The sequence below is a fragment of the Aethalodelphis obliquidens genome, unplaced genomic scaffold (assembly GCF_003676395.1).
Source record: "Aethalodelphis obliquidens isolate GAN/ISIS:26980383/991018 unplaced genomic scaffold, ASM367639v1 scaffold3, whole genome shotgun sequence".
Classification (NCBI taxonomy): Eukaryota; Metazoa; Chordata; class Mammalia; order Artiodactyla; family Delphinidae; genus Aethalodelphis; species Aethalodelphis obliquidens.
Genome location: NW_020837947.1, coordinates 81878027 through 82159154, shown reverse-complemented (window position 1 = coordinate 82159154; position 281128 = coordinate 81878027). Strand labels below are relative to the sequence as shown.

At 39.5% G+C, this 281128-nt stretch overlaps 2 protein-coding genes across 5 annotated transcripts in view; one reads left to right on the top strand and one right to left on the bottom strand.

Moving 5' to 3' along the window:
- Window positions 1-39430: 39430 nt before the first annotated feature.
- On the bottom strand, window positions 39431-156393 carry LMBRD1 (LMBR1 domain containing 1). Of its 4 annotated transcripts, none has more exons than XM_027093246.1 (16): window positions 156166-156388; window positions 148651-148827; window positions 140781-140841; window positions 117202-117299; window positions 115085-115152; window positions 105123-105211; window positions 102601-102674; window positions 93246-93371; window positions 88454-88606; window positions 72605-72669; window positions 72146-72248; window positions 71261-71365; window positions 69463-69612; window positions 68023-68101; window positions 40137-40228; window positions 39431-39998 (listed from the first exon to the last, which is right to left on the bottom strand). In XM_027093246.1, exons 1-16 carry the CDS (start codon window positions 156235-156237, stop codon window positions 39891-39893), a joined length of 1620 nt encoding a protein of 539 aa, XP_026949047.1. In that variant the 5' UTR covers window positions 156238-156388; the 3' UTR covers window positions 39431-39890. The 4 variants fall into 4 exon arrangements, 3 of the variants coding, with proteins under 3 accessions (XP_026949047.1, XP_026949061.1, XP_026949070.1); XR_003430032.1 differs by lacking the exons at window positions 39431-39998; window positions 40137-40228 and adding exons at window positions 43729-44227; window positions 44455-44602 and having other exon boundaries at window positions 156166-156393; XM_027093260.1 differs by lacking the exon at window positions 40137-40228 and having other exon boundaries at window positions 156166-156391.
- Window positions 156394-246293: 89900 nt separating this feature from the next.
- Window positions 246294-281128, top strand: part of COL19A1 (collagen type XIX alpha 1 chain) — a 349797-nt gene continuing 314962 nt past the window's right edge. Inside the window, exons 1-3 of the mRNA XM_027093224.1 lie at window positions 246294-246384; window positions 259403-259477; window positions 260323-260422. Coding sequence (XP_026949025.1) covers window positions 246294-246384; window positions 259403-259477; window positions 260323-260422 — 266 coding nt within the window. The remainder of the gene's footprint in view (window positions 246385-259402; window positions 259478-260322; window positions 260423-281128) is intronic.

The following is a 281128-nucleotide window of genomic DNA, read 5'->3' as shown; positions in this document are numbered from 1 at the left end:
AGAAAGAAAGAAAGAAAGAAAGAAAGAGAAAGAAAGAAAGAGATAAAATAAAATAAAGGTATTAAAATTAAAATATATTATTAAAAAAATTTTTTAAGTAATAAAAAGAAAGAAAGAAGAGAGGCAACCAAAGCAAAAAACAAATCCACCAATGATAACAAGCACTAAAAACTATACTTCAAAAAAAAAAAAATGGACAGACCAAACTCTAGGACAAATCGTAAAAGCAAAGCTATACAGACAAAAATCACACAGAGAAGCATACACATACACACTCACAAAAAGAGAAAAAGGGAGAAAAATATATATACCATTGCTCCCAAAGTCCACCTCCTCAATTTGGGATGATTCGTTGTCTATTCAGGTATTCCACAGGTGCAGGTACATCAAGTTGATTGTGGAGATTTAATTCTCTGCTCCTGAGGCTGCTGGAAGAGATTTCCCTTTCTCTTCTTTGTTGGCACAGCTCCTGGGTTTCCGCTTTGGATTTGGCCCCACTTCTGCATGTAGGTCGCCTGAGGGCATCTGTTCTTCACCCAGACAGGACGGGGTTAAAGGAGCAGCTGATTCGGGGGCTCTGGCTCACTCAGGCTGGTTGAGGGAAGGGTATGGAGTGCAGGGTGAGCCTGCGGTGGCAGAGGCCGGCATGACGATGCAACAGCCTGAGGCGCGCTGTGCGTCGTCCCGGGGAGGTTGTCCCTGGATCACAGGACCCTGGCAGTGGAGGGCTGCACAGGCCCCCGGGAGGGGAGGTTTGGACAGTGACCTGTGCTTGCACACAGGCTTCTTGGTGGCAGCAGCAGCAGCCTTAGCGTCTCATGCCCGTCTCTGGGGTCCGCGCTTTTAGCCGCGGCTCATGCCCATCTCTGGAGCTCCTTTAAGTGGCGCTCTTAATCCCCTCTCCTCACGCACCAGGAAACAAAGAGGGAAGAAAAAGTCTCTTGCCTCTTCGGCAGGTCCAGACTTTTCCCCGGACTCTCTCCCAGCTTGCCGTGGTGCACTAACCCCCTACAGGCTGTGTTCACGCCACCAACCCCAGTCCTCTCCCTGCGCTCCGACTGAAGCCCAAGCCTCAGCTCCCAGCCCCGCCCACCCCGGTGGGTGAGCAGACAAGCCTCTCGGGCTGGTGAGTGCCAGTCGGCACTGATCCTCTGTGTGGGAATCTCTCCACTTTGCCCTCTGCACCCCTGTGGCTGCGCTCTCCTCCATGGCTCTGAAGCTTCCCCCTCCGCCACCCGCAGCCTCGGCCCATGAAGGGGCTCCTAGTGTGTAGAAACCTTTCCTCCTTCACGGCTCCCTCCCACTGATGCAGGTCCTGTCTGTATTCTTTTGTCTCTGTTTATGCTTTTTTCTTTTGCCCTACCCAGGTACGTGGGGAGTTTCTTGCCTTTTGGAAGGTCTGAGGTCTTCTTCCAGCGTTCAGTCAGTGTTCTGTAGGAGTTATTCCACATGTAGATGTATTTCTGATGTATTTGTGGGGAGGAAGGTGATCTCCACTTCTTACTCTTCCGTCATCTTGAAGCTCCTCCCATATTTGTGTTTTTCACAGTAATTTCTTGTAGTTAATTTCTACTCTCATGGCATAATTTTCATTAAAGATTCTTAGTATGATTTCAGTTTTCTTAAATTTTCTAAGGCTCGCTTTGTGGCCCAGCATGTGATCAGTCCTGGAGAATGTACAATGTGCACTTTAAAATAATGTGTATTCTGCTGCTTTTGCATGGAATGCTCTGTAAATATCAGTTAAGTCCACTTGGTCTAATGTGTCACTTAAGACCTGTGTTTTCTTATTGATTTTCTGTCTGGATTGTCTGTCCTTTGATGTAAGCATGGTGTTAAAGTCCCCCACTATTACTGTGTTACTGTTGATTTCTCCTTTTATATAGGTTAATATTTGCCTTATATATCGAGACACTCCTATGCTAGGTGCATATATATTTACAATTTTTATATCTTCTTCTTGGATTGATCCCTTGATCATTATGTAGTGTCCTTCTTTGTCCCTTGTAACAGTCTTTATTTTAAAGTCTATTTCTTCTGATATACGTATTGTTACTCCAGCTTTTCTGATTTCCATTTGCATGGAATACATTTTTCCATCCCCTCACTTTCAGTCTGTATGTTTCTCTAGATCTGAAGTGAGTTTCTTGTAGGCAACGTGTATACAGGTCTTGTTTTTTTATCCATTCAGTCACTCTGTGTCTTTTGGCTGGTACATTTAATCCATTTACATTTAAGGTAATTATAGGTGTGTGCTCTTATTGCCATTTTGTTATTTGTTTTTTGTCCTTTTCCCCCCTTGTTCTTTTGTTCTCTTCTCTGTGATTTGATGAATATCTGTAGTGTTATGTTTGAATTCTTTTTCTTTTTTGTGTGTTTATCTCTTTTAGATTTTTTCGTTTGTGGTTATCATGAGGTTTTTGTATAACATTCTATATATACACATGGCTGCTTTAAGGTGCTGATCTCTTAATTTCATGTGCATTTTAAATACCCTGCATCTGTACCCTCCTCCCCTCATGATTACTGTTTATGATATCATATTTTGCATCTAATTATTTTGTATATCCCTTAACTGCTTATTGTGGATACAGATGATTTTACTACTTTTGTATTTTAGCCTCCCTCTTATCTTTGTGTGTGGATGATTTCCTACCTTTCTGTATGTTTGCCTTTGCTGGTGATTTTTCATTTCATAATTTTCTTGTTTCTAGTTGTGGTCTTCTCTATTTCACCTAAATGTGGCCTTTTCTTTTTTGCCTAGAACAGTTCCTTTATCCTGTGTTGTAAATCTGGCTTGGTGGTGCTCAATTCTTTAAGCTTTTACTTGTCTGTAAAGCTTTTGATTTCTCTATCAAATCTGAAAGAAAGCCTTGCTGGGTAGAGTATTCTTGTTTGCAGGTTTTCCCTTTGCTTCACTTTAAATATATCATGCCACTCCCTTCTGGCCTACAGAGTTTCTGCTGAAAAAGAAGCTGATAGCCTTATGGGATTCCCTTGTATATTATTTGTTGCTTTTCCCTGCTGCTTCTAGTGTTCTCTCTTTATCTTTAATTTGTCATTTTGATTATAATGTGTCTTGTTGTGTTCCTCTTTAGGTTAATCCTGTTTGGGACCCTGTGCTTCTTGAACTTGGGTGACTGTTTCCTTTCCCAGATTTGAGAAATTTTCAGCTATTATCTGTTTAAGTATTTTCTCAGGCCTTTTCTCTCTCTCTTCTCCTTCTGGGACCCTTATAATGCAATTATCCATGTGTTTGATGTTGTCCCAGAGGTTTCTTAAATTGTCTTCATTTCTTTTTACTCTTTTTACTTTTTTTGTGTTAAGTGGCAGTATGAACTACTCTGTCTTCCAGCTCACTGATCCTTTTTTCTGTATTGTTTAGACTACTTTGATTCCTTATAGTGTATTTTTTGTTTCAGCTATTATATTCTTCATTTCTGTTTGTTTGTTCTTTATGTTTTCTAACTCTTTGCTAAAAACTTCTAACTTCTCACTCTGTGCATCCATTCTCCTCCCAAGTTCTTTTATCATCTTTACAAACATTACTCTGAAGTCTTTCTTGGGTAGATTGCCTCTCTCCACATCACTTAGTTCTTCTTCTGGGGTTTTATCTTGTTCCTTTGTGGAAACATATTGCTCTGTTGCCTCATTTTGTCAAAGTTGCTATTTATATTTTTTTTCAATTTATTTTTATTTGTTTATTTTGGCTGCATTGGATCTTCATTGGTGCATGTGGGCTTTCCCTAGTTGTGGCGAGTGGGGGCTCCTCTTCATTGCTGTGCATGGGCTGCTCACTGCGGTGGTTTCTCTTGTTGCGGAGCGTGGGCTCTAGGCATGCGGGCTTCAGTAGTTGTGGTGTGCGGCCTCAGTAGATGTGGCTCGTGGGCTCTAGAGAGCAGGCTCAGTAGTTGTGGTGCACAGACTTAGTTGCTCCATGACATGTGGGATCTTCCTGGACCAGGTCTCGAACTTGTGTCCCCTGCATTGACAGGTGGATTCTTAACCACTGTGCCACTGGGGAAGACCTGTATTTTTATATATGTGGTAGGTTAGTTACACTTCTCAAGCTTGGAGAAGTGGCTCTCTGTAGGAGGCATCCTATACATCCCAGAAGTGTACCCCCCCACCCCATCGTCACCCAAGCTATATGCTCTAGGGGTTCCCCCTAAGAGGGCTGTGTGGGTCCTTCTATTTTGGTGGGATGACTATGTAGAGGGTTTGGTAGGCTTGGTTGGCCCCTAATCTGGTTGGTTGCCAGGCCCTAACTTGTGCAGATGCTGCTGGCTGCTTTTTAATGGGGCCTGATCACAAGGCAGCTGGTTGCAGAATCCTATGAGGTCCTGGGTCTAGTACTGGCTCACTAGTGGGTGGAGTCAGGGTCTCAAAGACTCCAGAGTTCTTGCCTGCCCACTGGCAGGCGAAGCTAGATCCTCACAGGAAGAGCTCATTCCTGGAGTCTAGCTTCAGGGACCAGGGATCCCAGAGCTCATTTCAGATCATTGGTGGGAGGAGTCGATTCCTGACACAATTAGGTATGAGGTCTGCAGTGTCCCAAACCTTACATTTGCCTGCTAGTGCTAGGGCCTGGACCTAGCTAGTCCCAGGGTAAGGTCTGGTTGGCTGTTGGTGGACTCTGTCCACAGGATGTGGGATCATAGTTTTCTGGCTTTTGGTTTCTGCCCCTGGTGGATGAAGCTGGGTCTTGTTCCTCTGGGGGCAGGGCCATGTGTAGGGATGTGTCTAGAGTTGGCTGTGGACTCATGAAGTCTTTAGGCAGCTTATCTGCTGATGGGTTGAAATGTGTCCCATCCAGTTAGTTGTTGGCCTGAGGCATCCCAGCCGTGGAGTTTCAGACTTTTGGGTGAGGCCAGGTCTTGGCATTAATGAGCCAAGATGGCAGCCACCAGCAGCAGTGTTCATGTGTTTGAATGTTCCCAAATCTTGCTGTCACCAGTGTCTGTGTCCCAAGGGTGAGCCACAGCTGCCCCCACTTCTCCAGGAGACTCTCCAAGATGAGCAAGTAGGTCTGGTCCAGGCTCCTATCAAATTACTGCTTTTGCCCTGGGTCTTGGTGTGCATGAGATTTTTGTATGTGCCCTTTAAGAGTGAAGTCTATTTCCCCCAGTCCTGTGGGGCTCCTGCAATTAAGCTCTGCTGGCCTTCAAAACCAGATGTTCTGGGGTCTTGTCTTCCCAGTGCCAGACCCCTAGGCTGGGGAGCCTCACATGGGGCTCAGAATTCTCACTCCTATCAGAGAACCTTTGCAATATAATTATTCTCCAGTTAGTGGGTTGCCCACTGGGGGATTTGGGATTTGATTATATTGTGAGTCTGCTCCTCCTACCTGTCTCATTTTGGCTCCTTTTTTTACGTCTTTAGTCGTAGAAGACCTTTTCTGGTAGGTTCCAGTTTTTTTCATTGATGGTTTTCTGCAAATAGTTGTGATTTTGGTGTGTTCATGAGAGGAGGTGAGCTCAGCGTCTTTCTACTCCACCATCTTAGCTGCTCTCTCAAAATTACATGAAACACTGTCCCTTGAGAGGTCTTCTACAGATGTTTCCTCAGAATGATAATCCCACGGCTACATAATGAAAAATAAGTGGTGCTACAGACTTAGAAAACAAACTTACGGTTACCGGGGGGAAGGGTGCGGAGAAGGGACAGATTGGGAGTTTGGGATTGACATGTACCCACTACTGTATTTAAAATGGATGACCAACAAGGATCTGCTGTAGAGCACAGAGAACTCTGCCCAGTATTCTGTAACAACCTAAATGGGAAAAGAATTTGAAAAAGAATAGATACATGTATATGTATACCTGAATCACTTTGCTCTTCACCTGAAACAAATACAACATTGTTAATCGACTATACTCCAGTATAAAATAAAAAGTTAAAAAAAAGAAAAAGAAGTGAAGCTGTTGTCAACTGCAGTCAAGAAAGGTTGAAAATTTTACACCACTCTACTGAAAGATCACAGTACACGTGGGAATACAAAGGGTCCTGAAATTCCTCCCATTGATCCAGCTAACACTGTGTGAGGCCCATGCTGAGCTCTTAAATAGTCTTACATGATTCTCAGAACAAGCCAGTGCCACAGGTGATGATTACCTCCAGTTAGAGATCAGGAAATTGAGGCTTAGAGAAGTCAAGCAAGTTGCCCAGGTCCCAAGGTCATTATATTGATGTGAAATCATCTTTCCCTCTGAACCCCAATTAACTGAAAAGCAAGCACACTTTGGAAAATGTTGTCCAGAACAGATTGGTTTTCTACGCCCAAAGCCACTCACTTCTCTTTCTCTGTGCTGACTCCTAACTCCAAATAGGTGGCAGTGCTTCTGTTTTTGCTTCTTTGTTTTGGTGGCAGCATGATGCGGGCATGCACTAACGACCAACTCAAATCTTAAACCCCTAACCCCTCAAAAGGTGATATAAATGTCAGCTTGCTTTTCCCGCTCTCTAGTAACACCTCTAGGCTCAGACTCTTTCTGACTAATTTTATAGGGGCTTACCACTTTGGATGCACCCATGTTTAGCAATTAGAATAAAAGATACATTAAACTGGCCTACACTTGCATTTTTTTTAGCAAACTACACACATTAAAAAGAATTATTGCCCCTGCTGGAAATGACCAGACCCTGTGTTCAAAGAGGAAAATTAATGAATTCTTTCCTTATAGGCAAAGTATAGTAAGGCCAAGCAAGACTACCCAAATTTACACTTTCATCTGCAGCTGAGTAATTAGATAACAATAAACTCTGTCCTAAGTCACCACTCTAAAGCCCAGCTGAAGCTACCAGCCGGCAAATGAGTCTATTCTAGAGGAAAGGGTGGATGTCTGTGCATGTACTAATACACAATAGAAAATAAAACCCCAATGGAAAATGAAAAATGCTAATGACTCAGAAAAGCAGATAAGAGCCTTATGATGAAAAGAGACATAAGGAAGAATGTAGTTTTCTCTAAATTGTTGTCAAAATCAGACAGCAGCTGCTCGGCAAATGGTAAAACTTGGGTATAGAGAAAACGATGTGATACTAAGCTTTTAATCTCTATCCTCTTTTTTGTTCAGAATATATCAAAATAAGACTTTGTCTTAGATTATAGAAGAGTAGCTTTTCGAAGCTTTTGGAAAAGTATTAAAACTTGACTGTCACACAGCTCATTAAATGGGAAACTCTTACCTCTAGACAACAGAATAACTTTTCAAATTGGAACCTGTTATTTTTATTAAGGAACCATGGTCTTACATTTTCAATCTAAAGTAAAAAAAATGTGTCCTATATAATAAAAATGAATTTTGTATTTTTCTGGAAGTAGTTTTTTCACTGTAATTATACAGAATTAAAAGTACTTACTGTTTGCGTAATTGTGAATTTTACCAAAAAAATTGAGTCAAACTGTAGGCTGACATCTTGAAATATGTATTATACACAAATTGCAAGTGGAGTAACAGGTACTTTTGTATTTATTGAGCTATGGTCTTTTGTATTGGGGGCAGGAAATGTATTTGTGTGTCAAAAAAAAAAAAGTGCCACGCACACTGTCAGCTCTGTAGATATAATAAATACTGAGCATGTTTACACCAAAGTTTCATTTGTATTTCACATTTTTTGGTTTCCTAAAACTTCTCAATTTACCCACTTTATATTTGATACCTTGACTAAATCAACATTTGGTCCTAGTTTGGAAGTTCAGGTGTTTTAAATATTGATAGAATTAATTCCATTTGTAGGTCATTAATTTATTTTGGTTCTTCCTTTCATTCTCTGACTTCAAGTCTTGTTTAATCCTCTTTCCTCACCCAGGTGAACACGCATGTTTCTTGGCCTTGGTGGTTTTAGTACTTGTTGACCATTCTACCTATTGCCATCAATTTATGCCGGGTGGTTTCTTGGGTTTATCCAGTGAAAGTACAATACTCTAGTCCCTCAATAGATTCCTGAAAAACCCAAACTTAGAGGATAGGGAAGTTTAAGACGTTGGAGTTCAAGAGACTGATGTTGGAAGTGAATTCAGGAAAACCCTCTAAACACTTATGTCAACTAAAAAGGCAAAACAGGGCTTCCCTGGTGGCGCAGTGGTTGGGAGTCCGCCTGCCGATGCAGGGGATGCGGGTTCGTGCCCCGGTCCGGGAAGATCCCACATGTCGCGGAGTGGCTGGGCCCGTGAACCATGGCCGCTGAGCCTGCGCGTCCGGAGCCTGTGCTCCGCAATGGGAGAGGCCACAACAGTGAGAGGCCCGCGTACCGCAAAAAAAAAAAAAAAAAAAAAAAAAAAAAATTCTCTCCTCAAGACACTGGACTTGCTTGGATTTGTCCCATGACAGATGTCCATTCTGTTGGGCCTCAAGCAAAATTTGCAGGGCGTTAGAAAGTTAACGACAAGAAATGAGCTTCGATTCTGAAAAGATGGAGCCCAATCCATTAATGATAATTACAGGTGGTCTTGCAGCCAGCAAGGACATTAATAAGAAAAAAGAAACCTCAAACCAGGACCTCAGAATCAAAGACTTAGGATATGTTCAGCTTAAAGTCCTATAACTGTAGTCACTGCCCCAGCCAACCAATATTTTATATCATTTTAGGCTAGTTCTGAGAGCTTAGAGTCTATATCATATCAGGACACTGAAATAAAGAGGAAGCTTATCATAAAACCCAACACTTACTGAATGTCAGGCATTCTTCTGAGCATTTTACACATTAGCTTATTTAAGTTATTTAATCCTCATGACAAATCTCTCTGATCCCATTTTACCTGTAAGGCCATTGCTACATCCAATTACACAAATAGCATGTGAAGGAACCAGCATTCAGCCCCAGTTGTCCAGCTCCAGTGCCCAGGCTTTTAATCAGGATACTTCGCTTCTCTAGCTTTTGCCAGATACCGGTCATCTGAGACTTCCTGGCTTTCACTGGTAGTTTGAGTAAGTGGTGCTGTGCTAGATCTCTCTTATTTCCTCCAGATCCACCTCACCTTGCTTTACGCCTCCTCAGACTCCCCTGCTGCCCTGGTCCAGCCTGGGCTCACCAGGAGAGGTACCAGCAGGTGACCCAAGGGCAGTAGAAGGAGGTAAGGAACCGTCCCACAGCCAACCTCCTTGCCAGGTCACTGCCCACTGGCTGCATCTTCCTCTGTGTCTTCATGTCTAAGGGTGGTAATGCTTCACGTGTTTATCAGTCCCCAAGCCTGATAAACCTCCACTCCTTGTTTCTTCCCTTCTCTTCTGCCCCCACTTTGTAAAGAGTCCCTTTAGTAAACCCTTCTCATCAGGTTCCTGCAGAAACCTGGACAGTTACAGGTGCCTTTCAATCAGCATGCCAGCTGCTGATTTCCCTTTCTACTTATCATTTATGGGGCATGATATGGAGGCATCGCACCGAAGAGTCAAACTTGTGTTCACCAAAGGGTCGCTGGACTGTCAGAGTCATTTGGGTCCCCGGAGGCATAATGCCTTGCCCTGTATAAGGTGTTTCCATTTGTTCACTTATTCATTTATTCATTCAAAAATATTCACTGAGCACTTACTACGTGCTAGGCATTGTGACAGGTGCTGGAGATGCAGCCGTAAACAGGATAGACTGGGGCCCTACTCTCATGAAGCTTACAGTTTAGCGGGAAGAAACAAAAAATAATCAAGCCCACCTAATAACTGTGATAACTGCTCTGAAGACAATAAATCAGTATAGTGGTAGAGAGAACACCTGCTGGGTGAAGGGATGCTACTTTCAATAGGCTGGTTAGAGAGCCTCTTTGAATCCTACCTGATGGGAGGGACCTAGATGTGAGAAGAACTGGAGAGGGAGCATTTCAAGCAAAAGGGTTTGCAAGTACAAAGACCAGGGAGGAATGACGCTTTCAAGGAAAGGAAAGAAAGCGATGGTAAGGAATGAAGTGGGAGAAGTGGAGCAGAGCAAACTCACCCAGGGTTTTCTAATTCTATAGTAACTATCGAGTCTATAAGAAAAGCCTGAGGTTCTCCCGCCACCAGGTTTTTGTTTTGTTTTGTTTCTTTCTGGCTGCGTTGGGTCTTTGTTGCTGCGCGCAGGCTTTCTCTAGTTGTGGTGTGCAGGCTTCTCATTGCGGTGGCTTCTCTTGTTGAAGAGCACAGGGTCTAGGCGCGCGGGCTTCAGTAGTTGTGACATGTGGGCTCAGAAGTTGTGGCACGCAGGCTCCGTAACTGTGGCACGCGGGCTCAGTAATTGTCGCTCACAGCCTCTAGAGCGCAGGCTCAGTAGTTGTGGTGCCCGGGCTTAGTTGCTCTGTGGCATGTGAGATCTTCCCAGATCAGGGATTGAGCCCATGTCCCCTGCATTGGCAGGTGGATTCTTAACTGCTGTGCCACCAGTGAAGTCCTGCCATCAATTTTACACAGGAGGTTAGTGGAAGAAACCCCCCTCGGACGAACCCAGCTAAGAGGAGTGATCCAAGGGCAGGAAGAATCAGTGTTTTTTCAAAGGCAGCAAAGATATTGTTTCTAGCTTCTTATAGACCAGACTGATGATGCAGATTTGGAGGACAAGAGCAATGGTTTCCCCCAAGAGTATCACTCTATGGTCCTGAGAGTTTAATATAGGGCTTTGGGCATTTGGGAGGCAGAGAAAACCCTACAACTCATATGTTTCTCATCTTTTTAAAAAAATTTTGGATCTAAGAAAAGTTGGAATCCAAATTTGAAAGAAGATGCATCCTGGGAGAGATGTTTTCTGTGTCTAGTGCTATATCCAAATCTGCGCCTTTCTGATGAGATGTCTCAGCGGTGAATTCACTTCTCCTGTCCCCAGACTCAGTACCAAGACGCAGAGATGCGGAAACGCAGTGACTTCCAACTGACCAGGAAGAGGGGAGATTTCAGGCTATAACTCTGGTCAAGAGAAATAAAGATGTTGCAAAAACTGGAAATGGTTGACCCAATCTTAATGAGCTCAGAAACTGGAAACAGTGATTTGAAAGCAAAAGCAAGTGGTCAAGGGCTAAAAGGGCCTGTGAGATTTCTGTTACAGGCACTGATTTTTTTTTTTTTTTTTTTTTTTCGGCGGGCCGCCGGCCTCTCCCTGTCGTGGCCTCTCCCGTTGCGGAGCACAGGCTCCGGACGCGCAGGCTCAGCGGCCATGGCTCACGGGCCCAGCCGCTCCGCGGCATGTGGGATCTTCCCGGACCGGGGCACGAACCCGCGTCCCCTGCATCGGCAGGCGGACTCTCAACCACTGCGCCACCAGGGAAGCCCACAGGCACTGATTTTTATTCATTTACTGACATCTTTAGGGGGTGGAGAGGGCTTGTTCTAGTGGTCACATGTATGGTACCTCTGGGCAATGGACAAGCCACAGATGATTGGGGTAACTTTTTAGATGTTTGGGATATTTTGAGAGTTATTTCTCAAGGGTCTTCTCCAAACCACATAGGTATGTATCTTAGCTGTCTCCAGTATGATGACCTACCAGTGCTGTTAAATCTCAACGCGGTCCTAATAGGACCTCCAGTTTCCTTTCTTTTGCCAAGACTTTCTTCGAGAAATCTTTTTTCCTCTCTGCCCTTTGCTTCACTTCCATTTCCTATTCACAAATTTTCATTCCTCTTTTTCAATTCATCCCCAAAGTGTGATGAACAACGGCCAATACTGTTAAAGAAAGGGCATAATTTAAGGAAGATGCACATACTGGAATTTTGTATAGGAAAACCCACTCCTGTGAGGAAGGTAATTTTTAGCTCCTTATAAATTATACGGTCAAACTTCCTCTAACAGACCTTCTTCCGCGTTTAAGGATTCCTCAGTTTTGTGTAGTCTTGCCGTCCCATCTAAGTTGCCCTCTTCAGTGTACTTAAGTGCCAGAGGTTTCTTAATAACTTGTTGACACTTGATGTCTGTGATATTGTGCACATCAGTTTCAATGGGGCCATTTGCTTGGGCCTAATGCAGTGACTCGCAAGGCAAACTCCCCTGGGGTTGAGGCAGGAGAGCCTCTCTAGACATTGTTATTAATGAATAGGCTATCAATCACTTCCTTCCCATTCAGAGGTTTGTCACTTTTCATTACTCAGCTCTTCAGACCTTTCTCGCTGTTTTTCCCTTGCTCTTCATCACATCACATGCCTGTCATGCCTGCCCAACTAGGTGATCTGCTTTTTGTTCTTAGCAGGTAGTGGAGCTTAGTAGATTTGATGAACCTGTATTTCACTGCTTATATAATCTTTCTGGAAGGAAGGAGAGAGGAATCTAAATACTAAAATTAGATCTTGGTTAAAAACTTATTTAAATGAATTTTTGGAATGTTGTTTATAAGTACAAACATAACTGAAGATGGCTTGATAACCTTTGAATTACTTTGTTGAAAATTGCTCACTCTGAAGGTTTGATCCCTTTATTCATCGTTGAAGTATACCTAAGAGATTATAAATGCAAACAGCAAAGATGTCATTTTGAACTATTCGGAACTATTTTTATCAGAATGGTTTGACAGCAGACACTGGGGCTTAAGCTATGTTATAAACCAACCATGATTGGGAACAGTAGATAAATATTTTCTTTTCTTTATATATTCAGCCAAAGTGAATTTTCACATGTGGAGTTTATTTACATAGCAAGAACGAAGACCAGGTCATTAATCTCATTTCACATAAGTCACTGGACAGGAACATGCAACCCTGATTAATTTAGTTTCTTTTTAGCTCCAAGCTAAACACTTCAAAACAGCATAGTTTTAATGAAAAAATGGAATATTCCTCAAGTGTTATCAGACAAGCAGGAAATCTAATAAAATAAACCCATATCTGCTTTGAAGAGATGTCAGGTAAGTGGATATTTTGCAGGTTCTGAGCAGTTTCTATTCATGGTAACTTGAGAACATCTACTGAGAGAATCTGGTTTCCAAAATAAGTTAATCCCCGTATTTTGAAGAGGAGTTTTAGAATGTAGAATTAAAGTAATAACAATAAAAATAGAAAGAACTTGTTGGAAATCACAGGATGTTAATTGTGATGTGGGAAACTGGCCGTACCTTACGAGAAGTTGGGCAATTTGAGGGATAGGCAACAGAAAGAATACAGTATTGTTTCTTCATGGAGGAGATATCCCTTTCAAACACATTGGACTGTTAATATAAGCTCACAGATTTGCCATGTTATGCTGGTGTGTATTTCTCAAAGGCAAATAAGCAAGCAAACAAGCAAAAACTATAGATAGCTACACCTCAATTCATATGTATATGTATATATATATAAAACAAATAAACTGACAGATATTTCTCCAGCAAAGATGGGTTTATTTGGAATCAGCAAGAATTGCAATTCAGGGTCTGCACCCATGGTGAGCCACTTGCAAGTCCCCTCATGGCAAGGGAAAAAGAAGACCTTTATAGAGGGAAAGGAAGGTGGGAGGGCTGGAATAAACAAAGAGTCTACGGCTTTTCACTGGCTGAGTCCTTGCCAGGAAAGAAGAGGAGTCTTTCTCCTTCCTTTTGGGCTCTGCCATCTTCACAGGGTGTGAGAGCGCCCCCTGCTGGTCTCCAGACTCTATTTCATGAGGTTTCTGTTTGTTTGTTTATGAAATAGTTCACACATAGATCATTTTCAGCAGAAACACAAAGCCCCACAGGTTAAATTCAAGATAGGGTGAGTAAACAGAAGAAAACTAATCTGGGATCACTGAAAAATTTTGTAGCACTAAAATGGAACAAAACTATGAGAGCTCCGAGATAAACATAACCCCAAATTAGATTTGCTGCAAGAAGATTTTAAAAAAGAGATAAAATCTATTCTCAAAGAGATAAAAAAGGACAGGACATCTATTAAAGAAGGACAGTCCAGAATAAAATACAAAACAAAATGAAATCTGCAATAGACCAAATAAAATCACTGTTGGAAGCAGACAAGAGCTCGTTATTATGGGAAGCTGCTATGTGATGGAGTGGAGAGAGTGTGAGATTTGGAGTCTGAGGATCTGGGATTAAAACTGCTTCGGTTATTTATACACTATGTGATCATGAGAAAATCACTCATCCTCTCTGAGCAAAAGTTTCTTCATATGTAAAATGAGGTTAATGGTACATCCTAGGCTAGTCAGAAACATTCCATTTACAACCCTGGGGAATATAATGTAAACGGTGCCCCTGGAGTTACATATCACAGCATGCTAAATGTCTGCAATAAAATAATGTCACTGCATCTATTCCTAGCACATGGTAGGTAGTTCATACTTGTTAATTTTACCTAAAATCATAGCAAAGCAGACCTCATGACAAAATGCTGAATCAGCAAGGTAGACAATGAAAGTGACAACTATATCCTGGTCACCAAAGGTATAAATGTTAATATTAAAACATCTGCAAAAAGATGAAAATCAGGGATAATAGATCTAACCTACAAATGACAGCATTTTCCAAAGAAGAACACAGGATGAATGCATGTGGACACTGGTATTTAAAACATGTAAATTAAGAAGAGGTTCCAAACATAAGTAAAATAGTAATTAAGCTTAGAAATAGGCATCACCGTGCCTCAGGTTTTAAAAAATAATTGGCTACATGTAAAAATAATTTTGCAGGGACTTCCCTGGCAGTCCAGCAGTTAAGAATCCGTGCTTCCACTGCAGGGGGCACAGGTTCGATCCCTGGTTGGGGAACTAAGATCCCACATGCCACACAGTGCAGCCAAAAGAAAAAGAAAAAAAACTGTAAAAAAAATAATAGTAATTTTGCAAACATGCAGTTTGAAAAGTGTTATACTAAAGGGATAGAAAATAAAAATTCAGAGAAATATTTTTCCCCTCTGGATGAACCCAGGCCAGGACAAAAGAGTTACATCTGAAGAAATCTCGCTTATAAAGAGTCAAAAAGAATGAATCAAGGTGTTGCTTGTGTGGAAAGTCACCAAAATGACATTCCCAGATATGCAAATATATTAACCTTTTTAGAGGAGTCAGGTGAAGACATACTCCAGAACACTAGATACGAAGATAAATTTTTGAATAGAGATGACACCATTGAAAAACTTAAAATTAGTGCTGATATATGTTAAATTTAATGGAAAAACGGGGCATATGAAGAATATTCCAAAGGATTAAAAAATATCCAGGACCCTGGGATTCCAGGAAGATAACGACCTTCTTTTCCAGCATCAATTTCAATCATTCTGCCCCATTTGAGCCAAATCGCTGTTGGTGCTGACAGGAAACCAAATCCAAGTAAGGCCGTGGGCTCCGTGAAAGACATAAGGTGAGGTTAAGCCCCTGGGACTGGGTCAGCACCGGGAGACCAGCACCGGGAAGCCCAGGCTGAGGATCACAGCCAGGCTGTTAGGAATCTCAGGTGGAAAGGAGTGGGCCTGTGGAGACTTCCTGTCCCTGAGGATACCAAGAAGAAGCTGGAATAATGGTCGGGCGCTCCTTGGCCTGGAGCCTGGGAGGGAAGAAAGAGACCAGAAAGCAGGGAGGCTTCCTCCAGGTGTCTTGGTTAAGAGACTGGCAGCCTGTCTGCTTCTGCACAGTTGGACCAGGTGGAGACAGATGTATGCCCCCCCACCGGAGGAATTCCCAGAGAGCTGGCAAAGAAAAATAACATCACACAGGGCCCAGCAACTAGAAGGAGAAATATATCAGTCAGGACAGAATGCTCAACAGCAAAGGAGGCACATGACAAAATGAATAAAACAATAATAGGCACACGTAAGGATACTTGAGAGTGCAAGGAATAGTTTCTGGAGTTACCGAAAAACCACATGTTTTTCAACTAAATATTTTCGTAGGAGAACTGAAAGAGAGGCTAATAGTTGTGATACTTGAATTACAGGCATGGACAATCAATGCAAGAAATATCTCAAGCCACAGTTTAAAATATAAGAAGATGGTGTATTGATTTCCTATTGCTGCTCTAACAAATTACCACTTACCCAGTGGCTTAAAACAACGGATTCATTACCTTGTGGTTCCAGACATCACAAGCCTACACTAGGTCTTTGGCACTGCTTTTCTTCAGGAGGCTCTGGGGGGTGGGTTTCCTTCCTTTTCCAGATTCTAGAGTCACGTGCACTCCTTGGCTTGTGGTCCCTTGCTCTCTCTTCAAAGTCAGTGGCCGAGCACCCTCTCTCCGCTCTGACATCCTGCTTCCATGTAAAAAGGAAAAGCCCTATAAAAGGACTCTTGTGGTTACCTTGGCCCACCAGGAACATCCAGGACAATCTCCTGATGTTGAGATCCTTCATTATATCTGCGAGGTAACATATCCACAGGTTCCAGGGATTAAGAGGTGGACATCTTTGAGGAGAGGCATTGTCCAGATTACCCCAAGTAGAATGAAGGAAAAAATAAGAGTTGGATGATAGAACCAGGATACGTAACATGAAAATCACAGTCATTTCCAGTAAGAGAAAAAACAACACATGGCGCATAAACATTTGCTTAAACATGTACTGGGAAAAGAATTACCTAAAGTGAAGAAATCTTGAACCTGGAGCTTTAAATGACTTCATGAGTTCAGGCAGGATTAGTGGGAAAAGAGACATCTAGGCATTCTCTGGTATAATTTTCAAGCTCTTAGGACAAAGGGGAAAAAATCAAACCTTTAAATAAAATAGCAAGTTATTTAGATAAAAGAAGACTCATGTTAATATTGGACTTCTCATATATATAACACTGGTAGTAGAAGAACGCAGTGGAATAAATCTAGACTCTGAGAGTCCACACCTTTCCTGTCACCAATGTTGCTGATGAAAATCTAATGATAAACTGAGACTTATTTTTCCCAGATAAACTATGGGAGACTAATGGGAGAAAAGTATTGCAATCCAAGAATCCTATACCCAGCCAAAAATTATTCACCAGCAAGCCAGAAAGATACTTATATATATGCAAAAATTTAGAGAGCATATCACATACCCCAACTGAGAGAAATACTCTAGAAAGGGCTTTATTCAAACTAAAAAATGCAGAAAAACAGAGCCCTCAAAATGGGTGTCCGTGAGGGAGAAAGAAATAACGGAGAACATGGATAAGTCTGAATGGCTTTATCTCTTAGACCTTCTGAAAAAATGTTTTTATTTTTATTTATTTATTTATTAAAATTTGAACAGCACTTTTTTAAAAATTTATTATTTTTGGCTGTGTTGGGTCTTTGTGGCTGCACGTGGGCTTTCTCTAGTTGCGGCGAGCAGAGGCTACTCTTCATTGCGGTGTGCGGGCTTCTCATTGCAGTGGCTTCCCTTGTTGTGGAGCACGGGCTCTAGGCACATGGGCTTCAGTAATTGTAGCACAGGGGCTCAGTAGTTGTGGCTTGCAGGCTCTAGGGCACAGACTCAGTAGTTGTGGTGCACGGGCTTAGTTACTCCGTGGCATGTAGGATCTTCCCAGACCAGGGCTCGAACCCGTGTCCCTTGTGTTGGCAGGCAGGTTTTTAACCACTGTGCCACCAGGGAAGCCTAAAAATTCTTTTAAATATGTCATGTTAAAACAAAGTCATTTCTGAAAAGGAAATTCAATGGAAATTTTAATTATGATGTAGAACTAAAATACTAAATTAGTTCAGCAAAACCTAAGAATTCATACAGTGGAAAGGACACAGGAAAGTAAAAATTTTCTAGATGTCTCATGTAGTTGGCAGTGAGGTAGACAGACAAGAGAGGAGGAAAGTTAAGATGTTGTAAAGGCCTCATATAATAAGAGTTGGGAGCAGGGAGAGATAGAACAAATGGGTGGGAAAATAGAACATCTTTTTAAAAAATTTTTATTCAAGTATATTTGATTTACAATGTTGCAGGTGTACAGCAAAGTGATTCAGATATATATATATTTGATATATATATACACATATATATTATATATATACACACATATATATATGCTTTTTCAGATTCTTTTCCATTATAGGTTATTACAAGATATTGAAGATAGTTCTCTGTGCTATACTGTAGGTCCTTGCTGTTTATTTTATATATAGTAGTTTGTATCTGCTAACCCAAACTTCTAATTTACACCCCCATCCTTTCCCCTTTGGTAACTTATTTTCTATGTCTGTGAGTTATTTTCTATGTCTGTGAGTCTCTTTCTGTTTTGTAAATAAGTTCATTTGTGTCGTATTTTAGATTCCACATATAAGCAATGTCATATGGTATTTGTTTTTCTCTTCCTTACTTCACTTAGTCTGATAATCTCTAGGTCCATCCATGTTGTTACAAATTGCATTATTTCATTCTTTTTATTTTCTTCTTTTATCTTTAAAAAAAAACAAGTTCCTTTTAGTTTCATTGATCTTTTCTTTGTCTCTGTTTCATTTATTTCTGCTCTGATCTTTATGATTTCTTTCCTTCTATTAACTTTGGGTTTCATTTATTCTTCTTTCTCTAGTTGCTTTAGGTGTAAGGCTAGGTTGTTTGAGATTTTTCTTGTTTCCTGAGGTAAAATTGTATGGCTATAAAATTCCTTCTTAGAACTGCTTATGCTGCATCCCATAGGTTTTGGATTGTCCTGTTTCCATTTTCATTTATTGCTAGGTATTTTTTCATTTCCTCTTTGATTATTTCAGAGATCCATTGGTTGCTTAGTAGCATACTGTTTAGCCTCCACATGTTTGTGTTTTTTGCAGTTTTTTCTTATACTTGATTTTTAGTCTCATAGTGTTACGGTCAGAAAAGATGCTTGATATGATTTCAGTTTTCTTGAATTTACTGAGGCTCATTTTGTAGCCCAGCATATGATCTATCCTGGAGAATGTTCCATGTGCACTTGAAAAGAATGTGTATTCTGCTGTTTTCAGATGGAATGCTCTCTCTATATATTAATTAAGTCCATTTGGTCTAATGTGTCACTTAAGACCTGTGTTTCCTTATTTATTTTCTGAATGGATGATCTGTCCATTGACGTAAGTGGGGTGTTAAAGTCCCCCACTATAATTGTGTTACTGTTGATTTCTCCTTTTATGGATGTTAGCATTTGCCTTATGTATTGAGGTGCTCCTATGTTGGGTGCATATATATTTACAATTGTTGTATCTTCTTGGATTGATCCCATGATCAATATGTAGCTTCCTTCTTTGTCTTTTGTAACAGTCTTTATTTTAAAGTCTATTTTTTCTGATATGAGTATTGCTACTCTGGTTTTCTTTTGATTTCCATTTGCATGGAATATCTTTTTCCATCCTCTCACATCAGTCTGTATGTGTCTCTAGATCTGAAGTGGGTCTCTTGTAGGCAGCATGTATACAGGTCTTGTTTTTTAATCCATTTAACTGGTCTGTGTCTTTTGCTTGGAGAATTTAGTCCATTTACGTTTAAGGTAATTATCCACATGTCTGTTCTTATTGCCATTTTGTTAATTGTTTTGGATTCGTTTTTGTAGGTCTTTTTTTTCCTTTTCTTCTTTTGTTCTCTTCTCTGTGACTATCTGTAGTGTTATGTTTGGATTCCTTTTTCTTTTTGTGTATATACCTAATATAGATTTTTGGTTTCAGTTGACTATGAGTTTTTTGTATAGCAGTCTATACATATACATAATTATTTTAAGAGGCTGATCTATTAATTCTTAATTTTATTTATTTATTTATTTCTTTATGGCTGTGCCACGTGGCATGTGGGATCTTATTTTCCTGACCAGGGATTGAACCTGGGCCCTCAGCAATGAAAGCACAGGGTCCTAAGCACTGGACTGCCAGGGAATTACCCTGATCTCTTAATTTTAAATGCATTTTAGATATCCTGCATTTGTACTCTCTTCCCCTCATGATATCATATTTTACATCTTATTGTTTTGTGTATCCCTTAATTGCTTATTGTAGATACAGATGATTTTACTACTTTCATCTTTTATCCTCTCTACTAGTTTTGTGTATGGATGATTTCCTACCTTTATTGTGTGTTTGCCTTTACTGGTGAGCTTTTCCATTTCATAATTTTTAAATTTCTAGTTGTGGCCTTTTCTTTTTTGTCCAGAGATATTCCTTTAGCACTTGGTGTAAAGCTGGTTGGTGGTGCTGAATTCTTTTAGCTTTTGTTTGTCTCTAAAGCTTTTGATTTCTCCATTAAATCTGAACAAGAGTCTTGCTGGGTAGAGTATTCTTGGTTGTAGTTTTTTCTCTTTCAGCACTTTAAATATATCATGCCACTCCCTTCTGGCCTACAGAGTTTCTGCTGAAAAAATAGTTGATAACCTTATGGTAGTTCCAGAAAATAGCCAGCCTTATGGGAGTTCCTTTGTACATTATTTTTTGCTCTTCACTAGCTGCTTTTAGTATTCTCTTGTATTTAAATTTTGTCATTTTGATTACAATGTATCCTGGTGTGTTCTTCTTTGAGCTAATCCTGTATGGGACTCTGCCTTTCCTGGACTTGTGTGATGGTTTTCTTTCCCAGGCTTTGGGAGTTTTCAGCTATTAACCCTGCAAATATTTTCTCAGGCCCTTTCTCTTTCTTTTCTCCTTTTGGGACCCCTATAATGCAAATATTAGTGCCATAGATGTTGTCCCAGAGGTCTCTTAAACTGTCCTCATTTCTTTTTATTTATTTATTTTTTCTGTTTAGCAGGAGTGATTTCCACTACTCTGTCTTCCAGCTCACTGATCTGTTCTTCTGCCTCAATTTGTCTACTATTGATTCCTTCTAGTGTATTTTTCTCTTTGGTTATTACATTCTTCATTTCTATTTGTTTGTTCTTTATATTTTCTAACTCTTTATTTAAAACATCTAACTTCTTGCTCTGTGCATCCATCCTCCACCTTTGAACATCTTTACAAAAATTGCCCCGAACTCTTTCGCAGTTAGATGGCTGGAGTATCTCCACATCACTTAGTTTGTTTCTCAGGTTTTATCTGGTTCCTTTTTCTGTAACATATTCCTCTGCTGCCTCATTTAGTCTAAGTTTTGAAGGGTTGGGTTTTTTTTGGTTTTGGGGGGTTTTTTTTTTGGTACTTGTATGTATGTGGTAGGTTAGTTGTGTTCCTGACTTTTGGAGAAGTGACTGTCTGTAGGAGGCATCCTGTTGTCCTGGCAGTGAACTCCCCTCTCATCACCCGAGGCTCTAGGGCTCTAGGGGCTCCCCCTAAGAGGGCTACATGTGTCCTTCTATTGTGGCGGGCTACGTGGGCAGTCTTGTCAGCTTGGTTTGTCCCTAGCCCAGTTGGTTGCCAGGCCCTGCCTTGTGCAGATGCTGCTGTTTAGTGGGGCCTGGTCACAAGGTAGCTGGTTGTGGAACCCTAGGGGATCCCTATGGCTACTGCTGGTTCACTAGAGGGCAGAGTCATGGTCCTGAAGACTCTGGGGCTGTTGCCCACCACTGGCATGTGCAGCTAGATCCTGGGGTTAATGCCAGACTGCAGTCAGGCAGAGCTGGTTCCTAAATGTATACATATAACCAAATCGCTTTGCTGTACACCTGAAACTAACACAACATTGTAAATCATCTATACTTCAATTTAAAAAAATTTTTTTTTACAAAGAGATCAGAGACAGAAAAAAAGTGGGTAAAGAAAAATGATAAACATATGGATAAATCTAAATACATATTAATATAAAACAGTAAATACATATTAATATAAAACAGTAAATAGTAAATAATAATAATAAAAAACAATAAAAAATTTCTACTTTGTAGAATTTTTTAAAAAGGATATAGCTAGATTGCCTGTCACCATTTGAATGTAACCTACAAACAGATGGGGCAACTAGAGCTGAAGCATTCTAAGGTACTTGATGTTTATGACAGAGGTTGACAGACTACGTCCTTTGGCTGAAAACTCATTTGCCTCCTATTTTCTTTTATTTTGGAAAATAGAAATGTGTTCTCTCCATTTTGGAGGCTAGAAATCCAAAATCAAGGAGTTAGCAGGGCCCCATTTCCTCTGAAATTTCTAGGGAAGTATTCTTTCTTGTCTTTTCTTAGATTCTGACGATTGCCAGCAATTCTCGGTGTTCCTTGGTTTGTAGCTGCATCAGTCCAATTTCTGCCTCTGTCTTCATGTGGTCATCTTCCCTCTGTGGGCCTGCTTGTGTCTTCTTGGCCTGCTTACAGGGACAACAGTCATTAGACGCTTGTGTTAGTTTCAGGTGTACAGCAAAGTGATTTGGTTATATGTATACATTCAGGAACCAGCTCTGCCTGACTGCAGTCTGGCACCAGCCCCAGGATGAAGTCCAGTATGACTTCATCTTAACTTGATTACATCTGCAAAGACTATTTCCAAATAAAGCCATATTCACAGATACCAGGAGTTAGGACTTCATCATACCTTTTTGTGGGACAAAGTTCAACTCACAACAGTCTATGGCTTAATATTCCACCCTCTGAGCCCTTGGCATTAGAGGAGCCCCATCCCCCCACTCTGGACCCTTGGTGACAACTCAGCATCAATTTTTACAAAGTTTTCTTGGAACACTGCTACATCTATTTCTTTATGTATTGTCTATGGCTGTTTTATGCTACAATGACAGAGTTGTATTTGCAGAAAATCCCGAAGGTTAAAATATTTACTGTCTGATTCCTTATAAAAAAAAAAGTTTACCAATCCCTGGTTGAAGGGAAGCATAAGGATATTGACTATATTTAGACTTTAAATTCCCAGAATATGAACTAAAATCATTGAAACAGAGATTATAATTCCCAATGCAATAGAGCTTAAGTCAAAAGAAAGAAAGAAAGGAGAGAAAGAGTGAAGGGAGGGATGAAGAAGAAAGAAATAACAACAAAAAATCAGGTTAAATAAAAATCTCTATAAAATATGCAGGAAAAATCCATATTATAAATAATTGGGTATATTTAAATGAACTGAAATTTTAATTAAAAGAGACATATTGTCAGACAATATTAAGAAATAAGCTAAAAATCTAGCCACATGCAGATTATAAAGGATAGAGAAAGTTTGAAGTAAATGAATAAAAAAGACATAGTAGAAAATTATTTTCTAGACATACTAGAAAATTACCAATAACAAAGTTTATAAATCCAAATTAATTAATATTAGATAAATTTCAAAAAATGTTTGTTTTAACAATGCTAACATGTGTTATTTTCATACAAATTAAGCTTTATATATCATAAGCCCATCAACTAAAGAGATTCTAGAAAAAATATTCTAGAATTAATAAGAATTTAATTTTAAAAGCTGAATACTAGATAAACATTAAAAAGATCAATAAATTTTTAAGATTTCTAGACACAAGTGTCTAGAAATAGAAACAGGAAATTTTTAAATATATCAAGCTATAAATCTACTATAATATTGCAATATGGAATGAGTAGCGGTAATCTAAAATTGATTGGGTTCTAGAAATATATCTTAGTGTATATGATAATTAACATGATAATTTTAGATTATAACTTAGTGGGAAAACAATGAATTAGTTAATAAGCTGCTGCTATGCTGAGTATTCATTTGGAATAAAATTAAAATTTAATCTTTCTCTTATACAAGAACCCAAAACTAAATTTCAAATATATTAAAGATTTCAATGTACAGAAAATTAATTATCAACATAACATATAAGATATGTACAAACTAGTGTTTAGGGAATATATTTTAAAATCAAGGTCTAGAAGTTTTTATGAAATTGTGTATAAGTCAAGATAATGAAATTGTGAATAAGTTTTATGAAATTGTGTATAATTTAGGAAAGCAAGAAATGCACTAATTGTTTCAGCAGAGGGAATTTAGTATAAAAATTTGGTACACGTTGTTGGAGAGCTTAGTGGCAAGAAGAAGACGCTGAGATTACCCAGAGATAGTAACTGCAGAAGCAGCACGAACACACACACACACACACACACACACACACACACACACCCCGCTACTCCAAGGCTGGGAGAACAGAGAGAAAAGGTTGGGGTTATAAAGCCTAGGAGCTCAGGGGGCCTACGAGCCTGGGTCACAGACCCTACATGAAGCTAGCTGCAAGGAGAAAAGTAATTTACAAAGTCTCAGCTCTGGCATTTGGAATGACTTTGGAGCTTAAAAACAAAATGTTTAATAACTGGCACAGATAGATTTCATTGACTACATAAACCTTAAATGCTTTGGATGGCAAAGAGATCATAAAGATAGTCAATAGGCAAACAATACAATTGGAATAAGGACAGAGCCGTCATATTCGTGGCTATCTATCCAACTGCAAAAAATAGAGCCCCTGAACAGAATGGGATTTTTTACAAGGGTTTCTTTTTCTCCACACCCTCTCCAGCATTTATTATTTCGAGACTTTTTGACGATGGCCACTCTGACTGGAAAGAGGTGACACCTCATTGTAGTTTTGATTCACATTGCTCTAATAAGGAATTGTTATCTTGATGCTTAACACAGTTGATGTATGAGAGGTGGTTTGAGGCCTTGTCTTCCTTTTATGAAACCAAAACTTGGGTCCACTGACCCACGTGCAGTAAAGCCAATCTGCTGACCTGGGTGTGGTGAAGGAAAGTGCAGCGTTTCTTGTACGGCACCAGACAAGGAGTCCAGGGAAGCTAATGCTCAAAAAGTCTGAACTCCCCGATGGGTTTCAGGGAAGCCTTTTTAAAGGCCAGGTGAGGGAGCGAGTCCCAGGGTGTGTGATCAGTTTGTGCAGTCCTCTGGTTGGTTGATGGTGGTAACAGGGCAGTGTCACAGGGCTTAACGTTACCAGTCCTCAGGCTCCAGTAGGTCTGGGGGCTACGTGCTCATGGTCATCGAGTAGTTCATTTCTTCTGTTTAGTGGGGGTCTGTAAAACAGCTCAGGAGTGTGTATCAGACAGTATTATCTCGGTACTTCAGGGAGGAGCTACAGCAGAGGATCTGGGGGAGGGTTTGTCCTGGGAGGCCTGAAGGACCCTGTTCCATACATTTCTCCAGGACTCGGGCAGGTCAGAGTCCCTGTGGTTCTCAGAGCGGGCACGGGATGCAGTGCGGGGCCGAATTTGCTCGCTTGCTATCTCTGGTCTTACGAGGGCTCGTTGGATCATAATAGCCTCGACTGAGGGGGAGCTAAGGGCAGGAAATGCATGGTGGGTTTAACTGCCCCCTTTCCTCCCCTGCTGGTAGAGAGTCCCTCTCTCCCAGAACTGGCAGTGTGATTGGTCAGCTGATTCACCACTGACCCACAAGGACAGACACTGCTGACAAGGATGGAGAGTCCAAAACAACCTGAATGTCGAGGGGACGTAACACGAGCAAGTAAGCAAAACAAAATCAGAATACACTTAAGGGGGCGCGTAACCCGAAAAAAGAAGACCAAATGGATCCTGGGGAGCAGAACGTTCCCTTTGAGGAAAAAGAGTGAAGACACAAAAGAATTCAAAATAAATCTTAAAGACATGACATTAGAGCACAAAAATAGACTTTCTGGAAAAAATACGTGTACATAATTTAATTAAATGATTTTAATATATTTGCCATATGATCATTTAATTAAAATCATATAATTATTATGTAACATGTATGTATAATAAGTAGTTAAATTTCAAAGGACAAACTAAAAGATGGTCACAGCTGAGAACAGGGTTACCAATCAGGAAAATACAAAATGGTCCAGAACACAGAGAGTTGGAAGGGACAGAGGGACAAAGGGGAAGACGGCTCAGGCGCCATGTGGGTAAACCACCCCCACCGGAGTTCCCTTCTCCATCACTTCTCCTGTGATGCTGCTTTTCTGGTCTGGGAGCCAAACATTAAGGGGCATGAAGCTGGAGGAGCCAGAGTCCCCAAAAGCTGCCACAAAGCTGCTCTTCTGCGCTGTCACCCTAACTCAGTTCTTCATAACAGAAACTTCACAAAAAATCCATATGTAAAAAGTAAACGTTTAAAGATTTTTAAATCGAGTAAAATCATAACTAATTTCACCATACCAACCAAACTTTACACTTTTTCCAAGAGGGAGAACACAGTACAGGAAATTTGACATGAAAGACTATTATCCAAGCGGGCAAGATTCTATTACTTTTTAAGTCAAACACACAACCTGACGCCGATATGTCCTCCAGGCGTATCTCCCTGAACAGCTTAAAACAAACTTTCAAAGACTCGTGTCTATGGTGAATTTCTGAAAACTAAGGTATATTTTCCCATCTCCACTTTTAACTGGAGATGCTTTCCTTTCAAAACTGTTGTTTCCAAGTCTTAATAAGAATGAAAATATAAGATTGAACACTTAAGTAAAAAGTATGTTTTTGAAAAGTGGATTTGAGTAATACTTTGGGCATTATTTATAATAAAGCACAAACGACACTGAACCCAAATCACAAAGACTTGGGGCTTGATGAACAAGAGAGAGAGAAACACAGAAGTCCCAGCACTGTTTGTAAGTTCTACAGGTAAAGGACAGAGCCTCTTACTCCTCTCTGGTATGAAACAATCCATTTGCTGTCTGTAAATATTTATTTTCAAAATCCTAACATCATAAATCAAAGCCCAGCGTTAATATTTCCTAACCCTTTACTTTTGACAGGGTGTTTACCTAAAGCTTTTGTACTTAAAAGGATCCTCACACCTTCAATTTATTTGTAAAAATCCTGTCTTCTTCCATGCTTCATTATCAGTGAAGTGGAAGAGCTACAGTTGATATTCTGCCCAGAAAAAAAAAAAAAAGATCAGAAGTACCAATTACCAGCTTGTTGGGTACAGCTGGGAGTATAAACAGAGGTCTACACATGTGTTTCCCAAGGTGGGTTCTAGAATGCCTGTTGATTGCTAGAAAATGCCATCCAGTGACTCACAAGCAGATAAAGAAATTTATTGGAGCAAAGGTCATAAATTATGTATGGAGAATTGCCCAAGGATTTTGGAAACAATATTTACAGCCACCAACCCAAGGTGGACGGGAGTCTTGGTGATGAGGGCTGTTGGTATTATTAGCCTCACACACTCTGTCAGAGTCATACAATCTGCTTTTCTGAAAGCTCCTAAGCCCATTTATGAAATGAGACTTTCTCGAAGGTGTGAGAGGATTCTGTCTTGCAGGCTGTATTTGTCTTTGTAATCTCAGCATCTCCTGGAGTCTGGCACGTGGTAAACGTTCACAACATGTTTCTGATTGAAAGCACGCTGTGTTTGTTAAGTCGCCATGACTCGTAATAATTGCTGCTCTCAGGCAAATAATGTCAAAGGAATGCTGCTATCAATGTAAGAGAGATTTATCTTGAAATGTTAACGTAGTCACAGCTAGATTACTTCTTCAGTATCTCTTAATTGCAGGTTGAGTGAGAGACTGCCCAAGTAAAAGGCCCCTACACTCTCAGAAATTATATAACACTTAAGACAATTGCAAAAGTTCCTTTTCACAGAAAACATCTACTGTGCCTTAATGCCTAGACATTCCCAACAGTGATGATTTTATCCAGGGAGGTGAGGGAACATGGTTGGATGAAATCAAGTAGCAAGCCATTATCCCAACTCCGAAGACAGACAGATGGTTGGAAGACTTAGTTCTGTTGGTAGGAACACCAGTGTACAAAGTAGCAGCAACTACCTTTCACTAAATGTCTACTACAAGCCAGGTGTCACCCTAGGCACTTAGTTGAGCTCTTTGGGTTGTTGTGTAAATGGCCACACACACCTGGGGAGTCCTGGAGGGGGAGGTACTGAGGCTACAGCCAGGGCATGACCCCTTGACGCCACTCTTTCTTTTATGGGGTCTTCTGAAAGTTTCTATAGAGTTTATTTTTCTTTTCTCTAATGATTCTAAAAGTGATTAATCTTATAAATATATGATATTTATATCTCTATTTCAAAAGGTCAGGACAAAACTGTAACTTTGAAGTTGCTGTGATTTTTATGGTGTGAGATCAAAGCTTGGCTTTTGTTTGGTTTTTGATTACTTCATTTAAAAAATGTATGGTAGGGAGACACGTTCACATCTAGATTTAAAACGTGCTGAATTGTTGAGATGCGTTTTTCAATATTGTTTTAATATATGTTGGAGGAAAGTCTGGCTCTTTTGCATGTGAACAACTTGGATCAGGGAAGAATGAGCAACAGCTACAAAGAAATTCAGGAGAAGGAGAGGATTGACCGGGACTTAGAAAAAAGTGAGAAATTGCTTTTACTGAGTAGAAAAGTGGAGTCATGCTGGGAAATGTGGAGTCTCCATGGTTAAAATTTCTTCTTTATCTGTCAAACCAAAGGGAAGAGAAAGATAGTTTTGAAAGAGAGAAACGCACAATTCTCTGAGGAAATTACTTCAACAACTAAATAGGGAGAGGCTGAGGTAACAGACAGCTACCACGTCCAGAAGGGCTCCTGGGGGTCATTTGTCTTTGACAGTGTGAAACTGTATTTTACACCGAAAATTGGCACCTGAAGTAGCGTAGATGAAAAATTAGAGGTTCCATTTTTAAAGCTTTAGGAGAAAGATGTAGGCTGAGAAGAGTTAAAGGTAAAACAGAAAATTAATGCATTAAATTCTGACATTTATATGCCTTTCAATTTTGTCACACTTATTTGCCCTGATCATAATATACTACATAATTTTAATTCCAACTATTTAAAAAAAAATCATCGAATGGAAAAGTTCCTTGGATAGGAGTGTCAGGAGGGGGAAATTTCCCCCTCTACCTCTCTTAAATGCTTATGGCTGGACTAAGAATAAAATTGACACAGATTACCAGGAGAAAAAACAATTTAATTTTGTGTGCACAGGAGATCATAAAATGACGCTCAGAGACTGACCAAAAGCAGGCAGCTTTTATACTTTTTAGACAAAGAAACAATAAACTTGGGAGGAATTGACAGGATAAAGAAACTTAGGCTTTGGGTGCTTAATTAGCGAAGAATCTAAACAAGAGTGTGGGCTTGGGGTACTAAATGGAAGCAGCAAGCTTTCTTTATACAGGCTTCTCAGCCCAAATTCCCTGTCCCTGGTGACGCGTGTCCCTCTACTTCCAGACGCAGGAAGCATACTTTTCACATGAGAGATTTATTTCCTGTTTTCAGGGAGACAAACAGGAGAGTCAGTGTCCTTTTTTGCACTGGCCATTTCTTAAGTAAATTTCATTCAAAAGAATCAATATACCATTGAGGCACATTTTAGGGCAGCCTGCCCTGGGCCCCAACAGGGGCTATGCTTTATACATCTTTGTAGGTCTCCACTTTGGCTCAGTCAGCCCACAGGAATAGTTGTGAAATGAATGGGAAGAGAAACCCGTGTTTTCAGTTTACTCCTTTGGGAAGCTTATCCATTTGAACTCTAGGGACAGAATCCACTGCCGAGGGCCCAACTCAGAAGTCTTCTTGGAGCACGTATTTGCAAATGCGTGACGCTACTGGATTGGAAGTGTGGCCCCCTGGAGAATAAACACCCCACCCAAAGCACTCAAATCCATTCTGGTTTGAAACCATGTGCCTTCCTAAGGCTTGTACGTATGTAGACTGGTCCTTGGTGATAAGTGCCTGAGTGCCTGCTATGTTCTGAGTGCTTTGATAACAGGGTAGGCAATGCGAGCCCATTTTACAGAAGTAAAATTAACTTGCCTAAATTCACCCAGCTACTAAGCACCTCAGGTCAGATTTTGATCTAGGTCTTTCTTCTCTTTGTGCTTTTATCACACTGCTGATGGAAGCAAGCTTGGTGGAGGTGTATGAGGAAACAGAAGCTTAGGTAATAAATTGCAAATTCTAGCCTCTAAAGTGACAAATGTTTCACTTAATTTTACTTTGTTTTTGAACTCCACAATGATGGTACCTGTACAATTTTTATTCACTCTGAAAGAGAAAAAAGCTTTACAAATGTTGTTTTTTCAATTCACAATGTTCCCAGGAGGAACTGAAGAGAAATTCTCCACTCTGTACATTTAAGTAAACAGAAACACAAAAACCTAGAAGACAAAGAGTGTACTGTAGTCTTTTCCTAGCCACTCAGCAAGGGAGCCTGTAAGGAAGGAGAAACACAATGGCTGTGCTTCATAATTAGTGCTCTGACTATAACTCACTGCTCCTTTGCTTGAAGTAATTGGGATGTTTCACTCTTGCATTTCATTATTTGGAGTCTTGAAATACAATTTGAGAAAGTGAGGTCTCTCAGCAGAAAAAACAAAGACATTAATAGCCATGATTTACATTACAAAAGTTTACATCTCAAGGATATTTCCTCTTTAGGGTTTCTTACACTCTGAGCTCTCATAATATGATTAAATGTTTGTTTTTGAATCTACTAGGTACTTAAACTAGAGGTGGGATTACAGGAATATTTCTTAAATATAAAGTTTTTGGAGCCCTGATTATTAAAGAGCATTATTAAATAAAGGAAAGCACCTTAGAAATAAAAACAAAAATAGCTAATAAATATTGAGAATTTATCACCTAACAGACACTAAACTAAGAATTTTATACTGATTTTGTGTCTCCAGTAATCCCATGAAGGGGATAATATTATTATTCCAATTTTACAAATGAAGAAACTGTGACACAGAGAGGAATAATCACTAGTAGAGTTGGTCCTCCATATCCAAGGGTCTCACATCCACAGATTCAACTAACCAGGGGTTAAAAATGTTCAGAAAGAAAATATTCCAGAAAGTTCCAAAAAAGCAAAACTTGAACTTCCAGTGCACTAGCAACTGTTTACATAACATTTACATTGTATTACGTATTATAAGTAATCCAGAGAAGATTTAAAGGAAATGGAAGGATGTGGGTAGGTTATATTCAAACATTCCACCATTTTACACATGGGACTTGAACATCCATAAATTTTGGTATCCACTGGGGGTGTCCTGGATCCAATCCCCTGCAGATACCAAGCGACAACTGTATTCACAATTTTCAACTCTGGAGTCACATTTATAATTCTCTTTGACCAAAACAGAGAAATAGGACACAAACATTGGAAGTGGAAGGTAATGTAGACATAATATTGTCCATAATTTCTCCCACTGGGCTCCATATGAGAAGATACAGGACAAACAAATCCTTGATCAAATAAATTCAGAGATCACTGCATATTGTATTTATTATTTCTCTAGGTCAGTTAAAACCTCTGAATTCTTTTACAAGTTCATATCACCTTTAAACTGAAAAAGTTATATTTAATCATGAAAAAACTATGAAACAACATGCTAAAAGCATTTGAAGAAAATTCTTTTTCACATAGTTTACCAGTCCCCCTTCTGTAGTTTTATAAATTTTATGTCATTAGCCAACATTTCGTTTAGTAAAACCACCTTTAGCAAAATGTTTTTTTTTTTATTGAAGTATACAGTTGACTTACAATGTTGTGTTAGTTTCAGGTGTACAGCAAAGTAATTCAGTTAAACATATGCATATTTTTTTTCGGATTCTTTTCCATTATAGGTTATTACAAGATACTGAATATGGCTCCCTGTGCTATATAGTAGGACCTTGTTGTTTACCTATATTATATATAGTAGTGTGTATCTGTTAATCGCAAACTCCTAATTTATCTCCTCCCCCTCTCACTATCCTGTTTGGTAACCATAAGTTTGCTTTCTATGTCTATGATAATATTTCTGTTTTATAAATTTGTTCATTGATATCATTTTTTTTAGATTCCACATATGTTATATCATATATTTGTCTTTGCCCGATTTACTTCACTTAATATGATAATCTCTAAGTCCATCCATGTTCCTGTAAATTGCATTATTTTATTCTTTTTTAGGGCTGAATAATATTCCATTGTATATATGTACCACATCTTAATCCATTCATCTGTCTATGGACACTTGGGTTGCTTCCATGTGTTGGCTATTGTAAATAATGCTGCTATGAACACTGGGGTGCCTGTATCTTTCAAATTAGAGTTTTCTCCAGAATATGCCCAGGAGTGGGAGTGCTGGATCATAGGGTAACTCTACTTTTAGGTTTTTGTTAAGTAACTTCCATACCGTTCTCCATAGTGGCTGCACCAATTTACATTCCCACCAACAGTGTGGTAGAGTTCCTTTTTCTCCACATCCTCTGCAGCATTTATTATTTCTATATTTTTTAATGATGGCCATTCTGACTGCTGTGAGGTGGTACCTCATGGTAGTTTTGATTTGCATTTCTCTAATAGTAAGCGATATTGAGCATCTTTTCATGTGCCTGTTGGCCATCAGTGTGTATTCTTTGGAGAAATGTATATTTAGCCCTGCTGTCCATTTTTTGATTGGGTTGTTTGTTTTTTTGACATTAAGCTGTATGAGCTATTTATATATATTCGAAATTAATCCCTTGTTTGTAGCATGATTTGCAAATATTTTCTCCCATTCTGTGGGTTGTCTTTTTGTTTTGTTTATGGTTTCCTTTGCTGTGCAAAAGCTTTTAGGTTTAATTAGGTCCCATTTCTTTATTTTTGCTTTTATTTTCATTACTCTAGGAGACGGATCCAGAAAAAAAAATTGTTGCAATTTATGTCAAAGAGTGTTCTGCCTCTAGCAGTTTTACAGTATCCAGTCTTACAAACGTAAGTCTTTAATCCACGTTGTGTTTATTTTTCTGTATGGTGTTAGAGAATGTTGTAATTTCATGTTTTTACATGAAGCTGTCCAGTTTTCCCAGCACCATTACTGAAGAGACTGTCTTTTCTCCATTGTATATTCTTGCCTCCTTTGTCATAGATTAATTGACCATAAGTGTGTGGGTTTATTTCTGGGCTTCCTATCCTGTTCCATTATCTATGTGTCTGTTTGTGCCAGTACCATACAGTTTTGATGACTGTAGCTTTATACTGTAGTCTGAAGTCAGCAAGCATGATTCCTCCAGCTCTGTTCTTCTTTCTCAAGATTGTTTTGGTGATTTGGGGTCTTTTGTGTTTCCAGACAAATGAAAAAATTTTTTGCTCTAGTTCTGTGAAAAATGCCATTGGTAATTTGATGGGGATTGCACTGAATCTGTAGACTGCCTTGGGTATTATAGTCATCTTAATAATATTGATTCTTCTAATCCAAGAACATGGTATATCAAACCATCTGTTTGGGTCATCTTCAAATTCTTTCATAAGTGACTTATAGTTTTTGGAGTACAGGTCTTTTGCCTCATTAGGTAGGTTTATTACTAGTTATTTTATTCTTTTTCATGAAATGGTAAATGGGATTTTTTCCTTAATTTCTCTTTCTGATAACAGAAATTGGCAGTTTATACAAATGCCACAGACTTCTGTATATTAATTTTGTATCCAGTAACTTTAACAAGTTCATTGATGAGCTCTAGTATTTATCTGGTCGTGTCTTTAGGATTTCCTATGTATTGCATCACATCATCTGCAAACAGTGACAGTTTTACTTCTTCTTTTCCAATTTGGATTCCTTTTGTTTCTTTTTCTTGTCTGATTGCTGTGGCTAGGACTTCCAAAACTATGTTGAATAAAAGTGGTGAGTGTGGGCATCTTGTCTTTTTCCAGATTTTAGCAAGAAGGCTTTCAGCTTTTCACCACTGAGTATTATGTTGGCAGTGGGTTTGTCATAAATAGCTTTTATTATGTTGAGATATGTTCCCTCTATGCCTACTTTGGTAAGAGTTTCTATCATGAATGGATGTTGAATTTTATCGAATACTTTTTCTGAATCTATTGAGATGATCATGTGGTTTTTGTCTTTTCTTTTGTTGATGTGGTGTATCACACTGATTGAATTGCATATGTTGAACCATCCTGTGACCCTGGGATAAATCTAACTTGCTCATGGTATATGATCTCTTTTATGTGTTGTTGGATTCAGTTTACTAATATTTTGTTGAGAATTTTTGCATCTACATTCATCAAAGATATTGGCCTGTAATTTTCTTTTTTGGTAGTGTTTTTGTCTGGTTTTGGTATCAGGGTGGTGGTGGCGTCATAGAATGTCTTTGGGAGTGTTCCTTCCTCCTCAATCTTTTGGAAGAGTTTGAGAAGGATTGGTATAAGTTCTTCTTTGTATTTTTGGTAGGATTGGTCTGTGAAGCCATCTGGTCCTGGACTTTTGTTTGTAGGCATTTGATTTTTTGTTTGTTTGCTTTGGGGTTTTTTTTTTTTTTTTTTTAACAGATTCTATTTCACTTCTAGTTATCGATCTGTTCAAACTACTATTTTTTTTTCTTTATTCAGTTTTGGTGGAGCATATGTTTCTAGAAACTTGTCCATTTCTTCTAGGTTGTCTAATTTGTTGGTATATAATTGTTCATAGTATTTTCTTTTGGTTTTTTTGTGGTATCAGTTGTTATTTCTCTTCTTTCATTCTTATTTTGTTTATTTGGGTCTTGTCTCTTTTCTCTTGGTGAGCCTGGCCAGAAGTTGTCGATTTTGTTTACCCTTTCAAAGAACCAGATCCGGATTTTACTGATTTTTTTCTATTTTAAAAAAATCTCTATTTATTTATTTCTTCTCTGATTGTTATTATTTCCTTCCTTCTGATTTTACGTTTTGTTTGTTCGTCTTTTTCTAATTCTTTTAGGTGGTAGGTTAGTTTGTTTATTTGAGGTTTTTCTTGTTTCTTGAAAAAGGCCTGTATGGCTATGAACTTCCCTCTAAGAACTGCTTTTGCTGCATCCCATAGATTTTTGTATGGTTGTTTTCATTGCCATTAGTCTCAAGGTATTTTTAAATTTCCTCTTTGATTTCATCGTTTACCCATTGGTTTTTTAGTAGCATATTGTTTAGACTCTTTGTAATTGTTTTTTTCTCATTTCTATGTCATTGATTTCTAGTTTCATGCAATTGTGGTCAGAAAAGATGCTTGAAATAATTTCTATCCTCTTAAATTTGTTGAGGCTTGTTTTGTGCTCTGTTATGTGGTCAATCTTAGAGAATGTTCCATGTACACTTGAAGAGAATGTGTATTCTGTTTTGGGGGGATGTAATGTGCTGAAAATATCAATTAAGTCTAGCTGTTCTATTAAATAATTTAGGATCTCTGTTGCTTTATTGATTTTCTGTCTAGAAGATCTGTCAATTGATGTGAGTGGGGTGTTAAAGTCTCCTACTATTATTGTATTCCGTCAATTTCTTTATGTCTGTTAGTGTTTGTTTTATGTATTTGGGTGCATATATATTAATGAGTGTAATATCCTCTTCTTCTATTGATCCTGTTATCATTATATACTGTCCTTCTTTATCTTTATGGCCTTTGTTTTAAAGTCTCTTTTGTCTTATATGAGTATTGCGATCCCCGTTTTCTTGTCATTTCCATTTCCATGAAAGATCTTTTTCTATTCTGATACTTTCAACCTATGTGTGTGCTTTGCCCTAAAATGGGTCTCATGTAGGTAGCATATTGTAGGCTCTAGTTTTTTTTATCTGTCACTCTATGACTTTTGATTGGAACATTTAGTCCACTGACATTTAAAGTAATTATTGTACTTATTCTATATGTATTTATTGCCATTTTAAATCTTGTTTACCAGTTGATTTTGTATTTCTTCTTCCTTTCTTTTTCTTTTTGTTATTCCTATTGTGGTTTGATGATTTTCTTTTGTATTATGCTTGTTTTCTTCTTTTTGATTTTTATGATTCTATTGTAGGCCTTTGATTTCTGATTACTGTTTTTCAAGTATGTCAAGCCCTTCTTATATCTACTTGCTTTAGACTGGTAGTCATATAGGCTCAAACACATTCTAAAAAAAAAAATCTACAGGTTCTTACTCTCCTCTCCCACAATTTATGATTTAGACGTCCTCTTTTACATCTTCATGTTTATCCTTCTTCATTGCGGTTATCATCACTTTAGCAAAAATGTTTTGATTTTTTACTTTTTAATCTGTGTACTGGCTTACTTAAGTGATTTACTTTCCAATTGTGATTTTTCTCTTTGCTATAGATTCTTGCTCCTTTTTATTTAGAAAAGACCTTTCAAGATTTATTTTAGGATAGGTTTAGTATTGCTGTATTCTTTTAGCTTTTGCTCGTCTGAGAAATTCTTTGTCTCTTTTTCTATTCTAAATGATAATCTTGCTGGGTAGGGTATCCTAGGTTGCAGATTTTTCCCTATATCATGCCACTCCCTTCTGGCCTGCAAAGTTTCTGTAGAGAAATCAGCTGGTAGCCTTATAGGGGTTCCCTCGCAGTTAACTCTGTTTTTCTCTTTCTGCCTTTAGAATCCTCTCTTCATCTTTAAACTTTTGCCATTTTGATCACAGTATGTCTTGGTGTTTGGGACCCTCTGTACGCCTTGTACTTGGACATATTTCCTTCTTTAGGTTTGGGAAGTTTTCAGCCATGTCTTCAAATACATTTTTGAACCCCTTTTCTCTTTCTTCTCCTGGGATCCCTATTATGCATAGATTGGTTCACTTTATATTATTCCATAGGTCTCTTATATTGCTTTCATTTTCTTTCCCATTTGTCTTTGTTTTTTTGTTTGTTTGTTTGTTTTGCGATACGTGGGCCTCTTACTGTTGTGGCCTCTCCCATTGCGGAGCACAGGCTCTGGATGCACAGGCTCAGCAGCCATGGCTCATGGGCCCAGCCGCTCCGTGGCACATGGGATCTTCCCGGACCAGGGCACGAACCCGTGTCCCCTGCATCGGCAGGCGGACTCTCAACCACTGTGCCACCAGGGAAGCCCTCTTTCTGTTATTTTGATTGGGTGATTTCCATTATTCTATCTTCCAGATCACTTATTCGTTCTTCTGCATTATTCAATCTGCTATTCATTGCCTTTAGCTCAGCTTTTGTGTCGGAAATGAGTTTTCTAATTTTTCTAGGCTCCTCTTTATGGTTTCTAGTTCCTTTTTACAGTAATTTGCATTTCTATTGATAATTTTTTTTTTTTTTTGGCCGCACCACGTAGCTTGTGGGATCTTAGATCCCTGCATTGAACGTGGGCCCTCAGCAGTGAAAGCATGCAGAGTCCTAACCACTGGACCACCAGGGAATTCCCTCAATAAACTTTAATTCCTTCTGTATTTTCGTTATCTTTTTTAAACTTGGTGTCTGAAGAGGTCTGTTTCATTGTTCTTTCAGGGGAATTCTCCTGATCTTTTAATTGAGAGTGGTTCCTCTGCTTCTTCATTTTACTTATATTTCTGATTCTATGAGTTTAGGAGAAACTGTGTTCTTGGAGGGTTGTTTTTATGAGGGAACATCCCTTTGTAGCCTGTATGGCCCCTCCCTTCATGCACCACTTAATGAAAGCGCTTCACTTCTATGGCAGGCCCAAGCTTCTTCCGTGTACACCCCTGGTTGCAGCCATACCACACGCCAGCCCCTTCAAGCTGTCTCTGCACAGCCAACACCAGCCCTCTCCCTGGGTCTGTCCTCTAAAGTCCGAGTTTAGCACTCGGACCCACACGCAACAGTGAACAAGTCTCAGGCTGGCATGTGCAGGGCAACGGCATGGACCATCCATGCAGCTCTCTTTCTGTTCTGCCTGCTGTCAACTTGCTGTTGCGCTCTCCTCCAAGCCTCTGAAGCTCCCTTTCTGTCATGGCTGATCTCTCTGCCAGTGAAGGGGCTTCCCAGGATGTGGGAACTTCTGCTCTTTCACAGCTCCCACCTAGGGGCGCAGGTCCCATCCCAATTTCTTTTCTTTTTCGTCCTACCCAGTTATGTGGAGATCTTTCTTGCAATTTTGGGTGCCTGATATTCTACCACCGTTCAGTAGGTATTCTGTGAGAACTGTCCACATGTATGAGTATTTTTGATGTATTTGTGGGAGGAGGTGAACTCCATGTCCTTCTATTCCGGCATCTTGATTCTTTTCCCATAAAGCTTTGAATTAGCAAATTCGCCTGCCAACTGAGTACTTTCCAAGTGCAGGGAGCTGCTCTGACACCAGGGTCAAAGTTGAATGACCAGATATGTGTTCAAGGACTTGCAGCCCAGAGGAAGCAGCCCTGAAGGTAACAGTCACAACACACTGTACAGGGAGCCCTGTGAGCAGGGAAAAGACAGCACCTAACTGTGCCTAGGAGACTAGGGTGGGTAACTGACCAGATAACGTCACGGCTGAGATCTGAAGAGTAAGGATTCTCTTAGGAGACAAGAGGAGGGGAAGTGTGTCATAGGCAGAAGGGACAGTTCAGCAGAGTGGGGATGTGAGAAATCAGAGCCATTTGGATAATGGTGACACATCTGTGGGGATGGCAGTGAAAACTGGATAGGTAGGTAGGACACACACCAGAACGGTCTTAGATGTCACATGAAAGCTATGAATTTCATTCTGAAATAACGGAAAGCTTTTCACAGCAAAGAAATGTCATCATCTGATTTGTGCTTTCACTGTCGAGGAAAGATTGAAAGGAGTTGGGACTCAGCAGAAAGCCCAGTGAGGAAATTAAGAAGCAGTGTGCGTTAGAAGGCTTGGGCTGCTATAACAAAATACCACAGACTGGGGGGCATAAACAACTGAAACCTATTTTCTCACAGTTCTGGTGGCTGGAAGTCCACGATCAAGGTGCCGGCAGGGTCGGGTTTTCCAGAGGCCTCTCCCCTTGGCCTGCAGGTCCTCACGTGGCCTTTTCTCTATGCACACACATCCCCGGTGTCTCCTCCTCTTCTTATAAGGGCACCCGTCATACTGGATCAGGGCGCCACCTAATTACCTCTTTAAAGACCCAATCTCCAGATACAGTCAGAGTCTCAGTTACTAGGGGTTAGGACTTCAATAGGGAAGTTTTTCTGTGGCGGCAGAGGGGAACACAACTCAGTCTGTAACACAGTAAGAATGGAGAAGAGGGAAAATGGAAGGACAGTTAAGCAGAGATCAACATGGCCTGATTAGTGATGGGCCAGGTACACACAGGAGATAAGGAGGTCTGCTTGAGTTTTGGTTTTGGCAACCAGGTATGTGCCAGTGCCATCTGTCAAAAAAATGAATAAAGAAGGAGGTTTGGTATGACCAGAAAAACGAGGAGTTCAATTATCAACATGCTGTAATTGAAGTAGTAATTTCTAGTTAACAGGTAAGTAAAAGTTTGGAAACTGAGGGTGTATGAGATTGTCCAAAAAGAAAATGTGAAATAAGAACAGAAGGGAATGGAATCTTGGTGAATAACATCAAAGGTGCCAAACACGAAGGGTGTGGAGGTCTATCCAGAGACAAAGAATGAGAGCAAAGTGACACAAAAATTAAGAGAGAGATGAACTGAATGGGAGATGGTTGTTAATTCCTAAGTCTTTTTCAGAAACTTAATGGTATTCTACTTCAAGGATCAAAATATGTGCTTTTCATGAGTTCTAATTTGCCTGTGTTAGTAAACTAGGATCTCAGTATCCAGAATGCCTTCAAAATACCCTATTGATAGTACATAGCTTTCCCTATATCTTTTGCAAATTCTAAATCTTTAGAATGAGAAAATATCTTTAAAGCTAAAATATGATGTCATATATCTTAAACTGATCAGTACACTGATTTTTTTCAGGATTACTTATTCTTGACAATATTCCCATTTATGTTGGAATACAACTTTTGAGGTTATTTGTAACAATGTATATGCCTTAAATACTGTAGAGGTGATAAGATATCTAATGGACTAATGTCTGAACAATATAATACACCTTGGCACACCAAGCAGCCTGAAATCTGTTCATGAAATCTACTTCAATGGTGCTAGTGATTTAATGTAGAAAATAGAAAACAAGCTGCATAGTGGAATAACATTTATTTATCAGCTATACTGTGAATATTATTTTTCAACAATCAGATAGAGACACTTGAAAATTCCACAGTACTCTAGAGACCCAAAGGCACAGATACAAGTGATTTATTATGTTTTAAAAAAGTGACCAAAGGGAATATTAATTCTGGAAGATTTTTAATCAATTTAACACTATCATACACTAGAGGAAAAAAAAATTTCCACAAACATTCCCTCACAAGGCTGGTACTTTTATATTTACATAGTATTATTATAGCAATTTAAAATGTTAATCTATGATACAATAATGTTACTTCAGAAAACATAAAAAATATAGTTTGTTTTTTAATAGCCATGCTCCCATTTTTGATGAAAGCTAGTCAGTTCACATCCTAAGGTTAGCTTGACACTTTACAAATGCACAAGAGATGCAGAGTCAGCTTAGTAAACCTGTGCAACAGAAGCCGTCAGACAGAGGGTTCCTCATCACTCAGGTCTGAGTCAGCCTCATCTACCCCCTCAATGACCGACTTCTTCCCTTTACAGCAGGAGACAATCAACCCAATCACGAACACCTGCAAATGTAAACGAGCTGTATGTTATTTCTCAAACCTGAAGTCATCCAGAAAGCACCAAATTTAAAACCCAATAGCATTGCTGTGACCAAAACAGGCCACTAATGGTCACAGCATCCCTGGGACACCTGTACTTACCCCAAGAAAGGCCCAGTTACCAAAGTAGTAGGCGGCACTAAAGAACCAGAACTTGTGAAGGAACAGGTAGGTCCGGGTGACAGTACACTGATCTATAAAAGCAAATAAAGGACTAGGGTGAGGTAGTTTCTCTCTTGAAATAGACTATTAATACTTGACCTAAAAGGTCATTAACCAAGACTAATTATCAGTGTTAGAGACAAGATTGAAATCTAGGCCTATCTCCAAAGCCCACTCTTGCAATCACCTTAATATAGTTTAAATTATCAACTAATATGACATATTTTTAAAAGTGAATGCCACCAATGTAACCCCAGCTCTTAGGTGTAAAAAATTATATTGGCTAGTTCAGTGTAATTGAAATAGAAAAAGCATTTTAACCTGGAATGCCAGAAACATCCTAAAACAAAACAGACAAAGTTTTCCTGATGAAGAATGAAGAAAGTAATCAGATGTGGTTAGCATTCTTTTCTAAGAATCCAACTGAGAGATTTTTTTGAGATTTTTTTTCTTTTTAAGAATGCTATTGAAAAAATGGCCGCTGCTTATAAAGAAATACAGAAAAATCATTATTTACTGATTTGCTTACTGTCTGAATTTTAGACAGCATTATAGCTTGAATTTAAAAAGAAATCACTTACTTTTCTCCTTCAAAAAAACAAAAAAAGTAACTTTTAAAGAGAAATCGGCAGACTAGTCACTTGTGTGAGACTCCATACTATTTTATCCAAATACATTGTTTCCATTAGTTTACGAAGTCCTTTATACATATATCTAGTAAAGGAAGTCTAAGGAAATACTTGTTTATGAAAACCACTTGTCCCATGGATTTCTGAAAAGTAGCATTAGGTTCTATTTTATCCCAACCCTCCCCTCCCTTCCCCTACAGTTCAAGCATGTCCCTCCGGATGGCTCAATGCCCAGCTGGACAGACAGCCTCTGCTTCTGGCAGGAAAACATGGCATTTAACAGAGAAGCACCTTCCTCTCACAAGCAGGACAGCAATTTAATGTGGATCCTCTGATCCCCAAGGGCCCCCTTTGTATTCCTCGTTCTCTTTCTCAACACAAAAGTCTAAGAGGAATATTCCAAGCTTCCTAAGAAAAACCAAAAAGGTATCAAGCAGCAGGGGAGGGACAAATGTTTCTCTCCTGTCCTACAGTCCCTGCCCCCCAGATCACGGCCTCACACCAGGCGCCAGAGCTCAGGCAGCAGAGACGCCTCCCTGCAGGAAAGCCACTGGTCAGCCACTCTGCCCCAGAGCAAATTCTCCCCTCGATCACAGAAGGTGCTTCACAGTAATACAACACACTCAATTTGCCACTTTTTCCACTGGATTGGCCTGAATATTCCACAGTACCCATCAGAAGACCTGGCATTCATATTCAGTGTGACTGCTGAAAAACTAAGCTTTCTAAAAAGGGGATATTTTACTTTAAAATCATATTGCTAAATAATACATTTTCTAATTTCGTTTGACTAAAATCTGAGAAGATTCCAAGGATGTCAAAACAAGATGCTCTGAATATGCCTCAAAAATTAAAGTATAACTTTAACATCCAGCACGACAAAGCAAGTCCAGGCCCTGGTCCTGACAGACTTGACGTCAGGTATCATTTGGTCACTTCTCTGCCATGTGAACGGGCAAGTCTGAACCACGAGACTCTGCTTGTCATCACACTTCCTGATAGGCTTATCCTGAAGACCAAGCGAGGGTTGCAGAGTGGCCGTTAATGTCCATTTTCTTCTTCAAGATATACTAAGACCACGATAAAGAATAAAATTTTCAAGACCTGCTCAAATGGTGCCAATGAAAACTCATCCTAAGATTTCAGAAGATGATGTGCACACCAGCAGTGAGGAAAATACTCGCTTAGGTATTAGCATCACGACTACTCTGTACGTGTTCATTATTCTTCTGTCTCTACAGTCAAAACAGATACAAATGAATCTGGCGAAATTTAAATGTGTATAATTCAGTAAAAGGATACCTGCTGCACAGCCATATACCTTTAAATAAAAATAACCAATTTGAAATGAAGAACGGAACGGGCTGTAAAAAATGCCTGTTCACAGTTATTTTAAAAACATCAACAGTATCTTTCATGGCTTAAGCATTACATGAGCTCTACTGTACAAGTACAAACCTGTTTTTTTTAAATAAATTTATTTATTCATTTATTCATTTATTTTTGGCTGAGTTGGGTCTTTGTTGCTGCGCCAAGGGCTTTCTCTAGTTGCAGCAAGAGGGGGTTACTCTTTGTTGCGATGTGCGGGCTTCTCATTGCAGTGGCTTCTCTTGATGCGGACCACGGCCTCTAGGCGCGTGGGCTTCAGTAGTTGTGGCGTGTGTGGGCTCAGTAGTTGTGGCTCGCGGGCTCTAGAGCACAGGCTCAGTAGTTGTGGCGCACGGGCTTAGCTGCTCCACGGCATGTAGGATCTTCCCAGACCAGGGCTTGAACCCGCGTCCCCTGCATTGGCAGGTGGATTCTTAACCACTGCGCCACCAGGGAAGCCCACAAACCTGTTTTTAAAAAGTTATTCAACCTTCTCAACATTGCTAATGCTCTAAACTTAAAAAATAAAAAGTTCTATTACCCGTTTCCATACCTAAAGGTATTTGGGGGGTCAGAACTTGAGCGAAGCAGAAATTTCAAGGCCAGAACAGGGATTACAGGACAAAGGCTGAGCTGGCAAAAGCAGGTAGAATCAAATCACTTTTCCCAGGGGGGCTAATAATCCACTCAGTGACATTTCAAATTGGCTATACCTGCTGATTATTTTCCCCACCACAAAAAACCATATCTTAAATATTTTTCCTATCACATTATTTTACATGTTTACCACTTTCAAAGGCTGGAGATTTGACGCAAGCCTTCTAAAATAAGAAAAAAATGTACATCGTTAGTGTTCTGCTTTGTTGTTGAAAAACTATGTAACGGCTTTTATAGTTATCTTTATATGTATATGTGTCATTATATTTATATGTGTATAAAGGGGCATATGTCCACAGAGGAATTTTAGTTAATAATCCCCATGCATATATTTTATGTTTGAGTGTTAACTCCACACTGAATACACCATCTGCCACCTCCCAGCTGCCCACCTGAATCATACATATCTAGGAGATCTAGAGAGGTGTTTCTACTACTATCTAAAAAACTACAGTAAGTATTTCGAACTTGGTTCGGCCTTCAAAGTAAATGTGAATCCCTCAATTTAGGGAGTACATTCTAAATCCGGCATTGTTCAGGAGATTGCTGGCTGTTATTCCTCACAGGGACACATAAACTTCCAATTACACCAAAGAGTGCATGTTTACAATGAAAAGCTAAAAACAGGGGTTCAGACAAAATTTTTTCTTCAGACAAAGTGGCCATACAGTAAAGATCAGGATTAAAAGAGCCAAGAAAGCACCTGGAGCGTATGAATAGAATCAAAATCCCACTTCTACCATCCTCCCCCCATCTGTTCTCACGCATCATCAAACTAGATGCGTAACTAACAGAAAGTGCAATTAAACTTGTTTCTCATGTAACAGCCGCCTTTATAAATATACCTGATAGATTTTATACTACTTACTTCTTGTTTCTTTTTAGACCACTGGTTATGTCATTGTTAATGTATGCTGACTGCCACTAACATAACTTTGCTCATTAACTATAATAAATAGCACCTTCTACTTTAAATATATTTTGAAAAACAATACTTAGCGCTGATTTAAGCCACCACTATATCATCACCATGTTACACCTTCACTTGAAATCAGCTTAGAATTAATTAACTCTATATTTGTACTTTACTTATAAAACAAATCCTTATGTTACATGTGCATACAGAGAGAGGGCATTTGGGAAAATTCATGTACCACAGAGAATTTTAAAGCAATTTCTTTGTTTGACTAGTGACAAAAAAACTCTGAGAAGATTGGACTATTTGGAACACCACTTCCTTTCTCATGGTTGCCCGTGATCGTGCTAACTTTGGTTTCTGATTAGGGTCTTGCTACTATTGAATACAATAGACATACAAATCTTAACTGGAAACAGGCTGCGGATCTCAGGCTTTATTGTGATATGATTAGGAATTATTTGTTTGTTTTTGTTTTTTTGCGGTATGCGGGCCTCTCTCTGTTGTGGCCTCTCCCGTTGTGGAGCACAGGCCCCGGATGCGCAGGCTCAGCGGCCATGGCTCACGGGCTCAGCCGCTCCGCGGCATGTGGGATCCTCCCGGACCAGGGCACGAACCTGTGTCCTCTGCATCGGCAGGCGGACTCTCAACCTCTGCGCCACCAGGGAAGCCCCTGATTAGGAATTATTTACCAAATGGTTTTAACAAAGGGGATAACATGAGTGCACTGCAGGCTGGCAGAGGGAACTGAGCTTAGGAAGAGGTTCATCAAACCAGGAAACAATCCAAGTGAAAACACGAGCTGTCGGGATGAAAGGAAGGCTGGATCTGAGCTTCTGGGGAGTAAAATGCCAGTGAATTACTGTCAAATGGATTTACAGCATGTAAAATATATATGCACAAAAAGATATGAGCAACCAGCAACATATATCCAAATAAGGGAGGGCAGAAAAAAATTAAATATGTAATAAAAACCAAAATTGTATCCTCATCTGAAACTTAACAAATGGCATACAGTTTAATAATGTTTTGTTAAATCTCACTGCAGGAGCTGAGTAAAAGGGAAAGAAAGAATTGGTGAACATCAAAAATCACAGAAATTCTAAAGGAAATTGATTTATTATATTTTATGGATATATAAATTGCACTGGGCTAATAAAGATAGCACTTGCCACATGTTTTGTACTAAAGAGTAACTTTTTATAGTGACTATTTTAAGAACCAGTATCATCTGTGTTGAGCTCTGATTACATTTAAGTAAGTTTAATGTATTTCAAAGATGCTAAAATATGTATTGCTCCTTTAAGAGAGAATGCACCTAATTTCATTTGTCTTGACCATATAAAAATAATTGGCTATACCCAACTTATAAAAGAGAGTTACAAAGGTAAGCATGAGCATAACATGTAGACACAATCTTAAACTGTATTAGTAAACTCTAAATTAATTACATTTACTATTACTCTTTTTTTTTTAGTTTTTTTTGTTTGTTTTTGTTTTCGGTACGCGGGCCTCTCACTGTTGTGGCCTCTCCCGTTGCGGAGCACAGGCTCCGGACGCGCAGGCTCAGCGGCCATGGCTCACGGAGCGGCATATGGGATCTTCCCAGACCGGGGCACGAACCCGTGTCCCCTGAATCGGCAGGCGGACTCTCAACCACTGTGCCACCAGGGAAGCCCTACTATGACTCTTAATTGTCCAAGATAGTAAAATATAAAACAACTGCTTTCTATTACTTTATCTTTTTCATAAAATGATAGTAATTTAAGGGGTATAGCAGAAAATATTAGAGATAGAAAATTGAGATTTGGTTCTTGAGTCTGGCACTTATATTTACTGTGAGATTCTAGAATCATTTAACTTCTAAGTATCAGTTTCTTTCTAAGTGTCACTGAGATAATATCTACTTCTGATGGATAGTGATAAGATAAACTGAACTTCTGAGAATTAAATTAGAGAGAATTCTACATGTGCTTAAAAAAAAAAAAAGGTTGATGTTTTAGGAGACAGCATCCTTAAGCAAGGATCTATAAAAAGTGGCTGAGAAGTTTTACAAAATCACCTGGGCTGTCTTCAGAGTGGTCTCCGAAGAACTGAGAAACCTTACACCTAGTTCACTTCAGTGTACTGTCCTAGATGAACTGTCATCAACACAATCAAAATGTCACCTAGAAAAAGAACTTCGACAGTAAGAGACTTTCTGGATCTCAAGCAAAACCCAAGAAAAATATGCTCTGATCAATACTTAATTTTCTGGTCTGCAGGGCAACCTCACTTGACAACAGACACAATACATAAGGCTTTCTCAGCTGGATGATACCAGCCAATGTCAGTGAGGCCCTCTTCTGACTCCAGGCCCACCTAGAAACTACGTGACTATAAATCTGGTTTTCCAGATTCCTTCCTCCATGGAGAATTCACTAGCCCCGAGCCTCTAGTTTCCTTAATGGTTATACTTCCTACGGTAAATTAATAAACTTCCATCTGGCTAAAAGTTTAGTTTCCTCTCCACATATCTGGAGTCAAATACACATGCTGGAGATCAAGCAGGATTCTTAAATAATAATTCTATCTCATCACTCTAACTTCAATATTGCTCTGCCCATTTGACGGGTAGAATTAAGTGGAATGAGGCTATCAACACAGTTATTATTTGTCAAGTGAAAGATTATAAGTTCACAGTACTTAACCATGAAGGACTACTTTAACTTGTTGAACACAAAGCCTTCTGGTTCAAGAGAATAGACTGGGCACAGTCATTTGTTTCCTGTCCTGTTTCCCAGGACCTCATTAAATTTATGGAGCAGGAATAAAGCCAGGAGCAAACTTTTTTTTTTTCCTAATTTATTTATTTTTGTTGCGTTGCGTCTTCGTTTCTGTGCGAGGGCTTTCTCTAGTTGCGGCAAGCGGGGGCCACTCTTCGTCGTGGTGCGCAGGCCTCTTACCATCGCGGCCTCTCTTGTTGCGGAGCACACGCTCCAGACATGCAGGCTCAGTAGTTGTGGCGCACGGGCTTAGTTGCTCCGCGGCATGTGGGATCCTCCCAGACCAGGGCTCGAACCCGTGTCCCCTGCATTGGCAGGCAGATTCTCAACCACTGCGCCACCAGGGGAGCCCCAGGAGCAAACTTTTAACAGCAAAGAGAATGGGAGGAAGGCCACCCAGTGATGGGAGACCTCAGCAATATTCTGGACGATGGAATGCCACATTTAAAAGGTCTCCAGTAAAACAGCTGGTTTTCTTCTCATTTACTTTAAAATATAACTTAAGGATCAAGAAACCCCAGTCATAAAGTCCCCAGTGATGAGGGTTCCCAGGTTCCTGATACTTAAATACAAACTAGCATAAATATGAATGAATCATCAGATATATACAGAAAACGATCAGCATGAGGGGAAAGAACAAGATAAACAGAAATGCTCCACGATGAACTGAAATGTAATTTACTTAAAGGAAACAAGGAAACGATTAAGAAAAATGTTTAGTATCTTCACATATTGACGAGGATATTACATCCATAAAACAAAGATGCTTGAAAAAGAAAAATGAGACACATAAAGTAACTCAAGGAAAGTACAAATCTGTTACATGAAATAAAGAATTCAGGGTATAGTTTGAAGATAAAGCTGAATACATATCCAAGAATCTAGAGCAAAATGGTAGGCTGAAAATACCAGATATGAGAGGAGACAGATGATGAACTGAAGATATCCAGCAACTAGTGAACAAGAGCTCCCCAAGGGGAACATGGGGAAAACAGAAACTATCAAGTTAACTTCAAAAGAAGAAATAGACTGGCGCTGGATTTCTCACCAGTCAAAAATGAAACACAGATGGTGTAATGCCTTTAAAGTTCTAAAAGAAATGAAGCCTTCCGTAGAATTCTAAGCACAAACCCATCAATTCTATCAATTGGGAGGATATAATACTTTTCAGATATACATTTTACGCAGAGCATTTCTTTTCTTTAACTCTAGGTAAACTAAGAGCTTTGGGAAGGAAATCAAGAAAGAAGATATGGTTTCTAATGCATCAGAAGTCCAATGAACAGAAATTATAACATTAGAGCTGAACAGCACAATTAGAAAGCAATTAATCCAAAGAAAAGGGGTCAGTATGTACTTAGAAGGAAGTAAATATGATGGGTTTCCTCCAACAGATAAAGTGAGCAGGAAGCGACAAGACACTAGGTAGATATCAATCTTATGTTACTTTAAGAACATTTTTTAACAAGAGAAAGAAAAAAAGGAACAAATTTTAAAGGTGGTTCAATTCTACAAATGCTGGTTGAACAAGGCAGAAAAATATACTCATATATATCTATATGTTTTCTTATCCTCAAGGAGCTTACATGTTCCTATAAAAGGGTAGGACAGAGATAAGATACATAGATGAAGATAGATTAAGACAGAGTAAGGTCATGTCATCAGAAGTATAAATGCTATGGGGATTCATATGAAAAAAAGAGAAACGGCACACATGTTTGGAGATTCAAAAAAGAAAGTCAGGTTTGAAAGAAGCCTTGTAAAATGGCCAGGATTCTGACTGACAAAGATGGGAGGAGATGGGTAGAAATTGGCTGTGACATTCCAAGAACAAACAGTAGAAAAGCAAAGACGGAAAAGATGGCCACGTTCAGGAAGTGTATGAAAAAAGGCTGGAAACACGCAGGACGGGTTAGAGAGTGGAATCCTTCAGTCCTCGGCTGAAGTTATCAGATGGTACAGGGCAGCACTTAAGGTTCCTGGTGGAGGAATGACATTGTCAGAGGACTTGAGAACAGCGGTTTCCAGAGTGTGGTTTGCAGACCAAAACTGTCAGAAAATTCTAGGGCCCCTCCTCAGATCCACTGAATCAAAAATTTTGTGATGTATTTCGCAAGCGTTCCAAGTGATTCTGCTGCACACGAAACTTCGATAACCACTGCTTCAGAACAATTAGGCTAACAGCACTGTGTAGTGTGGATCAGAGTGGACCACTAGTTAAATAAAAGGCTCAGCAATTCATCTGACATGTCATTTAGGTGAGACGTGAGGGTCACTATGGCAACAGACTCTGCATCCCTTAGCAACTGATTAGCTGAAGAGAAAGTGAGAGAAGATAACTGTGCCATCATTGAAAAATGATGGTAGTAAAAGAAATAGTGAAGTCAGGACATACGGTCCAAGACCTTATCTAATAGTTTGTACTTCCCCAATAATTATTCATTTTAAACATTTTTATAAAAGCACGTTACCAAAATAAGAAGGCTCTGTATATTATTTTCATATGGTTGATAAGTCTCACTTAGGACTACCCACAGATTAAGCTAAAATGCTAACATCTTAATTTCGCTTTCTCCCTTGACCCTGCACACCACACCACAAATACACACGTGCTTTCAGCCATAAGGGAAACCTAATGAAAAAATGTGCGGTAAACAACGGTAGACTGAGAAGTTATTAGGTTTCTTATTAGTTCTCAGTTTATGATGGAATACCAAGAACAAAGTCAAACAGGTTCAAAGGGAAAAAAAGGACAGCCTTGAAAGTTGCAAATAGATTTTAAAAGACAATTATTCTAGATATTATCAAATATAGAATATAAAATATTAAGCACTGTTTTCTAATTAAAACTCTTTAAAAACACACACATAACCCCTTTCTCATATGCTATACTCGACTCCTCAGCAAATCCCACTGGCTCTACCTTCAAAATCTATCCAGAATCTGACCACTTTCTGCCACTTCCACCACCACCATAAGCTCTGCCTTGGATTCCTGCAAAAGTTCTCTCAACTTGCCTTTGCCCTTGGTTTATTATGGTCTATCTCAGGGGCTGGTAAACTTTACCCCAAAAGGATACATTTAGACCGTTCCTTGTTTTTGTAAGTTTTGCTGGAACACGGCCACGGCATCTGTAACGTACCATGTACTGCAGCTTCTGTGCTGCAGAGGCAGAGCTGAGCAGTGTGGACCCTACTGTAGGTCTCACGGAACCTAAAATACTGACTATCCAGTCCTTTAGAAAAAAAGGTTGCCAGGCCCTGGTCTACATATCATATCAAGTCATCTGCTCGCAACCTTCTAGACTTTGCATCTGAGCGTAAAACCTGAAGTCCTTAACCTTGATGACATGCCCTTCCTCTTCCACTTCCAGTCCCCCTCCCCCACCCCACTCTGCACCTGCTGTCACCTTGGTCTGCAGGGCTTCTCCCTTGGCACTTTATTCTTCTCCATAATGCTTACCGCCTGACATACTTATTTGTCTCCTTCTACTAAGTAAGCTCCATGGGGACAGGAATATTTGAGCTTTGTTCACTGTTGTGTCACTAGTACCTGGAAGAGTGCCTGGCACATACCAGATATCAATATAAACATTTATTACATGAAAAAGCAAGGAAGAATAGATAAGAAAAACTAAATGATCATATGGAATCCTGGAAATTAAGACGTTTATAAATTTATTTTAGAATTTCAAGACACACAGGCTTTGATTCTCAGTATTAGAAAAAATGATTATGTCAATATCTTCCAAAGGTGTTCAAATTGCAAAGGCTGTTATTATTGTTGTATTCCTCAAATAAACAGGATAACTTTCTAAATAAGGCTATCAAAATTATCACAATTCTAGGTGACCTGACTTCTCCTCATCTTTAGACTAAATCTAACTGTCCTTAACTTTCCCATCCCCACCTCCAAATTTACAGACTATAAGACAAAAAGACCATATAGTGTTTTTTTTAAAGGCCCCATGTGCTTGAGTCTGAGCGAAAGGATTACATATATTCTCCTGAAGTGGATCTTCTTGCTACAAAATTCCAGAAAGCTAAAATTAATTAGCTTCACTTAACATGGGGTAGGAAGTATTAAATTTGAAGTCCATATTCAAACCTGTCTTTTAAATCCACACAGAAAAAGTCTGGTACCATTTTCATTTCAAATTACATTTATGGACCACCCACTTGGGCACACAGCACCACAGGAGACATTAACAAATACTGTCATCACAAAGCATCAGTGTTCCTTTTTAACCTCAGGCCATACAGCTGAGTTTCTAATGAAATCCCTTGACCAGCTTCATTTTCAGCCTCTTAAAATTGGCTTTCCTTAAAATGAGCTTTTTATTTATAACTGTATACCAAACATCAAATGTAAACTAGTGGAGTAGCCTTTAATAAAACTAGTTTTAAACAGTAGTCTCTCCTGCAAAATACATTTTTCAATTAAAAAATTTTTTTTTATTTTTTAATTTTGCTTACAGGCGAAAGTATTGGTAGGTAAAAAAAAAAAATCACCTGAATCCATTGTTAGTGATTATGTAAGTACTTGAGTACTACTGCTTAGTTACCTTGACTTATAAAATCTCCTGGAAACTCAGAAGTTCAAGTAGAAAGAAATATTTCATATTCTGGGAAAAAGATGTTACCAAGAATTCGAGAATTACATTTTCTCAGGGAATTCCTTGGCAGTCTAGTGGTTAGGACTCCGCGCTTTCGCTGCTGAGAGTGTGGGTTCACTCCCTGGTTGGGGAACTAAGATCCCACAAAGCCATGCGGCATGGCCAAAAGAAAAAAAAAGGAAATACATTTTTTCAAAGTCTCAGTAACTACCCTCCCCCCACTGCTACCTTTCAACAAACTGGAAGGAAAAAAGTCTTCTCTATAATCAATAGCTACTGAGCAGACGCATGCCACTATCTGGTCTCTCACTGTTTTCATCCTTTAAAAGGCTTAACGGTGTTTTTTCTTTAGTTACAGAATAAAAGCTATTTATCAACAACAAAAAACAGTGAATATTTATTTCTTTATTCCACATCTTGTTTCCTGGAGATACAGCCCGACTTTTTTAATATATATATTATATATATATAATATATATTATATACATATGTGTGTGTATATATATATATACACACACACACATTTTTTTTTTTTCTTTTTGCTGTACGCGGGCCTCTCACTGTTGTGGCCTCTCCCGTTGCGGAGCACAGGCTCCGGATGCACAGGCTCAGCGGCCATGGCTCACGGGACCAGCCGCTCCACGGCATGTGGGATCTTCCCGGACCGGGGCACGAACCCGTGTCCCCTGCATCGGCAGGCAGACTCTCAACCACTGCACCACCAGGGAAGCCCCACACATTTTTTTCTTATTGAAGTAGAGTTGATCTACAAAGTTGTGTTAATTACTGCTGTACAGCAAAGTGATTCAGTTATGCATATATAAACATTCTTTTCTTACATTCTTTTCCATTATGGTTTATCACAGGATATTGAATGTAGTTCCCTGTGCTGTACAGTAGGACCTTGTTGTTTAGCCATCCTGTGTCTAATAGTTTACATCTGCTCACCCCAAACTCCCACCCCATCCCTCCCCCACCCCCTCCCCTTGGCAACCACAGGTCTGATCTCTAGTCTGTGAGTCTGTTTCTGTTTCATAGATAAGTTCACTTGTGTCGTATTTTAGATTCCACATGTAAGTGATATCATATGGTATTTGTCTTGCTATTTCTGACTTATCTTCACATAGCGTGATAATCTCTAGGTCCATCCATGCTGGTGCAAATGGCATTATTTCATTCTCCTTTATGGCTGAGTAGTATTCCATTGTATATATGTACCACATCTTTATCTATTCATCTGTTGATGGACATTTAGATTGTTCCCATGTCTTGGCTATTGTACAGTGCTGCTATGAACATAGGGGTGCATGTATCTTTCTAAATTATAGTTTTATCTGAATATATGCCCAGGAGTGGGATTGCTGGATCATATGGTAATTCTATTTTTAGTTTTCTGAGGAACCTCCATACTGTTCTCCATAGTGGCTGCACCAGTTTACATTTCCACCAACAGTGTAGGAGGGTTCCCTTTCCTCCACATGCCCTCCAACATTTGTTATTCGTAGACATTTTAATGATGGTCATTCTGACCTGTGTGAGGTGGAACTTCCTTGTAGTTTTGATTTGCATTTCTCTAGTAATTAGCAACATTGAGCATCTTTTTATGGTCTGTATGTCTTCTTTGGAGAAATGTCTGTTAAGGTCTTCTGCCCATTTTTCAATTGGCTTGTTTTTTGTTGTTGAATTGTATGAGCTGTTTGTATATGTTGGAAAATAATCTCTTGTTGGTCGCATCATTTGCAAATATTTTCTCCCATTCTGTAGGCTGTCTTTTCGTTTTGTCTACGGTTTCCTTTGCTGAGCAAAAGCTTGTAAGTTTGATTAGGCCCCATTTGTTTATTTTTACTTCTACTGCCTTAGGAGACTGACCTAAGAAAACACTGGTACAATTTATGCCAGAGGATGTTTTGCCTATGATCTCTTTTAGGAGTTATATGGTGTCATGTCTTATGTTCAAGTGTTTAAGCCATTTTGAGTTTTTGTGTGATGTGAGGGAATGTTCTAACTTCACTGATTTACATGCAGCTGTCCAGCTTTCCCAACACCACTTGCTGAACAGACTGTCTTTTCTCCACTGTATGTTCCTGATGAAGATTAACTGATTGTAGGTGTGGTGGGTTTATTTCTGGGCTCTCTATTCTGCTCCATTGATCCATATTCTGTTTTTGTGCCAATACCACACCATTTTGATTATTGTAGCTTTGTAGTACTGTCTGAAGTCTGGGAGGGTTACACCTCCTGCTTTGTTCTTTCTCTTCAGGATTGCTTTGGCAATTCTGGGTCTTTTATGGTTCCATATAAATTTTAGGATTATTTGTTTTAGTTATGTGAAAAATGTCATGGGTAATTTGATAGGGATTGCATTAAATCTGTAGATTTCTTTGGGTAGTATGCCCATTTTAACATTATTAATTCTGCCAATCGAAGAGCATGGGATATTTTTCCATTTCTTTGAATCATCTTCAGTTTCCTTTATTCATGTTTTACGGTTTTCAGCACATAAGTCTTTCACCTCCTTGGTCAGGTCTTCCTAAGTATTTTATTTTTTTGGATGTGATTTTTAAGGTATTGTTTTTTTACATTCCCTTTCTGATATTTCATTGTTAGTGTAAAGAAATGCAACCTATTTCTGTATGTTAATATTGTATCCTGCTACCTTGCTAAATTCATTTGTCAGTTCTAGTTGTTTTTGTGTGGAGTCTCTAGGGTTTTCTAAATATAGTATCGCGTCATCTGCATATAATGACAACTTTACCTCTTACCTACCAATGTGGATAACTTTTATTTCTTTTTCTTGTCTGATTGCTGTGGCTAGGATTTCCAATACTATGTTGAATAGAAGAGGTGAGAGTGGGCATACCAGTCTTGTGCCAGATTTTAGTGGGAAGGCTTCCAGCTTTTCACTGTTGAGCATTATTTCGGCTGTGAGTTTGTCATAAATAGTTTTTATTAGGTTGAGATATGTTCCCTCTATACCCACTTTGGTAAGAGTTTTTATCATGAATGGGCGTTGAATTTCTTTTCCTGCATCTACTGAGATGTTCATGTAGTTTCATCTTTTGTTTATGTGGTGTATCACATTGATTGATGTAAGTATGCTGAACTATCCTTGTGAACTTGCAGCCTGACTTCTACACTGTTTATGCACAAAAGCATAAAGCATGAGATAATATATACATTCTTCCATCTATCATCAAAAATATGGTGAATATTTTTCTGTCAAAACATATAAAGCTGTATCATTACATTGTATGTAACGTTATTTCAAGTATCCTCATTGATGGGTAAATACCCAAGTTGTTTCTTTTTGTTTGCTATTTCTTATCTAACCTCGGTGGGAAGTGGAAACTGGTTAGTATTGGAGGAGCAAGAAAATGCAAACATGATTTCAAGATTTCCCTCTGAGTAAACAGCTTAGGGCACACAAAAGGCAGAGGACAACTCCTGCTACCCTATGAGATGAGGGTGACAGGTGGAAACTAAGTGGAAGAGGGAAGGAAAGGAGTTCAACCTTGGAATTGAGGTTTGAGGGGTTGGCAGGACATGTATTTTGGTATAGATAAACCAGATAGTGGTTAGAAGATAGGAATGGAAATCTAAGATTCTGAATTTATTGATTAAATTATTAATACCCCTTAAATTATCCAGAATAACTAGGTTTATTTATTGTCAACTGTCAAGTCTCCAAAACATGACTTAGAAAACCTCATTGATCTAGTAAAGCTACATTTATTGGACTAACTGCAGTGAGGGAGATCAAGGAGGGCAAAGGCAAAGGGTATTTATAAGGTTTAAGGGGCTGGGTTGGACCACTTTTATCAAGGTCTTAGACACTGTGGGGAACAGGCTAGAATTGGGCTACGTTTATGACATAGGTTTTGGGTTGGTGGACGCAGTGAAATGAGAAATCCCGAAGCAAGTCTTCTTGGGCAATTCATCTTGGTAAGTAAGCTATTGGAGTTGTTTCACAGTAGGAGTTGTCAACCGTTTGTGTTTGTTCTCGGTGGTACTTAAGGCAGGGGCAGGGAAATGCGTCAGTGCCCAGAACTGTTGATCATTAGCAACACAATGTTGGTGTCAGTTCCCCACATCTTATGGGATTAAGAAGCTTTTAAAACTTACAGAGCAGCATCTGGGAATGGTTTAGACTTTAGTCTACTATGAGTTGTTAACAAGAGAGTGCCCTGGAATGGATAAGATGCTAGAGTTGGAGTACGTATGGAAAATATCCAGAAAGAAGGCACTAGGTTTCTGACACTATCCTAAGAAGTGACTTTGAATAGAAAATCCTCCTGTTTCACTCACAGCTTTCTGAGCAAATGCTTAACATAAGAAAGTGTAAAAATTGCTCTATCTTTAAAAATAGGTGAGAAATTTATAGAAATATCTTAAATTGTTTAAGTAAGTTGGATTACATAACCAAACATAGAATACCATCTTTGCATTTAAATTGGTGGGTTATTTAAATATATGAAAAAATTCTTCAACAAGTTTTCAAGTATTATGTGTCCTCAGAGGTTTAATTTCTGAAGAGTTTTCATTATGTTCTTTGTGGATTTAAACTGTCCTTTTGCAGAGCCTCTAAAGCCTCATTCTTCAACATGTCATTTATCCCAGTGTATTTTTCACAGTGCATTTACCCTCTTTGTGGATTTAAACTGTCCTTTTGCAGAGCCTCAAAAGGAATACATTCTGTAAACCTAGCCAAAGAATGACTCATTTTCCACAGCTTAATATTCCTATAATTAAACCAAGGTATATTTGATGCTAGAAATTTATACCAGAAATGACAGGAAAATGTGAGAGACAAATTATTCTGTAGCAGATTCAAAACTGAACGTAAACACAAAAGATCAACTCACTTGCACAAGAAGGTATACTTTTTAATCTAAATTGCTTAGGGAATTACCAGATAGCATACACTGTATTCACTAATTCTTATGTTCAAAATATGTTCTGTCATTTTGTGGGGCAAAATTTATCATGTTGAACCACTGGGCAGATCAATTTAAATTTTTTGGAATTTAAGAAAAATAATACATAGAAGTGTAAATTTTTAAAAGGATATAAATAATGTATAATTATATAAATAATGTAATTATAATACCCCCAAAATGGTAATTAGAAGTGGTTATCTTTAGTAATTCCATATCGTGGCCTGCACTTGGTACTGTCAGTTATTAAAATAGTAGCCATCTGGTGGTGTACAGTAGTTCTCATGTGTTTTTTTTCCCTCCCTTTTATCATTTTCTCAAAATATATACACTTATGTTTTCTGAACCACATATCATGTGATTTAACCTCTTAACAACAGAGCACCTTTTAATAGCTGGATGTTCTCTTACATAACCAGAGAACAGCTATTCAATTTAGGAATTTTAATAATGATTCTATTTTTTAAAATGTGCTCTACAGTCCGTTCTTTAACATGTCATTTATCCCAGTGTAGTTTTCACAGTGCATTTACCCTCTAGCGCAAGATCCAATCCAGGACCACGTATTACATTGTGTTCTGCTGTTCCTTGACTACCCTGAATCCGTGAGTTCCTGAGCCTCTGGTCTTTGACGACAATGACAGTTCTGAAGCACACAGCCAGTTCCTTTATACCGTGTTTGTCAGTCGTCAGTCTGGGTTTGTCTCCTGTTTCCTCGGGATCTGATTCTTGTTCCCCGTTCTTCCCAGGGTGTCACATCCTGAGGCACAGGCCGCGCTGCCCCTGGATGATGTTAATTTTGTTCACCCGGTACGGCGTGTGCCCATTTTCCTCTGAGATGTGCTATGACACCTACTACCTTTCCTCTTACAGCTAACAAAGGGTAAGTGGAGACGCCTCGTTGTGGTTTTAATCTGCAGTTTTCTAAACTGAGTTTAATTTCAATTACTGTATCTTCATTTTTAAACATTGTATTTGGTTCACTTACAAATCTGCTAGGGTTTCATTCTTTCTTTCTTTAATACCTTGTTGTTCCCTGCCGATATCTGGTCTTATTCCTTTCATCACAGTGGGCTGTTCCAATCCGCGCTGCTAATTCCAGTATCAGGGCTTTGCAAGCCGCGCTCCGCTGCCTGCTGTCTCTCCTAGCTCTCTTACATGCTGCTTTGATTCCGTGTGTGCTTGTGTATTTGACTCCGGTGTCTTCACGTGCACTCCTCTGTGGGAATTCCGTGAAGCCAAGAATCATGGTTCTTTCCTCCAGGGAGGATTACATTTACTTGCACCATGTGCCTACCACACTGCCAGAAATTTCAATGAAACAAATTCACTCTGGTGATGTGCATTTGGCCTGCAAATCTGCAAAGAGCTAGTCTGCGGCTACAATTTCTTAGGAATGTGATTCCTTCCTTCCTGTTCTTGACACTAAGGCCAACTTTGCTTTCGGTTTTCTGCAAGTAATATGTTTAACTTTACTTGTGGTTCGCCCTCACACGATGGTGCCATCCTTGGGAGACGGAGGGGCTTAGCTTTGTAAGAGGCTGCATTTCCTATGAGATGCCAACCACTCACGTGGGCTCTAGACCTGCGTTGTCCAATATAACAGCCACTGGTAACGCGGCCGAGACTGAAACTAGGGAACTGAATTTCTAATTGTATTTAATTTTAATTAACTTAAACTAAAAACTGAAGCAGTGTAAAATATTTTTTCATTAAACAACTTTAGTGCTTTGGTAGAACTATACTTCACTTTAACCAATAAACGTTCTCATTTAGATAATGAAAATTTAGTGTTTGAATTAAGATGTTCCTTAAGTATAAAATACACACCAGGTTTTGAGAACTTAGTATGAAAAAGGATATAATGTGTGACACAGAGAAGGCTCTTGGACACCTCCCTTGTTTACCTGGGACGAAGCCAGACAGCAGCCCTCTATACTCTGTCTCTCCTTCACGAAAGATCTGCTAAGCTGTTTGTCCCCACTGATCAATCAGAACAAGAGGCTTGTTGAGTTGACCTGAGTAACCTTTATTTAGATTTCCCTCCTTCTCCAGGCCCCCAAAGGGGCTCCTTCTGCCCTACCCTCAGCCTGAGCCAGCAGACAGCCCTTCCTAAGCAAGCCCTCCTGGCTGACCTCAGGAAAAACATCCCATGATCATCCCACTCTTACAGGTGGTTCCTTCTAGCCTTGCTTACTCCTCCCTAGAAAAGAAAAGCCCTCTCCTGCCTGGCGTCTGAAACACCTGCAAATAGCTCACGGTCAGCTCCTCTTTTTGTGGCATCCCCTCTTCCTACTGTAATAATCTGTTTAAATATGTCTCTCCTTTTGACTGCTTGAAATGGTGGATCACTCTTCCCTTGGCTTATGTCACCTAATCTTCCTTCTTAGTTCTCCGTTGCTGGTTGCTCTTCTTGCAACGGGACGGCCACAGAGCTCCACCCTCGCACCTCTTCTCTGTTTGAGTTCACCCTCTAGGTGATCTCACATCCAACCTCACAGCTTTCCTTCCCACCTGCCCCAGCCAACCCGGCATAAACTTCTCCAGATCTCCAGACCCAACTCAACTGCCAACTCAAGATCTGTACTTGGATGTTCAACAAAGGACTCGACCCAAAATAATCAAACCAGAACCCCATGTTCTCCCTCAATGCATGAATGAGGGAAACAGATCTGTGGAATTAAGAATATACTCACTTTGCAAAAAGAGTCAAGAGGCATTAGCCAAACAGCAAGCTCCTGAATGCACTTCTGTATGGTATCATACTAAAAATTAGATTCATATACAACTTTCAGCAATATCCTCATGCTTTCAGTCCACGTGCCACTTATATGTGGGATTTTTAAGGCTATTTAGAAAGCATGGTAAAAAATCCCAAACCAAAAACAAATGCAGAAAGGAATTTTCTTCATAGTTAAACCTTTTCACTTAATTCTCTAATACTTCAGCCCATACTACCCTAACTGAAACTGCACTCTCAAAGGTTTAAGACTGGCTAGTTGGTAAATATCTCTCTGAAGCATCCACATGAATGATCTCTGCACACAGCGGTACCTTGGATCCTGTAATGCTTTAGTATTCTGTTCATCTCTCATTGTCCAGACTCATGTTTCCTTCTCACATAACCTAGGTTTAAGCTCTTTGACCTCTGATTTTCTTTTATATCGTCTGTGGCTTTGATTTCCTCGGACTTCAAATGACTGTCTCCATTATACTAAAAAAGCAGTAACACCCTTTTGTTTTTAAAATTAAAGGGCAGATGATGCAAACAGAACACAAAAATGTGAAATGTAGAAAAAAAAGAGACTTGGAATCCAGACACTTGCATTATAGTCCCAAGTCTCATACTATCAACTTTTAACTTATCTCTTAGGGCCTTAGTATCTGTATCTGCAAAAAAGGGGTATTAAACCAGTTAGATGGATGGCCTCACTGAAGTCCCCTTTTTTTGCTTTAACATTCTAGTTTATATTTTAAAAATTGTCTACAACTTAAGTGTCTCTTTGTAGCCTGTATTTCTATTTCTATACTTGTTATACAGAAAATGAGGGGGAAAAGATTTTCTATATCTAACTGACATAATATCTTAGATAAAAGTTTGCAGAAGGATAGGTACTTGAGGTTCTGAGAAAACAAGTCAACCTGCTTTTATCACTGACAAAAGCAAAACAGCTTGGTAAACACGTTTTATTTATAGAGAATGTATTTTGAGCCACTCCTTGATAATGGGCTTGTTTACTCCAGAACTTAGTGTTCAACTACTTTCTAAAGTAAGATATCAATGCACATTTTACTTTATTAATTTTCCTCTAACATTATCTTTAGTTATTCAAAATAATTCTTACTTTTCCCTCTGTACTTAATATATATAATTTTAACCCTGCTTTAGCTCTTTAAGTTCAAGTCAGTTTTTTTAATTCACGTAGTTTAAAGTTTAACACATCAGTTTCTATTTTAGCATCATCAGCTAACTTGAGTCATCTTAACCATTTGTCCTAGTAACATTATATCCTAAAGCTAAAATCTAAAGCCATAGATCGTTCGATGATTTTTTAAGGCTGGCTATATATATTAACAAATATACTTAACCAGAATAATCCACAAAAATCCAGTTTGATTTATGCAGATCATCGCATTTCCAGTTGCTTTAATGTCCAAATAAGACAACACAAGTTTACTCCAAGGAAAGATAAAGTAATTAAATAGGATGACAGAAATAAGACTTTGGGTTCATAGATTTTTAAAAATGATCATTTGGAAATATATTTTCTTGCTTCATCCCTCACTGTACTCCCCAAATATTCAATGCTCCTGCCACAATTTACTTTTTCTGTAAGATGCCAAGTAGATTTGTTTTTATGCCTTGTTAATGCAGGCTCCTTCTCTGCTTGGAATAGCCTCCGGTGTTGTTTGTTTGTTTGTTCATTTGGATTTAACTCATGCTTTGGGGCCCAGTTCAAAAGTTACACTGCAGAGAAAACCATTAGCCCCTTTTGCCTTCCCATAGCATTTTGTCTGTAACTTCATTATAGCTTGCCATTTACTTCTCTATTACAATTATTCATTTTCATATCCAAATCCATTAGGCTGTTTGCTTTCCAAAGGCAGGGACTGTGGTATATGTGTCTCCTCTGATGCTTTCTCTCCTTCCCAGAATCTACCCCAGTACTCTATTCTGTTTGTCCACAAAGGGAAACTGATCATCCATCTTCCTCTTTGGGCTCAAATATTTCTGTATATTTATGTTACTCTTCATAATTCTGTGCCTGTTTTAACTATTTTATTCACACTAACATATACGTTGTCTGTGTATTAATGCTTATTAGATTAAGCAGCAATTAAAGAATGTGAAACTAAGAATGTAAATAAAGTCCTTTTGTCATATTAGCATATAAAATTTAAAACTTGATTTCTAATTTGCTCAGCTGACTCATTTTGAACTTATAAACAATGCATTACCTGTAAGGGTAAATTAAGTAATACTGTTGTTTTAAGGTAACTTTGTGAACATAGTATGATAGGCATTCTTTATAAATCTGTTAAATCACCCTATTCTTTAAGGGATCATTTTAAACACAACAAAACCTTAACTATTTTTAGATGACCCTCAAACATTACAACATTTAATAAATGTCAGACCACCTCATGTATGAATGCAATATTACTTAAGAAAAACAAGTCTGTGAAATGCACTTAATAATGGTAAGAGGTCAATATATGTATTTTTAGAAATCACTGCTTTAACATCTTTCTAGGGAGATTACCTTTCCTCAAAAATAATTTTAAGTATAACACTCTAAATTATAATTTTTGTTTCATAATCTAAAAATCATTCTCCAAAATTCTGTTACTTGCAAAAGGTACATAACGAAGGTGACATCAAGTACCTTATGGAGTATTTATATTACAGTATCATCTACTCTAGTCAAAGTGCCCACTAAAATGTTACAAGTAATAGTGTTGCGTTTCTCCTCTTCATGCTGACATTTCCTAGTGTGCAGTAACTGGACTCTGTCACCACACTTAACACCCCATCCCCACCCGTATGCGTCAAATCTCACGTTCTAACCTGCTCCTTCATCTTTCTCCATCATTTCAAAAAATTTTTAACATTTAAAACTCAACAATTTTCATCTCCTTATATATGAATTAGAAGGATTAATATTTTCTTTATGAGCAGCCGTCCCCAAAGCCATCTTAATTTTGAATCTGGCGGAGGAGAGTTCTCTTAGAGCCCCTCACCATTTTTATTTAAAGTATTCTCTTAAAAAAATCTACCCTGCCACCCCAAATTCAATGGTCATATTTCTACCATCCTCTTCCAAGTATGCACAGGCAAATTTGACATTCAGAGATTAGCTGGAGAACCAAAAAAATACTGGGAAAAATAAAGCCATAAACCTAAAGGGTATGTTTTTGTACTGCAAAGCAACATTTCAAAGAATAAGTCAACTAAAATGTTTTACAAAAATATTCGGCAGTTCAAAGGAGGTCATTTTAACCAGTGGTCCCCAACCTTTTTGGCACCAAGGACCGGTTTTGTAGAAGACAATTTTTCCATGGACTAGTGGGGGAGAGGGGATGGTTTGGGGATGATTCAAGCGCATTACATTTGTTGTGCACTTTGTTTCTATTATTATTACACTGTAGTATATAATGAAATAATTATACAACACACCATAATGCAGAATCAGTGGGAGCCCTGAGCTTGTTTTCCTGCAACTAGATGGTCCCATCTGGGGTTGATGGGGGACAGTGACCCCCGACGTGTGTAGCTAGGTCCAGTCTACTCTGTGATCTCGTTTTGGTTGCTGTCACTGCAGAAAACCCTGCTTCACAAAGATGGGATGTTGGAAATGGAGGCAGGCTTCTCAGTGCTTTCGTGGCAATCTCAGGATATTGCGCCCTGGCTTTAATCCAGAGCGTATGGAGATTTGAAGTTGTCTCAAACATACTTTTGAGGGCACCGTCATTTGCGATCTCAAGCAGTTGATCCTCTTCCAATACAAAGTCAGTTCACCTGGCTTATTCACAAATGGGTCGTGGATCCATTCCTTCCCAGTTTGGGGGTCTTTGTGGTTGGGAAGTAATGCTCAAACTCTTCTGAAAGCTGAGATAGGTGATCATGCACCAGCTGGGAGAAAGAAGGCCCTGGCTCAGTCTTTCAAAATCTCTGCTAATGTTTGAAACATGTCAAAAATCCCAATGTTCGCTCGTCGCCCCATAATTCCAGTTTGGCTTTGAATGCAGCCACTTTACCTGCAGACTTGAACACAGATGTTGTTCTCCCCTGAAGTGACATATTGAGTTCGTTGAGCAGGTTGAATATGTCACACAAGTAAGCAAGTTTTGCGACCCATTCTGTGTCACTGAAATGTGCTGCCACTGGTGACTGTTTTTCTAAAAGAAATCTCTGGAGAGGCTCTCGTAACTTATGAACTCTGGCCAGTGATCTCCCTTTGGAAAGCCATCTCACTTCTGTGTATAAGAGAAGACGTGTGTGCTCTGGGTCCGTCTCCTCACAGAGCTGCACAAACAGATGTGAGTTAAGGGCATGTACTTTAATGTGGTTGATAATTTTAATCACATCCTGCAAAACGTTAAGTTCAGGTGACATTTTTCGGCTAGCCAGCACTTCTCTATGGATGACACAGTGTGTGGACTCACATTCAGAAGCGACCTCTTTGACCCGAGGAGCGAAACCAGAAAGCCATCCAGTCATGGCAGCCGCTGTCTGTGCATATACCGATACAAAATGACCAATTCAGTTTTCCTGATATGTAATCATTCAAAGACTTGAAGAGCTCTGCAGCTGTGGTGTTGGTTGGTAACAAAAGTGCACATAACATATTCTCATGCACACCCTACTGAAAAATATATCACACAAAAACAAGCATTGTTGCCTTGTTGTCAACAGCAGTAGACTCGTCAACCTGGACTGCGTACCACAGTGACTCATTAATCCTGACAATTGCGCCTCAATAACCTCTGCTATTTCATCAATTCGTCTAGTTATGGTGCTAGCCGAAAGAGGAACACGTGCCACCTTTTGAACTGCAGCTTCTCCTGAAAGTTCATGACAAATGTCCTTAGCAGCTGGCAAGATCGACTCTTCACCCAATATACAGGGCTTCTTAGCTTCAGCAATGCGGTTAGCCACTAAGAAGGATGCTCTCAGTGCAGACACGTTTGATGAAGTGGTGGCCTTCAATAATTGCTTTAATTCATGTTCATGATTTTTCCTTTTGAAAAACTCCAAAGCCTTGTCTTTTAATGCAGGGTGCTTGGTCTCCGTGTGGCAAAGCAGTTTTGAAGGTTTCATGGCTTTGTTGGATAGCCAGTCACCACATATTATACAAAGCAGGCTTGGAGAATATGAATCACCTGCTGCAATGAACTGGTAACTTACGTAGGACTCTTGGTATTTTCTTTCAAATGCAACTTTCTTTTTGTTGGCAGTCTTAAGAGTCTTCTGTCTCATCATTGGGTCTTTCTTTCTCCCTTTTCAAAGAAGCTCCCCAGTGACAAAGAAGCTGCCCAGCGACGTTTGTTTTTTACTCATTTTGCCTAGGGTTATCTTGTGGGCTTACCAAAAACTGTGAATGAGACAAGGACACAGTGCAGGAAAGAGGCATGGATGGAAGTGGTAAATAAAATAATGGGCAGGCCAGGCACAGACTAAAATAAGTGTTGGATTCCAACTTAAAGCCTGCCACCAGATGCAGCTTAATTGTCACTTACCACTCACTGGTAAGGTTTTGATATGAGTCTGCAAGCAATTGATTTATTAGGGTCTCTGTGCAGTCAAACCTCTCTGCTCATGATAATCTGTATTTGCAGCTGCTCCCCAGTGCTAGCATCACTGCCTCAGCTCCACCTCAGATCATCAGGCATTAGATTCTCACAAGGAGCATGCGACCTAGATCGCTCGAATGTGCAGTTCACAGTAGGGTTTGTGCTCCTATGAGAATCTAATGCCATCGCTGGTCTGATAGGAGGTGGAGCTCAGGCGGTAATGCAAGCCATGGGGAGCGGCTGCAAATACAGACGAAGCTTCGCTCTGCTTGCCTGCCGCTCACCTCCTGCTGTGTGCCTGGTTACTAACAGGCCACGAACCGATACCAGTCCGTGGCCTGGGGGCTAGGGACCCCTGATTTAAGCCACTATAAATTAGATTAGACTGATAAACAAAAATACTGAATGTGATTCATAAAAGAGTTATGGCCAAGGGTATGATTTAACTAAACTTACTGATCTATAACATAAAAATTCACTCAGTTCAGCAATATAAGGGCATTTTAAACACCTTTACCAGTGCAACTTAATTTTGAAATTTTGATGTTTTTCTGCTAAGGTTTCAATACTACTATAAGAATTTAAGAAACAGAACCTATTTTAGATCTTCAAGATCAGTGCCTTCTTAAAAAAAAATTACAAATCAACTCAAGAGTAATTTTTCATTCTACTTTCACTGAGCTAAAAATGACAACCCAAAGCATTTCAACTATCAACTCTAGTGTGACATGTGTATGTACATTTCAAAGTAAAAAACCTGGGACTAAACTCATTACAAAAGTAGAGCTGGAAAATCAAGTCACATTTATTTATAATAGAAACCCATAATAGAATCTAAAGAAAAAATGGTTCTGATGAACCTGGGGGCAGGACAGGAATAAAGATGCAGACATAGAGAATGGACTTGAGGACATGGGGAGGGGGAAGGGTAAGCTGGGACAAAGCGAGAGAGTGGCATGGACATATATACACTACCAAATGTAGACTAGATAGCTAGCGGGAAGCAGCCGCATAGCACAGGGAGATCAGCTCGCTGCTTTGTGACCCCCTAGAGGGGTGGGATAGGGAGGGTGGGAGGGAGACACCAGAGGGAGGAGATAGATATGGGGATGTATGTATATGTACAGCTGATTCACTTTGTTGTAGAGCGGAAACTAACAAACAATTGTAAAGCAATCATACTCCAATAAAGATGTTAAAAAAAAAAAAAGAAACCTTTTCCTATTATTTCTTCTTCATGTCTGTTTCCCCGTCTCATCTCTTGATTTATTCTTTTCTCCCAGCTTTAGTCGCTTCCCTTCCTTCCCTTACACCCTGGACTCTGCGGTAGGTCTCATTCTCTCACTCTTAGCTTGTCCTTGGCTTACCATTCTACTTCAGTCCTTCAACCCACCTTCCCCGACAGCCTAGGCAATGATGGAGAATGGTGCCAGCTACACAGATTTGTTCAGCAAAAATACAGATAGATAATTCCCTCTCTGGTCCTTGACATATTTATATATCACTAACTTATCTTCAGTCAGATCCTTCTTCTGTTCACCGATCCAAACTTTTACCACTTTCTTCGGTTCTGTGCCCAATGGCCCACACAATTCTCAGCAGATGACTGAACTTAAACTTCACAGCAAAATGAGACAATCATACAGAACTTCCTGTTCACCCTAAGAAATTACTATCTGAGTCCATGTTGTTGCTTCCTTCCTTGCTCTAGAGAAAGAGGCATCCCTCCTTCTAGCTAAAGCATTCAGTCTTTGATGTTCTAAATACCATCTCCTCCAGAACTGGATGGTACTGGCCCATCATTTAACCTTTGTGACATTTTTCTTCAACTTTTCCTGCTCCATTAATTCCATTCCATCTTCCCTGAAGTCTCTCCTCATTTAAAAAGAAAAAAACAAAGATTCTCCCCGACCCTGCACGCCTGCTCTAGTTTCCATCCAATCCCTCTCAATCTCCACAAACAATTTCTGTGAAGAACATAAACTCAGTCACGGCTTCATATCGCTTTTTATTCACTGCACTTAGCTTTCGCCTCCACCGCCTCTGTGCAGTCCCCTTCCCCACACCTGCTTCACCCGCCTGCCCCTGGGTAGCCGTGCTCCTCCGAGCCCTGGTCTCCACGCTCCTCTCTCTCCACCTTCTGAGTTCATTATGCAAATATCCAAGTGCCCACGAAATCTCCGCCTCAAGGTCTGTGAGACATCTCAAGTCAACGAAGCATTTCTTACATTTCTTCTCCAATCTTAGTATCCATTTTTAACTCAGCTTGCTGATACCAAAATTTACCCCATTACTCAGTAACTGGAGGGCCATTCTAGAATATTCTGTTGCCTTGCCACTGCTTCAGACCCAAGCAAGCAGAAATCCTCTTGCTTCTCTCTTCATCTCACACCCTCCAGACCACTGTTTACTCCAGGCTCTCACCATCTCTCCTGCATGACTGCACACAGCCCCTGCCGGCAGCCTCTCCCAGCCGATTTCTACGCTCAGCTCTCAACTTCTCCAACCCGTTCTCTCTGTTATAATAAAGTTACTGAAAACAAACCAGACCACAGTTTCAACTTCCTTGCTTAGAACTCTTCCAAGGCCTTCCGGGGCTTGAGTCCTAACTCTGCAATCCCATTTTCTCCCTCCCTCTAACCCACACCCCTCCAGAATTAAAACAACAAAACAATAACAGTGCTTTACACTCGCTGGAACACAAAACTTTACAGTTTAAGCGAATTACGTCTGAGCATTTTGTTCCTCTGCCTAGAACAGCCTCCCCTTGATGCACATACCAGGTAAATTCTTCATTCACCTTGAGAGGCAGCTCTGCTCTCCCTTTTCTGAAGCCCACCACCGCACAGTGACCTCCACGTAGAGCTCTGTACTTCTTCCACTGGGCTACCCTGGACTCTGTACCTATTCCTGTTACTCTACCACATTCCAGAGTTGACCCTGGTCAAAAACTCCAAATTTATCTTTTCCATAACGGTACCCCTGAATGATTTATCAAGAAATATACTATATTTGACATATTATTTTACCCTGAAATAAAAGCATACTATAATATTCAAAGGGAAAAAAAGCCTCATCTTAGCACACAGAAAACAGAAAAAAAAAGATTGTCTCAAAATTCACAGAGGTTAAGAGCAGAGGATCTCAGAGCTTTTGTCAGAATACACACAAAGTACTTAGCACAGTGTCTGAAACACAATTACATGTTCTTAATAGTTAATCGCTGTCATCATTAACATTATTATTATTAACTAAATAACTAGAGTTGGATGGTTCAAAAGTTGTTCTAGGTCATAGGTACTTTAGGTCTCAGTCCTAAAAATTGCAGATACCACCAAAACTCTCCTGAAATTTTTAAGAACAATGAAAAAAGACATTTAGAATGTTTCTCATTATACTAGTACACGTGATAAATAATAACTATGTTTTGTTCTTCAAAAGTAAACACTTTGTAATGATACTTTCCCTAATGGAAATCAGTAAATTACCAAGATATTCTACTGAAGACACCAAGGTCTTCTTGCTAGAATTTCCTTTGTCACCACATATTAAAACAAATGCATCAAATGATTAAGACACCAAAATGCAAGACACATCTTTTCTTACAGAGCTATAAATTCTAAGATGGGTGATAAAAGCTACTTTACCTTCAGGGGCATCTGCATCACATCTCTTTGGCACAGAAAGGGTTGAATTGCCTTTATGGGCATCATAAGTTATATTGCTCTGAAAGATGAAAATATAGTTAAAATATAAATAGTATATTAATATATTTCGATTAAAAAGTAATCACTTTATGAACTTTATACTGTTTTCTATTAAACTACATCTAGCTAATAGTCTAAAAGGTAAATTACATAAAATTGCAACTAGAAGAAAAAGATTTAGGGTAAATTTAACATTAGGGCTTTCCTATAACAATCATTAGGCCCTGTGTTGAACAACAGAGCTTCTGCCCAGAGAAACGGCCTACTTATTTTTCCACTGTGGAACAAGAAAAGAATATCATTCATCCATGCAAAAGCATGACGTTATTTCATTCATTCATAGAAGAATGTTTTATATAAGCATGACCTAGTGAACCAGGTGCAGGAGATAAGGCAAGAAGAGAATAAAAGGTATAAGAAATGAAAAAAGTGACTAAGGTGACCTTCTAGCATTGTTTCCCAAACTTGTGTCATTCGTTACCTCCATTATGATCGTGCCTTATCTTTGATCCAATGGCATTGTTACTTAATATTTTTCAATGAACTAACTTTTCAATCCTTAGCAATATTATGGATGGTATTAAAGGTCTGATGTGCTTACTAGACCTTGTTTGTTTGTTCCTAATTATATATTAGAGTAAAGAAAGAATGGAGGAAGAAGTACAGGATAAAGGAGTGACCCGGGGAGACTGGATTAATAATGAAAAACTCCATTAAAGTAAGGCTTGAACTGGGCCCTGAAACATGGATTTGATTTGATTTGTTAGAAGGCAGAGCAAGAGATATTTTAGGAAAAGGAAACTAAACAAAGGCTGAATTAGATATGGTCAAAATATGTTAAGCTGTCAAAATATTCCAACTAGCTCTCCAGGTACAACTAGGAATCACAGCTGGCTTTTGAAAGATCAACACCAGGGAATCACTGTAACAGGTAAGAGGATCCTTGTCATGTTAGGAGAAAGCATAGTTACGTACAAATAAAATAAAGTCTCTCCTGTGGGATTCATGGTACCAATGAGCAGACATAACTTGCCACACACCAAAACTTTTTGGGGAGCCATATTAATAAACTTACTTAAAATATTATTTTAGAGTAAATATTATGAGTTTTAGCAAAGTGCTGAGACACAGCTCAGTAGCTTGGCACCATGGGATCCATTTAAGGAACTACTGTAACGAAATTCAGTGTTATTTTTAAAAAGAACTTGTTTGAAACAAATATAAACATGCTGAAAAAGGGAATGAAAAACTAGTTTTAGCAATATTAAGTTTAACCTGATGAGCTAATATTGTGTGTTAGCTTTCACAAATGAGAATTTGATTTTAGATTTCACTATGTTTAAAATATCAAAATACTGACTGTTTAAAGTTTGCACTTACCTCTATCAGGTAGTTTTGGCTTCCGTACATAACATACTGGGGGGCGAGGCTGTAAATCATGTAGCTAGTGTGAAGCACAATAAGCAGAAGTATCATGCAGAGAAATAAGAGCGCCTGGGGCCTGGTTCTCCCCCTTCTGATTTTATACAACTGGAACGAAAGAACACAGGGATGATATTCCAGCAACAAGTTTCATGTGAAGGGACTGAGTCCCACTCCTTTGTTAGGGGGTAACGAACACAGTTCAATCCACTGTTTCTTTTTCCCAAAATAAATGCTAAGAATTCTTAATCTTTCCAGATAATTATAAGAATAACAAAGAATAACAACACTTTCCCTGAAAAGCTTTTAGGTTTAGATTCATGTTTATTTTAAAAACTCAAGATCTAGAGAATATATTTGTACTCACACGGTCTGTTTCAGAAAAATCTTCTAAACTTATTATGTAATAGCATCTGTTAGAAGTTCCTAGAGCTAAGAGGAACTGAGAACTACTTCTATCTAAAGATTAGAGGAGTTTCAACTGTGAGTATTAGTAATATATTTGAGTTTTATATAATATTACTTCCCAAGGATAGACATGCCACATGTTTTAAATACTCATTTCTATGAAATATGATATCCTCATATTATACTCTACTATAAAACTATAATATAGTTTATGGTAATTTATGTTCATCTGACTACAGCTATTTTCACATGTATCCTTATAGGAGGGAAACTAAAACATGTGGTAACAGATAGAAGGAGCCTGGTGACGGGCTTCATTTCAACGGCAGAGCACACTTTTATTCTAGCAACTAAAATAGCACCTCCCTGTTTTATTACTAGATTGTAGTACAGTATAGAGTAATAGGACTCCAATACTGGACGGGATATGATCACCTAAAAATGTACGTTTCCCAGCTTCCCTACTCCTAGTAGTGGCTGATAGTGATAAAACATTAAATATCAAAAGGAAAGCAGTCTGTTGGGGACTTCTGGGAAAGTCTTGCTTTTTGATATAGGTATCACCACTTCTCCTAGCTACCTTTTCCTTACGGAACACGGACAGAATAAATGGGGTTGAAGCAGCCATATCACAATCATGAGGGAGAAGCCAAGAGGAATCCAGAGATATTAGACTTGATTTTTGAGCTAATGAAGCAATGCTAGATTTTAAAAATGTTCCACAGCAAGAAGTCTTCCATTAGTTCAAGCCACTATTTAACTGAATTTTACCCACAGCTGGAAGTATGAAGATGATGTATCTCGTTTTAAAATTAATTTATATCAAGATGACTCTAAGAGGAAAATGACCCTTTCTCCAAACATACAGTAATCTTTCACTCCCAGTAGTAAGGGCCATCTTTTGAGCTACCATGAGTCCAGTTGTGCTTCAGTGTGTTCCCATGCAGCCGAACACTAAGGAAAATAATAGAACTTCTAGCCCAGGACTTCTCCACCTCGGTACTACTGATGTTTTCGGCTGGATAAGTCTTTGCTGTGGGAGGCTGCCCTGTGCAATGCAAGATGTTTAACTGAATCCCTGTACTCTAACCAACAGATGCCAGTAGCGCCTCCTAGTTATAACAACTGAAAACATCTCCAGACTTTGCCAAATGTATCCGGGAGGGTAAAATCGGCCCTGTAGACGAAGAGCACTTTTATGTTAACATGAAGTGAAAAAGCTAGTATTTCCATTTTTGGTATCAAGATATTTACAACTTCTATATTATAAATCTAAGACAATTTGCAATAATGGAGATTATGCACAAAATGATGAAAAAATCAAAATGATATTGTAACATATACTCACTCTAATCCAAAAGAACCATATGCCAATATTTCGAATCCCTGCCATTGAAGTAAAAATAAAGTACATAACAATAGTTGTTATAAGAATATAATCAAGAGGAAACACCTGAAAAAAGATAAAATTAAACTTAATACACAAACAATAAGGGTTTTAGAAGTCATGTAAAATTAACTGAAAATTCATTGTTCATATTTGGCAATGTTTAAAATATCAACCCTGATCAGGTTACTATGATAATGCAAAAAAAAAAAAAAAGAAAACCTCCAAGAAACAATTACCAAACTACCAAACTATTACCAAATTGCTCAGTATCATTATCCTAAGAAAAATCCTATAACAAATTAAACTAAGAATTACATTTAGGGCTTCCCTGGTGGCGCAGTGGTTGAGAGTCCGCCTGCCGATGCAGGGGACATGGGTTCGTGCCCCGGTCCAGGAAGATCCCACGTGCCGTGGAGCGGCTGGGCCCGTGAGCCATGGCCGCTGAGCCTGCGCGTCCGGAGCCTGTGCTCCGCGACGGGAGAGGCCACAACAGTGAGAGGCCCGCGTATCGCAAAACAAAAAAAAAAAAAAAAAAATTACATTTATATATGGAATAAAAGACTTCGTTAAAAAGTAAAAACGGGAAGTGCTTGGAAAAGTTCACCCCTCAGTCTTATCACGTATCCCCAAATCAAGTTATGTATAACATGAGAGTTCAGTAATACATCAATATAATAATTTTTAAAGCAACATATCAACATAGAAGTTATATGTAAATAAAAAGCCAAATCAGCAGAGGGCACAAACATATACTTCCAAGTACTAGTAGGTTTGTCAACATAATAATCTGACAGAGTGTGACAATGTTTGCTAGAGTATAAAATGGATGATTTTTTTACTTACTGTTTGTAGTAAAGGCAAAAGCATATTCAGTGGATTACTCAGGTTAGCTCCAAAAATTATGAAACCAGAATCTATTCCAGCTGAATGAAGAGCTTTATCCAAACTATAACAAAAAAACGTGTAAAGAGTGAATTTATATATTGCACCACACTTTCAGTTACTTTAGAAAGAATATCATCATAACTTAAGCATGCAGACTCAATGGAGTCAAAGAAAACCACAGATAACAAATTAAACCTCACTTAAATATCTTACAGATATTGTTCAATTGATACAGAATAAAGAAATACTGTCTATTATTGGGGCTTTTTAGTCATTCTTTGAGTTAATGCTATAGAACACTTCAAGTAAAATAGCTACTTAAGATGAATAGGCTACACTAATGGAATTCAGCGTGGAAAATGTATAAGATCATAGGATGTGTGTTAGTGCTTTAGAAAATGTGTCTACTGTACTTACTTGGACAGGAAGAGAGAAATTATAAACAGCAATGCAACTAAGATGAAAAATATTCCCCAAATGATCTAAAAGCAAAAATAAAAATACATCGTTAAAATATACTTCTGAAGTTGATATTAAAAGCACAGAACCATTATGCTCAATGGGTTACTAGCGTATGACAATGATCTAAAAAAAATGACCTAAGATAAATTTTAATTTAATATGTAATCATATAGTATATAATCCTAGGCACACATCATCTAAATTTTCATTATGAGACTATTTGAGAACAAAAACACGAAAGAGACAATGCATTTGAAAGTTTTCATTGGTAAGTAAACAAATGAGACTCTTTGCTAGGTCCAATAAAAGGTTTATATTCAGTTATACTCAAATATAAAAAGTTAACTGAAAACTACATTAAGACTAATATACATACACAAAAACCAAAACCAAGAAACTCATCAGGTTATGTTAACCTGTTGTTAAAACAGAGAACTTGGAACATTTTCTCACAGAAGTAATGAGATACTATATAGCTGACCCTTGGACAACGCAGGGGTTAGAGGCACTGACCCTCTGCCCAGCCAAAAATCTGCATAGAACTTACAGTCGGCCCATTGCGATATCCAGATTCAACCTACTGCGGATGGCATGGTGCTGTAATATGTGCTACTGAAAATTATCCATGTGTAAGTGGACCTGAGCAGTTCACACCATGCTGTTCACGGGTCAGCTGTGTATATCTTATAAATAGATTATACCACAGCCTAGAAAAGTCTATATAACTGATAATATTCTTGAAATAGAGTACTAACAGCACTGAAGAAACTGTCATATAAAACTCTCTCTGTGGAAGGATGTGGTAATAAACATCGTACACTTCCTTGTACTCAAGTATGAACTTTATAGTATGAAAGGATATGTATTAAATATGAAAGGATAGCATACGAACTTTATAGTAGGACCACAGAAAACAAGGAAAACAATGATTGGAACTGGGTCTCTAAGGAATAAAATTTCAGAATAAAAAAAGGGATGAAATCTAATGTTTGGCGAGACCCAAAAGGAAGATTCCTATTAGTACAGTTAAGTGTTTCAGTTTGTCCTTTGCCTGGAATTGATAGGAATAGATGGGAAACATCATGAATGTTAAGGAGATTTTTCATCTTATTTCACATGATCGTTGAGTATATTTTAGAATTCTGACAGGATAAAAAAAGTAGAATAACAACCCATTATCCTACCCAGCATATAAAGATGAATCTGGAAATAAACTTTAGGACTGTGTTCTAGGGAACTCTTCAGTTCTGAAAGAGTGCCTTTAGAGCTCACTGGAAGAAGCAGCTTGGCAAGAGAGGACCAAAAAGACTACAGGCTTCCTGGTGGCGCAGTGGTTAAGAATCCACCGGCCAATGCAGGGGACACGGGCTCGAGCCCTGGTCCAGGAAGATCCCACATGCCGCGGAGCAACTAAGCCCGTGCACCACAACTACTGAACCTGTTTTCTAGAGACTGCAAGCCGCAACAAAGAGTAGCCCCTGCTTGCTGCAACTAGAGAAAGCCTGGGTGCAGCAACAAAGACCCAATGCAGCCAAAAACAAACAAATAAATAAATAAACTTATTTTAAAAAAAACACAAAAAACGACTATAGGCATCATTTGAAATAAAAACCCCTGCATGTATCCATTTTACATATGGGGTTTCACATGAGCATTCATTTATTTAAAAAAAGTTTCATTGCTAAGTAAGTTTGAAGTGACTCCTTCATAGTAACAGAAGTTTATTAGTAGCAGGTAAAGGAGCGTACACAATCTTTTTCTACTAGGTTTGAGCATGGTACTTGATGCCTAAGTGAACTGGAGACAATATCCTTACACTGAGGAAACATATTACTTCCCAGTAGCCTGTTGATAAGAAATAGCTTGTAGCATGAGGTAGTACAGCTGCCAACTACCAATGAGCAGTAGAGGAACATGACCCAGAGACAGCAGGAGAAATTAACATTCCCCTCCCCTGATCCCCATTTTGGGGGAGGAAAAGAAAAGAAAATCCTTAACCACTTTCCCACCCTGTTGAGATGCATGACCCAGAGTTAGACTATTTAATCACAGCTACTTACAAAACAAAGAAAAAATATTAAAAAGATAAATGGTTTATAAAGACCAAGGAAACTGTATATATTTATATATAAGAACTTAAGTTAGTACTTCCAGAATCATGTCAGTGGTGACCACCCTGGGCTGACCTAAATGCTACATATTCCACACTAGCTATAGTGTCAGTTTTAAAATAAAAATTAAGCCAAAGAGATGACATCAGTAAAGGTAACAGAATAAGAACCTCTGAAAATCCTTTCCCCCCTAAAAGCAATGAGAAAACTGGCATAAATGGTCAGAATCAACTTTTTCAACACTCTGGAAATTAACCAGAGGCATGCAACAATCTAGGAGCATTTATTCAGGAAAAACGGCTGAATGTCAGTAAGAGCACAGAGCACTGTGGCATTCCGACTTGCTCTAGTACCAATCCCTCCTCTCTCGAGCATGGTAGATGGCCTGTAAAAGTCATAAGCCTGGTAGCCACCTGCGAAAGCAGAAAGGGGCTGAAGTTCTTTCAGAGTCTCCTTCCCAGAGAACTGCCATTACTCGACCCGCCTGGTAATGGCATGGAAGAGCCCATTTGCAAGACTGTCTGTGTTCGGCCTGAACTGGAGTTCACACAGTGCAAAAATACCTTTTCCGCAGGAGTGTCTGTCAAAAAATTACAGGCAACCAATGAACTTCATGGCCACAAGAGCTAGTCAATACCAGGCAAGAAATAAACTAACTAAAAAGATTAAAACGGTAACCTAGGGAATGAGATGTCCACAGGTGCTCTGAAAAGTTTCCACATATTCCTGGGAATGAAGAAGGCCCTGTGCATGCTCAGGAAAGACAGGAGAGGCCTAAATGTCCACTTGTGGTTGACCCTGAAGCTCTGTCTGCACGAGCAGGAAGTGCAGGAGAAGGCAGCACTGCAGTGCCAGCCTGGGTGCTGAACTCATGTCTCCACTCACACACAGCCCCTCAGCAAAGACTGGGAGACTTGCTGGTTCCAGGTGTTTAAGAAAATCGTCGTCCAGTTATTAACTAAAGTAACCAAGCAGAAACTTGGGTGACTACACACAACAAAGAATACAGACTCCACAGAATAATTCACAGAAGTCACTAAACAAACAACAACAAAGAGTAATAACAGCAAATCCAGGGGAGACTCTGATCTCCAGAGTTACCACATTATATTATTTAAAACTTCCCAGGTTTTAACAACAACCAAAAAAAAAATTAAAGAGACATGCAAAGCAGCAAGAAAGTATGACTAATAGAAGAAAAAAATCAATAGGCACTGTCCTTGAGGAAGTCCTTGAGGATGCTGAACTTACTCGACAAAAACTTTAAAGCCACTATTTTAAATATGTTCAAGGAACTAACGAAAAGCATGTCTTAAGAACTAAAACAAATTATGAGAACAATTTCTCACCAAATACAGAATATCAACAAAGAAATGGAAATTTTAAAAAAGGAAGTGAATTGAAATTCTCAAGATGAAAAATATAAAAACTGAAACAAAAAGCTCACTAGAAAACAAAGTGAAAAGTTCAGCAGATTTGATCAGTCAGGAGAAAAGGATCATTAAACCTGAAGATAAATCGATTGAGATGATCAAGGCTGAGGAACAGAATACAGCTCCTTGAGGTCACAGGACTGAGGTCTTCATCTCTTTGCTGGCTATCAGCTGGGAGCCTCTCAGTTCCTTGAGGGCATTCATTTCCTGCATTCCTTTTCACATCCCCTCCATCCTCAAGTCAGTAATGGCAGCTCAAGTCTTACATTCTGAATGTCTCTTCCTTACACTTTACTTTAGCACATCTCTCTGACTCTAGCCATGGAAGTTCTCTGCTTTTAAGGACTTCTGCTACTAGATTGGGCCCATCAAGATAATCCAGGGTCAGCTCCATATTTTAAAGTCTATAACATTAATTGCATCTGCAAAGTCGCTTTTGACATTTCGTGTATATTATACTCACAGGTTTCAGGGATTAGGGCGTGGACATCACTGGGGGAAGACAGGCATTCTGTCTGTCACAAAAAGTGATAGTGATTCTTTGTTGGATTTAATGTTTTCTGGCACGAATCCTACTTTGTCTAATAGCACGATCATTATCTGCTTTTTTATTGTTTCCATTTGCTCAGTATATCTTTCAATACACATTGTTAGCCTTTGTGAATCACTGTTTTAGGATACAGTTATATCCTGCTTTCTGAGGAAAATTAAAATTTTTTCTTTTAATAGTGAGTTAGATCCATTCACATTTATTGATATGACTAACACGTTTCGTCTCAAAAATATCTTGTTGTTTGATAACCGTGTGTATATTTCCCGTGTTTCTTTCTCCAGTTAATGTGAATTCCTTGCTCTTTGATTTTTAGTTCTTTTGTTAAGAGCGTTTATACTTTTGTTCTAGTGTACTTAAATTTTCAAGTGCCCTTAGCCCCCATTTCCTTATTCATTCCTTCACTAAACAATTTATTAGTTTTTACGGGTCCAACCTATTGCCTACGCAGTAATCTATGAGAAATTCTACTTTTCTTTCTCTCCCTTCTTAATTACATTATTTCTATTCATCAGCACGTTTGTGCCTTATTCTCTGCCCTGGCCCACACCTTCTCTCCACAGACCTACAATATTACATGTTCACCATTTTTCCCTTCGCTGATGTTACGTTCTCACCTCTTAATTGGTCAAAGCTTGGCAACGAGTGGATTTCTCAAAAGAGCTCAGGGTACAGATTCCGTAACTGTTTTTCTAAAGGCTATTTTGGCTAAATATAAATTCCTTGGTTCTGCCAACTACAAACTGGCACTTGCCACCTGCCTCTACAAGGACTAGGTCACAAACCGCTGCAGCCACTGACCTTCAACTGCCTGAAAGGAGCTCAGGGTGGAGATCAGGAGTGAGGCCCTCTGTGCCCTGGGAAAAACGGGCAGAACAGGTCTTCAGATGGTTAGATATTTTCAGGAGACAATGTGATGAGCCCGATTCCTGCATCTCCTCGTATCTAGAAAAGCACTAACATCATCACTGGTGACGTCTGCTCCTCAGGACCAACAGCCAGCCTCTGCCTCAGTGTGTGCTTGACTGCACGTGCCTCCTTCACTGACATCGTATAGAATACCGCCCTTCCCCCCAGCTCCTGCGAGCGGTTCCTCAGAGCTACCCGAGAGACTGTCTCCAGGGCTATAGTCCGCATTTTGCCCCAAATAAAACTTAACTCACAACTCTCACGTTGTGTGTGTGTGTTTTTTTTTTCAGTCGACAGTTCATACATTTTCATTGAGTTTTTTTGTTTGTTTGCTTTTAATGTTCCTCCATTCCTGCCTTGCTTTGTATGTTTTTTAAAAAGTCTAACAATGTTGCCCTTGTGAGTTGATTTTTTTTTTCTTAGAAATCCTGAGGATTTTTCTTTAATTTTACTAGGAAAATTGAACATAAACTTTCCCAGGTACAAAGTGTCTATTTCATGTCTATTCATGAAATAGAATATGTGGTGCTCCAAGGACAATGGTGCCTCAAGGACAAAGGACGACCCTGCTTGAAAAAGTGTCAATGTTACACCCCCTACTGGACTCTTACTCGCCCTCCCCCCCATGTTGCCATGGTTATGAAATTCTGAGCCTGCCTGGGTGACACCCACCTGGGCAACGGGACCTGTCCCAAATAAGGAAAGGCATCTGCCCTGCCCCACTCCCACCCTATAGAAGGAAGGTATATGTGCCTCGACCAATCAGTAAATGAAATTTTTACCTCGGACCATTCCTTTGTTTTCTGGCTATAAAAACTGATCAACAGCACAAGTTTGGGCTCAACTCTCCCAGACTACTAGGAATTTGGCCTGCTGTTCTGGCACGACCCTTCCCTCTAATAAATCCTGCCTTTACATTCTGCCTTGTGTCTGGAAATTCTTTTCCAACCAGCTTTCGGACCACGACAGAATATTCATGACACGCGGATTCAGGTCTATTTATTTTTCGGTGTTTTGCAGGAGATTATGCATTTCAATATTCTGCTAATTTGTTTTGTTTTGCTACTGCATGGAAACCACTACACACAGGTAGTTTTTCTTTCTCTGTCATTTCAACACTCCTTTTCTGATCCTTTTTACTTCATCTTGTTTTCCTTCTCTTGGTTATCTTTCTGGCTTTCTTCAAAGCCTCCCCTTACTAAATTTTATTTGATTCTATTCTCCTTTGGACACCTTGGAATTTTGTTTTCATTTCTGAAATTAAGTGTATTTTCCTCCTATTTTCCCCTCTGAGTTCAACTCTCTTCATTTCTACCTGCTTTTTGACCACTTCTGTTTTTGGTTTTTTTAAATAGTGGTAAAATACAAATAACATAAAATTACCATCGTAACCATTTTTAAGTGTACAGTTTAGTTGTGTTAAATACATTCACGCTGTTGTGCAACCAATCTCCAGAATTATTTTCATCTTGCAAAACTGAAACTCTGTACCCATTAAACAACAACTCCCCCGTACCTCCTGCCCCCAACCCCTGGAGACAACCACTCTACTTCCTGTCTCTATGAATCTGATTGCTCTAGGTACCTCATATACAGTATTTGTCTTTTTGTGACTGGCTTATCTCACCTAATTTTGGGGGGTTTAAGATCAATCTTAGGCCCACCTCCAAATCTTCTCTTCTCTCTACCATGCAATTTTTCCCAGATTGTCTTTGCTTAACACAAAGTTTTGCAGTAAGAGCTGGAGAGAAAACTTGCTGGACTTGGGGATTTTTGTTGTTGTTTTTACTTATAAGTACAGTTGATTCTCGTTTGCAGATTTGGCATTTGCAAGCCCACTGCTCACTAAAATTTATTTATGACCTTAAATCAATACATGTGGCTCTTGGCAGTCTTTTGCAGATACATGCAGAGTAAAAATTCTAAGTCACCGGATGCTCAAGTTCCTAGCTGAGGCTGAACCAGGCCACACTCTGCTTTCTTGTTTCAGCTCTCACACTGTAAACAAGCACCCTGTAAGTGGTCTACTTAGTGCTACATTCTTTGCATTTTTTGTGCTCTTTGTTGGTAACTTTGTTGTTTAAAATGGCCCCCAAGCATAGTGCTGAAGTGCCGTTTGGTTCCTAAGACTAAGAAGGCTATGCTTACTGAGAAAACACATGTGTTAGTTTTGTTCAGGCATGAGTTATACTGCTGTTGGTCCTAAGTTCAATGTTAATGAACCCACATTATGTCAGTTGTTCTTAAACACAAACACATAACAAACAAGGTTATGTATTGATCAGTCACTGATATCCAAGACCCAGTCCAAGCTTTTCTACGCGCTTGAGGCTTACTGCTATGCCAGTGTAAAGATGGGATAGGTCATTACCCTTACGTGAACTTCAATATCCATACCATAATGTTACTGGTAAAGAGGAGCAGAATGCTCCACCCTAAAATATGCCTCTTTGGCATAAAGATTATTTTAAGCTATTTTTAAGAAACAGTAGAAACAGAAGCTCTGAAAACTGACACTGACAGTTACCCTTTTTAAGAGATATTTACATTTATAAGGGAAATCTCCATTTGTAAAGGTGGAAGAGGGTGATGCCCAAATCTTCAGAAATTCCTATCAATGCAGAAGGCAACTACTTAAAGCCCGTCCTGTAAACAAGTATCTAGAAGAATAAAACACCTAGGGAGAAATTTAAACAAGGAGGCAAATGACTGATATACTCTACTTACATACAGTACTGGGGGGGAAGTTTGCCACCAGAAAATGTGTCCCTCTGGCATGAGAATTAATCTCGGTTGATTATTTTTAGGAAACAGAAGACTCAGAGTCTTTCTTATTACCACCACGCCCACCCCACCCCGCAGCTGCCTAAAGAACTTAGATAAAGGGCCTGTTCCCAGAATAGAGTTGTCACCAGACATGTCTGCAAGGAATAAGGGCCAGGCGTGGCAGGAAACTTGGCAGGGCCCGGAGCTCTGAGTCCACTCTGTTCCTTTGTCTCTCCTGGTCTAGCAAACACTTGTCTACCAAACATTGGCTTTTCCATCTCCATATGAGTTGCCTTCCTCCCCTTTGAAGTCTCAAACCACTACCCCCAACATCCTCCTTTGTCTTTCGCTGAAGGTGGTATTTAAGGAGCCGGTTTCGGCTGTTTTGGTGAGTTATTCAGTTCTCCTGGGTCTCTCCCATGTGTACATGTTATCAAACTTTTGTTTGAATTTCTCCTGTTCATCTGTCTCATGTCAATTTAATTCTTAGACCAGACAGAAGAACCCAGAAGGGAAGAAGAAAATTTCTTCCTCCCCTACAGCTGAAAACTATAAGACACTGCTGACAGAAATTAAAGGAGACATAAATAAATGGAAAGACATCCCATATTTACGGTTTGAAAGACTTAATACGTTAAAAATGACAATACTACTGAAAATGATCTACAGATTCAATGCAATCCCTATGAAAATCACAATGATGTTCTTTGCAGAAACAAGAAAATCCATCATGAAATTCATGTGGAATTTCAAGGAACCCCGAATAGCCAAAACAATCTTGAAAAAGAAGAACAAAGTTACAGGACTCACACTCCCTTATTTCAAAATTTACTACAAAGCCACAGCGATCAAAACAGTATGGTGGGCTTCCCTGGTGGTGCAGTGGTTAAGAATCCACCTGTCAATGCAGGGGACACGGGTTTGAGCCCTGGTCCGGGAAGATCCCACATGCCACAGAGCAACTAAGTCTGTGTGCCACAACTACTGAAGCTCACGCACCTAGAGCCCATGCTCCACAACAAGAGAAGCCACCGCAATGAGAAGCCCTCGCACCGCAACGAAGAGTAGCCCCCGCTCGCTGCAACTAGAGAAAGCCCATGCGCAGCAACAAAGATCCAACGCAGCCAAAAATTAATAAATAAATAAATAAATATATATATGTGTGTGTATATATATATATATATATATATATATATATATATATATAAAACAGTATGGTACTGGCCTAAAGACAGACATAAAGAATGAAAACAGACCCTTGTCCTTCACTATATATAAAAATTAACTCCAAATAGATCAAAGATCTAAATGTAAGGGGTAAAACTATTAAACTCTTAGGGAAAAAACCTTCATGGCATTGTATTTGGCAATTATTTTTTGTATATGACACAAAAAATATAGGTAACAATAGCAAAAATGAACTGGACATCATCAAAATTAAAAAAACTTTATCAAAGGACATTATCAACAGAATGAAAAGACAAGCCAAGAATAGGAGAATATTTACAAATCATGTATCTGATAAGGAGTAACATTCAGAATGATACTGAGCAAGGCCCTGTGGGTCTCCAGGGAACAAAGCCTTTCTGTGCCCCCCATTTCTCTGATTACAGGAAATAGGCTTCATTCAGCCTCCATGACCTTCCCCGACTTCCAATGGGCAGATTCAAGCAGTTGGTAATTAGGGAAGGGAGGGGATGGGAGACAAGGGAGAAACAAACAGTCAAGAGAAACAATAGTGCAGCCTCGGGGCAAGGTCCTGGTGTCCCAATCAATGCTCGCGCGCGCGCGCGCGCACGTATCTTTGGGCTGTTCTGTAGATACTGAAATCCCCTCCAAGTGGGAGAAGTTAATGATTAATGATAGTATGCTGCCCACAAGCATGCAGACCCCAGACCAGTTGGAACCTGAAGGCTGATGATGCTGACTCGGGCTTACCTCACCACCAACCCATCAGAAGAATGCAAGCCCATCACTGCCTTGATCCTTATCACCTACCCGAAAGCAGGAGCCCTGACTATAAGACCTCTCCCTATTCCCCAGGGAGGGGGCACTAGCGCTAGGCTGCTGTGTTCCTTCTTTGCCTGTCAAAGAGATAAAGCTACTCTTTCTCTTTCCTCCAAAACTCTGTCTCTGAATTTCTAGTCAGCACCAGAGCACAGAGGGCCAATATTTTGGCAACAAGAATATTAAGAACAAACAAACAAAAAAACCCAAATAAACATTTCTCCAAAGTAAAGATACAAAGCCAACAATCAAGTGAAAAGATGCTCAATGTCACTAATCGTTAAGGAAATGAAAACCACAATGAGATATCACTTCACAACAATAAGGTTGGCTATTATCAAAACAAAGGAAAATAAGTGTTGACAATGGTATGGATAAACGGGAACCCTGTGCCTTACTGGTGGGCATGTAAAATGGTGCAGCCACTGTGGAAAACAATTTGTAGGTTCTTCAAAAAGTTATACCAGGACTGACACAAGATCTCTCAATTCCATTTCTAGGTATATACTCAAAAGAACTGAAAGCAGGGACTCAAACAGATACTTGTATACCAATTACCTTGGAAGCATTATTCACAATAGCCAAAAGCTGGAAATAACCCAAATGTCCACCAACAGATGGATGGATAAACAAAAAGATGAATGGAAAAACAAAATTGATATTATTCATCCTTAAAAAGGAATGAAATTTTGATACATCAAAAATATGGATGGGGCTTCCCTGGTGGTGCAGTGGTTGAGAGTCCGCCTGCCGATGCAGGGGACGCGGGTTCATGCCCCGGTCCGGGAAGATCCCACATGCCGCGGAGCAGCTGGGCCCATGAGCCATGGCCGCTGAGCCTGCGCGTCCGGAGCCTGTGCTCCGCAACGGGAGAGGCCACAACAGTGAGAGGCCCGAGTACCGCAAAAAAAAAAAAAACAAAAAAAACCAAAATAACAGATGATCTTTGAAGACATTATGTGAAGTCAAATAAGCCAGACAGAAAAGGACATATAATTCACTTATATGAGGTAACTAGAATAGGAAAATTCAGAGAGACAGAAAAGAGAATAGAGGTCATTCGGGGATATAAGCTGGGCAGGGGTGAAACAGGAGGGAACGGGGCAGGGCACAACCTTTAAAAGAATGACAGAGCTGTTGGATATGACATAACCTGGTTAGAACCAACTAGGTTCAAGATGGCGGAAGATTCAAATTCCAGTGACACTGAGCCTCATTATACGCTCAACATAATACATTAGCTAAATGACATATCCACAGGTGCCATGATGGTTCTGAGGCTGACCAAAAAAATGTCAACAAGTGGGCGGGGCCCAATTCCTGGAAATCTCCGCCCCTTCTCCAAGATAGTTGGAATAATACCCCCACTCCTTTCCTTATGAAATTACCCAGCCCATAAAAACTAACCATGCCATATTTCAGGGCCTCTCACCTTCTGAGATGGCCCACACTCTGTCTGTGGAGTGTGTTTCTCCCAGGACGATGCTTGCCTTAAGATGGACTGCATTCTGTCTATGGACCGTGTATCTCTCTAAATAAATGCACTTCTTACCTATCACTTTGTCGCTCACTGAATTCTTTCTGTGACGAGACATCAAGAACCTGAGCTTCATTAAGTCCTGAGACCAGGTATGTGATCTCAACTAAAAGACAGTGAGTTCAAGTCCCAGTCTGAGTCAGGTGGTTTCACGGGTATGGGGGGTGGAGGTGCAGAATGGAGAGTTATTTTTGAATGTTCTGTTTGGGACGATGAAAGGTTCTGGAAATGGAGAGTGGTGACAGTTGCACAAGACTGTGAATGTAAGTAATGCCACACCAACAAATAGTTTAAATGGTAAATTGTATGTTATGTATGTTTTACAATAAAAAAAAAGTCTGAAAAAATAAGTGATAAAATTATGGACATGAATTTATAATATCTCTTTATAAATATAAGAGGTATAAATATACAATAATAGGTGTATATATAGTAAAATCTCAAGTTTTATTTAAAACCTAATGGATCTGTAGGTTACCCAGGCCAATCTAGCTGTACACACTCGAAGAATGCCCATCTGTCAGGGGCAAGTTTAATCAAGTGTCTAATGAAGAGACTGTATGCTTAGAAATGTGCTCGGTATTATATATAAATGCTCTTTTAAGGACCCATTAACTTATTCTAATTAGATGCTTATTTTTGTAAGTGCCTTCAACTCAAAACTAATTTTCTTCCTTGAGTTCCATGGCAGTATTCAAGAAGTTGAAAAATCTATATATAGAACTGTAACAATAGCAGCTGCAATTTTCTGAGCTGCTTACATCAAAAGGCACAGCATACATTATTTCATTTAATTCCCATAACAAAAATAAGTACATAACTCCATTACATGAATGAGAAAGATGAGGTGTAGCAAGGTGAAGTAACAAGAATTTATACGGCTGGTGAGGAGCAGAGCAAGGACTCAACACTACATGTATGTGACAGAAAAGCCATGCTCTGAACCCCTGTGCCTCTGACATGAGACACACATATGCTAGGCAATCATGGAAGTGTGAAATCACAAGATCAGTTGCATCTTGGGGGGGGTGGGGGGAGCTACTCTTATGAAAAATAATTATAACATTTTCTTATAAAAAATGGCAAATTGTGGTGTAATTTAATACACTTTATAATAAAGCAAACCTGGATTACATACAGCACCGAACACTACCACCAAATTTTTTTTTTTTTTTTTAACATCTTTATTGGAGTATAATTGCTTTACAATGGTATGTTAGTTTCAGCTTCACAACAAAATGAATCAGTTATATATATACATATATTCCCATATCTCTTCCCGCTTGCGTCTCCCTCCCTCCCACCCTCCCTATCCCACCCCTCCAGGCGGTCACAAAGCACCGAGCTGATCTCCCTGTGCTATGCGGCTGCTTCCCACTAGCTATCTACCTTACGTTTGGTAGTGTATATATTTTGAGACAGACATAACTTTAAAGAAATTCTGCACCAGGAGCTTCTCAGAGGTGTCAAACGACCTCCAGCATGGCTGAGCAGTGCAGAGCGGGGAGCGGCCCTGTCTGCCTGCTCCCACTGGGACCACCGGGATGCTAATGTATGAGAAGCACGAACAGCACAGCTTCCCATTTTCTGAGTTACATCTGTATAATAAATCATTTTCATACTTCATGTGAGAAAAACTCATGTTAAAGCCTCAATTACATAACAGTAAGTTTGCATCCTCAGATTTTTCCATCAGGCATGACTACTACTAACTAATCCTAAGTGTTTCCTATTATTCCTAACTTAAAACCAGATAATAGGTAAGAATTCCAATCAGTATTCGAGAATACTGATTTATTTATATAACAAAAGGAATAAATGGTAAACTGACGGTACTGGAAGTTTTAGCCCGTGCAGTAAGGAGAAAAAAAATCGGAAATCTTATATTTGAAAGGAAGAAGTACAACTGTCTTCTAGCACTGACATAATCATGTATATAAAAATTCCTTGGGAATCTATAATAAAGCTACTAGAACTAATAATTTAGCCAGGCTGCATGATACAAGGCCAATGTACAGAAACGAATTTCTACATACTAGCAACAAGTAATTGAGAACTGAAATTAAACAAAATAATGTGTAATATTATAAATGAAGATATAGATAAATTTATCAAAATACCTGCAAGACCTCTATACTGAGAACTACAAAACACTGCTGAGAGAAAATTACGATAACATAAATAAACGGAAAGATATCACGTTCATGGATTAGAAGAGTCAATATTAAGGTAACAATTCTCCCCAAATTCACCTACTGATTCAAAGTAATCCCAATAGAAATTCCACTGGGTGTTTTGCGGAGTTACGAGTCAATTCTAAATTTATATGGAAATGCAAAGGATCTAGCAGAGCCGAAACAATATTGAAAAAGGAAAACAAAACTGAAGAACTGACATGCTTGATTTCATGACTGATTATAAAGCTCTAGTAATCAAGTTTTAGCATAAGAACATGTAGATCAACGGAACAGAAGAAAGTCCACAAACAGAGCCACACATATATACAATCGATTTGACAAAAGTACCAAGGAAATTCAATGAGCAAAGGATAGTCTTGTCAAAAGAAAAAAAAAAGGTGCTGAAACAACTAGCTATCCATATGGAAAATAAAATAAACTTTGACCCCTAAGTCACATCATTCCACAAAATTAACTTAAAATGGACCACAAACCTAAAATATAAGAACTAAAACTATCATCTAGAAGAAACTCAGGAGAAAATGCTCTCTATAAAAACTTAAGAAACATCTCTTTGAATGACAGTGTTGAGACAACATAAAAGCAAGGCATAAACTAGGGGTCAACATTAAGAATACACAAATTTGACCAAGTACTTGATTCAGAATATACAAAGAAGTCTCATTACTCGCTCATAAAACAAAAACCTAACTTTCAAAGTGGCCAAAGATTTAAACAGGCCTTTGAGAAAAGATAAACAAATGGCCAATAAGAATACAAAAAGATGCTTAATATCATTAGTCACCAGGGAAATGCAAATCAAAACCATGAGGTAAGATCATACACCCATTAGAACAACTATCACATCACAGTTATAATATGAGTTGACAAGGATGTGAAGCAACTGGAAATCTCATGCTGCTGTGGGAATGCAGAATGGTGCAACCACTTTGAAAAATACTTCACTTATTATAAAGTGAAATGTATATTAAACATTAGACCCAGCAATTCTACTCCTAGGCATTTACTCAAGAAAAATGAATGAATGTGTAGATGTCTACACAAAGATTTGTACACAATGTTCACATCAGCATTAATCATAATAGCCTCAAACTGGAAACAACTCGAATCCCCACTAACAGGTGAGTGGATAAACAAATTGTGATACAGACACACTGGAATACTACTCAGCAAGAAAACAAAAGGAACCACTGAAAAGAAATGCAGTAACATGCATGGTATCTCAAAAGCACTGTGCTGAGCAAAGAAGCCAGACAAAAGCCTATATATGCCATGACTCCCCAGAACACAGAGAAGTAAACCTCAATGACAGAAGGCCATCAGTGGGTGGCTGGAGTCTGAGCTCAGTGGCACAGGGGAAGACATAAAGTAGCTTTCTGTAGTGATGTAGATCTTCTATACCTACATGCCTACATTTGGCGAAATCAATCTGCACACTTAATAAAGCTGATTTGAAAGTCCCTCTAAACACAGGTACAGTGAAATGGCACAAAGCACTTTTGAAACAAGGCAGCTAATGTTAGTGACCAAGTTATAAATATTTATAAAGAAGCTATATAAACAATTTAGAATTAAGTTAAGGGGTGAGCAGGGTTTCTTCATACCTTTGGTGCTATGAAGACAATCACCTTGGCAAAAGGGACCGAGGTGAGACTTAAGGTTTAAAAGTGATACACAGTAGATCTAACTGATTATGGTATGTTTTTGAAGAAGTCTTTCAAAAGAGAAGCTTTTTAGGGTAAGCAGTCAGTGCATTTCCTCATTTCCTTTTGAATTATAAGAGGAAGACCACAATCTGAAGAATTCAAGGCTAGCTAATGATGGTTTAAAAAAAAAGGGAAATTAATGGTTTTCCATCTTAAATAATACTTTTACATACTTTCAGAAACATGCCACCTCACAATGAAGCAAATTCTATTGAAATTTTCAATCTGAATATTGAAATCTGCCTATCTGAGAAAGGTCTAATATGGGTCCCAGATCTCCTACAGAAAAGTACAACCTTGTAAAACCAGGAGAATACCACATTACTTACCTACATTTTAATTTAAGTCCCCCCAAACCTCTGTTATAATACTTACATGACACATGAGTAAATGAAGCTCAGAGAGGTTACGTACCTTGCCCAAACTACCAATATCAGAGCTGTGATTTAAAACCAGATTATTTCAACTGCGAAACCCATACTCTTAAGTTCCACGCTGCAATGCCTCACAAGGAGAACTCAGCCTCTCTGAGAGGTACTACAGAAACTTGGAAGAGTGACAGCATAATTTTGTAAAACCCCACTTACCTTCAGGGGACGCAGGGCACCACAGAATTTAGTCCACCAGCTATTTTCTATGAATTCTAAGTGCCTCTCTCTTTTCCTAAGTGTTCGTAACCTTTCTTCAAGTTGTTTTAAGGCGCGTTTATCCCTTGCTGGCAAAGGTCGACCATCTTTGCTCTGCAAATAACAGAACAAAATAAAACAGTTTTTTTTTTACCATTAAGGTCTTTATAAAGTACCCACCAGATTTAGCAGATCAGGCAACACAAATTTTTTTGGCTCGATTTGACTCCTTTGGCAAATTTACAAATTGGAAAAAAAAAAAAAAGAACCCAACAACTTCTATGTGACAATACACATCTCTGAACCCAGATCAGTGTCAGAATGCGATGTGAATGTGTGTACGTTTAATGCTGAACGTCCTCTTGATCCCCGTTTTCCAAATACCGTATATGGTAAAGTCATGTGGAGACAGATAAATACTTTTATAAACATCCTTTTTATGAGGCACTTTATGTTCTTTGCTCAGTTATCCTCCTTCATCTCCAAATTCCTCATCCTATCCCTTGTCTTAACATATCCGGTCCTGCGTTCTCTCTTTTGGTCGAGAGACTGTGTTACAGTGTATCTGAGCTGAGGCTTCTCAGCCCCTGACTCAAACACCAGCAGAGTGATGCAGTACTCGTATGTGGTGTGCACAGGTTTTTATAACAATCGCTAAGAGCCAGCGCTTTCTTATTCTCTATTTACATTTGCAAATGAGTTATGTTTTCTTCGGCTGGCCTACCTGACAGATAATTCTCATCTATTTTCATATGATATTTACCATAACCATGAGCAGTACCTTTCTGTGGCGTCCAAGTGACACTTTCCCACTCGAACTCACCCCTGCCCATAAGTGTCTTCAACTCGGTACAATAATAAACCACAATAACAAGACAGCTGCTAAATACTAAAAAGGTGAAATATAAATTTGTTTGCTTTTATTGAAGGACCAAGAAAATATTTACACGGGACAACATTTTTCTTTCTTTCTTTTTTTTTTTTAAGTTTTTGGCCAGGCCATGCGGCTTGTGGGATCTTAGTTTCCCAACCAGGGATTGAACCCCCAGGCCCTCAGCAGTGACAGAGTTGAGTCCTAACTACTGGACTGCCAGGGAATTCCCGGGACGTTTTTAAACTGTAAAAGCGTTAATAATTAGAGTGTTAAAATCCCTATCAAGGTTTAAATAGGATGCTGGGGGACACGCCGGCCAGTGCTCTGCAGCACAGCCCAGAGCAGCATCAATGTGGAATAAGGGACACACGCATTGTTCATTATTTCTATGTATTTCTTGTCCGGGCAGACAGTCCAGATACCCTTTCATAAGGGCATGTCAGGGTCACAGCGACCTCTCCACAAGACGGCACTGCAATGCTCTGTTCCTGATCGTGTTGCTTCCCAAACGTCACATGCATAACAATCAACAGGAGGGTCTGTTCAACGCAGGTTTCTAGACCCTACCGCGAGAGAACACGACTTAGTTAGGTCCCGGGTGGGGCCCGGAATTGCATTTCTGCCAAATTCCCAGGAGATGCTGATGCGACTGGCCCAGAACCATACTCCGCATACGTGGGGCCATTATTATTATTTAACGATCGCCACTGCTTTAGGGACACTGGTTACTATCAAACTGTATCCCTTACAGAAGGGTATTTTCTGAAGACCAGAGGAATAAGACATCTCCCTCCAGAAGGCAGATCCAGGCCACGATACTTCAAGCGTGTGGTACTTTATATCTTAACTACACAATTTTTCTCAAAACTGCCATTCTAATATCAAAAGGATACCAACAAGGTAGATTTATTTCACTGCTGGCGTTCCCTATTTCAGGAAAATAATTTTTTAGTAAGCTGATTTAAGGGTCCACTGAAAACACACTCAAATTATCTGCCCATTTGCGGAAGCATCAGTGGGATGAATGGAGGCCCGCTCTGCTGTACCAACTGTCTAAACCAAAGTAAGAAGAACTGTGGTCAGACAGACACTGCCCCTCCCACGGTCCCCAACGACCACCTCCTCTTCTGTGGTTATCACTGTCACAGAGATCATGCATATCTATGTGTCTACATGTGTCCCTCTGTGTAAACATACTTATGTTTTTTGTTTTACATAATAGGTAACATTTCCTGTGCCTTATTCTCCTTAAATCTTCCAAATAAAACTCTGAGGTTGATAACAGCATTTTTTTTTTTTTTTTTTTTTTTTTTTGCGGTACGCGGGCCTCTCACTGCTGTGGCCTCTCCCGTTGAGGAGCACAGGCTCCATACGCACAGGCTCAGCGGCCATGGCTCGGACCCAGCCGCTCTGCGGCATGTGGGATCCTCCCGGTCCGGGGCACGAACCCGCGTCCCCTGCATTGGCAGGCGGACTCCCAACCACTGCGCCACCAGGGAAGCCCGATAACAGCATTTTATTCATTTATTAGATGAGGAAAATAAGGCCCACAGATATTACCTACATAATCAGGAGAGCCAGAATTTAAACTGAGAAAGTGTAACTTAATTTCATAAGATACATTCTCTAAGCTATATATAAATCTACCTCATTCCTTTTCATCATTGCACAGCACATTATACCATGATATTTTAATTTAACAAATACCTTATTTTTGAACATTTAGATTATTTTCTTTTTTGAGGGGGCAGGGACATGAATATCCTTATTCACCTGGGTACAAGCGCATACATACAATCCAGTGAGATAGGCTCCTAGACATCTGTTGATTAAAATTTAATTATTAAAAGGTACATTGTTTGTGCATTTGTGTGTACAGGCGCATGTGACAACATTCAGTTTTCTTTTAAAAGCTGTATATTTTATATTCCCTCAAACAGTATTCCTATCCCCAAATTCTTATCAACCCCTGACGAAGGTAAAAAATTTAAAGACTTCTAAAGGATAAAAAAATACTGACTTGCTCAAATTACCAGCCATCCTGGTTTTAGCAATAAAAGTCCCCTCATGTTCTGGAAAACTCCTCAGGTCCCACACAAACTGGGATCTTACTCAACCTACTCATTACTAATGAGCTGAAGCATCACTTCGTATTTTCACTGAAGAGTTTAATTTCTCCTTCAGTAAACTGTCTATTTAGGTCTTTTGTTCATCATTTCTATGTATTTCTTGTCTTTTTTTCTTCTTGACTTAAAGATGCTCAGCATATATCAGCTATATTGCAGATTATTTCCTCTCAAATTATTGTTGGTTCTTTAAATTCCTTTTTGGTGCCACTTTTTTTGGTACATAAATTTAAAAACATAAAAATTTAAAGCTCACCAGTTGCTCAATTTGCACTCGAGTTCTGAGTCTTATTTAGAAAGGTCTTCTACATACCAAAATAAAATTTGATTTTCACTTTCTCCTAATGTTTTGTAAATGTTATACTGGATTTAAATTCTGAATTTGTTTAGTATATGGTAGGAGGTTTATAAAGATTTCATTTTTTATCTTTTATAGACTGTATTGAATTTCCACCTAAACGTATGAAAACTGTCGTCTCTACAATATTGAATCTTCCCAAGTAGGAACGGATGAAGTTCTCCATTTATTTCAGTCTTCTATTATGTATTTCAATAAAGTTTGTAATTTCCACCAGGAAGATTCTGACATTTCTTATTATTCTATAGTTCACAGTTATTGGAAATGAGGTCATTTTCTATTACATCCTCCACCTGGTGAATGATCCTGTACATCTGTATCTGGACACCTTGATGAACTCTTGTTAGGTCTATTAATTTGCCAGTTGGTTCTTTTAGATTTTCTTGGTAGAGGCTATCTGCAAATAACAGAAGTTACTTCCCCTCTTCTCTCCTCTCCCTTCCACAGTTACCACTACGTTCTTTTCTATCTGACTAGGAATAGGATACGAACATCCCTGTCGTATACGTGCCTTTAGTGAGAATGTTTCTTTCATTAGGTACGATGATCACGGTAGGCTTCCTTTGCTAAACAACTTCTTTTCTTCCAATTTGGTAAGAATTTTCTCTAAACATCGTTAACTACAAATTGACTCTTACCAAATACTCTTTGGCATCTATTAAGATGTTTATGTTTCTCATCTATTCTCAATATATTAAACTACTTTATTTTCTAACATATCATCCTCGCCATCCTGGGATAAACCTAATCTTATAATTATGAAATATTCTCTTATTACAGCATAGTTTTTGAATTGCTAACATTTTTATTTATATTAAATTATTTGCCTGTACTTTCATAAGAGAGCCCAGTAAACAGTTTTCTTTTGGGTGTGCTATTACCATCTGGTTTCTGTCTCAGGATTATGATAGTTTAATAGAATAATTCAGAAAACTTTCCATTTTTTCCTATGTTCTATAAATAAGATTTATCTGTTACTTGAAGGTGACAGAGGAAGAAAAACTTGATTGTGTTTTTAGAAGTACATTTAATTGGCAAGTGGTTACACGTAATCTTATCTTATTCAACCAGTACATAAAACTTTAACGTAAGTGATACAGTGAAATCTGATATTACACATGGAATCAGCATACCTGGGAACTAGCAAGGTCTTCATCATACACAAGTAGAACTTTTGTGTTTCAGTTGTTAGAACACTGATAGAAATTCTCACACTGTCAGTGTCCTACATTTCACAGAAGACAATTTTTTAAAAATAGGGTTCTTTAAGGATACGTTGAACAAAAACTCAAACAATGTCAAAATATGGGCTTAGCAATGTCTAAGTCACAACACAGAGCAGCTCGAAGACAAAGTACTTTTACGCTCCCCGGTTACAATAAAACATCAAGTCACCTTCGATTTAATCGTTTGGATGTGCTGCTCCACTTCCTCAATGTCTTCAGTGTTTTCTAGACGTTCGTAAGCAGCGCTTCTAGTGCCTTTGATCAGATTTAGAGGCAAGGCCGACATGCCATAGGCCTGAAAGAACAAAGGAAAACACGTTCTGGTAATACTGTTTTATTTCATTTATTTTTTGGCTGTGCCATGAGGCTTGCGGGGTCTTAGTTCCCCAACCAGGGATCAAACCTGGTCCCCTGGCAGTGAGAGCGCCAAGTCCTATCCACTGAACCACCACGGAATTCCCTAGTCATACTATTTTAAACATATTATACAGAATTTTCAGGTAAAAAATGTCCTTTTAAGTAACAACAAAATGAGTAAGCAGTTGTGAAGGGGACAGTCACTGAAGAACAGAGGATATGGGAGTGAATCATGATTATATTGCCTCATAATTCTGTTTATTTCATATTTAGTTACATAGAGTTACGTCTGTAATACTATTCCTAGAATAGGTAATATCTATTTTTCAAAGGACAAGTTATAAAATTAATGGAAATATAATACTTTATCAAAGTAATAACTCACAATTTCAGGCTAATCAGGGGTTAAGATAGTATGAATCAGTAGAAACAATTTATAAAATTATTTTCTATGGAAAAACCCAATTTTATCCAAGTGTATATAGTAAACCCTTAGTAAAATGTAAGTATTTTAACATACATGTTATTTGATTAGCATACCAATGATCTGTATGTAGTTTATTTGTAAGTTCTAAGTATTTACAGTCTTTTCACTAAGTATTTTAAATATAATTCTTACAAGAAATTCTAAAATATTAATGGGCATTAAAAATAAACATATTATTTTCTATTACCCAATTCCATATTAGCCAGTCCCAAATGTGAAATTTTATTGTAACTATTAAAAACACTCAATGGCAACTGCCATGTGACCATTATTCAAAATCGTTACTGACCTTAAATCCTTAGAAGCAAAACTGACAACTACCACCTCGTGGTTGCAGCAACGGGCTCTAAAGTAGACACACCATGTATTTAGATCCTTCCATTTTCTTCCTGAGAACACAGCCAAACCACTTCAGCCAGCCTCCCTGAAGTTAGGTGGGGCCATGAGATTGAGCTCAAGCAATGAATGTGGGCAGAAGTGATAAACGCTACCTCTTAGGCTTAACCCTGAACTCTAAAGTATCCTGAGCAATCCTGCATATTTTCTCTCATGCTCTCTGCTACCTGGCTGTCAACTCCCAGGATGATCTCAAATATGTTTAGTGTCGATTTTAATCACTTCAATATTCTCACTGAGTCTCCTTTAGACATTGATTAAACCACAATTCACATAGGGAAGCATAAATTCTGACACATCAGGGTTGTTTTTAAATTAAGGGAGAATAGGAACAAAGAACATGATTAAAAGGAAATCCCAGAAATCAACCAGTTCTATCAGGTAGTATCAACTCTATATAGCATGTTGTATTTAGATAATTAACTAGCTGAAATTATTACCTAATATGCAAATCCTTGCATTTTCTAAAGGAGAGATACTTAAAATCTTGCATTTTAAATATTGTTAAAACATAAGTTAATGTTCTCATGATTTCCCCATCATCCGAAAACAAAAACAACAAGGAGAGGTTGGGGAAAGGTTCTATTTGTATTAGAAGAAAATATAATTTGGACAGAGTAGAATAATTTTCTTCTAACTAACTAAATTCTTATCTAACTTATACTCCTAATGACGTTGGTAAAATATAAAAAGGAAAAACATAATCAGGTTTATTTTTTTTAACAGTAAATTTTATATCCTCAAACTACCGAAAATGTAAAGAAAAAAGCGTATGGAAGCCAAGGTGTCCCAGAGGCGGTTACCCTTCCCTTGTAGGAGTGTCCTAACCCTATTACCACTCTGACCTATCTGTTGTTCTAGTAGTTCCACACCTTTTAAACGGTAATGAAAAAAAGTAACATAGCACTTTAAGACTCTGATGAGCATACAGTATTACATGATGATTATTCACCGACTCTCCACACGCACATATCATTTTACCACAAGTCCACGTTGCTTTTTACAACCAACTGCCAGGGCAACATGATTTTGCTAAACCCAGTTTATGCCCAAGTATATTTTCCTGTCCTTCCAACCACCTCCGAACTAGGCTTATTTTATCCCAAATCTTGCTATTCTGCTTGATGGATCTGGGTCTCTAAATATACTAACCTCAGAACTCAATACTATTGGGTTGGCCAAAAAGTTCGTTTGGGTTTTTCCATACGATGTTATGGGAAAACCTGAACAAACTTTTTGGACAGTCCAATTATTTCCCAAGGAATCTGTACTCCAGTCAGCACGAAAAACGTGGCCACTACTTAAGAGTTTACTGTCAAAGACAAGGTCATCTAAATTCTCCTCACTGGTCTGCTGGTCTCACTTCCTACAAATCCATCCTTTACACTGTTTCCAAAGTGATCTTGCTCTAACCCTCATGTCAGATTATGTCATTCCTCTGATTAGCATCCACTGAGATTCCCCAGGACCACGTGCTCTGGCGGCAGTCCCCAGGATTCTGCATCGGGGCCATCAAGACCACACAGGAGACAAGAAGCAGGGAGCGTCGGTCTGCTGCTGCTGCTTCAGCCAGAGCCACACTACTCTGTTCACCTCTTTCTGTATGTATCAGAATTTCATGAACGACTGTTTGAAAATGTCACTTTACAATTTTTTTTTTTCCAATGAGAGGTACAATTACTAGTCCTGTGAATAGACGCCACTATCTAATCCTGGCCTACGAAGCCCTTCGTGACCTGATCCCTACCACCCAACCTCATGCCTCTAAATGGTTCACTGCTCCTCAGTCACTGCAGTTTCCGCATCCACACCTGTGTACATGCGGTGCCTCATCTGCAACACCCACGTCTCACCCTACCTCATTAGCCCAGCCCAGTGCCCTTCAGGTCTCAGCTTAATTACACCGCATCTGAGAAACCTTCCTTGATTTGTAAATGTACCTTGCTTATAACTCAATTATAGTACAGAACACTGGACATTATTTGTCTGCATGTCTGTTTTATCACTAGATCTGCCAAACTTAGCTAATCAGAATCATGTGGAAAGTTCGTTAACAATATAGATTTCTCAGCCAGACTAGTAATAACTGCAGTAGACTGTTTTGTATGTAAGGACTAGGTCTCAATTCTTCTTTTACCTACCTTTATTCCAAGAACAAACGTGTTCAATTAATAAAATAACTTCTCTAAGAAAATAATATTCAAACAAAAAAAATTTTTTCAGTGCCCTTTATTCACATGAACTTATTTCCTTACATGGAATTTACACATTTATTCGAAGAGTTAAACTGCATTCCTATAGCTTAAATAAACAGTTTAAAGCAAAAATTTTAGAAAATAAAAACATGTCCTTGGTAACACCTTGTGGTAACATGGGACCAGAATACAACATCCTTTTGTGAATTATTAATTGTCTGAAGAGAACAAGAAAGTAATCATTGTTTTGGTTACCTAGCTTTTAGCTTATTTTTGGATTACATGCTTAAATTTCAATGATTATCAGGAATTTTAAGTATAGTATTTAGAGTAAGATAAACTTGACATAACACAGTACACAAACTATTTAATCACTACAACTTTAAGATCTTTAAACAAGAATCTTTTGAATTTAACCTCAGATTTCTTTGAAAAAAATGTATGAAGGCTATCATTTTTCAGAAACACAAAACTTTTATTGCTTACTACTGCCCTCTAGTGAATTACCAGAAAATCAACAAGGCTAAAGAGATCATATCATTTAAAATGCTTCCAGGTCAGCCATAATCGCTTCCAATTTTATTTGTTTCAACTTCCAAGAATAAATCACCACCTGTATTTTAAAAGCCAAATGTTTTGAAAGAATATATACAAACTACAAACATTTCTAATACCTTCTTGCCCCTATAAGAACAGCACTTTTCCCTGCACCTCTCTCTTCTGTGAAGGATGAGTTTCCAACCTATTAGCCTTGAATTAGAAAGGTCAGCGCCAAGCACTGCCTGTAAACTGAATATATGTCCTGCATATACTTATAACACCTATTATTCAAGGACACGGATACTGTCATGACTAAGGAAACAACTCACTTAATGTGTATTCAATGAAGATTTCCCTTTTAAATATTCATTGATTCTAAAATATACATGTATTTTTTCACATTTATCATCAGTGAAATTTGGATGCATCTTACAAACACTGGCTAGGCAGAAGTCATGACGTAGTTGTCATTACCTGCACATTCACAGATTTGGTCATAGCTGGTTACATTATAGTTACTTCTCCAGTGGAGTTACCTGCATTCTTGGTACAACTCTTGAGTTTAACTGCCACTTACCACGTCTTATAAGATAGTGCTACGATTTGACATCGAAGCAAAAAGTTAATGTGTAAGGAAAGACAGAACAAAGGACCAAGCAGTGAAGCAAAAATTAACTGGAACAATGAGCATGATTCTATATTTTTTTGCAAAGCAATAATCAAAGGCTTTATAAGCTTAAGAAAGGAAGATGACCAAAGTAGAAGACATTTTGTACTTTGCTACTTAGGTAGCAAAAGAAGAAACAACAACAAAAACAGCTTAAACAGGTGTGTTAGTAGCTTCAAAGAACATCCCAGAGACAAGAATGGAGCACCCAAGAAAAGTTGTTAGCATCAATTCTCTTGATAGCCTAAAACCACCCTGTGGAGTGAAACATGGACAAGAACAGCCAATTCAAAAAAGTGATTCAGAAGACTCACATTCCAAATGCGAAGTTTTAGAAATACCTTTACAACTTATTTCAGTTATATTTTCCTTATCTTGTATGCGGAAGATTGATACGACTTTTTTTTTTTTTACGTAGGTAAGGCTGAAACACTTCTCTCATTAATATAAAACAAAAACTATAAATGACTAGAGAGCATGGGCAGGGCTTTTTCCTTACAGCGGTACATAAGGTGCATCTTACAAATCAGGTCACAGACTCAACGAAGCATACTCACATAGAAGGCTGAGAAATTTAATTTTTAAAGTGGAGTTCTGTCTTCAAAGAGTATTGAGAACCACTGCTCTATTTATTTCTATTTTCAAATCCTTAATTTAGCACTCTAGTTTTCCTTAATACATTAGTCTACATTTATAGTAAATATATTTATTAGCATAAATATATATATATAATTCATAAACTCCTGGAAGACACGTTCAGTTTTTTTTACTGGTAAGTGTACATAATAAAAAGTTCAGTAGCCGCTGTCTTTATAGGCACTTCAGCGGTCCACATGATACATTTTGTATGAAAATAGCACTATTCAACACTTCCCCACTTGGTGGCACCAAAAAATTAAAATATCTGCATAAATATTTGTGTCTAGAGGTTTTTTTGTTTGTTTGTTTGTTTTTAATTTAAAAAGTAGCAGATTCCCTTTCAATTAAGCTGAAAACAACAGGCAAGATAACATGTCATTTGACATTCTTCTCCTAAAATTGAGTGCCCAATTATTTGGCTATTCCTTGAGATGTGGTACAGTGGATATAATCTTGGTAAAATTTAAATTATCAACTAGTTTCTAAACTAAACAACAACGCATACCTAAGAAATTCACATTCAACTGACACATACATTACAAAAACTTCTGTAGTCTCAATACTGATAGCTACAGATTCAATAACAGACATAATCTTACCTTTAGTAATTAATTCCTTGTACTCAGGGTCAAAGTTCTCTAAACATTAACTTCCCACTTTCGGTACATATTAAAACTAAACCTCTTCTATTCCCCATGCGTACCTATTATACCCTCATTCAAGTTCTGCTCCAATTCTTGAGTTTTCCCTAACTACTTAGGAGGAAACTTTGCTTTCACTGATAATTAGTACCATTAGCCACCTACCAATAATAAAACCACTTATCAATAAACAGTTGATTTTCAACTAGTATTTTTGTTGTTTTGTTTGTTTGTCTTTTGCGGTATGCGGGCCTCTCACTGCTGGGGCCTCTCACTGCTGTGGCCTCTCCCGTTGCGGAGCACAGGCTCCGGACGCGCAGGCTCAGCGGCCATGGCTCACGGGCCCAGCCGCTCCGCAGCATGTGGGATCTTCCCGGACCGGGGCATGAACCCGCGTCCCCCGCATCGGCAGGCGGACTCTCAACCGCTGTGCCACCAGGGAAGCCCTCAATTAGTTTTTAATAAAGTCTGAATAAGTATTATTGGCCCATTTCTCAGATGGGGAAGCTAGGACTCAGAAATTACATTTTACATGAAGACTCACACTCACGGCTAGTCTTCAGCTATGCATACCACGCTCCCCCTTAACCAGGGTCTTCTCTACCCCACATAGGTAGTAAAACTGGCGAGACTGTGGTTTGGTAGCAAACCATTCTTCCACCCAGTTCTGAGCACATTCTGCAGTGCTATTTACATGATGTTTATCTGTCTATCCACACACCCAAGAGTAACTCTTTGACTTACTCACCTTTTCATAATCCACATTCTCACTGACCATGACGCAACTGCTGTTAACACCTGGCTTACTTTCACTGTGAGAGGAAAGCGGTGGAATCTGTAGCTTGAACCACATGAACCTGAATATTCAACAGTTTGAGCTCCTAGTGATTACTGATTGAGTGGCCAACAGATTCCAAGACCTGATGAATTGTTTAATTAAGTCCTCACAACCTTATTAAATATTACTCCCACTTTAGATGGGAAAGTAGTTCAAGAGACCCACTGACTTAAAAGGGACCCACATTTAAGCCTCTCCCCCAAGGATCCTAACGGTACTGCTTATGCTACTTAAAGAAAACACACACGGTAACTCCTAGGTAGGTAACCCCTAGGTAGGTAACCCCTAGGTAGGTAACCCCTAGGCAGTCTCACCTGGTGCCTATAACACTGGAACCTGCCCCTTGGGCTCAGGCCTTTGGTGACCCCTCCTACCTACTCAGCATCGTGTCTTTCTGGTGGTTCCCGCCATCAGGTCCTCTGATTGTTTTATCAATGGCCTTCAGCCCAGCCCTCTGTATTCCAGAAAAAGTAAAGCTCTTCTAAGGCTATCTTAACTAAGTCAGTATGATTATTATATTTGGTTTCATTGCATAAATGATAATTTTCACTGTTTCCATTTGAATATAAACTATATTAGCTTGAAATATTTATCTTTACAATATCGTTCCTACAGGGAAGCTCTCTTTCAAAGAGTTTTAATAATTTCACACATTTTCCCCACTCCCACTCATCAGCCCCAGAGCTTACTGAATTCAGACCCACCGGAGTAATACTGTTAAAATGTTAGTCAGATCCTATTACTTTCCATTTAGAACCTTCCAGTAGCTTCTAATCTCAGTCGGAATGAAATCCAAAACCCTAACCACGGTCCACGAGGCACTATACAACATGCCCTCATCCACGCTCACCACCCTCCCCAGTTACCTGAGCTCCCACACGCCAGCTTTGCCTCCTGCTAACTGAGCACAGCACAGGGTGCTCACCCCAGGACTTCTGCACTCCCCTCCCCTCGTGGCTGGCTGTCCTTCCACCTCACTCAGGTCTCTGCTCAAAGGTCAGAGGAACTACTCCCGACCTGTCACTACTGCCTGTGCCCTACACTGCGCTGTGTGAGCATGCTCACAGCGCCCACCACTCGGCCGTCCGAAGACAATGCTCCACGGGCCTCTCATTTCTGCGCATCTTGCAAGCCAGGCACTAACTGCCCTTTTCTCTTCTGTGCTGTCTTTCCAAGAATGCTTGTGCAGCAAACAGCCTGGGAAGACCAAGACAGCGTTCCTCTGGAGCGAGAGCAGGCACGCTTCCTGTCCGTCAATGAAGACTCGGCCTCCCTGCACTCAACGGTCCTCAGCTTGGTGACAGTCTCGATGGGCGCTCTTCATGTCGCCCCATGGGAGTCGGGACTCAGGAGACGGGCGCAAGACAACGCGCTCCCGTGGCTGCTGCCGTTGCTGTGCAACAGAAGGTTCTTATCTGACCAGAAGTCTTGCACCTCTGACCAACATCCAGGGCACTGCAGCAGACTACAAGCTACAAGCAGGGTCAAATCGCAGACCCTTCATGGTTCCTGAGGATGACCTTACATGTTGGTTTCCTCTTTTTCTGTTCCTTTCTCCTGACTCATCTTTCACTGACTGTTATATCCTCATCTCCCTATACTTCTCGAAGCACTTTTACAAAAAGTATCGTTTGACCTTCAAAAATCCCTAAGAGGCATTTTTTTATTCCCATCTAATGGGGAAAACACTGACCCACGCAGGGTAGAAGACAAACCCAAGATCAGCATACATATCAGTCACAGAATAGCAATTAGAGTCCAGGTCTAACTCCTCGTGTGTTATTAACCTGTGAATGTTTCCTAAAAGACCGTTCACAGGTAGTATATATATTCTCTGAGATGGGAAGATAGTTACCCACCAATACACTCCTTGTGTAGTAATACATGAAAAAAGCAAAAATGGCAATGAATAATAAAACTGAATACTCAAGCACCTGAAAGATACTAAAATGCATGAGTTTAGACTTCTTTTATTATACATTATGACACTTGAATGATTATGCAACAAAACCAGATTCTGCTATCACACTAACAGCCCATTTCTTTTATGTTTAAAGGCAGACACTGGAACAATACCCAAAATGTTTTCTTTATAACCAGCACTTTTCATCTTTGTATCAATCAAGAATGCTCTAAACATAAACTCCATTAATCTGAAAAAGGTTCCATATAATTTAAAGCTTCCTGCACAACTCTCTTTTGGGAGGCAAGTAAGAAGCATTTTTACTTGCTTTTCCTCTATAATTTGAGCAAAAAACTCAAAAAGCACTCTGCACGCAAGTTTGTCAGGCTATTGTAAGTCATATCGTACCATTCCCAGAGAGACCGGAAAAAAAAAAATCAAAGTCTCTGAGAGTATAAGATTAGGTTCTTTATACTAGAGAAATATCAAGTGATGTAAAATATCTGATTTTAAAAGCCCTATATCCCCATATAGGATAAATCTACTGAATCCATAACAGGTACTGATCTATGGTTCAGAGTTCTAATATGCTTATAAATCACTAAATCTATTATTGCATAGTATATAACCACTTCAAGGTTCACAAGTTATAAAGTTTGTTTCTGAATGTTAAATTTCACAAATACAGATAAAATGATTATGACCAAGTAGTTAAAAATCTACCCTCCTCTCAAGAAAAATGAAGAAAGTACTAGATATTAAACAGGAAAACAGAGCTAAATTGAACATACCAATAAGGTAACAAAACTGCATCATAAAGTGGTTCTTTAATTTTAACTCAATTATTACCATTATACTTACTGTGTAGATTATAGCTGCCAACATTCCAATCAGGGTCAGAGAACTAATGGAAAATGACAAGGCAGCTAAACCATCTGCAAAAGAGGAAAAACACTGTTAAAAATGTACAGCTATTCAAATGTTTATATTCAACAAATCAACAGAAATGTAAAAATTGGGTTTCTTACACATTCCAAAGGAATAAACCCAATATGCATTACCCCATTCTTGTGTGCTAACTCCAAGTGGAAAGGAGCTTTTAAATAGCTCTTCATAAATGGATTTGTTAAAGATCTTTCAGACTAAGACTTTCTTTCTTTCACCTCTTAAAATTAAAGAGGGAAACTACTGCCTAATTATTGAGCCTCAAAAGAAATCAGCAAAATACTAGATGCTCAAAAGTTGGCCAAAAAAATGCCCTGGCCTTTCTCAAAGGCAGACCTCGAGAAATAACATGATAGGAATGCCACTGACCTTGGCCCTATCTTCCCTCTCCACTCAAACTCCTAGTTCCTCTGTTCTTAAATTTCAAGTAAGTTTTTAAAACTTAGCCTAGAACTAAAATCGTAAAGAGTTTACTTCCCTCTTTAACTTGAAAGGAGCTAGCATGCTCCCTTAGTGAGGGGGGGAGAGGCAAACAAACAGAAAATAAATTCAAACATAATACCAAAACAGGAATACTATGCTAACAAGTTAGATTTAGGAAACTTTTTAAAGGAAGGCCAATGAGTGAGTAGTGAGAGTGACACTTCCAAATAAACATACCAGATAATACAATGACATATGCAAATTGGAATATTCTTAAATTGGAGTAATACTAATTGTTCTAGTTTTAATACAGGTTCTATTGGACCTGTATTGATCTAGTTTAAATGCAGGTACTGTGGAACCAAACATAATTTTTTAATTAATTTAATATATCAATACTAAATAATAATAGAATGACCCATCCTATTAAAACTCACGTCTCAGTTTTAAAATATAACACTTAGAGAGAGCATATTATTAACAAGTTCAGAAACTTGAGACAAATTTTTTTGTCAGAGACAAATTTTTAAGCCTTAATTTTTTTAACTGTAATACATTTTATTAAATCAAAGACCATTGGTGCTGTTACTTTCTTGATCTTACTAGAAGTATCAACAGAAAGTATTCATACAACTAGGAGAGGTCTGGCATTTGGCTGATAGCCATTTTAAGGTACCTCCTCTTATAAAATACATCACAGAATCAGAGATATGAAAATGTATACAAATATGCATCTTAGAACTGATAAAGTGGAGTGTTCTGCTAAGATATCTGGCCAATCTAAACGTTGATATTACTAAAAGTGATAAGCAAAATGTACTATAAAATATGGTGTTTAAGATGTGAGGTTTTTTAAAGGTTAAGACTAAGGAGATTACAGCAAGTACAGTAATGCTACCTATTATAATCATTGATTCAAGTTATGCTAACACTCAAAGACTAGCAAAACTTATAGGATAATGTTTAGGGCAGAAGAGTAGCTACTAAAGAGACCTGAAGGAGTTAACTGCAGGAAAAGAAGCAATTTATTTCTCAGCAACAGGCTCAGGTACATAAATCCTGACATGCAGTATCAGTATATGCCAGACCCGCTATCCGTATTCTTGCTGGTATCAGCAAGATATTAATGGACCACAATTTACAAGATGAAATCTTAAGTGGAAAGCAAGAAAATTAAGAAGTTGTACAGCAAAGACTCCAAGACCTAATTTAACCATCATTTAATATTGTATCTGGGTAAAGAGAAAGTGCTGATCAAAGAACATAGAGTACCTAATAAAAAGAATAAATACAAAAGCAATACGAATTTTCAGCATAATGTTTATAAAATAAGTTCTCTAGCTTTCTTTGAAAATAGTTCAAAGGCACATGAAATTCTCAGTAATAAAATACACACTCTTATTTGGTATCAGTTTCTAACACCAACTATATTTTTCAATGACTAAGCAACTTTCTTAAGCTAACTTCCTAAACCTGCTTTTTTGTTCCTCTCTAAAAACCAAGGTCATGTTGATTAAGAGAAGGAAAACTTAGATCTTTTGGTGAGGTAAATTTATAATAAACTATTATTTCATCCACATAAAACCTCTGTAATTTATATTCCACAAAAAGATTACTTAATCATGATCAAAGAGCAATATAGGGTTCTCTCAGTTAAAAATTAAAAATAAACACCAGTATATCTAACACATTTCTTTAACATATTATTCTATATTATCCTAAGTGAATTAAAGACCACATAGAAATTATAAGACCTTTACCGCTAAAATACTTTGAAGATTACATTGTATTTTCAACATGGTAATTTTATGAAGAAGTCAAGAGACTTCTGGCTAGATGGGTAGAAGTCTCAGCAACACAAAGTTCCTAATTTGTCTAACATCCTTTTAACCACAGGTTAAAAGAATCATGAAGTTAAATTTTTAACAGTGTAAAAATAGACTACTTATGAAAAGAGTTTCAAGAGTCATGAAATATGAATTATTATGGATTTTATTTTTTAAAAGAATACTTACGACTACTTCCAAGTTCTTCAAACAGGAACTTCACCTTTTCCCACTCTGTAGAATTTTTGTTATCGGGAAGATTCAATGGAACAAAAGCACTATGAAGGAGAAAATAACTCTTTAATGGTCTTAAGGACAAAAGGTCAAATAAAATGACCTGAAACTCAATTTTTAGTAAGTTTTTAAACCAAGATCAACTTTCCCCCCAAAAGAATTAGCAAATCAAATCTGCACCAAGTACAGAGAGGTGTTGAGAAGTTGCTTATCTATGTGTTTACCATATCACAAATTTGTTTTAATGGCTTGATTACTGTATTCAGCATAGTTTCCTTTGTAATCCTGCTTATTTTATCTTTTGCATTTAAAACTATTCTGAGAAGGAGCCACAGGCTCAAGATGGTCAAAAAGGTCCACAGCACAAAACAGGTTAAGAATTCCTTTGTTAAATCAGGAGCACAGAATGTAAATATTAAGTAATGATTTCAGTATATTTATATGCATAAAAAAGAACAGAAGGGAAATACACCAGAATTAGCAGTAAATATCTCATTGTAGAATCAGGGGTGCTTTTTACTTTCTTCTTAGTATTTTTCGGTATCCTTCAAGATTCTACCTAATATACATAATGAAAGTAAGTAATTTCTATTTATTTTTCAATCGACAGCTGAGAGAAAGAGACAGACAGGTGCTTTATTATCTAGCTCAGAAGCAAGAAGACAAGAGACTAAAGTAGAGGGCTCAGTATCCCTTAGATTGTGTATATGGAGAATCAAACAGGAATGTAAGAAGGAACTCTAATACGACCTCCTTTCCAACCTAATTTTAATTGTAAGCAAAGCAGTAACATCTATCCTTTTTTGTGATGAAGAAATACTGCATGAGTTCACCAATATATTTAAGTACCTGCCCTGATAATGTAAGCAAGTAAAACAAAGTATTCTAATTTTTAAAAATTTCAAAAACCTTTACTCCTTGGTACTACCGATACTTTTTGTTCTTATAAAAAGATGGATCAGCAGACACGTCATGAGGTTATTTAAATTTCTAACTAGCTGCACTGACATCAGTTTACTACACTCTTCCCAATCTTGGAGATTTACTCCTCACTACTTTTAGAAAGAAAAGTGATTACTCACAGGGATAGAGCGACAAATGTAAAGGGCTCATTATTTGCCGCCCTGGTTACAAAATCAAAAACAATTAAACAAAAGCAGAGGGAGGAATCAAAAAACAAACTCTTGCATATTATACTTCTACAATGATATTAACTTACATATCAGCATTTAAACAAAAATATAAATCAAGCAAGAAAAAACTACCTATGTAATATCCCTCTATTTTATTTGAACAGTTTTTTCCAGAGACATATATATATATATTTTTTTGTTTTTTTGAAAAGTATATTTTGAACTTGTTAGTTGGAATAACCACTTCTGTGAATATGGGGAAAAACTTCTATGTTGTATAAAATATCACCTAAAGTCTATTGAAATAGAAATACATGTCACAAATACCTAAAAATAGCATTCCTACTTAGAACATTCAGTATCTATGTCAGTTTTAGGTAATCACACGTTCTGTCCAGTGGTAGAAGAAAAGCAATTAGCTCTCTCCGTCTTGACACTTCCATGTTCTAGTGGCTGAGCAGGGCTCCTGAGCAGTTCAAATATTTAATGAAGAATAACACCAGAGGAAACTTGACATGACCAAAAAATTAAAAATAAGAATAATAATAATAAAATGTTAAATGGCCCAAACGATGGTCAGAACGACTTCAGGAAAATACTTATTCTGAAGCAATCCAGCAGAGCACTAACATCTCAGCACTACTATTTTAGGTACAACTAGAGGGAGGAGCAAAAGCACAAACCCAGAGCAGGCTCCTCAGCCACCTGGCCACCAGTGCTGTGTATCCAAGAAGCAGACATAAAGTACTTTCTCATAAGCTAAGAGTAACATCCAGCAGCAGAATTCAAATGAGTCACAACTAAACATGTCTGTATGTCGTGGGCAATAATACTCAAAACATTTAACAACCAATATGGCAAAGGCACTAACCAATCAACCAACACTGGCCTTGGTCCTGAAGACCCTGCTAAACCGGGCTTTACCCTTTGACTGGGCTGAGGGTGAGGTAAGAGACTCAGGAAGGTGGAGCATTTCAACCTTTTAACAACCAGAAGGGCCCAAGCAGTGTTCACGGCCAAATACCAGCCCCGCAGACAAAGACCTGCCGGGAGCACCTCCTAACAGATGCAGAGGCCGCTTCAGCCAGACGGACCACAGCCAGAGTCATTTTGAAGGGGAGGCAGCAGTTCTAAGATTCTCAGGCCTTTACCAAATGGTGACGGTCCTCAAGTAACCGAGAGTGTAATGCGATTTGTGTGGTAGAAAGGTACAGATACTTTCTTCATCTCAGTCCCTCTCAAAAAACTGGATACAGAGAACCTCAGCTTTCAAAGACACACAATGCTAGACCAAGATAAGAACCAGAATCTCGTGAGATTATAAATTTCCCTTAGGCTTTTAACAATAGTAAAACTGCTTAGAAAAAATATTTTACATCCCATCTGACTGAGTGAATTAGCTTAATACAGATTATCTCTTCAGGAAGAGACAAAGGAAAGGCTAATGAATTTCAGTGGATACGGAACTGAAATGATGAATTCAGCAGAACTGAAAATAAGATTTTCACCTCCTACACTCAAACGCCAAGTCCTATTTATCTTCCAAATAGCCTGTTTCTTCCCCTCTGCTCTCCGTGACTACTCTGGTTCAGGCCCTCACCTCTCACCTGAACTATGACAGTGGTCACTTAGTGGCCTTCCCAGCTACCATTTATATTTCACTCCCTGACCAACTCCCAAATGCCCCTTTTGACACATCCTTCAGTGTTAGAACCAATTCACACGTATTTGCTCTCCCGCGTTCACACACCAACACATACGCATCTGCCCTGCCTTTCAGTTGCTCAGCAGGATAAAACGCAACGTCTTAAACACTGTAAGTAAGACCCAGAGTCCACCTATGTGGCTAAGGTCACAGTCTGTCACTTGCCACCGAAAACACCTGAAATGTCACATCTTACATTTTTTTTTTGTACTGAGGGAGGGAGGATTTAAATTTACATTGTACTTTTCATATCATTCTTTATTCCATGCTAACTTCAGTCTCTCAGTTACCATATGTTACAGACTCAACTGTGTCCCCTTCCCCCAAAACTGCTATGTTGAAGCGCTAACCCCCAATGGGAACGGTACTTGGATACAGGGCCTTTCGTAAGGTAATTAAGGTTAAATAAGGCCCTAAGGGTGAGGCTCTGATCCGACAGGATTGGTGTCCTTGTAAAAAGAGGAAGAGACATCAGGGCTCTCTCTCCCTGCTGCCAGCAGAGAGGAAAGGCCGTGTGAGGACATGGTGAGAAGGTGGCCATCCACAAGCCAAGGAGAGAGCTCCCACCAGAAACCAAACTCACTGACACCTTGATTGTAGACTTCTAGCCTCCAGAACTCTAAGAAAACCAGGGTCCACTGTTTAAGCTAGCCAGCCTGTGGTATTTTGTTAAGGTAGCACAAGTAGACTAATACCGATTTTGGTACCATGAAGCGGGTTGCTACTTTGTAACAAATACCTAAAAAATGTGCATGTGACTTTAAAGGTACTCAGTGACAGGGAGAGGCCTAAAGAGTGCTGAGGTTGCGTGCCAGAAAAAGCCTAAGCTGCCTTGAAAGGGCTATTGATAAAAAGGTGAATGTTAAAGGCAATTCTGCTGAGGACTCAGAAGGAAAAGAGGAGTGCTACAGAGAACACGTCTAGCATCTTGGAGAAGACATACATCACCACGAATGCAATGCTGGTAGAAATATGGACACTAAAGGTCATTCTGGGGAGCTCTCAGCTGGAAATGAGGAACATGTTCATGGAAACTGAAACAAAGGAGATCCGTATTAGAAAGCGACTGAGAGCTTGGTTGAATCGTTTTGTAGTGTTTTGTGGAAGGCAGAACCTGTAAGAGATAAAATGGGATATTTAGCTGAGGAGAATTCTAAGCAAAGTGCTGGAAGAAGCTGATTGGTTTCTCCTTACCATTTATAGTGAAGAGAGAGAGCACAGAGGTAGGTTAAGCAAAAAGGAAGCAGCCTATCCATATTGCAAAAAATGAGAAAGGATGTTCTAAGAGTGCGGCTGAACAACCATTTGACAAGGAGATTAGTACAGGTGGAAACCACGGATTTAATCAGCTATCTCAGCAGAAGACAGGAAGAGAGACAGGGTGACACTAGCAGAGACCTGGCCAACTTAAACTAAGGGAACAGAGATGAGACAAAATAAAGGAAGGCTATGAGACTCTGGGGATTCTACAGGACAGGGTGATAGTTATTTAGCTAAGAACATGCTTTATCCTTCAAGAAAACCCAAGAATGACCCCAAAGGCAATTCAGTTATCACCAGGGCTGCCACTTCTACTGCCCCAAGGGGGCAAGGCTGTTTCCTCCTCAACTTCAGAGGACAGGGTACCCCCCGCCCTCCACTCAGCTTTAGCTGCCAGGGAGCTGCTGCAGAGTCAAGAGGGCAGGACCCACACCCAGAATCAAGGGGGCAGGCGGGGCCGCTGCCTAGGGCCATGGCAGTGACCTGCCCCTCAGGGGCCTGCAGGGCAGAGCATCCATCCAAGATGCTTAGTCTTGAGCCTTAGGGTCTGAGGGAATCTGCCTTGCTAGGTTTTGAACCTGCTTGGCTCCCATCACATTTTCTTTCCGATTTCTCCCTTTTAGAATGGAAATGCCTATCCTATGCCTGTCCCACCTTGTATCTTGGAAGCACATAACTTGTCCAGTTGCACAGGTTCACTGCTGGGGAAGAATTCTGACTCAGGAGGAATCAGTCTCACCCATACCTGATCTAGATGATGTTTAGATGAGACTTAGGACTCCGACTGGATGCTGGGTTAAGACTTTGGGGGCTTGTTGGGATGAAGTAAATGCATTTTTTCTGTGAGAAGAACATGAATTCTGGGGGGCCAGAGAACAGAGTGTAGACTGAACTTGCCCTCACAAAATTAATGCTGAAGCCCGAACCCCCAACGGGATGGTATTTGGATACAGGGCCTTCAGGGAGGTAATTAAAGTTAAATGAGGTCATAACGGTGGAACCCTAGCCCAACGGGATTGGTGACCCTACAAGAAGAAGAGGAGACCCTGGAGATACTCTCTCCACCGTGAAGCACAGAGGAAAGACCAGGTGAGGACACAGTGAGAATGACACCGTCCCTGAGCCAGGAGGGGAGTCCTCACCAGAAAGCAAACTTGCCCACACCCTAATCAGGACTTCAAGCCTCTACAACTGTGAGAAGATAAACACCTGCTGTTCACAGCGGTGTGAGCAGACTAATACAGGTGACCCTTGAACAATACGGGGGTTAGTGGCACCAACCCTCCCTTGAATAATACGGGGGTTAGTGGCAACAACCCTCCATGCAGTCATAACTCTGAGCATGGACTTATACTCGGCCCCCCAGACGTGGTCCCACCACGTCCACAGTTCCTCAGCACCCACACACTCCACCAATCATGCCGTACTGTAGTGTTCACTGCTGAAAAACACCCACGTATAAGTGGACCTGCACAGTTCAAACCCATGTTGTTCAGGGGTGAAGCATGCATTACACCTGCTGTTCATCTTTATTCTAGTGTGCTGACCAACTTCCACTCCATCAAATTTTGATTCCAAGATTACTTCCTCTTATGTCTTACCTGATTCTGCAAGGCAGAACCTGCTACTCCACCATCAACACCTGGCGTCTATCTCTTATTAGAGCCCTTAAATATTGTAACTCACGTTATCTATTTGCATCTCTCCCCATGTGAACCTTGAGGACAAACATCACGACCCTCCAACCTTATTCCCAAGACTACCCAACCCACAGGAGTTCCAAGTGTTAGCTGCATGAATTAGTTAAACCTAGACCACGTTTTTGCCATAAAATTATCTGTTTTATCAGAAAAAAATACATCACTTAACAAAAACTAGAAGTGTGTCACCTTCAAGAAAGTTTCAGGAAATGCAGTCAATCAGTTAACCTAACTGCATCTCATTCAAATACTCACACACGGTAACCAAACACTACTTGTCTTTTAGTCGCAAACTTCTGGCTTGTGAAATAGAGGAGTCCACACACTCTCCCCTACGTCAGTGTCCTGGGCAGATGCCTTCACCTCAAATACAGAGAAGAAAATAAAGGCGATCAGAGAAGAACTCCTTCATTTGCCCGCCAAACCTCTGCACCTGCCTGGAACTCTTTCCATTCTTATCCCTCTCAGAACCACAGAGGAAACGTCCTTCCCCCCTGACCGGAGCCTCCCACTGCCTGAGCGCTTTGGACGCCCTTCCTGCTCTCGTTAACCCCTGACAGCCAACGCCATCAACTCCACCAAAACAGGGTCCCAGTACTAAGAAAGGCAGGAGGCGACACAGGGAGCACCGCACAGCAGTCATTTAGCTTACTGCCACAGGACAAAGCTCATTTTCTTCATTGGATGTTGCTACTGGAAAAGAGCAGAGACTAAAACTTGAGTTTCCTAATGCCTGACCCGGCGGCTGACTCCGAATCTCCTCCTGAACATGCCTAAGACTCAGCCACGAACCAAGCTGAGCTTCTCATGTTCCCTCTCCCAACCGGCTCCTCCTGCAGATCTGCCTGTGATGATAACGTCACCCTTCCTGTGTAGTCAAGAATTCGGCCTTGCCCCAAAACGAGGTCTGACTTTTGCCCATGATTCTGGGATGTCATCCGTGTCATACGTGATGGGAGTGTCTGTGTTTAGGACAGGGGATGGCCACACTCAACCTTAGGCGGTGGCCAGAAAGACCAACTTGTGGTTTAGGGTGGGGCTTTGGGTCAGTGGCATCAGTGGGGGCTGATATAACCAGGCGGGCGATCAGACACACCTGCGTGAGAGGGTCTCAATAAAAACGCCAAGCACCAAGGCTCATGTGAGCCTCCCTGGCTGTCAATACAAGTATTCCTCCAGCTTTCTGAAAGTCCACTTTATACCACTTCACTTTTACTAAAGACCTACATTAGCACCTATTTTCACTAACCAAAAGAAATCCGAAGGATCGTCACTTTTATGAAAAAGGCCAAAAGCAAAGACAACGTCAGTGCTGGTTCTGGAGTGAGCTGCTCCAGACGCGGTGTGCAGTGCGCCCAGAGCAGAGAGCGCGGCCCCGCCAAGCTCCTTCCCGGGGACCACACTCAGCATCTCAGCATCGACCACCACAGCTCTGACCTTTGTCTGTGGGCATCTGTGCTTTACCCGATTTATCTGTGTGTCCGTGAGCCAGATGTGTCCTAAGGTAATTGCTTCTTCCCTTTACGCCTTCTCAGCTCAGAAAAGGTTTCAAAGGAACCGTCTACTTTTGGATGGCAGGGGAAACCTGTACTCCACGCACGTCGTCATACATGGAAGCCAGAAGGGGAATGTGTCCCGAGGACAACACACGCTTCACATCTGGAATCTTCCCAGACTCTGTCCTATGCATGTCTTAAAAGGTTGATTTTAGTCTGTATTCTTTACCTGTAATAGATGGTAACCATGAATATAACTGCTTTTGCTGAGTTCTGTGCGTCCTTCCAGAGAATTATCAAAGCTGAGGGTGGTTTCAAAAGTGAGAGAAGTGCCTCTGGTCTCTGCAGCTGGGCTAACTCCAGGTGCATCCTCCATCCCCTTCTCTCTCGTACCCCGGCCCCGTACCTGACCTACCAGAAGATCCTGCGGTTCTCTCTCCAGAAGACAGGCAGGATCCAATCACTGCTGCTGCCATCCTGTCTTGCCTGGGTTACTGAGCAGACCTCATGTCTCCTGCCTTACCCCCCGCAAAGTCAACCCTCAAAACACCACCCGGAGATCTCTGCAAAATGTCGATCATGTCACTCCACGACCAGAGCCCCAGAACAGCTTCCCACTCCTCGAGAATCAAGGCCAGAGTCCCGGCAACGGCCCCTGATGCCCCGCTCAGCTCGGCAGCTCCGGCCCCTCTACCCGCACCTTCAGCTACTCCCGCCTCCGCCCCTCCACTCCACCCGCCCTGCTTTCCTCACTTTGTCTCGAACGTGCCAGACGCTCTCCTGCCTCGGGGCTTTCTAGCTGCTTTTGCTCTGACTGCAACGCTCTTTCCTCCACATGTGTTCACGGCTCCTGCACCTCCTTCAAGCGTCTTCTCGCCCCACCTTCTCAGCAGCGCCTTCCCCGAAAATGTCACGCCCCCAACACAGGCTATTTCCTTCGTCCGCTCCCCTAACCCCTACTGAGCGCACGGCCCGTGAGAAGAAGGAACTGTCTTTTCTATTAATCGCTGTTTCCCCAGAGCCTTGTACAGTATCTGGGACACAGTAAGTATTTGGAAAATAAGTGAGTATTTTATTGTTCAAAATATCTGGTCAAACCGTCACTTCTCGTTATTAGTGGATTCGCAAGGAGCTGTTTGCTTCACTTTTAATATACTGCTTCTAAATAAATAAATATCATGTAGACAATCAGTTAAAGCTTATTAAAATCATACAAAATGTAAACTCTCTAGGACTGAAGATGATTTTTCATGCAAAGAACCAACAAGTTTCAGAAGAAACTTCAGGTACCTTTTTGTCTGGGAAAGATATTCTGGCTGTTGTAAAGATCTGTGGTTTTACTGGCGGTTCTCAGTCATGTTCTAAGTCAGGAGCTGGCCAACTATTGACTACCCATGTTTGTAAAGTTTTACTGGCACTCAGTCACGTCCTTTGGTTTATGTATTGCCTGTGATTAGAGCTACAGGAAGAGAGTTGAGCAGTGCCACATGGACCCCTAACCTGAAATATTTACTATCTACCCTTTAAGAAAAGTTTGCTGATCTCTATTTAGATTTACAGATAAGGGAACTGAACACTGACAAAGCAAATTCACCTAACTATATCTGGCTTAATTTAAAAAGCCAAAAAAGACTTTAAAAAATATATTTAAGAGCTAAAATAAATAGCAAAACCACTAAAATGTGTCCTTTCAGCAAGTACGCTTTTTCATGACATATCAAGGCAAGAAAGGAACCTAAAAATATACTTTGACTATAGAACATGTGCATTCTAAGAACTCCTGGAACTACAAAAAGTTACTGACCAATTTTATTCCCACCACAAATTGTATTTGACAATTTTTTTTTACTTATTGAAAATTCTGAGACCAAATTACAAGCAGAAACTTTAAAAAACTTATTAGCACCTCATATATTTCCTAACATAAAAAACAAAATTATCAAGATCTATTTTAACAAAGATAAATGTCTTCCATTAACAGGGACAAATGTTTTCCAAAAAGAAAACTTTAAGTGTATAAAAAATATGCAAAATTTTATTGCCATTACTTTATAAAAACTTAAGGAAGAAGAATTAAGAACGAACTCATTGACAAAGTTTAATTCAAAGATTTAAAGACTGATGCATCAAATCTGAAAAGATATCCAGACAAGGATTTTTCATCAAAGTGTTGTTTATAAAAATGGAAAAACTGCTAACATCATAAGAATCAAAGTAGTCATCACTAGAAGATCAAATAAATTGTTGTATCCTAAGAAGGAAATGCAATACAGACAACATTGATGGATATACACTGACTATACTGAAGAGATGTCAACCAGTGGATTACCAAGAATCCCATAAAACATAATCACATTTGTGTAAAATTACAACACGGAAGGTTATGTGGGAGAAGGGGCTTTCCGCACATATTTGAGCACATAAAAAATGTCTAGACAGAACACTGTAGAAAAAAGGGTTAATTATGGTTACTGTTTGTTGGTGATATAAAAGGTAGTTTGTTCTTTTTTTTTAAATTCTCTTAATCTTCTGTCCTAGACTTTTATGAATGAGTCCTTATTATTATTATTATTGTTAAAATAATGCTATTTCCATTTTCAGGAAAACAAAAATCAAGACTTACCCAACTAAAAGAAGTAGTGCACAAATCACAGCAAATCCAAAAGTATACTTGAATGCCGTTTTAATTTGCTAGATGTCAAGGGAGAAAAAATATTCCATTTAGTAAGACTTTTAAAATATAAAATATTCTCGGCTATAGTGTAACAGCACTTTCATATCCTGTGCACATTTATATTCAACTGTGTAAAGCTCCCCTTGTTGAAAAATAAATCTTAAAATTTAAAGAAAAACAATGTATATACCACATCTTAAGTATCTATCAAACTACACTAGATTTTTTAAATCTTTTCAATGGTTAGACCTTGTGAAAAGCAGAACACCTAAAGCATAATTAACTCTCCAGTGGGAGAATTAATAGTAATTAATTTACTTTAGTAAAATTACCACAATATTTAATAAAATATTTCTCAAAACAGGGAGCATTCAGAATCCACAATGCCCCTACCCCAATTCACCAAAATGGGTTAAGTAATAATTAATAATTACAATACATATTTAATTTACATATGTTTGTATGTATATATCATATATAAAACAAACATATACTTATGTATACTTATTATATAAGATCCCACATGCCACAAGGCATGGCCAAAAAATAATAAATAAATAAATAAACAAATAAATGTCACGAGAGGGATGATGGTATCATTAAAAAAAAAAAAGGAAATTAACTTTATGCTTAAATGATGAATTCTTATTCACAAATACCTAAAGTAAAGGTAAGGAGGGTCAACCAAAAGGGATGGGGAAGATGTGCTTTAGAAGAAGTGAAGAGAAGAGAAAGCATTTATCTCATTCAGTTTTCAACAGTAAACTGGTGACCAGCCACTTTACCTTACATACCTTGGGATTTCAAATGTAGAGTTACATAGTATCTGCAAACAATAATTCGACTTTCTTTATAAATATTTCAGCATAGTATTTTTTTTCTCTAACAAATTGCACTGATTACCACTCTGGGAATCATTTAAAATACTGTTGAAGTACTTTGCTCATGATCTTAATGCAAATGCTTTAAGGTTTTAATAAACAGGGCTATGCATAATGCTGGCTTTTGAGTGAATATATTTGTGTATTTAAATACAAAAAAAAAAAACAAGGTATAAAACAAACTCCTATAACTCAATAAAAAGACAAAAGAAATTTATTCCTTTTCTGCTGCTTTTTTCCCCTGAAATCAGAAATAAAGTGTTCGATTTTTGCAAATACGCTTCAACATACAATTTCTTCGAGGACCTATTAAATTACTATTTACTAACAGATGTGCCGATTCTAAACCACCACTGCAATCTAGAGATAGGCCCAACTCAGTTATACTGCATTAATGTACTTTTAAGATGCTCCTGAATTCTATCTGCTAATGTTTTAGTGAAGATTTTTCTACCCAGACTTAAGTGACCTTGATCTGCAGTTTTGGGCGTGCACGTGTGCTCTACTAATCAGGTTCCTGTATCGGTGTTACCATGGACTGGTAAGACCAGTCTGCAAATGTTCCTCCTTTATGCCCTAGAACTGGGGTCAGCACACTACATCCTGTGGGTCACACGTAGCCCCCTCCTACTTCACATCACACTCGCTGAGTCCTGTCTCTGGCTACTTTCACACTATGACCACAGAGCTGAGTGGCTGAGATAGAGTCTGTACGGCCTACAAAGCCTAAGATATTTACAACCTGACCTTTTACAGAAACAAGCCTGCTGACCCCTGCTCTAGAACTGCTCTAAAACGACAGTCACAAGTCCCATGTGGTTCCTGAGCGCCTGGAATATGGCTGGCTGGAACTGGCATGTGCTGTAAGTGTCAAATGCACTCTAAATTTCAAAGACAGTGTGACAAAATGTAATGTCTCATTACTAACAAGTTTTTGACTATTTGCAATAATAATGCTTGCAACATAGTACATTAAATACAATGTGTCATGAGAAATAATTTCAACTGCTCTTTCTACTTATTTTCATGTGGCTACCAGAAAATTTAAAATTTCACACGTGGATTACATTATATTTCTATTAGACAACACTGCTCTAGAATAAATTCAAAGTCACATCACTCTCTTAAAAAGAAGGAAATAATCTTTCCCCCCTAAACTGAGATCTCTAAATTAAAGCTACTCACAGTGCATTTACCAGTATCATCATCATCCTTTTCTTCATAGTAGAAGTAGACAAAAGGGATCCAGAAGAACACACAGAATAATATAACAGAATATAAGGCTGTGGAAAGAAAGAAGCTGAGTTAAAATAAAACACATGAACTTAATAACTGTTTCATACATATATGTACACACACACACACACACACACACACACACTCCCCATCTGATCCCTAGAACCGTAACTCTATATGTATATGTAATATCCAAAATCAGCCTTTTCTGACCCCCATTCCAAGAAATCAACACCACTATTAACATAACAAATCATAATTCAAGTTAACTATGGGGCAATTTTTAGCAATAATCATGATGGTAATTGTGCCGATAAATTGTGGCAGCTAACATCTCAGGTCTCACTATGTACTCACCAGTGCTAAGAACTTTCTGTGAACCATCTCATTTAAATAAACTTTAACTTTTGTCTTCCTTCCACCTTAATACTGAGTACAGCTGACACGTTTGCCAGTCACTCAAGTTAAAGAAACAACTATAATTGATGCTAAATTTTTGACACAAATAATTTCCCTAATCTAAGTTTAAAATATGCAGTGTTATGAAACTGATCTTATAAGAAATCAAGATAGAGAAAAAGTAAGAACAGTAAAACCAGATTCAAAGTTAACTAATATGAATTTCTATTTATCTGCTTTAAAATAACGTTAGATTTGAGATACTTTCAACCAGTAGTCAATCAAAATACTTCTTTTAATTCAATACAGAACTTAAAATTTGAACAGCAAACGATACAGTATTTAAAATAAAAACAACATAAACAACTTTTTGAGACTTAACAAACCTACCTAAGAAACCTGGCCTTAAAACCTTCTGTGTATTTACATTCATTTGCATATACATAAGTTCAAGGAAAATAGTGACAACATAATTATATAAAGCAACCACAGGATGATAATCATTATACTCCTTTATTTTAAAAAAAGTATTTGTTAGTAATGTATAATAAACCCCAAATTACTTACTCTCTTGGAAGGAACGACTGTATGAGTTACATTGTTTTTAAACATGATCTAAATACTTGCTAGCACCATCTATCTGGAGGCCACTTACGAAACAGCCCCCACTAGCTGCAACACAGTTAAGAAAAAACCCTCAGAACAGGGCCCTAAATAACTGACAGGAAAATCAGAGTTAATTTATACTGACCAATCACAAAATGACTGTCAGCATACTGAATTGTGGCACTACAGATATTCAGTGAAATTTATGCAATCTTTTAATATTATAAAAAACTAATAATCACAGAAAATCTTTAAGGGTAATGAATATTGGTGTTTCTACTACAAACCAGAGAGTAGTCAGTATTAACATTTCTATTACAAATCTAAGAGCTGGTGGAAATAAACAAGTACTGAAAGAAGTAACCAAAGTAAGTATTCTAAAAGCTTCCAAAAATTAAACATAAAGGGAAAGTACTATAAATCACCCTAAACACTGTACCAATACTATGATTGAAATAATCAAATAATCTGTACAGAAGAGGAAAAACCCTAAATTAGGACAACAGAGTATAGTGGGCTGACAACCACATGCCAAAACCTTTGATAAACTGACAGATGCAGTAAGGTTTGGCTTCAGCCTCAGTACATCTTTTGTGTCTACTACTTGGTGGCCTAGGCCTTCACACAGCCAAAGAGCCTAGTGACTATTTCATAAGCATTCCTGGTACTCCTGAACTTGTGTGATCAATGACCTTGTAAATGCCTAAGTTACCATGATACTCATTTAGCAGAACAAGGTATAAAATTAACTCCTATAAATAAAATACAAATAACCCACTTTTAAAAGTAGACAAAAGACAGATACTTCATCACAGAAGATATACAAAATGGCCAATAAGCACTTTTAACAGGTGCTCATCAACATTAGTCATCAGGAAGATGCAAATTAAACCTGTAATGAGATACTACAGACCCACTAGGATGGCTAAAATTAAACTGACAATACCAAGTGTTGCCAAGAATGCAGAACAACAGACATTCCCTTACTTTGCTAGAGGGAGTGTAAAACAGCATAACACTGTAGAAAACTGTTCAGTAGTTTCTTACCAAGTTAAACATATACCTACCATATGACTGAACAATTCTATTCCCCCAGCAATGAAGTGCAGCGACATATGCAAAGTCCTTCTGACCAGAGAAGCCTGCCTGAGTTGCAGAGTCCAGGGCTCTTATTGGGGACTTAGAATATAGGCACATTTGCCTGAGTGACCAGCTATGATGACCATATACAGACCCCAAGAAGGAAAGCAAGTATTCACCATAAATCATGCACACAAACAAGCTAAACAAGTTGGACTGTGTGGTTCCATGCCGTATTCAGCTGTACAGAACCATTTAGCAATTAGTAACATTAGGGAACATCCAAGGGCCAGGTACTGGTCAAGTGTCAGCCACACAAGCAAGTCCTCCTAAAGATATGTGAGAATTAAACAATATTGGGTCTGATTCACAACAAGAAAGTTGACAGCAACATTACTAACAGTGATCAAAAACTGGAATCGATCCAAATGTCCACCAACAGGTGAACGGATACACTGAGTGGTACAGTCACACAAATGACTACTGTACAGCAATAAGAAAGAATAAACTATGAACGCATGTGATGAGGATGAACCTCAGACCTTAAACTGAATAACAGCAGCACAGACACAAGAATACATCTTCTACGGTTGAACTTAAGGAAGTTCGAGAACTAGCAAAACCAAAAAAGTGGTTGGGGCAGCTCCTGACTATAAAGAGACACGAGGATGTAGAGCAACCAAAAATCTCATATGTCGCTGGCAGGAAAATCCAGAAAAGCCAATTCCTAGGAACCAACACCTGGAGGAAGGAAGTGGGGAAGACACAATTCTGAAGAGACGCTTAACATCCCCTCAGCCTGGCACTGCTCTAAGTCTCTGTTTCCCTGACACCACATTCTAAGCTACCTTCTGCTTATCTGACTGTTCTTTCTCAGTGTCCTTCAGAAAGATTTCTTCCTTTAGCCTGTAAATGTTAAATTGTAAAGAAGGAATTAAATTAACATTTTTATGTGTTTCAGATCAGTTCTAATGCCAAGTTGGACTTATATCAATATATCTGTAAATGGGAAAAAAAAATGCTGCTACCACTATCATCAAACAGAGAAATTGCTTCGTTTAAAGCTCTACTTCAGCCTCACGGGCTTCCTCCCTGCAGAGCCTGCGAGCGACAGCCCTCCCCTCGCACCTGACTGGGCCTCTAGGGTAAGGAGGTGCTACACAAAAGGAATTCTGAGGCACAGAGAGCTACACTGCCTGGTCCAAGATCACAGAACTACCGTGTGGCTGACAGGGTCTCGGTGCTCCGGCTGGGTGTCAGGTCTGAGCCTCCGAGGTGGGACAGGCGAGTCCAGGATATTGGACCACTGGAGACCTCCCAGCCCCAAGTGATATCAATCGGCGAGAGCTCTCCCAGAGATCTCCATCTCAACGCTAAGACCCAGCTCCACTCAACGACCAGCAAGCTCCAGTACTGCACAGCCCCTGCCAAACAGCTAGCAAGACAGGAACACACCCCACCCATTAGCAGAAAGGCTGCCTAAAATCATATTAAGTTCACAGACACCCCAAAACACACCACCAGACACGGTCCTGCCCACCAGAAAGACAAGATCCAGCCTCATCCATCAGAACACAGGCACCAGTCCCCTCCACCAGGAAGCCTACACAACCCACTGAACCAACCTAAACCACTGGGGACAGACAACAAAAACAGCAACTACGAACCTGCAGCCTGCGAAAAAGAGACCCCAAACACAGTAACTTAAGCAAAATGAGAACACAGAGAAGCGCACAGCAGATGAAGGAGCAAGGTAAAAACCCACCAGACCAAACAATGAAGAGGAAATTGGTAGCCTACCTGAAAAAGAATTCAGAGTAATGATAATAAAGATGATCCAGGGCTTCCCTGGTGGCCCAGTGGTTGAGAGTTTACCTGCCGATGCAGGGGACGCGGGTTCGTGCCCCAGTCCGGGAGGATCCCACATGCCGCGGTGCGGCTGGGCCCGTGAGCCATGGCCGCTGAGCCTGCGCGTCCAGAGCCTGTACTCCGCAATGGGAGAGGCCACAACAGTGAGAGGCCCGCGTACCACAAAAAAAAGGATAATCCAAAATCTTGGAAAGAGAATGGAGAAAATACAAGAAACGTTGAACAAGGACCTAGAAAACCTAAAGAGCAAACAATGATGAACAGCACAATAAATGAAATTTAAAATTCTCTACAAGGAAATCAATAGCAAAATAACTGAGGCAAAACAACGGATAAGTGACCTGGAAGAAAAAATGGTGGAAATAACTACCGCAGAGGAGAATAAAGAAAAAAGAATGAAAAGAATTAAGTAGAGTCTCAGAGACCTCTGGGACAACATTAAACGCACCAACAATTGAATTACAGGCGTCCCAGAAGAAGAAGAGGAAAAATAAGGGACTGAGAAAATATTTGAAGAGATTATACTGGAAGACTTCCCTAATATGGGAAAGGAAACAGTCAATCAAGTCCAGGAAGCGCACAGAGTCCCACACAGGATAAATCCAAGGAAAAACACGCCAAGACACATATTAATCAAACTATCAAGCATAAAATACAAAGAAAAAATATTAAAAGCAGCAAGGGAAAAAACCCAAATAACATAACCCATAAGTTTAACAGCTGATCTTTCAGCAGAAACTCTGCAGGCCAGAAGGGACTAGCAGAACATATTTAAAGTGATGAAAGGGAAAAACCTACAACCAAGATTACTCGACCCAGCAATGATCTCATTCAGATTTGACAGAGAAATTAAAACCTTTACAGACAAGCAAAAGCTAAGAGAATTCAGCACCACCAAACCAGCTTTACAACAAATGCTACAGGAACTTCTCTAGACAAAAAACACAAGAGAAGGGAAAGACCTACAAAAACAAACCCAAAACAATTAAGAAAATGGTAATGGGAACATACATATCGATAATTACCTTAAATTTAAGTGGATAAAATGATCCAACCAAAAGACACAGACTGGCTAAATGGATACAAAAACAAGACCCATATATATGCTGTCTAAAAGAGACCCACTTCAGACCTAGGGACACACAGAGACTGAAAGTGAAGTGATAGAAAAAGATATTCCATGGAAATGGAAATCAAAAGAAAGCTGGAGTAGCAATTCTCATATCAGACAAAATAGACTTTAAAACAAAGACTATTACAAGAGAGAAAAAAGGACACTACATAATGATCAAGGGATCAATCCAAGAAGAAGATATAACAATTGTAAATACTTGAACCCAACAGAGGAGCACCTCAATACATAAGGCGAATGCTAACAGCCATAAAAGGGGAAATCCACAGTAACACATTCATCGTAGGGGACTTAAACACCCCACTTTCACCAATGGACAGATCAACAAAAATGAAAATAAATAAGGAAACACAAGCTTTAAATGACACATTAAACAAGATGGACCTAGTTGATATTTATAGGACATTACATCCAAAAACAACAAAACACACTTTCTGCTCAAGTGCTCATGGAACATTTCTCCAGGATAGATCATATCTTGGGTCACAAATCAAGCCTTGGAAAATTTAACAAAATTCAAATCATATCAAGTATCTTTTCTGACCACAACGTTTTGAGACTAGATATCAATTATAGGAAATCTGTAAAAAATACAAACACATGGAGGCTAAACAATACTCTACTACATAACCAAGAGATCACTGAAGAAATCAAAGAGGAAATTAAAAAATACCTACAAACAAATGACAATGAAAACACAAAAACCAAAAACCTATGGGATGCAGCAAAAGCAGTTCTAAGAGGGAAGTTTATAGCAATACAATCCTACCTCAAGAAACAAGAAACATCTCAAATAAACAACCTAACCTTAGACCTAAAGCAACTAGAGAAAGAACAAAAAAAACCCAAAGTTAGCAGAAGGAAAGAAATCATAAAGATCAGATCAGAAATAAATGAAAAAGAAATAAGGAAACAATAGCAAAGATCAATAAAACTAAAAGCTGGTTCTCTGAGAAGATAAACAAAATTGATAAACCATTAGCCAGACTCATCAAGAAAAAAAGGAAGACTCAAATCAACAGAATTAGAAAGGCAAAAGGAAAAGTAACAACTGACACTGCAGAAATACAAAAGATCATGAGAGATTATTACAAGCAACTATATGCCAATACAATGGACAACCTGGAAGAAATGGACAAATTCCCAGAAAAGCACAACCTTCCGAGACTGAACCAGGAAGAAACAGAAAATATAAACAGACCAATCACAAGCACTGAAATTGAAACTGTGATTAAAAATCTTCCAGCAAACAAAAGCCCAGGACCAGATGGCTTCACAGGCTAATTCTATCAAACATTTAGAGGAGAGCTAACACTTATCCTTCTCAAACTCTTCCAAAATATAGCAGAGGGAGGAACACTCCCAAACTCATTCTACGAGGCCACCATCACACTGATACCAAAACCAGACAAGGATGTCACAAAAAAAAGAAAACTCCAGTCCAATACCACTGATGAACACAGATGCCAAAAATCCTCAACAAAATACTAGCAAACAGAATCCAACAGCACATTAAAGGATCATACACCATGATCAAGTGGGGTTTATCCCAGGAATGCAAGGATTCTTCAATATACTCAAATCAATGTGAAACACCATATTAACAAAATGAAGGATAAAAACCATATGGTAATCTCAATAGATGCAGAAAAAGCTTTCGACAAAATTCAACACCCACTGATGATAAAAACCCTCCAGAAAGTAGGCACAAAGGGAACTTACCTCAACATAATGAAGGCCACATATGACAAACCCACAGCCAACATCGTTCTCAATGGTGAAACACTGAAACCATTTCCACTAAGATCAGGAACAAGACAAGGCTGCCCACTCTCACCATTATTACCGAACACAGTTTTGGAAGTTTTAGCCAAAGCAATCAGAGAAGAAAAAGAAATAAAAGGAATCCACGTGGGAAAAGAAGAAGTAAAGCTGTCACTGTTTGCAGATGACATGATACTATACATAGAGAATCCTAAAGATGCTACCAGAAAACTACTAGGACTAATCAATGAATTAGGTAAAGTAGCAGGATACAAAATTAATGCACAGAAATCTCTGGCATTCCTACACACTAATGATGAAAAATCTGAAAGAGAAATTAAGGAAACACTCCCAGTTACCACTGCAACAAAAAGAATAAAATACCTAGGAATAAACCTACCTAAGGAGACAAAAGACCTGTATGCAAAAAACTATAAGACACTGATGAAAGAAATTAACCATGATACCAACATGATGGAGAGATATACCATGCTCTTGAATTGGAAGAATCAACATTGTGAAAATGACTATACTACCCAAAACAATCTACAGATTCCATGCAATCCCTATCAAACTACCAATGGCATTTTTCACAGAACTAGAGCAAAAAATTTCACAATTTGTATGGAAACATAAAAGACCCTGAAGAGCCAAAGCAATCTTGAGAAAGAAAAGCGGAGCTGGAGGAATCAGGCTCCCTGACTTCAGACTATACTACAAAGCTACAATAAGCAAGAGAGTATGGTACTGGCACAAAAACAGAAATATAGATCAGTGGAACAGGACAGAAAGCCTGGAGATACACCCATGCACATATGGTCACTTTACCTTTGATAAAGGAGGCAAGAATATACAATGGAGAAAAGACAGCCTCTTCAATAAGTGGTGCTGGGAAAACCAGACAGCTACATGTAAAAGAATGAAATTAGAACACTCCCTAACACCATACACAAAAATAAACACAAAATGGATTAAAGACCTAAATGTAAGACCAGACACTATAAAACTCTTCGAGGAAAACATAGGCAAAACACTCTATGACATAAATCACAGCAAGATCCTTTTTAACGCAGCTCCTAGAGAAATGGAAACTAAAACAAAAATAAACAAATGGGACCTAATGAGACTTCAAAGCTTTTGCAAAGCAAAGGAAACCATAAACAAGACCAAAAAACAACCCTCAAAATGGGAGAGAATATTTGCAAACGAAGCAACAGACAAAGGATTAATCTCCAAAATATACAAAGAGCTCACAGAGCTCAATATCAAAACCACAAACAACCCAATTAAACAATGGGCGGAAGACCTAAATAGACATTTCACCAAAGACATACAGATGGCCAAGACGCACATGAAAAGCTGCTCAACAGGGCTTCCCTGGTGGCACAGTGGTTGAAGGTCCACCTGCCGATGCAGGGGACGCGGGTTCGTGCCCCGGTCCGGGAAGATCCCACATGCCGCGGAGCGGCTGGGCCCGTGAGCCATGGCCGCTGAGCCTGTGCGTCCGGAGCCTGTGCTCCGCGACGGGAGAGGCCACAACAGTGAGAGACCCACGTACCGCAAAAAAAAAAAAAAAAAAAAAGCTGCTCAACATCACTAACTATTAGAGAAATGCAAATCAAAACTATGAGGTATCACCTCACACCGGTCAGAATGGCCATCATCAAAAAAACCACAAACAATAAATACTGGAGAGGGTGTGGAGAAAAGGGAACCCTCTTGCACTGTTGGTGGGAATGTAAATTGATACAGCCACTATGGAGAACAGTATGGAGGTTCCTTAAAAAACTGAAAATAGAACTACCATATGACCCAGCAATCCCATTACTGGGCATATACCCTGAGAAAACCATAATTCACAAAGAGACATGTACCACAATGTTCACTGCAGCACTATTTACAATAGCCGGGACATGGAAGCAACCTAAATGTCCATCGACAGATGAATGGATAAAGAAGATGTTGCACATATATACAATGGAATATTACTCAGCCATAAAAAGAAATGAAATTGAGTTATTTGTAGTGAGGTGGATGGACCTAGAGTCTGTCATACAGAATGAAGTAGGTCAGAAAGAGAAAAACGAATACCATATGCTAACACATACATATGGAATCTAAAAAAAGGAAAATGGCTCTGAAGAACCTAGGGGCAGGACAGGAATAAAGACGCAGAAGTAGAGAATGGACTTGAGGACACGGGGAGGGGGGAAGGGTAAGCTGGGACAAAGTGAGAGAGTGGCATGGACTTACATACACTACCAAATGTAAAATAGGTAGCTAGTGGGAAGCAGCCACATAGCACAGGGAGATCAGCTTGGTGCTTTGTGACCACCTAGAGGGGTGGGATAGGGATGGTGGGAGGGAGACGCAAGAGGGAGGGGATATGGAGATATATGTATACTGGTAGCTGATTCACTTTGTTATACAGCAGAAACTAACACAACAACGTAAAGCAATTATACTCCAATAAAGATGTTAAAAAAAAGAAAAACACTGTTCCATGCAAAATAAATAAATACAAATAATAAAATTCTACTTCAAACTGATAGCTATTTTCAAAGTAAAATTATTGTTAACTCCAACAGGGATGACACTCTTATATCCTGATGTCTTTATATTTACTTGTAAATGTTTTTGTTAAAAGACTGCTACCAGCACGTTAAAGATAAACAGACTACTTCGTTTAATAGTCCCACTAACATCAAGAAAACAGACTAAGAAAAAAATTTTAAACCTCATGTCCAAAAGAAAGGAAAAAAAAAGAAACACACACAAAAAAAACAAAGAAAAATAAATAAGTTTAAAAAACCTCATGCCCAGAGAAATTGGCAAAAATTAAACTCATAAAACAAGTTCTTTTTTTAAAACGAAACTAACAAAAAAACAAGTGCACAGAAAGCCAACAACTCTCAAAAGGCCACAGACAAAAACTGTAGCAAAGAATACATGATAATTCTTATGATTTTTGAAATATATGCAAAGCAAACAATCTACCTTTTCAAAACTGCATAATTATAACTCACATAAGAATTAACTTGGATAAATTAGACTTCTGAATTTTTAGACATTCTTTATCTCTCCCAACTACCAGTGAAAACACTAAAACAAAGAATAACTTAGTCAAAATTGTAATAGTATAGTTAATCATTACAAAGCATTTTGTTCTAGAGGGTCAAAGCATAAAGATATTCTGGGAACTCTAAAAGCCTTCTAGAATTATCCCATTGTCCCAGCTGAAACAATCTGGGGTCAAGGCCGCTAGCTGCGTACACAATACTCATTTTCCTTTCAGCTCCCATTGCCTTTTTTGTCTTTCTCCCTTCCTTTGACGTTCTGCCTAAAATGGACACATCACAGCTTAACTCCAGCTACTCTCTTGGACTTTGTGGTGACCTTAAAGTAGAAATCAGGTACTAAGGATGGAGAGCAGAGAGGAAAGGAGCTAGCTTAGGTGCCTCCTGATGATGCCTTACCAGCCTTGGATAGCCTCTCTCCAGACTTATTGTATGTAAGACCGAAAAACCACTATACTATTTAAGCCATGCATTTCCAATCTGTTCACAGCAGCCAGGTGTAATTCCTGAGAGAGAATTTTGTAGGAGAAATGGGGGACCCCAAACATTCACTCCTGAGCCATCCTGAGTGCCTGGTGGTGCTGTGAGGGGTGGAATAGATCTCCATTTGTTTTTGCCACTGAACATGGCAGCATCATGAGGTGCCACAGAGTCCCCTGGGTTCAAGATATACTTCTCCCTCCCTCCTTCCCCTAATAATCAACACCAGTCCCTCCAGCTGATACAGTAACTATTACGGCCTGTTCACTCAGTGGAATAAGGAGACCAAAATGGTCAGGTAGAAATCACGCCTCCTAATTCAATGAAATCATTGTTTCATCCCTGCTGGATGTACTCCCATATGGCTGGTAAGAATTCTAAATCAGAGGAGCTCAGCTGCAAGGTGAAAAGCAAAAATTTTGTGAATGGTTCATTAGGAATATTAGTACAAAGTGCCATGCTCACTTCTACCCCTTAGTCACCAGTCACATGTAAACAGATTATGGGAGAAAAGAACCATGTGGTAAGTGCTCAGTGGTTCACAGCATTCTCTAACACACAGAGCACTTCTCAATTCATTTTGGGAAGCTAGCAGAGTCTTGATACTCAAACCTGATGAGAATAAGATAAAGGAAAATTACAGACCAGTTTCACCTCTGAATCAATTTTTAAAAGAATCCTAAACAAGACAGCAGCAATCAAATCCAGCAGAAGATTTAAAAACAAACCCAAAAAGCCACCGTTATGACCAATCTGGGTTTATCCTAGGAATGCAAAGTTGGTTTAAGAGCAATTTATCCATGTAACACATCACTTGGAGGAACTAAAACCAAAAAACTTCATATGATTATCTCCCCTGACAAATGTATTCAATTCAACAAACATCTACTGAGTACTTTCCAGGCATCATTCTAGGGGGTCACAGACATGGGTAAATCAAAACTCAGAGTTCCCTACTCTCACATCGCTTAATTCTACTGGGAAAAAGAGAGAATATTTAGAATCACTGTATGAACTACTCAGAGTATGTTAAAAAATTTCTTGTATCAGTAAGAAAAATACGACCCAACTGCAAAAAGGCACTTGAAGCAGAAAACTGAAAAAGCCAATAAATCTTAAAAGACATGCCACTTCATTTCCAAATAAGTGAAATGCAAATTAGTGAATGATCGTTTCACACTCGCCAGACTGGCAAAAACTAAAAATACATGGTGATGTCAAAGTTCAGGGTATAGCAACTAGAAGGCTATATCCTCCTAACAAGACTTTAAACTGGTACATTTAGAAAAATGATCTGTCATTATTTAGAATGTTGAAGATGAACATAACTTACAACCCATCGACTCCATTATATGTATATATTTTGCACACATGCAATAAGAAATGTGTACAAACATGTTCATTGCACAATTTTTAATAGCAAAAAATCCAAATGTCCAGACTGACCAACATGCAGTATACAGTCATACACAATGAAAATAAACTACCCTTTATGCAATAACATGTTTGAATTCCCCGAACATGTGGTTGAATGAAAACAAGCAAGTAATTTCATATAAAGTTCAAAAAATGTAAAACTAAGGACACAGGATGGTAACACTATAAGGCAGGCAAGGAATTAACACAGACAATTTAAGTAGTGGTAATTTCTAAGGGGGTTGGGGAGAAGATGGTGTCAGGGAAAGGCACACAGGGAACTTCAAAATGCTGACTTCAAACCTCAAACTTTGCATGCTTAATAAATACTTTGCAAGTATAAAAGTACTTTGTGTTGAGTAAATATCAAGATTGTCAATATTTACAAGACAGCTGTGGTGGGCAGCCTCTAAAATGCTCCTGATGAGGCCAGCACTTCCAATATTCATGCCCTGCCTTTCAGTGTGGGCTGGACCCGTAAATCACTGCTGATAAGATAGTATGACAAAAGGAGGGCAACAAGTTACTGAAAGACTGGTTTCCAGCTTGCTCGCAGGCCTGTTGTGAACTGCTCTATGGAAGGTGCACGTGGCCAGGAAGTGACACTGCTGAGGACACACAGACAAGACCTGAGGTCGCCCATGCCCACAAGGGGGAGCTCGGGAGCCAGGTCCCCCCTAGCGGAGCCTTGAGACACTGCTTCTGGACTCCTGACCCACAGAAATGGTGACACAATGTTTGCTGTTTTCAACTGCTAAATTTGGGGGTAATTTGTTACGTGACAATAGATAACTAGTACCACTGCTGACAGTAGAGCAAAGTGATTAAAACATTCTGGTGCATGATCTGACAGTATAGAACTTGGAGAATAAAATCGTTTACAGGTTTTAATTTAGAATATGTCATCTGAAGAACAGTCGTTTTACCTTAAGGACTATTTTTGTTGGTTGCTTCCTCTCTCTATGGTATTTATTTCAAGGTTTACGCTGCAATGCCATTTTTATAACAAGAAATTGTTAAACTACATGGTCAGAGGAAAGGCTGAGCAATTTATAGTGTAACTCACAGTTGCGTGGCAATTAATGATAACTAGACTGTTATCATTAACTGTTGACTCCAAAGTTATACATAGAAATATTAGCTGAAATAACAGTACATAAAAAAGACATAATGCAAATTAGCATTACTACCTGACTATTCTTGAAAGCCATGCTGTGTGATATACAAAGAATCACATTCCAATTTATAAACCTTAGTACTTCATAGCTTTTCAGCCTCATTTTTGTCCACCTGTAAATTAAGGTAAGATTCCAACTCTAGAAAATAAAAAGAAATCATAATAATGCAAGTCCCCTCAAGTTTTAAGTCATAATACTAGCAGCTATCCTGTGCTGACAGCCTGTCGTATATCCAGCTCTGTACTACTCTTGACTTACGTTTGCCCATTAAATATTTTTCCCAACAACTTTGTAATACAATTTACATATCACAAGATGCACGAATTGTAGGTCTACAATTCAATGATTTTTAGTAAATGTATACTGTTGGGTAACTATCACCACGATTCATTCTGAGAACATTTCCATTACCTCAGACAAGCTGCTCTGTGCCAGTTTGCAAATAATCCCACTCCAACCCCCAGTTTGAGGCAACCCCTGATCTGCTTTCTGTCTCTAGAGATTTGCCTTTTCTGGACATTTCATACAGATGTAATTACACAAGATGCAGTCTTTCGTCTCCGGCTTCTTTCACTAAGCACAGGGGTTGGGAGATTTTTTTCTGTAAACGGTCAGATCATATTTTCAGCTTTGCAGCCTATACATCCCTGTCACAACCACTCAACTCTGATGTTAGAGCATGAAAGTAGCCACAGACAACAGGTAAACAAATTGGCATCTAGATTTAGGGGCCCGTGGGCCAAGCCACAAGTTGCTGATCTCTGACTCAGATTGCTGAACACGCATCCCATTGTATGGACAGAACACATTTCACTTAAATATTCATCAGCTGTCAAACACGTGGATTCTTTCCAGTTCTGTGCTATTACGAAAAAAGCTGCTGTGGAATTTGCATACATCTTCATGTGGACATTATGTTCAGCTGGATCATACAGTAAGTTTAACTTTTTAGCAAAGCTGAAGACTGCTTTCCAACGTAATGCACCATCTTACATTCCCAGCAGCAGCGTTTGAACGCTCCAGTTTCTCCGATCTGTCAATACTTGGATAGTGTCTGGTTTTCATTACAGCCATTATGGACTGAATGTTTGTTCACCCCAAAATGTACAGGTTAGAGCCCTAACCTCCAGTGTGATGGTATTTGGAGGTGGGACCTCTGGTAGGTAATTAGGTTTAGATGAAGTCATGAGTGGGACCCCCATGACATGATTCGGGTCCTCAGGATAAAGGGAAGAGAAGCCAGATCTCTCTCTCTCCCCGTCCCTCTGCCACGTGAGGACACAGCAAGAGGGCAGCCCTCTGCAAGCGAAGAGAGGAACTGAATCTGCTGGCACCTTGATCTTACACTTCCCAGTCTCTACAACCATGAGACATACGTGTCTGTTGTTGAAGTCACCCAGCCTGCGGTATTCTGTAATAGCAGCCTAAGCTGACACATTCTGGTGGCTGTGTAGCAGCATCTCACTGGGGATTTAATCTACATTTCCCTAATGATTAACAATGTTGTACATCTTTTTATGTGCTTACAAGCAATTTAGAGATCGTTGATTTTTTAAAATAAATTTATTTATTTATTTTTGGCTGCATTGGGTCTTTGTTGCTGCGCGTGGGCTTTCTCTAGTTGCAGTGCGCGTGCTTCTCATTGTGTGGCTTCTCCTGCTGCAGAGCACAGGCTCTAGGCTCGCAGGCTTCAGTAGTTGTGGCACATGGGCTCAGTAGTTGTGGCTGGCGGGCTCTAGAGTGCAGGCTCAGTAGTTGCAGCACACGGGCTTAGTTGCTCCGTGGCATGTGGGATCTTCCCAGACCAGGGCTCGAACCCATGTCCCCTGCACTGGCAGGCGGATTCTTAACCACCGTGCCACCAGGGAAGTCCCTAGAGATTGTTATTGATGAAGGTATGCTCAAATATTTTGCTCATTTTTTAACTGTATACTTAGTGACTGGTAATAACTGTTTATACATTCTGAATACAAGCCCTTTATGAGATACATGATTTGCAAGTATCTTCTCCTTGTCTGTGGCTTACCTTCATTTTTTAAATTATGTCTTTTGAAGGACAAAGTTTTTAATTTTGATAAAGTAGAATTTATCAAGGTTTCTCTTATGAATAAAGCTTTTGTGTCATAGCTAAGAACTCTCTAACCCATCATGAACGTATGTCCTTGAATTTCTTCTAGAAATTTTAAACTTTTATAGTTTAGGTCTCTGACTTTTGAGTTAATTTTTGTATATGTCAGGTAAGGCTCAATGTTGTTGTTGCTATTGTGGCATGTGGTTATCCGATTTACCCGACAATTTTTGAAACTGAAAAGAATTAAACTGAATTGCCACAGCTGTTTAAAATCAATTGATCATGAATGTAAGGGTTTTTCTCTGGTCTCTGAATTCTATGGCTCTATGTACCTATCCCTCTTCAATATCACACTGTCTTGTTCATTGTGTTTTACGGTAAGCTCTGAAATCTAATAGTATAATTCTCTAACGTTATTCTTTTTCAAAATTGTTTTTGGCTGCTCTAGATCCTCTGCATTTCCACATAAATTTCAGGAACCATTTGTCAATTTCTAAAAAAAAAAAAAAAAGAAAGAAAGAAAAACATTGTCAATTTGAGGGAAAATTGCTATAACTGCCATCCTTACAATATTATGTTTTCAAATCCATTAATAGCAAATGTCTATTTAGATCTTTAATTTCTATCAACAATTTTTTGTAGTTTTCAGTGTGTAAGTCTTACACTTCTTTTGTTAAATGTGTTCTCAGGTGTTTGTTTTTTTTTTTTCCTTCTCATGCTTTGTGAATGGAATCGTTTTCTTCATTTCATCTGAATTGTAGATTTCTAGTTTTCATATTAATCTTGCATACTGTAGCCCTGTTAAACTTGTTTATTGGTTCTATTTGACCTTATATAATTCCTTGAGATTTTGTACCTATCGGGTCTCATGTCAGCTGAGAAAATAAGAGTCTTAATTCTTCCTCTCCAGTTTGGATGCCTTTACTTATCTATTTATATACGGACTTATTGCACTAGCTAGAATCCCCATGAGCGGCACTGGTGAGAGCACACATTCTTGCCCTGTCCCTAATCTTAGAGGAAAAGCATTCAGTCTTTCACCTGTCAGGAGTAGATTATCCATAGATGCCCTTTACCAGGTTGAGGAAGCTCCCTTCTGTAACCAGACAGCGGAGAGTTTCTATCAGCAATGGATACTGGATTTTGTAAAATTCATGCTTTTTTTCGTATCTGTTGAGATTCTTTATCTATTGTGGGTTTTGTCCTTTATTCCATTAATATGGTATGTTACATGACTTGATTTTGGGATATTAAACCAACTCTGCTCGCTTTCTTGGGATGAATCCCACTTTGTCATGGTGTATAATATGTGATTTCTATTTCACTGATTTCCCTCTAACCTTTATTTCCTTTCTTGTGCTCGCTTAAAGTTCAGTTGGCTTTTCTTTTTCTAGTTCATAAGGCAGCAGTTTAGGCAACTGAGACGACTTTTTTTTGTTGTTTTATTTGGTTGCATCAGGTCTTAGTTGCGGCAGGCAGGATCCTTAGTTGCAGCATGCAAACTCTTAGCTGCTCCACAGCATGTAGGATCTAGTTCCCTGACCAGGGATCGAACCCAGGCCCCCTGCATTGGGAGCGTGAAGTCTTATCCACTGCGCCACCAGGGAAGTCCCAACTGAGACTTCTTTTCTCAAGAGAAATTTAAAGCTGCAAGTCATCCCCTGAGCACTTCTTTAGCCACACTTCATAAATTTTGATATGTTGTATTTTTATCTTCATTCAGTTCAGAACATAACCAGGCTGAAGAGAGGAGAGCTGGTTAGAAAGGAGGCAACAGACCCAGTCTAAAACATTACACACGACCACTGTCCTTACCAGTTTGCAAGTATAGAGAGTCTTGTATTTGGTTGATTTCCAAAGCCCTGAAGTTATTCTTCTGTCGGTCCTGTATTGCTTTTTGGGGAGAGGCTCTGCCAACCTTCTTACCTGGCCATGTGTGAAGTCACACCCCAGATCATGTAACCTTAACAACATGGAAGCACCCATTATCCCTTCGCGTTTACACAGCATTATGGACTAACTGTGTCTCCCCAAAATTCATACACTGAAGTCTAATCTCCAATGAGCCGGGGTTTCAAGGTGGGAGGTAATCAGGTCATGAGAGTGGAGCCCTCATGAACAGGATTAGTGCTTGTAAGAAGGGACAGAGAGCTTGTTCTCTCTTTCTCTCTGCCGTGCCAGGACACAACAAGAAGACAGCCATCTGCAAACCAGGAAGCAGGTCCTCACCAGACACCAGATCGCCAGCACCTTGATCTTGGACTTCTCAGCCTCCAGAACTCAGAGAAATAAATGTCTGCTGCTTAAACCACCTAGTCTACCATGCTTTTGTTACAGCAGCCCCAACGGACTAAGACAGCGGTGAGAAGTGGTCAGATTCCGGATGAATTTTGTTTTTGTTTTTGTTTTGCCGTGCTGCATGGCTTGTAGGATCTCAGTTCCCCAACCGGGGATTGAACCCGGGGCCACAGCAGTGAAAGTCCAAAATCCTAACCACTAGACCACCAGGGAACTCCCAGATTATGGATAAACTCTGAAAGTCAAACACAAGAGAATGTACTGCCATACGTGATACACTGTGAAAAAGGAGTCAAGGATGACTCCAAGGTTTCTGGCCTGAGCAACTCTATTCTTGCAGTTGCTGTTCACTGAATAGAGTATAACAGATTGAGGATCAGCTGTTCTAGAAATGTTAAGTTAGAGATGTTAACTTCTTGGTAGAAACTGACAGATGGACCACTGGACACAGGGATATGAAGTTCGAGAGAAGTCTGCCGGGCATTAACACCTACTCAACACTAACACTTCTCACACTCCTGCTACGACAAAGAGGCACTACTCCAGCATCATCTCACAGGTGGAGAAGTCAGAGAGAAGTTAAGCTGACCTCCAGGTCCCATGGCACTCTTCACAAATTAGATACTAAGTTCAAAACGACTGTACAATCTTTCAGCAGTTAACCAATAGGGAGTGAGGAGAAACTTCCTAAAAACTCTCTCAGGTGCTCTGAAATGCCTGCATAGAAACAGGAGTTTGACACCTTCTTGGTCCAGCTTATTCTTCCTCGGTTCCATAATGTAACTCATCTAAATATGCACACGCTTCGGCAAAGTCTCCTATTTTCACTATAGAATTGCTTAACAGCAAAAAGTAAGAACGTACTAAATAATTATCTGGGATTATTTGAAAAGGAGTATCCATACAGTGGAAAACAATGCAGTGTATATATTTTTATATATACGTATATGTGTCTATCTGTATGTATACGTAGACACATACACACACCACACACATATATACAAGAGCCTCACAGCAGCAGTATTTGAAATAGCCAAAAGCTGAACAACCCAACTGATCATCAGTACGAGGATGGATAAACTATGGTACGCTGTTACAATGGAATATTATACAGTAATGAGAATCAACAAAGTACTGTTACCCACAACAATACAGATAAGTCTCAAATGTAATGCTGAGCACTGAAGAGGCCAAAGAGAAAACAATACATAGTATATGACTCAATTTATATGTAGACAAAAAAATGACAGCCCGAAAAATCAGCATCAAGAGGAGAAAGGGTCTCTGAAGAAAGTGACAGGACAACTACAAGACAAGCCAGCACGACAGCCTTGAACAATCCCTGCTCTTGGTTTGGGCTCTCCCCATCTCTACAACCCCTGCACTCACTACAAAATCAAAACAAGGGTTAGGAAAAATGATTAAATAAAAGGAAAATTCACTTAAAAGAAAATGAAAGGAAAGTAGATGGTGAAAGAATTAAAATTAAAAATTTCAAGAATAGTCAGAGAAAACAGAATAAACATTTACAATAGGCAACAATAAATAAAAGAATTTAAAGATAAAAATAAATTCGAAACCAAAAATAGAGCTCAGATAAAAGGCTAAACATATACAGAAGAGAAAAGATTTCATAAGAGGTCCAAATATGAGATTAAAACACAACTGAGAGCCAAAACGTCAGACAAGAGACACTTTTTCAAAGAAAATATCAAAGAAATTTGAAGACACAGATGAAGAAATAAACAAAAACTTTCAGAACGAGAGAAAAAAACAAGTCCTTAATGTTTCTGGGGTGGGCACAACATCCTCAGATGAGGAAGTCTCCTCCTGTGTGCAGGGTCCCCATGAGTACAGTGCAAAGGGACAGAAACAAACTCTACCCTCTCAGCCTTCCACGAGCTCCAGGAAACTGTACCTTTGCAGGCAGCTTCAGTTAATGAAGACTGGTAATAACCGATCAACAGCTGGGGGTATCCAGTGGGTAGAAGCAGCAGGCCTCACTTCCACAAACTTTCCAGAAAAAAACACCCAAAGTTCCATTAACGTAACAGGAGTTTCTTAAAAATGTCATTTTGAGACCTTAGGATCAGCAAGGTCCTTGCAGGGTATCCGCAATGTGAAATTATTTTCATGACAACGTTAAGATGCTGTTTCCCTTTCCACTAGTAGTTACTATACTCTTCACCCTCCAAGCGCTCACCAGCGGGGGGCACTTTTATTCAGCAAAGTCCCTCTAAGCAGAAATAATTCTGAGACATCCACCCTTGGGTGCACATCTTTTCAGTGTTCTGTGTTTGGGGAAGTACACATACAGTGTACTTGTGAGAAGCACCTGTGCTATTTCAGTTGTGAGCTACACTAGGCACTTTTTTCCAAAGAATAGCATTTTTACTTGAAAGAACAATGGACAGAAAAACTATAGCTATCCAGACTGGAGTATTAGGCAGATTCTCTCAAAAATGAATAAAGTGAGTCTGTCACTTTGAAGAAAATAAGTAACAGTATTTGTTACTAATGATAAAAATTGAGGTGTCGAGAGAAAACCAGAATTTTTGGAAAACTTGAATCCAGCACCTTAAGTCTTACATCCTTCCAATACATAAACACTTCTCTGATAAGAATAGTGGTGATATTAACTGAATGCCAAAGTAAATCAGAATCTCTGCGGATGTAATCTACATTCCATACTATTTAAAAGGTCTCCCGATGATGTCTGAAGCGTCCCCAGGGGTTCAGGGCTGGTTAAGCATTCCCAGAGGTAACAAACATCCCCAGAACAATTTATTAAAAGGCAGCTCACTTAACAGTAAGCAGCTCCAGCTTAGGAGATAATATCCACTCTGGGCTCCATCACTCACTAACAAGGTGATCTTTAACATCTCTGGGTAAAAATTTCTTCACCTGTAAAATGTAGAAAACACCTCCACAAAATGACGTTCATGAAGATCAAAGAAAGTGTTGAATATGAAAGCCCTGCACAGTGCCTGGGAAGGTCAGACAACGAAAATGTGTTGATATGTTAGGGGAGACTAGATGAACTACAGAATCTCACAGAAGGGAATGGATAAAAATAGTGCTTCGGATTCTCTGGAGTCTGCTTAGTCCTCAGCATGCAGAATCAGAGATGTAATATGTAATTAGATAATATCCAGCATTGCTGGGAAAGGGCTGGGCTTGTGGACAATAGCCATCTCAGAAGCTATGGTTCCTAGCTGTAGGGCATCATCTGAGCCAAAGTCAAAGGCCTACCAGCCATAGCTAAAATGGATATAACTAACTTTATGACAACAACCATTAATATTATTGAATTAAATCTTCTTGCTTCAATTCCATAGTCATCAAGAAATCTTCTATTCATAATTTGGCTTCTCATGCAGATTTCTTCCCTAGATCAGTGACTCAACTATCCTATCCCAAGGCAGTTATTATTTCTCACTACAACCCAAGTTATACCAGAGGATCAAACCCTAAATCCCTAAGTCATCTTGTTTATAATGATTAATTTTCTCTCATGCATTTAAAATGATACTAGAAACACACTATCCTTGGGAGGATTAAGAAAAATAATCACAGATCACTTCCTGTAGGCTTAATTCTATGAAACCAACTGGAAAGACGCTGAATTAACATTCCAGTGTAGAAGTCTCTGTAACCTTGGTTACAATGGATCAATCCACTAGCCTCTAGGTTCACTGGTAAGATACGGTTCATAAACCTGGACTGCACTAAGATAAAAGCTGGCTTCTCTTGTCACATGTTCCACAGCATAAATACACTGTAGTGTTACACAGGAGACAGGCCCAATCCCACAAAACTGTTTTTGAAGAAGTGATTTATATCCTGCCAATAAGTTTGTATTCTGCTTAATATACCACCATTTCAAAAGTTTTCTCTTAACAGGTCAAATCTAGATTTTACGATATACATTTAATTTATTCATTAGAAATAATAAATTCTATATTAAAATACCATAAAATTTCTGAAATCTATACCAAAGAAATGGAATTTCATAGATCCTGTAGATTTTAGATCAGGAGACAAAAGTTAGAGCCAAAGCAGCTAAGTTAAAATCCAGTGGCGCAGTGGTTGAGAATCTGCCTGCCAATGCAGGGGACACGGGTTCGAGCCCTGGTCTTGGAAGATCCCACATGCCGCGGAGCAACTAAGCCTGTTAGCCACAACTACTGAGCCTGCGCATCTGGAGCCCATGCTCCGCAACAAGAGAAGTCGCGATAGTGAGAGGCCCGCGCACCGTGATTTAGAGTGGCCCCTGCTTGCCCCAACTGGAGAAGGCCCTCGCACAGAAACGAGGACCCAACACAGCAAAAATAAATTAATTAATTAATTAAAAAAAAAATCCAATGAAACCCCTGAAAAACTTACCCCATCAACAGAAACTTCTATAGATTTTTTTTTTCAATTTTATTCAACCTCTTGATTCATTGCTGGAAAAAAAAAAAAAAAGACAGCCCTTTCCCAACTCAGCACTTACACATTTTTATAAAAGCACGAGTCATATTTATTCAAAGAGATAATTTCGAAAACATTTAGGTGGTTATTATAAATAGCTTCTCTAATCCAACACTAGGGAAGGAAGAGAGAGGAAAGGAGGGAAGGAGGGGCCAATCCACCCCCCCCCCCAGATTAATCGGTTCTGTACGGTACAAAACACACCAATCCACCATGACCCCCAGGTTAAACTGGCTGATGCTGCAAACTCCCAGACAGTACACTCTACTACTGCCAATACATAGAAGAAATTTCTAGAAAACTGAGATTTTCAAAATCAAGAGTGCAAGTGGAAAAGTGGTAACAAAAGTTATCAAACAATGGTATCAGAGGAAGAGCGCAGAGATTTAAGGGAACTTGACTGAACCTCCACAAAGAAGGGCTGAAAGTGAACCTAAGTAAAACAAAGTATGTAACAGAAGTTTCAGGACGACCAGATGAGTTCTATACTACTTATTCATGGTGTTGAAACAGTCATCTCAAATGTGATATCAGAATTAAAAGGAAACCATAAACAAGACAAAAAGGCAACCCTCAGAATGGGAGAAAATATTTGCAAACGAAGCAACTGACAAGGGATTAACCTCCCAAATATATAAACAGCTCATGCAGCTCAATATCAAAAAACAAAACAACCCAATCCAAAAATGGGTGGAAGACCTAAATAGACATTTCTCCAAAGAAGACATACAAATGGCCAAGAGGCACATGAAAAGATCTCAACTTCACTAATTATTAGAGAAATGCAAATCAAAACTACAACAACATACCACTGCACACCAGTCAGAATGGCCATCATCAAAAACTCTACAAACAATAAATGCTGGAGAGGTTGTGGAGAAAAGGGAACCCTCCTACACTGTGGAAACATAAACTGGTACAGCCACTATGGAGAACAGTATGGAGGTTCCTTAAAAAACTAAAAATAGAACTATATTATGACCCAGCAATCCCACTACTGGGCATATACCCTGAGAAAACCATAATTCCGAAAGATACATGCACCCCAATGTTCACTGCAGCACTATTTACAAAAGCCATGGAAGCAACCTAAACGCCCATCGACAGATGAATGGATAAAGAATATGTGGTACATATATATAATGGAATATTACTCAGCCATAAAAAGGAACGAAACTGGGTCATTTGTAGAGACGTGGATGGACCTAGAGACTGTCATACAGAGTGAAGTAAGTCAGAAAGAGAAAAACAAATATCGTATATTAACGCACATATGTGGAATCTAGAAAAATGGTACAGATGAACCTATTTGCAAAGCAGAAATAGAGACACAGAAGTAGAGAACAAACGTATGGACTCCAAGGCAGGAAAGGGGGTTTGGGATGAATTGGGAGAATGGGATTGACACATATACAATAAAATGTATAAAACAGAAAACTAATGAGAACCTACTGTATAGCACAGGGAACTCTACTCAGTACTCTGTGGTGACCTAAATGGAAAGGAAATCCAAAAAAGAGGGGACATATGTATACCTATAGCTGATTCACTTTGCTGTACAGCAGAAACTAACACAACATTGTAAAGCAACTATACTCCAATTAAAAAAAAAAAAGTCTGTATGTAGCTTTATTCTACATTTTGGCGAGCAGCCCAGACAGGCAATGAAATGGAAATATACTTACTGTAGTAACCATACAATACGGTGTCCTCGATCCGTCTGCTGACATTAGCGTTGGCCCAGTCCTAGGATCAAAAGGAAACAATAGAAATATTAATGAAACAGCCATTTGCTTAACAATTATACTTAAATTTTAATATGAATGAACATCACTTATAAATGTACCATCGACTCTGACAGGTATGGTCTGTGCCCTCAAGAAGTGACAGACAGACAAGTAAACAGGCAATTTCAGCAGGTGAATGCTGAGCTAACGTGACGACATGGTTCTGGGGAAGCACATGAAGGAGAGGCAGCTACGGGCCAGGGCAACTAAACTGGGGCCAGAATAACACAGTGGGAAGGAGGGAAGAGAATAAAGGAATATACATGGAGACTTTGAAAAACCTGCAGGAAGCAAAATATAGATTCACTAGAGCTTTTGGAAAGGGAAGAGAAAGCAGGTGGAGTGAGGGAGGGAAAGGCATTAGGTTTGAGGGACTGTGAATCACGCCAAGTATTCTGGCCTCTGTCCTAAAGGCAATGGAAAATAGTGATGTGGTTTTGTGCAGAGTGACAGGTATGATTTGTATTTTAGAAACAAGGTATTTTAAAATACCTAAAAGAACAGTCAATATAAACTTTTTAGCATTCAACCCACATTTTCTTTAAATTAGTCATTTAAATTTAGTACTTTAAGTTAGAAAATTAATTCTAATTAATCTTTTCAAATAAAAAAATCTATACATTAATGAAATAGAACTGGGGTATAATAGCAAGCCTTTTTGACTATCCTAATTGTATGCATATAAAAAATTAAGCCTGGAGCGTCAATGTGACTGGTCACTGCGATTAAGTACCAAGGCTCAAATTAGTATCCAGGTCAATTTTGTTCTATCAGTACTTTAAGAGCTCAAGTCAGTATCAACATCCCACTTACAAGGTCTCTTAAGGAAGAGTAGACACATTTAACTCTCCTAAAATAATTCAGGTTTTTCTTTTTTTTCCTTTTTCACCTACAAACACCTCTAGCAATGAATATCTATGAACTTCTAATTGACAAATGCCTAAAAGAACGAAAATGTGGAAACCCCAAATTTAGCACTACAAATGCAAACCTTGTCACACAGCACACAATGAAAATAGTATTTTTCCAAAAGCAATTAAGACTATGAAAAACTTCAGAGGACTTCCCTGGTGGTGCAGTGGTTAAGAGTCCGCCTGCCAATGCAGGGGACAAGGGTTTGATCTCTGGTCCAGGAAGATCCCTCATGCCGCGGAGCACCATAATTACTGAGCCTGCACTCTAGAGCCCGTGAGCCACAACTACTGAGCCCACACGCCACAACTACTGAAGTGCACGCACCTAGAGCCCGCGCTCCGCAACGAGAAGCCACCGCAATGAGAAGCCCACACACCGCAACGAAGAGTGGCCCCTGCTCGCCACAACTACAGAAAGCCCGTGTGGCAACAAAGACCCAACACAGCCAAAAATAAATAAATAAAAAACAAATTTTTTTTTTTTTTTTTTTCCGGTACATGGGCCTCTCACTGTTGTGGCCTCTCCCGTTGTGGAGCACAGGCTCCGGACGCGCAGGCTCAGCAGCCATGGCTCACGGGCCCAGCCGCTCCGTGGCATGTGGGATCTTCCCGGACCGGGGCACGAACCCATGTCCCCTGCATCAGCAGGCGGACTCTCAACCACTGCGCCACCAGGGAAGCCCCAAATAAATTTTTTAAAAAAAGAAAAACTTAATGGTCTAAATTTTAAAATTATGTTAACTATATAAAGAAACAAATAATTACAGAATATAAAAAAGATCCAAATAAATGAAAAGTCACACCTTCCCACATGAAAAGACTGTAAATACCAAACCCCTCCAAATTAATCTATAAACACTATATATTGTCTATCAAAATCCCAATAGTGGGTACAGTGTTTTGCCATGCTGATTCTAAAAGTCACCTGAAAAACATACAGGTGTATATGGATATCCATAAAGTACTTCTGAGTGCGGGTAAACAGAACAAGTTGCAACCACCAGTTTTAACGACATACACAATCTTTGTCTAAAAAACGTAATGAAAGAAACACTGTACATATACTACAGAAAAATGGAAAGAACGTTAAGCAGTGCTTACCACACAGGACTGGAAAAGCACTGGGGAGAATTCTAGCCAATGACTGGAAATTTCTTCATCAACGACGCAAGTATCCAAATGAATATACACACAACCAAAGCTTCTACTCCCAAAAGCTCTGTTTCTTTAGTCATTGTTTATACATCAAAACAGACATTTTAAAAGATTTTTCAAACTTGAAGAGTTTTTGAAACAGAGGATAATTACATCTATCCTCACGCAAGCTCCCTACCAATTTCCAAGACAACCCCACGAGGTATTAACGTACCCATTGAGAATCACATAAAAGTTAAACTTCAAAATTGGGAAGACCCCAACCTCAGAAAAAGATTAAATGTAGAAAGTCTGAAGGTAATTAAAGCCAAAGGTTCATTGAAATTTAGTATCTTTTACCCTCCAACGTTCTTTAGTTTAACCAAATCTTGTGGCAGTTAGAGAGCATTACTGTTACTATTTTAAAGCAAAAATATGTGTAAAATATACAACATCACTGAAGTACTATTTGTGTATTTGGCTTTTATATACAGTCTTGCCTCCAAGGTATCTGATGTACTGTCAAAAGAGCTTAGTTTATGAAACTTCCTTCTTCTACATTTTGAGAAATGCCGTGCCCTTGATACATTTCACAAGCTACTGCCTCCCAAAGTAGAGACCGAAAGGAACTCCAGCAGCCCCCCAGGAATGTGAGACAAACAAGAACGAATACTAAGTAAAGAATACGAAAGAAGAACATTTTAGAAGAAAGGAAAAGGATATAGAGTCCACAGAACAAAGAGGTAAGCGGTTCGTGTATGTAAAACTCCCTCTCCCATTCTTCAAGATGACTTTCTGAAATGCTCCGTCCAGCCCCAAACCACACTTGACTCTCCTTAATTTTACCAGATAACCTCACCTTAGACCAATGGTTCTCATGCAGGAGTGACTCCACCCCCCATGGACACCTGGCAATGTCCTGGAGATGCTGGAGGGTGGCGGCAGGCTCTGTAGGCTACCGGCATCGAGTGGCAGAGGCCAGGACCTGCTAAACACCTGCAATGCACAGGATAGCCCTCACAAGGGTCACCCAGCACAGAAACCGATGGTTGACAAACACTGACTTAAAGGTCTCTCAAAAAATCTGAGGACAAAAGAGAGCTACTCAATTCACTCCCCAATCTAGAACCAACCACCATCTGTACTCGAATGCTAGCCCTTCCTTCCGCTGAGCACCCGCGCTATTTACAGCCAACCCTTTCCCTTTGTCCCCACCCCTCTGCCTTCGCAGGGACACTGCACCTGCAGCGATACCCTTTCTCTCCTCCCAGACATCTCTCCCACTCTACTGAACCCTGAAGTACACACACTCTAGTAGTTTCCATGGAAGGACAGACCACCACCACAGATAAACACACCCCACCCCACCTCCTACTCCCCTGGAGGACAGAGCTTCCTGAAAAGCTGTCAGCATCCCCTGTCACTGCTCCCTCACCTTCCGCCTGCACTCAGCCACTCCCACCAACTGCCCCGCGGCTCCATGGGGAGTGCAGTCACTCCCCTCCCTCTCTCCCTCCACCTCTCAGCATCACTCTTCCTGAAACACATTCTTCTCCTGAGAAGCCCCTCTTTCGTTTTCCTTCCCACCTCCCAGGCTGCAGCCCCTCCCCTCGGGCCAGCTCCAGGTAACTAGCGCGGCTCTCGAATCCACGGCCCATGCCAAGCCTTGTCTGACCACTCAGTCTCCCCAGCTGCTGGACAGTGCATAGCTCTGAATACCGTGCACCTGCTGATGACTTCCAGATACTTCTCTCCAACCCTAAGGTTTCCCTGGAGCTTCAACCCCCTGCTCGACGCCGCACTTGAATACGTATGATAGGCACCTTGGAGGTAACTTGTCCAAACTACGGCTCTTTTTTCTACATCCCTCACGTGCCCGTGTGCACACACAGGTCTAATTACTCCCCCAGGCTGCCCTATTTCTCTAAGGTGTACTAGGCTTTAGTGCTTCGTCAATCTCTAGTTTTCATTTTCCTTCCAACCCCATATCTAATCCATCAGCCAATCCAAACAGTTCCAGCTCCAAAATCCATACCGCTTTTAATCGCTTTTCTCCACTAGTACCCCTCTAACCCACATCACCTTTATTTTTTACCTTCACTAACTTCCCATTGCCCTTGGAAGAAAATCTAAACCCATTAACATGGCCTAAGTCACAATCTGTCCCCACCTTCTTCTTCATCTCAGCTCGTAGCAAAGCACGGCCCCCAATGCCACACCTCAGCCAACCGGCCAAAAGCATGTCTGCCTGAGGGCCTCCGTACCTGCTGCTGCTTCTCCCTGAGGCGGCCTTCACTCACCTCCAGGACCCGGCAGCCTGGCCCTCCTCAGCCCGTTGTCCCGCCTCAACACCCACAACCCAGCTGAGCCTCACATCGCTCTGTTCTGCATCCTCACAGGAGTGAGCACTAGGAAGCTAGCTTGTTTGGTTTGTTGACTGTTGGTCTGCTCTCACAGAATGTGAGCTCCCTGAGAGCAGCGGCCTCGTTGGTTGTAATCGTTAATCTCTAGCATCCACGCCTCTGTCAGGTACACATTTCATACTTAGTCAATATTAAGTGCATGAATATACCTAAGGTGTAGCAAAGAGTACAGAGTTCTAAGATAAAATTACCAGCATCTGAGAGTAGGAATGAGGCAGCAGTAGAGTTCAACCCAGACATCTCCTAATTATGGGCCATACAGAGACTAACCATTGATGGAGGGAAGGAGGAGGTGAACATTTTAGCTACCAAAACAAATGTTGTGATGCCGTATCTTAACTACTGATTTTATTTTAATTTTACACACTGTATAAAATAAAGAATATTTGTTCACATTAGTGGCCATTTCTGATTTTTTTGATTGGTATACTTTGTGTATATCACTAGCTAAAGTTATTGGTCAACTAGACACTATAATAGAACACTTCTGGCTATACTTTAAGGTTTTTTTTTTCCTTTTTAATCTATAAAGTTAATTATTTCACAAAAACTAGAAACAAAGAAATTATCTGGCTGAAATTATTCATAGTGCCATGTGTTTCAAAAAAGGTGAATGGGGGCTTCCCTCGTGGCGCAGTGGTTGAGAATCCGCCTGCCGATGCAGGGGACACGGGTTCATGCCCCAGTCCGGGAAGATCCCACATGCCGTGGAGCGGCTGGGCCCATGAGCCATGGCCGCTGGGCCTGCGCGTCCAGAGCCTGTGCTCCGCAACAGGAGAGGCCACAGCAGTGAGAGGCTGGCGTACCGCAAAAAAAAAAAAAAAAAAGGTGAATGGAAAACAGTTCAGACGTTATTACAATATACCCTTGGCCAAAAGAAGGCAGAAACAGCTAGGAAGGCAAATAAGACAAAACAGGGAAAGTATGTAGACTGCCTGCCTGGCACCCTCAGTTCCTACGCCAAATGTTAGCAGTCCTCGACATCTCGAGTTTCCAAACAATTATACCTTATAAGCAGGTCCCTAATTGGTTTAGAGGCTTCAATATTTGAGGTGGAAATGGAGAAAGTTAGACGATACTTATATTCATTTAGGAATAAGAAATGCACACTGTTATACTTAGGGTACAACATAATTCATCATGGAAAACAACGTCAACTTGCAGATTCATCCTGACTAATAAGGACAGAAGAGATTAAAGACACTGTGGGCACTTCTACCTGAAGACAGCTAAATTTACAGCTGCCGCATGAAGTCTGAAAACTAATTCTTAAATACCTACTCTTGTCTTTCACTAAGCACCCCAAGGGAATTCATTAATAACATTTTGGAGAAAATACTCGCTACGGTTTACTGGGGAAGTGTCCTTTGAAAGTCTTTTCAGTTCTCCTTTGAGTGTTAGCACATGCCAGCTTCAAATGACAACTCTTATGAATTTCACTAGTCCCCCATCCAGCCCTCCCAGAAAAAGACAGAAAGGGAAACAAAGAATGTTTAAAATATCAAGAAAGGCATCAAAGTATTGGGAAAACAACTGGTACATTAAGCTGAGTTAGCTAAAAACAAACAGAACTAAACAGAGACAACTAAGTAAATGAACAGCAGGAAAAAAACATACAATTGCTGAATAAATAATCCCTCAATAATGAAAGAAAACATTTTTTTTTTAATTGGGGGAAAAAACACTAACATGGAATTTTTCCCTTCTAATTATTGGTACACATTCAGATTTAACAACCATAAAATAAGCACATTAACTACAGTTATATATTTTCTTCTCTTTTGGGGCATATTATTAATAAAATAAATGCCCCAAGTTTTTATGGGTAATACTTTTGCTTCTTTAGGTGGGTGAATTCCTAAGTCTTGTTTAAACAAGTATAAATGCAATCTCACGGGTTAAAAAAAACAAAAGTAAAACAAAAAACTAGTACCCAGAAAGTGACTACTAAATTAAGCATGGTCCCAGAACAACTACATACTCTAAGGGCAAGTTCATAATTTCATGAAAATACTTACTTTAGAAATTTCAAGATGAAAACATAATCCCACAAAATCTAAACAAATCAAATATTCTAAATTTAAAACTAAAAAAATCTCCTAGTCAAACAACAATTATACAAGGGATAACACTACTTCCACTGTATCAGATGGATAGATATAGATAGAGGTACAGATCCAGATCCCAGTGAGCAAAGAGCCTTGGAGCCAGACTGCAGAACTTCAAATCCCAGCAACAGCACTTACAAACCCCAAGACCTGAGATGGGTCACGTCACCTCTCTGAACCCTGGCTTCCTGCCCATAACAACGGATAACACTATCTACCTCCTAGGGCTGTTGGGACATTAATGGCGTGAAGACATGTAAACCATTTAGGAAAGGGTCTGACACATAGTAAATACTCAACAAATGTTAGTTACTATCTCTGTACAGTGTTTGGCACATACTAAGTGGTCAACTGATACTCGCTAAATGAATGACTGACCTACAGAAAATAACTGTAGTTTTCACAGCAATCAGAATCTATCCAAACCTAACTACCAAAAATTACCAAATCATTTCAGCCCAGTTGGCCCAATTCAGGAACTTATTTTGGAACCATGCATTATTGAGATAACTGAAATAATATTTCATTCAAATATTTAAGTACCTACTGCTTGTCAGACACTGGGCATACAGAAACAGACAAGATACAGTTCCTGCCTCATAGAAGGTTACACTAATAAGAAATGTAAAAGTAACCTGCATAATTGAAAAGGAACTCAGAAATTTTCCAGTCCAACACCATGCATTTTAAAAATGAGGAACTTGAAGTCCAGAAAAGTTCAGTTTGGCCAAAGACACAAGTTAGACAGTGCGAATCAAGATTAGAACTCAGGTCTGATAACCCGCAGCCCACATCACAGTGACTCAGAGTACTCAATGTGACATAGAGATGAAGACCCTAATCTGCCACTAACAAAACCCCTTCTAACTTATCTACATACTGCACTGATGCAGATCAAGTCAAACAGACTTCAAGGGAGCTGCAAGAGGCACAAAAATAACCCTATTATGATTACTTAGCACATTTTCCAATTAACAAAGGTATTCTTCACACTTGGATGGGTGTAAGTCAGCGAGCAGTCTGTTCCATGTAGTTGTCACATGCTCGGCCTCTAAGTGCATTTCCATTCCCGCTTATTCCCAGAGACGACAATAAAACACAACATACACTGCACTGCTAAACATTTCAGTAAATACTTAATTGCCAAGAATATGAAAGGGAAAAATTCCCATAGTATGATGATAATTACCTTAAATGTACCATTTTGGTTTTTCATGTAGGAAACCAAAAATATATCCACTGGTAGAAGTGCTGATGTGATGAGAGCAATCGCCAGAGAAAAGATCGCTGTTATGGTGGAGACAACTTCACTTTCCCGCTGACTTTGATATTTACGAACATAAACCCAGCAGAATGCCAAAATAGCCTGAAATAGAACAGAAAGAAATGTTTTGTTACTGCCCTATGTATTCTCTAAAACTGATTTTAGTCTGTGTTTGTAAGTTCCCAATGGGAAACATTATGTCAAGTAGCGATTCTTCCGGATGTGCAAGCAACATCCACTACCCCTTATAAATTTATTCAAGATTTATAACTTTCAAAGCCGAGTTCATGAAAGCAGTACAACTTCACTTGGGTGCCAAGACACCAAAAAAAACAAGCAAAAGTTATCAATAACAGTGCTCAGTTACATATTTCCTCACTGAACACAGTATAACCATTCATGGTTTCACACAACATTACAGTTCTAACTAGCTCTGAATACTTTTCCCTATAGATCTCCCCAACCTAAAGAAGACATAACTAGTAGTTATTCTATCGTATTCTTACTGCTGAAGCATCACAGAATACCACTTGAATTAAAATTAACTTCTGTCCCATTATGACAGCTCAAGAGTACCATTCAACTAAAGATTAACTGCCAATAATCACCATGCAACTGACACATTATATTATAATTCACATTTCAAAGGGCATTAAACGAAGAAAAGTGAACACTGAAGATGGATGCACATGCACTGCAAGGAACTTTTCAGGGAAAAGTACACTCAGAGGTACTGAGGTTGACGTCTCAACAAGGTACTCTTAACAGTCATCTCCATCTTCCTAGAAACTAACAGAGGGTATAGGACTGTACTCTCGCAATCCTCTAGCTTCAGATTCCAGCATCAGAATCCCCTGGAGGGCTGCTAAAGCACAGAGTTCCAGATCCAACAGGTCTGGAGAAGGTCCAGAAAACCTCCATTTGTCACAAGTTCCCAGGTGAGGCTGATGCTGGTCCAAGGACTACACTTCGAGAACCTCCGCCCTAATCCTAGGGGAAGCAGACAGATCCTGAATCAGTGATTCTCAACCTTGGCTGTGTTCGAATCCCCTGGGTAAAAACTTAAATTCCTACCTGTACACCCACCCGCAAACCACTTCAATCAGAGAGTGAGGCTCCTCCAGGCAGCACTTCAAATGCCTGAGGATTCCAATCTGAGGCGAACCAGGGTTTTAACCAAGCTCTATCAAAGCCCTGGGACACAAGCTTAGTTTTGGCATTTCATGCTTTTCAACAGATTTAACTTTCACTGTAAGCAGACAGGGCAGGGATTCCCTAGAGAAAGAGAACCAGGCAGGGCCTTCTTGACTTAAGAGAAGCCCCTTTTGGCCCAAGCCATCTAAGCCTGGCTACAGCGCACTTGCTTGACTGGGTCTCAGTAACTAAAGATCTTAAAGGAACAAAAGACTTATCAGGTGAGAGAAGTAACAACAGTAAAGATAATAAATCAGTTGTAAACTCCCAATTCTGTTTCAACAGGTGGTAAAGATTAGCCTGAAGCACTTTCTTGAGCTGTTTTGCAGAATTTCACCCCGCCTGGGGTGCTCAACCACTAGATCAACTGGAACCTAAGGGGTGATGATGTTGACCTTTTCTGACCCTAGTGACTTGAATCAATTAAAGCTTGGACTCTGTGGACCTTTGCCCCAATCCTATTCCTCTGCTCAAGCCCCTTAATAATATGCATACACCCTTAGCTTAAAACTCCCCCAATCTTGCTGTTGAGGAGACACTGCTTTGGGAAGGATCCCCAGTGTTCTCCCTACTCCTGCTCTTCGGCTTGGTTGTGTGTTTTGGTTCAACACCCATCAACAGGCAAACCCAGTTTTTCATGTAACGTTACTTCCCTTCTAGTTCAGGAGCCAGAATTGAACTAAGCACCGCCTAACTAACCTAAGCACCACCTAACTAGTTTCAGTTTCCAAATTCTCCAACCACAGTCAAGATATAAGAACAGTTCCATCACTGCAGAAAAATCCCCTTTGCCCCTCCAGAGTTAACCCGTCTCTCTACTCCCCAGCCCTCGACAACCCCTATCTGTTATCTGTCCCCATACCTTCTGCTTTTTCTAGAATGTCATCATGTCCTTATATAGCATGTCTTTTGAGTCTGGCTTCTTTCACTTAGCATAATGAATCTGAAATCCATCCAAGTTGTTGCATGTAATTCCTTTACATTATTAACATTTCAGTTGGTATCAGAATAGCAGGAAAAAATAAGGTGAAAAGGAAAATGTGCTCCTGGGAACCTGGTTGTTGGAGAGAAAGAAACAAAGGAGGGGAGGGAGGGAGGGAGGGAAGGAGGAAGGAAGGAAGGGAGGGAGGGAGGAAGAAGGAAGGAAGGAAGGAAGGGAGAGAAAGAAAGACAGAGAGAGAGGGAGGGAGGGAGGGAGGGAGGGAGGGAGGAAGGGAGGGAGGGAGGAAGGGAGAGAGGGAGGGGGAGAGAAAGAAAGAAAGAAAAGGAAGGAAGGAAGGGAGGGAGAGAGAAAGAAAGAAAGCTTCGAAGGGAGAAAGAAAGAAAGGAGAGAGAGGGAGGGAGGGAGGAAGAAAGGGGGAAGAGAGAGAGAAAGAAAGAAAAAGAAAGGAAGGAAGGAAGGGAAGGAGGGGGAGAAAGAAGACCTTCATTCAAATTCCAGCTTAACAACTTACTAATTTCTTTTTGTTCTGGAAAATATTCTTTCATAAAATGTTACTTATATTAATATTTAATGGGTTTGTTTCTAAATTAATTGACAGATATTTAAAATATTCCCCAATTATTTTGGAAGCCACTGGAAGATGAACCTTTTCTTTCTATCCTGACACAAAGTGCTCAATAAATTTTTTGTTTGTCTTCAAGGAGATCTGCACTTTTACAAAGTTCAGAGTGACAGGTATTACTGCAAAGGAAGGAGTTTGCCAATAACAGGGAAAGGGCAACGCAGGCAAAATAGTTAAGCCAGAGGTTCCCAAACTTTTTGGTCTCAAGGTCCCTTTACAGTCTTAAAACAGAACCCCAAACAGTTGTTTACAGGTTAAATCTGTAACAGGGAAGAGCTAAATCGGACTCCAAGTTGGATCTGTTTCTTTGACTTTAACCTTTGCTTTTCGTTGCTTTTGTTATTATAACCATACCTAATGGCCTGCGCCTGCCTGTGAATGGCTGCAAGGAAAAAGAAACTAACACATCCCCTCTCCCAGGCTGGTCATTCCAGGAAGTATTTTGCAAGACTGATGGCCCTTTTACTTTACTTCCTCAAGGCCTCTCCCTCTCTGATTCTGCAAAAGAAACTGGCATCCAGACCCCATAAGATGGTTTTTCAGAGACACTAGTCCACCATCTTCTCGGTCTGCGAGTAAAGTCGTATTCCTTGCCCCGACACCTCGTCTCGGGTTCATTGGCCTGTCATGCTGCGAGCAGAGCGAGCTTGGACTCGGTAACAAATCTATCAATAGTTACTACGTTATAAAATAAACCAGATGTCCTCAACTGTAAGATAGAAATAAGAATACTTCTTTCATAGCAGGTTATAAAAACTGAATGAAGGGTTTAGCACAGCGCCACAAACAGCAGCAATTATTATTAAATGTCATATGAAATAACATCTTAGAGGATTTCATAAAAGAAACCAATGCATAATTCTGCTAACAACTATAAGGAAATGTTTAGAGCAGTCCCCAACGCCTCCCAAGAGATTGTGATTTCACCTGTCTGGGCATTAGGGCTTTTAACAGTCCCCAGGTGGCTTTAATGAGCAGTCAAGGTGGAGAAGCACCTGGGCAGAGGCAGACATGAGAACAGATAAACTTTTGTTAAATGAACGCACACACCTACTGCCTGGGATCTTGTCGAACTGCAGATTCTGATTCGGTGGGGCTGGGGTCTTATATTTTGTATTTCTCACAAGTTCCCAGATGATGCCCTCACTTTGAGTAACAAGAGTAAACTTGCTTTACAGAAATGGAGACTCAATCTTGTACAGTAACGGGAAGTGCAACTGGAGAGACGGTGTAAACCAAATTACTGAGCATCCTGCAGGGGGAGGCTTAGGTAGAGGAGCTCAGATTGACAGAGTAAACACGGACAGTTAGACTATAGGCTTTGGAGGGGCCAAGTCTCACCTTGCCTTATGCGGCAGAAGAAAATGAAGTCCATCCTGTTTGCCCAAGGTTACAAAAGTAGTCAGTCTCAGTGTTCTGATTCTTTAGAAGATGACTGGCAGCAGTTCTCAAAGTGTTAAATCCCCAGACCCCTGGCAGTCCCACAACCCTTTCTGGGGATTTGCAAATTGAAACTAACCCCATAATAATACTAAGACGTCATCCGCCTCTGTCACTATGTTGATACATGATGGTGCAAAAGCCTCGGTGGGGAAAACTGCTGGCGATTTAAGCATGAATCCAGACAATGGCACCAAACGTGCCAGTAGTAATCTTACTCTTTACCACCACACCACACTCACATAAGGGGGAAAAAGAAATCTTTTTAAAGACTATTTAACTTAAAACTATAATTGACAAAGCAGTAAATGTTACCTTTATTAAACTTCAACACTTGACTCTTTTAATACTCTGTGGGCAAATGCATACTGGAAGTATGTACTCAACCTGCGATGGCTGGCTGCCCCCAGGAAAAGCACCTCAGTATTTAAGAGTCAAAAGCCAAACTAGGCACTATTTCCAAGAAACATCATTTTCACTTGAAAGCACAAGTGACTAACTATGGTTATTCAGACTTGGATATTTGGCAGATTTTGTCTAAATGAACAAAGGAAGCCGATCAGTTCAAGAAAAACAACTGACAGTATTTGTTACAGGTGATAAAATTCAAGCTTTCAAATGAAAACCAGAATTTTGGAAAACCGGTATCCCTGACTGTGAGCTTGACAATTCATTTCTGAGACATTTCTTCTGACAAGATCAGTAGTGATACTGATGAATGTGATATTTTGATTTATATAATGAAAGGTAACCATATTTGGAAGATCTGCATAACTCAGTGAACCAGTATTTTCTAAATGATCAAATGCATCACATTATAAAACCACACACGGGGAAAGATCCATTCAAAGTACAATGTGGACTTTAATACAACTGAACAAAAGTTCATTGATAGGGTTTCAGAAACCATATTTCATATTAAGAAGCTTCTACTTACTGAGTTTTGGTGTAGTATTATAGAACAAGGTCCACAATGACCTAAAAGATACTCTGCTTCCAACTGCATATCACTAAAACTTCATATACTTCAACCAAAATAATCTCTGAAAAGGCTGAATGCAGAAGCAGACATGAGAATTAGCTCTCTTCTAATAATCCAGGAACTAAAGAGACTTGCAGAAAATTAAACAATGGCCCTCATTACTAATTTCTTTCTACTCCAAAATCTAATTTCAGACCTTTAATTCCCTTTTCATTTTATCTTGTTCCCATTGTAATATCACCAACTTAAATGGCTTCCCTTCATTATCTACCCAAAGTTTGCCTCAATTCCACTTTCTCCCAATATTGTTCTCTATTCTCTGAAGTCCTATTTAATTCATAAAACCATACTTTGGTTTTCAGTACTTAAAATAACCTGTTACAAGAATTTTTGTTTTCCCACCTATCTTCAGGCCCTCCTAAAGGCCACATTTTGCTTTGTTTGCATCCTCCTACAATTTACAGCATAACTGCTGTACCTTACATGTTTTTCACTGATAACTGCCAAGAGACTCCCCCCTGAACTTTGATACAGGTTACCTGCTCCTTTGTTTTCCTCTATCAGGGAGGAGGAAATGTACCTTTCGTTCTTCAGTTCTTCTGACTGGTCTAACAACTAAATTGACATGAGATAGATCAACAGGAGAAAATCAAACAAACGCTTGAGAACATGTATACAGGGGAGAGACCCAAGAAAACTCGCCAAAATGGCCAAAGCCCTCACCTTAAATACCACTTTCAGCTATAGACAGAGGATCCTGGCGGGGGGTGGTTTGGGACTTCAACAGGGAGGAAGGCAATTCATAGGCAGACAGAAAGCAAAAGGTTGGCAAATACACTTTTGCTGGGCCAGGCAGACACAACAGGACAGAGGGACTCGGATTTCTAGGCCCAGCGGAGAACCACCACCATCACGCCTAGCCCACATCCTCTGCAGATATCTCAGGTGACGACTCTATTTTGGGAACAAGCCCCTTACCTAAAATTCTCCCAGCAGCTAAGACAGAGGTAAAAAAGAAAGATTTCCCGAGTCTTCTGTTTCTTACATATAATCAGCCTGAACTAACCATCAAGCCAGAGAGCCATTCCGGGCCGCCAAATTTTGCTCCCCTACAAAGTCAAGTGAATACGAGGGTATGGAAAAGCCAGTGAACTTTCCAAGTACAGGCTTTGGAAACCACAGCCAACCTTCACGGTTTCCACTTTTCTCCAAGCAGAATAAAGTGTGCTCTGGGGTAAAGGCATTATTACTTTCCGGGCGAGGGGTAAAAGCAACAAGAGAAGCCTTTTCAAGTTTTCGCACTTTGGAGGAGAGAGTAGTTTCCGCTGCAACACCTACTGGAAAAACAGACACACTGGAAAAACACAGAGGTTGCAGACACGGTAGTGGAATCAAGAAAGTGAAGTAAAATAAGACAAGTCTTGATTTCAACAAGTGAAGTAAACAGTTTTTTGGTTCGATTTTGTTGTTTTCCTAATGCAAAGTGGCAAAATACTTTGGGGCAGATAGTTGTCCTGTTGTCCTGTTGGGCTGGAGACCACGAGGGAAGAGTGAGACTGGGGAAGGGTACGAAGAGAAATAAACTGAATTCCCAAATAAAAGGCTTTTAATATAGGTTAGGGAAGTACAACCTAGGCCATTTGGCCCATTAAGGCCCACGTTTTGCTCACTGGAGAAACAGGAACCTGGGGGCTGGGAAGGAGACACCTGAAGTCAGACAGGTGGGTACACAGACCCTGACACTGGCAGTGACCAGGGGCCCAGCTCCGCCCTGCACAGGTTTTCGCCCATCAGAAACCAGGAAGGAACGCGAAACCCAGCGTCAGAACGAACACCGCACGTCACCAAGGCAGGGTCTCACAATGGGGAGAGAAGGCTGAAGACCCCCCATCCTAAGGGAAGGGACAAGGTGGACCACTCAGAGGAGCAGAGACACCCCCCTTCCGGGGCGACGACGCGGCGCCCACGGGACTCGAGCAGGCGGGCGCTCCCGGGTCCCAGGGCCCCTCCTCTCCCCGGGCCCCCATACCCAGGTGCGCCAGCGCGGAGTCCGGGTCAGGACGCAGCCACCAGCCGGGGGGACCACCCCGCGCGGGCAACGAGGGGCCGGCGCGCCCCTCACCGCGGCCCAGCCCGGGGCCCCCGCAGCCCCCGCAGGAGCGGGCGGGGCGGGGCAAGGAGGGTCCCGGCCCCGGAGACCAACGGCGGGGCTGCCCCTCCCCCGTCCAGGCCCTGGGGAACTCCAAGCGTCTCCCCTACCAGGAGCAGGAGGCCGAAGATGCACCAGCCGATCACCAGCTCGGCTGACGCCGCACCCGCCGCCGCCGCCATCTTCGCTTCCGGCCGGGACAGCCCCGGCGAAGAGTGGAAACGCAGGGGAGTAGGGAGCGAGCGCAGGACTCGGCCCCGCGGACCCTAAAGGTTAAAGGGGCGGAGGGGCGGAGCGCCTGGTTGCCTAGGAGACCGGACCCGCGAGCGGCCCCTGGCGACAAGCGGCCGGGGGCGGGGCGCGCCCGGGACGCCGTGACATCACGCGCTGCCGGCTGCGGGGCGGGGCGGGGTTTCTGAGGAGGCGTGGTCTCCCGGCCACGTCACCTCTGTGGAATACTTAATTAGGTCCTGGCTGCTGAACCGGAAAAGCTAGGAGCCCACGCGCGGCGCAGGTGTTGTTCTGCAGAGCCCGGTCGCCTTGGGGGCTTCCCCTGCCGCTGTAAAGGAAGAAGCTCCCTAGTGTCCAAGGCAGAAGTCCTCCCCAGGTTGCAGGCATGGCGGACTATGAAGGGAACGTTTCCCAGCTGCCCAAATGACCTTCTGATTTGCTGGCACCGGGGCCCAGCCTGAGTAGCTGCTGGGCTGGACGCTGCCTTATCATGTGATGTTATGGCCTTTATATTTAGATCTCTACATTCCTGTAAATTTCCATGATGACTTTATACCCTAAACGTACTTGACTCTGTGAACATATCAGAATGAAATCACAGCTACTCGTGATGTTCATAAATAAGTGAGCAAGGTACCGCCATAGGCCCATAGTGAAGCCCACGGAATGGTTCCGGGGTGGCTTGCCTGGGTCCATGGAGCGTGGGTACATCGTTAACCACTGAATTGAGCAAACGTATTTGTAGTCACAACACAACTTTATGGATGAAGCCCACATCTCTTGACAATGCATTATGTGGTTATGTTACCCCCGACCTGTTTCAGGCTGGAATCCTGCTGAAGGGAAGGGCAAAATGAGGAGGGAAGAAGAAAATCGAGAAGAGTTTTACTATGAATTGTACCATCCAAGGTGGTTTCCTGCTCTCTGAACTTGTGAGTGTTTGAATGTGACTTTTCCTCCTGTGGGCCATTCACTTCTGGGGAGGCCTCTCTCCTATAGTTTCCTCAAAGTGAATAGAGACATCTCTACTCCAGCTAGCCACTTAAAATTCCCTCACCTGCTGCAGGGCATACTGTGGTCACTTAAACTTCTGCCTCTTCCTGCTAAGGTCTCCTAATCCTCTCCTGAAGGCCCGCTGGCTTGGAGGAGAAATTTAAGACAACGGCAGGCCAGTTTTGCCCCTTCTCACACACTGCCCAAATCCCCTGCACGCCACATGATCCGTATGGCTTGCACCAATAACCTTTGAGAGCGTAGGCCGTTCCCAATGTAGCTGCCTTGTCCTAGTTCTAATATTAAATCTATCAGCCCTTCTTGGATATCCCAGAGGGAGTCAGCTGAACTCCAGAGTCGGCTGAAGTTCTCCCATGCCTAAGTTGTGTACCAGCCCTCTCTCAGATGCAACGACCATATGTCAGATTTCCCAAGTAGCTCCCTCGAGGCCTCCCTTACTAGGCTAGGGATTAAATGGCAACATGTCACCTCAGCCTTCCACACACATATCACTTCTTGGAGTTCGAAGTGGGAATTCATAGACCAGCACCAATTCTCAGAGGAGAAATCTCTTCAATTTCTCTTCTCCCCCTCCAGTCCATTTATTACTATTTTATTTGGCTGAAGGGCCAAGAATTTAAACTCCTCTTACATCCCTTTTTAACTCTGTATGTGAAGGAGAATTTATGGTTAGGAGGGGAGTTCAAGAATTAAAGATCATAATCTCCCTACCACTTTAAATTTTATGTGAAGCTGGTGATTTTTTTTCAAGACTAGAATGAACCATTTTTTTGTTTGTTTTTTTGTTTGTTTTTTTTTGTGGTACACGGGCCTCTCACTGCTGTGGCCTCTCCCATTGCAGAGCTCAGGCTCCGGACGCTCAGGCTTAGCGGCCATGGCTCACAGGCGCAGCCGCTCCGCGGCATGTGGGATCTTCCCGGACCGGGTCACGAACCCGTGTCCCCTGCATGGGCAGGTGGACTCTCAACCACTGCGCCACCAGGAAAGCCCTAGAATGAACCATTTTTAATAGCTGATGTACTGGGTTGGCCAAAAGTTTCATTCAGTTTTTTTCCAGAAGATGGCTCTAGTAGCGCATAGTTATCTTTAACTTCATTCGAAACAATTGTGTTAGGTTGTATGTGACAGCTGTCACATCAGCGTGCATTTTAAAAAAAGACATCAAAATTGGTGGATTTTTGTGTAGCCATTTTAATATTGAATATGGAAGAAAAAAGCACCATTTCCGGCATATTATGCTTTATTATTTCAAGAAAGGTAAAAACGCAACTGAAACACAAAAAACGATTTGTGCAGTGTATGGAGAAGGTGCTGTGACTGATCGAACGTGTCAAAAGTGGTTTGAGAGATTTCGTGCTGGAGATTTCTCACTGGACGATGCTCCATGATCGGGTAGACCAGTTGAAGTTGATAGCGATCAAATCGAGACATTAATTGAGAACAATTAATGTCTCTCGCGGGAGACAGCCGACATACTCAAAATATACAAATCAATTGTTGAAAATCATTTGCACCAGCGTGGTTATGTTCATCGCTTTGACGTTTGGGTTCCATATAAGTTAAGCGAAAAAAACCTTCTTGACCATATTTCCGCATGCGATTCTCTATTGAAACGTAATGAAAAGTTTCCATTTTTAAAACAAATGGTGACGGGCAATGAAAAGTGGACACTGCACGACAATGTGGAATGGAAGAGAGCGTGGGGCAAGGGAAATGAACCACTACCAACCACATCAAAGGCCGGCCTTCATCCAAAGAAGGTGATGTTGTGTATATGGTGGGACTGGAAGGGAGTCCCCTATTATGAGCTCCTTCCGGAAAACCAAACGAATCATTCCAACAAGTACTGCTCCCGACTAGACCAACTGAAAGCAGAACTTGACGAAAAGCGTCCAGAATTAGTCAACAGAAAACGTATAATGTTCCATCAGGAAAGCACAAGACCACGTGTTTCTTTGATGACCAGGCAAAAACTGTTACAGCTTGGCTGGAAAGTTTTGATTCATCCACCATATTCACCAGACATTGCAACTTCAGATTTCCATTTATCTCAGTCTTTACAAAATTCTCTTAATGGAAAAAATTTCAATTCCCTAGAAGACTGTAAAAGGCACCTGGAACAGTTCTTTGCTCAAAAAGATAAAAAGTTTTTGGAAGATGGAATTATGAAGTTGCATGGAAAATGGCAGAAGGTAGTGGAAAAAAGGGGTGACTATATTGTTCAATAAAGTTCTTGGTGAAAATGAAAAATGTGTCTTTTATTTTTGCTTAAAAACCGAAGGCACTTTTTGGCCAACCCAGTACCTTCCATTGAATTAAGCTTATTTAATAAATTGGGTTCACTCTTTTGCTGACTCTGAACACCTAAGTATTGGGGTAGCATTGGGCAGTAGCTTGACTTTCAAGTTGGAAAAGCCTTGTAAACCTGTGTTGCTGATGAGAGAGTGACTAGTTACAAGGATAGTAGTAGTTTGAATCAGGAAGATTGGGAGAAAGGGAAAAGAGAAAGTGACACACCTGAACAGGTAGAAAAGGGCACGTCAGCCCATCTTTCCATTCTTCCACCCAGTCAGGATGTACTATTCAGACCAGTGAGGACTGAACACACTCTCCTGAGTGATGTTCTTAAACCTAGGAAGCTTTACACTACAGACCAGAGTTCTTTAAAAATAATAACCATCTTGGGCTTCCCTGGTGGCACAGTGGTTGAGAGTCTGCCTGCCGATGCAGGGGATGCGGGTTCGTGCCCTGGGCCGAGAAGATCCCACATGCCGCGGAGCGGCTGGGCCCGTGAGCCATGGCTGCTGAGCCTGCATGTCTGGAGCCTGTGCTCCGCAACGGCAGAGGCCACGACAGTGAGAGGCCCGTGTACCGCAAAAAAAAAATAATAATAATAACCATCTTTATTGGTTGTTGATAATTACAAAAGGAATACATGCTCATTAATAAAATTTCCAAACATGAATAATTTAGAAAGTAAAAAGCTCCTAATAAATGAACACAATCTTCCTCACCCCCAGATACTTGCCTTTAAGAGTTTCAAGGCTTTTTGTGTGCACGTTGTAATATACTCCATGAGGATGTAAAAACCCAATAGACAGTCCTTTCCTGCTCCCCTGATGCTATAGATTGAATATTTGAATATGTGCTCACCCGCCCCACATCCATATATTAAATTCTAAGACTCAAGGTGATGCTATTTGGAGGTAGGGCCTGTAGGAGGTGCTTATGTCAGGAGGGCGAAGCCCTCAGGAATGGTCAGTGCCCAACTCCAGAGAGCTCTTCAGCCCCTTCTGCTATGTGAAGTTAAATGAGAACATAGCCCCAGCCAAACACTGAATCTGTCACCACTTTGATCTTGGACTTTCCAGCCTCCAGAACTGTAAGAAAAAATTTCTGCTGTCTCTAAGCCACCCAGTGTATGGTATTTTTGTCAAGGCAGCCCAAATGGACTAAGACGCTTGGAATTACTGTAGAAGCCCTTGCCGTACCCCACACCCAACAAATCGTGGGAAGGTACCAGGATTTCTGTGGATGCTGTTCCATTTTAAGGTCAAAGAAATGGCCATGTGTAGCTCGTCACTCCCAAGGGGTTTAATAAGAGGAGATGTTGCAGGAAAATATAGGCCTATCCAAACCTAGAGCCCCTTGACTATATGAAGAGGGCTAGAGGCCTTTGGAGGAAGGCAATGTGTGCAAGGGAGCAATTCTCCTTCCCCTCGTTCTTCTGTCTCTCAGACTTTGAATAGTCTTTCCCTAAAGCCAGTGGGAGGAGATTACACAAGAGAATCACCCATCAGGTTGCAGGGTGTGACCTGAATTTTGGGAGAGGCCCGGCATCACTGCAGGTGCGGAGGGTGACTGGCTCACAGGGGTGCCAGGTGCTGAGCTGGGATAAAGAGATTGCTGAGGAGCGTCTTGGTGCAGAAAGGGTGTGGGCGAGCTTCTTCCCATCCACCCCTCCCCGGCGCCCCCAGGCTAGCTCATTCAACTCACCCTGAAGGCTTTGGTGGACGCCCCTGAGAACTACCCTCTCCCATGGGCTTATTTGTGTGGAAGGCTAAGGAGAGCCGCAACAACCTCCCCTGGTGGAGGTCTTCCAGAGAATTCTCTTGGCAAGACAGGAACCCGTGGACAGCAGGAAGCTGGTGGAGTGGCCCAAGTGAGAAAACAGACCAGGCCGTGACAACCTATAGAAAGGTTATCTTGACACCAAAACCAGACAAAGACAGAAGGAAAGAAGAAAACTACAGTGAACATAGATGCCAAAACTCTCAACAGAAGAGCTCACGAGGGCTTCCCCGGTGGCGCAGTGGTTGGGGGTCCGCCTGCCGATGCAGGGGACACGGGTTCGTGCCCCTGTCCGGGAGGATCCCACATGCCGCAGAGCGGCTGGGCCCGTGAGCCATGGCCGCTGAGCCTGCGCGTCCGGAGCCTGTGCTCCGCAACGGGAGAGGCCACAGCAGTGAGAGACACGCGTACCGCAAAAAAAAAAAAAAAAAAAAAAAGAGCTCATGAAGCACAAACCATCACTCCTCTCAGCCCAATCCCAACGGCACTCAAGAGGCTCCCCTCCTCGAGCTGGGGGATGGGGGGCAGGTGTGGGAAACAGGAGGCACGAGAATGGTTTCTCATTCATTCCCTTTACAAGGTCCTTACAAGGTCCATAACCAAAGATAGGATTATGATCGAGTGACAAGTACTGTGATCAACAAGGTCCTACTGTATAGTACAGGGAACTATAGTCAATATCCTGTAATAAACCATAACAGAAAAGAATCTGAAAAAGGATATATATATGGATATATGTATTACTGAATCAGTTTACTGTACACCAGAAACTAACACAACATTGTAAATTAACTATACCTCAATTAAAAAAAAATTTAATGGTAAAAACAAACAAAATGAAAAAACATGTACTGTGAGGTAGAATTTATAGAAATAATCTTACATAGGAATTGGTAGAAAGACAAAAAGAAAATTGAAAGTTTTCATTCAAAGGAAAGAAGAACAGGCTGGAAGAAAAATTTATGCCAATGGGACAGAAAGAAAAAAAAGTAGGATATAGAGGCTTAACTTGGCCTAGAACTGGAGAGTAGAAGGGTGAATGAGTCAGAAACACCTGAGGGTCAGGGGCTGTGGAGGGGTCAGCAATGTAAAAGAGTCCCATCGCAATGACTGCAGGCCTTAGGCCCAGCAGAGTCAACCTACCTGCGTAATGGTAACTGTACAGGTTGCTATGGCCTGCACCCTGAACTTACATTTAGACCATAGGGAAATCTAGTTATGTATCCAGGTTAACTGTGTGTATTACACCACTGGATTTTAACATGTTGTGTTTCAAAAATAGCTGCTTTTTACACATCACTGAAAAAAATTTTATTACCTTGTTGGAAATTTAAAATATCAGACTGTCCTTCCAAATAAGGCGCTTGAAAACCCTCAAAATTTGTCTTCTTGTCCTATTTTCTGTCCCTCTCTTGCTAACCGATAATCCTCCTTCTGACTGACAAATAACTTCTCTTGCTATTTTAATACCTACAGTCAGGTTACAGTTAAGCCTTTCTGGCCTCAGATCCCAGTGACTTTGCACATGTCTGTCCTCCTCCATTGCGTGCTGATTTAGAACTTATCTCTCTGTTGGGCTCCGTGTTGTGCCTACACGTAATCTTCCATCCAAAGGATTTAACAATGATCCAGGGGGAACGTTTCCATGGACCTGAGGAAGTTTGATCAAGCCTTTTCCTCCCAATGCTAGTAATCCCCTTTCACTGTCATTCAGCTGAATTGGTCATCACAACCCTGAGAAGTTCTTTTCTTTGTGGAAGTGCTTACAATATGTTTATAAGGTAATTGGCACCTATGGTTGAGAGCCCATTTGGTTCTGCTAGAACATTTGCTCATTTGTATGTAAACCAGTGGGCGGGGGGGGGGGGGCAGAGGTTTTTGCACAAGAGCCAATCCATGAAAAATTAGAAGTCTATGCTCTCTGTTTCTTCATTTAAAATCAAAAGAGCTTTTTTTTGAGTCCCAAAGTATATGTTATACTCAAAAAACGTGGTTCACCTATTGCACTGTGTAGAAAACTGACAAAAACGAAAATGACACTGAAATGTTAATATCTGAGTGTTTTTGATTTGTGGACACAGAGGCAATTTTCCAGTTTCTCATTCTAAAACTAGACTGCACACAGTATCATAATGTGAATTGTGAAATTCGCATTTCCACATTTCTGCAATTATAAACTCTTAATGGATACCATTTGTGTACTTCTAATGGAACAAACATTCTCACATGAACTGGTGACCCAAGTTAGTTTTCGTCTTAAGACTTTTCTTCTGGTGATGCAAGAAATGATTTATTCATAGTCTAGACATGTTAAAATATCATGTAATATCAATACCTTCAAGTGTTTTTCATTGTGTCAATTCCCAAGCCTGGTGTTTATGTACTTTAAGGTATAAAAAATAAATTTAGTCATACAACTTAAACATAAAGTAATGTCAAAGTCAGTTTATGAGTGGAAATTACAATAAAAACTGATTTTAAATTTATGGTGTTTAAAAGTGACCCATAGCACGGTGAATAATTTTAACAAAGGAAGCATGTATTTTTTCATTTGTAGCATAGGCTGCTCCTTTCTCTAGTAATAGGGCTCCTCTCGCGACTCCAGCATCTATTCTTTTCCATCGTGGGATTCCATTTGCCTCATTTCTGGGCTTCTCAGATTATATTTGAAATCAAAGTGCTGTGTGCTTTTCGCCAAGAAGAGATTGAATTTTACTAAGTAACCTTAACATTGGATTTAACAGTACATTTTAGACATTGTTAAACAGAAACCAATCTAAAAAAATTAATATTCTGTAGTTCAATCCTGTGAATAAAGCCATTATTTTCTAAATGAAAACCACCTCCTGCTTCATGACAGCATGGTCTCTTCACTGACGCCTAACTATTTTCATTGAACTATGAATGACGTACAATATTATGTTAGTTCAGGTGTACTACATAATGATTTGGCATTTGCATACATTATGAAATGATCACCACCATAAGTCTAGTATCCATCTGTCCCCATACAAAGTAATTACAATATAATTGACCAAATTCCTTATGCTGTGTATTACATCCCCGTGGCTTATTTATTTTAATCCCCTTAACCTATTTCACTCAATGCCCACACCCCTCCCCTCTGGCAACTACCCATTTGTTCTCTGTATTTATGAATCTGTTTTCATTTTGTTTTGTTTGTTTGATTTTTAGATTCCACATATAAGTGAGATATTTGTCTTTCTCTGGCGGACTTATTTCACTTAGAATATTACCTTCTAGATTCATCCATGTTGTCGCTAGTGACAAGATTTCATCCTTTTTATAGTTCCATTGTCTATATACACCACATCTTCTTTATCCATTCATCTGATGATGGACACAGGATGTTTACATATCTTGGCTATTGTAAACAATGCTGCTATGAACATTGGGGTGCATATATCCTCTCAAACTAGTGTTTTTCTTTTCTTCAGGTAAATACCCAGAAGTGGAATTGCTGGATCATATGGCAGTTTTATTTTTCATTTTTTGAGGAACAGCCATACTGTTCTCCATAGTGGCTGCACCAAGTTACAATCTTCCCAACAGTGCATGTGTGTTCCATTTTCTCCACATAATTGCCAACACCTATTTTTCTTACTTTTTTTGACAATAGTCATTCTGACAGGTGTGAGGTAGTATATCATTGGGGTTTTGATTTGCATTTCCCTGATGATTAGGGATGTTGAACACCTTTTCACGGGTCTGTTGACCATCTGTACGTCTTCTTTAGAAAAATGTCTATTCCGGTCCTCTGACCTTTTATTTAAGTGGGTTGTTTGCTTTTTTGATGTTGAGTTGTATGTTTTGGGTATTAACCCCTTATTGGATATATCATTTGCAAATATCTTCTCCCATTCATTAGGTTGCCTTTTCATTTTGTTGATAGTTTCGTTCACTGTGCAAAAGCTTTTTAGTTTGATGTAGTCCCATTTGTTTATTTTTACTTTTGTTGTCCTTGCCTGGGGAGACATGACCAAAAAATATTGCTAAGACCCATGTCAAAGAGTGTACTGCCTGTTTTCTTTTAGGAGTTTTATGGTTTCAAGTCTTGCATTTAAGTTTTTAATCCATTTTGAGTTTATTTTTGTATATGGTGTGAGAAAGTAGTCCACTTTGATTCTTTTGGATATAACTCCAGTTTTCCCAGCACTATTTATTGAAGAGCCTATCTTTTTCCACATTGTACATTCTTGCCTCCTTTGTCATAGATTAATTGACCATGATAGGGTGGGTTTACCTCTGGGTTCTCTATTTTGTTCCATTGATCTGTGTGTCTGTTTTTGTGCCAATACCATACTGTTTTGTTTACTGTAGATTTGTAGTATAGTTTGAAATCAGGGGAGATGATACCTTCAGCTTCCTTCTTCTCTCTCAAGAGTGTTTTGACTATTCAGGGTTTTTGAGTTTCCATACAAATTTTAGAATAATTTGTTCTAGTTCTGTGAAAAACGTCATAGGTATTTTAATAGGAATTGCATTGAATGTAGATTGCCTTGGTTAGTATGAGCAATTTAACAATAATAATTCTTCCAATCCATGAACACAGTATATCTTTCCATTTATTTGGGTCATCTTCAATTTCTTTTTTGTTTTTTAATTTAATTTAATTTATTTTTTATACAGCAGGTTCTTATTAGTCATCAATTTTATACACATCAGTGTATACATGTCAATCCCAATCTCCCAATTCATCACACCACCACCACCACCACCCCCTGCAGCTTTCCCCCCTGGGTGTCCATATGTTTGTTCTCTACATCTGTGTCTCAATTTCTGCCCTGCAAACCAGCTCATCTGTACCATTTTTCTAGGTTCCACATATCTGCGTTAATATACGATATTTGTTTTTCTCTTTTTGACTTACCTCACTCTGTACGACAGTCTCTAGATCCATCCACGTCTCAATAAATGACGCAGTTTCATTCCTTTATATGGCTGAGTAATATTGCATTGTATATATGTACCACATCTTCTTTATCCATTTGTCTGTCGATGGGCATTTAGGTTGCTTGCATGACCTGGCTATTGTAAATAGTACTGCAGTGAACATTGGGGTGCATATGTCTTTTTGAATTATGGTTTTCTCTGGGTATATGCCCAGTAGTGGGATTGCTGGATCATATAGTAATTCTATTTTTAGTTTTTTAAGGAACCTCCATACTGTTCTCCATAATGGCTGTATCAATTTACATTCCCACCAACAATGCAAGAGGGTTCCCTTTTCTCCACACCCTCTCCAGCATTTATTGTTGGTAGATTTTTTGATCATGCCCATTCTAACTGGTGTGAGGTGCTACCTCATTGTAGTTTTGATTTGCATTTCTCTAATAATTAGTGATGTTGAGCAGCTTTTCATATGCTTCTTGGCCATCTGTATGTCTTCTTTGGAGAAATGTCTATTTAGGTCTTCTGCCCATTTTTGGATTAGGTTGTTTGTTTTTTTAATATTAATAAAATATATTAATATTTTTGGGGACTTCCCTGGTGGCGCAGTGGTTGAGAGTCCGCCTGCCGATGCAGGGGACATGGGTTGTGCCCCAGTCTGGGAAGATCCCACATGCCGCGGAGTGGCTGGGCCCGTGAGCCATGGCCGCTGAGCCTGTGCGTCCGGAGTCTGTGCTCCACAACAGGAGAGTCCACAACAGTGAGAGGCCCACGTACCGAAAAAAAAAAAATTAATATTTAAAAAATTTTTTAATATTGAGCTGCATGAGCTGTTTATATGTTTTGGAGATTAATCCTTTGTTTGTTGATTTGTTTGCAAATATTTTCTCCCATTCTGAGGGTTGCCTTTTCATCTTGTTTATGGTTTCCTTTGCTGTGCAAAAGCTTTGAAGCTTTTTTTATTTTATTAGGTCCCATCTGTTTATTTTTGTTTTTATTTCCATTACTCTAGGAGGTGGATCAAAAAAGATCTTGCTGTGATTTGTGTCAAAGAGCATTCTTCCTATGTTTTCCTCTAAGAGTTTTATGGTGTCCAGTCTTACATTTAGGTCTCTAATCCATTTTGAGTTTATTTTTGTGTATGGTGTTAAGGAGTATTCTAATTTCATTCTTTTACATGTAGTTGTCCAGTTTTCCCAGCTCCACGTATTGAAGAGACTGTCTTTTCTCCATTGAATATCCTTGCTTCCTTTGTCATAGATTAGTTGACCATAGGTGTGTGGGTTTATCTCTGGGCTTTCTATCCTGTTCCATTGATCTATATTTCTGGTTTTGTGCCAGTACAATATTGTCCTGATTACTGTAGCTTTGTAGTATAGTCTGAAGTCAGGGAGTCTGATTCCTCCAGCTCTGTTTTTTTCCCTGAAGACTGCTTTGGCTATTTGGGGTCTTTTGTGTCTCCATACAAATTTTAAGATTTTTTGTTCTAGTTCCATAAAAAATGCCATTGGTAATTTGATAAGGATTGCATTGAATCTGTAGATTGCTTTGGGTAGTATAGGTATTTTCACAATATTGATTCTTCCAATCCAAAAACATGGTATATCTCTCCATCTGTTGGTATCATCTTTAATTTCTTTCATCAATGTCTTATAGTTTTCAGAGTATAAGTCTTTTGCCCCCTTGGTTGGATTTATTCCTAGGTATTTTTAGTCTTTTTGATGAAATTGTAAATGGGATTGTTTTCTTAATTTCTCTTTCAGATAGTTTTTTTTTTTTAGTGTATAGAAACGTCACAGATTTCTGTATACTAATTTTGTATCCTGCAACTTAACTGACTTCATTTATTAGTTCTCATAGTTTTGTTGGCATCTTTAGGATTTTATATGTATATTATCATGTCATTTGCAAACAGTGACAGTACTATGTCTTCCTTTCCAGTGTGGATTCCTTTTATTTCTTTTTCTTCTCTGATTGCTGTGGCTGGGACTTCCAAAACTATGTTGAATGAAAGTGGCAGGAATGGGCATCCTTGTCTTGTTCCTGATCTTAGAGGAAATGCTTTCAACTTTTCACCATTGAATATGATGTGACTATGGGCTTGTCATATATAGCCTTTATTGTGTTGAGGTATGTTCTCTCTACACCCACTTTTTTGAGAGTGTTTATTATAATCAATATTGAATTTCGTCAAATGCTTTTTCTGCATCTATTGAGATCATATGATTTTTATTCTTCAGTATGTTAACATGGTGTATTACATTGATTTGCAGATACTGAACCATCCATACATCCCTGGGATAAATGTCACTTGATCATGGGGTATGATTCTTTTAATGTACTGTTGAATTTGGTTTGTTAATATTTTGCAGAGGATTTTTGCATCTATGTTCATCAGTGATATTGACCTGTAATTTTTTCATTGTTGTTCCTTTCTTCTTTTGCTTTCTTCCCTTTTTTATTTGGTGACTATATTTAGTGGTAAGTTTGGATTCCTTTCTCTTTTCTAATGTGTATTTTTTATAGGATTTTGGTTTGAAATTATCATGATGTTCTTATATAACAACCTATGAACAGTTGACCCTTGAACAACATGGGTTTGAACTACACAGGTCCACTTACACATGGATTTTTCTCAATAAACATACAGTGGGCCATCTGTATCTGCTGGTGCAGAACCTGCGGATACAGAGGATCAACTGTAAGGGACTTGAGTATCTGTGGATCTTGGTAATGCAGTGGGTCCTGGAACCAATACCCCCATGGTCCCTAGGGACAGCTGTATGCATGTGATAATTTTAAGTTGATGACCTTTTAAGTTTGAATGCAGTCTAACAATTCTACATTTTACTCCCTCTCCAATGTTTAATGTTGTTGATATCATATCTTACATCTTTTTGTTTCGTGTATCCCTTAACTACTTATTGTGGATGTAGATGATTTTACTACTTTTGTCTTTTAACCTTTCTATTACCTTTATACATATTTGATATACCTTAACTGTATGTTTGCCTCTACCAGTGAGATTTTTTTCTCTCATAATTTTCATGTTTCTAATTGTGGCCTTTTCTTTTCTGCTTAGAGAAGTCCCTTTAACATTTTGCGTAAAACTGGTTTAGTGGTGCTGAATTCTTCTAGCTTTTGTTTTTCTGTAAAACTCTTTCTTTCCTTCACATATGAATGATAACGTTGATGAGTATAATATTCTTAGTTGTAGCTGTTTTCCTTTTATCCCTTTGAAAATATCATGCCACTCCCTTCTGTACTGAAAAATTTCTGCTGAGAAGTCATCTGATAGTCTTTATTTATTTTTTGTTGCACTGGATCCTAGTTGTGGCATGCGTGCTCCTTAGTTGTGGCATGCATGTGGAATCTAGTTCCCTGACCAGGGATCGAACCCACGTCCCTTGCATTTTGAGGTGGATTCTTAATCACTGCGCCACCAGGGAAGTCCTGTCATATTATAGTCTTGTGGGTGTTCCCTTATACATAACTGTTGCTTTTCTCTTCCTACTTTTAAGACTCTCTCTTTAATTTTTGCCATTAGTTATAATGTATTTTGTTGTGGACCTCTTTGAGTTCATCTTTTTTGAGACTCTCTCTGCTTCCTGGATGTGAATTTTTTTTTTTCCTTTCCCAGGTTAGGGAAGTTTTCAGCTATTATTTCTTCAAATAAATTCTCTGACCCTTTCTCTCTCTCTTCTCTGGGACACCTATATCAGAATGTTAGTATTGTTGATGTTGTCCCAGTGATTTCTTAAATTATTTTCAGTTCTTTTTTTTCTATTTTCTTTTTTTCTGCTCAGCTTGGGTACTTTCTGCTGCTCTTCTGGTTCACTGATCTGTTACTCCGCTATTATCTAATCTACTCTCAATTCCTCCTCACGTAGCTTTTATTTTAGTCATTGTATTTTTCAGCTCTGTTTGACTCTTCTTTATATTTTCTAACTCTTTGTTGAAATTCTCACTGTGTTCATTCATTCTTCTCACATGTTTGTTGATCGTCTTTATGGTCATTACCTTTTTTTTTTGGCTGTGCTTCGAGGCTTTGGGATCTTAGTTCCCTGACCAGGGATTGAACCCGGGCCACAGCAGTGAAAGTGCCGAGTCCTAACCACTGGACCGCCAGGGAACTCCCAGTGGTCCTTACCTTGAACTCTTCATGAAGTAGATTGCTTATGTCCACTTTGTTTATTTTTTCTGAGGTTTTGTCTTGTTCCTTCATTTGGAACATTTTCCTCTAGCTCCTCATTTTTGCTTCACTTTCTGTGTTTATTTCTATGCATTAGGTAGGTTGGTTCCGTTTCCCAATCTTGAAGAAGTGGACTTATGTAGGAGATGTCCCATGGGGCCCAACAGCACACTCCCCTCTGGTTACCAGATCAATAGGTTCTCAGGGTGCCCCCTATGTGGGCTGTGTGCCCCCTTCTGTTGTGGCAGGGCTGACTACTGTAGGTAGTAGGCAATAGGTGGGGCTGGCCTCTGGCTTGGTTGTCTACAAGGCCGTGCCTCCTTCTGTGACTATGGGTCTCCTGGAGGGTTGGACTCAATCCTGGCATGGCTGGCTGCACGGGCTGGGGGTCTGTGGGGCTGGTGCCTGCCTGCTGGTGGATGGACCCCGGTCTCCACACAGCTTCCTGAATTGGCTGGTGCTGTCCCAGTAGTGGGTGGGTAAGCCCTGCTGTTATTGGGTTAGAGTGAGAATTCTAAAATAGTGCTTGCCAGCACTGGTGTTATTGTGGTAAAGCTCCCCAAAGTGAATGCTGCCAGGTCTCTGTCCCCAGAGGGAGTCCCAGTTGCCTCCTGCCCCACCAGGAGGGTCTCTAAGATCAACAAGTGAGTCTGACCCAGGGTCCTTTCAAATTACTGCTTCTGCACTGGGACCTGGAGCTTGTGAGATTTTGCATGTGCCCTTCAAGAGCAGGGTCTCTATTTCCTAGAGCTCTTTGGCTCTCCTGAAAGCAAGCCCTGCTGTTTTTCAAAGCCTGACATTCTAGGGGCTCATCTCCCAGTGCAGGACCCTTGAGTTGAGGAACCTGATGTGGGGCTCAGACCCCTCTCTGGCTTGGGGAGAACCTCTGCATTTGTGATGTTTCTCCTGTTTGTGGTTCCCCAACCCAGGACTGTGGGGCCTACCTAGACCATGTCTCTGCCCCTCTTACCTGTCTCCTTCTTTATGTCTTGAATTGTGAAAAGTCTTTTCTGCTAATCTTCAGATCATTCTCATTGAAAGTTGCTCTGTAATTAGCTGTAAATTTGGTATGCCTGAGGGAGGAGTGAAAATAAATAAAATAAAATAAGTGTTTCGGGGCTTCCCTGGTGGCGCAGTGGTTGAGAGTCCGCCTGCCGATGCAGGGGACACGGGTTTGTGCCCCGGTCCGGGAAGATCCCACATGCCGCGGAGCGGCTGGGCCCGTGAGCCATGGCCGCTGAGCCTGCACGTCCGGAGCCTGTGCTCTGCAACGGGAGAGGCCACAACAGTGAGAGGCCCGTGTACCGCAGGAAAAAAAAAAAAAAGTGTTTCACATCATGAAGGTAATGCTAAGTTTAATGGTTTATCCAGCGTTTGAAGTCATCCCAGGTCCAGGTAGAGGGTCTTCCTACTCCGCCATCTGGGCCACACCCCTCACCTCCTAATTATTGATGTCAGTTATAACGCATATTTAAAATGCCTATTTCATTCATTTTGGAGGGAGCAAGTTTCCTATTACCGCTATACTCTGGACTGGCTGCATAATTGGCAGGACCAAGAGAAAGATAAAAATGAGGTACTCTTTATCTGAAAAGCAGGACAAAAGTGCCTTTAAAGGCACTAAAATACAAAGTATTTTTGTTTCTTCCACTTCTCTCCTCTCCTAAATGCATACACTCCACTTCCCCATTGGACGTCACTTTAAAAATTCAAAAATACAATTTTTGAATCGAACTGCAAACCAATTAAAAGTGTAAGTATTTATAATTGCAGAATACTGACGATAGGTCATTAGACCAAGCATGGTGTTGTCCATATGATTACATTCCCATGAAGCTGACCCTGACTATACCCTTTAGCAGCATTTTGCTTGTCCATTCATCCACCTGGCGGAAGTTACAAGTCTCTCTCTATCAAAGCACATTAACAGATAAAATACGTTGTTGTCCTCTGGGAATCCTGTCCATCCAAACACAAGTCCAAGGACAAGTTGGTAGCTCTATGAATGGCCTCCCTTTGCCAGTAGTGTTTGGGGATCATTCCACTCTCTGCCTGCTATGGTCTGAAGGGCTGGTACCCGCACAATGCACATACTGGAAACTCAATGCCCAATGCAGTAGTGTTAGGAGGTGGTTGCCTTTGGGAGGTGGTTAGGTCATGATGGTGGAGCTCTCAAGGATGGAATAAGTGACCTTATGAAAGAGATCCCACAGAAAGAACCCTTGTGCACTATTGGTGGGATTATAAATTCGTGCAGCCTCAATGGAAAACAGTACAGAGGATGCCTCCCCAAAACAATAAATACCGAAGTCCCATATGATCCAGCAATTCCACCTCCGGGAATATATCCAAAGGAAACAAAAACAGTAACTCAGAAAGGTATCTGCACCCCCATGTTCGTAGCAGCACTATTTACAATAGCCAAGACATGGAAGCAACCTAAATGTCCACCAGTGGATGAAGGGGTAAAGAAGTTGTGAGATTATACACACACACTCACACACACACAAAATGGAATAAGGGACAGCTATTCAGCCATAAAAAATGAGGAATTCCTACAATTTGTGACTACATGGATGGAACTTGAAGGCATTATGTTAAGACAGAAAAAGACAAATATGGTATCATCTCACTTATATGTGGAATCTTAAAAAGAAATCAGACATCTTATTACCAGAGGCAAAGGGTGGGGGGAGGGAGAACTGAAGGGAGTTGTAAAAGATACAAATTTCCAGGTATAAGGTAAATAAGTACTAAGGTTGTAATGTACAACATGATGACTGTAGTTAACAGTACTGTATGATATATAGAAAAGCTGTGAAGGGAGTAGACCCTAAGAGCTCTCATCACAAGGAGAACATTTGTATTCTTGTTTCTTTTCCTCTTTCTTTTCTTTTTGTTCTGTCTATGTGAGATGATGGATGTCAGCTAAACCTATTGCAATAATCATTTCACAAGATATGTAAGTCAAACCATCATACTGTATGCCTTAAACTTACACAGCGATGTACGTGCAATATTTCTCAGTAAAAGCAGGGAAAAAAATCAAAAGACTTTACACACAAAAGGGATCCCACAGAGCCCCCTAGCCCCTTCCACCCTGTAAGGATACAACAAGAAGTCTTCCACCCAGAAGGGGACACTCACCTGACCATGCCAGCGCCCTGATCTAGCACGTCCAGACTCCAGAGCTTCAGGAAATAAATGCTTATCGTTTATAAGCCACTCAGTCGGTGGTGTTTGTTATAGCAGCCTGGGGACCCTCATATCTTAATGGTGGCTCCAGGAACAAAGAGCAGAGATGGCACAGGTGTCTCTCCCAGGAGAGCAGCAGCTGGCTCTCCAGCATCTTCACTGGCAGCATTTCCAATCACGTCTCGTCAGTTTTGCTATGTGTCTACCCACACAAGCAAGGTACGCATTCCACTATGTGTAGGCATGATTATACACAAAGAAAGGGCCTCCATGTACAGGTCTTTTCCCCCCTACCTGTGTATAGCCAGCCCTGGGTAAAAATTTGAGTCTAACATACCAGAAAGAACACCAGCTTTGGAATCGAATAGCATACAGCCCACTTGCAGTGGGCTCTTGCATACAAAACTAAAACCTTCAGAGGCTCAGTTTACCATTTGTGGTCTTGTACTGTGTTGCCTTTGTTAGACTGGAATTACACCTCCTAGAATCCCCTAACCTTCAGAGTTCCAGCTAGTGGCAGCCACAGAAGACAGTTTGCATAGGATTTGGAGGGCAGAAGTGAAATAGCTGCTGTATTTCTTACACTCTCAAGTTCAGTGCAAGGCACCAAGCACTGTGGCAGCTGGTGCCAGTCTCCTCAAAAGTTTCTACGATGTTCTAGACATAATCTGTGGAGGGACCTCCCCCGCGGTCCAGTGGTTAAGACTCCGCCTTCCAATGCAGGGGGCACGGGTTTGATCCCTGGTCTGGGAACTAAGATCGCACATGCTGCAAAGTGCGGCCAAAAATAAAAATAAGAAAAGATACATACTGTGGATATTCTGTTTGGAGCATCTCCACCTCAAGATTACATATTTGAAATTGAATCTGAACTCATCATCTTCTCTCAGAAATCTGCTCCTTATTCTCAATGAGTTAATGGCGTTACTATTCATTCATTCACGAATAATGCTATGATGAATAACCTTGTACATACGTTGTTATATATTTGTAGGGGTTAATTAATCTTCACAGTGAATTCCAGAAGTGGAACTTTTGGGGTCAAAAAATATATTTACTTTTTGAAAAACTTTAATGTTTAAAGTTTCTCATATTTCTTGTTGAGTTTACATCTCATCCGTATGCAGTTTTCCTTAAATAATAACAAATTTCTCTCCAGAGGGAATTTACCATTTTGCATACCCACCAGCAATGAGAGTGCTTTATCAACAGAATGAGTAGTCAAGCTTCTTTGAATGCTTACAAATCTAAGTAAGAAATATATCAATACAATTTTCATTAACATTGCCCTTAGTACGACTGAGATTGAGCCTTCTTTTTATATGTTTAGAGCCATTACAATTTCTCTGAGATCTATTTGGGTTTTGTTTTGTTTTGATTGGTACCCATTTTATATTGATTTTGGTCTTTTTTCCCCATTGATTTTTATTTTATTTTATTTATTTATTTATATTTTTTGGCTACATCATGCGGCATGCAGGATCTTAGATCCTGACCAGGGATTGAACCTTCACCCTATGCTGTGGAAGCATGGAGTCTTAACCACTGGACAGCCAGGGAAGTCCCTAAATTTTTATTTTATATTGGAGTATAATTGATTTAGGGAAGTCCCTAAATTTTTATTTTACATTGGAGTATAATTGATTAACAATGTTGTGTTATTTCAGGTGTATAGCAAACATGTATTTATTCTTTTGCAAATTCTTTTCCCATTTAGGTTATTACAGAATATTGAGCAGAGTTCCCTGTGCTATACAGTAGGTCCTTGTTGGTTATCTATTTTAAATATAGCAGTGTGTACGTGACAATCACAAACTCCCAATCTATCCCTTCCCCCACCCTTCCCACTGGTAACCATAAATTCATTCTCTAAGTCTGTGAGTCTATTTCTGTTTTGTAAATAAGTTCACTTGTATCTTTGGTTTTTTTGATTCCACATATAAACGATATCATATGATATTTGTCTTTCTCTGTCTGACTTACTTCACTTAGGATGATAATCTCCAGGCCCATCCACGTTGCTGCAAATGGCATTATTTCATTCTTTTTAATGGCTGAGTTGATTTTTTAAATTGATATATAATTGACATATAAAATTGTATTAATTTTAGGAGTACAACATAATGATTTGATATTTAGGATATTGACCAAACTGTAATATATGTAATACTTTTCTCTTCTTCAGGTCTGTTGGTTTTTTTTTTCTTTTTGACCTTGCTTATTGTGCTTTTTTGCCAAGTAAATTTTACAAAATATTATAGAGTTGCATTATCAGTATTTTTTTTAAAGAAAGTCAGAATTAAAAGGGTTTTGGCACACTCTGGTTATAAAAGAATTCCCCCATGTTTTTCCCTATTATTGGTACAGTTTTGGCTTTTACATTTACATATCAGATCCCTTTGTAGTTTATTCTGGTATATGGTGTGAGATATAAGTTCAGTTTTACCTTTTTCCATGGCTATCAGCTGTCCAATATCAATTATTAAAAAGACCATTGTTTCCTTTGTGACTTGAGATGTCACCTTTTATCATATACTAAATTTTCTTGCATACCTAGGTCTATTTCTGTACTTATTATTCTGTTGTACAGGTCAGTCTATTCTAATAAGCATATGTAATGTGTGTAACATGTAATGAAAGCAGCAATGGTAGTTCCCACCTGTTATGGGTTGTCTTCCCAAGATTCTTATGTTGAAGTCCTAATCCCCAGGGCCTCAGAGTATGACCTTATAGGGATATAGGGACTTTACAGAGATATCAAGTTAAAATGAATTCATTAGCATCAGTCCTAATCCAATATAACTAGTGTCTTTATAGAAATGAGAAATTTGGCCACAGAGGCATGCACAGGGAGAAGACAATGAGGAGAAGACGGTCATCTACAAGCCAAGGAAAGAGCCTGTGACATATCCTTCCTTGCAGCCGTCAGAAAGAACTCACCCTGCTGGCACCTTGGTCTTGGACTTCTAGCCTTCAGACCTGAGACAATACATTTCTATTTTGTAAGCCATCCAGTTTGTGGTACTTTGTTACAGTAGTCCTAGCAAACAAATACAGCCCTCATTGACCTCCTTCTGCAGGATTATTCTAGATATTCTTGCATATTTAAATTTTAAAATTGAGAACTTAAAATTGACTTCAGAAAATAAAACTTGTTGGTAATTATATAGATATACAATGTTTCTGTGTGTTCAGCTTTCAAGTCTACTCAATATTCTAGGAATGTTTAAAGTTTCTCATATTTCTTGTTGAGTTTAGGTCTCAGTATTTTTATCTTTTTTGTCTTGATTATAATTTGGATTTTCTCTTACATTATATATTCTAACTGGTTATTGTGTGTGCATTTTAAGGCTATTTCTTAATTTTATACCTGCTTCATTAAAAATAATTTGAAAGTTTTCTCTATTTTTTCTAAGTTCTAAAATAAATATCCCTCAATTATTAACTTCAAAGATTTTGTAGAATTGCCTTATGAAAAGAACACTGTATTTTGTGTGTGTGTTTTTTTTTTAACAAGAACTTGATCTCATGGTACATTATGTCTACCTTTAGTAGAGACAGCTAAAACAACTTCTCTATGCCATGGAAAATAGCATGTTAAAGCTTTCCATATAAACTGTTGTCAATGCTGGTCATTTGAATTTTCCTTGAAAATTATCCACTTAATCCATATTTTAAAAATTATTTGCAAAGTTATCTGCAAAGTAGTCTCATTTTTTAAAAAATACCTCTCTTTCAGTGGTTATTTTCTCCTAGCTATTTTTATTTTGTGTTCTTGATATCTGTCTATTTTGCTGGTTTTTTTTTTTTTTTTTTTTTTTGGCCTAGCTGCTCAGCTTGCAGGATCTTTGTAACCTGGGCCCCCAGCAGTGAAAGCACCAAGTCCAAACCACCGTACTTCCATGGAATTCCCTATTTTGCTGATTTTTAAAGAACCAATATTCTTTTTTTTTAAACATCTTTATTGGAGTATGATTGCTTTACAATGTTGTGTTAGTTTCTGCTGTAAAACAAACTGAATCAGCTATACGTATACATCTATCCCCATATCTCCTCCCTCTTGAGCCTCCCTCCCACCCTCCCTATCCCACCCCTCTAGGTGGTCACAAAGCACCAAGCTGATCTCCCTGTGCTATGTGGCTGCTTCCCACTAGCTATCGATTTTATATTGGTAGTGTATATATGTCCATGCCACTCTCTCCGTCCCAGCTTACTCTTCCCCTTCCCCATGTCCTCAGGTCCATTCTCTACGTCTATGTATTTATTCCTGTCCTGAACCTAGTTTCATCAGAACCATTTTTTTTTGATTCCATATATATGTGTTAGCATACGGTATTCGTTTTTCTCTTTCTGACTTACTTCACTCTGTATGACAGACTCTATGTCCATCTACCTCACTACAAATAACTCAATTTCGTTTCTTTTTATGGATGAGTAATATTCCATTGTATATATGTACCACATCTTCTTTATCCATTCATCTGTCGATGGACACTTAGCTTGCTTCCATGTCGTGGCTATTGTAAATAGTGCTGCAGTGAACATTGTGGTACATGACTCTTTGAATTATGGTTTTCTCAGGGTATATGCCCAGGAGTGGGATTGCTGGGTTGTATGGTAGTTCTATTTTTAGTTTTTTAAGGAACCTCCATACTGTTCTCCATAGTGGCTGTATCAATGTACATTCCCACCAACAGTGCAAGAGGGTTCCCTTTTCTCCATACCCTCTCCAACGTTTCTTGTTTGTAGATTTTTTGATGATGGCCATTCTGACTGGTGTGAGGTGCTACCTCATTGTAGTTTTGATTTGCATTTCTCTAATGATTAGTGATGTTGAGCATTCTTTCATGTGTTTGTTGGCAGTCTGTATGTCTTCTTTGGAGAAATGTCTATTTAGGTCTTCTGCCCATTTTTGGGTTGGGTTGTTTGTCTAATTGATATTGAGCTGCATGAGCTGCTTGTATATTTTGGAGATTAATCCTTTGTCAGTTGTTTTATTTGCAAATATCTTCTCCCATTCTGAGGGTTGTCTTTTCATCTTGTTTATGGTTTCCTTTGCTGTGCAAAAGCTTTTAAGTTTCATGAGGTCCCATTTGTTTATTTTTGTTTTTCTTTCCATTTCTCTAGAAGGTGGGTCAAAAAGGATCTTGCTGTGATTTATGTCATAGAGTGTTCTGCCTATGTAAAGAACCAATATTTTGATTGATTTGTTTCATTGTTTTTCCATTTCATTAATTTCTGCTTTTATCTTTCTTGTTTATTTTTCTATGATATGCTTTAAGATTATAACTTTTGCCTCAAACTGCTATTTTAATTGTACCTTAAAGATTCTTTTATGTAATATTTTCATTATTGTTTTAGAAATTCTGTAATTACATGTACACTTCCCCTTTCTTCGGAGATTTTTTCATTTTTATTGCTATATAACCGCTATAGTACAGTGCACAAATTTTAAGTTTATATGTTGATGATTTTTTACTTAAGAAGACCCCTTGTAACCACCACCCAGATTATGCTGCAGAATGTATATGGTGCCTCAAAAAGCTTCCATGGTCTCTATCAATCAGCAACCACCCATCTCCTCATCACTATGGTCATTATTAATCTAACCTCTGTCACCACAGGTTAATCTTGCCTATTTTTGACCTTATTATATGAAGACCCACAGAGTAAATATGGCCAGTAACATATGAAAGGATGCTCAGACTCTTTAGTAATCAGAGAAATGCAAATTAAACCAACAATTGAGAAACTATTCACATCACCCAATGGGAAGCATCTTAAAGGCTGAAGAGTGAAGTGGTGGCAGGGACATGAAGCAGTGAAAGCTGTTTTAGAGGTATCTTGGGAAATATGACCATCTTGGAAAATAAAATGTCATTATTATGTAAAGTTAAACATGCACATATGATACAACCCAGCACTGTAACTTTGAGATTTATATCTGAGAGACATTCCTGCATGTGTTCACAGAAGGCACATTCCAGAATGTTTTAGCAGCATTTAAAAAATAATAACAACATTAATAATAATAACATTTAATGGAAACAACCCAATCTTTCTCCCCTCACATAGATATGTTGTAGAGCATTTACACAATGAAATAATACATGTGGTAATGAAAGTAAACTACCGTCATGCATCACTTTGAAAAGATCTCTATTTATGTTGGGCAAAAAAAGCAAGTTATCAGAGAATACATACAGTATAATTCTGTCACTATAATACTTTAAAATGAGTAAAATTATGCAATATATTCTTTAGGGTTACAAATGTGGTAAAGCTGCCAAGAAAGCCAAGGCATGGTAAATATAAAAACAGTGGTTTCCTTTGTTGTGGAAAAAGAAAACTATTGTGAGGGGTGGAACACAGGAAGCTTCAACACAGTTTCAAAGCTTTATTGCATAGGCTCAGGGATGTTGGAGTGCTCATTTTACTATAATTCTTTAAAATGTACTTAGACAATACACATACTCACCTATGTCTGATATATTTCATAATTATAAAAAATTTTAATAATTTAAAAAAGACATAGTGTCTACTGAAGTAATATTTACAAACAATATGTGAGCACATAAGTAACATTACCAGTTATGTTAGAAAAAGTGTCAAATATCAGATAAATATAAAGTGTTGTAAATCTTGGTATTACCTGTATTATTTGTGAAGAGAATAAAAATATTCATGAACACCTTGAGAAGTAATACATAATTGTAATTTCTAGGATAATCTTGAAAAGGAAAAAACAGAGTATATAATTTTCAAACTAGTAGTAAGAAAAAATGAAATGCTAAAAATAATTCAAAAGAACAAGAGGAAAGAAACATGGACCAGGCTACAAAAAAAAGCAGAAAATAAGAAGGAGGATTAAAGTCCAACTATTCTTTTTTGTACATAGGCCAAATGCTTCAGTAAAAGACAAATGTCAGATTCGATTTTGTGTGTGTGTGAGTGTGTGCATGTGTGTGTGCGCGTGTACGTGCATGTGCGTGTGTGTGGGCGTGTGTGTTTGTGTGTGTGCTGTGCAGTTTGTGGGATCTTGGTTCTCCCACCAGAGATTGAACCCGGGGCCACAATTGTGAAAGCACCAAGTCCTAATCACTGGACCACCATGGAATTCCCGGATTGTATTTTTAAAATTCTAATTATATGTTCTTTACATCAGACATATATAAAAACTCAAGGTGCAGATAGGTTTAAAGTGAAACATGAAGAAAAAAATCCATCAACAGGCACAATCTAAATGAAAAGAGATAGTAATACTGTAAATTTAATATGTAAAATATATGCTTATATATATTTAATATAATTAATATTGTATATTAATATAAAAGATAGACATTAATTCTAAAATATTTACTGAGGATAAGGAGAGTAACTTCATAATGGTAAATGTTTACTATCTAAACAAGATATCAAATGTTAATTTGTATACACTTCATAGAGCTTAAAATTTATAAGTCAAAATTGATAGAATCGCAAGAAGCTATAAATAGTATCTAAATAAATCATCAAATCTCTCTAAGAAATTGTTATAAAATGCAGGCAGAAAATCAATAAGGATACAGGGGCTTCCCTGGTGGCGCAGTGGTTGAGAGTCCACCTGCCAATGCAGGGGACATGGGTTCGTGCCCCGGTCCAAGAAGATCCCACATGCCGCGGAGCGGCTGGGCCCGTGAGCCGTGGCCGCTGAGCCTGCACGCCCGGAGCCTGTGCTCCGCAACGGGAGAGGCCACAACAGTGAGAGGCCAGCGTACCGAAAAAAATAAAAAATGATACAGAAGTTTAAAGAATGTAGGAAACACACTTGAGCAAATGGACACGTAGAGAACATGGTGACCAACAAACACAAAATATGTTTCTTTCTGAATACATAGGGAACATTCACGAAACTGTGTCTTCTGAGAACTTATAGCTTTCCATTCATCTCAAGAGGTGTTCAGCTTTACCTCAGTGAAGAGGATTCTAACTGTTACTGCAAGGTTTTGCCTGATGATTCCAAATTTAGATCATCTTGGAGTTTCTGTCCGTTGATTGTCTTTTCCCTTGAAAATGCATCATATTTTTGGTATGTCAAGTAATTTTTTACTTTATCCTGGATATTTTTAACATTAAGTTTGAAATTCTGGATCCTCTTAAAATTCTCTGAAGAATGTTGATTTTGTTTGTTTGTTGTTTTCACAGGTGATCAAAGTTCCAGCTCATCTTCTGTATTGTTGGAGGAGGTCACTGAGAGGGCGTGATCAATGGTTGACCCTTGAGTTAGACCCAGGTGATCAGAGGTTCCTCCCCCCTCCCCCATCCTTAGCATGTGCATTCCGCTCACCATTCCCGTATTAGGAGCCATTTCAAGGATGCAGCCTTGGGACAGAAATGTGGTGTTGAGACTCCCTGGATGATATATGTGACTGACCCTGCTCAGGCCTCTATATAAACTTCTGCCATTCAGGTGGGTGGGTGCAGAGTTCTACTGGTCTTACCGCCGCCCGAGACAAGCCTTGGAAGTAAGTTCCCTTGCTCAGTAAACCTGCCACCTACCCATTCGGGGTGGTCGGCCTCTTTCTTTGGTCTCTCCTTGCCCTCTGTGTACAGGGACCAGTTTCAGATTTCACCAGGAGGCTCCCGAGGTTGTGAACCAACACGGATGCAATGTAGGTTCAGTTGCAAAGCTCTGCCCCACATCTGAGCCACTCAGAGTCTAGTCTGGGATGTGAATGATGGCTTAGCTCGTAATTTAGTTCTTAAAGCCCTTGTTACTCTTCTTTGGCTGTGTTCTGTACAAGCTCAGTTTGGGGGAACCTGCAAATGACATTAGTTAGCTCTCTACTCTCTGGAATTTGTCCCTTGCTCTCTGGCTCCCAGACATCCCTGGTTTCTCTGGCCAAAAAATTTGGATTCTATCAGAGTTTTAGTCCCCCATGCTGTTGTGCAATCTGTGTGTACCCTTGGTGTGAGGTTTCAAGGGAACAGAGAAAAGAAAATAATCAGGATGTTCACCCTCTATTCTTTGTACAACAGGTGGCTTTCCTGCCCTTCACCCAGTTCTTCTATCCAGATTCTCAGGGTGCGTGGTACCCGCCATGAGCACAGGCGTGTCACTTCATAGTGACAGGAAGTTCTTCACTATCATTGATTCCTTAGTAATGGCAATTCAGTTCTGCAACTAGCACTGGTTTCAGGAGACTTCGCTGGCCCTTAGTGTAGAAGGACGGTTTCTCTTGAAGTTTTTAGTTTTGCTTCCACTTGATTCTGCCCGTCCCAGGATCAACACCAGGAGATAAAGGAGGAAAGAAAGAAAGAGAGAGAGAGAGGAAGGGAGGGAGGGAGGAAGAAGAAAACCAGAAAACTTACCTTCACTCTCCCAGCCATTCTTCAGATTTTGTCTTTCTTCCCCGATCTGCTCGCCGTTCAGTATTCAGGTAGTTTCTGTAATATCTTGTCCATTGCCTGGTTCTAATCCACGAGAGATGCGAGAGGTGGCTGTTCCATCTGGCCTGCACTGGTGTCTGGCACAGGGTCCGAAATGATGCCTCGCTCCAGACTGTGCCACAGAACCCACGCTCCCAAGGACACCGTGCAAACACCACACCCAGAGCCTTCGGGAGCTGAGGCAGGTGTGCAGATTGAATGGCCCCCAGGAGCCAGGGCACTGGCTGGAGACAAGCAGCACTGACGGGTCCTGGAGGCTGACCACCTCCCCCTTCAGTGGCGCATCAGACAGCAGGTTCTGCAAGGAGAGTGAGCACAGCCGATACCAACCCCTGGGCTCCAAGGTCACCCCGTTCTACCAAGGCCATTTGTTCAAACAGGAGCCTCCATGGTTACGTGATCACGGAGAGGTCCCCTGACCCCTACCTTATTAAATATGCACGAAGCCAAGCAGGAGAGTCTCATCTGGACTGTTAGGCCTGGCGCCTGCAAAGTGCACCCAGCCCAGGCCTTGGGATAAGCAGAGCTCAGTGGTGTGTGCTCTCTGCTACTTCTTTATCGGTACGTTTCCCCCTAATAAGCCCTATTTTATGTCTGTACACATGGCTTGGGTGGTGTGTGTTTGTGACCGCTTTGCATAAACCAGATTGAAAAGGTAGTGATCTTTTCATCTTCTATGGAGAGCCTCCATGTTTCCTTTTTCTAATACTATTGCTAGGACTCTATAGACTTCAGCGTGCTCCCAAGTTCTGCCCGATATCTAGCCTTCAGTCTTCCTGCTGAAGCTTACTTAATTCTTTCTTGAATTACTCCAGTGGAAATCTTTACTCATTATCAGAGGATGTATCTGCATACATCTGCATATTTCCAGAAATTGTCAAATCCCTTGACAGCCTCCTATCTGCAGGCTAAACTTCAGACACATTTCTTAAAATACTTTGATATAAAACATGATCTCTTTTGGCATTTTCGCACTACAGAACTCAATGTAATTAACTTATATGTGTTAACTTCTTTCAAATCAAGCCTTTTCTTTGCTAACATTGCATTGCCCTTTATTCATTATGCATATTAAGGAACCACTAGAATCATAAACACATGGAACTATCAAAATGTTTCTGAAGGGAACTTAAAAATGTCACTTCTTCTAATGGAATATTGATTTCCATGTCTCACAGTTCCATCTTTTATGTTAATACGACAGTAAATGCCATTAACACTGCAGTGTTTAATAAATACTAAGTAATTTAATTTTTGGAAGGAATTCAGATTCATTCTTGCTATAAATCAAGTATATATGCCTAAATTATTATAGTCAAGGCAGGAAAACCCAGGATATAAAAGCATAACAAAAGTTTAAATATCTATTTACCTCTTTGAAATGCAATGCAATGAATCTGTTATTTTTTTTAAATAATTTATTTTTGCTGTGTTGCATCTTTGTTTCTGTGCGAGGGCTTTCTCTAGTTGTGGCAAGCAGGGGCCACTCTTCATCGCGGTGCACGGGCCTCTGACTATCGCGGCCTCTCTTGTTGCAGAGCACAGGCTCCAGACGCGCAGACTCAGTAGTTGTGGCTCACGGGCCTAGTTGCTCCGCAGCATGTGAGATCCTCCCAGACCAGGGCTCGAACCCGTGTCCCCTGCACTAGCAGGCAGATTCTCAACCACTGCGCCACCAGGGAAGCCCAAATCTGTTATTTTTTGAATGTCACCTGTGTGGCAAGAATATTGCAAAGCAGTGCAGGGCATGGATAGGAACAGATGGAGTGTTTATTCTTAAGACCTTTATAGTATAAAGGTGAAAAGACAAGTATAAAAATAACATTAGATTATGATAAGCATCAAAAGAAATGTAAGAATAGGAACGATAATTTAGAGGGTTACCATTACTTTAGGGGTCATTTTGTTAAACACATTCTTCTTGACACTGAAGCAATTGTGACTTAGAGAAGTTGAGGAATTTGCCAAGAAGGAAAGTCATGTATTTGTTGACCTATAGTAAATACATCTATTGACCTACTCCCCTACCCTGAGCCCAGCATGTGGTATGCGTACTTCTCAAAGAATGGGTAAGATTTAATAGGTAGAGTTTGGAAGGAAGAGGGCATTTGGAAAGAGGGAAGAGCATGAACAAGAGAAAGACGCACGAATGCACAGTCAATGCAAAGAGTCAATTTAGTCTGAATTTTGGACAATGGTTCTAAAACTTTAGAATATGGAACAAGATTTTTAAACCTGAAAACTCCAGGCCTGTGCTCCTAGAGATTTAGCTTCCGTAAGTAGACTGGGCCCCAGCAATACAAATTTTGACAAAACATCCAGAGATTTGAATGCAAGTGCTACAGAGACATCGTCACTCATCTCTGGGATGAATGGTGGAAGACGAAGTCAAAAGTCAGGGTGAGGGGACCCGAAAAAACCAAAACACTCATTTGAAAAGATACGTGTACCCCAATGTTCATTGCAGCACTATTTACAATAGCCAAGACATGGAAGCAACCTAAGTGTCTATTGACAGCTAAATGGGTAAAGAAGTTGTGGTACATATATACAAGAGAATATTACTCAGCCATAAAAAAGAATGAAATTTGCCATTTGCAGCAACACGGATGGACCTGTAGAGTATTATGCTAAGTGAAATAAGTCAGACAGAGAAAGACAAATACTGTATGATATCACTTATATGTGGATTCCAAAAAGTACAACAAACCAGTGAATATAACAAAAAAGGAGCAGACTTACAGATATAGAGAACAAACTAGTGGTTACCAGTGGGAGTGGGGGGAAGGGGTGAAATAGGGGGAAGGGAGTAAGAGGTACAAACTATTAGGTGTAAAATAAGCTACAAGGATATATTGTACATGGGAAATATAGCTAATATTTTGTAATAACTATAAATAGAAATTAACCTTTAAAACTTGTATAAAAAGTTCAAAACAATATTTTTAAACAGTAGGATAAGGGGGGCTGTCAAGATGTCAGATGATTTTATGCTGAATTTGTAAACTACGAGGAGACATTCAGAGTTATAAGTAGGAAAGTGACATGATTATCCCTATGCTTTTTTTTAATTTATTTTTTTATATTTTTTATTCTTTGGTTTGGTGTGTCAGATGAAGGCACCAGAGGTAACTATAATAGGTGAAGAAGAGTACATTTGTTCAGCTTCCTTATCTTTTTTTTTAAAGGCTATTTCTTTAATTAATTAATTTATTTATTTATTTATTTTTGGCTGGGTTGGGTCTTCGTTGCTGTGCTCCAGCTTTCTCTAGCTGCAGCGAGCGGGGGCTACTCTGTCGCAGTGCACAGGCTTCTTATTGCGGTGGCTTCTCTTGTCACACAGCACAGGCTCTAGGCGCGCGGGCTTCAGTAGTTGTGGCATGTGGGCTCAGTAGTTGTGGTGCACGGGCTTAGTGGCTCTGCGGCATGTGGGATCTTCCTGGACCAGGGCTCGACCCGTGTTCCCTGCATTGGCAGGTGGATTCACTGCACCACGAGGGTAGCCCTTTATCTTTAATATCGTGATTTTTTAAAAATTAAGTTTTATTGGAGTATAGCTGCTTTACAATGTTGTGTTAGTTTCTGCTGTACGTCAAAGTGAATCAGCTATACTTACACATATATCCCCTCTTTTTTGGATTTCCTTCCCATTTAGGTCACCACAGAGCACTGAGTAGAGTTCCCTGTGCTATACAGTAGGTTCTCATTAGTTATCTATTTTATACATATAATCAATAGTGTATATATGTGAATCCCAATCTCCCAATTCATTCCAACCCCCCTTTCCCACCTTGGTGTCCATACGTTTGTTCTCTACGTCTATGTCTCTATTTCTGCTTTGCAAATAGGTTCATCTGTACCATTTTTCTAGATTCCACATATATGTGTTAATATACGATATTTGTTTTTCTCTTTCTGACTTACTTTATTCTGTATGACAGTCTCTAGGTCCATCTGTGTCTCTGCAAATGACCCAGTTTCATTCCTTTTTATGGCTGGGTAGTATTCCATTGCATATATGTACCACATCTTCTTTATCCATTTCTCTGTTGATGGACATTTAGGTTGCTTCCATGTCCTGGCTATTGTAAATAGTGCTGCAATGAACATTGGGGTGCATGTGTCTTTTTGAATTATGGTTTTCTCTGGGTATATGCCCAGTAGTGAGATTGCTGGGTCATATGGTAATTCTATTTTTAGTTTTTTAAGGAACCTCCATACTGTTCTCCATAGTGGCTGCACCAATTTACATCCCCACCAACAGTATAGGAGCGTTCCTTTTTCTCCACACCCTCTCCAGCGTTTTTTGTTTGTAGATATTTTGATCATGGCCATTCTGACTGGTGTGAGGTGATACCTCATTGTAATTTTGATTTGCATATCCCTATGCTTCAAGAATCTGTGTTGCAACAATATATAGCATGCCTTCTAGGTGGGAATCCAATGGGAAACTATTGAAATAGTCTAATCAAAATGAGCCTGAACAACAGAGTAGCTTTAGAATAAACATGAGGAGGCAGATATATATATATATATATATACAAAGTTATTAAAGTAAAATGTATTATTGTAGGCAACATAGTCTACAACAAAGAAGTTAAAGAAAAGACCTGCTCTTTCACGATTAACGCATGGGAATATAGTATTAGTGATGGCACTGCTAACATTTTTTTCATGTAAAAGCAAAATTTTTTCTTTTTCTGAGAAATGAAAGTATGGGAGTAAAGAATAATTTTTGGAAATGTTAAGTTGGATATTCTGTAAAGCTACCCAGGCATTCACACTGTAAATCTGGAGATTAGGAGAGGTCAGGGCTAGAAAAGGGAGTTGAGATTCATTCTCACAGAGGAGATGGTAGGAAACAGGAGATTAGACAAGACCATCAAAGCAGAGGGTTGACCAGTAAGAAAAATGAGACCAAAGGACAGTTCCTGGGGGCAGACCCACCTTTTAGGAGACTGGAAAGCAAGAGTAACAAAAGTTTCAGAAAGCCCCACGCACCAAAGATTCTGTATTCCAGATTCACTTCTCAAGATGAATGTCTGCACATCAAAGCAAGAGGAGCAACTGGGTCACAAACCATCTACAGAAATAGAGGAGGTGCCATCAGGGTTCATTCTTATCAGAACCTGTAAAAAGAGAAAGCAGATATCCCAGGTGGTCCTGTTTTCAGAGGAGGAATTTCATGATGTTGGAAAAACTGTTATCCATTATATCACATCTAACAAGGAGAACACAAGGGTGCCATGAAATGCAGGCCAAGGCAAGATAAAAACCTCAATTCCATCTGACTCTCCCCCATCAAAGCCTACTTGACAGAACTAACTGTGATGAAGATGTGAAAATTACGAAAAAATGGGAAGATATGGAGTTATTTGATGATTATATATACTTTTAAATTCATTGCATTAACTCCATCATAAGCCTTCTGACCGGTTATATTTTCATAAAAAATTTAAAAATTAATATCCTTACTATCTGAGGACACTTTATAGTCAGAAAAAATGTTTCAACTTCATATCCAATGTGTAGCATCTTTCCAAACAAGTTTCACTGTAAATATTTACACTATTACTCAATTGACATGTCATCATCTTTTCTATGGGCCTATCAAGAAAGGTTTAAGGGCTTCCATGGTGGCGCAGTGGTTGAGAGTCTGCCTGGCAATGCAGGGGACACGGGTTCGTGCCTCGCTCCGAGAAGATCTCGCGTGCCGCGGAGCGGCTGGGCCCGTGAGCCATGGCTGCTGAGCCTGCGCGTCCGGAGCCTGTGCTCCGCAACGGGAGAAGCCACAGCAGTGAGAGACCCGAGTACCGCAAAAAAAAAAAAAAAAAAAAAAAGGTTTAAATCAAATACTTTGGCTCAGTTCAAGGTACACTGTACATTTGGTTCTTTATTTACCACCAGTCTAGAAACCCTATTTTTTTTAAAGGAAATGATATTCTCTTGGCATATCTAATCTAAGTGACTCACTAATTCATTTTGTATTTACTACACAACTTTCCCAAACTTCATAATTCCTCTATTTAATGATCCAAATGAACATTTTTCCCCAGGCAGCAAGGTCTACCTCTATTTTTTTTTCAAGGTTTACTTTAAACATCTTTCTTATTACAACTTTTTTTTTTTTTTTGGAGTTTTAGGTTCACAGCAAAATTGAGGGGAAAGTACAGAGATTTCCCATAAACTTTCTGTCCCCGTGTGTATCGCATCCCCCATTATCAACATCTCCCAGCAGGTGGTACAATTTCTCAGCTTTACAATGAGGAACCTATACTGCTACACCATTATCACTCAAAGTCCATAGTTTACAGTAGAGTTCACTTTTGATGTTGTACATCTTATAGATTTGGACAAAGCTATAATGACATGTACCCATTATTATGGTACCATACAGAGAATTTTCACTGCCCTAAAAATCCTCTGTGCTCTACCTATTCATCCCTCCCCCAACCCCCAAATCCTGATATTTTTACTGTCTGTATACTTTTGCCTTTTCCAAAATGTCAGATAGTTGGAATCCTACAGTATGGAGCCTTTTCAGATTGGTTTCTTTCACTTAGTCATATATATTTAAGGTTCTTCCATGTCTTTTCATGGCTGAGAGCTCATTTCCTTCTATCTGGATACTATTCCATTGTCTAGATGGACCACAGTTTATCCATTCACCTTCTGAAGGACATCTTGTTTTGACAATTATGAATAAAGTTTTGACAATTATGAATAAAGCTGGTTTTTGGGTGGACAAAATTTTCAGCTCCTTTGGGTAAGTTCCAAGGGGCACAATTCCTGGATTGCACGTCGTAAGAGTTTATTTAGTTTTGTAAGACTCTGCCAAACTGTCTTTCAAAGTGGCTGCACCATTTTGCATTCCTACCAGCAATGAATGAGCGTTCCTGTTGCCCCACATCCTCGTCAGCACTTGGTGTTGTCAGTATTCTGAATTTCAGTCATTCTAATAGGTGTGTAGTGGTATCCACGGTTGTTTTAATTTGCATTTCCCTGGTGACATATGATGTGAAGCATATTTCCATATGCTCACTTGCCTTCTGTATATCTTCTGTGATGAGGTGTCTGTTGAGGACTTTGACCATTTTTTAATTAGGCTGTTTGTCCTCTTAATGTCAAACTTTAAGAGCTGTGTATTTTGAATTACAGTTCTTTATGAGATGTGTCTTTTACAAATATTTTCTCCCAATATGTGGCTTGTCTTTTCATTCTCTTGATACCTCTATTTTAAAATCTACTTTAAAAATTTTTAAGTGATTTATCTATTTTTCTTTTTTGGAAATTGAGGCTGTACTTACTCACCTCTGTTCTTCTGCAGCACTCCCATTTCCCATGATCTCTAAAACACGATGACAAAAATCTCCAAGCTTTATCTCTGAGGTAGTTTTTCAAACCTTGTCTTGTTTTGTTTTCTTCAGTCATCTTGATGCCACACAATTTTAAAAATCAGTATCAATCTAACTCCTGAAGAGTCCATTTTTACAGCCGAGGCAGGGAATTTTGTCATTTGGGGCTTTGAAAATAGCCTTGCTTTCTGTATCAGTTATGCACTGCCATAACTCCTGTGCTGTTCTGAGACTGTGTTATCAGTTACCTGTGGTAATATTAAATCTTTATATTCCCTGCTCAGCTTCTGTACAGGTCTGGATTACCAGGCTGGGTTCCCACCTTCATATCTTGTATATTAACCCTTAGTTATTTTAGTTCTCTTGTTTTCTTCACTAATACAGCCTCTTGAGACATCAGCTTGAACACAGCTAATTAATGTATGCCCTCCTTCCCTAGGGAATGTCAAGGGGGTGGGGATTCTGCTTACTTCTGAATTGGACAACTAACCAGATTCCCCTGCTATTTCACCCTGCCTCTAAAATTAAATCTTCTGTGTCAACGCTGGCTGGAGCCTTGCCGGGGCCAACTTTGAACACTTATTCCTCTCCCTGGGGCTAATCTTGGTGGTCAGATGGGCTTTCTCCAGTGTTCAAACCTTGAATACTCAAATTCAGTTTCCTACTCACTCCTTCCTCCTAACTGCCCTGCATTTTCAGGGACTGAAACCTGCCTTATATCTTAACCCACCTAATAAATGACTTAATTCACTTATCTGGACCTGGATATTTGAACACAGGTAAAGGTTACATGTGTTCTTACTTCCTCACCTATGTTTGATTTAATTATCATTTAATGGTATCAGTTAACTTTCCAATATAGGGAAACGTAATGCAAAATTCATGTTAAAGATCTTGTCAAAGGAGTTGACTTTAGTCAATATTAGTGCTTTATCAGGTACCCATCCCACTATGAATTTCCTTGAAGGAAATACATGTCCAGGGAACAAAGTCAAGCAAATACGTAAATTTGCTCCATAAATAAGAAGCAGAATTATCCTTGGCTATCTGCTTTGACCTTGTCATTCTCTTTATGTAAAAACTTTACGGTGCTGTTAGAAATAACGGTCCCTTCTGTAGCCCTTTAATTCTTTATGCCCTTCATTTTGCTCCAGAAGACTGGCCACTTAGTTCCCCAAAGCCTTGTCTTCAGTGGGTATTTCATCTCAATAACCTAGTAAATAATTTGATGTTCTGGGTTCCTGAGGCTCCATCAATTAATATAAGCTATATTTTCACTGCTCTCAATTCCAGGCAGGCCCTCCTATTCCCATGACAGATAGTGGTCTGCAACCATGTCTCCTCATTCACTCTACCGCTCAGCAAATGAAACTAACTCGGCTTGATGGAAGCAGAAAATGGTTTTGTTAAACAGATACAGGGTAACTCACCCAACTTCTTCGTGGCTATACAACAAGGAACGGTGACTAAATCACAGCACAGAAATAGTCTGGTGAAAACGCCACTGCTTCCTTCATTGTGCACTTAGCTGTAACAAGGAACGGTGACTAAGTCACAGCACAGAAATAGTCTGGTGAAAACGCCACTGCTTCCTTCATTGTGCACTTAGCTGGGAGAGAGACTATCTCATATTTTCAGCCTTTACAGTGGGAGGAGTTCAGCCTTGTGTGGTGGGAATTCCCCAAACATGGAAAAGGAATTCACGTGTTGGACGGCCAGAGAGAATAAAAATGTCCACAACGTTATCTTCAGCTTATTCTGTGGCAGACAAAAGAAACTGTAATAGGTCTGCAGTCTTTAAGAGTATGCATTAGTATGTATATTAATTTTGAATTATTTATGTCTTATAATTAATGGAAAGCTCCATTTGTTGTATAAATTTATAACAGAACAAAATGAAAAAATGTGGTCTCTAGTTTTAAAACGACAGAGGAATGGATCAAAAATATCATAGAGGTGATGTGGCAGTTTGATCAATCTTTCCATCATTGTTAGGTCAGCCTAAACTCTGGAACCACTGAACATTCCAATCGTTACAATAGGAATATAAATCAAGGAAGGATTAAATTTCACTTGATAGATTTGACTTTTTCCATTAACGTCAATGTTTTGGGACTATTTTTTGTGTTTGATTGAACTTATTTTCATGACAAATATAAATATAATAGGGAAAATGTTTGATCAAATACTACAGCTTTATTCTAGATAAGTTCATTTGTATCTTTGATACAAATTCCACATATGAGTGATATCATATGATATTTGGCTTTCTCTGTCTGACTTACTTCACTTAGTATGATAATCTCTAGGTCCATCCATGTTGCCGCAAATGGCATTATTTCATTCTTTTTCATATCTGAGCAATATTCCATTGTATATATGTACCACATCTTCTTTATCCATTCCTCTGTTTATGGACATTTAGGTCACTTCATGTCTTGGTTATTGTGAAGAATGCTGCTATGAACATTGGGGTGCATGTATACTTTTGGACCAAGTTTTTCTCCGGATATATGCCCAGGAGTGGGATTGCTGAATCATATAGTAGCTCTATTTTTAGTTTTTTAAATGAGCCTCCATACTCTTCTACATAGTGGCTGTATCAATTTACACACCCACCAACTGTGTAGGAGGGTTTCCTTTTCTCCACACCCTCTCCAGCATTTATTGCTTGTAGATTTTTTGAGGATGGCCATTCTGACTGGTGTGAGGTGATATCTCATTGTAGTTTTGATTTGCATTTCTCTAATAACTAGCAATGTTGAACATATTTTCATGTGCCTCTTAGCCATCTCTATTCTAGGTGAAGGGAAAAAACAGAGCCAATGGGAAACTGACGCTACAACTATGGGGCTGTTGTATTTCTCAAGAGATGTGAGAGGCGTGTCACCTCCTGCCAAGCCAGCACTCTACCCATTCTGTCAGCCCTGCCCTGCTGCTCAGGTTGGCCACTGTGTCACATACAACTCTATTTCTTCCTTCCCGATTTCACCTCTTCCTCTTCCCGCTATCTGGTCGCTTTCTGATAGCAAGTCAACACTAAATGACAAGATTCCATATAACTGAAGACTTGACTGGGGATATTGTTATAGAATTCACACATTTATCAAGATACCATTGGCAATTAATTGACATTTTTATTAATAGAATGTTGCTATCCCCAGGGAAATCTTGGGTTAGAGAAAACTCCTTACAGCAATAACCGGGGACGTGATCCAACTTGCAAAGCAAGAGGAAGAAGTTCCTAAAACATAATACTTGCTTTAGGATTCTTTCTGGTGAGATGACATAAGCTTACTTGTCATGATCCCAAGAGAATGAACCTTAGATAACTGATCAAAGCCCATGCCTTTGTGCATTTGGTTCTAATGATGGATCCTTTTTGTCTTATTGCCAGCTGCTGCAGTCCTTCCATAAAGATGAGAATTTTTTTTTCCCAAATTTCTTACAGAAGACTTAAAAAGTTTTGTATTTCTACTGATTCTGAGAAATACACTCTTTCGGAGCACTTATTACATGGGTGGACTCTAGTATAGTTCCAAGTATCATTTTTGAATTTTCTATCTATATGAATAAAAATTTTAAGTAATAAATTTTAGGCAGTTATGTGTTCAAAGACAGTTCCTGAATTGCAGGAAAGCATAAGAATAGAGCAATTCTATTTTGGAGAGAAGAATATTTACAAATTAAATTATATTTTCAAAAATTGGACAATTCTTTGCAAAAGTAAGATATATGCTCATGCTTGTAAATTGTTTACAAATACTTTTAGTCCTTGACATTTCAAATATTTGCTTTGGGTAACAAAAACTAACTTGAAAATAAAAATGTAGCTATATCTGCAAATTTCATTCAGAGGTCCAAAACATTCTGATTTTATTTTGACAAACTTGATCACTCCACAGTTTGTCCCTTACTAAAACTCGAGTTTTGTCCTGTTTGGAAAGCCAGCGATTTGACCATTTTCCTCTTACCTGTCCCCCTGAATTTACTTCCTGATCATCGTTATGTATAATTTTTTTTACCCGAAACTGACTCAGTAATACTTGCTTTGGGTTAGAACCCTAAGCAATATTTGGGAGAAGATGGGAAATATGATTTCCATGGAAACTAAAAATATGATATGATCTTGAAGGGTTGGCCTTAAATAAAGGTGATTATTTAAGAAAAACTGACCGAAGTGTTGAATCCTCTCTAGAGCACTGCGTGCTTGGATCAGGAGGTGGGGAAGCAATTCATCGGGACTGTAGAAGCTACTACACTGAGGGGGATTCATTTTGCCTCTCGTCAGGATCAGTTTTACCCGATTGTTTCCGCTTCTGAGAAGCTTCAAAGCTGTGTAACTTGAACGCTGGGACCTCACTTCTCCCAATACCCACTGAACCCCAGCACCAGGTCGTTAAATATTTTCCTGGAGTAACAAACACGTTTTTAACTCCAATAACAAAAGAATGACGTCCAGAAGTTTCACTAATTGTATATAGAATAACTGAAGAATAGAAAATATAAAGGTTAAAGTGGTCTCTCACACAAAGCATATTGTTCTGTCAGAGAAACAATCCTTCCTTTCTGATGAGTGATTTATTACATATTGTTTTTTAATTAATTTATTTTATGTTTGGCTGCATTGGGTCTTCGTTGCTGCACGGGGGTTTTCTCTAATTGCAGCGAGCGGGGGCTACTCTTCGTTGTGGTGCGCGGGATTCTCACTGCGGTGGCTTCTCTTGCTGCGGAGCACGGGCTCTAGGCACATGGGCTTCAGTAGTTGTGGTGCACTGGCTCAGTAGTTGTGGCTTGTGGGCTCTAGAGCGCAGGCTCAGTTGTTGTGGCGCACGGGCTTAGTTGCTCTGCGGCAGGTGGGATCTTCCTGGACCAGAGATCAAACCCATGTCCCCTGCATTGGCAAGCAGATTCTTAATCACTGGTGCCACCAGGGAAGCCCCTAAATATTGTTTTAAGCTACCACAATGCTATATAAATTCAAACTATTATGGTTTTGAAGCACTGATTGTCATATTTTTTCCTATAGTAATCTTTCTTTTTGAAAGATTTTTGTCAGACTACAGATGATTAACCTCATTGTAGCTAATGGATATTTTTAAAGCTTATGTAGAAATATAACATGAATGCCATGGTGAGTTGCCAATACAAAGGGCATATTTTATAAATGGAATTCATCTTAGTTAAATCAACCTGTATTCTGATTCTTTAAAAAAAAGTCCTTCTTTTAAAAGGATTTCTTCTTTTAAAAATCCTACTTTTAAAATGTCTTTCAAAATGACATTTTTAAAATGTCATTCCATTTCTTTGAATTATTTCCAACTAGTTACATATACACAATAAACCCAAATGAGGGAGACGCAAGAGGGAGGGGATATGGGGATATACGTATATGTATAGCTGATTCACTTTGTTATACAGCAGAAACTAACACAACATTGTAAAGCAATTATACTCCAATAAAGATGTTAAAAAAATACAATAAATATAATATTTCAATTTCACATTTTGCAATAAAAATAATTGTTTCTTCAAAAATAAAAAACCAGTTGAGAAGTGTTTAAGTTGACCTTAAAGGGTAATATATATTATTAGCCAAAATGAATAATGTAATTTCTAAACCAAGGAAAAATGAAGACAGCAAGAGCATTCTCTGTTTTAAAATATTTTCAGAGAACGATAACTTAATTTTTCATTCAAGATTAAAATATACTTTTGAAACAAAAACTGCTGAGTTAAGTGAAATCTTGTTCTTTTTATAAAATATTGATTTTATTAAAAATTTGTTCCTAAAATATGCTTGAGTTCATTATACACTAGATTACACTCACTGTAAATTTACGCAGCTGATCCATAAGCTGTGGGGAAAAAAAGTTCATATTGGAAGGGCTGACATTGTCTAAAATATACACAAATCTTTGATATTATGATCTGCTTGGTATCATATTTACCTATGGGTCATTTATTTTTTCCTTAGAAACTCTAGTATGTCAACAAACAGCTGTTGCAAAGCATGCTTATTTTTCTGAGCTGATAGGGAATCAATGGATGTAATTTAGAATTTTAATAATTAAAAAATTCAAAACAGGAAAAGGTTTCTCTGTCCCCACCCCTCAGAAAATTTATTTCACATGCCTTAGGGAATCAGAAGACTCAGTTGCAGTTCTAGTAGCCAAAACTAGATGGCGCTCTACAATTATCAGTGCATCAAGTCAATTTCCAGAGGTTTACTGTCATTGGAATCAAGGGTTTAATTAAGGATGTATTTTATGACTTAATTAAGGATGAGTTTCAGGTTTGACCATCTCCTATTCTTCTTCTATAGACCTTTTAAACTTTGTTTTTAATTTTTTACTGAAGTGTAGTTGATTTACGATGTGGTGTTAGTTTCAGGTGTGCGGCAAAGTGATTCAGTTACACATTCATATACATCCAATTTTTTTCAGATTATTTTCCCTTATGGGTTATTACAAAATATTGAGTATATTTCCCTCTATAGATTTTTTTAGGGAGTATGAGACATGCTTTCCTTCTGTTTATTGCCTTAGTTATTCTTCGCCCCACTTCTTAGTCCTTACTCAACACCTGTAAAATCATCAAACATATTGATAAAGAAATTAAGCCCTACAGTAATATTTAAGGGAAAAATCTGTGTTGCACAGCTAGCCAAACTCTTGGCTAGAATTAATGTTCTTGCCTTTGCAGTATCAAGACTAGCCACCTCCCTAACAAGAAGAAAAAGTATGGGCAGGACCGAATTCATTTATGGGAAGGAGTTAGAAAAGTCAGGGTGAGACCCGGTTGTTGCTGTTTCTTCCATCATCACACACAGTAGTTTTGACTCCCGTCCTGAATCACCTCAGTGTCCCCTGTCCTCCACCCTGAGGATCTGTTGTAGAAGCAGCAGAAGGAAGAGGAAGAGAGAAGGACTATGAAAAGCTCACAGAGAAGCACATTCTATGTGCCAGGCACTGAGCTGAGCTCTTGACATGTGTTTCCGTACTTATTTTTTGTACGGTGCAATCAGAGGAAATGTGAATGAATGATCTCTCCTTTACTCATGAGGAATCTGGCGCTCGGGTGAACAACTCCCCAAGGTCAATAAATGGCAGTTCAAGGAATATCAATGGGGTTTTCTACAACTGTAATTAAGGCATCCAAGAAAACTGGTAATTGTCTTTTTTCTACACTCTGTCTACAGTGAGCAAGCCACAATTCCAGGTCAATACCGTGCAGTGTACAATCCTATCTATTATCTCATTTAATATAATAGCCAACTCTGTTGCACTGTGAATAGAAAGTGAAATTTCCAAGTTCAGATCGCCAGTCAGTGGCAATGCCAGATAAGAATATAAGTCCTCTGATAATTAATTTCTGTTTTAAGATAAAACTTAAGTACATGAAAATGGTCAACTCATATATTTTTGCTGTTTGCTTTATTTCATATAATTGCCATAAACTATCTTGTTTCACAGTTTTGCTAGTCAATGAGCAATCAATAACGTTTTTATGACCATAAAGTAATTCCCTAAGAATACAAATAGGACACATTAAATTGTTTTTCTTTGTTTTAACTGAAGTATAGTTGATTTACAATGTTGTGTTAGTTTCCATTTCAGGTGTACAGAAGAGTGATTCAGTTACACACACGCATATATATATTCTTTTTAAGATTCTTTTCCTTTTTAGTTTATTACAAAATATTGAGTATAGTTCCTTGTGCTCTACAGTAGGTCCTTGCTGGTCTTCAATTAAATTTTAACAATTGCCTACAAGTATGTTTAATTATGCCAAATACACTATAAAGAATATAAATAGAAGACATGATTCCTTCCTTTATGTTCTTAATAAATTACTGGGTAAAACATATATAAAATTTATTCATTACACATTTATTTACTGACAACTACATCCAAAATTAGTACTGCAGGCAGTCAGAGCCCCTCACCAAGAGGACTGCGGAACAGGACCCACCAGGTACCACCACAACCAGTCATGGGTGTGTTTGTCTGGACACAATTATGGGGAAATCACTTACCATGTGGAAAAAATGCCATTGGCCTTGGGATGAGACTTTCATTTCCTGCCTGGTTTAGAGGAAACCCATACCTGTATAGGAACCCTTAAAATGGCCCCTTCACCAGATGTCAAGCTGTGGTCCTTCCCTCCTCAATCTTTCACCCACTTCTGCCTGGCTTGTCACCATTGCCTTGTATTTGGAGACTTGAAGAAAGTGTTTATTGTCAAAGTGTAAACCTCTATTGTTTATGTTGCATAGCTGAAAGTCTTTTGTTTCTCCACTGATTTCTGATTACTATTCACTTTCTGATTCATGATAATTCAGAAGCTTAGCAAGTAACCTCCACGTGACCTCAGTCATGCTCAGCAAGACTTTTTCTGATGGCTAATTATCAGGATGACCTTACTCCCAACCAGCTTCCCTTTTCTAATTCTCAAATTTGACCCACTGAAATTAATTTTACAGTTGACATTTTGTAGTATTTCATTAGCTTTTCTCAACATTTGATTACACAAATTGTTTGATTACACGCTTGTCTTGTAAGTGGGAATCACGCTCACACTGAAATGAAAGCTATGGTCGTTGTGTAAGAGGTGAAATTTTTACTATTTTCATTTCCTATGGTAGGTGCGGCTTTGATAGCCTGATGCATTGGGATCAATTTTACATTCGTGCATTACCAGCCCCGTCTGGACTGCATTCCCGAAGTCAGGGTCTGCAAACAGGCCGTCTAGTTCGGTCAGCATCACGTGTGGACATTGGATTTCTGACACCAAAACTCCTCAACCGTCCTGGTCAGTTTTTAGTCTTACAGATTACAAAGAGCTGTGACACATTTTATCCCCTTAAATCTTCACAACACCTCTGTGAGATTTTATTTTAGTTTGTAACCTCCAAACTACCCACGAGGAAATCAAGGATCAGATGAATAAAGGGACTCTTCCCAGGATACACAGCCAGTGGGTCCCATGAAACTGGGATTCACAGTTAGGCCTGACTCTAAATCGAGTACAAACAGCTCATGTGTGTTTAGCACCTGTTACGTGCCAGGCAGGACTCTAAGCACTTTACATGTAAATATTAACTAATTTTAACTTCACAACAACGCTTTGAGGGAGGTACTGTTTTTGTCCCCATTTCACAGATGAATAAACTGAGGCACAGAGAGGGTAAGTGACTTCTCAAATTCCCACAGCTACTAAGGGACAGAACCTGGCTGCAAACTCGGGCTGAACTCTGCTGACTCTCTTTGTAGAGCGCCACGGGTTTGATGACCTCTTTGGCATCTCACAGAGGTTTTAGGATTTAACAGGATAAAATATATCATGGCTCTTTGTAAGGAATCAAAGCTATCTTCTCCTCAGGAGAGCTGAGAAATTCAGGGTCAGAAAGGAAGTGTGCACATATTATATTGGTGAGGCATGTCCCAGCCAGGTAAAAGTGTGAGTATAAGGCTATGTATTCAGCAGAGAAGATGCGCCGTCAGTAGCTTTCCCTGCATTTACCACCTTCCTGTTTGGAATTTCCTCTAGGTGGTTAAGGAATCAAGATCAGAAAGTTAAGGGCAGGAAACATAAATAACTGTAGGTCATAGGTCCATTCCATATCATTTTTATTCTACTCGACTTCTGTCTTTGTTTTTAAATGATCACCTTCTCATCAAGATTGGCTTTACAAGTTGCCTACTTGGAAATTCAAGAGGCTTATAGTGAAACTTAAAGAAACAATTTTTTTCCACTCAATTCCATACATCTTAAAGTTTCACCAAGAGATTCATTTTTCTCTTTAGGTTAGATGTTTTTCGCATCATCTCCAAAAACACTCGTGTGTCACTGCAACTTTTGCCAATCCTTTTGCATCAAGGTTTTTAGGATATTTAGTTTTGATCAACTCCATTATGAATTATTAGGTGGGTCCCACAGCAGAAAACTCATTTATTTTTGCCCTGGGTAAACAGCTTCTGTCCATTTTATAACTCAAAGCTGTCTGGGGAATTGGGTGATTACCTGGTGAATCTGATCAATATAAACAACCAAACTAGATAATAAAGGCTAAAATAACTTTAAAAAATTAAACCATTATTGCTCAGTCTATCCAGATCCTTGTCTTTATTCAGCACTGAGTTTCTCTGTGGATGGAGCTTCATGGCTCTTTATAGTCTCAGAGAAAATGTCCCTTTTTCTCACTGTATTCTTGAAATACCTATGCTGTGCTTTGTCTGTACATAAGCCGAGGACACAGGGGTTGCTTGGCTATTGTGTTTAGGAACTCCCAGCTGAGCCCACCAAGTCTCACCAGGCTGGTAAAACCCTTCAGTCCAAATTCACAGCTGACTGAATTTTCTTCCATTTCCTGACGCTATTTGCTCTGAAATACTTAGAATTTGGACTCAAAACTTTTTCGACCAGACACTGTATCTTGACAATAGGCATTAATAAGATGTCATTGTTACTGAGACACTGACCATAGATCATGCTTATACAGTGTATTTGCACTATAGAAAGTATCCTCCAAATACCGTAGAAGGTTGGGCAAAGCAGATATAAGGAGTAAAAAGGAAAGACCCTTAGAAATCTCAGAACTATTAAAAGTATAAATCGTAAGTAGGTTTTCTTCCTAATCCCAGCAGTATACCCTAAAGGATAAAGATTTACAGTCCTTGTAATTTTATCTAGGGTACTGTAACTGCTATTTCTATGCTTAGCTAAATAAATGTGTTGTCGTTTTTTTCACTCTCACGAAACTATTTGCTTCAGTATCTTCTAGCTGGTAAATTCCACTTGTGTTTTAAGATTTAAAAGGCAAGAGAAATTTTTAAAGTTGCTTGCTTTTGCTGACTTTTCGAATTTTTTTCCATAGTGGTCGTTTTAATATTTCTTTTTGTTTATTTATCTTCTTCATGGATTTATTTTGCATTAACATTTTCTCATCCCCAGCACAAATCTCAAGTTCTCTTTGGCACTATAAGGAACTTAGCTGAGAACTTAAAAAGAGCATACATGATTAAAAGTATATTCCCATTTGAAACATTGCCCTGTCTCCTAGGGAAGATGAGATGCAAATACACGTGACATAACTACCACAGTGGCATGGTGTCTCCTCCCTGGGACAAAAGGTGGGTTCTCAAATGAGCAAGCTCTACCTACTCCAGTTACTCAGGTTGCATAAACCTTTGCAGGGAAGGGGCAAGGATTCCTCTCCCTGAGTACCCCTAGAAGCTCCTTACAAGGTAGAGCAAAACCTTAGCTCGTAGTGGTTTTCAAATGTCAGTGTGTACCAGGATCGCCCAGAGAGCTTGTTAATCCACCTAGTGCTGGACCCACACCCCAGAGCTTCTGGTTCAGTAAGTCTGAGGTGAGGCAAGAGAAGTTACATCTCTAATAAGGCCCAGGTGATTTTATTGCTGCTGCTTTGGGGACCACGTGTCAAGAATCACTGCTTTAATACATGCAAAAAGGGCTATTTATTTACTTGTTTGCTCTTGATCAAAAAATATATATAATATATATCCGAATAATATATATTTAAATTCTTGAATTTTTGCTTTTCTTGATAAGAAATCAAGATGCTAAAAGCGATAGAAAAACAATTAATGATGATATCTCATTGTGGTTTTGATCAACACTTCCCCAGTGATTAGTGATAGTGACCATCTTTTCATGTACCTGTGGACCATTTGGACCTGTGGTTCTTTTTCTTTGGAAAAATGTCTATACAGTTCCTCTGTCCATTTTAAATGTTTGTTTGCTTGTTTGTTTTTGCTATTGAGCTGTATGAGTTTTTTATATATTTCGAATATTAACCACTTGTTGGATATACAATTTGTAAATATTTTCTCCCATTCTGTACATTGTCTTTTCATTTTATGGGTTATTTCTTTTGCTGTAGCTTTTCTTTTCTTTTCTTTTCTTTTTTTTTTTTTTTTTTCGGTACGCGGGCCTCTCACTGTTGTGGCCTCTCCCGTTGCGGAGCACAGGCTCCGGACGCACAGGCGCAGCGGCCATGGCTCACGGGCCCAGCCGCTCCGCGGCATGTGGGATCTTCCCGGACCGGGGCACGAACCCGCGTCCCCTGCATCGGCAGGCAGACTCTCAACCACTGCGCCACCAGGGAAGCCCTGTTGTAGCTTTTCAGTTTGATGTAGTCCTATTTATAGATTTTTTGCTTTTGTTGCTTGTGCTTTTGGTGTCATATCCAAAAAAATCATTGCCGAGACCAATGTCAAGCAGCTGCTTCTTTATATTTTCGTCTAGAAGTTTTACAGTATCAGGGCTTACGTTTAAGTCTTTAATCCATTTCAAGTTAATTTTTGTGAGTGGTGTAAGAAAGGGGTCCAATTTCATTTTTCTGCATATGGTTATCCAGTTTTTCCAATGCCATTTGTTAGAGAGAATATCCTTTCCCCATTGAGTGTCCTTGGCTCCCTCGTCAAGTTTTAGTTCACCATATATGTAGGACTTTATTTCTGGGCCTTTTATTCTGTCCCATTGGTCTACGTGTCTGCTTTTCTGCCAGTATCATACTGTTTTAATTACTAGAGATTTGTACTTTGAAATCAGCAAGTGTGGTGCCTCTGACTTTATTCATCTTTCTCAGAATTGCTTTGGCTATTCAAAGTCTTTTGTGGTTCCATATAAGTTTTAGGATTTTTTTTTCTATTTCTGTGAAAAATATAATTTCAATTTTGATAGGGTTTGCATTGAATCTAGAGATGGCTTTGGATAGACCAAATTTTAGCAATATTACTTTTTCCACTTCATGAACACAGGGTATCTTTCCATTTGTTCATGTCTTCTTCAATTTCTTTCACTAAAGTCCTCTAGTTTTCATTGTACAAATCTTTCATTTCCTTTGTTAAACTTGTCCCTAAGTATTTTATTATTTTTGAAGCTGTTGTGAATGAGATTTTTAAAAATTTCTTCTCAGATATTTCATTGTTAGTGTATAGAAGCACAACTTATTTCTATATGTTGATTTTGATATCCTGCAACGTTACAGAATTCATTGATTAATCCCAGTGGGCTTTTTCACTTGCACATGACCTTCATTATTCCTTCTCTCTTTCATATCATTGTGATGGTCATTGTCTTTCCTTTCATACAGCCTACGGTTGTGGAATGATTGCTATATGCCATGCACATGTATCTTATAGGTGAAGAAACTGAGACACAGAGGGATTAAGTATCACGCCCAATTTGTACACCTAATAAGTGGCAGATGTGAGATGTGAACCCAAGTGTCTAACTCTGGAGTTTGTCCTTAAACAATGTGCTATATTAACTTTCAATTTGCAGATGGCCACACAATTGGTTAAATGGCCTTTGAAATAGCTAGTGACATACATTTAGCTGTTGAAATAGCCAATTTTGAAAACTATTTTTGAGATTAATGGTTAGATCAGATTATGCATGTTGAAAAAAATTTGTAGTTGCAGTCAGTTGCCAAAAGATCAAAACATGACATTTCTTGCAAGGCCCAATCTCTAACAACTTTCCAGACTCATCTGCACTACAACCCACACTCCAGTTGACATCAGTCTGCTCATGAGCCCTGAAATGACGTTCAGCCTTTGCTTATCCTGTATTTTAAGCCAGTTTTAAACATTTCTCTTCTGCTCCCCAAAGGGAGAATAATTGTTTCTTTTCTCAAGATTCACAGTGTGTTAGTTAACACTCAATCTTTCTCTTCTGAACCAGAAAGCCCTTATCATGTTTATTCCTCTAGAATCTAAGCTCCCTGAGGGCAAAGTCAGACCTCACTCACAGCCGTGCCCCTCCCACTTCTGGCTGTGCCTGGCTCAGAACTGGGTCAATGCAAGCTGAAGTGTATACCACTGAATGATCCTAGATAAGAAATACCTTGCCGGTGGTCACTCAGCTATTTTGGTTTGGGGCTGAGGCTCCAAAACCAGACCCTCTGAATTCCCATGAGAGCTAAGATCTTTCCACAAGGTCATTTTGGTGATACTGTGCTTGAAAACTCTCTATTACGTTGCCACCTATTTTTACTAGGATGAATTCCTTCTTGTTTCTTCTGTGTGTTTGTTCTACTTCCATAATGTAAGCAGGCTGCCACATCCAATCTGTCGTTCTCTCTCTTTCTCTCTCTCTCTTGCATCAGCCAGGCTCTGAATTACTTATATTTCAACCTGCTATTCACAGAACTACCTCCTCTCCTATCTCAGTTTTCTAAATATGTCCAAAGCATTCTTATCCTTCCATATCCTTGACTTTGAGGTTATGTACTTTGAACTTCTCCATACACCCTGAAAGCTCCTAGTCTTAGTGTTCTAGCTCACTTTTTTTCTCAATTAGTCAGTAGTTCCATTAACAAGACATCGTAGTACATTTTTCCCATTCTAATTAAGAACCTGTGTTTAGAAACATTTCAAAATCATTGACTACTAATTAATCCAAAACACTTTCACATCCTCTGATTGCTTTGATACATGAAAAGAAATGTAGAAAAAATTGGACTAAGGCAAGTATTTCCCATAGAAATATCTACCTAGGTTTCTAGGGTTGGATCTGAGAAACATTTTTATCATATCCTTTCTCACAGCATCAATTTTTTCCTGTAGTATCTTTCTCTCTTTACTATATGTGTCTTTTTATGCCTTTCAGTCTTAAAAGAAAACTGCCAATGGTGTCTTAATTCTCTTGCTTGAATTTCTTCTCAGATTGTTTTTTCTTGATTTCCTCACTCTTATTTTTAATCATTTTCTATATTTTCATCTGTGAGTAGCAGATGTGGGTAGGCTCAGTTATGCTAAGGCAAGAATTAGGTACCAAAATATAATTACTCACCCTATGCTGGTAGACTTGATTTAGGAGAGTAGACAATGATTACTTACAAGGCTCATGAGTCAATATTTATCTGGACGAAAATTTTAAAATTTATATTACTGATAAAAATATAGATTCAGCATGCAGGACCCTTGTATAGTTGGAATCAGTGGAAAAGGGAAAATGGAAAAAGGTTAAAACATTAAAAAATAAGTTTAATAAATAAATTATTATTTTATTTTATAAAAAGAAAAAGGTTAAAGATCAGCATTCTTTAACAACTTACTCAATAAACAGGTGTTGAATCCATATTATTTGCAATCACTAAGGAAGATATAAAAACCTGAATGAAATCTGCCTTTCCAGAGCTCACAGTGATATTAAATTTATTTATTACTGGCATCACATAGACGTGGAAAAAAGATATAGAGGATATTGATGGATTTTAAACAGGAGAGAAAAGATATTAAGTTCAGGGAGTTTTATTTTCTTACAGCTATAAGACATTAGAATAGGGTATACATTTAGGAATGTTTGTCCCAAAGGTGTCTAGATAGTAGCCCTCTCAGAGGTTCGTAGAACTTTTAGGTCAGGAAAAGCTCAGATATTATCTAGTCCAACTCTATCACTTTACCATTTAGGAAACTGAGACCCAGAAAGCTGAAATGCTTTATCCAATGTTGGTGACATGTAAGTGACAGAGGGAAGAGTGTAAACCTGGACTCTACATATTTGTTGATCTTTCTATTTCTAACCTTTGTTACCTATTCATTCCTTTTACAAATATTAAAATAGACCTGGGAATACAAAATATCGGGAATGCAAAGTAAATAAACTATTTTTTGTTCTCAAATTGGTTCTTGTGTAACAAACTTAAAAGGATGGGATAGAGGCAAGGGTGGAGGTGGCCAACTGGGAAAGAGGCAGGAGAAGCCTGCTCAGAAGTGGTTGGTGAGACTGGACATGTTGCCTCTGGGGTTCACAGTTCCAGACATTTACAGGACACTTCTGTCCTTAGTCTGTGCCATGCATGTCTTCCCAGTGAGTTCAACTTGAAAATTAATATTGAATTGTGAAATTAAAACAAATCTGGAGAGGGAGACGATGGTGGAATAGAAGGACTTGAGCTCACCTCCTCTAATGAAAACACTAAAATCACAACTAACTGCTGAACAACCAAAAAAGACTGGAAGCTGCTAAAGAAGATATTCTACGTACATACTAAGAAGACGCCACAGCGAAATGGTAAGAGGGGTACATTCGTGACACAATCAAATCGCATGCTCTCTGGCTGGGTGATCCACAAACTGGAAACTATATCACAGTTTCTCCCACAGGAGTGAGAGTTCTAAGTCCCATGTCAGGCTCCCCAACCTGGGGGTCTGGCATTGGGATGAGGAGTCCCTAGAGCATTTGGCTTTGAAAGCCAGTGGAGCTTGAGTGCAGGAGCTCAACAGGACTGGAAGAAACAGAGACTCCACTCTTGGAGGGCGCACACAAGGTTTCACACATACTGGGACCATGGAAAAGCAGTGACTCCATAGGACACTGGGACAGACCTACCTGCGGAGAGTGGAGGGTCTCCTGGGGAAGCAGGGGTTAGCTGTGGCTCACTGTGCAGGCAAGGACACAGGTGGTGGAGGACCCAGTGAATATTTATTGATGTGAGCTCTCCTGGAGGTCACCAGTTTGGCATCAAGACCTGGCCCCACCCAACACCCTGCAGCCTCCAGTGCTGGGACACCTCAGCCCAAACAACCAACAGGGTGAGAACACAGCCCCGCTCATCAGCAGACAGGCTGCATAAAGTCATCCTGAGTGCACAGCCGCCTCTAAACACACCCCTTAACATGACCCTGCTCACCAGAGGGACAAGGACCAGCCCCACCCACCAGTGGTCAGGCACCAGTCCCTCCCACCAGGAAGCCTGCACAGCCCCTGGGCCAACCTCACTCACCAGGGGCTAGACACCAGAAGCAAGAGAAACTACAAACCTACAGCCTGAGAAATGACAACCACAAACACAGAAACTTAGACAAAATGAGATGACAGAGAAATATGTTCCAGATGCAGGAACAAGAAACAATCCTAAAGGAACAACTAAGTGAAGTGGACATAGGCAATCTGCATGCAAGAGAATTAAGAGTAATGGTAGTAAAGGTGATCCAAGATCTTGAAAAAAGAATGGAGGCACAGACTGAGAAGATAAAAGAATTGTTTAATAAAGAGCTAGAAATTTAAAGAATAAACAGAGATGAACAATACCATAACTGAAATGAAAAATACACTAGAAAGAATCAATAGCAGAGTAAATGAGGAAGAAGAATGAATAAGTGAGCTGGAACACAGATTGGTAGAAATCACTGCTGCAGGACATAATAAATAAAAATCATTGAAAAAAAAATGAGGACTGTCTTAGAGACTTTGGGGACAACACTAAAACACAAACATTCACATTATAGTGGTCCCAAAAAGAGAAGAGAGAGAAAGAGACTGAGAAAATATTTGAAGAGATTATAGCTGAAAACTTCCCTAACATGGGAAAGGAAACAGTTACCCAAGTGCAGGAAGCAAAGAGAGTCCCATACAGGATAAACCCAAGGAGGAACATGCAAAGACATATAGTAATCAAACTGACAAAAATTAAAGACAGAGAGAAAATATTAAAAGCAACAAAGGAAAAGCAATAAATAACAAACAGGGAATCTCCATAAGGTTATCAGCTGATTTTTCAGCAGAAATTTTGCAGGCCAGAAGGGAATGACACAATATACTTAAAGTCATGAAAGGGAAAATCCTACTACCAAGAATACTGTACCAAGCAAGGTTCTTGTTCAGATTCAATGGAGAAATCAAAAGATTTATAGAAAAGCAAAAGCTAAGAGAATTCAGCACCACCAAACCAGCCTTAAAATGAATGCTAAAGGAACTTCTGTAGGCAGAAAAGAAAAGGCCACAACTGGAAACAAGAAACTTACAAATGGGAGAGCTCACCAGTAAAGGCACATACAGTAAAGGTAGGAAATCATCCACCCACAAATATGATATCAAAACAATCAATCATGAGAAGAGGAGAGTACAAATGCAGGATATTGGAAATGCATTTGAAATTAAAAGACCAGCAACTTAAAACAATCATATATATATATATTATATATATATTATATATATAATATATATATACTGCTATGTCAAAACCTCATGGTAACTGCAAACCAAAAATCTACAATAGATACACACACAAAAAAAGAAAAAGCAATTCAAACACAGCTCTACAGATAGTTATCAAATCACAAGAGAAGAGAACAAAAGAGGAAGGGAAGAAAAAAGACCTACAAAAACAAATCCTAGACACTTAACGAACTATCAATAAGAACATACATATCAATAATTACCTTAAATGTAAATAGATTAAATGCTCCAACCAAAAGACATAGACTGGCTGAATGGATACAAAAACAAGACCCATATATATGTTGTCTACAAGAGACCCACTTCAGATCTAGGTACACATATAGACTGAAAGTGAGGGGATGAAAAAAGGTATTCCATGCAAATGAAAATCAAAAGAAAGCTGGAGTAGCAATACTTACATCAGACAAAATAGACTTTAAAATAAAGACTGTTACAAGAGACAAAGAAGGACACTACACAATGATCAAAGGATCAATCTAAGAAAAGATATAACAAGTGTAAATATATGTACACCAACATAAGAACACCTCAATATATAACAGATGCTAAGAGCCATAAAAAGAGAAATCGACAGTAACACAATAATAGTGGGGGACTTAAACACCCCACTTACATCAATGGACAGATCATCCAGACAGAAAATCAATAAGGAAATACAGGCCTTAGATGACACACTACACCAGATGAACTTAATTGATATTTATAGAACATTCTATCTGAAAGCAGCAGAATACACGTTATTCTCAGGTGCATATGGAACATTCTTCAGAATAGATCACAAGCTGTGCCACAAAGCAAACCTCTGTAAATTTAAGAAAACTGAAATCATATCAAGCGTCTTTTTCGACCAAAACACTATGAGATTAGAAATCAAGAGAAACTGGAAATAAAAGGAAAAAACTGTAAATAACACAAACAAGTGATGGCTAAACAATATGCAACCAATCAACAAATGGATCATTGAGGAAATCAAAGAGCAAATAAAAAAATACCTAGAGACAAATGAAAATGAAAACATGATCATCCAAAACCTTTGGGATGCAGTAAAAGCTGCTCTAAGAGGGAAGTTTATAGTGCTACAATCTTACACAGGAAACAAGAAAAATCTCAAATAAAAAACCTAACCTTACACTGAAAGCAACTAGAGAAAGAAGAACAAACAAAACGCAAGGTTAGTAGAATGAAAGAGATCATAAAGATCAGAGCAGAAATAAATGAAATAGAGATGAAGAAAACAATAGAAATGATCAATGAAATTAAAAGCTGGTTTTTCGAAAAGATAAACAAAATTGATAAACTTTTTTCAGACTCATCAAGAAAAAAAACGAAAGAGCTCAAATCAATAAAATTTAAAATGAAAAATGAGAAGTTACAACTGACATCACAGAAATACAAAGAATCATAAGAGACTACTAAAAGGAACTATATGCAAATAAGATTGACAACCTAGAAGAAATGGACAAATTCTTAGATAGTTACAATCTTTCAAGACAGAACCAGGAAGAAATAGCAAATATGAACAGACCAATCGCAAGTATTGAAATTAAAACTGTGATTAAAAAACTTCCAGCAAACAAAATCCAGGACCAAATGGCTTCACAGGTAAATTCTATCAAACATTTATAAAAGAGTTAACACCCGTCCTTCTGAAACTATTCCAAAAAACTGCAGAGGAAGGAACACTCCCAAACTCATTCTATGAGGCCACCATCACCCTGATACCTAAGCCAGACAGAGATACCACAAAAAGAGAAAATTACAGGCCAATATCACAGATGAACATAGATGCAAAAGTCCTCAAGAAAATATTAACAAATGAAAGCCAACAATACATTAAAAGGATTGTACACCATGATCAAGTGGGATTTATCCCAGGGATGCAAGGATTTTTCAATATCTGCAAATCAATCAGTGTGATACACCACATTAACAAACTGAAGTTAACAACCATATGATCACCTCAATAGATGCATTCAACACTCATTTATCATAAAAACTCTCCAGAAAGTGGGCATGGAGGAAACCTACCTCAACATAATGAAGGTCATATATGACAAACCCACAACTAACATCATACTCAACTGTTAAAAGCTGAAAGCATTTCCTCTAAGATCAGGAACAAGACAAGGATGTCCACTCTCACCACTTTTATTCAACATAGTTTTGGAAGTCCTACCTACGGCAATCAAAGAAGAAAACGAAATAAAAGGAATCCACGTTGGTAAAAAAGAAATAAAATTGTCACTGTTTGCAGATGACATGATACTACACATAGAAAATCCTAAAGATGCTACCTGAAAACTACTAGAGCTCATTAAAGAATTTGGTAAGGTTGCAGGATAAAAAATAAATACACAGAAATCTGTTGCATTTCCATACACTAACAGTGAAAGATCAGAAAGAGAAATTAAGAAAACACTCCCATTCACCATGGCAATAAAAAAACAACATACTTAGGGTTAAACCTACCTAAAGATGCAAAATACCTGTAATCTGAAAACTATAAGATGCTGATGAAAGAAATCAAAGATGACACAAACAGATGGAAAGATAAACCATGTTCTTATATTGGAAGAATCAATACTGTCAAAATGACTATACTACCCAAGGCAATCTACAGATTCAATGCAATCCCTATCAAATTACCAATGGCATTTTTTACAGAACTAGAAGAAAAAAATTCTTAAAATTTATATAGAGACACAAAAGATCCCAAATAGCCAAAGCAATCTTGAGGGAAGTAAATGGATCTGGAGGAATCAGACTCCCTGACTTCAGACTATACTACAAAGCTACAATAATGAAGACAATATGGTACTGGCACAAAAACAGAAATGTAGATCAATGGAAAAGGACAGAAAGCCCAGAGGTAAACCCACACACCTATGGTCAACTAATCTATGACAAAGGAGGCAAGAATATACAATGGAGAAAAGACAGCCTCTTCTGTAAGTTGTGCTGGGAAAACTGGACAGCTACACGTAAAAGAATGAACTTAGATCACTCTGTAACACCATACACAAAAACAAACTTAAAATGGGTTAAAGACCTAAATGTAGGACCGGATACTACAAAACTCTTAGAGGAAAACATAGGCAGAACACTCTGTGACATAAACTGCAGCAAGATCTTTTTGGATCCACTTCCTTGAGTAATGAAAATAAAAACAAAAGTAAACAAATCGTACCTAATTAAACTTAAAAGCTTTTGCACAGCAAAGTAAACCATAAAGAAAATGAAAAGACAACCCACGGAATGGGAGAAAATATTTGCAAACTAAGTAACTGACAAAAGATTAATGTCCAAAATACACAAACAGCTCATGCAGCTCAATATCAAACAAACAAGCAACCCATTCAAAAAATGGGCAGAAGACCTAAATTGACATTTCTCCGAAGAAGATATACAGATGGCCAACAGGCACATGAAAAGATGCTCAACATTCTTAATTATTAGCAAAATGTAAATCAAAACTATAATGAGGTATCACCTCACACTAGTCAGATGGTCATCATCAAAAAATCTACAAACAATAAATGCTGTAGAGGGTGTGGAGAAAAGGGAACCTTCCTACACTGTTGGTGGGAATGTAAATTGGTACAACCACTATGAAGAACAGTATGAAGGTTCCTTCAAAAACTAAAAACAGAGCTGGCATATGATCCAGCAATCCCAGTCCTGGGTGTATATCCAGAGGAAAACATGGTTTGATAGGATACATGCACCCCAATGTTTATTGCAGCACTATTTGCAATAGCCAAGACATGGGACAACCTAAATGTCCATCAACAGAGGAATGGTTAAAGAAGATGTGGTACATATATACAATGGAATATTACTCAGCCATAAAAAGGAATGAAATAATGCTAATTGCAGCAATATGGATGGATCTAGAGATTATCATACTAATTGAAGTAAGTCAGAGAAAGCCAAATATCATATGATATCACTTATATGTGGAATCTAAAAAGATGATATAAATGAACTTATTTACAAAACAGAAACAGACTCACAGACTTGGAAAACAAACTTATGGTTATTAAAGGGGAAACATGGGAAGGAGGGATAAATTAGTAGTTTGGGATTGACATGTACACACTACTGTATATAAAATAGATAATCAACAAGTTCCTACTGTATGGCACAGGGAACTCTACTCGATATTCTGTAATAACCTATGAGGGAAAAGAATCTGAAAAAGAGTGAATATGTGCACATGTATAAGTGAATCACTTTGCTGTACACCTGAAACTAGGACAACATCATAAATGAACTATACCCCAATATAAAATAAAAATTAATTAAAAAAATAAATTAAAAGGATGCGATAACATTACAAAAGAAAGTAAACATAATACCAAGAGGGTACATAGGGAAGAGAGCAGTTGTGTCAGTGAGGGGGGAATCCCCAGATCCCTGCTCTTTATGCATTGACAGAGACCTTCCTGTAAGTCAAAGAGGTTTGGGTGACATTAGGAAAATTTCTGTAGACTAAAAAAAATAAAATGCTGTCAACAACATCTTAGACAAAGAGATAAAGATTCTCACTTTACACTTCTGCTAAAAGTGCAGCCAAAGAAACAAGTTTTGTTTGAAATGTTTTGTTTCATTTAACATTTTGACTTGGATATAAACCAATCAGGTAGATTTATTTTTATTAAAAGTTTCAGGATAGTGTTTAAAACACACATAAAAAAACCCCATACAAATAAAAATGCTATATTTTATTGTGTCTTCTAAATTTTTTCCTTTTAAAGAAAGCTTAAAATTTGAGGTAGTATTTATTTTGCTGCATCAATAGAATATAACTTGTAAGTCACAAAGAGTGGTTTATGTCAATTATTCATGAAAAGAAAGTTCCAACGCTGACAGTTAATTTTTATTAAAGAAAGATACAAGGTTATTGTTGATCATAAATTGCCAACTGAATTACATGGAGTAAAAAGAAAGCAGTGTGTTTCTTTTTTAATGAATTCAGACATTCAGTGTTTAGTCCAAGTTTATATATATACTTCTTGAAATAATAAAAGACTGAGTTTCAAGCTTGGTTTATTTTTATAAAGCTACTAGCTTTCTCATATTAAAATTTTGATGATAGCATACTCAGTCTCCATTTTATTAAAACTTTGATTTCTTGGGTTAATTTCAATAATATAAATAGCAGTAAGGAGCTATGAAAATTTCTCTTTTTTGTTCCTAATGAGACTACTCAGAATTGTTTTACATAAAGCAGACTTTGAAAAGGTCAAGCATATCTAATTTTCAAAGCAGAGTGTACGTGGTTCAATACATGATGTACATGTTACAATTACAGGTGAATGTGAAAAAAATTTTGGTAATGATACACTATCTCCCCAGCCCACTCTGACAAAAAACAAACCCCAAAGGTAGAAAGCATGGTCTATTTTTAAGATAAATATAATTATTTCTGAGATACTCCAGAACCCTAACATTTTGCTCATAGTTATGTCTATGAACTGGAAGACCCACATGATTTTATGATGGTATTATTAAAAACGAAAATCTTGGCTTTTGCAGAATCTGTAGAAACTCTAATATAGACAAAGGCCATTTTTATAATAGTTAAAAGTTGTTTCTGTTGTTAAAAGTTAATAAGTTTGGTCCACAGTCTTCTAGGAATATACAAAAATGTTCTAGAATAATATTTAAAATAATTTGTCAGCAAAATATTACTAAAGGCTTTCAAGTCATCCATCAGTCTGCAATCACATATTTTAGATATAATTTACATTTTACCATCATATTTAAAATATTGTAGTTAATTATTCCTGGTAATGTTGGAATTTCTCTCCCTATACTTTCATTTACATTTGAAGTAGCAGAAAAATTGCCTTTTGGCACTTGAAATGACATTGCTGGCAGAGGTCAATATGTACTTTCTGGTCAAATTGTTACTGCTTGCTTTTTTCTTTGTTTGTTTTTAATTGTTATACATGCACAGTTTGCAAGGCACTACTCTTTACCAAATTACAATGATATCTCTTGAGAGATAGTAAACAGAAACTCTATTTCTCTTACATGGAGCAATGGCATATAAAATATTTCCTTATAAATCTAAATTTAGTCCTCTGGAAAGAACTTAAACTATAAGAGAGGCAGATAAATTCTTGGCAATGGTGTGGTATAAAGTAGAAGCATTGCAGTTCTACATTATTCAGCAGGGCTTTCTTTGTTTGTCTATGAGTAATATAAATTTAAATTCAAATTGACTAAAACAGAAAAGGGAATTCATTGACTAACATTATGGAAAACTTGAGGGTTAGGTTCTGCTTTGGGGACTGCTAAATTAGATGCTCAAGAGATCTCCCACTCATTTCCCAGATATCATTTGCCTTGTGTTGGTTATAATCTTCAAGCAAGTCATCGACATAAGGTGGCCTCCAGAAGCTCTAGGTTCGGTGTTAAAACTAGAGTTCTCTCCTCAATAGTTCCAATAAAAGTCCAGCTCTAGGTATCCTGGGGTGACTTGGACCATGCACACATCCTTGAAGCAAGGGAGGAGAAATACTCTCACTGTGTCCAGGGAGGTCACAAAGCTGTCAGTTCCAGCCAAGCCACATAGACTGTCCATGAGCCAGAGGTGGCTCCTAGGAGGAAAACCATACAATATTACCGAAGAAAGATGCTAAATAGGAAAAAACAATAAATGTCTATCTTACTCTCAAGTGTAGGGCATTTTGGTCCACTTACTGCTTGATGACTCCTGCTGACTCATTGTCTTTTCCTAATATGATACTTGACTTGAGTTTGAAATGACTAGCAGTAAGAATGTGGGTTCATCTTGATTTTTATGGTATCAGAATGAAGGACAGATAGAGCATCTGGAAGCAAGCTTACGAGGAATTATCTGTTGCTTTGGGTCAACATGAAGGAAGCAAGGATTTGAAGTACCTTAATCCATTATTTTAAAGCATACCTTAAGCTCTATTATTGTAGTATTTTATAAAACCCTTTTCTTATTTTGTCATTGCATATGATACAAGTATAACCTATTTTTAAAACAAATTCCTGAGTTTTTTCCTTATTGGTAAGCTGTTTTTTTCTCCCAACATGAAGGTCACCATTATAGTTCCAGGCAAAGAGATAGAGGAAGGGAGAGGCCTTCTCTGGAAGGAAGAGGTTAGGATGTAGTGCAAGCCTGCCCCTTTGTCCAGGGCTGTGTGGGGAACTGGGGAGTCAAAGGCAGGACAGTGATCTCTAGTACCAGACTGGAGAGACCTAGTGAGCTGGAAGAAGCCAAAGGATCCTGACTGAGCTGAGAGGGGACAGACAGCGGTTTACTAGCATCAGGCACAGCAGGTGCAGAACTGTGATTCATCCAGCATGCGTAGTATGACTGTACTTGTTGTTTATAGCCAGCGTCTGTTTTCTTAGGTGTCCTTGTCGTGCCGGTTTTAAAAAAGTTCTTACCATCACAATCAATAAATGACAATCAAATGTTCGTGGCTGGCCAATCAGTGCATATCCCAGGACCAGCGTGAGGCTGGCCCTCCCTCTCCCCCAGTGCCATGCAGTGATTTACACTTCCCTCCTACACATCCAAAGGCCACCTTGAAGAGAAATAGGGGATGGAGAATGAGGCATTGTTGCAGGGTTACTTTAGGATTATGCTAATAATCTGTCCAGATCATTGGATGCCCTAATATTTGAGTCAGATGGGGATAAATTTGGTATTTCAATCCTTCTTCCTAGTGAGTGAGTAGGTAGGGTCATGAAGATTAGGTCAGTTACAGAGAAATGGAGTTACATTTATATGCACATCCAAATTGTGGAATATATAAATTTGCAATCCTGATGCACAAAATAAGGAATTAGCTTTAGGACCAGTTAATTTCCCCATGGACATTTGCCTGGGATCTCTGTGTGATGTTAAAGCCATAGAAGGCTAAACTTGAGCCTCATAAACCCTACTATGACCCAATTGAAGAATGATACCTTCATAATGAAAAGGAACACTCAAAAACACCTTCAGATCATTGTCTAAAATAAGAAAAGGAAGGAAAATCTACTAGCCGTACGAGTGATTAGTTACCCTTTCTTCTCAGTAGATTTAGGAAGGCTTATAATTTTTTAAATAACTCAATTATTTGAAAATGGAAATAGTAGTAGAGGCTACAGGAGAAAGTCGAAAAAAAATTTGAGCAAATATAACAGATACAGAATTAATATCCTATTTATAGAAGATAGATTGATCGATTGATCAATTGGTCAATAGGTAGGTAGTACATGGGGCACAAAAAACACTGAAGTACATATTTACAAAGGAAAAGGATAGGGACAGAAAATTTACAAAAAACAAAAAGAGATATGTGGAAAATGTTTATTTTCAGTGAAGACAAATCATATAAATGATTTGTATAAATAAAAAAGGACCCTTTCTCACTATTGAAACAGCATGTTATATATTGCTGGTGATTTTGTAAGCTTTTTAGTAATTTTGCAGTACATATCAAGAGGCATAAGAAGGTTGAAATTTGGGAACCAATAACTTAAGAAAATACATAACCTCAAATGTAGAAAACTCTAGATTCATAAACATGTTCATCATGGTTTTTAGCCCTAAAAAAGATGAAACCACCTAAACATTCCAAAGTGGGAGAATGATTATCTACATCTAATCATAATCATCTGAATATTATGCAGGCATTGTGAATACAGGTTATTAGAACCAAAACAAAATGTTTGTCTTCATGCTTAAAGAATAAAATCCACTTAAAGATTTTAGGTATGTTATTATTATATCTAATAACAAGTGTATATCTAAAATATGCTTATGTCAGAATAGTAGGAGTCTCAGGCATTATTTTTCTGTTTTCCAAATACCCACTATGTAGTTAGGAATTTTTATTAATGGCTAAAACATATAAAGAAAGAAAGCATCATTCTGGGTGAGAAAAACCCTGCCTACTCTCTTGGCTATGACAGTAATTGTGTTGCTGATGGATATGAACATCTCTGGACTCTAGTTTTCTTCACTGCAGACATTATCCAATGCAATCCATTTATTCCAGTCTTTCAAACTCTAAAATTCTGTGATCTATAGTTTATAAATAATGAGCATAAAAAGATAGTTTCAGTTTTCTTTCAAAATATTGTTGCCATTATGATATGGAAATGGAGCATTACTATCCAGCAGGGGAGCTTATAAAAAAGAATATAAATAATGCATTTTAAAAGCTTTTACATGCTTAAAATATTTCATGAGTTATGGAAAAGTTATAAAAAAAAGAGTCACTAAACAAAAGCATAAGATTAAATAATCAACACTCAACAAGATTTTCAACAATATATATTTTGTGCAAAGCACTGTGTAGTAAAAAATATAGAGAAACTAATAAGAGAGAAAAAATTTTTAATGAAAAGTTACATTAAGTATAAAGCAAATTTACTCATTTTATGATTAGCATATTTTTGGGGTTCTATATTAAAATGTTTTTTTATCATCAGTTAATGAGTATATTTTGCTATATTATATTGTAAAGTTGTGCTTTTATGTTTACTTTTACATCAGTAATCCAGTTGGAATTGAGTTTTTTTAAAAATATGGTATCATGTAGGACATGCACCTTTGCATTATTTATTGAAAATAAATTGAAAAATTTTGGAATCTACTTGTTGATTGATACATACTTTAAAAATAACTTCTGATATTTTGATTGGTATAGCATTGAAATGGATTAATCTGTGGGAAACTGGTACCTTTACAATAGCAAATTTACCAAATCACAAACATAGTAAATGCCTCCACTTATTTAGTTATTTAAAATGACCTCTATAATGTTTTATACTTTTCTGTGTAGAAGTCACACAACCTTATTAAAATTATTCCTTTTATTTTGTTTTTATTGCTGTTGTAAATGGTTTTTTAAAAAAGAAAATTTCATTTTCTAGTTAAACATTGCTAGTAAAGAAATATAGATAATATTTATATACTGATCTACAACATTGCTGAATTCTCTTATTAATTCTAGTAGTATTAAAATTCTTTTTAAGTTTCTATTATTCAACACGTTTTCTATGAAAAATGAGAGTTCTACTTTTTCTTTCTAAACCTTATGTCCTTTATTCTTGCCTTCTTCAGATTAATCAAGCATTTATTTCCATGATAGATATATATATAATTGTACATATAATTTAAATTCAAAAATTCATTATATTTGGTTTTGTCCGTCAAAATCTATTTAGCTTTATCCATTTGTTTATCCTTTCCTTTGATTTCCCTTTTTTCTTGAAATTTTGTGCTGACATTTAGAATTATTTTACTTTTGTCTGAAAAACTATATTTAGTGTTTTCTTTTAGGATGTGTTGGTGATGAAATAGCTTACTTTTGTTATCTGGATATGCTTTTATTTTCTCTTTGCTTTAAAGATAATTTTGAGGTCTGAAATTTTAGATTGGCAGTTATTTCTTTTTAATACTTTAAAGGCTTCATTTCATTGCCTCTGTCTTGCATTATTTCTTTTGAGAATTAAGCTGTAAATCTTATGCTGCTCCTTTGAAAATGTCTCTTTTTTTCTCCAAATGCTACTAATTTTCTGCAGCTTTAGTATTATGTTCATAGATGTTGTTTTCTTTGCATTTTTCCCATTTAGATTTATAGCACTTCTTGAATTTGTAGCTTCATGTCTTTCATCATCTTGGGGAAAATATTGGCCATTATCTCTTCAAGTGTACTGTCAACCTATTGTCTACATCCTCTCCTTCAGGGACTCTAATTATACATATGTAGATATTTCACTTTGTTCAGATGATCTTCTGGCTATTTTCTACTCATTGGTCTTCATACTTCCAGCTAGTTATTTCTACTGACTTTTTTTTTTTTTTTCTGGCACGCGGGCCTCTCACCGCTGTGGCCTCTCCCATCGCGGAGCACAGGCTCCAGATGCGCAGGTCCAGCCGCCATGGCTCACGGGCCCAGCCGCTCCGCGGCACGTGGGATCCTCCCGGACCGGGGCACGAACCCGCGTCCCCTGCATTGGCAGGCAGACTCCCAACCACTGTGCCACCAGGGAAGCCCCTCTACTGACTTTTGTTTGTTTCACCAACCTTTTCTTCTACTGTGTCCAATTTACTGTTAAATCCATTTATTTACTTAAATTATTGTGTGTGTTTTTAATAGTTATAATTTCCACTTGATTCTTTTTCATTAAATTAAGTTTTTGTTAAAAATTCTCCATCTTTTCATTTAATTTCTTGGCCATGTTATTCATAGTTAATTTAAAGTTCATGTGTTTAACAATGTCTTCCAGTCCCACCTCTGATTCTAACAACGTTTCTAGCATTGAAAATATGAAGTCCTAATGTCACTGTTTCTCATCTACCAAATAAAGAGGTCTGTTAATGTGATAAACAAAACTACTTTGTTCATACTCCTCGAAGCATCACCTTACAATATTAAGCTGTGCTTAGCCACAAACTTTTATTTAAAAGTAAGGGGTTGTGGGAATGTGAACTGGTTCAGCCACTACGGAAAACAGTATGGAGGTTCCTTAAAAAACTACAAATAGAACTACCATATGACCCAGCAATCCCACTACTGGGTATATACCCTGAGAAAACCATAATTCAAAAAGAGTCATGTACCAAAATGTTCATTGCAGCTCTATTTACAATAGCCCGGAGATGGAAACAACCTAAGTGCCCATCATCGGATGAATGGATAAAGAAGATGTGGCACATATATACAATGGAATATTACTCAGCCATAAAAAGAAACAAAATTGAACTATTTGTAATGAGGTGGATAGACCTAGAGTCTGTCATACAGAGTGAAGTAAGTCAGAAAGAGAAAGAGAAATACCGTATGCTAACACATATATATGGAATTTAAGAAAAAAAAATGTCATGAGGAACCTAGGGGTAAGACAGGAATAAAGACACTGACCTACTGGAGAACGGACTTGAGGATATGGGGAGGGGGAAGGGTGAGCTGTGACAAAGCGAGAGAGAGGCATGAACATATATACACTACCAAACGTAAGGTAGATAGCTAGTGGGAAGCAGCCTCATAGCACAGGGAGACCAGCTCAGTGCTTTGTGACCACCTAGAGGGGTGGAATAAGGAGGGTGGGAGGGAGACGCAAGAGGGAGGAGATATGGGGATATATGTATATGTATAGCTGATTCACTTTGTTATAGAGCAGAAACTAACACACCATTGTAAAGCAATTATACCCCAATAAAGATGTTAAAAAAATAAATAAAAGTAAGGGGTTTATACAGGATTATATCTAGGTACTTCTCTAATTCTGCAAGACTAAGTCTAGGGTTATTTTGGAATGCTCTCATGTTTGGCACTGTGCTAGATACTGAGGGGATATTTGATCTGAATTTAATACTCAAGGTAGTACTATTTAGACTGAAAGGCTTATGACAATTCTCTGTCTTTTTCAGCACACTCTTTGTTTCCCAGTACAGTGCCTGGAGCACTCAGTAAGTACTGGTTGGATGACTAAATGAGTGATTGAGTTAATTGTATTAGAAATACAGACAAAAGACTTATATGTGGAATCCAAAGTATGACACAAGTGAACCTATCTATGAAACAGAAACAGACTCACAGACATAGAGAACAGACTTGTGGTTGCCAAGGGGGAAGGGGGTGGGGGAGGGATGGATTGGGAGGTTGGGATTAGCAGATGCAAACTCTTATATATAGGATGGATAAACAACAAAGTCCTACTACATAGCACAGGGGACTATATTCAGTATCCTGTGATAAACCATAATGGAAAAGAATATGAAAAAGAATATATATATGTTCACTGAGTCACTTTGCTGTACAGCAGAAATTAACACAACATTGTAAGTCAACTATACTTCAATAAATTTTAAAAAAAAGAAATACAGATAAAGTGATAAAACTCAGCCTTTCTCTTGAAGGGTGAAAAGTGGTGATTGACTGAACATAGGAACCGAAAGAAGAGGGAGGAGTTAAGAAGTGAGAATCCCTACGCTCAACTGAGCAATTCGTGCACGTTAGATACCGTTCTGAATGTTGCATACATATTATGTCAGATAACACGTACAGTTTCTCTGTGAGGCAGGCATTCAGAGAGAGATTAGGTTCCCTACCCGAACGTGGCAAAGATCGAATGCAGTCTCAGGTATGTCTGACCCGAAAGCCTTTAATCATTGCACTATGATGCCCAAGCATCATAAGGACATAAAAACCATAAGGACAGAAAAAATGTCTTTTCACAGGCAATTAAAAATATATGAACCTAGTTATATACACATAGATAGATAGATGAAGACATATATTAACATACCTAAAAGAGAGAACTATTCCTTGCTTCTGGAGGTTTTATTTTTTTCCTCTTCTTTGGTATTGATACTTTTCTTAAACTTGTAACGAAGTATCCAATATCTTCCCCACCAATCCATAACCCACCTGCCAATGAGAGTGTTTAAAACTTTTATACAATTTGAGTTAGGGCTAGGTTCTTCATGTACTAGAAATCGATTTTTAAAAATACAAATATACATATTACATATACACAGCCACACATACAGAAGATGGGCCAGAAAATCTTTCATTTGTCTAGTAACTTAACAGACCATTGATTTCCAGAACTGGGAATAAATGTTCTTGCTTTATTTTTCATAATTTATTTTTTGAATGACACTTCAGTGAGTGGATGCTGTATTGTTTGCCAAAAAAATGCCCTCAGGAGAGCAAAGTTATTTCAGAAATCTCATTTTATGCCCGTAGCCCTGAAGCTGACATTTTTTTTTAAAATTTATTTTTGGCTGTGTTGGGTCTTCGTTTCTGTGCGAGGGCTTTCTCTGGTTACAGCGAGCGGGGGCCACTCTTCATCGCGGTGCGCGGGCCTCTCACTGTCGTGGCCTCTCACTGTCGTGGTCTCTCACTATCGTGGCCTCTCTTGTTGCAGAGCACAGGCTCCAGACGCACAGGCTTAGTAGTTGTGGCTCACGGGCCTAGTTGCTCTGCAGCATGTGGGATCTTCCCAGACCAGGGCTCGAACCCGTGTCCCCTGTATTAGCAGGCAGACTCTCAACCACTGCGCCACCAGGGAAGCCCAAGCTGACATATTTTTATCACAAGGATTAGAAAGGAAAAGCCTAGGAAGAATTTAATAGGATAAACAGACTAAAAGAGAGTCAAGCAGTTGCTTCTAACGTGTCCACCGTTCTTCAGATGAGCACCTTTCTATTGCCAGCGACTCCTGTCTAGGTTGGCTACACGCAGCAATTAGAGGCAGCCCAGCTCTCAGACTCTATCCCCCACCTCCCTCCTCGAGCCTCGCATCTCTGGCAATTGTGGTTTTCTTGGATACATTAAGCACATTCCTAACTCAGCACTCTTCCCCACCCGCCCCACCGCGCCCCCACCCCCCGCCCCCCGCCGCGGAGCAACAGGCTCCGGACGCGCAGGCTCAGCGGCCATGGCTCACGGGCCCAGCCGCTCCGTGGCACGTGGGATCCTCCCGGACCCGGGCACGAACCCGTGTCCCCCGCATTGACAGGCGGATTCCCAACCACTGCGCCACCAGGGAAGCCCCTAACTCAGCACTCTTGCACAAACTTTTCCTTCTGCCTGAATGTCTCCAGTCTACCTGCTGTGTCTCCATAATTCACTCCCTTCCTTCTTTCAGGTTTCTGTTCAAATGTTACCGTTCCATTGAGGCCTCTGACCTCTCTTTATAAAAGAGTAACACACGCTCTGCCTTACCCTCAGCACCCACCCTGGCAATATCTCCTTCCTAGCTTTATTTTCGTCCATCCCATGTGTCGCCATCTGACATATATTAGTCACTAATTTCTGAAGTAACTATCCATCACTTCCCTTGGGATATAAATCCTATGAGAGAAGAGAATTCATTTTGTTCATTTGTATCTCGACAGTGCCTCAGACGTGGTAGCACTCTATAAGTATTTGTTGAATCAATGAATATTGAATACACAATATTTTGTGAAGAATTTTCAGAAGGTTTTCAATCCAGCTAAGCCATTAGGAGATAATTATTCACAGAAATTAAATCTAATCTTCCAGTTAGAACATAGCATTGGCATATGAAAAATTGCTATGCATTCATCTCATCTCATCTAGAAGAATCCTTAAACATATCTGCAACTGGTTAAACCAGAAGTATTGATGGAAATATTTGGAGCTATCCCCATCTCAATTAACTTTTCCACCACAATTCATGTAAGGAACATGGAATCTTATCTGTCTTGTTAATGGTTGTTTCCCGAGAAGTAAAAACAGTGTGAGGGTCTCAATAAATATTTTTTGTATTAAAAATATATTTATTAGAATATATATATGTGTTTTTTTATATATATATTATGTATTATCCTACAGTGTATAAAGCTCTAGGTCTTCAGAATCTCTTGATTATTTGTTGAAGAAAGATTCTATTTTCTCTTGCATCTTCAAATAAAACATAAAGTCAAATGCTCCAACCTTGTAAATTACCAAGGTATTAACTGGAAGCCAGCTGCAACTTACAAATGTCCCTTTTTATAAGAAGTCAATTTGGGCATGTGTTCTCCTTAGTGTTATATAGCATTTGATCTCTCTAGGTCATACATCCATTTTTTAATCTATCTTTACGAGGACTCCTAAGGCCCAACAATGCTTTCAACATTCTCTGAAGCTCACACACGCGCACACACACACACACACACACACACACACACGTATTCATTTTAAAATTCCATTATGTTTACACAGCATGAGGCTACATATTATATGATTGAAGTTTTCTATTTTATTTATGAAAAGATACCTGTGATATTAATTAATTCATTTATATGGGGACCAATATAAAACCATGAAGAAATTGGACAACAGTACTAGGAACTATAACCTTACCTTAAATACGTAACAAACATATGTTGAAACAGGAGACTCAGTTTTGCCTAGAACACAGCACAAGTCACGCTCTGGTTAAAGGCGCTTAGAGAAGCACATTAACTCCTACAAGCATCACAAGAGTTATTTTAGAAGAGAAGATACACAGCTCAGGCACTGAGGGAGCCTCAGGCCCTGAAGATAAGGTGGCCAATTAACACTGCTCTTAGGAAAGCTTACAGTGTTGCAGCAGTGATCTGGGGCTTTCACTGGGCCATAGTTACATCGGTCCCAGTCTGATCCCTAGAAATCAATCCTAAATATAATGGATCTATATGTAAAGTCCTGTCCTTCTATCGACACTTTGTTTGTTTACTGTATGTGCTAAATATGGGGCTGTCTCACAGGCATTTATACCCATTGTCCTGTTATAATAGTCACAGAGCCTCCTTTCACTCTTGAAAATGTGCCTGCTTGGAGAGAAATGATCTGGTCATCCTATTCAAACCCATCTGTGTCAAGTGAAAAGATTCCTTGTCATAGGCAGTATCTATCCAGAGTCTTCCTTGCAGACCATACTCTTGAAGAGATTCATTAAGACGAAAGGAACAGAAAAGCCTAAGAATTGACTTACTTTTGATCATTTAAAGAATACATCTTGCTGTTTGTCAATAATTTCAAAATTATGTTTTCATGTGCATATATAAATTATTTAAAATATGAATAATTTTTACTTTAAATTCGACCTTGCTCATATGAACCTAATGGGACTCCAATATTAAAAAAATTACATGAATACCAGTTTTTCATAACAGGGTTATTGTTTCCTTCTTTTTTCCAAAAATAAATCCTCCAAAATATTGAAGGATTATTAAATAAAGGAGGAAATGTTAGGAAATCGCGTCCTACTATTTTTGCCCACTGACCACAACATGACATGGTAGGGGTTCCTGTCCTTCTAAGATGACCAAGGGTGCTGTGTTGAGCAGTAGCCTGCCCTCAGCCACTCACATACTTAACTTCCCCGCTTTATTAGGGAATTATGTGAGTGCACGCGGTCATTTACATAGCTAAAAAAACAGATTCAAGATTTAAATCACTGGATTATTAAAATAGTGTTTTGCCAAGTCTTATGCCAGGAAACCTAAACACTAGCTCAACACAGAATTTTTAGATTTGATTTACTTCACCAAGTCCATAAAATACAGTGTTTAATTTTCCCTTTCACTTCTGCATATCTGCAAGTGTCTCTGCTGCACAATGATAATTAGGGTTCATGAAAAGAAAGCAGTCTGTTTCTGGGCTCTCTCTCTCTCCGGCACCCCCTCCTCTTCCCCACTGCCTCTTTCTCTCCTTTTTCCCTCAATTTCTCCAAGGTGGTTGGACAGGAGTCATCCAGGTCTATAGCAACTCCTGTCCACGTTCAAGGACCAAAACAAATACTAATGTACTACCTTCTGTGAGGAAAATCTGGCTTCATGTGCAGAACTTGCTGCTTCAATCTGTTGAATCTTGGAGAAGCTCACGTGATTCTAGGTCACCTCCTCCCACCCCTGGCCCCCTTCTCCCCGGCAATGTGACAGGGGATCGCTTAGCAGGGCTTATGCCCCTCCTCCACACTCAAACACAAACTGCGACACACAGGGCTTGTCTGTCATTTATTACGTAGTTCTCCCTTTCCCCCTTTTGCCTAAAGGATGAGCTTGTGAAAACAAAGCAACTTTGCATTTAATTGAATTGATTAAAATGAATATAGAAACAGGATTGGTCCAAGCGATGTTTAAGGTCTCTTGTGTTCCGAAATACAGGCTTGTTCTCTGTTTCTCTGTTTACCTCAGCCCTTACATCCAAGCCTTCAGCCAGTCTTGTCAAGTTCACCTCTAAAACGTGCCTAGGATTTGTTTACTTCTTTCCTTTTACAACCACCATCCTCATCATAGCCATTGTCATCCTTTGCCTGGATATCACAGCCTCAGAACTGGTGTCTTCATTTCTACTCTCCCATTCTCCACGGGGAAGCCAGAGTGATCTTTGCAAAACGAAAATCAGTTCGTGTCATTCCCATGCTCAAACCCTTTTTACTGGGGCCTCAGAGGTCCTGCAGGACTTGGCCCTGGACCCCAGCATCTCTGACCACACCCTCTTTTGCCACCCGTTCCAGGCAAGAAGGCCTTTTTAAGTTCATGAACAGGCCCAGCTCTGCCCGCCCAGAACCTCTGCACTGGCTGCTCCTGTCTCTGACCTTTGTGGAGCTGGCATTCACGTCTCAGCTCTAATATCACCCCTTAGAGATGCTTTCTAGGGCTGTCCCACCTATATTTGTCTTTTGCACTCTCGCCTAGTAATTTTTTTTTATCACATCACCTCCACATTATTATAGAGAGAGCAAACGGTTAAAAAAAAAAAAAAAAAAAGATGCCAAACTCCCAAGGCCAGGTGCAAAAGGAGAAAGGCCACGGTCCCTTAGCTTCCCAGGTCCTTCTCAGTTTGAAGAAGACTCACCTGGCTTGACAGCGTGTCACCAGCAAAGCCATGGGAGCTACAGAAGAAAGAGGGCTTCCTCTGCAAGAAAGAGAACAAAGAGCTACCAAATTGTTCCCCCTCACCTTATTGGGGTGCTGGGTCGATCCCCCTGGAGGTGTGGTGAGACTTTCTGAAGAAGATCCCCAGTGAGAGGGGCTGGGTTGGCTGAGTGAGGGACAGGGCCTGCAGAGCTGCACGCGTAGCTGGTTAGCGGCAGTTCTAGAGGCAACAAAGATCCAGGGGAGGATGTGGGATATTGCCCTGGTGGGGCTGAGTGAGTGAAGATGCCCTTTGTGCATCCTCCTAACCATGGAAAATTACCGGTGACTCACATGCTTCACCTTCTTATGATGAAATGTGACTTGGAAGCTTCTCCCATCAAGGGATGGAACCTTGACTCTTAACTGGTTTTGTGACTTGATTTGGCCAATAGAATGTGGTAGAAGTGATGGAGGCCAGTTCTGGGTTTAAGCTCAAGAGGGCTTGCAGCTTCCACTTGGTCCCGAACCCCTGTGACCTCCTGGATCAGGCCAGCCTGTTGGAGGGTGCACATAGAGGAGAGATGACCTGTCCCAGCTGAAACACCTACTACCAGCCAATCTTCCTCCGACCTGCCGGCTGACGACAGACACAGGGGAGAGCCCAGCTGAGAGCAGTCACACTGAGCCCAGACAAGTGAACTTCACTCAGCAGACCCGTGAGCAATGACAATTGGTTATGCTTCCAGCTACTGAGTTGCGGGATCCATTATTATAGCTAAAGATACGTGGAATAAAGAAGCTGAATGCTGCCCGTGACCATTTGTGTCACCTGCCGTGAGATTGTCATTCTGACACAGACCACTGACATGAGACTGACCTTGATGGAGAAAACAGACCCTTCCTTGGCCTCAGATAGTCCCTGTCTCCTGACGGAACGAGCATCCCCAGGCTGGGGCCAAAACTGGGTGGTAGCACCACAGCAGAACCAGCTGAGCACTGACCTCAGTTAGGGAGAGGCTCAGCGCAAAGCATCTGTCTGGAAGCCCATGCAAGCAAGTCTTTAGATATAAGATAGTGGTTTGTTTTTTTTTTTTTTGTTTTGTTTTTTGCGGTACGCGGGCCTCTCACTGTTGTGGCCTCTCCCGTTGCGGAGCACAGGCTCCGGACGCGCAGGCTCAGTGGCCATGGCTCACGGGCCCAGCCGCTCCGCGGCATGTGGGATCTTCCCGGACCGGGGCACGAACCCTCGTCCCCTGCATCGGCAGGCGGACTCTCAACCACTGCGCCACCAGGGAAGCCCAATAGTGGGTTTTAATATGACTATCAAAACATTAAAAGTTATTGTGAGGTTTTTATAAAAATAAAGAACTGTTCTGTATAGGAAAAGAAAAAAAATATTCTGTAGAGTTTGGTTAACACCTGACATGCTTAAAAATAAGTGTAGATTTATGAACTATCATTATTTCCTTCACTAGCTATGTTTTATGACTTCTCATAATTACTTGAAAGGGGCTTTATAAACATAAGAGCTTACATTTTTAAGATGGATAAAAATTATACTCCAATAAAGATGTTTAAAAAAAAGATGGATAAAAATGGGTTTATGGTAAAATAATTTGACAGCAAGAATGTCCTTGAGTATCAGAAAAGCAGATAAATCTGTCACCTTTGATAGAAAACAGAAACTAGTCAAATTCATCTTACCTTGTCTTAGTTGACTATTACTTTGTCTAGTTCACTATCTTGGAATTTCTTTTTAAGTCAGCATAGACTAAAGCGTGTTGCAACACAGCATCTGAATAAATAAAGTAGTTTTAAGACCAAACAATTTAGTTCATGGCTTTCTCTTAATTAAAATTGATTCCGGTCTTACAACAGAGACTTGTAGGTTTATTTCACATTGTCTTGTAAGGGGATTATGTTGTCACTATGTACCTTTGAGGACCCTGCTTTGTCTTGAGTTCCCCTTTAGCCTGTCTATTGGGTGATGTAGGGCTGCAAACGGGTGTTTGCAGAAGAAAAGTTGCCAGAGCAGAGTGGCTGAGAGCCTGGGCTGTGGAATGAGACAGTATCTGGGTGCAAATACTGGCTCTGTCAGGGATGGGTTCAGAGCCTTAGCCCTAAGCTGTAAAAATAGGGCAATAGGGTTGTTGAATGATTTAAAAAAGATAAAACATGTAAAGCACTTAGTACCCTTCCTAGCACATGATGATTTTTAAAATTAATTAATTAATTAATTATCTCTGTGCTGGGTTTTAATTGTGGCTCATAGGATCTTCACTGAGGCATGCGGGCTTCTTAGTTGTAGCATGTGGACTTCTTATTTGCGGCATGCAAACTCTTAGTTGTGTCACGCATGCAGGACCTAGTTCCCTGATCAGGGATTGAACCCGGGCCCCCTGCATTGGGAGCATGGAGTCTTATCCACTAGACCACCAGGGAAGTCCCACACATGGTGATTCTTTTTTTTTAATTTATTTTGTTTTTGGCTGCGTTGGGTCTTTGTTGCTGTGCGCGGGCTTTCTTTTTTTTTTTTTTTTTTGCGGTACGCGGGCCTCTCACCGTTGTGGCGTCTCCCATTGCGGAGCACAGGCTCCGGACGCGCAGGCTCAGCGGCCATGGCTCATGGGCCCAGCCACTCCGCGGCATGTGGGATCCTCCCGGACCGGAGCACAAACCCATGTCCCCTGCATCGGCAGGCAGACTCTCAACCACTGCGCCGCCAGGGAAGCACTGTGCGCGGGCTTTCTCTAGTTGCGGCGAGCGGGGGCTACTCTTCATTGCGCTGCGCAGGCTTCTCATTCTGGTGGCTTCTCTTGTTGTGGAGCACGGGGTCTAGGCACACGGGCTTCAGTAGTTGTGGCTCGCGGGCTCTAGAGCACAGGCTCAGTAGTTGTGGCGCACGGGCTTAGTTGCTCCGTGGCATGTGGGATCTTCCCGGACCAGGGATCGAACCCTTGTTACCTGCATTGGCGGGCAGATTCTTAAACACTGCGCCACCAGGGAAGCCCACATGGTGATTTTTTAAAGTGATTCCATGAGAATCATAAGCTACATATATTCTAAATTGAAAATAAATATTCTAGAAGGAGGTTACAATGAAAAGAATCAATTTTATAGACATAAATCTGACATAATGTTCTAGGCAACCTATCATTTATGATGTGTCAGCACTGAATTTTTTTTTTAGATGCATATAAGATTGGTTCTTTAAAAACATTCAGGAGTTAGTGCAAAGTTTAATTAGAGAATAATTAGAGATTCTTGTTCTAAGAATAGTAAGAGATTAAACAAAGTTGTGTTCTCATTTTCAATAATGAAAATTTCCCTTAGGTTTGGAAAAGGAGTGAAGAGGACATAGGATGAGGACATTTTCGACTAATAAGAATCTGTTGTCTTGATGTGTTGCTGTCCTCAGAGCCTCTGCGCTGGGGTCTTTTACAGATGAGATTATTTTGGCAATATGGTAATTTAATTCCCTTAGATGTAAATACCAAACGAACGTACCACTTTTCCGTACCAACTCTGAGATTCAGTCTATACGATGTCATTAGAAAATTGTATGTCCTTAGTTACTTAACCCCCCAAGGCCTCATTTCAAAAAATACTTGAAGATTATACTAAGGAAAAATAATTTATTGTCTTAGATGCTCTGGGTATCCTTATAAAAGGAAAAGACACAATTCCAGCCCTCAAGGAGTTTACAGTCATGTCAGGGCCAAATACAGAAATGTGTGTGAAACAAGGTGTCAAGTAGGCTGTCATTAACAAGTGCAAATTGCGCTCCACCATACAGAGGCAGGGAGGGTCTGTTAGGTGGCAAGAGGCCAGGGAAGGAACTGTGTGATAGAAAACACCTCAAATAAGCAGGATTTCAAGAGCCACCTGGCATTTCAGTTGGCGGCTACAACAAGAGAGTGTGAGAAAGCACTGGCTGTTCAGTCTGTGGTCACAGGTCATTAACCTGGTTATGGCGTCATGCGCATTTAAGGGAACTGAGGTGACGGGGTGGAGGTTACGCGGTTTAGGGCCTCGAATTCCAGGGAAAGGATTTAGTTCAGTCGGAAACAAGACAATTCACTTTCCTCTTCTGAATAAGGGGAGACGTGAGCTTGTTCCCTGTTGATTCTTCCAACAAATCTTTATTACAGAAATAGTAAACTCATCATTTCACATGTGATTATTTAGTGAAAGTGCCCACTAGGATGCTCTGATGATTTGTAAATATATTTACTGAGACGACAAAAAATGGACCCTTGAACCATGTGTGTGTTGGGATGTGAGGGACTTAGGGGCGCTGAACCTGTACGCTGTGGAAAATCGGAGTATAACTTTACAGTCAGCTGTCTGTGGTTCTGCAACCACGGATTCACCAACTATGGGATTTTGTAGTACTGTAGTACGTATTTAGTGGAAAAAAATCCACGTATAATTGGACCTACACAGTTCAAAGCCGTGCTGTTCGAGGGTCAGCTGAAGTTTGTTCACTGAAATCTTTTGATCCTGACGCTTTCACGTATGAATACAGTTTCCCCCTCTTTTGAACTCTCCCAGCATTTTATATCTACTTTGCTTATTACATTCCGTATTTTTATTTCAGATCGTCATTATACACATATACATCTCTTTCTTACCAAATGTTAAACCCCAGGAGGTGGGGCCCATGTCTAACCTATCTGTGTATACCCTACAGTGCTTAGTTTAAGAAGCGTTCAAAAATACATATCAAATGAATAAACGCTTTAAATGGTATTAGCTTCCTAGTGAAATCACTAGGCTAATTTCGAATGTTTTACGTTGCATCCTAATTTTTATCTGGAAGATTCCTCCTGGCAATCATTGAAAGGGGTACCTGAAAGGCCAATTTCTCAGTTCTCTTAAACCCACTGCTTTGTTAATTTGTTGGCGATATATAAAACACCACACTTGTTCATGTTTGTTGTACTTTTTATTACAACAGCAATACATGTTCACTGTAGAAAATTTATATATTACAGACAAGCAAAAGGAAGAAATCAGAATCTCCCATATCCTAACTCAGAAGTAACCACAGCTACTGTTTCAGAGGAGTTTATGAAGCAGGCTCAACATGCATTTTTTGTTTTGTTTTGTTTTTTAACATCTTTATTGGAGTATAATTGCTTTACAATGGTTACTTTCTGCTTTATAACAAAGTGAATCAGTTTACATATACATATGTTCCCATATCTTTTTCCTTTTGCATCTCCGTCCCTCCCACCCTCCCTATCCCACCCCTCTAGATGGTCACAAACCACCTAGCTGATTTCCCTGTGCTATGCGGCTGCTTCCCACTAGCTAACTATTTTACGTTTGGTAGTGTATATATGTCCATGCCACTCTCTCACTTTGTCACAGCTTACCCTTCCCCTCCCCATATCCTCAAGTCCATTCTCTAGTAGGTCTGTGTCTTTATTCCCGTCTTGCCCCTAGGTTCTTCTGACCATTTTCCTTTTTTTTTGAATTCCATATACATATGTATTAGCATACGGTATTTGTTTTTCTCTTTCTGACTTACTTCACTCTGTATGACAGTCTCTAGGTCCATCCACCTCACTACAAATAGCTCAATTTCGTTTCTTTTTATGGCTGAGTAATATTCCATTGTATATATGTACCACATCTTCTTTATCCATTCATCTGTTGATGGACATTTAGGTTGCCTCCATGTCCTGGCTATTGTAAACAGAGCTGCAATGAACATTGTAGTACATGACTCTTTTTGAATTACGGTTTTCTCAGGGTATATGCCCAGTACTGGGATTGCTGGGTCGTATGGTAGTTCTATCTTTCGTTTTTCACGGAACCTCCGTACTGTTCTCCACAGTGGCTGTATCAATTTACATTCCCACCAACAGGGCAAGAGTCTTCCCTTTTCTCTACACCCTCTCTAGCATTTATGGTTTGTAGATTTTTTTAATGATGGCCATTCTGACTGGTGTGAGGTGATACCTTATTGTGATTTTGATTTGCATTTATCTAATGATTAGTGATTCAACATGCATTTTTTTAAACTGTTTAATACACTTGGCTAATTTGCCCTTTACAAAGGGCAACTATTTGGTGACCCTTCTTTTGATGTCAAGAATATTAATCCTGTCAAAATGGGTGGAGGAAAATCACCCCTTTATCAAGCTGCATGTCTTTGCATAGTAATTTAGTTGAATATTTTTTCATGTGTTCACTGACCATTTGTATTTCCTTTGTGAATTGCCTCTTTACATTTTTGCCTATTTTTTTTAAATTGGGATACGTATCTCTCTCCTTTTTTAAAAAATTATTTTTGAGAGCTGGGTGTGTAGTAATAAACATTTTCTCCAGTCAGGCGTTTGTCTTTTAACATATTTCCTTTCAGCGTCACCGATCCCTAGGAAAAGGGTCTAATAAGCTAAGTGAGAGTCAGATCCATGATCACCTCTTCCTCTCATTCCTAAGCTGAGTCAATGTCAGGAGCTCAATGTCTTCCAGGAACAGAAGCAAACATAGTAACCACCAGCGGAATATTATTTTCTCTATGAGGACAATTATTTTTTGAAACAAGGGTAAAAATAGCATTTAAAAATTTTAAATGCCCTAACTTACTTTTGCCAAACATTTTGAACTAACAGGACTGCTTTCTTTCTACCCTTACTTGTATGATACGAATACGAGACACAGTACCGGCCTAAAAAGGAATAGAAAGGGAAGTACGTGCTCTCGATGACAAGTCAGAGTTGGTAATTACAGCTGACGGTGACGTCTGTTCCTCCTCTATGGATGCATTGAAGAATTTCCATGGGGTCTGTATGGGAGTCATGTATGCCTGTGCCCCTCCATTCAATAGAGAATGAGCGCTCTTATGGCTTGTTAACCAAGAAGTTAGCTGGGGGCAATGCTGAAATTCTTTCTTCTTGGAAAATGGAAACTATGAAGGGGGGAAAAAGTGAAAGAAATTACAAAAGGGAAAAAGTAAAGCAACATGGCTGGGAGTACAGAAGTACACAAAAACGAAGGAAAGGAAGAAGAAGTTGCCATGTTAAAACAGAAGCGATTGAGAAGTGAGGTTTAGAACACATGCATTCTTTCAATTTATTATGGGGCAATTATCAAAATATGGTTCAGTGTTAATTTAAATGCTTAAATTATGTAGGTGGGGCATTAAAAATATGGAACAGTTTTTTAAAATGCATTTCAAATGGAATTTAGTCCACTTAAGGCATAAAAAATACTAGTTAAACATGTCTCCCATGGGAGAAAAGTAGAAAACTGTTTGTTTTTGAAATCTTAAAAATTTTTTTTTGTCACACATGGATACAGCTAAACTGGGTGTTAGAAGCCCTCCAAGCTGTTTGCCAGAATTCAAAGTCCTTTCACATTCCCCTGTAATTTTCAGATGTTCCTTCACCAGTGGTAGCTTCAGAAGCAAGTGGGAAAATGCAAGTTTATAACAGTATTGGGGTTAGATAAATAAAATGGGCTTGGTTAGGAGATCTCTCTACTTGAAGTCACTTTGAAATTCAGTGAAAGGAACTGGATAAAGGACCAAATCCCAGGGATCTGATAGTTCGTGATCATGAAGCCAGCCCACATTTGAACACTTTCCTGAAAGCAAAACACAGGAGGATTTACTGATCTGGAGATGCTGGTGTATCTAGTGGCAAAGGAAGCAGTAGATAATAATTTTTAATTGTATTTCTTTATTTTTCACTTTCTTCCAAACTCTTATCTAGTTCAATACTTTGAGCAGGAAAATGAGCAATTCAAGAGAAACAAAAATATTACAGTGTTTGGCTAGTTCCAAAACCTCTTAAAGACTATGAAATTATTAAAATATTTATGAAAATAACGCTAACATGAAGATGATTTACTTGTATTAAAGCACAAATTAGAAGCAAAATTTCAGGCTTCCTTTTAGGTAGTTTTAAAGGCTTATTTTAAATAGTACTAATTAAATGTCAATGTAAAGTTAATTGTCTATGGGAGAAATAAAACCTGGATGCTTTCATTTCAATTAAAAGGTAAAGTACAATTGCTTTGAGAGGAAAAAATATTCAAAGAGGGGTAATACTATTTAGAAAATTAGAGAAAGGTCACCACAGTCTGATGCAGGTATGGGAACCCTGTTTTTCGGATGGCCATCTGGGCAGCGTGACTCATGTAACATCCTCCCTCCTTGGCCTCTTTCCACAGTCAACCAAAAACCAGTGATGAAAATCACAGGAGAAGAAAACACATCAGGAGGTTTTAAGTCCTGACATGTAAACACGGTTTGCATCACTATGGATGCAAGACTCTAAAACTACAGGGATTTTGATCAGGATGAAAGACAGGTTTAAAAACTACCAGTCGACTCTTTCACAGTTTCACTTCAATGAGGTGGAAATGAGCTGTCTGCTAACAATTTTTTTTAACACTTAAAATTTTTTGCCAGCCTGATTTTATTTCCTGATCTGTGAGCGCAGACATTTGTGAAGCCTATTGCTATGGTTTAAGATAACTTTTAAGCTTAATGATTTTCACCAGTATGGATCAATAGTATAATTTATCCTATTTCGCCAATTGTGGCAATACTGAACATTAAACCAAGTTATCTGTTTTCTAATGCCTGACTTACTTTTCCGAATTCTATAATGGTTCTACTTTTCTTTCAAACATATATATATATATATATATATATATATATATATATATATATATATATGTATATGTATATATGTCTATACAATATGTATATATACCTACAAGTATACATACATACCGTCTATATATACTGTCTCTACACACACTGATCTGCAGAAAAATGTCACCTTCACAGGTTCGAAGGGATCCCAAAGCGTTCAAAACCCAGGATCTGCAGTACCAATCCATAGAAAGATATAATATTTAAAACCACAAAATAGTTTTGTGGACTCTGAGACAAAACCGTGTCACGCAAGCCTGTACACAGGAGCCTGATTAGAAGGCTGGCGGGCTCTGCTGACCAAATTCATCTAAACTGACGGAAAAGCACAAACTGAAACGTAAACGATGTCCTTCTTTAGCTCAACTGTTAAAAAGCCAATTATCTACCTGTGCGTGCTCGCCGCATGCAATACTTTGATGACACTTCGCAATCAGGAGTGAGAAACTCTGAAGCCTTTGCATCCACCCGTCCTTCTATCTGGGAACCAGCGAATAAAACAGAAACCCGAAAGGCATAACTCCCGGCTGTAGGGCGACGTGGCTGTAATGCAGGAAAACCTGGGCCTGAGTTGGCGGAGTCCTCGGTCCTCGCCGAGTGGGAGGGTCACACGGGGAGAGACTAATAAGGGCAGCGAGGCGTCCCCCGTCCCCACTCGCAGGGCGCTCAGTGCTCGCGGTGCTGCAGCCGCGCGCGGTCTCCGCTGCGCCTCCGAGGGCCCCGCGCGCGGTCAAGGTAAGTGCGCGGCGCCGCGACCCTGCCCGTCGCCCGCTCCCTCGCACGCACGCGGCTCCGGGTCGCCGCTCGCGTTCGGGATCCTTCGCGTGCATCCGCTTTTCCAGAAAATCTGAAAACGGCGCTACCCTCGTAGGTGGGTTTGGGTGGATAAATAACGTACACCTGCAATTGCGCATTCCCATAGGTAGCTTAACCCTGGGACCCGCAACGTTTGGCACGATCTGGCCACTGGAGCACGCTGCGTAGACCGTAGGTCGTGTTCCTGTGTTCCCATAATGCAGGCTGCGGGCTGTATACTTTAGTTCTAGGTGGTTCTGCCGGCTCTGTGTGTTTGTAGAGCGGAACCAGGACCCCTGCTGATGCGGTGAGAACAGGCACCGAACACAGAGGAAACAAGGATCCCTGGGGTGGAATGCGCAAAACAAACCCACTCAATAGAAATTCAAGCCGTTAGAGCTTATTTTTTGGTTTCTGTCTAGAAGCGAGGAGACAGTTACGGGACATAAATTGGGAGACGCGGGGTTGCGGCGCCTCCTCCCCTACCGTTCTGACCCGAGGCTGCTTCTCCGAGCGCGGCTCCCGGGGTGCGGCGCGGGCGGGGATCCCGGGACTCGGCCTCCCCGGCCCGGCTCATCCCGGCGCGCCCGGCCCTGCGCCCTGATTGCCCCGCAGCCGGCGCCGCGAGGCCGGGCCGAGCGCCGGGGTCCCCGCCGTCCCCTGCCGCCGCCAGATCCGCCGCGGCCGCGGGGAGGAGGCGGGCACTGCAGGGTCCCGGAGAAGTTTGTTGGCCCGGAATCAAGCTTGCCGCGGCCGCGGGCTCTCCAGCTCCTCCGGGGCGCGCGGCGTGGCCGCGAAAGCTGCCTCAAGTCGGTTACGGAGGGAGGGGGAGAAAAGCGAGGCGAGTCGGTGGGCAGACGAGCCGGTGGACCGGCAGGGCTGCAGCAGCCTCAGAGGCGCAGAGATGCGGATTGGCAGAGGGTGGGGAGAAGCAGACTTCCAGATCGCAGGGTCAGCCAGCCTCAGGGGACAGCAGGCTGGGGGTAAAAAGAGGAGGACCCAGATTCCCGCAAATGCATCGTTTTAATCGAACCATCCAGGAACTGGTGACCGGAGCCACTGCTGGAGGCTGGGAAATGGGAGCTTAAAGGAAACCACTGAGCTGCCTCCCCCTACCCCCCCGTTCCAAGACTACTTGGTTCCATCTTCTGCCTGGAGGAGGGGGCCGAGGAGAAACCAGATGGGAGGATGGTCCGGGCGCGCAAAAGGGTTTTGTATCTGCCTGATAATGGAGCGGAGGAGATAAAACCTCTCCAACAGCCCCCTTCCCACCCAACCCGACAAAAAAAAAGAGAGGGAGAGAGCAATGGTGCTTCTTCTGCCCCAAAACAGGTGCCACTGTCATTCTTTAAGGGATTTAATAAACCGCTTCAACTGAGTGACAGTCTTTCAGCATCTCCTTCTGGTCCATGGGGAAAAAACGGTGAGACCCTAAGTAGAGATCTTTGACGTGTGCCTGCAGAAGAGAAGAGATGTTTAGGTCTTCAGATGGTGCAACACGTCCCTAAAACCCCTTCCTGAGGAATAGCTCTTCAGGATGGAAAAGAGAATGGTGATGCCCAGGGTGGAAAGTTCATTCTCTCCCCGGGTGTTAGAAAATGGAGAAAGTTACAGGCAGGTGCTTCTATAATGTGTTGTCCAGCCTGATCTCTAGAACTGGTCAGGAATCTAAGTGGGGTTTGCTGAGAAAGGAGGGAGAAGGTGGGCGATAGAGTAGGGGAGAGAGCCTGAACCTGATAAAAAAAAAAGGTCAGAGAAAGAGGAAAAAGATGACAGGAAACCAAGAGTGATTATTCATTCTCACAGTTGGGACGTGATCTCTGTGCCTGAATCATCATCATCCAAGGAAACCACCTAAAACAGATGGAAACCCGTGGTATTGTCCAGAAATAGAAAGTTCCCATCTACTTTCTGGTCCTTCAGTTTAATCTCTCCTGCTGCAATTTTGGTTCATTTTTTTCCCCAGCAGACAGCAATGCCCAGTGGGTACACAGAATGGATGGTTTAAAGGCAGGAGAAGATATGCAGATAGAGACCATGGTTGTCTGGCCAGTTGGCAGCATTAATACAAATTCAAGTGAAGAATGAAAAATTAGCAGGAATATGAACTAGCAGAGCTAGAGAGATGCAATATATAACCTGGAGAGGATGCTGGAAAAAATATTTGAGGTGGGCCACGTTGAGGAGTATATCTTAAAGAGGCAGAGAATAAGGAGGCTTAGCAGAACACAGCAGGAGAGAGGACCTTCCAGCCAGAAGGAAAGGCACGTGTGGAGGCTTAGAGGCGGGCGTGAGCCGTCATGTGCCTGGTAAGTTGGAGAATCTAAGCTGGGGTGAAACCAGAGATGAGGAGATCAGATAGCACCTGCCCAGGAAAGATTGGAGAGGAGAGCTGAAGGGCCAGGGGCTCGATAGGGTGTGATTCTGCAGGCCACGAGCGAGATAACCAGGTGAGGAAGTTGCACGTCGAATTTGGAAATGATAGAAAGATGCGAAATGCAAGCATGGTATCAAAAAAAAAAAAAAAAAAAAGAGTGGAACGATAGGCCTCTCTTATCCATGCAGAGGTTGTGAGGCCCAACGTGCCTCTGATCCCTCTCGGAGAGAAAGGAAAGATAATCCTGAGATTGCAAGGTTATTCGATCAGAACGTTAGGAGAGGCTTCCAAATGGAAACGTCAGGAAAAGTTGATAGATTAGGCAGAAAGATACAATATTTATTTAAAATTTGAAGCGGCATTGGGTCATTGATACAGAAATACCTGTGGAGGCCGAGCTAGAGGATTAAAATCTGACAAAATATAGGTCGGTCATGGTGGTTGAAACTGAGAATAGCATCCAGAAAGAAAGTTGATGGTGACAGCTGTCTTTTAGAGAAGTGAGTCAATAAAAGAAACGGGTTGTTGAGGGTGGAGAGAGTTGGTTAAACCTGCTCAAGGGGAACCTAAGCCTGGTGACCCCCTGGGAAGTCGACACTAGTTTTGAAGTGACAGGAGAAATAACAGAACTTTGAGGAAATGTGATAGTGTTGATCAGTTTTAGAGAACTATAAACATTAAGAACCAGGAAGTATGTTTTCGGTTAAAGAAGAAAAGTTCAATAGTATTTTTTTGGTCTCGCTAAATAACTGAAATTATGTTCCCTGAGCCTTCTTTTAGTAGTTTTTCCTCTATTTCTCTATAACTCTTCACTTCATCCATATTTTTTGTAATTGTTAAGTCCCTATCTGAATACGTTACTTGGCTTCAACCTTTCATTTGCTTAATTTTAGTCCAGATAGGATTGCCTTAGACTATATTCATCCTACACATTGATCAAATGAGGATCTATTAAATGCCAAGTTGAAACAAAATGCAAATATCAGGTACAACCTGTTTTCGCCAAGATATTCAGTATAGAGAGGACACAGAACGCGCACAAGTTACTACAATGCGGGGTAGACCAAGCTGAAGCAGGGCTGGATCCTGAGCGCTGGTGGATCACAAGGCAGTGAGTAATGGATTCTGAGATGGGGCTTGCAGACGTCACAGAGGACACAGCATGTGAACTACACGTGGAGGGCAGATTAGACGAAGAGAGTTGGAAGAACATTCCAGCATGTGCAGAAGCCTGGCACATTTTGGGGCTTGGGAATAGTTTGATGGAGTAGAGTTTGTTTGGACATGAGCCTGGTCAGATGAGTGGAGGCCCTGATGTAACACAGCCTTGAGTGCCTGCTGCCCTAAGGAGTGGGCATGGAAAGCACCAGGAGGCTTTGAGAAGGCAGAACACGAACGCCGGGTCTTTGCTTTTGAAACAGAATTCCTGGGCAGTAGGGAGATGGAACTCCAGGGAACAGTCCTGGGGGAGAGGAGATTATTGGAGTCAGTCGCACTTTTGCAGATTCAAAATTGTAGGGAAGTGAAGTAAGGCAGCTTTTGTGAGGATGGTTGGTATGGATTCAAAAACCATTTCAAAAGTAGATTTGACAGATTTTGAAAGAGATTTTATATGGGGGATGAAGAATGAATTCAAGATGATTTTGAAATTTCTAGCCTGGATTCCTAAGTTAAAGATGATGCCTGTAATTAAAAGATAAAAATCAGGAGGTTTCTGTAGAATATAACAAGGGCAGAAACATTGCCGGAGCTGCAAAAGACCTCGCGGAATAACTTCAATTTCATGACTACGGTCAATAGCACAATTGTGAAATAATGCTGGATGGAGCCCTGAGCTCTTGAGGATCCTTTTTTTCCTGTTGTGGGCTTGGATTTTGAACTGCATAGGCATGACTTTCCAGCCAGTCTTTTACAATAGTTTATAGACTCCACTATAGCTTCACTAAAGATAGATTCTAAAGATTGGTAAAAGAACAGATGTGTAACACCTGTTGCTTTTGCTTATTTACAAGATGTGTCACTTCATAACAGTATGGCCAGATTTCCTTGGTGGAGTTATGTACAGGCGCATTGGAGGGTAGTCAAGGAAGTTTGATTTAAAAATCAACCCTCTACCCACTCACATGGCATTTCTTTTTATAATAAGTGTTCCGAAAACTTGGGTTCTTTCAGCCGTTTAACAACTCAAGCCTATTTTTTAAAGTCCACATGTGTTGCTCATTTAACAGTTTACGTAAAGCGAATCAATGTTGCCTTTCTATTTTCTCCTTTCACTTATCTTTTGCATGTTATTTTCTATTTGGTATTAGATCTAATGCTCTGCCCCTTTACCTAAGACCAAATTCAAATTTCAGAGATGCAGAATGAGCATTATTAACTGTTTGATGGCAGAGAATAAAATTATTCATGTTCTGTAGGCAGATTGGGCTTGGTTTCCTTTGAGATGGCCCCCGACCATCTTATCTAGGCAGCCCCCATTCCATCATTCTGTCTACTGATTCTGCGTTCCTTTGCTTCCTAGTGTCTGTCTCTAAAAGATGACATATGTGTCTGTTTGTTTGCCATCTCCCTGACCAGAGTGACCCAGGGACTGTTTGGCTCACTGCTTTGGTGTCCACAGTGTACATAGTAGGACCACATCCTGTCGATGGGATGAAAGATTAAGGTTTCCCAATATTCCTTTCTGTCCTCTTTGTGGTCTCTGTACACAAATATACATTAATAAGAGAATTTTAAAAATCTATGTCCTAATTCAAATATTCTCAGTTTTTATAGTTGCCATCTAAGATTTCAAGAACTGGATTAAAGAAGTTTAAAGGACGGTGACTCTTTAAAATTCCCTAAGCCCAACCAGTCTCCACAGATATTCTGGTTGGCAAAGGATGGTGAGAATAATGGGTTTTGGTAGAGGTCAGAGGCCAGCCTTCAGGCAGCCGACTTCTCTTTGCTGTTAAGACAACGAGAAGCCAGCTGCAGGCAGGGCTCTCTGGATGACCTTAGAGGGTTCCTGGACTCCAGGAGTGTTGTCTGCTCAAGACGGCCAGTGCTGGGCATACTCACGACAGTGACTTTCGTACTGGGAAGGAACTGTGGAGGGTCTGGCTCGAATCTTGATGGAGATTAGCTGAAATTTGAAGAGGAAGCTTATAGGGATGTGATAGGTCTGTCTCACACCCTGGTAGTAAACATCACGGGGTAACAGCAGAGGATTTTTAGTCAAGCAGACCTAAACCGGAACCCCAGGCTCTGGGATCCTCTCTATGAGCTTTAATGTTTCATGTCTGTACCGGGCAAGAAGGTCCCTGCTCTGGGCTCTACATTTTAGAAGGTCTTGCTCTGTCTGTGCACCTGCTCTCGGTGGTAAGAGTCCACAGAGGTAAGGGGACCCGCCCACCCAAAGCCAGAGCTTCTAAACTAGGCTGTGGGAATCCAAGATCCTGACATTCCCTGACCAAATGACCTTTAGTCATATTGCAGGATCTGGACACCTCTTCCTTGGGTCCATCTTCGCAGGGACAGATCAAGCCACTGGTGTGAACGATCCTAACCCCAAGGGGTGGTCAAGGAGAGAAGTGTGCAGGTGCTGTGGACAAAGCTTGGGCTTACGGGCATGTTCCCACATGTGTGAGTGAGGCCCCTCACGGTGCCGATGGAACCAGGAATGGGAAACAGTAAGGGAGGAGCTTTGTCTAGTCCAGAGGCCACTGCATCCCCTGCAGCCTTCTCTGTTCAATTTTGAACGTGATCTTGGCTTTTAGGTCTTTGTGGAAGTTTATTTGTCAAGGTGAAAATATATACTTCTTATCAGTTTTATTAGCTTTATTTTTAACTTTTAAATATTTAGACATATGGAATGCAGAGCTCTTGCCCTGTACCCTGCTCACGTTAGGAGCAGGCATGCCTGCCTCTCAACTTACTATGAATGTTAAATAAAATACCATATATAAAAGAAATTCTGCTTCAGAAAAGGAGACCAAGTATGTTGCCGGTAATCTCCGTATCCTTCTTAAAATGCATCAAGAGCCATCTTTGTATAAGTCTGGAAAAAGGTGATTTGGGGGCCCTAAGAAACCCCAGCATCTACATATATTACCCTGAGGTTCTACATTAGTCACTCAGTCGGTAAAGTACTGAAGGTTAAAGTTTAAATCTTACCTGGAAAGAACAACACATTACACTGTGATAACATTGGCTCGGATTCATTTGTAAAACTATCTTGATAGTCATGAGCTAGGATCTGAGGGGACAGGAGAGAAAACAGGCAAGTTTCAATGAGGAAGGAGATTTTTGGATGGTGGAAAAAGCCCAGAATTGAGAAATCCAGGGAGGGCACCAGAGGTGGGTGGAGAACAGCTAGAAGCAGCCTGAGGACAGCAGGTATCTGGGGATTGTGGGAAGGATCTGGGAGAGAGGTCCAGGAAGACCTCAAGGGAAGTTTTGCCCTTGACACTTTTGTTGGGGGTCAACCCTGAAATTGCCTGCAGCAGAGGGAAAATATCTGGGAAAGGTGTCTTTTTTTTTTAAACACAAACAAGGCTTCCTTTTGAGACCGTGTAAAAAGTTTTTTCAGATGCTCGTAGCTGCGTACGTGTCTAATCAGGATTGAAACAATAGAAACCTCCAATAGCAAACACGTTTTTCGAAACATACAAAAAGAAAGGAGGTACATTACCATGACCCTTAAAATATTATAAGATTCTGAAATGCCTTAAGAATTCTGAATGATTAAACTATTGTCACTACAGATTCAAACGTAAGTACACTTCACTGTGTCTCAAGATTTACAAATTGGCAGTTTCCTCCCTTTCAATTCAAAGAATATTTGCTGAGTCCTGCTTTTCCAGGTACCATGCCAGGCACCAGGATACAGTGATGGACAAGACACACAGTCCCTGCCCTCAGGAGCTTAGAGTTGAGTGAGGGCCATAAACATGTGTACAGACAGAAAAGTCTGAGCTAGAGAAGAGAGGGGCCAGGGCGTCTACTGGTCAGGGAAGGGCTCTTCCACATAGTAACATTTACATGGAAGGATGCAGGATGAACAGGACCCAGCATGTTCCTGGATGAGGAAACAGCATGTGCAAAAGCCCTGAGGCTGGAAAGAGTGAGGGAATTTGAGGAACAGGACATCAGCAGGAGGGCAGGAGGAGCCAGTTTACTCAGGGCTTCTGGACCATAGAAAGCCTTTTGGATTATATTCGAAGTTCAGTGGGAAACCATTGAAGGGTTAGAAATAGGGGGTGACGTGATCCAACCTTGACTTTAAGGAAAGCTGTCTAGTGCTACGTAGAGAGTGAACTCGGTCAGGAGCCCATCGTGGATAGGGAATCAGTTAGGAAGCTGTGGAGGAGTCGACACCAGGGCAACCTGAGCTAGGCCAGTGGCAGAGGAGAGGAGAGCAATGGTTAGTGGGTTTGAGATGCGACTTGTTGACGGGGATGTGTGAGATGGGGGTACAGAAGGTGGAAGAATCCATGCGATGCTTGGGTGTCTAGCTGGAGCGCTTTGATGGGGGCTAATCATGGAGACTGGGAAGAACGCGAAGGTGCAAGGTGTAGTTAAGAACCAAGCATTCGATTTGTATGTGGTTACAGATGTCTCCGTGATGTCTGAGAGGGAATAGTGAGTAGGCTGCTGGACGCAAAGTCTAAAGTTAGGAGAACGGGATTAGACTGGAGAGGTAAATTTTAGACCCATCATCTGACAGATACTGCTTAAAGCCGAGAGGATTGGTAAGATTACCTAAGAGACATTATAAAGAGAGAGGAGAGGAGGACCCATAGATCCCACCATTAAGAAATCAGGTAGAAAGAAGATCTAAGAAGGGGAATTAGAAGGAAATACCAGAGAGTGTGAGGGCAGGGGGGCCAGTGAGAGTGAGGGTTTCAAGAAGGAGGGCGTGATCAGCTGCTGGAAATGCCACGGAGAGTTGAATTAGATGCAAAGAGAAAAGGATCCTTCTTTCAAGTTTTGCTGAACTTGGCTGGAGACATTTCAGTAGAGTGGTGGAATGGCAATTCTTTTGTAACTAGAACATTTAGTCAACTAACCATAACATCAATTCTTCAAACATTTTGAAGTTAAGTACTTTTATCCTCTAAGTGACTCAAAGAAATAGTTGGGAAACCTCAAGTTTGAATTCATATGCTTATGGCTATATAGCTGTCTGGTTCTTTGTTGCCGAAACAGGGACCAAAGCTTCAATGAACATAAATTTTTAGGATGCTTTGGCATTTCTCCATTGTTCAAACATCACTATCAACCTCAGGATGAATAGATAAACATAACTACATTTTTACTAATTATTTTTTATGAATATGTGGAGCAAACAATTATAACAGCAGATACTTTTTTGAACACTTACTGTATTCAATGCCCTGTGCTATACTCTTTCCAGGTATTAAACAATTTATTGCTAGTATTATTCCCAGTTTTCAGATGAATAAATGAAGTCTTGGAGAAATCATGTAACTCATTCATGAGTGGTGGAACCTAGGCATGAAGTTTTAACCACTGTGCTATACTGCTAACTTATCAACTCATAAAAATCAGTTTGGTTAAAAATGCAAACAATCAAGAATCTCTCTGAAAGTTAGATCCATATTTGTGAGTTCACTTATTTGAAATAGAATTCATTACTTTGTTACCAACGGCCTTGAAATAAGAGCTAGGATAAGTTTCCAAAGTCAGATGAGGATTATGACCATAGCTGGATGAGAGAGTTCAAAAGAAATAAGGCATAGGGCTTCCCTGGTGGCGCAGTGGTTGAGAGTCCGCCTGCCGATGCAGAGGACACGGGTTCGTGCCCCGGTCCGGGACGATTCCACGTGCCGTGGAGCGGCTGGGCCCGTGAGCCATGGCCGCTGAGCCTGCGCGTCCGGAGCCTGTGCTCCGCAACGGGAGAGGCCACAACAGTGAGAGGCCCGCGTACCGCAAAAAACAAAAAACAAAAAACAAAATACTGACACATGCTACAATATGGTTGAACCTCGAGGACAATATGCCTGGTGAATAAAGTCACAAGAGGATAAATACAGTGTGATTCCACGTGCAGGTGACCTAGAGCAGTCAGATTTGTAGAGACAGAAAACAGAATGGTTGTTGCCAGGGGCTGGGGTGGGAGAAATGGGGAGTTACTGTTTAATAGATACAGAGTTTCAGTTTTGCAGGATGAAAAGTGACAGGTGGTGGTGGTGATTATACAGCATGAAGATACTGAATGCCACTGAACTGTACACTTAAAAATGGTTAAGATGGTAAACTTTGTTATGCGTATTTTACCAGGATTAAAAATAAAGATATATACAAATCATTGTAAGTAGCGTGGCTTTAAAAAAATTTAGAAGAGAAATTTAAGTTATATGAGGCTGTATAGACATTGATAACTAATTAGGAACTAATCTGAAAATACTTTCAGAGGCTTTCATGCATAATAAGGTATATATTAATATATAATGTCTAATTACATGTATATGCAGATATCCAATTCTATAATTATATATATTGTAAAATTCTATTGTGTTCTCTTTGGTGACGAGGATTTTCTGGAGATAATGATGAAGGGAACTGTATGCAATAAGCTCAATTCAGATATTTTGTTCTGTTGCAGGTCTGTGGCCACTGGATCCCATGGTTTTGAGGCGCCATGAGACCCGCTGGCTCTTGGAAGCTTTGGTTCTGGGCAGCGATGCTCCTGCTTCCTGCTTCCGCTTCCGTGGTGAGCAGAGACAAGCCAGGTATCCAGGCCACCTCTTGTCCAGTCTCCAAATGTTACTTATAGTCTTTATTTTAAAAAAATATTAAAATAAATCTTATTAGGGTTGAAGAGGCCATAGATTCAATCTACTAGCACAAAATAGATAATAATTTATTGTTTTCCCCATTGACCTTCACACTGCACATTGAGAATGTCTAAAATTACATTTTTTATATGCATATTATATTAGTCTAAATAGCCTTTTCTTTCTCTCACTGATAATTACAAATATAAATATGTATGTACATCTCTGTGTGTGTCTATTTTTCCTTTTCCCCTTTTAATGAAGTTTTTCAAGTTATTCAAATTGTAAGTATAGAAACCCATCCTCAGTTAGGATTAACCAAGGACATAGCTAATGTTAATTACAGAAAAGTGAAAAACAGAATAAGAAATAGAAAAGGAGATGTAGTTTAATTATATATCAATTTTGTAGTATCTCAGATGAGGCAAACGAAAGATTAACAGTCGTGAGAGCACTTTTTGAACTAAATAGATAATATTTATTTGCAACTGTTCAGTTATCAACCTCATAAATATTTCCAAAGGACTTGAAGGCAATTTGAAACATTCACTTCCACTTCTGATTTTTAAAAATGATCCGGTGGCTAATTTGGAAGGCTCTTCTTGAAGATTGAGTATGCGTTAAGTTACTGACCTCAATGTACTTCGCATTCCAAAGTTGAACTAGACACATTGAAAAGCCATTTGCTGAGCAAAGAGAAACTTCAACTCACCTTCTATGCAAAGGATCACATATGATATATTCTGACCCTGGTCACATATGATGACGTCCTGAGACTATGAGTCTTATTGTGCTTATTCTTTTGAATGTTTCTTTCAGAATTTTTGCTAAACAGGTATAAACATACCCTAGTAGAGATTTTTGAGTTTGAAGCACTCATAAAATAAAAACATATCTGAGTCACAGTGTTTTGTAAGTCTTTATGATTTTTTACTAATTTGGCAGGAGTTACATTTCATAAAATAATCTACATGAAAGTTTGAATATTCTAACACTGTACAAATGACATCCTGTGGCTATCATACTTTTTTGGGGCGAAAATCTTTTTTTCAGAAAAGTCGGGTGTGACTCATGGCAAAAAGAAGTCCCTAGGGCGGGGAGTTTATTCTGATAATGTTGCTACTCTTCTGAATTAAAAAAAAATATATTTATTTATTCGGGCTACGCCAGTTCTTAGTTGCAGCATGCGGGCTCTTAGTTGTGGCGCGCAGACTTCTTAGTTGCAGCATGCACGAGGGATCTAGTTCCCTGACCAGGAATCGAGCCCCATGGCCCCTGTATGGGGAGCACAGAGTCTTACCCACTGGACCAGCAGGGAAGTCCCTCTTCTGAATCTTTTTTACATCTCTTCCTTTTAAGAGACGTAGCAGGAAATGCAATTTGCTACTTAATCAGAGGGGATAGGACTTTTCTGGTTTGAAAGGAGAATGAATCAGTTTCTAGGCACATGCTAGTGTGTAATAAATAAATGTTCCTGATGACATTGATTTGAAGGATCTACATAAATGGTTTTCCAATTTTAGTGTGAGCAAGAATCATCTGGGGTACTGATTCTGGAGTCCCACTCCCAAAGATTCCTATGATGCGGGACAGCATGGGGTGGGATTCAGTAATTTACATCTTTAACCAGCTCCCCACGTGAATCTAATGCCTATGTTTGCGGAAAACAGAGGAACACTCACCTTTGGGATGATTAACTATTTCTTTTTATTGTTATTATTTTTTCTTAGCTGGTTGTCTTGCACCTTACACTACCAGGTTGCATTTGTTTATTTATTTAGACTTTAATAACGCTTTTGGGAGGGGTAAGAGCACTTAGCATGAGCTCCTCTCTGGTAACAAATTTCTATGTGTATAATACAGTACTGTTCGCTATAGATCTTGCGTACAGTACTGATCATCTTGCGTAACTGAAACGTCTCCATCTTGGGATTCCCCTGAATGTTTTGCTCTTGTAGCTTGGCTATGTCAATTCTTTAATCAGGTTATATTGTATGCAGGAAGACTGAAATGCATATATTCTAGCCCAATTTACCCTACCAAATTAATCTTTCTGAAAGATTTTCCTAAGAGTGTGAATCCAAATTAATTGGAACTCTAGTAAGATTCACGTAACCTGAAGCACTAAGGGAAATTCCTAAAGAAAAAAAATGAAGAGTTGTTTTTTATCGGGGCATTTGGTAGGAGATGCTTGTGAAACAGCCCACACTAAACGTGCCATGGAAATTGCTTAACTGCAAGTATCGTTTGCTTTCATTGAAAATGTCAGCACAGCCCTGTCATAAGTATTATTGAAGAGTATAACATTTCGGGCCTGGCAGGGGCTACTCTCATGTCTTGTGTGTCTGATTCATAGCACAAAGTTCCCTTTTTAGTTTCCTCATGTGCAGACCTGTGCCTGTGGTCACTAACCATTTACCGGAGGGAAGTGATTACAGCCTAAAAATAAAATATAAGAAATCTGAGGGAGAGGCTAGGGTTTCAGCCTTGGAGTCTGTGAAGTTGTCAACAATCTGCTGTTAAACTTAAATACACGAAGGATAAATCGAGTCTTTTAATTGCTTTACTTAACTCAATGCTGTGCCTAATGATTGCTTGCAATATTGGGCCAGTTGGGATGGAATTCAAGAGTAATATGGAGGGATTCGATAATACCTTTAATATTAAAATCTTGAAGCTATTCAGAATTAGCTATTCCATATTCTTTCATCAGTTTTACTATTATGTTGAGATTATGACATAAGGCATGTTTGCATATTTTCACACTGCAGATAAACAATTTGAATGTGGCCGTTTCAGTTTAGTTGTCAAAAGAGGCTGGGGAAGAGAGTTGTATTAATAAATATACATCACAGAGATCATCTCAAAACTTGCTTTAATTACTTTCTTAAAACTTTTCTCTATGATAGAAGCTTATGTCTCATAATGGTTCCTATGTCTCATGCATTTCCCTTAATCTGTTCTAAGGCAAAAGTACTGAGTTATCATCAAAAGTAATAAAAACAGAAAATAAGGTAAGAAAGAGCAGCAAGAAAAGCCAGACTCAATAACGAGATAATAGAATGTCATCCCTTTCACTTATGGTAAAACTTCAGGTTAAGTGTCTTGATGGAATTGATTATAAACTTAGGCCCCAAACTATACACATACACCTTTTTAAACTAGTTTTCTATTGATTATAAGGAAAAACTATTCTTCTGAAATTTGGCTTTTACTAATCGACACACGCTGCACTCAAACTCAGAGTCGAAGTATGCTATTACATAGAGAGTTTTATTTTGTGTTTTGAAGAATTCCTCATGTTCAGTATGGTACCAGATAAGAGTCCTACTGCTGACAAATGTACTTTGTAACTCCTAAATTTTTAAAGTGCAGGAAAGCTTCACAATTATTAAATAAAGGTTATAGCTCCTAACCTGGTATACTCCTCTGGGGGAACAGTTTTGGATAAAAAATTAGCAGTGAAGGTTCTGTGACCCCTCGTTACCCCTTTGTTAATATAGCTGTGTTCCCATTTTTTTCTCGTTTTGTCACTTTTCCATATTTTTTTGTTATATTCTGGTCCAAGGTGCTAACCTCTTGTTTTTCTCCCAACCTAGGATACTCTGTAATCCTTCATCAGATGTATTAGCAAAGTATGAAGTGTACAGGAGTCCCCAGGGCAACTAGTAACAATTAAATGAAAGGCCTCTGTCAATGGGAAGTCTGTCAGCCTTTAAAAAAAACAAAACAAAACACCTAAAGGCTGTTATTTTGATCCATTTATGAGAAGAAAACAAACTAGTTCTATGTCTGTGGTAAATTACTGCTCTTCAACTTCCCCAATCCTGATCTTGAGACAAATGCTGTGTCAAGAGTTTTGTCACTAAAGGTAAAGAAAACAATTTTCCTAATGCATGTTAGAAAACAAGAGTGATACCTGTCAGGGTGGCCATCATCAAGAAAACCACCAATAACAAATGCTGGAGAGGATGTGGAGAAAAGGGAACCTTGTGCACTGTTAGTGGGAATGTAAACCACTGTTGGTGGTGCAGTCACTGTGGAGCACTGTATGGAGGTTCCTCAGAAAACTAAAACTAGGGCTTCCCTGGTGGCGCAGTGGTTGAGAGTCCGCCTGCCGATGCAGGGGACACGGGTTCGTGCCCCGGTCTGGGAAGATCCCACATGCCGCGGAGTGGCTGGGCCCGTGAGCCATGGCCGCTGAGCCTGCGCGTCTGGAGCCTGTGCTCCTCAACGGGAGAGGCCACAGCAGTGACAGGCCTGCGTACTGCAACAAAACAAAACAAAACTAAAACTAGAACTACTACATGACCCAGCAATCCCACTCCTGGATATATATCCCGAAAGAAACAAAAACACTAATCTGAAAAGATACATGCACCCCAGTGTTCATAGCAGCACTATTTACAATAGCCAAGATATGGAAGCAGCCTAAGTGTCCATCAACAGATGAATGGACAAAGAAGATGTGTATATATACAATGGAAAATTACTCAGCTATAAAAAAGAACGAAATTTTGCCATTTGCAGGAACATGGACAGACTTGGAGGGAGTTATGCTTAGTGACATACGTCAGAGAAAGAAAAATACTGTAGGTTATCACTTATATGTGGAACTAAAAAATAAAATGAACTAGTGAATATAACAAAAAAGAAACAGACTCACAGATGTAGAGAACAAACTAGTGGTTACCAGTGGGGAGAGGGAAGGAGGGGCAGGATAGGGGTAGGGGATTAAGAGATACAAATTATTATGTATAAAATAAATAAACCACAAGGATATACTGTGCAATACAGGAAATACAGCCAATATTTTATAATAACTATAAATGGAGTATAACCTTTAAAATTTTTGAATCACTATGTTGTACACCTGAAACATATAATATTGTATATCAAATATACCTCAATAAAAAAAAGAGTGATAAATAGAACGCCTGTGAAACTGGGCAGATTTAACTGCGATTTTACAGGTAATAATAATTCCATAATATGTTATGTGGACTCCAGAGGATATGAAGAAATAGAAAAAATAAAGCAGGTGGAATGGACAAGAGAGAGAAATATTGCAATTTCTCAGGAGATAGCTGTTGCCCTTCCTCCCTTCTGGCCTTACCTCCTGTGTAATGCCATCCATCCCTGTGGCTTTAAGTATGGTTTGTATGTCAGTCACTCCCAAATTTACCTCACAGCCCGCCCCTCTTTTGTGTTCCATACCCATATTTCCTAGTGGCACCTTGAACTTGACATTTCTAGCTCCGTGGCTTTTCCACCGCAGCTGAATTCACTCCTTGTCACAATTCCTTTTCTTCCTCTAGTGGCATTCATTTCAGTAAACTCACCTGTTACCCAGCTGAGCAAGGCATCTCCCCCTCCTCCCTACGTTCAGTCTGTTATCACGTCCTGTTGATTCTTTTTTTTTTACAAGAAAATTTTTTAAAATTTATTTATTTTTGGCTGCGTTGGGTCTTTGTTACTGGGTGCGGGCTTTCTCTAGTTGCGGCGAGTGGGGGCTGCTCTTCGTTGCGGTGCGTGGGCTTCTCACTGTGGTGGCTTCTCTTGTTGCGGAGCACGGACTCTAGGCATGCGGGCTTCAGTAGTTGTGGCACATGGGCTCTGTAGTTGTGGCTCGCGGGCTGTAGAGCGCAGGCTCAGTAGTTGTGGTGCACGGGCTTAGTTGCTCCGTGGCACGTGGGATCTTCCCAGACCAGGGCTCGAACCCGTGTCCCCTGCATTGGCAGGCAGATTCTTAACCACTGCGCCACCAGCAAAGTCCTCATCCTGTCCATTCTTGTGTCTCAGTTCCTTCCCCTTTGTCCATCTTCAGTGTCACCTCTTTAAGTTACCACCCTACCTGGCCTCCAAGAGTATGAGCATGTGGGTGAGGGTGCCAGATGAAATAGTGGCCACCCAGTTAAGTTTGAAGTGGGACAAATAATGAAAACATTTTAGTATAAGTATGCTCCAAATATTGCATCAGAAATACGTATACTAAAAATATTTTTGTTCTTTATCTGACATTCAAATTTCATTGGGCACCTGTGTTTTTATTTGCTGTATTTGGCAATCCTACATGGTATGAAGGGAGAAAAGGGTGTTTCATTATTTACAGGGTGGTCAGGGAGGGCTGACCTCATCGAGGGGCAGTTAAGCAGAGACAGGAAGGTAGTGAGAGAGTGAAGCACGTGATCACCTGGAAAGCAGCACATGCCAAGGCCCCGAGGCAGGGGTGTGCTCAGCGTGTAGGAGAAACGAGACAGAGAGGGAGACTGGAGTCCAGTGAGTGAGGAGGAGAAGGGCACGTGCCCCTCAGAAATGCATCTGTACTTTATGTGTTGTCAGCAGCTGATTTCTGAGCCTGCAAGCTCAAAGGCTAGACCTTGGACTCTGGTAAAATTCACCAGAGCAGCAGACACTGCCCTGTGAGGCCTCTTGGGAGATGCTAAAACCTTGCTCTCTAGGAGTACCAACGGGTAGGCTTCTGAATTTATACCTTTCAGTCACATATCTTCCCTAAAGACCTCTCAACAAGCCTTAATTCACAGGTAGTTTAATATTGTAATAGGAGTTATTCATGATACATTTAAGTACAAATGTGTGGAAACATGTACACTTAGCAAAGTTAAAATATAAAGTATATATCCACTAGACAAATGATATATTTCCTTTCTCTGCAATCAGTAAAGTGGTATATTAATAGCTTAAGTAATGCTAAGAACCCTCTACAAATTGTAAAGGTGTAACAGAACATGTATACATTTATTTTTCAGGATGCCTCTAATTTTGACTTTTCCCCTTGTCTTTGTGGTGCACAAGGAATGACTTCACTCCTGGTTTTTCCTAAGGCCAGAGGCCTCTGGGGCCACAGAGAGTGACTGGTGCGTTTTCTGCATGAGCACCAGCAAAATACACACATCTTTTAGGTATTCAATCAGCAGGGAAAAAATGGAAAGTTAAAAGAATGAATTTAACTGTTCTGGGCTTTTTAGCTATTTGAGAGGAGAAAGAAGGAATTGCACATGACTTCCGTCATTAAACTGAAGACTTAAATATGAGTGGGTATAGAAAGACCAGAACAATGATAGGAAAAGTATGTTTTAAAAGACATGGGATCTAATTTCCAGACTAGAATGCTTAACAATATAATAGGAGGCCCAGTCAGCAGGTGAAAACAAGCATGAGGATTTAGAGGTTAAGGGAACAAGTGATATTTTTAAGCATGTGTTTCAAACTGAGAGTGGGGACAAAGTATATTTCCACTAACGAATGAAAAGAGTATCATAGGTACTCTATTATTTTATTTAGAACAATTTTTTGGGGGGTGGTTCACGGGCCTCTCACTGTTGTGGCCTCTCCCGTGGCGGAGCACAGTCTCTGGACACGCAGGCTCAGCGGCCATGGCTCACGGGCCCAGCTGCTCCGCGGCATGTGGGATCTTCCCGGACCGGGGCACGAACCTGCGTCCTCTGCATTGGCAGGCGGACTCTCAACCACTGCGCCACCAGGGAAGCCCTAGAACATGTTTTTGAGATGGATGTTCAGTATAGAGAAAAAAGCTGGACTATGGGAAACGAATTTTATTTCAGCTTTGCCATTGAGTTACTATGTGATCTGGGGGAAAATCACATAAGTTCTCTTGAATGATTTGTTCGTAGGTCATCAGGTTTCTAATTTTTAGAGGGAGAGAAGGGTAAAATGTATGTAATTACACACATTTGTAAAATGTATGTAATTTTTTGTAGATAATCTAGATAAAATCTTCCCCAAATCTGACCTAGTTGTCTTCTTTTCTGGTTCCTTTACCCCCTTTCAATATCCTTCCAACCGTATAAGCTGCCCAGATCCTTCAAGCTAAGTCAGGAGGAAAGTGGGTCTGAAAATCACTGACAGCATCTTAGCATGAATTTGTCAAAAACTTCTGCATTTATGTTTCAAAAGGTCTGTTGATTAAGGGCCCCTAAATAGTGCATCTTTTGTGGTGAAATTTTAGTAATTACTTTTGAAAGGTTCCCAAGAGCCTTTGAAATGACACTGCTGCCGGGATTCTCCTGACTACCTGACAGGATGCTTGGATATTTGGGTCTTATCAGTAGTTCTTCAAGATAGCACGCACATTTATGCAAAAAGTATGCTTTACTTTATGTTAAAATGCAACTGTCAATGCTTAAAGAAATTAACATATGCAACTTTTAATAGCCACTTCTCCTGTGTTGCCATTTTTATGCAGTGGACCATGAGACTCATGCATTCAGCTTCTTGTGCCTTGAGTCTTCCCCCAAAGAATTAACATTTAGTTGTTTTTTTAAACCTTAAATTGAAGTCGAATAAAATTGAGTTAAAATTGAATATATATATATATATATATATATATATATGTTCTTCTTCAGATTCTTTTCCATTATAGGTTATTACAAGATATTGAGTATAGCTCCCTGTGCTATATAGTAGGTTCCTGTTGTTTACCTATTATATATATAGTAGTGTGTATATGTTAATCCCAAACTTCTAATTTATCCCTTCCCCGTTTCCCCGTTGGTAACCGTAAGTTCGTTTTCTATGTCTGTGAGTCTATTTCTGTTTTGTAAATAAGTTCATTTGTATCATTTTTTAGATTCCACATATAAAGTGATATCATGATATTTGTCTTTGACTTACTTCACTTAAATTAACATTTAGTTTTCATTTGTTTTGTTCAGCTTTTCATAACAGAGCACATATTCTAGAGATACAAAGCTGTATTTGATTTTCATAAACTAAAGACTTTAGTGAAGAAATACTTTCATAAATATTGCTGGAAATGTTCAATTTTCTTCACTTCAAAGTGACAGGTTTATTACTTTGACATCATCATATATTCATTAGATCCTCAGAAGAATTTAAATAAGATATATACTGTTTCCAACTTGGCAATAAGCTAACATAGCTTCCACTCATTACCGAAGTGTCACAGTAGGAAGTTCCTTCCACAGTCTGGATATTTGCTTTGCCAATCATCTATTGGGGTTTCCCTATATATGTTGTGAAGAATTTAAGGTTAACCTCATTTTCTACAGTCATATAGTTATGCAAAGTCATTGTAAAAATTTGATCACAGTTTTGGTGTTTTGCAAAAATTATTTTGAGCTTAAAGTGTTTTCTCACAGACATGCTGTTTTGTATGACACACACCGGGGTCCACAGATCTTAGGTGCACAGCGTAATGAATTTTTGCATGTGTATTTACACATCTGTGAAATTGCCACTCAGATCCAAATATAGAACTTTCCATGACCCCAGAAGGCTTTCCTGTAACTATCCCAGTTGACCCCCCTGCCAAGCCAATCAGTATTCTGACATAGATCAGTCACGCAATCTCTTGAACTTCACATGAATGGAATTCTGCAGTTTGTGTTCTTTGGGGAACGGTATTCTTTTCCACTTACCACTGTATCTCTGAGATTCATCCAGGTCATTGCATGTAGCAGTAGTTCATTCTTTTTTCTATACTTTTTTATTGTATTTACCACAATTTGTCCATTTATCCTCTTGTCAATGGACATTTGGGTTGTTTCCAGTTTTGGATTAGTATGAGTTATGCTGCGAGGAATATTCTCTTCTAAAAGAGCCACTTACACCACTTTTGTACTCATTTCTCTTGGGTCATTGAATTTCCAGGTTATAGAGTTCATGAATATTTAGCTTTCGGAAACGCTGCCGAACAATTTTCTAAAGTGGTTGCACTGTTCACCCCCACGAGCAACGTAGACGAGCCTTCCTTTTGCTCCACAGCCTCAACAGTATTTGATGCTGTCAGTTCTTTAATTTTTAGCCATTTAGTGGTATATCATTGTGGTTTTACTTTGCATTCCCCTGATCACTAATGATGTTAAGCACTATTTCATATGCGGGTTGGCATTTTGGATATTTTCTTTTGTGAAGTGCTTAGTTTTTTGGCACATCTTCTTTTTTTTTTTTGGTGGTACGCGGGCCTCTCACTGCTGTGGCCCCTCCCGTTGTGGAGCACAGGCTCCGGACGCGCAGGCTCAGCGGCCATGGCTCACGGGCCCAGCCGCTCTGCGGCATGTGGAATCTTCCTGGACCGGGGCACGAACCCACGTCCCCTGAATTGGCAGGCGGACTCTCAACCACTGCGCCACCAGGGAAGCCCCGGCACATTTTCAAAATAGGGTTTTCAATCTTTTCCCCGTTGATTTGTGAGAATTCTCTGTATGTTCTGGATATGATGCTTGATTGGATATACGTATTGTAATAGTCTGTGGCTAGTCTTTTCACTCTTTTAATGTTGTCTTGTGATTATTAAGATTTTAATGAAGTCCAGTTTATCAACCTTTCGTGTTTTCTGTGTCCCTATCAAGAAATATTTGCTACCCTCAGTTCAGGAAGATTTTACGTTTTTCTGTAGTTCATTATTGTTTTACGTTTCATGTTTAGGTCTAAGATCATCTCTAATTAATTTCTTTGCATGGTTTGAGGTAAGGGTCACAGTCCAGTGTTTTTCTACATGGACATTCAGTTGATGCAGAATCACTGACTGAAAAGACCATCCTTTTCCCATCGAATTGCAGTGGCCCTTTTGTGGTAAATAAGGAGACCACATGTGCACAGGTCTGTGTTTGGACTCTCTGTCCAATTAATCTATTTATATGTGCACCAAAATCACGTTATAAAAATCCCTGGTGTCCAATAGTACATGTTCTCAGGCTTGTTCTTCTTCAGTTTTGCCTTAGCTGTTCTAGTATTTTTGGAGTTCACCTTAAATTTGAGAATCAGCTTGTCAGTTTTCAAAGACACACACACACACACAGAACCTCTTGGGATTTTATTTGTTATTGCACTACGTCTATATATAAAATTGAGAATTGACATCTTAACAATACCGAGTCTTCCAATCTAAATACTTGCTTAATCCACTCAGTCATTTAGGACTTTAATTTCTCTCTGCAACATTCTCTAGTTTTCAGTGCAGAGATCTTGGTTTTTATAAACATGATGATGAACTCAGATAAAAAATGGGTATGATTTCAATTTTCTCAAAAAATGGGTAGTGTTTACAAAAGACCCGATTTTATTATTATTTAGGACCTGCAATCATGTTAAGATCTCTGAGACAGGAATTTCCAGAGTAACTAAGTAATCTTTAAAATATTCAGTGCTATATATTTTAATTGTGTGGATTGCAGCTTTTAAATCTAAGTGGTAGCACTATTTATAATCCGATTTATTCTTCTGGTTAAATATATTAAGCTGATGCCCTGTCACCACCCTTGAAGTCTTTGACACATTTGTTAAATGAAGGGCTGAAGGGCTGAAAGTCTGAGCGGTTGACCAGGAGAACTGATGGTTTCCACTTCCCATAGAGCAGGAGATCAGTGTGGTTTTCAGCAGTTTATCTCCTCTCTGTCATAAAAACTTTGAGGTCATTATACCCAAACATGAATTTTAGACATTTTAGAAAATTAAGGTTGTGACTGCATGATGCCAAAATAGTTCATCAATTTAGCTTAAGAACTGTCCAGTTGTCCAGTTGGCGTATTATAAAAACTAGCTGCAATATTGTCTGGATTGGCTATTAATTTCCTAGAATCTAGCCTGAATTAAATTTAAACAAACCCCAGATAATAAGAAATTAGTGTGTGTATGTACATTACTATATTACTGTGTTGTGGTGCAGTGAGTATGTAAATTCACTGTAAGTGGAGGCAGACTTTATCTTTTATTTCTTTGAACAGCGTTAATTAGCATTAGCATATAATTAATACTTTCTCAATGATTTTTATCTCATTTATTTTTCATTATAGGCCACTTTGGTATGGCAGAGGTCTTTGCTTTTGCTTTTTAGTTTTATTTTAATAACTTAGTTCAGGCTGCTCTAACAAGAATACCATAGGCCTGGAGGCTTAAACTACAGACGTTTATGTCACACAGTTCTGGAGGCTAAGAAGTCCGAGATCAGGCTGCCAGCCTGACCAAGTTCTGATGAGAACCCTCTTCCTGGTTTCCTCACAAGGCAGAGAGAGAGAGAAAGAGTCCCTGTTCCTCTACCCTCTTGTAAGGACATCCATCCCATCACCAGGGCTCCACCCCTAGGGCCTCATCCAAACCTGATTCCCTCCCAAAAGCCCCACCTCCAGATAGCACCACACTGGGGATTAAGACCTCAGCATATGAATTTAGGGAGGGGTACATTTAGTCCCATGCAGTCTCCTCCTGTTCTAAAGTTTAATATCACTAATACCTAAACCTGAATCCAAGGTGTGTGAAAATAGTAGTAGGTCACTTCTTCTAACATTAGAATACACTTTGAATATGAAAACTTAACGATATTAGAGCTAGCTAATTTCCTAATGTCGAGTATAGAGCGACAATTAGAACATTAGAGCAAATAGTAGCTAACACTGACAAGCGTTCCCTGTGTAGCAGGGACTTCACATACATAACCACATGTATTCCTCACGAACACACTGTGAGGTGGGTAATATTCTTATCCTTATTTGAAAGGAATTTAATTGGGCTTCCCTGGTGGTGCAGTGGTTGAGAATCTGCCTGCTAATGCAGGGGACACGGGTTCGAGCCCTGGTCTGCGAGGATCCCACATGCCACGGAGCAACTAGGCCCGTGAGCCACAACTACTGAGCCTGCGTGTCTGGAGCCTGTGCTTCTCAACAAGAGAGGCCGCGATAGTGAGAGGCTCGCGCACTGCGATGAAGAGTGGCCCCCGCTTGCCACAACTAGAGAAAGCCCTCGCACAGAAACAAAGACCCAACACAGCAAAAATAAATTAATTAATAAAAACTCCTACCCCCAACATCTAAAAAAAATAAATAAATAAAATAAAAGGAATTTAATAGAGCGGTTTAATTTCTTTCCATTTTATCTTACGTTTCCGATTGTATTGTGTGATTCAAATTTATTTGAAAAAAATGATAGACAATGTAATGAAAATACTCAATACCTTTTTTTTTTGTTTTAATAGAGAAACAATGTCCTATACTGAGGAAAGAGGGACACCAGTTTACAACAGACTACAGAGATAAAGTTGAAGTTTCAGGTAAGCATTACAGTTCTTCACAAAGAAACATTTTTGTGTAAAATTATCACCAAACACGTAGTGTATTGTAGGTGACTCCTTCACATTGTAATTTAAGATAACACCAATCCTAAAAAATTAAAAGCAAAGAAGTCAAATGTTGTACAAAAATTTCTGAGCGCAGAATTCTACATCATTTAACCTAGGACCCCCAACAACTCAACCTCTCGGAGAACAAAAGTTATTTAAAATTTTAAAAGTTGTATCCATTGTAGAAAGTTTGAAAAAAAGAAAAGAAAATGTATGAGAAAGAAGATCTCACTACCCAAATACAGTCATGATTCCCTTTTTGTAACATTCTTATCTTTCTCTTTTTTCCCTTCATCCTCCGTTTTCTCTCTCCACCCTTCCCCCACCCATATATGCACACGTAATCATAATACATATACTGCATTTGAAATCTGAGCATTTCCCCACATCAACATATATTTTTCTAAAGCACGATTTCTTTTAAAAGACTGCTTAGATTTCAATTGAATGGCTGTAGTATTTTTTACTTAACTAATTTTCTGTCTTTAGCTATCAGAGCTGCTACAATAAACTACTCTGCTTACTTATTTAGAATAATTCCTAGGTCAAAGAAAAATAATACTTGAATCTTGTGACATATATTTCATCCTCCTATATCCTAAACAGAGGGAAAAGAAATCAAGAAATTTTGCTGATCCCGTAAAGAGCAGATTTAACTTGAAATAAGTCAGTCTACAGATAAGGACTACAAAAAATCCTATTTAAAAGTTGGTAACTCTGTGAATTTACTAAATTTAATAAAACTGTTGGATTAAATCATTTGTCACATTCCACAGGTTTTGACCTAGGAGAGCGCTTTTCTCTGAGACGTGTGTTTTGTGAAGGTGATAAAACTTGTATCAAATTGGGAAGTTCACGTCTTATTAGAGACACCATGTAAGTAAAATAATAATTTTTCTTTACTTTTTAAAAAATTTATTTATTTTTATTTAATTTATTTATTTTTGGCTGTGTTGGGTCTTCGTTGCTGGGCGCGGGCTTTCTCTAGTTGCGGTGAGCGGGGGCTACTCTTCGATGCGGTGCGCAGGCTTCTCACTGCGGTGGCTTCTCTTGTTGCGGAGCACAGGCTCTAGGTGCGCGAGCTTCAGTAGTTGTGGCTCACAGGCTCAGTAGTTGTGGCACACGTGCTTAGTTGCTCCGCGGCACGTGAGATCTTCCTGGGCCAGGGATCAAACCCATGTCCCCGGCATTGGCAGGTGGATTCTTAACCACTGCACCACCAGGGAAGCCCTTTCTTTACATTTTAATAATACAACATAAACTACTTTCTAAGGAGATTCCAAATAATTTGTTTAAAAATAAAAAGTCTTGTCGACAGTAACACAATCACTTGAATGCTGTGGTAAATGTGTTGTTTGATTAATTGTGGTTTTTAGTAATCTTTACAAACTGATCTTGTTCTATAGCGTAAATTTACATGTATCGATAGCGGCATAATCTTTAGAGAATAGTAAGTAAATTTGTTTTTGAAGAAATATTATTTATGTTTAAATAGACATAACCAAAATTAGATTTTAAAATGTGAATTTTAAACTAAGACACAATGTAGACTTAGAGACAAAAGAGTGATATTTATTATATTTATTTCTACATGCTTCATGCATATAGATAAGCTCCATGGTAAATTAAAAGAACTTAGCCCGTACTGTATATTCATTTTATATATTGTGTAGAGTATATAGTAAAGAAAAGTCTTTTTTTTTTTGGTCTTGTTACTCATTTCATTTCAAAATGAATTTATTGAAGGGTTTTTTTTAATTGTTGGTTTGTTATCTTTACTATACTTTTTCTTCTGATAAATATGAGATTAAAAAGAATGACTTGCCATTTAAATACTGACAATTTGTCAGCAATTATACAAGGCAATAATAATTCCCCATATGGTTGGCTATATGTAATTGGAGGATGGATCAATAGTAATTCAGAAAGCTTGAGTCATCAAGAAGGCAAATATAGCATATATGGTCCTGATATTCAGCCTTTGAGTCCAAGATGAACATTTCAGGGTGTGAATACACTGCAATGAATAAAGCATCAAATTCTGTTTGGGGGCTTCCCTGGTGGCGCAGTGGTTGAGAGTCCGCCTGCCGATGCGGGGGACGCGGGTTCATGCCCCGGTCCGGGAAGATCCCACATGCGGCGGAGCGGCTGGGCCCGTGAGCCATGGCCAACTGAGCCTGCGCGTCCGGAGCCTGTGCTCCGCAACGGGAGAGGCCACAACAGTGAGAGGCCCGCGTACCGCAAAATAAAATTTAAAAAAAGTAAACTGCTCATTAATTGGTAAGAAATCAGAGGGCTAAGGAAGAGGGTAATTTGTTACCAGGGGATGTAATGGGTGATTTGTCTGGTGGAGAACTTCAGCAGATGTCACCGTACAGATCTATGCTACTGTGGGCGTCTTAAGCCTGAAGGTGGCTTCACATGCAGGCATTAAACCCTCAGGGCTTGACAGCTTGCTATGTGGGTATTCATATGCAGCAAAGAAAAGTCAATATGTATCTCATCTATATTTCATATATATTGGTTTAGATGTTTCTTAACTACCAGTAGATAACTTTAATTAATGAATTTAAGCAAGGCAATAAATTCTCTTCCAAAAATTAAAATGCATTTTCTCTCTTGCCCTTTTCCTGATGATTTAAACCCCTCTAAGTCTGGCCAGGTGGCCAGAGTACTGGAGAGACAGTCTTTGAAAATTCATCGAGCCTGTGTGTAAGAAGACGTAGCGAATTTTAAGTAGCTACATTGGAAAACTTCCTGCCACATTTAGACATTGCCATTCTCTTTTGAATATGTGTGATAATAAATATTAGGTACTACTTGAAATTTATTTTCCGACCTCTGGCTCTAAATCACGGTGCGACTGCTGGGCAATTGATGTGCATGAAGTCTCAGGCTCTGCCAGCAGAACCCGGTCCCTCCACTGCAGGAAACTGGAGGGCATCTGGTTAAGCTGACTAGCGAGTGTCAAGTAGCTTGGCCCAGCTCCACTTACATTTCGCTCCGTGAGCCAAGGATGCTAGGATGCTTCTCTCACATGATGCCGTTCTGATTTTTCAATGAGACTGGAGTAAAGTTGCAGCTATTTATATATTTGTAAATGAGCCATCTTGCAGAATCAGCATGGGAAAAGGCAGATGCTAGTTTATATGGAAATTGGGACTCTTTCTGTGCCTGAGCTTGCTCTTATTGTTCTGCCATCTTCCAGGTGAGGGTTACGAGGGGAGAGATCTCATGAGTTGTTGGTCAGGTACCCACTTAGTGCCTTGAGCCTGGCTTACTGTGAGGACCCAAAGGCAGCTCTTGCAAGGGTCCTTCAGATAAACACGGTTGTACCCAAAAAGGTGGCACAGGCTCAGGGAACATCTGACAAGGTTTCTATGTTTGGTTTTCTTTTCTCTTCATGTCCATTCTTTAGTATTCCTTAGGATAGCAAACGGTAAGTATTTGGGTGCTTTCAAAGATTCTGGGTGGCATGCTACCCAGTTTTCTAGCATCATTTTAGAGGAAATTTTCTCAGCTTCATGTATCTACAAGTATCTCTGGTTATGTGAAAGAAATAATTATTTCTCTACAGATTGCAAGCAATATCCCAGGTGATCATACTCTGATTATCTTTAAATTGTCTTTTGGCAATTATCAGGGCAAAATGGTGAAGTTTTGAGAGAAAACATATACAGAACATGCAAATGGTACAGAGCGCCTTATTTTCTTGGTATAACATAATTCTTATGTTTCATTGGCTGCTTGTATATAAACATGTTTTTAAATAAAAATGTGTTAGTAGTTGAATATATAAATTTAAAATGTCACAGAAAAGTGAATTCCTGATTTATTATTGAATTCAAGGACAGTAAAGAGCCTTATCTCTCAGGTTCTATGTCTATCTGGAATACTGTGTTGAGAAGGCTTCTGAGGCCCTGTTGAGTTCAGCAGATTGGAGTGCTATGGCCCATTCGTGAAAAGAGGGGGGAAGGGAGGGCTGTAGTCTGTAGTCTAGTCTGTAGCCTCTCTGATTTAGGATGACACCTGTGACCGGGTGGCTTTTGCAGCTGCAGCAGTTCCCAAGAATGGGGGGAAATGAGACTATGTGTGAAAAAATAATCAACACAGATTACTAAGATTTTATGAGCTTGGATAGTGTAGCTAGAAACAGTGGCATAGCTGATAGATATGGTCCTCTTTGCTTTTGTTACAAACAAATAAATCTCCAGTGAAGAGGAGTCTTCTCTCTGTCCCTTTCATTAAATTGGTGGTTGCTTTCTGGAAGCAAAGGGCTCTTTAGTTTCATGGCTTTACATGGAAGAAAAAAGCTGGTAGAAGCCCTTTTCATTTGTGTTTTGTAATACATAATAATCCTCAGCAATCCTTCTAAATATTTAGAAGATATATAGCGTTTTTTAGGAGATTTTAAAGTTCTCTGGACCTTAACAGTTCCCTTGGAAATATTCCTAAATATGGGGGAAGCTGTTGTGTGTATCACAGCATCATCAGCCCTGGTCTTTGCTCCTGTTAAATGATTCACCCCGTGGGCATGTCTTTTCTACATGGACCTTCACACTACCTTCAGCTTTTTATTATTATAAATAACACTACAATATACAGGAAAGTTGTTTCCTCTGTTTTTCTGGCTAGAGAGGCCAGTTAAGACTCACCACTTACTCATCACCTCCTTTGTTTATTTTTCACGTGTCCGTTCATTCAGTAAACACTTGTTGAGCCCCCAAAATTCATAAGATTGATTTTTTCAAAGTAGAATTGCAAGTTCATTTTTAGAGATCTTGGTAATATACTTCTAATTATGTTCCATCATTGTTTTATCCATCTCTTCTGCATATTACCCAATTTCCTTAGTAACATTGGATATTATACTTAAAAATTTTGTTATTAAGTTTTGTGTTTTTAACTGAAAACTTGCAACAATTACAAATAAAAGCTGTGGCTTACTATATAAGTATTTTAGGGGTTCCCAGAATTTTCTGTTCCGCTTAGGGTGAATAAGAGGTAGCATTCAATAAGTCACTGAAATGAATTCAGTCTAGTCCAGAGCTCACCCTTCTATTCAACATTTACTGAGATTACTATGGACTGAGCACTTTATTAAGCTCTGGGATTGCACTGGTGGAAAAGTGTGGGTCTCATCTTGCCTTCCTGAAGCCTGCTGGAGAGATACACAGTGCAAGGGAAAGCTACACTTTGCTCTTGCCTTGACCCAAGAAGAAACTGAGCTGTGTCCCTCCTATCATTCGAGCATAGGCTGCAGGACTCAAAACCCACAGCTCCTCTCATGAAAGCTACACTTTCTGAGCACGTGGGCTCAGTAGTTGTGGCTTGCAGGCTCTAGAGTGCAGGCTCAGTAGTGGCACGTGGGATCTTCCTGGACCAGGGCTTGAACCCATGTCTCCTGCATTGGCAGGCGGATTCTTAACCACTGAACCACCAGGGAAGCCCTAAAATTTTAAAATCATATAATTTAGCGAAGTTTTATTTTATTTTTATTTTTTAACATTTATTTTATTGAAGTATAGTTGATTTACAATGTTGTGTTAACTTCTGCTGTACAGCAGAGTGATTCGATTATACATATATATACATTCTTTTCATAACCTTTTCCATTATGGTTTATCACAGGATATTGAATATCGTTCCCTGTGCTATACAGAAGGACCTTGTTGTTTATCTATTCTACATATAATAGTTTGCATCTGCTCACCCCAAACTCCCAACCCATCCCTCCCTCACCCCCTCCTCCTTGGCAACCACAAGTCAGTTCTTTATGTCTGTGAGTCTTTCTGTTTTGTAGATATGTTCATTTGTGTCATATTTTAGATTCCACATATAAGTGATATCATACGGTATTTGTCTTTCTATTTCTGACTTCATTTAGTATGATATTCTCTAGGTCCATCCATGTTGCTGCAAATGGCATCATTTCATTCTTTTTTATTCAGTTTAGCCAAATTTTATATATTAGATAGAAAAGAATTTTAAGAGTATTACACAGTTTTAAGAATGCACAGAAATATTTACTTCTCTATCACAAGGACCTCTTTTATATTTTTCTAGAAAATTGAGAGATGTTAATATGTTCCAATAATAAATTGCTTTAGGTTGAAATGGCTACTTGTTTGTTCATAACCACGGGAGTTCCCCTGGTGAAACCTGAAATTGGCCCCTATACACAGAGGGCAAGGAGAGACCAAAGAAAGAGACAGAGCCTCCCAGATTGGTAGGTGGCAGGTTTACTGAGCAAGGGAACGTACATACAAGGCTTGTCTTGGGCACGGCAAGAGCAGTAAATCTCTGCACCCATCCACCATAATCATAGTTTATGTAGAGGCCTTAATGGGGGTCAGTCGTGTACACTGTCCAGATGGTCTCAGCCACACATTACTCTCTCAAGGCTGCATCCTTGAAACAACTCCTAACGTGGGAATGGTGGGCAGAAAGTACATCCCAAGGACAGGGGAGGAGGTTTGGAACCTCTGATTGCCCGGGTCCAGCTCACAGGTCAACTGGTGGCCAAATCCTCTCAATGACTTCCTCCAATACTTCTAAAATGTAACATAATATGAAATATTATCAGTTCAGTAGTTTCATTTAACAGTTTTGGAAGCATTTAATATTATCAACAATTTTAAGTAAGTTGTGATTTTCCTCCTTCAGATTTCATATAATTCAGTATTTTGGAGGGAGAAGTAAAAAGTATCAGTAATTGATCTTATGTATATAGATTCTACAACATTCATATCTATGTTATTTTGTTTTATTTTATTTTGGAAACATCACTCAACATATCTACCATCTTAACAAATGTTTAAGTGAATAATATGTCATTGCTGACTATAAGTGCAATGTTATACAGCAGATCTCTTTGTAATTATGGCTAATTACATGTAAATTATCTTATCTTAAAACGTCCTGATGCCATTTACCTTGAGAGAAGTGAAGTACCAGTTAAGTCTACTACTTAGGAGTCATAATAATGCCGATGTCATCATAAAGTAATAAAATTAAGGCGTCCTATTTTGGTAATTACTCAGGCCAGCTTGACAGGCATTAATTAATCTACTTCTATGGTTGGATTATATATTACATTTTTGTCTCTCTTCACTTGTCTTTTTATCCTATGAATCAAATCTTATAAGAGACGGCAGAGGTTTTGCTTGGGTGCGGGTTATATGTATGTATCTGTGGAATGTGCACTGCAGGTTTCCGGAATACACAAAAGAAAGCAAGCATGGAACCACATACTTCAGTCATCTTTAATCTTATTTGCCCCATAAAAATGCTATGAGGATTAATTAGCTATTAACCTTCAGTTGTGGCAAATGTGCTGCTTTTATAATGGTTGTAAACCCAAATTTAAGCATGACCTTAAATTGATGAATTAACCAGAGCATCGACCATAGTAATATATGATGTTTCGTTATACTAGTGCTTAAGAATAGCTTTATTTTTTTTTTTTTTGCGGTACACGGGCCTCTCTCTGTTGTGGCCTCTTCCGTCGCGGAGCACACGCTACGAACGCGCAGGCTCAGCGGCCATGGCTCACGGGCCCAGCCGCTCTGCGGCATGTGGGATCCAACTGTACCGGGGCACGAACCCGCGTCCCCTGCATCGGCAGGCGGACTCTCAACCACTGCGCCACCAGGGAAGCCCAAGAATAGCTTTATAACAGCTCTACAGATTTTCTTGTGGATCGACAGGACTCCATGTTTCATAAAATAGCATTGGATAGTCTAACCCTCATCCTCAGACACAGAATCAGATAGGAAGATGCAATTATGATCTCACTGACAAACTCTGAAATGTCTGTGAATCCAAGAAGCATAGTGTCAGCTAATAAATCACTAATTTATTATCATCTCAAATCTTTCAACTGAGCCATCAAGGCTAATCAGAAAATAAGCATGGTGGCCACAAAGCTGCGTATGTTATCGTATGTGACTCACATCAGCTTGGTAGTGCCTCGTTCATTGCCTCATTTTGGTCGGCACTACAACCAGCCCCTGACAACCACCCTTCTGGCTTCTGTCTATGTGATTTGACTCTTCTAGGGACCTCGCATAAGTGGAATCATCCAATACTTGTCCTTCTGCGTCTGGTTTATTTCACTTAGTATGCTTCTGCTCTTGGGTCCTAATCTCCTTGTCAGTGCATGTCACCCGGCCTTTGCTGTGGGTCCCCTCCATGAAAACGCTTCTTCCTGGGACCCAGCCAACCTCTGCTCAAGGCTGCTTATCCTCAGTCTTCAAGGCCAAAGTTGCTCTGTGTGTGTGTGCTTTGGAGGGTGGTGGCATGGGTTCAGTGACCCTCTAGCTGTCCCGTGGATTCCAAAGCAGTGCTGCTTGGGTACAGAGCCTCACAGTGTAATTTGTTTGTTTGTTCGTTTTTGACCGCGCCATGCGGCTTGCAAGATCTTAGTTTCCCGACTAGGGATTGAACCCGGGCCACAGCAGTGAAAGTGCTGAGTCCTAACCACGGGACCGCCAGGGAATTCCCTCTCACACTGTATTTAACAACTAACTCTTGGCACTCCTTCCTCTGTGGGGCTCTAAAGCTCGTCGATACGGATATAGGCAATCCTCTCTACTATCTTCACAGATAACAGCTCTCTTCTAATTTACCCAGGATAAGAAAATAAAATTCCCTTTGCTTAGGAGACCTATGTAGGAAAAAATATTTCATGATATAGTCACCATTATTTCTAAGTTCAGCTTTGATGCCAATGAAAGAAGAAATTCTAACCAAGTATTTCACTCAATTCCCAAATGACATTGAATACTCACTATGTGCCAGGCACTGAGGATTTAAGAATAAATAAAGACAGCGTCCTAGTTATTTCTGTCTGGGAATTATGGAATTTGTAGCAATCTTTAGATATGAGGTCTGATGAACTCTGGAAGAGCGGACGAACCCTTCCAGGAACCAGGAAAAACTTCATAGGGGATGTGAAAAAAGGCTTGAAGGATGAGCACAAATTTGCCGGGTGGTAGTTGGAGGGGGCATCATGGTGGTTTTCAAGGTCAACGTAATTTGCAGACTGGTGAGAAATCCCGTGTGCTTAGTAAACAGAGGGGAGAGACTGTCTCGTGGTGAAGGAAGCTGAAGGGGCAGCTGAGGTGCTGTTCTGAAAGGCCTTACGTGCCAGGTTAAGGGGTTAGAACTTTATTCATGTAAAAAAGGAAAGTAAAAGGTGAAAGATTTCTGGGCTCTGAAGAGAAACCCGAGTGTATCAGTTATACCACAAGAAAGCCATGTTCAAAAGCGTGAAGGTGTGGGAGGAATAACGTTCCATTCTAGAAAAAAAAAAAAAAAAAAAGGCTGAGTATATGCCGTTGGGAAAGTCACAGCTTTGGGTAGCGACCTGGGACTCCCGGGCTGACCCTGAATTAGAAGCCAAGCCCCCAGACTCAGAAGGACACTTCACAATTCAGAGGACTTCTTGGCGGTGGAGCGGGGTTTGACCCGGGATTTGTTTTATCTTTTTTGGGGGGGTGGGGGACAGTGAAAAAACCTTTTTGAAAAGCAGCTTCTCTGGTCCATCCTCGATTTTTGTTATCAGAATGCCATCTAGTAGGAGGGCTCATTTTCAAGGGGAAGTCATTTACAACGTCACAATGAACAAATGCTAATCATAACAGGCGTAAGATTATTAGAGAGCCATCCAAGCTTTCTTTTCCCATTAGCAACCTATGTGGCTGAATCCCCCGACAAATACAGAAAGGCTAAGATTTCAGAGTCTCTGTGACTGTGGAACTCAGACATCATCCCCCCAGCCCCCCACGGCAGGGTGAAGGCATTTCAGACAAACCCTTCAGGCCCTGCGAGCCAAACTGCTTGTAACGTGACAGGTGATGGTGAATGTCAGCTGGGCAAGAAATGACTTACTATAAACTCCAAGCATCTCTCACTTCACTCTCAGGAAATGTAACTTGTATCAGATTTCTCTTCCTGGAAGATATTCAGCAAGTCAGAGGCCCCACTGATACTTGTAAATACGGAAGTTCTTCATAAAGCCTGCCTCACGCTTATTTAGAATGGAAGAATTAATTTGGAAGCCAGTTCTTGATATTTAAAAATAGATTTTTTTCCATTTAGCCATTTCGTTTCTAAAGCAGAAAAATAAAGGTTGGTCTTGCTAAATATGATCTGGAAAACTCACTTTGGCTCTACCAAAATAGACTTTAAAAAAAAGGGCTTCGCTTCAAGGCTTGCGCTATGAGCTGGTGGAATTAGCCCTGGAATCACTGTAATTAGTAACTAAACTTTTTAAACATTTTGTTCTCTAAGTGTATATCACACTTGGCTTTTGGAACACCACTTACAAAAGGAAATTTCTCCAGAATAATTGTGTCATCTTGTTTTTCAGTCTCTAAGGACTGTAATAGTGAAAGTTTGTTCATCTTTGTTTTTTTCCTTTTTACATTGCACTCCTTGCCTCAAATTCCTTATTATTTAGTTAGGTAAAAGAACAGAAAAGAAACTGGTAGTCATGGGTTTTTCTTTCTAATCCTCTCTTATTCTGTAGTTTGGTTTTGTTCTTTACTTTTCTATACATGAAACAGAGATATTACTTGCCACATGACAAACTAAGGTTCTTTTAGGAACACTGAACAGATACATCAAGTTGAACTTGTTGTACAATGAAATTGCCAATTGCTTAATATACTAAGGAGTAAACAAATTTATGAGCTTCATTATGGTCTTTATTTTTCTTGACACACTACTAGGGCATAGTGGGGAAAAAATGAGATCCACTCCCTAATTCCATCTCCCCATAAAACAACTTTATCAATAAATCCTTGCATGTACTTACTTTAAAAGAGTGCATTACTATTATTTTTTTAATTAATTATTTTTTTGGCTGCGTTGGGTCTTTGTTGCTGTGTGCAGGCTTCTTATTGCAGTGGCTTCTCTTGTTGCGGAGCACGTGCTCCAGGCACGCGGCTTCAGTAGTTGTGGCACGTGGGCTCAATAGTTGTGGCTTGCAGGCTCAGTAGTTATGGCGCATGGGCTTAGTTGCTTCACGGTATGTGGGATCTTCCTAGACCAGGGTTCGAACCCGTGTCCCCTTCATTGGCAGGTGGATTCTTAACCACTGAGCCACCAGGGAAGTCCAAGAGTGCATTATTTTTAAGTTTTATGATTTTCCCTGGCTCTTCCATGCTTGCAGTACTCCCTATCTGGAAGGGAGTGTGGAAAAGCAGAGTTCATCCTCTTAAGGCACTGCTTATTGGTTTCTCATTAATTGGACAGCCAGGAATGCCCATTATTTGTTCAGCTGACATTGTTCTGTCCCCGAGAGACTAGACACCTCCCCTTCATTAAGGTAACTTTGTGTATAGCTATGTTAGTCATGGATTCCACAGCTCAGGGGGTGAATGGGATGGAAGCTTCCACTGACCCCTGGGCCAGGGTCAGTGCTAAGGGTTCTCTTTCTTTCCATAATCACTTGAAAGAGGCACATTTATGATCATTATTTTCACATCTCAGGGAATTACCTGTCTTTTTAGTTAGGTAACCTTTCTATTGATGTTCTTCCTTAGGCATTAAAATCCCAGCTTATAACTTCTCACCAGTAGGATAAAAAAGGAGGCAGTTTTTATCAGACACTTCATACTTTTCTTCACATTACAGAGTTATTAGTATATACACTGTTCTCATATTTTTCACTACATACCCCCAATTGTACTCATTTAAAGAAAATGCTTGGTGAAAAATCCTATTTTTTTCTCTAATAAGTGATCTCTAAGGAATACAGGGCAAATATTCCTGATTGGTTATCACCTTCTATAGCATACATTTCTTTCCTAAAACCCAACAGACAGTATGCCCATTTTAAGGATATTACTATGTGGTTTGTGATACTTCCTGATCTGTGCTCAAAATATCATTAGAAGAAGGAACTGTAATAATCTACCCCTCAGGGCTACTGGTCACCTAGAACGTGCAAACGTCATCATGAATCCTTTGCTCGGAGCCCCAAATGTGATTTACTGTTGTCGTTAATATTATAGTATGATGTTAAACATTTTAATTATTTTTTCATTTCTTGACGTTAATATTTTATATTTATTTACACTGACCCTGCCCCACCCAGTACTCAGAAAATAGTTTTTTCTCCCTTACAGTCCCAAAACATTACTTTTAAGTCAGGTCAGTAACGATGAGGGAAACTTTATCTTTAGCCCAGAGGACGCAAGCAACTTGATATACTGGAAAAATCTGACCTCAGAACTAAGAGTCCCGAGTTCAAGTCCCATCCTGACCTTTGTTATTTAACAGAGGCAGTTATTTAACTTCTGTGGCTTTAGTTTCTCATTTATCCAGGGAGATGTTGCTCTAAATCACTGTTAAGGTCCCTTTCAGCTTTAGGAGTGTAGGACTACAGGAAACTGTCATGTGTGGTTTCTTTATAACGGAAATATTTCCAAGGATGGGGAGACTTCTGCTCAAAGACACTTTTGGAGAAATCTTCTTGGAGCAGAGATTCTATTTTGCTACAGTCTGTAGAGATTTTAAACTTCTTTTTGAAAGTAAGAATACTGATGGTATTTGTTCCTGGAATTGTCTTGTGTCAAACGTTTTGATTAACCTGCTTTAGACTTGCATAGGGCTTGGTTTTTCCTTCTGCATTTTTCATGATGAATGTGATGTAGCCCAGTCTCATAAGGCCTTGACTTTTAAGGTATTGTGCAGGGTGACACAGACTTCGTACTGAATACAAGTGTTTGATATCTACCAGGACCAGTCATAGGCATCATCATGGCTTTTCCATGAATGGAACACATTTTTACGAGCACCTCCTATATGCCAGGGACTGGTCTAGATGCTGATTTAGAGCAAGGAGTCTGGCGGAGCCCCTGTTGTCATGGAAATCGCATTCTAGTGGCTGGGAACAGGCAATACATGTGGAAACTAATACATTTTTTTAAAAAGTTGGGCTTTTATAAACCTATGAAGGAAATAAAACAGAGCAAGTGTTGTATTACTATAGACCTTTCAGAGAAGGGACATTAGAGCTGAGACCTGAATAGTGAGGAGAAGCGTCCATGTGATGACTCCTGGGAACAACCTTCCCAGGAAGGAATCAGGAAGTACAAAGGCCCAAGACCTCAATAGAATGAGGTGTTCAAGGAACAAAATTCAGGTCACTGCCACTGGAGCGTGGGTGCCACACAGAGACTGGAATAGGACACGATGTGGCAGACTAAGGCAGGGGTCAGAGCACTAGGCCTTGTGAGCCGTCATCAGTGATGTGCGTTTCATTCTAGGAGCCACGGGGCCTTGTAGGAAGGTGATAAGTAAGGGAGGGACCTGGTCTGATTTTCACTTAAAAAGCTCATTCTGACCGCTGTGTGCAGGCTATACTTCAAGGGAGGGAAAAGAGGGAGAGCAATCAGGACGTGTAACAAGAGTCCGGGGCAAGACGTGGCAGCTTGGGATGGGGAGTGAAGGTGGAGCTGGAGAGAAGTGGACAGAGTCGGGACCCATTTGGTGGTAGACACAGTAAGACTTGCTGATGAGTTGGATGGGATTGGAGTTCATAAAGGAAAGGCAAGAATCAGGTATGACTTTTAGGTACTTGGCTGGAGCACCTGGGTGAATAGTCATGTCTTTTACTGAGATGCGGAATCCTTGTAAAGGGATGTGTTTGGTAGGAAGCAAAAAGTTCAATTTCAGTTATTTATTTAGACTTGCCTTTAACATCCAGGTAGAGATGACAAGTGGCAATTTAGGTGTGTGAGTCCACAGTACAGGTAAGGGCAGTAGTCAAGGTTTATCTTGGTTGCCTCTCCCCTTTTCACCTCCTTCCTTCTGGAACCTTCCTCCCAAACTTTCAGTGCCTTCACGGGACACATTTGCTGCCCAGGGCTCACAACAGTGGCATCTCATCTTGGTCGGCCTGACTTAGGGGTGCCTCCTGCTCTGACCTTATTCCTCCCTCACTGTGCCTTCCCCATTTAAACTTCCATGCTTTACAGCAATCCCCAGAGATTCCCTGTTCTTTGCTTTCCAAGGACAGGATTAATTATTAGACAATTTGTTAAGTAATGCGTGACTGGTTTCTAGGGACTATTTTAATGGTAACAAAGCTTGTGTTTATAAAACACATTTTCCAGAGAGGAAGAAAGCTCTCTCATAGTAGAGTATTAAGTGTTTGGGCTTGTCAGTGAAAGTACTTCATAGTTAGGGAGAATGTGAGTATCTCTGAGTCCATACCACATATACAACAGACAGCAGAGTTCCATTGAATATTTAATAACAAGTATACACACACACAGTGATTAAATACTTCATCTTAGGCCAAGATCTTTCCTGTAATATAGATGCCTTATAGACATCATCGTTTTATTTGTATTTTCTATTGCTTTTATTTATTTATTTATTTTTTGGCTGTACCACGTGGCATGTGGGATCTTAGTTCCTTGACCAGGGATTGAACCCATGCCCCCCTGCAGTGGAAGTGTGGATTCTTATCCACTGGACCACCAGGGAAATCCTTGTATTTTCTAATGATTTTAAATAAATTCTGATCAGGAAAGTATTTTTCGTTAGTCAAGTGGGAAAAAAAGATCTAGAGAATGTAGTTATTATGCTATTTAGACAAATACAATCCATTCTTAGAGTCCTATACAGTAAATCCCTATGGTTAATAAGATGTTAATTTTTATTTGACTCCACAAATATAGTTACTAGTACTTTGTAATTAAATATTCTGTTTGAAGCATGTGGAGAAAGTATTGGAAAAAGTGTATTTTCATTTGAAGTTTCTCATCTTCTCTTACTTAACAGCTCAGTGACTTATTATGAAGGCTATAGGCTGGGGCTTATAGATTTTATGACTTATTTTTAACCTCCCATAGTAGTAAAAATAATGTTTTTGTGTTAATTCTCCCTCATCTCTGTCCTTTAAGAATATAAGGTTAGGGGGGCCTCCCTCCCTGGTGGCGCAGTGGTTGAGAGTCCGCCTGCCGATTTAGGGGACGCGGGTTCGTGCCCCGGTCCGGGAAGATCCCACATGCCGCAGAGCGGCTGGGCCCGTGAGCCATGGCCGCTGAGCCTGCGCATCCGGAGCCTGTGCTCCGCAACGGGAGAGGCCACAATAGTGAGAGGCCCGCGTACCGCAAAAAAAAAAAAAAAAAAAAAAGAATATAAGGTTAATTTATAGGTTGTTTTAAAGGTTAGGATTATTTTTTCCTAAACTGAAAATAGTAGTGCTTTCAAAAAAAAGATCACTCCTACAATTTATGCTGATTGCATAAAAACCTCTTAATTTTAATACCAAGAGGGAAGCACGGTAATGTAAGGATCTTTACGAAATTTTGTACTGAGGTCAGAGCCTCAGATCTGGGCATTCTTCCATAGCTGGTCATTATAAGGAACCCCGCTTTTGATCCTCCACCACTTCCTCTATAGTTTTAGAGCATTTCCTTCTATTTTACGATCGAACTGAGGGCTGCTATACATAGAGAATATCAGAGAGCTGTTGGAAACTAAATTTTAGATTTTCCTTAACATTGAAATAAATTACAGGTTCAAAAGAGTCTAAAATATGTGAATTACAAGGCTTCAGAGACACTCCGGATTATATCTAGAACTCTCAGTGGGCTAGTGTAAGGAGGACTCCAGAGGCAGTAAGTGTCCTGGGCTCCTGTGGGTAATTTGGAATGACTTTACTTTGGCTCTCTATGACTTTTACTTAGTCATATTTTGTAAAAATTGTTTTTACATTGAACATTTTGTTAATTTGGCATACCTCTGCTCTCACCTGTCCATGAATATTTAGGTGACTTCCATTAATGTGAAGAAAAGTAGACAATAGGAAATAAAGGATTAACTATACTTATATTTCACTAAACTTTGAGCTCTTCAAATGTAGGTTAATATTAATTTCTGTGGATGAACTTCTCATTTACAGTCTTGAACTAGGTACAATGTGTATAAAATGGAGGGAGGTAGGAAATATCCCATTGAGAATTTCTAGCCCAATATACCTATGAATGACTTTGGCAAGTAAGTCTCAACAGTATTTTTCTTAATGGGAGTATCACTGAATAAGCAAAGGATAGAATTTCTTATAGGAAATTACACTCTATTCAAAAATATTCAAGCATGGATATCTTAGACACTGCAAGCTGTCATTTTATCTCTCTGGTAACAGACCAGTAATCCAATATGGTGTCTTTTATAATAGAAACTTTGGCAAGATGCAGAGAAATTATTCTGTGTCACGTTAAGTGTTTGTGCTTGTGTGATATAAACAAAAAACATAGTCTGTAAGAGTAGATACATGTTGTATTATTTTTAAAATACAAAATATTTTCTTCAAAAATTACAGTCTAGGCAAGCAAAATCATTTTTGGCCTCAAAAGCAGAATATCAATTTCTGAAAGGGAAATATAGTAATTATAAGGATTTTCATCCATTATAAACTTAGACTAAGAAAAAATAATTTTTCTTTAAACATAACTAAATTTATTTCAATGTATTATTTTAAGACTATGTCTATTAAAACATTATTAATATTAATAACATTATTTTGTTTTATTATTTTTGTCACAGAAGAAACCTTTCATGGAATATAAAATATTTTCAATATTTCAGTTACATTTTTAATTTTTTAAAATAATTATATTTAGTTTTATTTATGAAGGATTAAGGAATCATATCAAAATGTTTCATTTGCTGGATCGCTCACTCCACTCATTTAACAAATAGTTATAGACTGCCCTGTTGGCACTGTACTTATGCTTTGTGGGTGGTACAAAGATGGATTAAATGTTGTCTTTGCCTTCAAAGAGCTTGCAATCTCATGATGAAATGTGACAGGTACCTATATGACTATAATCCTAAGTAGAAAGTGAGGAAAAAGGTGTTTTCATTTTTTTTTTCTTTGCGGTACGCAGGCCTCTCACTGTTGTGGCCTCTCCCGTTGTGGAGCACAGGCTCCGGACGCGCAGGCTCAGAGGCCATGGCTCACGGGCCCAGCCGCTCTGCGGCATGTGGGATCTTCCCGGACCGGGGCACGAACCTGCGTCCCCTGCATCGGCAGGCAGACTCTCAACCACTGTGCCACCAGGGAAGCCCAGTTTTCATTATTTTTTGCTTTGTAACAAACCACTGCAAAACTTAGTGGCTTAAAAACAACAATTTATTATTTCTCATGATTTTCTGAGTTAGAAAAAGGCACAGGATTTATCCACATGGTTCTGCTTCATGAGATGCTCACTCAGGTCACTGAGCTGCATTAAGCTTGCAGTCAGGCTGAACTGGAAGATCCAAGAAGATATTACTGATGATGTCAGAAGGAATGGCAAAGTAAGAAGCCCAGAAAATGTACCCATCCATAAAAACAGTAAAAACACAGGATAAATGGTCAAAATCAATATTTCAGAACTCTGGAAATTAACCAAGGGCTTGCAACAATTAATGGGTGTTTATTCAAGAAAAAGACTGACCCTTGGTAAGAATAGCTAGCTTTGTGGCATTTTAAACTTGTCCTATTCACCTCCCTCTCTCTCCCACAATGGTTGACTTGCAAACCAACAGCTCTATAATCACAAGGGCAGACTAGCAGCCTAGCAGCCATTGAAGGGAGGAGAATGGGTTTAGAGGTCAACGAAAACCCTATTTCTAGAAAGCTGTCATTATTTTACCTGACTGGTAGTTCCTTGGAAACCCCAACTCACAGGGCTTGTCTTTATTTGACCTGACTCAGCTCACTCAATAAGTACAGCCTTTTTCCCCTGGCATTTGTTGAAAATAATCAATAGTAATTGTTTAACATTGCAGCTACCCAAGACAGCAATTACAATTGGGACAAATGAGAAGATGACCAAATACAATTAAAAGGAAAAGTTGGGGGAGGAGATGTCCATAGAAAGCATTAGAAACCTCCAGCGTGTTTGTGCGATCTACACCTATGTGTAGGCACAGGGATTTGTGGAAACCCAGGAAACCTCCAAAAAGGCCCTACGCTCATTGCCCTGGCCAACTTTGAAACTCTGCACAGGCAAAAAGAGAAGGCTAAGGAGAGTTGTAAACTGCCTGCCTGAGCGTTGAAGCCATTCTCCAACATGCACATAGAGTCTCAGAAGAGGTGTGGATGCTTATAGGTCAAAGGCACTTAACTGTTCAGCCATTAGCTGTCCACTAAACTAACTGAGCAGAGACTCCAGTGGTCACACATGACAGAGAAAGCACACTTTACAAAATTAGTTCAGGAAAGTGACTAAGAAAACAAACAACGGCAGCAACAATTATGACAAAAATAATAAACAGCAACAACAGCAAACCACTGATGGATGGAGAATAATCTGATTCCCAGAATTGCCACATGATATTATCTAAAATTTCTACTTTTCAATCAAAAAATTACAAGGTATGCAAAGAAACAAAGTATGGCCCACACACAGAGAAAAGAGCAGTTAATAGAAACTGTTACTGAGGAAATCTAGTTATTGGACTTACTAGGTAAAGACTTTAAATCAGCTATTTAAATTATGTTCAAATAACAAAAGGAAGCTGTCTAACGAACTAAAGGAAATTATAAAAATGGAGTCTCACCTAAAGGAGCAAAGGATATACAATGGAGAAGGATAATCCCTTCAATAATTAGTGTTGAGAAAATTGGACAGCCATGTGCCAAAGAGGGAAATGACCACTACCTCACTACATACACAAAAATCAACTGAAAGTGGATTAAAGACTTGACTATGAGATCTGAAACCATAAAATTTCTGGAAGAAAACAGGCAGTATGTTCTTTGCCATCGGTCTTAGCAATAACTTTCTGGTTGTGTTTCTTCAGGGAAGAGGAACAAAAATAAAAATAAACAAATGGCAGTCTGTATATCTTCTTTGAAGAAATGTCTGTTTAGGTCTTCTGCCCATTTTTGGATTGGGTTGTTTGTTTTTTTGCTATTGAGCTGCATGAGCTGCTTGTATATTTTGGAGATTACTCCTTTGTCAGTTGCTTTGTTAGCAAATATTTTCTCCAATTCTGACGGTTGTCTTTTCATCTTGTTTATGGTTTCCTTTGCTGTGCAAAAGCTTTTAAGTTTCATTAGGTCTCATTTGTTTATTTTTGTTTTTCTTTCCATTTCTCTAGGAGGTGGGTCAAAAAGGATCTTGTTGTGATTTATGTCATAGAGTGTTCTGCCTATGTTTTCCTCTCTAAGAGTTTTATAGTTCCTGGCCTTACATTTAGGTCTTTAATCCATTTTGTGTTTATTTTTGTGTATGGTGTTAGGGAGTATTCTAATTTCATTCTTTTACATGTAGCTGTCCAGTTTGATTGCCAACAAACACATGAAAGGATGCTCAACATCACTAATCATTAGAGAAATCAAAACTACAATGAGGTATCACCTCACACTGGTCAGAATGGCCATCATCAAAAAATCTACAAACAATAAATGCTGGAGAGGGTGTGAAGAAAAGGAAACCCTCTTGCACTGTTGATGGGAATGTAAATTGATACAGCCACTATGGAGAATAGTATGGAGGTTCCTTAAAAAAACTAAAAGTAGAACTACCATATGACCCAGCAATCCCACTACTGGGCATATACCCTGAGAAAACCATAATTCAAAAAGAGTCATGTACCACAATGTTCATTGCAGCTCTGTTTACAATAGCCAGGACATGGAAGCAACCTAGGTGTCCATAGACAGATGAATGGATAAAGAAGATGTGGCACATATATAGAATGGAATATTACTCCGCCATAGAAAGAAGTGAAATTGAGTTATTTGTAGTGTCGTGGATGGACCTAGAGACTGTCATACAGAGTGAAGTAAGTCAGAAAGAGAAAAACAAATACCGTATGCTAACACATATATGTATGGAATTCAAAAAAAAAGAGGTCAGAAGAACCTAGGGGCAAGACGGGAATAAAGACACAGACCTACTAGAGAATGGACTTGAGGATATGGGGAGGGGGAAGGTAAGCTGTGACAAAGCGAGAGAGTGGCATGGACATATATACACTACCAAACGTAAAATAGATAGCTAGTGGGAAGCAGCCGCGTAGCATAGGGAGATCAGCTAGGTGGTTTGTGACCACCTAGAGGGGTGGGATAGGGAGGGTGGGAGGGAGGGAGACGCAAAAAATATGGGAACATATGTATATGTATAACTGATTCACTTTGTTATAAAGTAGAAATTAACACACCATTGTAAAGCAATTATACTCCAATAAAGATGTTAAAAGAAAAAAAGAAAATGTATTTGAAGAAATTATGGCTGAAAACTTCCCAAACCTAAAAAAGGAAACAGATATTCAGATACAGAAAACACAGAGGATCCCAAACAAGATAAATCCAAACAGACTTTCACCAAGACATATTATAATAAAAATGGCAAAAGTTAAAGAGAGGATTCTAAAGGCCACAAGAGAAAAACAAAGAGTTAATTACAGGGGAACCCCTCATAAGGCTATCAGCTGATTTCTCTACAAAAATGATGCAGGCCAGAAGCGAGTGGAAAAATGTATTCAAAGTCCTGAAAGGGAAAAATCTGCAACCTAGGATACTACCCAGCAAGATTATCATTTAGCATAGAAGGAGAGATAAAGAATTTCTCAGAAAAGCAAAAACTAAAAGAATACAGCAATACTAAACTTATCCTAAAGGAAATATTGAAAGGTCGTCTCTAAATAGAAAAGAAGTAAGAATCTATAGGAAAGAGAAAATCACAATTGGAAACTAAATCACTTAAATAAGCCAGTACACAGATTAAAAAAAAACAAAAAACAAAAATTTATGGAAAAGTGATGAAAACTACAGTGAACAGCAAAAAGGTGAACATGTAGATGCAAAAGAGGATATCAAAATCATAAAATGTGGGGGAGGAGAGTAAAAAATGTAGATTTTTTTTTCTAGAATGTGTTTGAGCCTATACGACTACCACTCTAAAGCAAGTAGATATAGGAAGGAGTTGACATATGTGAAAAACAGGGCAACTTCAAATCAAAAACATACAATAGAGTCACAAAAAACAAAAATAAGAGAACATAAGCATAATACAAAAGAAAATCATCAAACCACAAAAGGAAAAACAAAAAGAAAAAGGAAAGGACAAAGAAGAAATATAAAATCAATGGCAAAACAAGGTTTAAAATGGAAATAAATGCATATCTATTAATAATTACCTTAAATGTCAATGGACTAAATGTTCCAATCAAAAGACACAGAGTGGCAGATTGGATAAAAAAAACAAGAGCCTAAAACATGCTGCCTACAAGAGACCCACTTTAGGGCAAAGGGCACATATAGGTTAAAAGTGAGGGAATGGAAAAAGATATTTCACGCAAGTGGAAATGACGAGAAATGGGGGTTGCAATACTCATAGCAGGCAAAACAGACTTTAAAACAAAGGCTATAAAGAAAGATAAAGAAGAACACTATATACTGCTAAAAGGATCAATACAAGGAGAGGATATTACACTTGTCAACATATATGCACCCAATATAGGAGCACCCAGATACATAAAACAAATACTAAGACATAAAGGGAGAAATTGACAGGAACACAATAACAGTAGAAGACTTTAACACCACTCTCACATCAA

What these genes read in the sequence shown, in the direction of transcription:
- LMBRD1 (XM_027093246.1), bottom strand. Translation starts at nt 156,237, where the DNA reads ATGGCGGCGGCGGCGGGTGCGGCGTCAGCCGAGCTGGTGATCGGCTGG. An exon ending in TCTTCGGCCTCCTGCTCCTG is followed by an intron (nt 148,828 to 156,165) that starts GTAGGGGAGACG and finishes GTTCTATTTCAG; the next exon opens with GCTATTTTGGCATTCTGCTG. An exon ending in GCACTACTTCTTTTAGTTGG is followed by an intron (nt 105,212 to 115,084) that starts GTAAGTCTTGAT and finishes TCTCCTTCATAG; the next exon opens with TGCTTTTGTTCCATTGAATC.